The 288,358-nt window shown below is 33.8% G+C and overlaps 5 protein-coding genes, 1 long non-coding RNA gene and 2 other non-coding genes across 13 annotated transcripts; 4 read left to right on the top strand and 4 right to left on the bottom strand.

The window, feature by feature from the left end:
• Positions 1 to 1,774: 1,774 nt before the first annotated feature.
• On the bottom strand, positions 1,775 to 6,230 carry LOC148306861 (uncharacterized). 2 transcript variants are annotated; one of them, XM_088264276.1, is made up of 4 exons: positions 6,122 to 6,230; positions 4,697 to 5,441; positions 2,243 to 2,624; positions 1,775 to 2,144 (listed from the first exon to the last, which is right to left on the bottom strand). In XM_088264276.1, the coding sequence occupies exons 2-3, from the start codon at positions 5,414 to 5,416 to the stop codon at positions 2,274 to 2,276; spliced, it is 1,071 nt and encodes a 356-aa protein (XP_088120402.1). In that variant the 5' UTR covers positions 5,417 to 5,441; positions 6,122 to 6,230; the 3' UTR covers positions 1,775 to 2,144; positions 2,243 to 2,273. The 2 variants fall into 2 exon arrangements, with proteins under 2 accessions (XP_088120402.1, XP_088120401.1); XM_088264275.1 differs by having other exon boundaries at positions 1,775 to 2,624.
• A 3,789-nt stretch (positions 6,231 to 10,019) lies between these two features.
• Positions 10,020 to 14,877, bottom strand: LOC148306860 (uncharacterized). The gene is made up of 3 exons (XM_088264271.1): positions 14,781 to 14,877; positions 11,604 to 12,352; positions 10,020 to 10,517 (listed from the first exon to the last, which is right to left on the bottom strand). Exons 2-3 carry the CDS (start codon positions 12,327 to 12,329, stop codon positions 10,158 to 10,160), a joined length of 1,086 nt encoding a protein of 361 aa, XP_088120397.1. The 5' UTR covers positions 12,330 to 12,352; positions 14,781 to 14,877; the 3' UTR covers positions 10,020 to 10,157.
• A 10,515-nt stretch (positions 14,878 to 25,392) lies between these two features.
• On the top strand, positions 25,393 to 31,773 carry Gadd45 (Growth arrest and DNA damage-inducible 45). Of its 2 annotated transcripts, none has more exons than XM_088264284.1 (3): positions 25,393 to 25,767; positions 27,558 to 27,771; positions 29,729 to 31,773. In XM_088264284.1, exons 1-3 carry the CDS (start codon positions 25,703 to 25,705, stop codon positions 29,945 to 29,947), a joined length of 498 nt encoding a protein of 165 aa, XP_088120410.1. In that variant the 5' UTR covers positions 25,393 to 25,702; the 3' UTR covers positions 29,948 to 31,773. The 2 variants fall into 2 exon arrangements, with proteins under 2 accessions (XP_088120410.1, XP_088120409.1); XM_088264283.1 differs by having other exon boundaries at positions 27,555 to 27,771.
• Positions 26,384 to 26,455, top strand: TRNAD-GUC (transfer RNA aspartic acid (anticodon GUC)). The gene has a single exon. It is a non-coding gene; the product is annotated as a tRNA-Asp (tRNA).
• A 16,219-nt stretch (positions 31,774 to 47,992) lies between the features above and the next one.
• TRNAS-CGA (transfer RNA serine (anticodon CGA)) lies at positions 47,993 to 48,074 on the bottom strand. The gene has a single exon. It is a non-coding gene; the product is annotated as a tRNA-Ser (tRNA).
• A 228-nt stretch (positions 48,075 to 48,302) lies between these two features.
• Positions 48,303 to 49,931, top strand: LOC148306856 (uncharacterized). The gene is made up of 2 exons (XR_015837945.1): positions 48,303 to 48,390; positions 49,338 to 49,931. It is a non-coding gene; the product is annotated as an uncharacterized LOC148306856 (long non-coding RNA).
• Positions 49,932 to 50,488: 557 nt separating this feature from the next.
• LOC148306855 (myb protein-like) lies at positions 50,489 to 227,893 on the bottom strand. Of its 4 annotated transcripts, XM_088264267.1 has the most exons (16): positions 227,605 to 227,818; positions 220,841 to 220,945; positions 90,501 to 90,630; positions 85,916 to 86,065; positions 76,926 to 77,158; positions 75,870 to 76,251; positions 72,203 to 72,444; positions 70,611 to 70,735; positions 69,675 to 69,823; positions 68,727 to 68,885; positions 68,035 to 68,129; positions 67,485 to 67,710; positions 65,852 to 66,085; positions 65,226 to 65,381; positions 55,707 to 55,802; positions 50,489 to 54,543 (listed from the first exon to the last, which is right to left on the bottom strand). In XM_088264267.1, the coding sequence occupies exons 1-16, from the start codon at positions 227,634 to 227,636 to the stop codon at positions 54,424 to 54,426; spliced, it is 2,634 nt and encodes an 877-aa protein (XP_088120393.1). In that variant the 5' UTR covers positions 227,637 to 227,818; the 3' UTR covers positions 50,489 to 54,423. The 4 variants fall into 4 exon arrangements, with proteins under 4 accessions (XP_088120393.1, XP_088120395.1, XP_088120391.1 ...); XM_088264269.1 differs by lacking the exon at positions 55,707 to 55,802 and having other exon boundaries at positions 227,605 to 227,817; XM_088264265.1 differs by lacking the exons at positions 50,489 to 54,543; positions 55,707 to 55,802 and having other exon boundaries at positions 63,147 to 65,381; positions 227,605 to 227,893.
• A 116-nt stretch (positions 227,894 to 228,009) lies between these two features.
• Hus1-like (Hus1-like checkpoint clamp component) lies at positions 228,010 to 231,677 on the top strand. Its single transcript, XM_088264264.1, has 4 exons — positions 228,010 to 228,247; positions 228,858 to 229,064; positions 230,330 to 230,722; positions 231,411 to 231,677. Exons 1-4 carry the CDS (start codon positions 228,196 to 228,198, stop codon positions 231,626 to 231,628), a joined length of 870 nt encoding a protein of 289 aa, XP_088120390.1. The 5' UTR covers positions 228,010 to 228,195; the 3' UTR covers positions 231,629 to 231,677.
• The last annotated feature ends 56,681 nt before the right edge of the window (positions 231,678 to 288,358 follow it).

The raw sequence follows: 288,358 nt of genomic DNA, 5'->3' as shown, positions 1-288,358 counted from the left end.
TATAAAATCAAAAGTAATTAAGAAGTGTCACAAAGTTAATGATGATATCATCAATCAAACTAGATCTTTTCAATTTAAGTTCTACGTGGTGTCACAATACATTTTAAGTAATAGTGGTATTTACCGGTGAAATTTAAATTGAAAAGGGATAGATATTACCATAAAGTGACTGCCGAATCAATTAATCATTCTGGAGAAATTTGAAGCGTAAAATTAAATAATAAATCAACTGTCAAAATACCAAGTGACAAGACGGGATGGATCATGTAGAACGAAGACATTGCATTTTAAAATGGGCTTGAAAAGAGATTCTCTTAACACTTGAAAAACAAAATAATGACCTACCAAAATGATCTCAGGATTTACTTTACGGACCTGACATTTTATAATAATACCTCCGCCTCTGTAGTGTAATGGTCAGCAGGCTCGGCTACTTTACTGGAGGTCCCAGGTTTGATTCCCAGGGAAGGGGGTCAAATAAATATAAGTGTTGAAATGCTGAATTGGTTCATATATACTTATAGAACTTGGTTATAGAACAATAATGGGTAGAATTGGTGAATGTTACACGTGTGTAAAATGATCACTTAAACCAGCCTATGACGGTCGTCAGCCCTGTAAATGCCCAGAATTCCATATTCTTCTTCATCTTTGATAATATGTCAAAAAATAATATAAATATGAGTGTTTTTTTTCACTCTAATATTTATTCAGTATTACCCTGGATAGGTTATATTTAAAGCTCAAAAACTTTGAGTGGACCGACTAATTTATGAATTTATTATTGCGATTTATTTTTTTATTTATTTATTGATTTGGCTTTTAATTTGTAGAACTTGTTGTATTTTATTTTAAATAAGTTGTATTTTATTTTAAATTGATGTTTTACTTTGTAAATGCCACTATTTCCTTGAAGCCGGTACGGTTAAAAAACGGAAAATGTAAAGGAAGTTAATGACCAAGACAAAGAGGTATTTACCAAGTAAAACATTAATTAAAAATGGATAGATTTTACCACAAAGTGACTGCCGAATCAATTAATGAAAGTTGTATTTTATTGTTGAAAAACACATAAAAATTAATATTGTTCGACGTTCGTTTGAAAATGCCATACCTAAGCGAAACAATTGTCACAATATTATTTGTTATGTGTTTTTTAACAATAAAATACAACTTAGTAGACTCAAAAAATCAGTGTTTAATTTAACAATTAATATCGTACATAAATTCGATAGACTTTATCTGCGTGTTGATTGATGTAGGCAGAAAAAAAGCAACAATAAAATTAATATATTATTAGATTAAAACCAATATTTTTAGCTTTTCCACTTTATTTTTATTTGACCAGCGACCGGGTTTCGTCGTTACCGACATCATCAGACTGGGTAAAGACATGTCGGTAACGACAAAACCCGGTCGCTGGTCAAATAAAAATAAAGTGGAAAAGCTAAAAATATTGGTTTTAATCTAATAATATATTAAAAATGCAATTCCATCACGAAGTGTCTAATATAAAACAGTAAAATTAATTTTTGCAATTAATTTAAAATGACATTTAATGAATAACACATTAGTATTCGGTTCATGCGTGGTTAGTGTCAGGGCTCCAAGTCAGAGGCTCTCGGTTCATCTCCCGCTGTGTCACCATTTTATTATTATTTTCCAACACAAGTTGCTTACTGTTGAAAACAGTATTTGATTAAAATATTTGTGTAAACCATAAATACACAAAAGTATTATTTTTCGACCTCTTCTAGTTAGTAGTAATTAAAACATATGAAATTATCAATCATTTTATTTCGACATAGTATCGAAATCGAAGTTGTAAATATATTTGATAATGATTCAAAAGTTACTTAATATTAGCCCAAATAAAACCAACCTGTTTTAAAATTTCATTTCAAATCCATTTATTATCTTCAACCACTCCAAAATTCTTCATTTTTAAATGTTTAGTTGTGAAATCAAAGTTTCGTGTAACTTTTGAAGCATTATTAAAATACATTTTATAATGCTTCAAAAGTTAATTAATATGGACCCAATAAAACTAACCAGTTTTGAAATTTCATTTCAAACGCATTAATTATCTTCAACCAACACATTTTATAATGCTTCAAAAGTTACTTAATATGGACCCAATAAAACTAAGCAGTTTTGAAATTTCATTTCAAACGCATTAATTATCTTCAACCAACACATTTTATTATGCTTCAAAAGTTACTTAATATGGACCCAATAAAACTAACCAGTTTTGAAATTTCATTTCAAACGCATTAATTATCGTCAACCACCCCAAAATTCTTCATTTTTAAAAGTTCAGTTGTGAAATCAAACAGTTTCTTTTGTTCGGATATATTTTTGGAGTAGGCCGATGAGTAATAATCTCGTCCATCGCTGATGTACTGTCCCCCGGTGCCTTCAAGCTGCTCGGACAAGCAGCAGATGAGAACAGTCTCTCCTCCTTCTTGAGGGGATTTCATCATCTTCAATATGAAGGATGATATTTGAAATTTTTTAAACCTGGCCGTCATCTGGGTATCCACTATCCCTGGATGGTTGGCGTAAGATCTCACTGGTACTTGGTTGGATACCAAAAGTTGGTTCAGATATCGTGAAAACATCAGCTGGAAAATTAATTACAAAGTTAAGACGAGCGACGTAATATAATAATGTGAAAAGTTATCATAGTTTCAAACCAGAATACTACAGGATGGCGCAAAATTAATCATCCTATTGGAAGGTTTTATAATTGCAAATGACGTCGTGCAATAATCATATTTGACATTTCGCTCACTCCTTTCAAGAACGTCATAAATCAAAAATCGTCAATTTTGAATTGTGCATGTTTTCGTAATGTACTATATCCCAGCAAAATAGGCATATTTTTAACATAATATTTACCCGCTACAGGGCAGAAAGTGTTATTTTTGCATTTTGAAGAAAAGGTATTGTTTAATTATTTTTTTAAATATACTAAATATTTTTCAAATTGAGAAAAAACCGTCAGGTTTTACCTGAAAAGATCTGTTATATAGTAAAAAGTTCAATAAGTGGCATGATATTTATTTTTAATATATTGTATTATATTTTTAAACTTTAAAAACGTTCTCCTGAAAAATCAAGTTTTTTGATTTATGACGTTCTTGAAAGGAGTGAGCGATTTGTGAACTAGACTGCTATAGCTAGCACTAGCTAGCTGCTAGAACTAGCTGCAGTATACAAACAGATTGATAAAACGGGAACAAATGTGTGTGTGGGAACGGATATTATCTTTTCCACTTAAAAGAATAAATGGTCCAAACAAAGATATCCATCACTTTTTTCCATAAATCTTAGATTTGTTACTGATGAAACTACATAGAATTGTTAGGATTCGACAGATTTCATGTGGTGAAGAAAAAGAACAAAAAATAATAAAAATAAATAAATCATGGAATTAATAAAATATAATAAAATTGATCAAAGTAACGAAGGTACTAGACCACCTTTTGAGTTTACTTATACAAACACGACTAAATTCAAACACTTGAGATGTTCTCATCTTCAGGTGAAAATACAAACTGTATTTTCAATGTTTGTATTTACACCTGTCGAGGTAAACCTCTGTAGTTCTCGAAACTAGTCGTGTTTACATTAAAAAAAAAAACAAAAGTGGTCTTATAAATTGATTTTTATTTATGTTTAAATTATTACCAAATCAATACATGAGAAAACTACACATTCATAAAAAACGAAATTGACTTGTATTATTAAATTATTTTACATAGTTCTGCATTCTGGTAACAACATGATAATTTGCTATTTCAAAACGGAACAACATTGAGTTAACAATGTTTAAACGCGTACAACAAAATGTTAATGATCCAAAACCATGACAGATTTAGATTTGAAAAGTGATCAAATTTGCTATCACTAATAAGAGTCTGGTGAAATGGAAGCATAATTGTCACTTTTAGCTCTTTCCTTAGAAATAGAATGTTATCATACAGTTTAATGATTCTATTCATCTATGACACCTTTCATCTTGCTCGAGGTTATAAAAAAGTTATCATTGAACTCTGGACTTATTATTTATTTTGTCAAACGACTTTATTAAAATTACGTTTATTCACCCATCACACCTATAACCGTGCACAAGGTCATGGAAAAACGCTAATATTGGACTCTGGTTGTACCTGTATTTTTTTTTTAAATTTATTTTAAAAGCCTCTACTCGTTTACGAGTGATTTTGGCTCTACCAAACAAATACATTGTAAGATTTATAAAGAAAGGATACAAAATAACATTTAGATCTTGATAATTAATTCCAAAATACTTTACATACTAAACAACCAACGAAAAAAAATAACTTTGTTTTTTTATCCACACACTTTTATTATTATGAACCAACTATTTTCGGCACCAACCTGTTGCCCTCTTTAGGGTTTTATAACTAAACAGAGATATATAATATATCAAAGAAACAGTGAACAGATTATTGGATTTCGATAGGGATAGGGGTGTAGTATATATGATAAGTTAACTTCCGTAGTTTAATTATAAAACAAATTCTGAAGGCAATAGGTGTTTGCCGAAACTAGTTGGTTCATAATAATAAAAGAGTGTGGATCAAAAAACAAAGTTATTTTATTTCTCTAAATAATATATTACAATGATCCACAATGTAAGTGCTTTAAATATTCATTTAAAATATACCTGCGCAAGTTTGGATTGTGAGTAAGCCGCTATACGATGATAATCTTCTTTTAAATTGATGTCATCAAAGAATATATTTGGAACTGTCGTGTGAGAGCAAGAGGTGACGTTCACAATCCGAGAGAGGATCTTCCCTCTATCACCAGCGAGCTTTAAATTCTTCATAAGCAAGTGCGTTAGGTAGAAGTGTCCGATGTAATTTGTGGCCAAATGTGATTCGAACCCGTCATCGGTTATTTTGAACGGAGCATTTAAAACTCCCGCATTGTTGACTAAGAGATGAACCTCTGGATGATCCGTTGAAACTTTATCAGCAAAACTTTTGACGGAGGATAGAGAAGATGTGTCGAGCTCTAGAAATTCAACAGTTCCTGGGTGATTTTCTGCTTCGATTTCTTTCGCCAGTGGCTCGCACAAATTTGGCTTTCTTACTCCAACGATCACGTGCATCCCAGATTTCGCTAATCCTTTCACAACGTAAACTCCTAAACCCTTTCCTCCGCCGGTCACAACTGCGGTTAGGCCTTTTCTATCGGGGTATACGTCTAGTTTATTGTATCTTTTCATGGCAACTCCCGCTAATAATGATATGGTTCCATCCACGTCTGTAATGAGGTGGTATTTTCCTTCTCGTAAAAACCATCCTAGAGCACTTTTCTGATGTGAGAGTTTAACGATCAACCAAGCCACAATACAGAAGAAAGAAATTTCTAGTAACATCGCGGGTGATATAAAGAGATCGAATCTGAAATTACATAGATAATATTTATTTATTGAACATTTTCAACAGAATTGGTAAATGCACTTTTGGGAGGTTATTTTTTACGATCATCGGAATATCAGAATAATGAAAGTGGTCATGATTTACTTTACAGAACTAAATTATTTAAAAAGTTGCAGTCATGATTAGTTAAATAAGTTATTGTGTGCAGGTGATACTGTAATTTCGTGAAAACAAGGAAGGCACAGGGAGAAAACACACCTGCAAACATTTTTCAAGTGTCCAAACACTTCACAAATCTGGATTATCTCCAATAACGAGAAATTTTTACATCTCCACATAGTTAAGATGTCAAATAAAACTCCTAATTGAAGATAATCCAGATTTGTAAACATGATTTCGACACACTCAAAAATGTAAATTGAATCAATAGTATTTCAAGAGAGTGCCACTTGGTAAAACAATAAAAAATATTATATTTGTGTCGCATTGCGGTTATGTGGTTAGTGTCGCAGACCCTTGAGTCAGAGTTTCTCGGTTCGAGCCCACTCTACCACAATTTGGTACCTATTTCAAATAATGAGGCTCAAAGAAATAGTATGAAATTTAAGTATTTTTGTAAATAATAAAAACCCGAATATTTTATTTGATTTTTTAAAATTGATTTGGTCTAGTAAATATTGATTCCATAAAATTTTACAAACCTTGTATAATATCAACCGTTTTGAATAATTTATTTTTGATATAACAATACTGAAATGCTAACACGACCAAACGAACGCGTTCTAGTCAACACGACAGCTAAGAGTGTATAAGGTAAAACGCTATATTATCATTGTTATTAACTTTGTTCGATATTTTTTAAAGTTTTTTTTTTGTTGATAATCCGTTCTTCCGTTATTCAGATATTTGCAATTGTTATTAGGTTTTTTTTTTCAAAGATAAATCGGTTATCTTCGACCTAAGGTCAACGTTAAAAAAATATCGGTGTAGAATATAAAAATAATCGTATTCCTTACAAAATTAAGAGTGCACTTAAATCTTCGCATACAAATACTGGATTAACTAACTAGCCATTACGCTGCTTCCCCGCAGGAGTAGGCAGAGAGAATAGAAAGCCATATCACCCTGTCTTTGCAAAGATTGTTCGCCTCTTCCACATTCATACGTCTCCTTATACATACCCGCCGATTATTTCGTCTCCTGACCCTGCCGATTTCAAGTATTTGACATACCTGACTGTGCCAAGTTTTCCTCAGTCTTCCTCGGCTCTTTTTTTTCCAACTACATTTGCCTCATAAATCATCTTAACACGCCTTTCTTAATTTTATCGATAAAGCTCATCTCAACCTTGCATTATTTCCTTATTTCAACCATTCGAACATCTATCATACACCGTTTTGCGGCACATTCCGCTGGATTAATATTTACCACAGCCCAGTCTGATGATGTCGGTAACGACAAAACCCGGTTGCTGGCCAAAAAAAAATAATTTGGAGAAAAAATTACAAAGTTATTGTTTTATTTTTTTAAATGCAGTTCCACCAAGAAATGTCAGTACAATCTAATAAAAGTTGCTTCTAAAAAACTAAGAAATTTACGTGACCTTTTACAAATGCGTAACTTTTACGTTATAACGTATGACGCACAAACTATAGAATAGTGTAAAAACAAGTATGTTTTTCATGAATATACGTAAATTATGTTCTGAATTTTATTAAGATATAATACATTTTAAAATTAATGTCAATTTATTAATACCAAGCTCGCATCAATAAACCTCAGTTGGCTTCCGGCAAAGCATACAGCATTTTTTTCAGAATACAAATAGTATTTTTTGTTTTATTTAAATAAAAAAGTATTATTTTTTTATAACTCCTTACCTTTCAATAACTCTTTTTTTTCAAAACCTGTTACATGTATTTATTTCGAACCAAAACTTATTTTTTTCATACAAAAACGATGTAAAAAAAACCACTACGTCAAATGTTTTTTTTTTAAGAGAAATATTTGTGTTTTTATTATTTACACAAATATTTCAATAGTTTGGTACTTGGGTTTAAAAAAAGAAAATTAAGTTGCTATTTAACGAATATTAGGCTTTAAAGGGCAGGAATCCAGCTCCTCACCCTAGTATCCACCCTTCTTTCTGAACCTAATTCTAGAATTGCGGTCACAATTTCTAAAATGATAAAGCTAAACGCATTTAAACTATGAAATTTTGTATTCATTGTTATTATTAATTTCTATGCTTTTTTGTTTGTAAATAATAATAACACTTGACACTGGCAGAAACATCCTTTTACTGGGTGACTGTAACCAAATAAATAATTAAAAATAAACTCATCATACTACATTCAGGCTGGCTTAGATGCTAAATGAATAATTTTCAACATTTTGACTGTGTCCAAATACTTGTTCACAAAATCTGGATTATCTCCAATTACAGGAGTTATTTTCATATAATTTTTTGACATCATCAAAGATGAGGAAGAATATGGAGGTCTGGGCGTTTACGGGGCTGACGACCGTCATAGGCTGGTTTAAGTGATCACTTTACACACGTGTAACATTCACCAATTCTACCCATTATTAATGACCACACTGCTCAAATTCTTGGAAGCTCTATATATATGGACCAATTTTGAAACCTTGTTCTTGAATCACTAGAACTTCACTAGAGACATCTATTGGTGAGATGTAAAGAAGTTTTTTGTTAAGCAGAAAAGGTATGTGAGGTCCGAATCCTGGATTATATAAAATTGGATATCCTGGATTATTTGGACACACTCGAAATGTTGTAAGCGGATTTTTGTTTATTCTAGCTATAAAACATATTTTATTTTAATCTACGTTGGGAAAAGGAGATATAAACTAGTCAGAGACATCAGGAACTTCTCAACATTTGTATTAAGTGGATTTTTGTTTCTTATAGCTAAAAATACGTTTTATTTTAATTTGTGTTAGGAAAAGGAAGGATAAACTTATGTTGGTCAATCAGGAACTTTTCAACATTTGTTCATTGCTGTGAGGAAACCAGGTAGAACTCCTCAGGAGAAGCTGGACTTTTCACTGTCGTCAACAGGCCTCGCGTTCCACTAGATACTAGAAGAAGGTACGGCATTTTCTGTCTTGGCTTGGGTTATGGTACCAATGTCACTCACATTTTTTCATGATGTATGATACCACCTCTCGTGAGATTTCCTTATGAACTTACACACATGAACGTACAATTTTTTTATCTTATTTTATCAAAGCTATCTAGCTTTACTGCTCCATGGATACAAAGCTCAGAAACGTTGAGCAATTTAAAAAACTAACTAACTAACCATCACGCCGCTTCCCCGCAGGGATAGGCAGAGAGAATAGAGCGCCACACCACTCTGTCCTTGCAAACATTCTTCGCCTCTTCCACGTTCATGCATCTCCTCATACATACCCGCCGATTGTTACGACTCCTAACCTGACCACTTTCAAGTATTTGGCATACCTGATCGTGCCATGTTTTTCTCGGTCTTCCTCTGCTTCTTTTCCCACTAACATTCGCCTTATGTATTTATTATTACTAGGCTTGGCACGATCAGATCAATCAGAACCTAAAATCTGACGGTGTCAAAAGTCTGCGTAATCGGAGGATATGTATGACTAGATGTAAGGATGTAAAAGAGGCGAGGAGTGTATGTCAGGACAGAAGTGTGGCTTTCCATCCTTTCTGCCTACCTCTGCGGGGAAACGGCGTGATGCTAGTAGTAGTATTGCGACAAACTTCACTACTTTCTATCTGCATGTTGATTGATGTAGGCAGAAAAAATCGACGGGAATTTTTTTTATTAATTTATTATCAGTAAGAAACAGTATCCAAAATTACATATTTATTAGTTTTAACACATTTAATTAAAATTTAACTTTGTATTAAAATGACCATAAATATTTTATTATAACATAATTATAATTAATATAAAAACTTAAAATAACGTCACTTGAGATATACCCAAGCTCTTAATTTTGTTAAGTAGATAGTATTGATCAGTCTTGATAAAGAAATGGTAAGCTTCGAAACCGGTAGACATTATAATTAAGTTTTAATAAAATATTATAGCGATTTTAAAACAAAGTTACATTTTAATTATAAAATGGAAGATCACAATGTTAGTGCTACAAATATAAATTATGTTTAACATACACGAATAAAGAAAATTAAGTGTATATATATATATATATATATATATATATATATATATATATATATATATATATATATATATATATATATATATATATATATATATATATATATATATATATATATGTATATATATATATATATATATATATATATATATATATATATATATATATAATATATATATATATATATATATATATATATATATATATATACATATATATATATATATATATATATATATATATATATATATATATATATATATATATATATATATATATATATACATAGAGCACAAGTATGTGGTTAATGCGTGGTTAGGCTCTAGGTTCGTCTCCTGCTCTGTGCTGACTGTTGACAACAGTATTTCATTTAAATATTTGTTTAAACCATAAATACACAAATAATATTTTCCCCCTGTTCTAGTAGTAATTTAAATATTTCAAATTGTCAACCATTTTGCATTTCGAAATCGATGTTGCAAATATGTCTGATGTCTCAAAAGTTGCTTAACATCGACCCAAAAAACCAACCTCTTTTGAAATTTCATTTCAAAGGCATTCATTTTCTTCAACCCCCCCAAAATTCTTTATTTTTAAAAGTTCAGTTGTGAAATCAAACAGTTTCTTTTGTTCTGTTTTATTTTTGGAGTAGGCTGATGAGTAATAACCTCGTCCATCGCTGATGTACTGCCCCCCGGTGCCTTCAAGATGCTCGGACAAGCAGCAGATGAGAACAGTCTCTCCTCCTTCTTGAGGGGATTTCATCATCTTCACTATTAAAGATACTATGGGAATCTTTTTCAACTTGGCTGTCATCTGAGTATCCACTATCCCTGGATGGTTGGCGTAAGATCTCACGGGCATTTGATTGGATACCAAAAGTCGGTTTAGATATCGTGAAAACATCAGCTGGAAAATAAATTGAAAAGTATATTCATGAATAATTTGTATAAAACTGTTCGTACCAAAATAAATGTGAGTATGTAATTAATATTAATGTTTGTGTGAGAATATTTTGCGCATCAAACATTTTAAATATTGGATACTTTAAACCACAGGTTCCCAAACTTTTCTGGCGCCCCCCTTTCAAATTTTCTCGCAAAGGGGAAAATAAAATCGCCAGAATGTCCCATCATAGAAAGAGGGAAGTAATAAAAATATATATCTTACTTCTTGGCACTTCTTCCTATCTCATTGGGCTTCTTATGGCCCCCCACAAGGGGACGTTATCGCCCACTTTGAGAAATAATGCTTTAAACAGTTTAATTATTGTATACAAATTTGAACCTAAAAAAATTCTAACCTCTAAGGTAAATACAACATGAAACTAAAATATGATAATGTTTGAACAGTTTTGGTAGACAATTATTCAAAACAATTATCGTCAATTTAATTTTGAGGAATTTTAATAAATGGTAGTCAGAGTAATGTAGAGAAAGGAAGGAAATGCCATTTCAAGACAATATTGGCAGAGACGACCTTAAAAGGACTCTTAGTTTAGTATTGATGAAGCTACATATTGGTAGGATTTCACAGATTTTAGATGGCGAAGAAAAAGAAAAATTAAGAGCAAAAAGAGAAATGCATTTTTAAATTGATCAAATATGATAAAATTTATAAAAATATCAGGAAGAAAAGGAAGTGCTAGATTTTCGACTATTGTAAAAAAAGATGTAAACAATGTTAAAATGCGTACTATGTATAATATATCAAAATGTTAATGATTAAAAAACGATACAGATTTTTATTTGAAAAATTACAAAAATTGATCATTTAAAAAACCCGGAAAAATGGAAAAAAGATTAATACTTTCAGCTCCGTAGCTGAGTAACAAAATGTTTTTATACAGTTTAATCTATCCATCGCAGGCAGCTTTGATGATACATGCATAAATAAACGCTAATTATTGTACTCTGGACTTTGGATGTTATTTCTTCGAACGGTTGCATTAAAATTACGATTATATATTGCTGATTTATTCCAAAATAAACATACCTGAGCAAGTTTGGATTGAGCATAAGCCCCTAGTTGATGATATTCTTCTTTAAAATTGATGTCATCATAAAATATATTTGAAGCTGTCGTGTGAGCGCAGGAGCTGACGTTCACAATCCGAGAGAGTATCTTCCCTTTAACACCAGCGAGCTTTAAATTCTTCATAAGCAAGTGCGTTAGGTAGAAGTGTCCGATGTAATTTGTGGCCAAATGCGTTTCGAACCCGTCATCCGTTATTTTAAACGGAGCATCTATAACTCCCGCATTGTTGACTAAAAGATGAATCTCTGGATGATCTGTTGAAACTTTATCAGCAAAACTTTTGACGGAGGATAGAGAAGATGTGTCGAGCTCTAGAAATTCAACAGTTCCTGGGTGATTTTCTGCTATGATTTCTTTCGCCAGTGGCTCGCACAAATTTGGCTTCCTTACTCCAACTATCACGTGCATTCCAGATTTTGCTAATCCTTTCACAACGTAAACTCCTAGCCCTTTACCTCCGCCGGTCACCACTGCGGTAAGACCTTTTCTATCAGGGTATCGGTCAAGTTTATTAAATCTTTTCATGGCAACTCCCGCTAATAATGATATGAATCCCTCCACATCTGAAACGAGGTGGAGGTGGAGTTTTCTTTCGCGTAAAAACCATCCTAGAGCATTTTTTTGCTGTGAAAGTTTTATGGTCAGCCAAGCCATAACACAGAAACAAGAAATTTCTATTAACATCGCAGGCGACTTACAGATCGAATCTGAAATAAAATAAATAAATAAAATGTGTGATTAGTCCAAAAAGAAATATGGATGATACTATTAATTTGTGAAACTAAGGAAAGCGCAGGGAGTGGATGAGATAAGGCAGAGGTGTGATGGTATGATGGGCAATTAGGGTTCCAAGGAAATGTAGTAATCATTTTTACGTTTCGTGATCATACATAGTCTGGCAGCTTTGATAATGAATAAATTACTGAAGAATGATGAGTTGCATACATCGAGGAATGGATGGTATACCATGATCAAAAAGGTTTTTGAAGTTTTTCCACCGATATAATTGATAATATTTTAGAGAAGTGAGTGATTTTTGGGTCATGACTCACGACGGAGTCATTTTAGTTCAGTGAGCGTTATACATAAAGCGAAAAGCATTTAAACTATGTTTTTTTATTAACTGTTATTATTTTTATTTTGTTTGTAAATTAAAATAAAACTTGACACTGGCAGAAACATCCTCTCACTGGGTGACAGGGGAGAGTATTTAACATTCAAAAGGTGAGTTCTTTTAACCATTTAGAAGTTTTTTTTAATATGGAGATTAATGATATAATGCCAAAATATCTATTTATTCAAGTTAAGCAATTTCTACATAACAAAGCAGTCTGAGTTGTAGTCCCGTGGTTAGTGTCGCGAAATCTCGAGTCAGAGTTTCTGGGTTCGAACCCACTCTACCACAATTTGATACCTATTTTTCATAATGAGCCGCTTAGCCTCACAGAAATAGTATGAAATTTAAGTATTTTTGTAAATAGTAAAAACACAAATATTTCTCTTTTACAATAAAAAAATCAGTAAAAATGGAATTGACTTGAAATACAAATTGTATTCTCTAAGTTTGAATTTTCACTTGTTGATGAGAACCTTAGTAGTTCTCGAAACTAGTCGCGTTTACATTAATAAATTCAAAAAATGGCATTATACAAGTGTTTTATTTACCATATATGTTATATATCGCACATATTTAAAGCATCATGTCATTCCACAAGTTATTACCAAATCAATAAATAAAAACACAACACATTTATATAAATAAAAAAAACGAAATTGACTCTATGCCACTTAGGATATTTCTACATTCTGATGATAAAATGATTATTCGATATTTCAAAACATAGCGATACTGAATTAATAATGTGAGAGAGAATGCCATTTGGTAGGATTGTTAAGGAAAAAATAACAAATATTGCATAATTTTGCCGTGTAAATATATATATATATATATATATATATATATATATATATATATATATATATATATATATATATATATATATATATATATATATATATATATATATATATATATATATATATAGGGTCCGCCATCTAAAGTTTTTTTTTTCAACTAGTGCTTATTTCGTGAATGGTAACACTTAGCTCATGTCTGATTTGACAGATAATTAGTTTTATCCTTCCGCTAAGCGAATATGGTTGTGTATACGCTTGAACAACGCTGGGAAATATTGCGACATTACTTTGAAAATCATGGTAATGTTGCAGAATGTGTGCGAAAATTGCGTACGGTTTTTGGAAGAAGAGAAGCACCGTCAGCTCCGTATGTTCGTTATCTTGTGAAAAAAGTGAAAGAAACTGGCATCCTCATCGATAAACCAAAGCGTGAAAAGCCAAAAACAGTGCGTACACCCGAGAATATCGATGTTGTGGCAGAAAGTGTGCGTGAAGCGCCATCAACATCAATTCACCGTCGTTCTCAACAATTGAACATTTCGGAGACATCATTGAGACGAATTTTGCATAAAGACCTTGGTATGACGCCATACAAAGTCCAATTGGTTCAGGAGTTGAAGCCAACTGACCATCCAATGCGTTTTCGCTTCGCTGAGTGGGCCTGCGATCGACTTACAGAAGATGCCGATTTTGCCAAAAAAATCATCTTTTCGGATGAAGCTCATTTTGATCTTGGCGGGTATGTAAACAAGCAAAATTGTCGTATTTGGGGCACAGAAAACCCGCACGCATACATTGAAAAGCCGGTACACCCAAAACGAGTCACTGTTTGGTGCGGATTTTGGTCCAGAGGCATAATTGGGCCATTTTTCTTTGAAAATGAGCAAGGAGTGGCCGTTACAGTCAATGGCGATCGTTATCGGGCCATGTTGAACGGATTTTTGTTCACAAAAATTGAAGAGGAGGATATTGGCAACATTTGGTTTCAACAGGACGGCGCTACGTGCCACACAGCCGAAGCTACACTCGATGTTTTGCGCCCTGTTTTCAAAAAAAATAAGTTATTTGGCGGACCCTTTATATATATATATATATATATATATATATATATATATATATATATATATATATATATATATATATATATATATATATATATATATATATATTTCTTTTTATTATGAAATAAAAAATCAGATGTCATAAAATTATACGAACCTTATATAATACTTTTGAATAATTTAATTTTGATGTAACATATACCCAAATTAGAAATCACTAGACATGATCACTCGAGCGCGTTCCGGTCTTCACTAGAACAGTTCGTAAGGTAAAAAGCTTTATATATTCTTTTTTAAGTTCGTTGAATGATTTTGAAACGTTTTTATAATGATCAATGCTGTTTTTCAGATGCTTGCAACTGCTGGTTAGTGAAAGACATTTTTTCATAGATAAATCGGTTATCTTCGACCTGAGGTCAGCGTTCAAAAGTAGCTTAAAGATATCATTAAGAGTAGAGTATTGAATAATCTTATTCGTAACAAATTTTGTAACATTTAAATTGTAATCGTAAGGAACTGTCACGAGAGGTGGTATCATACATGATAAAAATGGTGAAGGATATTGGTGCCATAACCCAAGCTAGGACACAAAATGCCGAACCCTCTTCTAGTGGAACGGAAGGTCTATCGACGACATTCAACAGTTTGCCTTCTCCTGAGGAGTTTAACGTGGTTTCCTCCCAGCAATGAGCAAATACTGAGAAGTTCCTGATTGGCCCACACTAAATTATCCCTCCTGTTCCCATCACAGATTAGAATAAGACATATATTTTTTTAGAAGAAATAAAAATCCACTCAATGATCTTTAAACCTTGTACATCATAAGCAAGGAAAATAATAAATGCAATTGCCATCTTAAAAAGAAAATGTTATATTTTTTTAATAAAATAATAAAAAAACTTGATTTTTCAACGTTTTAAAGGTTAAAAATATAATACAATGTTTTAAAAATAAATATCAAATCACTTATTGAACTTTTCACTGTGCAACAAACAGGTTTTTTCTCCATTCGAAAAATATTTAGTGTATTTAAAAACATAATTAAACAAAACATTTTCTTCGAAATGCAAAAACAACACTTTCTGCCCTGTAGCGGGTAAATATAAAGTTAAAAATATGCCTCTTTGGCTGGGATATAGTACATTTTCCGGGCATTCCGAAAATATGCACAACTGAAAATGGTCGATTTTTGACTTATGACGTTCTTGAAAGGAGTGAGCGAAATGTGAAAAGCGTTTTAGAATAGAAGTATGGGCATTTGCAGGCCTGTTATCTGACATTGGCTTATACATTTATGAGACATATTTATACGCAGTGTTACATTCGCTATTATACCTATGTATGTTTATAGTGATTTGTGTATAATCTTCTTCTTCTTTAGCATTCTGTCCTCCACTGCTGGATATAGGCCTCTTCCGTTTCTTCGGTCCTTTGCTGTTTGCAACTATGTAGTTTCTACCCCCCACAGCGGCTATGTCGTTGGACCATCTTTTTGAGGTCTTCCAACGCCGCTTTTATTCTTCCAAGGTCTCCATCTAAAAAAAAAATGGGTCCATCTTGTGCGGTTCTATCTTGCGACATGTCCCGCACAGTTAGGTATAATATATTTTATTTGTTTATTTTCATCGTACACTTTAACTTTCTATTATGCTTATTAAATTCAATTATTTAAACAGAAAACTTCGCCCAGTATGTAAAATAATCCAGTTAAGATTTTGCACACATCTACTTAAAATGGTCTCAACACTTTCTAAAACCAACCGTAGATAGCTTCAGTGCACTCACACTTAAAGCGTTATGAGATTTACGACATACGTAGGAGTTCCATAAATTTGATTAGTATGGTTAGAATGGTGAATGTTGCACTTGTGTCAGCCCTGTAAATACCCAGAATTCCATTTTCTTCCTCATCTATATCGAGTATCAAAAAAAGTAGAAAATGTTGTTTACCCCTTAATTTGGACGAGTTTGGACGCTTTTGTCAACAGAGTATAAATATTAGAATGACAAAAAGCATCATATATAATACCGAACAGTTAACTGTATAGAATACTGTATTGTATTGTACCATCTTTTTTATTTTGTTATGCACAATACTTCTTAAAGATGCTATAGATATCCCCATACCAGTAAGTATAGTACAATAAATACAAATAACGGAGTAATATTACCATCTCTTGAATCTTCACTGGTAATTAAAATCAAAAGATATATTATTATTTATTTTTTTTAATTCGACATCTCAACATAGATTAAGAAGAATATGGAAGTCTGGCAATTTACGGGGCTTACGACCGTCATAGGCTGGTTTGAGTGATCACTTTACATACTTGTAACATTAATATTCTACTTCATCCTTGTTGAGATGTCAAAAAAATATGAAAAATAATTCCTATAATTGGAGATAATCCAAAATTGTGAACAAGTATTTGGACACACTCAAAATGTTGTAGATATTTTATTTTGATAATTTTTTTGACATCTCAACATAGATGAAGAAGAATATGGATGTCTGGGCATTTCTAGGGCTTACGACCGTCATAGGCTGGTTTGAGTGATCACTTTACATACTTGTAACATTAATATTCCTTTCATCCTTGTTGAGATGTCAAAACAATATGAAAAATAACTCCTATAATTGGAGAGAATCCAAAATTGTGAACAAGTATTTGGACACACTCAAAATGTTGTAGATATTTTATTTTGATAATTTTTTTGACATCTCAACATAGATGAAGAAGAATATGGATGTCTGGGCATTTCTAGGGCTCACGACCGTCATATGTTTTGTTGAGTGTAACAGTCACCACTTCTACCCATGATTGACAACCACACTACTCAAATTTTCGAAACTTCTTGATATATTGATCAATCCCGTAACACATTTTGTCTAAGTTCACAAGAGCAATCTTTGTTGGAATGAGGCAAGCTTTTATTAAGCAGAGACTCTTTCCATTCGTATGCGAGGTCCGAATCCTGGGTTATACTTCCATATTCTTCATCATCTATGATGAGATATCAAAATAATATGAAAAATAACTCCTATAATTGGAGATAATCCAAAATTGTGAACAAGTATTTGGACACACTCAAAACGTTGTAAATATATTATAATTTGTAAATTTGACTGAGCAGAAACAAGACCTAGCATATGTACCTACCGTTCGAGAATACAAATGCTACCATCCTCCCAATACAAATCGAGAAGCAATACCTAATCGCGACTTTAAATATCAAGGGTAACTTATCTATAGGGATGAAGGGTGCGCAGCAGATGTACGTATAACGGATAGAAATAGTGTGAAGTGATGAAGTCCCGATCTGTGACGGGAGTCTTTTCTTATCAAAAAGAATGCCAGCCAAGTTAAAGGGAAAAGTCTACCAAACAATTGTCAGATCCGCACTCCTCTGTGGCTCCCAATGCCACCTACTCTAGGCAACAAGAAATTGCTGAAATACCTTTAGAGACAAAATACAAAGTTCACGCATTCATGGAAGCCGGGGTGTCACAGATATCGATAGTAAGGTAGAGGAAAGGCAATTGAGATGGTATGGACATATAGGACGCAGATCATATCGTGAACCAAGCAATTGCCGTGGATCTTCCTTGAATAATTTTTAGAGGAAGACCAAAGAACTCTTAGATGCTGCAGAAAGAAAACATGATTCAAAGGCATGGACCTACAACCTGAGGACAAGAAAAGCTGACTCCATCAATCTACAAAGACGATAAGTTGGGATCGAGGCAGAAAGAAGGTGAATATTTTATAATTTGTAATAAATATAATGACTTAAGTTACCTAATATAATCAAGGGTCCAATAGCCGACAGCCTGTGATGTCATTTTGATTGAAAGCTGTCCCCTCGCATTCCCAGATCTGATACAGAAGCATCTAGGCTTCCTGACAGACCTTTTCTTGCAAAGCATTTTTTTAACTAACTTGAGAAATTTATAGAAAATGTGGAACAAAATTTAAACCGATTTTACTGTGAACATACATTTGAAAGCTTTCAATGTCCCTGTCACTGCCAATCTAAATAAATACAAGTTTGTAAAACCACTACCAAATTTTCTAGAAGTACCCCGGTGTAGGCAGTGAAAGGGATTAGTAGTTAGTTAGTTCAGTTAGTCAGCTAGATCTGGTTCCGATTTCCGTTGGCTGGTACACAGACGCCACCACAACCCCGACTAGCACAGCAGACAGACACGTAACAGTGCAAAGACATTTGCAGAAAATGCTCAGTCATCGCATTTCCCACTCGACCATTATTCATCGACACTGTATTACGAATTTTTTTCACATGTTACGATTTTTTTTCGAAGTATATCTTAATGAAATGTTTCTTGTTAGTAATAAGTAATTCGATTAATAAAAATTGCTTATCTTCAATTAATATTACATTAATACAGATAATTTAGATTTAATCAAATTCAATAACTAATGAGATTAAAAGACTCATATATTTTTTCCTGTTTCTAATCAAATTTTAAACAAAATATTTATTATTCATGTCTATATTAGATACTGATCTTTTTTCTGAGGAATTTAATTATTTTACGATATTATCAAACACATTATTATCATTTTTTCTTCGTTATGTAAATACTGTTAATGGGCCCAATATAATTTAATGTCGGACGATGTTTCACATGTTTCTTAGATAAAAAAAAATACATGTGAAAATTGACTACATATTTTTTGTTGTCAATATTATGATGAATCACAAGGTGGAATCCGAAATCGAATGAATTGTTGCTTTTGTCATAATAGTTTTATCTAAATATATAAACATTTAATCATTGATTAATTATTATTAAAAAAATAATTTTAATCCGCCTTCATGGTGTAACGGTTAGCGTGCTTAGCTACCGTGTTGGAGGTCCCGGATTCGATTCCCAGGGGGGAGGTGAAAATAAATATGTATAAATATATATACAATAAATATGTATAAATATATGTATAAATATATATATGTATGTGAAAATATATATATCAGTGATTTTACACTCCAATATTTATTTAATATTACGCTGGACTGGTACCTGAAGCGTTGGAGTGATCACCTTTCCTTAATGTAAGTAACTATCAAGATAACACTGCGTTAGAAGATATAAACATATATAAAAATAATAAGAAATAATTCATTACCGAAAGTTTTGTCTACTGATTATAGATATCACACAAAAGTACCTTTATAATAAGAACTACCATGCTTAGACGCCATATCACCCTGGTATGCCGATGTGCTAGCGTGGTCGTTCGCCTTCTCAATTTGAAGTCTGCGAGTTCCCTTAATGAAGTTATTACCACTTCATTAATAGGTACTTTAAGGTAGAAGTCATAGTGAAATATATTTACATAAATTTTTAAGACAAGAATGTAGAAAAATAGTAAAAAGTGTTATTAAGCACTTTTTACTATTTTTCTACATTTTCTGATTGAATATAGAAGGAAAACATTATATGATACGGAAAGAGACAGCGACCATCGATTATATAATATTTGGTGGTTGCGTTTGCATAAATCTGTTTTTTCGTTACGTTATATAAAAATATTTTTTCTATATAAATTGTAAAAAAGAAAAAATTAAATCCAATATATTTTCTTTAAAAAAATCGGGCGTGAGCGGACATGTGACCTCTCCGGTGTTCTCAGATGGAATGAATGCCACTTATTTTTCTTCGAATTAATTATTTGTTTTTGAAAATAAAAAAAGTTATGCAAGGTAGGGAGATGTATTAAATAAAAATATTTTTTCCATATAATTCTAAAAAAATATCCATTATGCATTACTTAAAAAAATCCGGCCTGAACAGACGTATAACCTCTCCGGCCATTTAACGAGTTCTGTGATAGCGAGTATGGCCTTATCATTTTCCAAACTTATTTCAAGAATTCGCCCGTAATATAGTGTCGCATTAATGGTATTCTGATTAAAATTTCATAAGCTGTTTACAAAAATATACTAAAATTTTTGTACACCTATTACGAACGCGTATCTTTTTCGTTTTAATAATAACCTCATGACGCACAAACTATAGAATAGTGTAAAAACAAAACCACGTGAAAACATCCCGTGTTTTTTTCACGTTATCTTTTTATGTAAATTATATTCTGTATTTTTAATAACATGTACGTAATACGTTTACAAATAAATAGTTTAATAAACATTTTGTACTGCATTGGCGGGCTTATTGCTAAGATGGAATGTCTTCCAACCAATCGAAAACAGGCTAGTGATACAAGTCAAGGTTTGTATCTTAAACAGCTGTTAGAAATAAGTAGGCATATATATATTGCTTGCAAAGCTGGCACAAAATTAATCACCCTATCGGAAGATGTTATAATTTTTGCAAATGGCAAAGTACGTCAATAATATTTGATGTTTATGAACTAGACAGCTGCAGTATACAAACAAATTGATAAAACGGCCACAAATGTGTATTAACACTGGTGGCAGCCAATTGACGGATATAATTTTTTTACTTAATAGAAAAAATGTCAATGCCCAAATAAAGATTTCTTCAAAATCTTTTTTTTTTATTAGTAAAAAAGTAAATAAAAAAAACCAAATTGGATGATTTATTTTGCGCCACCCGAAATCTGTTTGTATACTGAAGTTGTCAAGTTCACAAATATAAAATATTATTGACATACGACGCCATTTACAAAAAATAAAACAACTTCGGATAAAGTGATTACTTATGTCCACCCTGTATTAATTAAAAACGAGTGAATTAGTTACAGTATGACTGATCAAATAATTACAGGATGTTTATATGACTTCTCTCAATTTTAAAAAAAGGAAGACAAAGTACCAGGTAAGGAGTTGAGGAGAGAAAGAGGATCTAAGTAAGTGGTGGTGTGATGAACAGTTTGGATTCCAAGGATAGATGGTACTCTTTCACACGTTTCTTGAAGGTTGGAGATGGTCCATTTTATGGACAGGGATTACTGAAGTACGATGTAATGTTTGTACAACCACTCACCGAGAGTTTAATCAGCCGGTTTTGAGACGTGCCTGTCTCTTCGTCAGGACAATAACTATACTAGCATCATCAAAATATGTCCAAAAAAATAAGGCAGCGATAGAAAATTGCCGATTCGCAAGTTTTTTGGATGAATTATGTAACCCCCTACAAGATTATACCAATATATTTTTCTTTTAAGACGCTTAAATATAGTTTTTTTTTATTCCGCACTAAAACTATACACAAACTAAGTATGTCATTAACTGCCAGTGACGCAAGTTTATTTTTCAATTATGTAGGTAGGAATTTTTGTGCGGTATCCCGATTGCTTTGCCGACGCAAATTGACAGCGACTACGTCACAACGACGCGCTACGAGACAACCAAACAGTCAATATTGTCGACCGGCCAATTAGGGTGTGGGCTAGAGGAAAAATCTGAGACACTATTAATGGTTTTGTTGTGATATGGGGGGGTCACACTTTGCTCCAAGCTATTTCGTTAATTTGCAATTTGTCACTACGTGCAGCTCTGCATGATTAAAAATACTACTACTACTACCATCGTGCCATTTCACTGCAGGGGTAGGCAGTGAGGATGGAACGGCACATCCGTCTGTTCTGACACACACTCCTAGCTTCCTTCATATCCATACATCTAGTCATAAATGCACGACCAGATTTGAGGCCCTGATTGATCTGGTTGTGCTAAATCTTTTTTGGTAGACTTCTTTCTGTTCTCCCGTTCTTACTAACTAACTAAGCATCACGCCACACGCATCACGGTAGGCACTACATCTCCTCATACACATCCGCCGATTATTCCGACTCCTGACCCAGCCGCTTTCAAGTATTTGACATATCTGACAATTCCAAGTTTTCCTCGGTCTTCCTCTAACTCTTTTTCCAACTACATTCGCCTCATAAATTTGTTTTACCGTTCTTTCCTCACTCATACGTTCCACATGTCGAACCATCTCAACACAATTTTCTCCCGGTCGCATTTGCAAAATATATACTTTCTTAGTCATTTCTCGTTGTCAGTACCACCCAAAATATATTCTTAATATTTTCAAATACCTTCGTTCAGCCTTATATTTCTTTTAAATAACTCGACACTGGCTAGAACGCTCTACAAGGGAGAAAAGCCATAAAAGAAGAGGAATAAGGAGAAAAAGAACTTAGAAACTGGTAGAATGGTTATTTACTAGGAAAGTGGTGTGAACCAAGAAATGAGAGTCATTCTCTCGTTTCCCATTCAACTGAGAATAGACTAGCTAGAGTGCCTAAATATAATCTACTTAGAATGAAATGTGTATTTCTACACTGAGATTATCAGAAAGACTACGGACGAAAGTCTATTAGTGGGAAAATGGTTATGTGCGTGAGCATGTATAATGTATGGTATGTATGTTCATGATAATTTCTTGCTTTTCTTACATCAATGCTGAAAAATGCAATATTTTATATTGTATTTTTCATGATTTATATAAGCTATTACATTAGTACCAGTAAACACTTAATAATACAGTAAGCCCCGTATAACGTTGAGATAGTTCGGCATTATCGGAGGGAACGTTATAGGGGGTTAATATTTTAAGTTGTGGATTTGCTGTACAGCACTAATAAATTGATCTACAGAAAAAATGTATAAACACACACATATCGCTCACTCCTTTCAAGAACGCCATAAATCAAAAATCTTTAATTTTCAGTTGTGCATGTTTTCGGAATGCCTAGAAAATGTTCTATATCCCAGCAAAAGCGCCATATTTTTAACTTAATATTTACCCGCTACAGGGCAGAAAATGTTGTTTTTGCATTTTGAAGAAAAGGTATTGATTGAATATTTTTTTAAATAAACTTAATATTTTTCAAATGGAGAAAAAACCTTCAGGTTTTACCTAAAAAGATCTGTTACACAGTTAAAAGTTCAATAAGTGGCTTGATATTTATTTTTAATACATTGTGTTTTATTTTTAAACTTTAAAAACGTTCTCCTGAAAAATCAAGTTTTTTGATTTATGACGTTCTTGAAAGGAGTGAGCGATATGTGAATTTTAATTTCGCAACATACAATTTGTATTTCGCAACAATATGAAATACTCCCATATTTCGCGTGTCAATGATCTCAAATAGTGAGTAGAGTTTATATGGATACTATGTTTTTAGGAATAACCCGAAAAGCCTCTATATTAGAGGCTTATATGCAGTAAAGATAGTAAGGAATGGAAAGGAAAAAATGAAAAATACACCAAACACTTCAAACCAAATATTATTATTTATTTTATTTTATCTATTTCAAAACATATTACATGCATAAATCATATTTACATATAATATTCCTGATGAGTAATTTCTATTTCACATTTTGGGACATGAGATTAAGGTTAACAAGACTGGAACACAAATAATAAAGTTACATTTTTTTTTTTTAATAACCAATGTCCGCCTCCGTAGTGTAATGGTCAGCACGCTGGGTTACCGTTCTGGAGGTCCCGGGTTCGATTCCCAAGGGGGGTAAAATAAATATAAGTGATTTTTTCACTGTCATATTTATTCAATATTACCCTGGACTGGTACCTGAAGCGGAGGGCTGATCACCTTTCCTTCATGTGTAAACGATCAAGATAACACTGCGTTTATATGACGCAGTGCCCTATGCACCATTGGGGTGCGGATAAGGGCTTTATTGTTATTTTTAATAACCTATACTAACATTAATACATGGAAAAATATAAAAACAATAAACAGGTATAATAAATAGGCATAAGAAGCATATTTAAAAGAAATAAATGAGAAAACACAAGGTAAGAAGCATATTTAAAATAAACAAATGAGAAAATAAAAAAAATGAGAGAATATAACACATGAGAAAATATTTTTAAAAAAAAACATAAGGTAAAAACAAAATAAGAAAATATGACTAATCACTACATTTATATCTTTCCATAAAGTACCTTCACATTTTGTTAGATTCATTTTGCGGGAATTCAACCCGCGATGCCAGTTTTGCAGTCGAGAGTCTACCCAACTACACTATTTGCCCATCTCGGTTTCTACGTCCTATAATGCGATTTCATAAACATCTTTATTGTTATTTTTATATTTTCCTCATATATATACGTGTATATTGAGGTAAACACGCAAGACCAAACACTATAAAAATATCAAAACAGTTTATTCGGGGTTTATCGTTGATAGTCGGTATTTGAGCTTGGCCCATTTTTCTAGCGAAGACGCTTGATGCGCGTTATGTAATGCCGCGACCAAAACAATAACATAATTAAAAGAAATCCCAGTCAAAACATTCCGTGGATTGAATATTTATTATTATTTGTATTGTTGTTGATTTCAAAACATGCAGTAAAAACCCGTCGAAAATCCTAAAGTTAATCTTGCTTCCAGGTAGAGCGGGAATTCCGATAGCTGAAATGAGCGCGTCCGAGAAATGTTGTGAAATGTGTACATAAACGCGGTAATTGTATGGAAGCTTACTTAACCTACACATGTAAAAGTGCCATTAAGTTATGTCAATTAGTTAACTATAACTATCGGATAACCGACTTTAAAATGACCTCTTTTATCCCTGGTCAACGGTTAAACTTTGAATCGAATATTTAGGTTTTGGAAGGTGATTCACGGAACGGCGCTTACAACAAAATCGTTTCCAAGTTCGTTTCGCCAGACTTCTGAGAAAATTTGGTTTTCGCTCCACGTGACGCGTTCTTATCGGATTTACCACTGCGCATGCGCACATCGAGAATCTATATAAGCGCCGGTACAACAATTTTCACTATCATTATTGTTCAGAAAGTCGTTCGCGCCGTTTGTAGTCTTTGCAATTTGCGAGTTTTCATACGGTCTGTCATTTGTTTTTTGAACCAATCAATCGATACTTGTGAATTGGATTATCCGCTGCTCAGTTTGAAGTTTTGTGGCGTTGTTTTGTAGTGCTGCCGATTGTTTTGTTTTGCTGTGAACACATCTATAAAAGCTGGAGCAAATTAGTTCATATCGTGGTGCATATAGGCAGAAATACAGTGCTTACAGAAGTGTTCTGAGTCACAGTTCTAGCAGTGACAGTTCTGAAGAAGAATCACCCAAGATGTGCCTAGAAGACCATACTGCCACCATGGTGAATGCCAGAGAAACATTCAGCACTGCTAAATGGTAAATTACATCAATTTTCTTTCGGAATCTTTACAAAAACTCAAATGTAACGAGGGATAACATTTAACTTTTTTTCTCTTGTCAAAAGTGCATTGTTTTAAAAATATTTTGCCATTGATCTGACGTTTTATTTCCACTTATAAAAGTACCCTTTTCGCTTTTAAATTTGCTTTTGGCGCCTAGAATTTTGGCTTGGAGTTAATGCAACACATTGCCGCGAACGTAATATTTTCTATTATATATATTTTCTTCGTAAAACCATTTTTGTTGTAACCATAATTATTAATTATAATTATATAAATACAATTTATTCACTGATTAAAAATATACGCCTGGATTCACCGAGTTAGCGGTAATATTTCTAATGATGGTGCAATATCAAACAAATACCAAAACATGGAAGAAATAAGTATGGGTACTTAGTTATTTTTTAATTTATTCTAATAATTAACCGACAGTAATGGCATTGAATAATAAAAATATAATTAAAAATAACCTTCGTGTAAAGATTTCAAATTTAATTTCGCAACCATATGTAATACTTCCATTTTTGTTGTGTCAATGATCTCAAGCAGTGAACAGCTTTTGGACGAATATTTTGGAGACTTGTTCGTATTCCTCGGTAGTATAGTGGTCAGTATCCCCGCCTGTCACGCGGGAGACCGGGGTTCGATTCCCCGCCGGGGAGATTTCTTTTTGTCATTTTTTTATTTACTAATTTTATAAATTGTATTTATAACTATGTGACAAATTGCCATTGAAATTTTATTAGGTAGAAAAATTATTTCATTAAAATTCACCAATAATTCAATACTAGTCTAAAAACCTGATACGAAAGGTCTTTTTTATGAATAAAAAGTATTTTAATTCAATCAATGCCATTCTAACATTGCTTATGACATTTAATGGAGTTAACAAGGTTCCTACACTAAGGTGATGAATATTAAATACGTATATTAAAACATAATTATTTTATAAAGAAAATGGGTTCATTTATTGGCTAGCTTTCAAAACCCCTTTCATAGCCTTTTTTAATAATAGAAATGCAAATGTTATACGCATTCATCAAAAGAATTCAGTCATCCCATCTCTAAACTTCCCCATGGTCTGTCACGTTTGATACCTTTTTACTTATTCCTATATGAAAATGTGTATTCACTGCTCTATATCAGCATTATTATTTAAAATAATAAGACATTCTTTGAAAGGGAGATCATTCTTTGACTCCTATATGCACCCAAATGGTGTATAGAGTAGGTGTAGAATATATTTAAAGGGATGTAGATGATGTGTGTGAGGAAGCTTAGGGTGAAGGAAATTACGGGAAAGGTGGAAAATAATAGCACCAACATCCATCTGTCCTCATACCAGCTTGTGTAACTTAGATTTTGCTCATTTGTATGAGTTCCCTACAATGAGGTAGTTTGTCAAAAATTATCGTACTAAATTTGTTAAATTTATATGAGAAATAAAAAGGTAGCTGGTCAAAAAATAATTATACTGTCTTTGTTAAATTTTAGTTGAGGGTGTTGTTTTAGTTTGCCACATATTAGAGATACAACACATTGTAGTATAGAAATATGTTCTATCTTGCATTTTTTAGTTGTCTATGTAGAATCAAGTAATAACTCCCTCTCCAAGCACAAGAGCTCAGAATCATTTTTGGAAAGGCTCAGCGCAACCAAAATTAAACGATTGTATGAAGTACAGTAGAAATGTATAGAAATTGTATTAAATTCTATTTAAAAAAATAACAATGTACTAATTTGATTTCTTTCTTATTTTAGCAGTGTTGGCTCTTCCATCAAGAGCATCCTGAGGTCGGCCCAGGCTAGCCAGCGTATAACCGTCGGATTACTGGGCTGCATCAAGCGACTCTCATCCGGTCATCAGGGAGCTCTCTTCTGCCTCCTGGCTCCTTCCCAGCCGGGAGATTCTGCCCACCACATGCAGGAAGTGCTCCTCGAAGCGTTCTGCTTGGAGAATGACATCTACATAGTCAAGGTAATGACAATATCAAGTCCATTGTAATCAAAGTAAATTCAAATGGTGCGGTATGTGAAAGAGAGAGAACGAGCGTTGTAAACGATGAATAACTGGACTAAGTTTTAATCTAGGAGAAATGTTATCTATTTAAAATATTGAGAAGGAAAAAAGATATTGAATCAACTGTGAATGCAGGAAATAAAATAGCTGATTCAACATTTTGAGTGTGTCCAAATACTTCATCACAAATCTGAATTATCTGCAATTATAGGGGTTATTTTTCACCAATAGATATCGCTAGTGAAAATTCTAGTGATTCAAGTACAATGTTTCGAAATTGGATCATGTAATATATTTAGAACTTCCAAGAATTTGAGTAGTGTGGTTGTCAACCATGGGTAGAATCGGTGAATGTTACACGTGTATGAAGTAATATTTAAACCAGTCTATGACGGTCGTAAGCCCCGTAAACACCCAGACTTCCATATTTTTCTTCATCTGTGTTGAGATGTCAAAAATAACAGGAAATAGATAATGCACTAAATACTGTCTTTGCCAGTTTTTTTTTTATGGAAGATTTTTGTATGGAAGGAAAACGGAATTGGAAGAAAAATAAGAACAGATTGAATGTTGTAGATGAATAAGGTTTTGAATGGAATAATTAGAAAGAAATAAGTCTGAGACAGTTATAATTACAAAGATAAGATGGTCTGACCATATGCAGTGAATAAATAACTACATAATGGTTAAAAAGAGATTGACTGATCGCAATAACTGGATAGATCTAGTATTCATACTCATTTTTAATCCATTGTTTGTATGGTGAATCTTTTATCTTAAAAATGCATAAAATGTTAGTGCCTACTTCCCTGCTGTCACGTATTACAAAGACTTGTCTAAAAATAGCCACCCTACTTAAATATGGGTTTACATTTTAATGATTTATTTTCCGCAGTGAATTTAGACTTCTGTTTTTCCAGTACTTTATTTGTTTTGGAATTAGCATTGCGCATTTGTTTCGCGATACGACCTTTTAGTATTTGTCTTTAGCAAATAATATATTCCACCATTCTTGACGCTAGATAAGATAATTTTCTAATACTTAGTTCAATATGATAGTTGCTTTCATAGAGACTTTAAAAAAATCTAACGGTATTCAGGTATTTAAATGTTTGCGGAAATTTTATTTCTTCTTGGCATCGTCTTCTTTTCTTTGTCTAGATGATGAATGTTTTTTGTAGACACATCTAATTGGGTTTCGCAGCTTTTGAAATATATTTATTTACTAGTATTGAAGTCTTAAAATGTGTAACATTGGTTAGTCATGACTCCGGTAGCATCATCAGCGCATTTTTGTTTGTTTGTTATCTTACCGATCCTTTGAACACATAATTTTTTGTTTAAATAATGACTATGGTTTAACTTTGGTGTTCAATTTTGTCATTATTGTTAAAACTATGACAGCTGGATACAACCAGTGCAAACAACAAAAGAAATTTACAATCTGTCGTTTTTATAAAAATGTCTGTTTGAGTTGTGTTAGTGATTACTACCTTAAGGGACTGGTACACGTAACAGTGTACAAGTTAAATAATGTAGTACGAGTATACAATTCCGAGAGTCCAATGCATTACTGATATTCTCATTTTCCTAACTACTATTCCTCTTCCATATTCTTTTCGGTATATTAGTAATATTCTTTACTTGCGTCATTTGTTTTCTATCAACTCCAAGAATCTCCTTGCCTTTATGTAATGGATTTTCATGTTGACACTACGGTGCCCTATGCGCTATCTTTCTGCAGACAGGAGACTTATCTCACAACGCTCATAATTATCATAATCTAATTCTGTCGTATCTAGTCGCAGCATTGCCGCAACTTCTGCAGTGTTATCAGCGCTCTTGTTATCATAGAGTAAATACTCTCGAATCTATTTTTGCCTCTGTTTAATTGTTGAACTCTTGTTGTTCCCAGGTTGACTCTGCGGAGAAGCTACAGAAGATGATTTCCGGAGGCCGCTCCCGCGACTGCTCCTGCGTGCTGGTCCACGAGCCATTCGCGGACCCCTTCTCCGACGGCAGCCCTCGCTCCAGCCTGGAACACCTCTCTCCTCCCGAGAGGCTGCTGGTCCAGCACTGCGAGATGCTGTGGGGCATCCAACCGGCGCCCATCATTAGACTCCCCGACCAGTGAACCAGACGTGAAAATTGATTTAGAAATCTACACGGTTATTGAAAATATTTTGCCGAGACGCATTTCACCGACTCGTCGGAGACTTGTCGACTTGGCCGAAGAAAAGAATGGAGATTGAAAAATGTTTGATTAAACATTTAATTTGGAATGAAACTTGTGGGAGACTAAGTATTCTTTAAAAAAATATGTCTGGCTATATTGACTACTAACAAAAAAAGTCCACGGGTGGAAAAGCCAGAAAATTTCATATTACGATTTGTTATTACGATCATTTAACGCAATCCAGAATACGATAATTTTGTATTTGTACAAAATCAAATGTTTTTTCCATACTATGGAAATTTCAAATTACCTTAGAAAGGACATTTCCGCACGGTACAAAATCCATGAAGTAGCAATCGTTGTCATTTTCACAATCGCACATACTATGTAGTACACAAACACCCGATTTAGTGAGATGATCTTGCAGTCTCTTTGGGTTAAAAAGTGTTTTAAAAATTATTCAACTCCAAGCTGCTTCATTTATGCTTATTTTAAAACAGAAAATAATGAAAGCATGATGTGCATTTACAGTAAAAATATTAAAGCTATTTCTCCATTTGTGAAAATACTGTAGTCATTATAAGTCCCTTTCGCATTATTTGATATTTACAAAACTTCACTTTATGTGTATTAAACCCAAAAGGCAACTCAAAGTCAGCTATGGAAAAACATTGCTTTTGTTTGTTTCGTTCTAGAAATTTTTGATACGAGTGTGATTTTAGGATTTGAAGTCATTTTGAGACTAAAAAATCATTCCAATTGACTTGTATAATCAGCTATCGAATTCCAAACTGTAGTAAAGAGTTTATAATTGTTGATTTAAATACACATATAGAATTTATAATTCTACTGCAGCTAGAAGATGGCATTTGAAAATGTAAATTACAAAAAAATAACTGATGGATAAATTGTGTTCGCTTGGTTTTGGAATTTGATAGCTGTTACATTTTATCATCGATTGAATTTTGGTGGTGTATTTGAACAGGTTTCTAAATCTAACGTGGTTTGAAGCTCTCTTATAATATTTTTTTGAAAGACTAAAAAAAAATTGAAGCAGTTGATGGTACTGGGAGTTATTATATTGAAGGAAAAAAATGACATAATTATAAGTATCATACGTTGAATATAATATGTACAAACTTAATTACAATCTGATTACTATGTGTGATCAGATATGAATTTTTTGATACAATTTGTAAATTTCTTAGAAATATTTGAGCAGTAATTAAAAAATAGATATCTTTCGATCTAATCAAATAAAATAAAACATTCCAATGAGTTTAAAATTGTGATAATGTTAATAAATAATTATTTTTATTCCTGTCTTATGGGAATTGCAAATGTAGCTATAAAAAACTGTTTTATATTCTTAATTTATAATAATACATTTAGACAAAGTTGTGAAATGAATTCCAACCAAATATTTTAAACTATACTTTTAAATATTATCACAGTAAACGACTTAACTTTTTAAAAACAAATTGGAAATACGCCCTGTAGTTTTTGGGATGTTAAAACTATAGCTAAAATTTTAATCAATTATACAGTAGTAAATTGTATTTAGAATAATTAAAAGCAATATAGACAAATAAAATATTATAAAAAATTGCGCTTTAATAATATTTTATGTGTAATAATTTAGATTTATTAAATTAAATAAATCTGTATTTTTATGCATCCTGAGAATAAATGGTTGTGCTTCTTAGTTATAAGTGTTTTTTTTTATATGAGGATTTGTAGTATGCTTTGTCAAATGTTTTTATACAATAAAAAATTTAAGAAAACGCTAATCTATTATTTTATATTTTGAACCTACCCTACCCAGTAATCCTCTAATTCGTTCGAACCCTTATCCGCACCCCAATGGTGCATAGGGCACTTGCATCATATAAACGCAGTGTTATCTTGATCGTTAACACACGAAGGAAAGGTGATCAGCCCTTCGCTTCGGGTACCATTCCAGGGTAATGTTGAATAAATATTAAAATGAAAAAATCACTTATATTTATTAGAACCCCCTCTGGGAATCGAACCCAGGACCTCCAGAACGGTAGCCGAACGTGCTGACCATTACACTACGGAGGCGGACGAAAAAAAATATGGTAACGAGATTCAAATTAAAAAGAATGATGAGAAAAATAAAGTTTAAAAAAAAATACATTAATGTTTTTTCCATACTTATATGTATATTCTAAAAAACAAAAAATTCAAAATAGATTTTTTTTATTGAACGTGAGCACACGACCAGCCCTGAGCGCGGCTGAACGCATTTTGATTTGAACTCTTTGAGACAAGCTTGAGATCTAAGCCTTAATTTCTCACATATTTGATGCTTTAATTTCCTCTAGGGCCGATATTTTTCAACTCTAAAATATTCATATTAGATATAATATAAACAGGATCAAAGTTCCTCCAAAGGGTATAAAGAAAAAAATACGATGTTCTCTGCATATGTTTGTGTGAATGGACAAAAATGAAATAAGTAAATTGATGTAAGGCCAAGAACAGGGTAAAAATTACAAATTGATCTCGGAAGCTGACATCAACGCACGCGACTACATTTACTGAGCAACTAACCAACAAGATAATGATTGATAACATGTGTAATTCGCCTTGATTAAATTAATTTTAATTGCTCTTTTATGGTTTCATTGACTTTGCACTTGTTTTATTATAACAGCATATAATAATCTGGACCATAATCCAATGTCCGTGAACGTTTATTTCCTTATTAGGTGTATGGCAATACCACCAGTGCATGTGCAAACACAATAAATGCAAACATTTCGTATTTCAACGGCTGGCAATACTAAAATTGGACACAATTAAGATTGTTCAAATACTTGTCTATAAATAAATAAAATAAAATTATATCATACGTATGTCACTCATTTAATTGTAATTCATTACCAGGACCTTGATATATTAGATTTTTTGCTTGACGTCATTTGTTTTTTTTACTAAGAAAATAACTTCAATAAATACGTCAATTAATCGAAAAAAAAGTGTCCGCTTCTGTAGTTTAGTGGTTAACACGTTTGGCTTCAATCTTGAATAGATGCAAGAGATTTTTTACTGTAATATGTATTTGAGGCCCAGTTTTCGTTACGTCGCAACTTAATTTTCTCTGAATCCAGGTAACATTTTACGTAATTAATTTTTTTCTCAAAATGCCATTTTTGCATTGAGAAAATAAGATTATCTTTGAGATAATTGTACGGTTTTGATAAGAAAAGAGTCATTGAAAGGTAGGGGGTTAAAAAAAGATTCAAATATTATACATATATATATATATATATATATATAGGGTCCGCCATCTAAAGTTTTTTTTTTCAACTAGTGCTTATTTCGTGAATGGTAACACTTAGCTCATGTCTGATTTGACAGATAATTAGTTTTATCCTTCCGCTGAGCGAATATGGTTGTGTATACGCTTGAACAACGCTGGAAAATATTGCGACATTACTTTGAAAATCATGGTAATGTTGCAGAATGTGTGCGAAAATTGCGTACGGTTTTTGGAAGAAGAGAAGCACCGTCAGCTCCGTATGTTCGTTATCTTGTGAAAAAAGTGAAAGAAACTGGCATCCTCATCGATAAACCAAAGCGTGAAAAGCCAAAAACAGTGCGTACACCCGAGAATATCGATGTTGTGGCAGAAAGTGTGCGTGAAGCGCCATCAACATCAATTCACCGTCGTTCTCAACAATTGAACATTTCGGAGACATCATTGAGACGAATTTTGCATAAAGACCTTGGTATGACGCCATACAAAGTCCAATTGGTTCAGGAGTTGAAGCCAACTGACCATCCAATGCGTTTTCGCTTCGCTGAGTGGGCCTGCGATCGACTTACAGAAGATGCCGATTTTGCCAAAAAAATCATCTTTTCGGATGAAGCTCATTTTGATCTTGGCGGGTATGTAAACAAGCAAAATTGTCGTATTTGGGGCACAGAAAACCCGCACGCATACATTGAAAAGCCGGTACACCCAAAACGAGTCACTGTTTGGTGCGGATTTTGGTCCAGAGGCATAATTGGGCCATTTTTCTTTGAAAATGAGCAAGGAGTGGCCGTTACAGTCAATGGCGATCGTTATCGGGCCATGTTGAACGGATTTTTGTTCACAAAAATTGAAGAGGAGGATATTGGCAACATTTGGTTTCAACAGGACGGCGCTACGTGCCACACAGCCGAAGCTAGTTAGTTTTTTTTTTATAGCATTTTCAAAAAAAAAAAGTTATTTGGCGGACCCTTTATATATATATATATATATATATATATATATATATATATATATATATATATATATATATATACATATATATATATATATATATATATATATATATATATATATATATATATATATATATATATATATATATATATATATATATATATATATATATATATCCATCCGGTGGAATGAATTCTGTGTTTGTGAATATCCCCTTAACAGGACTTATGACGTATTAGATTTTTTTTTCTGACGTCATTTGTTTTTGTTTTTATTTTAAAGAAAATAACTCCCATAAAATAGTCAATAACTCGAAAAAAAACGCAAATTTTCGCTTCCGTAGTTTAGTGGTTAACACGTTTGGCATACAGAAAGTGCATACATTTAAAATGGCAAACGTGAAGCGTATTCAATTCACAGAACGTAAAATCCAATCCATGATTGAGGCTATATTTAACCTGTAACCTCTTGACCAATCTCAACGTGAGTTAAATATAATTCACACGGCGTTCAACGTGTTAACGTCTGATTAGTTTTTTACTCGACTATCGAATTTTTTGAGTTATGACACCATTTGATCGATGCTGCGGTACTCTGAAACACATTTGCAAGGTCTGTCACCCGCAATATTTCATACTTGTGGAGTAGAAGCTGAAATATATTTACACATAATATATGACATAAGGTAGATAATTAATTAAAGCACTCATAATGTATTTCCCATATCAACATTCCCAGAGACAACTACATACGTCAATGGCTAGATATGTCAAATTACCCACACAATGTGATATATTGTATTTATGTAGGTACCTGTATATCATATACCTGTTTAAATATTGTCATTTACTGTAATTCATATTAATGAATTCCTATAACGCTACTACTACTACTACCATCACGCCGTTTCCCCGCAGGGGTAGGCAGAAAGCATACTACATAAAATATTTTTTTATTAGAATAAAACAACTAAATAGTTTTTTTAACATTTATTTTATTTGATCAGCGACCGGGTTTCGTCGTTACTGACATCGTCAGACAACATATTTTTGTTTAATATCTTATTATATTTAATCGAAAGACTGATCACCTTGCCATAATTTAAACATTGTTCGCATCTGGTACAGTGTTCTATGCACAATTGGTTGCAGAAAATGATAAAAGAAGAAGAAGAAGCGGTAATAGAAACGTGTTGTGTTTTAGTATTAGAATTGTGCAATTGGCGAAAAAATAAGTAAATAAACTATGATGTTATGAACTTTATAAAATTAAACAACTTTGTTTTAACTACTTTTTTATTATTAGTACACTTTCACCTACCGGTTTCAACAAGAACCTTGTCATCATCACGGTTTGTTAAGTTCTAAAACATTAAAACACTCATAATTAATTACATTACCTTAACAAAAACTGAATCCTAAATGTTATTTTATAAAGTTCTAAAAATGTGCCACAAAGTATTTGCGAAAAACATTCAAGATGATGTTATGTTTTAAAAAACGTTGACATCGAATATCAACCTGAGATCCGGATATTGCCTGTTTATTACCGTTTTCCCACGTCATCAGTGCTAAATATAAAATATGTATATACAACTAACATCAGCAAAAGTAATTGGAATTGATCATTACAAAAATGATCAAACGTATCATTGGCCATGGTTGATGGGCGTATGTGACGTTGTCTGATAAGCGCAGGTGAAATTATGTAAACATTTGTCAATAGTGTTCTGGTGAGTGTCCTTCAGGTGTTAGTATTTGGAGACGTATTAAAATTTAGACGCATATCGTGTGTAACATCTATCAAAATATTGACTCATCATCTATGAAGATATCATAAACTGTTGTCAGAGATGACTAAGAGTAATATTAAAGAAATATGTCACTGTTTTGGTACTAAGTATTATTTTTATATCGATGATTGTTCCGGTCGATAAATGTGATTTTGTACTAAATAATTTACACTTCAAAGAATATGGTTTTGATTAATTTGTTTTGATTCAAGATTTTTCAGTATTTTTATAGAAGCTATTTTTCATTCTTTTAGGCTATTTTGATTATTTGAGGGCTTTACTAACATCTTCAACACCACGATTTAGGTGGTATCATACATAATAAAAATAGTGAATGACATTGGTAACATAAACCAAGCTTGGACACAAAATGTTGAACCCTCTTCTAGTGGAACGGAAGATCTGCCGATGACAGTCAACAGTCCGCCTTCTCCCGATGAGTTATACGTGATTTCCTCCCAGCAATGAGCAAATGTAGAGAAGTTCCTGATTGGCCCACACTAGATGATCCTTCCTGTTCCCAACACAGATTTAAATAAAAACATATTAATTTAGTTAGAAGAAACAAAAATCCACTAAATGATCTATAAAACTTGTACATAATAAGCAAGGTAAATGATAAATGCAATGCACATCTAAAAATAAAATACAAACATTACGATTCCTAATCGTGCTGGTTTTCTTCCGAATTCAGTCTCTTGATAAGGAGACATTCTGTCAATTTCTTTTCCTCTTCAACTGGAAATTTTAACAAAGGGAGCTAGACTAAAAAACGTTGGGATCCCGTGGATTAGAGACCATAACTTAGAGACATACTATAGACACGTAGCTAAGCACAGCCAGATCTAACGGTATCTAGCGCCCCATCAATTGCTAAAATGTATGGGAATATACATATATAAATTAATACGATATAAATTACGAATATAAATTAATACGATCATATTAGCTCCTGTACTTTAGCTAAGCAAAGGGACAGTGTACAAAAAGCCACGGAGATCGTGTGGGAGAGGTATGTATAAAAAGCAGGAATGGATGATAGCAAGAGATATAGGATAGAATATGAAAGATAATGTTCAAATTATCTGGTAGTTGAAGAATACGGCATGAATTACAATTGTGGCTGTTTGTTGGTTTTTATTGTTCAATGGAAAAAAATGGCAACACAGACGCTATCTTTGCAAAGGTCTTAAATAACTATCGGAAGTGTAAAATCAAGTAGGTTTACATACTATTATCTACACTACTGTCAAAAGATTCAAATGAATCATCAAATCAAAGCCCATGATCTGTGATAGTGTAGATAGCCGGCACAAGGTCTTTTCAACATCGCGTGACAGAATGGAGATTAATCAATATTTCCTTCTCTTCACTGTCACTGACAAACCGCTGGTAATGTAGAACGATCAATGTTATAAGAATATTTTTAATGGTTAGCGAGTTCCATGAAATCCACAAACTTTTTCATAATTTTAGACTTTCTCAGTAACAATTTAATAAAAATTCTGGTTACTGAGGATTAAAACAGAAATCTAAAAGATCTAAGAATTCATATTCGAAGAAGAATATTGGATCTTGGAACGAAAACAAACAAAAAAAACGCGTAAGGCGAAATACGCGGGTCTGTTTGGATAATTGGTATTTCTGCAAATATTTTTTCTCACTAAACTGCTGGCCTTAAAACCCGAACGGTCTTTGTATGTATGTGTCAGTTTCTCTGAATTTGTTTCAATAGTATCCATGCTGCATATCAGATTTATCGGCAGGTGTATTTTGCATTCAATATTACGATAACATACGTATTTGTGCTTATGTTTTCCTGATACAGTGCCAATATAGTATTGCTAACTGGTTTGTACCGACTTCGATATAATTTAATATTAACCCTAGAATGATAAGGAAATTTTATCGCGTACTTGTCTTTAAGAATCTTAATATTTTCTTTTATTTTATTAGTTCATTTCCACTACCGGAGGTCGACCTTCAACTCTGCATACAGACAGTTGTATCAAGCCAAGTAATGGCAAGCTACTTCGGTCCATTCAGTACATTTCTGAGACACGACTTTCTTCTTCCTTCTGCGCTTTTACAAATCTCACAGTGATTACATTGAGAAGGCGATACAGTTCGTGACGGGGATACATATTAGATATTTAGTATCCCTATTATTTTATTAAAATTAAACACTTGAATATACCACTTTAATGAGTTTTATTTATATATACGACTAGTTTCGGAAACTTACAGATGTGTTCATCTTCTGGTACAAATTTAAACTAACGAACAAAAAATATATTCAGGGGTATATATAGGTTAATAAATATAAGGAAGTGGTATATTCAAGTGTTTAATTTTAATAAAATAATCAACATGTCATTCCACAAAGAGAATGCCGAATCAATCAATAATATTCTCCCTATATTTATCCTCTCGTGCTCATCTGCGAACATTTTAATCATGACTTGGCGAACCTTAAACCTTCTTCTTTCTTAGTGTCATTTGGATCATGACGTTTTTCTGGTATTACTATTAACAGCTTCTGTTAATCTAATTCTTAGATACGTCTTCATACTTCGATCAACGTAGTCTAACTAGTTGCTTTTTATATGACAAAACAACAACTACACAGTTTTTTCGACTTTAATTTCATTTCGTCGTTACCGACTGGTCACCAGTCTAATGATGTCTGTAACGATGAAGGCCGGCCTCTGGTGAAATAAAATAAAAATGGAAAAAACCATGTAAGTAATTGTTGTTTTATTATATAAAATCAACAAAATATCAGACTTCCTTTTTTTATTTTGGATCGTCGTATTAAGAACCCGTCACTCTTCGGATATTATCCACTTTCCAATTTAGTGGTCTTCATACAGGTCTTTTTGCATATCTAGATCTTTGAACTGTTTAGTAGTCATCTTGTAATGATTTTTAATTTAAGTTTTGCTTAGAATAGATTGTTTCCCATTCCTATACACAGGACCAACCTGCCGATGGTTATCCCTGTAGGAAGAGCTACCGCTATGCTGCACAATATCACGCCGGATATTCATATGTTCCGTGTGTCTGAGGGGGTATTCCGAACCGGGATTTTTCTACATCTTTAACAAGAGTGTTCTTGTTTACTTTATAATTTTTGTTTAAATGTATAAGCTTTAAATTTTAGTTTGTAAAATTATTGTTGAATAAATTGAATTAAATTAGTGAATACTACAATTTTATAGTATAATAGTGGTGTTTACCAAGTAAAGCTTAAACTAAAAATGGATCGATTTTAACACAAAGTGACTGCCGAATCAATTTATGAAATCTTGTTATCATTCTTCGGTCGCCAACCATTCCAGGGTTATTACATTTAATATCGGTCCATTACACATTGATATGGCAAGGTTTTCCTTTATATGACAATGGGTGGGTACTGCAACGAGCGTGGACTGGGGTATTTCCCGCCAGTGCGTGAACAGCATACACACTTACATGATATTTTATCAGTCATCATTATGAACAGTAAAATATATCGTAGTCATACAGAAGAAAGTGACCAAGTGCATTGTTTAACAAAAATGTGATCATTGACTATTTGCTACCTTATTAGCTTAATATTGCCCTGAAAAAATCCCAACGGATTAAAAACTTGGAAGTATAATATATTGACTTAGTAAAAATGACTAACTGCATTAATGTTGACTAAAGCAAAAGTGACATAAATGGCCCTTCTGAACACTTTACGTTTTTGTAGTTGGTCACTTTTTTTTTTTTGAATTACCTAACGTCCAAGTGACTCTGAAATCTAGCTACGGCTTATGCAACACCGTTTATCATGTCCCTACTCAGGCTTCAACTTTATAAGTTTCATAGCCTATGCCTACTTGTGAGTGGATTTACTCTTTATGTTTAAAGTTACTATAATTTCATGTAATTCATGAGTGAAAATTCTAGGCAAAAACACTCGCAGTTGGTCACTTTCTCCTGTACGACTACGTATGTAGGTACGCATCCACCTAAATTACCCCAAAAAAATAACGTTGAATCACGATATGAATAATTTTCTTGTCACGTTATGGAGTTACATTCATATACCACGGAAGCTTTCAGAGATTTTCCGAATTATCAGAGGATGTTTTTTTAACTTATACAGTATCGGGTTTCGCCCAGATTGACGTGGTATTCCATTACAGGTTTCAACTATTACAGGATGTCACATGACATTATATTAACATTTAAAATAAGCATAATAACTAACTTATTAACCATCATGCCGCTTTCCCGCAGGAGTAGACAGAAAGAATAGAACGCCACACTAATCTGTCCAAGCAAACAAACATCTCCTCATTTGTATGAGCCGCCGATTATTCTGACTCCTGACCTGGAGCTTTCAAGTATTTAAAGGCCTAGTTTTTCTCAGTCTTCCTCTGTTTCTAATACCAACTACATACATTTTACAATATTGTATAATTTATACGACGACGACCATAAAAAATATGGCACGATAAGATCAATCAGAACTTAAATCTGGTAGGGTCAAAAATCTGCGTAATCTGAGGGCATGTATGACTAGATGTATGGATGTGAAGGAAGCGAGGAGTATATGTTAGGACAGAAGAGTGTGGCGTTCCATTCTCTCTGCCTACCCCTACGGGGAAACGACGTGATGATAGTAGTAGTAGTAATAGTATAATTTATAGATAGGCCGAATATTACTGTGTAGCCCCGTTCTTTGCTATTAAGTGTTCTTTACTAAACTAACCAAAGGCCAGTAGAAGTACATGTTGTAAATTACAATAGGCCTTTGTCACGATGTTGGATTATTGGCTAATAAATTAATATAAAAATCACAAGACTATCGATAACATTCTTATTGAAATATATAGGGAACCGAGGGAGATATTAAAGTTTAAACATTAGATATTTGAATAAAACGAAAAACCTGCGTTCGCATACGTCATCAAATATCCGTCATCGAAAGTTTTATGACGTCATATGGTTTATTGTCAATGGTTTATAGAGCTGTAATAGTAGTAGTATGGATGGTTTGTTTACTACTACACTACCATTTGTGTAATACAATTATGAGGGGAGGGGGACCATTGACATCAACAAATAGAGCCGCCAATATTAAGCAATGACACCAACATTAAAATAACTCCATCGTTTATGTGACGTCATTCATTGCCAACTTACGAAAATAACGTTTTTTCGAAGGCGAATTTTCCAAAAGAAAATTATGAATGAAAATATTAATTAAATCGTCTGTTGTGAACACAAAACGAGTCTAATACAATCCTTTATAGGTTGAGTATGATAAATTAGATATTCCTCCCGTATGTTAAATTAGATATCCTTTCAGTAGAATAACATGTTGGCATTTTTTAGTAGGTACGTACTAAAGTCATTTCCGTTTATATTGATTGTTTTTTATGACGCCTTTTATCACGCGCGGGCAATAATTTTACGCTTTGTGCAAGAAATACGCGACAGAACTGTGAACACGCATCCTACCATTTCACCCTGACGATGACCCCTGCAGTGGAGGTCGAAACGACACCTAGAAGATCGGAGTTGGCACGAAATCAATAAAAAGCGTGGATTTATCATAACAACACTGTCTGAATGTAGAATTAAATATTAATTACATTGATTGATACAACTGTACTCAACATGGTCAACTTCACGAAACAAATGGATAAATATTACGATGTGTGAATATTGGCTAATAAATTAATACGAAAAATCACAAGACTATCGGTAGCATTCTTATTGAAATATGTAGAGAAATAAGGGATATATGAAGGTTTAAAGTATAGATATTTTTATAAAACGAAAAACGTGCGTTCGCATACGTCATCAAATTTCCGTCATCGAGCGTTTTATGACGTCATATGGATTATTGTCTTTGGTTTATAGAGCTGTAATTAAGTAGTATGGATTGTTTGTTTACCACTACACTACCATTTGTGTTATACAAATATGAGGGGAGGGGGGGTGGGAGGGTGGACCATAGACATCAACAAATAGAGCCAAATGTAACCAATATTAAAATAACTCCATCGTTTCTGTGACGTCATTCATTGCCAACTTACGAAAATTACGTTTTTTCAAATGCGATTTTTCCAAAAGAAAATGATGAATGAAAATATTAAATCGGCTTTTACAAATACAAAACGAGTCTCATACAATCCTTTATATGTAGAATATGTTAAATTAGATATTCCTCCCGTCTGACAAAGATCCGTTGGGCGATCCCTTATCCAGCATATTGTCTAGTTAAGTCATCACACTGAAGTGCGAAAAAACTCAAAGTGAACGCAGCTCCATTCGTTGTTTTAAGAAAAATTCAAAGACAATCAACCAAATATTGGGAAATGGTTACAATATAACATTAAGTCTCTCACAATTATTATTGAATAATAATAGATAAATAGGCCGAAGGATTCTTATAGTTATTACCATTTTACGAGCTGTGGGAAGGGTTAAGTGCGTGAGTGCATGTAGTGTTATGGTTTCGGTACTTATCATATTTAATTATGAGTCATTCAAGGGAAAATTCCCCATTGATAGTTGATAACAAAGTAATCAGTGTGTATTCTATTGGAGTTAAGTTTTGTACTGATATTTTTTAATGGAACTTCATTGTATGTAATAAAACGACAACTATATATGTAGTTTATTCCACTTTTATTTTATTTGTCGAATTACTAGGTTTTGTAATTACCGACATCACCAGACAGGTCTAGTTTTTTTTAAATTTGACAGGACTAGTGAAATTTAAAAAAAAATGGAAAAAACTGGATATTTATATTATTATATAAACAATATATAAAAATGTCCGCCTCCGTAGTGTAATGGTTATCGTTCTTAGCTACCGCGCTGGAGGTTCCGGGTTTGATTCCCAGGAGTGGGAGTGAAAATAGATATTAGTGATTCCTCACTCTAATATTAATTTAATATTAACCTGGACTGGTTCAAGCGCAGGAGTGATCACCTTGCCTTCGTGGAAGTAACGATCAAGATAACACTGTGTCAATACGATACAGTGCCCTATGCACCTTTAGGTGCGGGTTAGAGAAGAAGTATATAAAAAAACTGTTTAACTCCATTTTAGAATTGCATCCATAGTCCGTTAAAGTATAATACAAGCAGTAAAGCGAATCCTTACTCCTATATAAATTATAATACCTTCGACTATTTTAAAACAATTTTTTTCTGGTAAATTAGCGCGATGAACAAACCCACGTTATAACGTCAAACAAGTTTAGATATGGTTATTTTTAAACGGCTAGTTTCCGCTTGCCAATCAAATAAAATTTCAAAATAATCTCAGAAGTCATTAAACTCTTTGTTTATTGTAAGTGCGCATTGTCATTGGTCAGTTAGCAAAAACTTTCCTACCATTAAAAATCGGGTGCGATCGGAAACCGCCTACATTTTGTAGCAAAGGGTGGAAGTAAATACTAAATACATTAACTTTTAAGTATTATAGATAAGTTTCTAAATAATTGTCCCATAATATTTGTTTACTTGGGATTTTCCATTAGTTTCACCATTGAAAGGGAACCTTTTATCGTACCAATCACACTTTCTACTACCCTACCCTAGAAACGACGTGATGATAGCATCATGTCGTTTCTCACCTTTTCTCTCTTTTCAGGGGTAGGCAGAGAGGATGGAATGCCACACTCTTCTTGCGCGGTATGATCGATGATCCTGTATTTATGCGGAGCATTGGTCTGTATGTTCCCGATAGTTACCTAAGACAGCGTCGGCATAGATAGTTTCACATTCCTATACACAGGACCAACCTGCCGATGGTTATGCCTGTAGGAAGAGCTACCGCTATGCTGAAAATTATCACGCTGGATATTGATCTGTTCTATGTGTCTGAAGGGGTATTCCGAAGCGGGATTCTTCTACATCTTAACAGGAGTATTCTTGCTTATTTTCGATTTTGTGTTATTATATATGCCTTAATTTTTGGTTTGTACATAATGTATTTGTTAATTATAAATAAAAAAAACTGAAAAGAATTGGATTCTTTCCTGACAAAAACTCTTTCACATCCCTTAATCTAGCCATACTTGCCCTCCGATTGCGCATACTTTTGACACCACCAGATTTTAGGTTCTGATTGATTTTATCGTGCCAAGTTTTTTTCGGCCGTCCTCGTTCTGTTTTGCGGTCACATTCGACACAGATATTTTCTTGGTCATTTTCTCGCTATCCATTCGCTCCACATGTCCATACCACCTTAAAGAACTCTTCCTAATATTTTCAACTATCCCTTGTTCAGCCTTACATTCCTTATGTTACATATATTCGTTACATTTCAATGGGGTTCACTCTGCTTTCATCCTTTTTTTTCCAGTTCCATGTTTTGTTTCCATACATCAGTGTCGGTACCAGCACTCCGTTGTGAACTCCGCCAGTTTGGTTTCCATGCACATATTTTTATTTACAATCAATCTGTTTAAAGCACCATTTATTCTATTCCCTGCAATTCACTCTTGGACACACAACTTGGACACTTTCTAATGTACATTTTTTTGTTTTTATTCTTATCGAACGCACGAGCATAACACTCCATTCATTTATCATTAGTCACGTATTGTGGTTTATTGATAAAATAAGTTATCGAGATTAGAGAATACAGGGATTCCTTTATATTAGTCATGTTAGTATTATTGTATATGTTATTTATTTTATTTTACAGACCTGTATTATGGCGTGAAAATGTCGAAATGCAATCTATCCGAATAATGTGTGGCAAAAAGATGTATGATAGATGTTCGAATGGTGAAATAAGGAATGAATGCAAAGCTGAGATAAGCATTATCGATAAAATTAAGAAAGGTGTGTTGAGATGGTTTGCACATGTGGAACGAATGAGTGAGGAAAGAACGGTAAAACAAATTTATGAGGCGAATGTCATTGGAAAAAGGAGCAGAGGAAGACCGAGAAAAACTTGGAACGATCAGGTGTGTCAAATATTTGAAAGCGGTCAGGTTAGGAGTCGAAATAAAAACCAGACGTGACATTTAGCACGTATGGCAACAATAGCTAGTTTTAATCAGCATATTTTCTGAACTTTCTCTGTAATGTAACGTATAATACCTACCATATAATATAAGATATTATCTTATCTACCTGAAACGCAGGACTGATCACCTTACCTTTCTGTCATAAATGATCCATATAACCATTTTTAATTTAAGTCTTACATACAACATTTTGAGTGTGTCCAAATACTTGCATACAAATCGGGATTATCTCCAATTATAGGAGTTATTTTTCATATTATTTTTTGACATCTCATCAAAGATGAAGAAGAATATGGAAGTCTTTTTTCATCTCACCGATAGATGTCTCTAGTGAAGTTCTAGTAATTCAAGAACAATGTTTCAAAATTGGTTATATATAAGTATATATATATATACATACATACATATATATATATATATATATATATATATATATATATATATATATATATATATATATATATATATATTTATATATATATATATATATACATATATATATATATATATATATATATATATATATATATATATATATATATATATATATATATATATATATATATAATATAATATTATAAAGCATTGTTTATAAGGGTTTATCAAATCTTTTATATGCATATAAGCACGAAAGATATTTGAATATTAGCATGAGTCGAATTGTATCGTAAATATGATAAAAGATGAAAGGAAAGTGGAAGATTTCGATAGAATACAGCAGACAGAACAGATTTTCATTTAAATGATTTTTTGTGCAAATTTGGAAATGTAACGTTTTGGTGAAGACCTCCACAAATGTGAATACATACATACACAAATGTGAGTACATAGTAATGTAGGTGAGGTCTATTCTCTATTCACATTTACGGGACTATTCCACTATCCTATCGTATCATATTTTCATATTTACGATACCATTCGACTCATACAATGCGTACATGTATGTACTATTCCACATTAACTGAAATCCCTTTAATAATTGATTTGATGAATTCACGGCCCATAGCTGCCTGACACAAAAGCGGTAAGGGCCGCACTTATTTGAAAGGAGGATTTCCTAGAAAAACTTTAGTGTTCATCGTTTATGAACACACTGAGAATTAAGTGGGGTAGTGGAAAAGTAAACTGCTCCGCTTTAGTTGGAAAAGGGTGTTCAAATGTCAAAGTTCGTTCTCCTTTCGTGGTAATACATAATTATTCCGATAAACGTATTTTTCAAGAGTGATTTTAGGGAATTTTTATCTGCAAAACGTTTGATGGAATACATATAGCTCACTCGTTTCAAGAACGTCATAAATCGAAAAACTTGATTTTTCAGGAGAACGTTTTGAATGTTTAAAAATATAAAACAATGTATTAAAAATAAATTTCAAGCAACCTAAACTTTATACTGTGCAACAGATCTTTTTAGGTAAAACCTGAAGGTTTTTTCTCCATTTGAAAAATATTTAGTATTTAAAAAAAAAAATAAACAATACCTTTTCTTTTATTATTAGATTAAAACCAATATTTTTAGCTTTTCCACTTTTTTATTTGACCAGCGACCGGGTTTCGTCGTTACCGACATCATCAGACCAGTCTGATGATGTCGGTAACGACGAAACCCGGTCGCTGGTCAAATAAAAAAGTGGAAAAGCTAAAAATATTGGTTTTAATCTAATAATAAATTAAAAATGCAATTCCATCACGAAGTGTCAGTGGATAATATAAATACCTTTTCTTCAAAATGCAAAAACAATACTTTCTTCCCTGTAGCGGGTAAATATTAAGTTAAAAATATCCTCTTTTGCTGGGATATAGTATATTTTCTGGGCATTCCGAATACATGCACTACTGAAAATTGACGATTTTTGATTTATGACGTTCTTGAAAGGAGTGAGTTTTTATATACATATTATACATGTATATAAAAAAATCTGTTTTTTTTTTTGACAAGTGATGTTTTTCAAACTTGATGGATTTTTTCCGGCTCCGTAGTGTAGTGGCCAGACCGTTTAGCTACTTGTAGTACTGGCTATACAGGAGGTTCCGGGATCGATTCCCAGGAGAGTCAAAATAAATATAAATGATTTTTCAGTTTAATGTTTATTTAATTTCACCCTTTACTGATTTCACTACGTCTTCATCCATTATAATTGACGATCAGCATAACACTGCGTCGATGTCACGCAGTGCCCTATGCACCATTTGGTGAGGATAAGGGTCAGCATAAATGAGGATGGAACGCCAGTTTCGTTTGCCCTGACAGACAATAAACTCAGTTCTGGACAGGTATTACATATGAAAGTTACCGATTTAACTACGCAGTGTAGATAACTTTAACATTACTTCTGGCCTTTTATTTCTTATGACTTTGGCATTTTAATGCCGCTCGTGGATCCGTATTGTCAGGAATTTAGTGAGCGAAAACGAATTAAAAAAAAAATAAATAATAAAAGCTACGTTAAAGGTATCCATCCATCCGTTTATACTACTCAGTTAAAACGTAAACTTCCGTCTAGTTAAAGTGAGCCTTTCTTTTTTGTAAGGAGAGTAGGACCGTCCTCGCTCTACTCTCCTAAATTCACACTTGCGAAATATTCAACCATTAATAGTTAACTGTCCTTTTTTGTATCAATAACTTTAGTTTTGATAAATTTAAAATAGTTTTCCTCAAATCAATTTCAATTAAATTTCCTAATTTTTCCATAAAAATAACACTTGAGGTATTTTTTTACGAAAATGGCGCTATATAAGTTATCCAATTTTATTATTATTATTAAATTTAACATTATTTGCAACACGAATCCGCAAACAAAATGGCATCATTATTACTCTCGCAGACTTTATGATGCTAAAATTATTCATTAACTCCTAATAAAAATAAAATTAGTTAAAAAAAATAGTATCTTCTAGTCCATTTTAATTTATCGTTTTAGAGAAAAAAAAACAAAAAGATTCGCAGCCGGTAGGATTCGAACCTACGCTCCCAGAGGGAATCTGATTTCGAGTCAGACGCCTTAACCACTCGGCCACGACTGCTGGCGAAGAGATTGTGTTAAACCTGGTTTATATCAGAATAATTTACTGCCATCTATGAACACATCCAAATAATGTTTTCCGCATTCTTATTTTTTTAACGATATAGCCGAGAATCTAACCATTAAATATTACCCTAGCGATCAGAAAAAGAACTATAAAAACCTTACTACATACAACAAATTAAATTATTATTTTAAAATTAGACAAAACTCCACTTATGAATGTGATGAGACGTCATCACAAGTGTCCCTCATTTAGCGAACGTACAATTTTTGAAAAAGAAAGATTAAATTGGAAACAGAATGTGCAAAAGAAGGTAAGCAGTTTACAAAAATTTATGAGGCAATAGGACATAAAGATCTTTCAGATTTAGTAGTTTCTTATTTAGAAAATATGACAAGATGAATAAGATGAAAAAATGAGTTTTGTGACAAGTTTTGGTTGGTATTATAATCCATTGTATTGTTTTAAGGGAACAACCTTATGAATTTATTATGAACTATACACATCCACTATCATTTTTAAGAGATACTCATATAAACTAAATATGGTATAATTCCATGTGCATTATTATGTACAAGGAGAATTTTGCAAGGCAACTTATAAATATTATTTTTTTAAACCGCACTACAACAGGAAATACGCACCTCCTCTGGTATATCTTCTGGAAAATATCCATCCTCGAAACCCTCACTGTCTATAATTTCAACCCTTCCTTGTATACTCTCCCTCTCCCCCTCAATACCTTACCTAATCCTATTTCCTTCGTCTTTCTTTTTTTTGTCAATTTACAGCTATAATCAGTGTACAATATTATTATTATTTAATCTTGTGCACCTTTATATGTACAAGCACTTTGACCAATATCACGAGTCTATATTTGGTTGTTTGGAAGATATTGCTTCATATAAGTTCGCTTATGTACGTTTATTCTGCAGAAGAAGTTTAATTAACAAAAATTAAACAATGTCTCGTCTTTGTAGCATTTTAAATTCATTGGATAGAGACAAAAAAATGTCTCATCTAATTTACTTCATTGTTTTTGCTTGATTCATTATGAGCCAAAAGTCTTTAGTATAAGACTGATCACCCTTTCTATACATAATCAACGATAGAGTTAATGCAGTTCTTATGCAGTACCCTAATCACCACCTTAGGTAATAAGCAAACTTGATAATCCCTACACCTAATAGATTTTCATTAACTGATTCAGCAGTTACTTTGTGGTAAAATCTATCCATTTTAAATTTATGTTTTACTTAGTAAATACCACTATTCCTTAAAATCGTGTGACACATGTTTCAATACTTTCCGCATCATTTTCAAACACCATGTCAAACAAACAATGATGCGGAATGCATCGAAACACGTGTCACAATAGATTTTAAGAAATAGTAGTGTTACGGACAGATCGCACACTCCGTGTAGCAGCCCGGAAAAGGACCTCTAGGCGCCCAGTGGGCGAGATGGCTGCCCGTTAGGCCGCGGCTTTTGTGTCTTTTGTGGCTCTTGGACCTTTTGTATCTATGTTGACTCTATGTATTCTTATTTTTACGTGGATGTAACTAGTGTTTAGCATGTAGGATTATTAAATGTAACTAGTTTAAGATAAGATACTTAAGTAAGAATTGTATGTGTGTATTTGAGATTATTGTTGAAAATGTAAAGGCACCCGGTACGGTATGAAAATGTAGCCCGTACAGTGCTTTTTAGAGGGAGACAGCGATATGGCTGTCTCTTTCTCCCCGGCCGCTGATTGGTCGTGCGTTCCCACTGTCGGGCGACACGCGATCGCGGTCGGGTATATATAGGGCACACTTTGCCGAAATAAAGTTAGTTCTGGTTTGACTACTGAAACGTGTGTTTCATTTCTCCACTCCGCTTCGAGACCTTGCCGCGCCGCCAGCCTGGACCGCTTCGCCTCTCTGCACCGATTAACGGACCTGTTTCGGAAAGCCCTTTTCAGGGCTTTTGAGGTTGACTTGTCGGCTCAGTGCCTTGTTCTTCCCGGCTCGCCTTTCTAGTCACCACCGTCCGTATCTAGCTTACAACTGGGTACAGCGGGGTCGTCTAGAACGTCACCACTTACAACAGTGGCAAGTTTGGCAGACTCCGGGTGAAGGCCAGCGGTAGTTTTGTTCAGTTTGTCCGCATCGTTTACATACTTGTACTACTGTACTTTAGATTTTACTTAGTAAATACTACTGTATTTACTAAGTAAAATCTAAATAAAAAATGTGACATATTTTCATGGCAAAGCGTCTAGTCCCATACTTACACTTTTCTTCTTTGTAAGATAAGTTAAAATATTTTTATTTTTGGTTTCATCTTTTTTGGATCGATAAAAATATTCCTTTTTTTAGTATACATAATTACATACAAATATAGGTGGATGAAAGAGGAAAACACAGATATATTCTTTATTTCTCTTTATTGTCCAACTATAAGCTATTGCAAACTCCACAAATACACAAAACATTACAAATCCTAATACATTAAAAAATGAAATAAATTTATTAGTCGCAAATTTTATCAAAAGTGTTAGATAATAACATTAATTATATTTATGTGAAATTTAAAACAAACGTATAAATACTTTTAGATTACTCGAGATGTCTAAAATCAAATGCAACTGCCCTCAAAACCAAATTCACTCAAATATAGATTCAAAAATAATTATCAATTTCAATTTGCAAAATATGAAGGACGGACTGCAGTTGGTTTTATACCCCTCGTTTTATAAAATTCTTAACCATTCAAAGACCTCGAATTAGATTGAGAATTACGTTATTTTAAAATGATGAAATTTTTTATTACATTTAGGACTATTACATAAACACATAGTATCAAAACCTAGTAATTTGTACTTTAGATTTGCAATGAATAGTTGCAGTTACGACTCGTAACTAAATACATACAAAATGACAGCATTCATAATACATCCGTTTATTTATTTTAAAAAATATTACCCACCATGCACTGTTACATAATTATTGTACAATATCATATCAAAACAAATCTATTAAGATTATAAGATGTGATGTTCGTTTGACACACTTTGGTCAAATAAGCGTCGACGATATTAAAAGACATTTAAAAAACTATTAAGATGTAATGCCAATGAAGTCTTTGTAAAAATCATGCGTCTTCAAGATATAAATATTTACTTTAGCGCCATTTCCACAGCAGATTCAAATAAAATGGTAAATTAAATCAATTTACTTAAAATGTTAATATCTACGGAAAGAATTGATATTTTTGTTACAATTTGTATATTTTTTTAAAAAACCTTGCCACCGTAAATGGCGAATGTTACACAGTTATAAAGTGATCACTTAGGCCAACCAATGCCAGGTCGTAAGCTCTGTGAATGCCCAGACTCCATATTCCATAAACATCTAATATATCTTGAAATCATTGTGTCGATCTAAATTCACACCCAAAAATTCAGTGAAATACAGTGACAGAAATTTTTTAATTCAAGTATTTATTTAAAACAGTGGTTACGATGTAATTATTTTAAAACAATTACAACAATCCAAGACATACAAAGACAATGTTAGAAAATCCACATAAGTATGAATGAATACATACATAAACATGGCACATTTACCGAACGATTTTGGTTTAAACACATGTTTTTTTAAATTTATTTATCGGTTCAAAAACAATGTAAATTATAAAATACAAAAATTATAAGAAGTGAAAATTTCTAATATATTTTTCATAATTTACAATATCTGTGGGTATTAAGGTAAAAAGAAAAAAGAAAATAAATTATATAATAAAATAACAATCAATATAAAATATTTTTAAATAAAAATCGGAGAACTAAAATAATTCCTTTAGTCTAGAATTTTCTTCGCTTATTCTACGACAAAAGAGAATAGTGGTTTTAAAATGCCGAGAAATAGATGGTTTACTGTATATTACATAAAAATAAATTTACTGTATACATACCACAATAAAGGCATTAAATAAAATTCTCTTAAATAAAATAAGTTATCAAATTCTCAGACTCGAGGAAGAACATCTAAAAGATTGACTAACTAACAAATTGCACATCACAAATAATGGATCTGTTAGTCTCAAAATAATTGCTGAAGATCAGAAATTAATATCACACAAACAATACGTAAAAATCTATATTAATGCCGGGAAACTAACATCCCTACGTCTAAAAAGGTACTCAGTATAAATATTCGGCGGAATATTTCATTTCTAATCGCGATAACCTTAAAAACAATATGAAGTTTGTACATACACCATATATTAAAACATACTTAGGCTGCACGGATGGGAACTCGTATTTACAGTTTTCAAATTAAACTAGGGAATTAAAAATAACACATATTGGGAGATAAATAAAATAAAGTATAAAAATGTAATGGTCAGCGAATTAGCCTATTTTTTCTCGGCTTAAAATTGGGATGCAATTTCTTTATGAATTAGTTGACAATTTAATTTATGAGATTTATACAATCAGAAAACCAATTGAAATATTTACTTACAGTTGGTTTGGATGTTGTAGTATATATTTAAATTTATCCATCCCCTTTGCCTACAGACAAGCTAATATAGAAACCTAACGGGTTTTTCCTTTAAAAAGTAAAAGAAAAGAAAAAATCAGAAGTAGATCATTTATAATAAGAAATTTATTTAAAGATGATTTTTACTAGTTTTAGGCCTCTATGTTTATTGTTCTTTTGAGCCCTATCTGGACCTAAGTGGTGCATAAGGCACTGAATCGGGAATGACATGGTTATCAGTCCTGCGCTACAGATTTTAGATCCGAGAGTGGAATATATTTAATAGAACAAAGATGATGTAAGTTAAGAAGTACAGAGTGAAGTATATTATTGCAAAAAAGGAAAGGTAATGGAGGAGGAATAGTAGAAAAGAATAGTAGCAATGGCTAGGGCACCAGGGGTTGCAAACCTGTACTTGTGCAGGAAGAAGACTATTATTTGTTTTGCCATTAATACTTTAGTTGAAAATAAATTTCGAAACATTTATTCCAATTGAAAAATAATTGAAAGAAACATTTTTTTCAATTGACAGCCCTTAGATATCCAATACATTTCTATATAAACATATTGCTGAGGAATTCACAAAATAATATATTATTTTATTATTCTCAATGAAATAAATGTCATATAAATATATTTTGTAAGCTACCAGTCAAAAATAAATTGAAACAATTTCAAAATAAATAAAAATATCAAATTAAATATTTTCCTTTAACTATTCATAAAAAAAAAATAATGAAATGTTATCGGAGCGACGGACACTCAATTTGAAGAAAATGGGGACACATATTATATAAAAGTATAATTCTTATTATAATTACAAAAATATTTAAAATCTAACTTAAACTATACTTAAATTTACTCTAACACACTCAAACATTAAATAATTATGGCATTCTTAAAAATATATTTGTAATTCTAATCATTATTGTAAGGGCCGTTGATTTGTATAAATAATAAGGTATTAATTATTCAAAACTAATGTATAATTGATATGGAAGGTATTTACTGCGAGCAGTATTTATTGTGCGTCAACATTTTATAAACGAAAAGGTATCTGTACCCCGGGCGGTATGTGACAATTATAGAAATGATAAAATACTTATACAAAAGTTTAAAATGTATTTGATTTTATCTTCTGTTTAATGTTTTTTTTAAAAACTAGCAGCCTATAAATTAATGACAATAAGCGGATTCTATTGTGTATTAAAAAACACTGACTTTGTTTAAAATTTAAAAACAAAGAAAATATGTACGTAGAACGGGATGTGTTACTTGAACTTTGATGTGTTACTTGAGCCCAGTACACAAAAAAATATTTACATCGTGGTATCGATCGAAGTATCGTGACAATAAGTGTCACCTGTCAGGGAAACAATGAATCATGTAAATACATTATTGTAGACCAAATACACATTAAATCTTTTTTTGTACTGGGCTCAAGTAACACATGAAAGTTCAAGTAGCCCCGTTCTAGGGTATATGAAAATCGTTTGCAGGCATGGGTAGATGTAGAAAAAGTGGACAGTATACTGTTGGATGTATAGTTGAAGATCACAAGTCCTTAGCAAGTGCCCAGTATCTCAACTTAGTATAATATTATCAGTTCCAGCCAAGGTTTATAATATTTATGTATGATTATTTAAAAAAATAAATTAACAAATCCACATAGAACTTCATTCGTCTGACATACAGATATTTTGTTTTCTGCACCTGACACACAGTTTGTGCTACCTTATTGCAAGTATTGCTTCTAGTATTTGAATAATCGTTGACTTTCTCAGGCTGGTATTTTAAAATCTTTATTCTGTTTTTGCGCCTTAAAAGTTTAAGGATCGAGGTTTGAGTGCCGTTTTTCTTAGAAATAAGTACGCCTGATGTGTCAGCTCTATTTGGTCCTTTGTTCGCCCACACGCTACTACTTGCCACTTATCATCGAGCTGTAAGAAATACATTGATTAATTAAAAAAATATTCAAAAGAAATTGGCAATTTTTGGAGCTTCAACTTACCAATATATTGAAGCGCGAATTTGGGAGTCAAGAAATAAAACTAGTTTCTAAGGTCTTATTTGTAAAAAAATACTAAAGAAAATTTTAAAATGCGTAACAAATATATATATTTACATTAACTGTTAACACATTTTTTATATTCTTAGTCAAAATGTACAATATATCAACAACTATTTGTGCAAAAGAGATGTGCTTTGCATTAAAGAGAAAAAAAGTGCAATTGTGAAAAAAGCAAAACAACACAACACAGATTTAAAGCGAGGCCAAACGGAATAATCAAACGAAAAAAAAATATATATCAAACACTTTTTTCTCATGAATTGTTTGCCCTGATCAATTTTGTTAAATGACTGATGTGCTAAGATCGGATCATCAGTTCTAAAATGACAAAGAGCAGACTCAGAGACATCAGAGATTCTAGGTTTGAGCCCACCCTATAATAACTTGGTTCCTGTTTTTAATAATTAGTAACTTTTTTAAGAAAAACCATGAAATTGAAATGTTTAACAAAAGCATTAATATTTTTTCAAGAAAAAACTGAATAATTTGCAAAAATGTAATGAAAAGATCACCACTGGTTTATAAAGATATTAGTATGGTTTTTGTTAAGGTATTAATATTATTGTTATATATTAATACCTTATAGATATATTATTACAGACTTTTTAAAATAATTTATTTTAAATAGTAAGAAATAAAAAATAAATAGTAAAAAAAAAAATATTGGTTCTCAATGAAATATAAAAAAATGTAGCCAGTTTTCAAAACTAGTGTTCATTTTTTTGTCATTTTCTCAGAATCTTCGTTGACAGAATTGTCATTTTTACATTTTAAAAATTAATTTTTGAATTGGTTACTATCATTTTAATTAGCAGCAGTATTAAAACGGTCCAAATGTTTTACTTCAGTATTTGATTTTTATTTTCTCGTGCTGATAGACTTACCGTTGCTCGACGGAATAATGTCATTTTTATATTTTAAAAATTAAATGTAGATTTTTTTACTCGGATTTTAATTAAGAGCCGTATGAAAATGGTAAAAATGTTTCTCTTAAGTGTTTGATTTTTATTTTCTCGTTGTTGATGGACTTACCGTTGCTTTTTTCTCTTTGTGGCCGTCAAACTTAATAGATCGGACGGCGGAGGATTTCTGATACGGACTGGAGGTACTTGATGACTTGCGACGCCACTAAGGAATAACACCAACAGGTTGCAATGTTAGGCCGACACAAAACTGACACAAGCAAATGCCACAGGAGGTAAGGATCAAGAAAAAGGAAAGCGTGCGCTAGAAGTCAATACTGGTAATAAGATTATAATATTGGCAGTGAATTGCGGACTGTATTGTAACTAAATAAGTCGTAGTCATACAGGAGAAAGTGACCAAGTGCATTTTTTACAAAAACATAATTATTGACTTTATGATATCTTAGTAGCTTTTAATTGCTCTGAAAAATCCCAAAATGTTTTTAAACACGGAAGTACAATACATTGTTTTGTTAAAAATTACTAACTGCATTCATGTTTATTTTCTTGCCAAGCAAAAGTGACTTAAACGGCCCTCCTGAACATTTTGCATTTTGTTAGTTGGTCACTTTCTCCTGTACGACTACGAAATATTAGTGATTTTACACTCTAATATTTATTTAATATTATCCTGGACTGATCCCCGAAGTGCAGGAGTGATCGCCTTGCCTTTGTGTAAGTAACAATCAAGGTAAAACTGCGTCAATACGATGCAGTGCCCTATGCACCATTGGGTGCGGATAAGGGTTAGAAGAAGATTGTAACTAAATTGGATGGACATTTTTTGTTGACAGTTCTTGATGGAATACCATTGTAATGATATTTTTGTATAAACGAACTAATTCACTGACAAAAATGGTAGGTGTAAAGGATAGATCACCAAACTATTCTATCTTCGCAGACATTCATGTCTCTTCATACAAGCACGCCAATTGGTCGAATTTTCAATATGTCCACATTCGAGTATTTTATATACTTGATCATGCCATGTCATTTTCAGTCTTCAGAGTCTACACCAGACACATTTATTTTACAAATCTTTTTTATTGTTAACACATTTCAGATGGGTATTTTTACACCTGCGGACCGCTGGCGACGGGATTTGATGTTTATATACATATAGTTAAGACCTTAACAAACAGATTGGTATATAATATTCTTTTTTTTTTTAATAGTTTTATAACATAAATGTGGAATTGTTTAATTGGCTTTTTTTTATCGTAACTATTTTTGTTAATGTAATGTAATGTTTATTATTGTTAATGTAACTATTGTTTATTATATAATTTTTTTATATGTAAAGCTGTACAATTCCCGAACAAATAAAATAAAATAAAATAAAAACATTGGATAATTCCTTCTTTTCTGTCTATGAAATAAGGCCAGCGCAGAAGGTAAAAATACCCTTCCCGTCCTTAAGCATCAATCGACCGAACTGGTAGAAATACCTTTCCCATCCGACGTGTGTTAATCAAATATTCTTCACAAATATTACTTGTTCCATTTACTTTATGTCTTTTTTTTTCTCATAAAAAATATATTGGCGTGTGATTGGTTCTGACTCATCACTGACTTCACGTCATCAGGAGTTATCAAGCTTCTTATTGATATCTCAACATAGATAAACGTCTGGATATTTCTAAGGCATTCCAAGTATGTAAAATAATTAGGACAGAATCGCACATGCATCCACGAAGGTCTCTGCTAACTTACTTAAGTTAGTGAAATTTGAGTTATGTAGGTATCAATAATGGGAAGAATGTTGAATGCTGTGAAGTTTATAACCTGATCTTTTCAATGTGACCAACCTCAGATGTGTCCACTTTCAATTTGGCAAACTTAATGATCATTTTCATATCATCTTCAGCCTTGTTCGGATTCTACTTTTTATCACATTGTCTTACCATTCATACCCCTTTTACTCAACAAGTCTGGTCTACTCAAGTCAACAATTTTAAAATAATAACTACCATGTCCTTAGTTATTAAAGAATATTTGTATAAAATTTTGCCTATAATATGTTTGACCAATATTGACTAAAAGCACAATATGAGTGCGTCTTATATATTACAAGAGTTATTATAAACAGATTGTGTATAAACGCTTATATAGTGATATAATTCAAATCATTTTAATCACAACATATAAAATTGTAAAAAAACATTTCTTATACGATGAGTACTAATTATTAATAATTAAAATGTAACTTTGTTTTAAAATCACGATAAATAACTATATTTTATAATAATTTTAAAACAGAGTTACATTTTAATTATAAAATGGAAAATCACAAAGATAGTGCTTCAAATATAAATTATACTTATAATTTTACTCAAATTAGTAAATTAGTGACAGATAATTTATAATGGGTTTAGTTTCAAAGGATTTTTTTCTCAATACAAAGTTTGAGTTTTTTTTAAACTAGGGTGAAATGTATAATTATAGAAACACAGGTTTTCACATATCATAGTTTTAAACTATGGATGTGATGTCAAGTATAAGAAATGTTTGTTCTATATATATCGTGGGTGTACTGACACAAAACATTAACTGGAAAATATGCTATTTTGACTTAATGATACGTATTATAAAGTTTTCAATGTTCTATAAACTGGCAAAATACACAAAATAGTAGTTAGAAATGTTATTTTTATGTGGTTTTAAAAGTAAATTCAACTTTGAGTTTAATAGCGGGTATTTTATTAAGGCTAAAAGTTTTAAATAACAGGGATTATGTATTAAAGCAGGAATGTTTTTTGCCAGTATACCCACGATATAATATGTGTATAAATCAATAAAATCACTTTGTCTGAAAGAAAGTGTCCCTTCTTTAATGTAACAACCCTTTCCCAACAAAATATTGCCAACACCATTTACGTAAGATCGTATTGTTTAAGTGTTTCTATTTAAAATTTAAAAAAAGGATAGGAAAAATACAAAAAGGAATCAAACTAAAAAAGGAATAGAAAAAATATTCAAAGAGTACGATCTAAGGACACTCAAAATATAGAATCGAAGGATACACCAAGGATATTTAGATCCCCGGAGGATTATAAATGATATTTTTCAGGAAAGGGTTGATATTTTGCTTGTTTAAGTAAAGTCACTAACTGTCAATTGTTATGGTAACCTCTCTCTACCCACAACTCACAGGATTGAGGACCTTTTCTTAACCCATTGCAACACAAAGCCGGCGAATCGCCGGCCAAGGTCAATTTGCCACTGACTCACAAAGCCGGCGATTCGCCAGTTTGTCTTTGAAGTGATTTTTTTACATTAAAACAGAATGACAATAACTCTGAACTGAACACACTCTTCCAAAACTACCTGAGGATGAGCCATAATGATCCATAATAGCTTACCAACAACAACAAAAATTATGCTTTTAAATTTTACTACTCTTATTTTGTGTGTAATTTAGTCTTGTAATATAAAAACTAAAAAAACTAAAACTGTTGTAATATAAACATGTGTTAAAATTAAATAGTGTGTTGTATGAAGAAATTATGTCATCTTTATTAGTGGTGCAATAGGTTAAAATATTATTTAATTGCAACAAAATAATATAATAAGTAATGGACTAAGAAAGGTTACTTGGTGTTTGATAGTTGATACTTTAGCTTAAACAGAGATGCAACATATAACTGTTGTATCAGCATCCCATTAAATTGTGAATACCGGAGTCATATTTTAATTCAGTGTAAAAAATAGTGTTTTATTTTCAGGATTGTTTGGTTTACTAACCCGGGATACAAAACCACAAGCGATATACAAAATTAAATAGTGAAATTTAAATTATCATTTATCTAAGAAAATATGTCATTAAATCAAAAAGAGCTTAGTAAATATATTTTAAGATTACTTATTTTACTTTTATTGTTTGGCTGCTCATCATCAGCGCTGATGGTGCTATGCGATCCAAAATGCCAACAAGTGATAATGAGGCAATGCATAACAACTCAGAAAAAAATATAAGCAGTTAAACTTATCTTTGAAACTCTTTTAAAACATTTTGTTTTTTTAAAAAAATGATAAATGAATAGTAAAAACATTTTTTCCTTCTTTGTCCCTAATCTGCACCCGAATTTGGACATGGGATAGTACAGGGACAACTTAATTGCAAACTATCAGAAAAATTGGAGTTAATACATATAAAAATAAACAAACATAGAGCAATTCAGAACAAAAAGCAACAAAAAAAAACAAACATATAAATATCCAGAGTTAATGTAACCAAACGAGGACAGGAATTGTGTTAATCAAAAAAATATTAAAAAACAAAAAAACAACAAAAAATATTGAGAGAAATAAATTTATTTTAAATCATAAAGTGGGAACATTTTGGATACGGGTAATAGTGGAAAACACAATATTGACAGAAGACATTAGAAAAAAAAATCACTTAAAATATAAGTCTTTCCATCGCAAATCAGGGTGAACTATTTGTATACAATTCAAGGTAAAAGAAAATTTAAGGTACTGAACAGATTACGTTTTTAATTTATTTTTAAACAAGATTATATTTAAGATAGAAAATAAATTAAATTATAAAAATCTCAATAAATAATATATATCAACGCACAATGTGGTGTAAAACAGAACAGAAATGAACACACGTTGCCAACACCGGAATCTATCTGTCAATATTGAGGAGTTTTCGAGGGAAAGGGAGTCAAATAATATATTCTCAAAGGTCGCTAGCGCATTCTCAATAAAAGTCGCCGGTCGTTTAAAAAGAGTCGTCCGAAAATTCTCACAAACTTTCCGCTCTATGTCTGCGAAAACAAGTTCATAAATAAAACAATAAATACTAATAAATAAGTGCTAACATACTTTTTGGTTATTTTGTGTCAGAATAGTTACTATTGTCACTTGGATATTCATAATATTAGACGGGAATGTAAAATTAGTTACTTTACTATACAGTGAAACTCGGTTATTGTGATTTTGTGGATCCAGAAGCGCCAGAAAACTATATACTTATGTACGTGGGGGTGGTAAAAACTATCCCGTAATCGAAAGAATATCAAAAATTTCTGAGAAAAGTAATACCTAATATTTTTAAAACTATTTTTATGCGAGTGACCATTTGACACTCATGAAAAATGCACAACACACTGCATAATGGTGTGCATTGCGCAGAGTGGTATTCTTTATGCGTCTTTAGAGTTTAAATATAGCCCAGAAAGGAATAACCTTATGAGAAAAATATTTATTAAAAAAAAAATTCATTATCAAAAAAATTTAGTAATTTGGCCATTATAGCTACAAAATTATTATTGAAATGTCAAATGCCAAAACTTACTCTAATTTAACAACTGAATTTAACTTTGACACTGATCGTAAGTAAAAAAGGGGGAATTAAAGATTACTTTTCTTACAGCATCAAAAAAAGAAGTTGAGATATATTTTTAAAAAAAGACAATGGGCTTTTTATGACTAGTGTGTGTAGTATAAATCTCAGAAATTGAAACTGAGTAATTTTTTATTTTATTAAAAATATATGTTTTTTTTTACTAAGCATTGTAATGAAAACTTTGAATGTTTCATCGGATAATTTTTTTACGCAAGTGTTTTCTTACAAATTTAGTGTTTAATATTGAGATGCACAGGGCCATGATATCATAAGTTCTGCAGGTTTACAGTGACTACATTTTTTTAATATTAGATAATTAAAACTCAATAAAATGTTGATGAGCAATTGATTAGATAAAAAATTATTTCAAATGTGTTTTCTGATTCATATTTTTTTTTAACAACTATTGAAAAATATCAAAATGCATGCAAAAATTGTTAATGCTAGTATTCTGAATACATATTTTGTTGAAATTTTAATATCGGATATTAGTTTTTTCAATGACAGCATAACCGAGTTTCACTATGATATTTAATACTTTCTAATGCTATCAATAAAACAAAAATAATTTTATAATCACGCATATCGTCAAAAGGTTTCTTTTTAAATCAAGGGGCAATTCGAATAGAGGATTAATAAATAAAATAATATTTAAATTTTGTTAGTAATTTTGAAAAAGCAAAATACACAAAATTAGTGAAAAGCGTAAAAAAATTAAGAAAACGATAAATTCTATTCTTTTACAATAATTAGTTTTAATTTTATATGTAAAAAAAATTACCGAAAATTATTATTAAATTAAATTTAAGTACTTTTTTTTACTATTTTAAATAAAAAAATAAACATTGATAACATTGGAAATACTAAAAAAGGTCATCATATACTCTTTGATAAATTAATTAAAATTATATATAAACGGAAATGAAGATTGTTTAAACTAAATGATGAATAAAATCTAAATTATTTGTTAGTTATAGATGATCTTTGGTGTAAAGTTTACCAATTATACTGTTAATTTATAAGCGTGGCTGCAGCTGTTATATTTCATTTCTATTTACAATTTAAATAATAGTTATCTTAAGACGGTGCAATAATCATGTTTGGTGCACTTTATGACTACGTTCAATACAACACTTTTAGGATACTAAAGTGCAACGGGCGTTTTGAAGAATGATAGAACATTTAAAGACAGGTATATTTATAATTAACCAGAAAGATAATACTGTGTCGATGTGATGTAGTGCCCTATGCACCGTAGGGTGCGGAGGTTAAGGCAGTATGGTTGCAAATTATCACGAACGAGCTAATTAATTGGGAAATTACTAAATGAAGACTTAAGACTTGAAATGATTTTTATGATACACATAATCCTTCATCCGAACAAAACTAAGAGTATATTTATAAAAATCATAAAATTTAAATGATGTATGTAATATGTATAACATATGCATCGAAGAAATGCCGAAGGTATTGAACTGTATGTCACCACACGGCGAACAAATAGTAATGAGATTAATGTTAGTTTTATACGGTTGAGAGTACTTGAAAAATCAACTCAAAATTAGCGTTCTCAATGCGCTTGCCGGGGAGAAGCTGTAGTAGTCATACGGCAGAAATCATTGTTGAATGTTAATGCTGATAAGTTTAGTTCTACCATTCTCGAAACAAAATATCTTAACTTAAATATAATCAGGTAAATGTAGAAAACGGATTTTATTATAATTATATTTCATAACCAACGAAACAAGAATTGAAAACAACTTAATAAAATACTTTATATTATCAAAGAACTTAAATTAAAGAAAGGTTCCGTATAAATAAATAAAAACAAAGATAAAATTATCGTGACGCACAATCAATATTTGTTCAAAACATATCTTAGAATTAAAAAGTATCCAAAACTTACGTGAAATAGTACGCGAATAATTGAATTCTGTTTTCACAACGATGAAAATTATATTATTTTAAATAAATTAATAAAGGTAAATATATATATCTTAATTACGAAGAAAATATTTTTCATTCTTCCCCACCCCAATAAATTACACCCTAGAACAACCGTTAACTAGTACAATTTTTTTTTTTTATAATTACAAACATTATACCTTTTTACTAAAATAAAGAGAAGCAAAAGATAAATCTATATTGTATTGATTTTGTTAGTTTAATTCCCAGCTGGGTGATATGTGCACGTTTAGTAATCTTGCCACTGTGTTCTTTGAGATTGAAAAACACTATTTTACTATTGAGTTCAAGTTAAAATTGATCCAAAACAAACCGGGGTAAGAAATAAATAAGTAAACACATTACTTATCATGTGGTATCCACATTTCGATATAACACATGTTGTACGTCTTCAAACATACATCGCTCACTCCTTTCAAGAACGTCATAAATCAAAAAACTTGATTTTTCAATAGAACGTTTTTAAAGTTTAAAAATATAATACAATGTATTAAAAATAAATATCAAGCCACTTATTGAACTTTTTATTGTGTAACAGATCTTTTAAGGTAAAAGCTGAAGGTTTTTTCTCCATTTGAAAAATATTTAGTTTATTTAAAAAAATAATTAAACAATACCTTTTTTTCAAAATGCAAAAACAACATTATTTGCCCTGTAGCGGGTAAATATTAAGTTAAAAATATGTCTCTTTTGCTGGGATATAGTACATTTTCTGGGCATTCCGAAAACATGCACAACTGAAAATTGACAATTTTTGATTTATGACGTTCTTGAAAGGAGTGCGCGACATGTCAAATTAATTAAATAATATTATTTACATAGTCAGTTCAAATTCTTTGGGTTTTCCTTAATCCCCACGGTAAATTTGAACTCGCAAGATGGCATACGTATTTGTACTTTCTCAAAAAAGAAAATTAGTAAATTAAAATATGTACAGTAAAATCGTCAAAGTAGTAATGAGTGTACAAGTGGTCCTTTCGATGTGTAAAGGGCAGATTACGATCTCTTCACCTATACACAATGTTTTGCTTGACTAGTCTCGTGTTTTACATTAAAAATTATAAGCCGTACTATTGACTTTGAACGTTTTATCGAACAATGATACGAGAAAAGCTTGTTAATATCACTTCTTTTTACTATATACAAATTAATTTGACAAACGGGTTTTGTTTATCCACCAGAAGGTAATACATATATGATACATTTTGAAATAAAACATGGTTTTGTTTTAAAAAACATGGAAATTTTTGTTTTTATCCACTTTTATGTCATAATATTTTTCCAAACGTTACTTTGTCTTCGTCAGGGATTAACAGATACAATATATTAGTATCTACCCATCCCTAAAGAAGACGAGGTGGTTGTCAAAAAGGTAGAAGAAATATTCAGAAAAAAGTATAAAAAAGTTCCTGTTTTATTTTTTAAAATCATTAATTTGATATTGAAGTTGGTGCAAAAATGGTAAAAACAATTGTCATTATCAAAGCATGCCACATTTAATAAAATTTACAAAAAAAAATGTTTATAATTAGATTTAAATGCATTTCATGATCAACATGTTTACGTTATGGCTTGGATGTTTATGTTATGGCTTTGGTATAAAAAATTCTGAATTATCAATTCAGTTTTCCATTGTTGCTGCGGAAAATGTCAATATTTCTGATAATAATAATAAGCTTTTCTCGTACGGACAGTCTATATGGAGGTGAAGTCGCCCCAAAAGCCGGGATCATGCTGATTCTCATTGTTCTCCTGGCTTCTCCTGTTTGGCCTGCGCAAACTGCCCTCGGCCCACGGCTCATTCTCGCCATCCTCGCTAGTCTCTATCCTGCTGCGCATCATCTTCTGCGAGAGGATGCTGTCGATGGCCGACGGGCAGGTTTTCTGATTAGTGACTTTGTAGATATGACTCGCGACCGCGCTGGCTAGAGTTTGCCTCGGGGCTAGAGTGGCATTTGAAAACTTAGAAGGCGGAATATTCGTGATGTTGCGCAGCCGATCCGATTCCTTGAAATCGTCAAACGATCCGCCCGATATCGCCTTGTAACGTTCGGCGTTTAAGCGAGAGAAGCTCACCCCCGGAGGTGAGTATTCTTCATAGTAGGAACGCGTGTTCTCAATGCCCGAATCATCCCGATCTCTGTTTCGGTTAGTATGGAATATATTATTCGATCTGGGGGTCTGGTGGTATGCGGGGTCGCCGTGCGGCGGGGGCGGGGGCTGGGAGCGGGACGGGGGCAGACAGGATAGTTCCACGTGTTGTACCTTGGTGCAGTTGGCGCTCTCTAGCGAGGAGTCGGCCCCCGGGGTGTTGTCGAGGCTGAAGATGCTCCGCAGGCTGGTGGACTCGTCCCCGATGAGGGTGTCCTTGATGATGGACGGAGGGGAGAACATTCCGGAGGTGTCAGCCAGTGATTTGCTCTGAATGGGATCAAAATAAGGAAACATTGAGGGGAGTCGAAACAAAGTACAGCTATCTCCTAATTAATAATTTTTGAGCTTCTTGACATTATGAAAATTTAACCACTACATACTACACTTTACTCTACAAAAAGGTTAAGGCGTAACGTAACACGTTACGTTACGACGAAATGTGGAGGTCAGTCCCCACCTTTATACTTTACTCTAAAAAAGGGTGAAAATGAGGTTTTGGTGTATTTTGTATTGTAGTCGGTGTGTGGTCACCAAGGTTAGTGTCGCGGACTCCTAAAGTCAGAGTTTCTCGGTTCGAACCCACTCTACCACAATTTGATACCTATTTCTAGTAATGAGCCGCTTAGACTCACAGAAATAGTATGAAATTGGAATATTTGTGTAAATAATAAAAAAAAAACACAAATATTCCTCTTTTTTAAATAAAAATTTATGATTTAAGAAAGGCATGCACTCACGGGTGTCTCGATGATGAACATGTCGGGCACCTTGTGCGGGTGGGAGGCGTGCGAGTGCTGCGGGGTGCTGGTGCTCCACGCCGGCAGCAGCGCCTTGCGGGCGCGCTTGTGCGGCACCTCGTTCTCCTTGCCGCCCGTCTGCTGCGCCTGCTGCGGCCCCGCGCCCCCTCCCCCGCCCCCGCCACCCGGGGCCGCGCGCTTCAGCGAGCCCGAGATGCCCGAGTCGTACAGCATCTGGAACACACACACATACGGGCGTCAGTAAAATGAAGAAGAATATGGAACTCTGGGCATTTACAGGGCTTACGACGATCATAGACTGGTTACTGCATTTCATTCCGCTGCCTATAAATCAGTAAAGCAAATCGTATTAGTTTTTGATATCTCAACATAGATGAAGAATATGGAAGTCTGGGCATTTACGGGGCTTACGACCGTCATAAGGCTAGTTTAAGTTATGCCAAAAACATAGATGAAGAAGAATATGGAAGTCTCGGCATTTACAGGGCTTACGACAGTCATAGGCTGGTGATCACTTTACACATGTGTAACATTCACCAATTCTACCCATGATTGACAACCACACTACTCAAATTCTTGGAAGTTCTATATATATGATCCAATTTCGAAACATTGTACTTGAATCACTAGAATTTCACTAGAGACATCTACTGGTGAGATAAAAAAAACCTTTTAATTGAGCAGAAACTCTTTCATTTGTATGCGAGGTCTGAATCCTGGATTATAATCACATACATTAGAAACGCCAGAAAATAGCCTTTTAATTTTATTATTTTGGCTTTTAATTTGACCTGATAACTTATTTGGACAGTTAAAATATTGTAAAAGGATTTATTTACATTTATTGAATATCAACCTAGAGGTCCTCGACGGATGAATACCAATAAGGAACTCCAACCAACCATCAAGCAGAGAAAGCTGATGTACTTCGGACACGTCATGAGAAATGAAAAATATCGTCTTCTCTACCTAATCATACAAGGAAAGATTGAGGGGCGAAGAACTCAAGGACGCCCAAGGACATCATGGCTGAAAAAACCTACGACAACGGTTTGGCAGAGCACCAAATCTTTGTTCCGAGCTGCAGCATCAAAAGTGAAGATAGCCATGATGATCGCCGATCTTCGTTAGAAGTGGCACGGAAAGAAGAAGAATGTCAACTTGTTTCCGCCCATTACGATGAAAGGTCCTCTTGTTCCAATTGTGGTGAACGCCCGCGCGTTTACGAACATACAAAGTGACATCACCAAGTCTTTATAGGCCAAAGCAAAGCAGAGTACTTTCTCTCTTCCGCCACCGATGCCGTGACTGTCGATACGTACTACCTCTGTGTCTCGTGTAACCACAGTGTTGTAACATTTTATTGAATATAGTTTAGTAAATATCAGTGTAGAGTAGAAGCACGTAAATTTTACGTATCCTTAAATTTCAAGTCAACTTGTAATCAAAAATGTTTTGTGCTAAAATAAACGCGGATTGAGCATTTATCTTTTTCATGATTTCACCTAATGATCAATTGCAACTTCTGAGGAGATTGGAACGCGTGGGCCCGTGATCAAGTACCAATGGGCTTAGTAAGCGACCACAAAATCAGATCGGTCACGTGTCCTACCTGGCCAGCGGTGCTGTTGAAGGCGGTGCTGTCGAAGGTGGCGCTGGCCTCGGCCCCGGAGCAGTAGTGCGAGTCGGCGAGCTGCGCGCCCCCGGCCCCGCTCTCCTCGCGCCGGAACATCTCGGTGATGTCCTGCACCAGGTTGCCGGGCGACGGCGGCTCGTACTTCACCTGCCCCGACTTCTTCTCCAGCGCCGCCAGCGCGTTCTTGAACGGCGTCGGTGTCCTGCAATTTAATTAATCCTTAAATGCACGATCTCTGATAACAATAACTAAATGTCAAGAAAGTACTCACTGCGCCATCTAGTTATTAAAGGCTGACTTAATTCTAACACCTAGGTGTGTGATGAATATGCAACAGTATGAATTATAACAATTCTACTACTACTACTGCCATCACGCTGCTTCCCGCATGGGTAGGCAGAAAGGATGGAACGCCACACTCTTCTGTCCTGACATACGCTCCTCGCTTCCTTCACAGAAATCTAGTATCTCATAGAAATCTGAAGAGTAAGGGATGAACTTTACAAAACATCAGAAGACTGTTTACCTGGGAGTGTGCTGCAGCAGCAGGGCCCTGATGTTGGAACCGCTCGATCCATATATGTTCGGTGTCGGTGTGTGCAACGGACTTACTCCGCTCTCCTGTTTAGGAAAAAAAGGATATATTTTAAAACAGACACAGAACAGAAACAGACAGATTCTCAGACTGCAGTCTCCAATTTGAAACTCCTTTTTCAAACCCTTATCCGCACCCGATGGTGCATAGGGCACTGCACCATATAAATGCAGTGTTATCTTGATTTATTTATTTGTCATATGGTCATAAGTTGTCACATCACATCAATACAAATTACAACAATAGCACAAATACAGGTCAAAATGTTATAGGTCAAAATTTAAAAGTGTTATTAAACAGTGTTACTAAATCGTTAACACATGAATGAAATGTGATCAGCCCTACGCTTCGGGTACCAGTCCAAGGTTATATCGAATAAATATTAGAGTGAAAACACTCATATTTATCTGACCCTCACTGGGAATCAAACCTGGGACCAACAGTACGATAGCCGAGCGTGTTGACTACTTTTTGTTGTTTTTTAAACAGTTAAGTGATATGGTTCTCAAGGTTACACCTTGCATGTAGTTTTGAAACTGCACAAAGTACGAAAATGTTGGAATATGAACAGTCAAAGACTAATGATTGAAAACCGAACGGTAAGACGAATTGTGTCAACTTACTCTTACAGCGTGAGGGGATGATCTCTTCTCCGGGGTGGAGTGCGTCGGGGACTGGAAGGATTGGAGCGGGCTGTTGAAGAACTGCGACGGGCTGAAGGGAAGCTGCTTGATGGGAGTCGTGCTGAGGATCAGCTTGTTTGGCGTGTCGTCACTCAGCATCTGGGGAAAAATATTATTAAATCTCCTAATTAAATCAAAATGCTAAAAGACCAAATGCGCGAAAAAACACGAAGGAACTGATCATGGGGTACTCGTGGAAATTCACTATAGAACCTTTAGAGGTTAAGAAGAAACAAATAAGGATCCTAACCAGGACCTTAACAGGACACTGCAGACTGAGGAAGCACTTATCAGGTCAGTACTTAAATACAATACGGAGTTGAATCGTGGAACAAGTCAGCATTATGAACCCACTAGAGGCATTCAAAATGTGGCTACATTGTAGAATGCTACCATTCCATGGACCAATATAATCAGCAACGCACATATACTCCAAAGAGCTAGAGCAGGGAGACAGTTGCTGAGTGATATCAAGGTCCGGAAGGTGTCCTATCTGGGGCATGTGCTGAGAGGAGACAAGTACGAGCTATTACACATAATCATAAAAGGCCAAATAGAGGGTCGACAAGGTGTGGGCAGAACACAGATCTCCTGGCTCCGGAATATACGAGATTGGACGGGGATCAGGACTGTCGAGGCACTGTTTGGAGCTGTCCGAGGCAAGGACAATTACTCTCAAGTGATGGTTGACGTCAGGGGGACCTGACACAAATAGAAGAAGTACAACGACCAATCACAATATGGGGTACCGTACAGTGAGACTTTCATATTGCACGCTGAAAGGCAAAAAACGACAAAACGAAAAAAAAACAGATGTCAAGCTTAAATTTAGAATTTGCCTACTGCGTTAAGAGGATCAGCGGTTAGATGGTATTAAAGAGTACTTACCAAAGCATGGCTCGCAGAACTGGCATAGCCAGCTCCGATCTTCTTCATCTTGGCTCTCCTGAGGATGGGGGGCGGAGAGTTGTTCCTCGTGGAGCCGCTCTTGGCTGGTGAGACGGCTATCAGCGGCAACTCGCTAGGTTCGAATTTAACTGAAACAAAACAAATGTTATCATTGTTATCCCATACACTATTTGATGTATGAAGAAGAGGCGTGACATATAATGATAGATGATTTACAGCATTTTGAGTGTGTCCAAATACTTGTTCACAAAATAATATGATAGATGATAGTCAAACAATGGCTCCGACTGCTGTAGTTATAGTGAGCACTTTCTTAACTCACAAACTTCACCAAATCATGGCAGGGTGAAGGTATTGTTAAGCTAAGGAGGTTGTTGGTTTAGTTTCTTTGTGTAATTGTTTGGGAAATGGTGCTGAATAAAAAATGCTGAGAAATTGATTCTGTAATCTAAGTTCTGGGCGATTACAACCTCTCATTTTTAAATCACAATATGTATCTTTAAAAAACACATATTAAAGTGTTAATCAGTCTTGAAAAAGAAACGGTTACAGTAGAGTTTCAGTTATCCGACCTTCCGAGTTGTCCGACCCTCCGGGGCAATGCCCCTTTCCATTACCCGACTGCGCGCATTATATTCGCGCGCCAGGTGACAGTCCTCAGTCCTCAGTGCCTTTGCCGTAAGTGCATTTTAGTGTTATAGCTCGTTACATTCAGTTATGTTACATGTAGATATTTGAAAAGTTTTCAATGTGCAAATAAAATTAACACATTTTCAATGTCCTTTTCATAATTTTCCGTGTTATCCGACCTTGCCGCGGCCGGTTTAGGTCGGATAATCGAGACTCTACTATATAATAAAATATTTAATGTGATTTCAAAACAAAGTCATATTGTAATTATTTAATTATAATTACCTGGAGAAATTGGAACCGGTTTTAGATCCTCTTCCTCGTTGGACGTTTTGATTTTGGGATGTGGTACGAGAGCGTCGGACTTGACAGTCATTTCGTTCTCCAATATTTTCATCAAACTCGAATATCTGTAACAAAAATATATCAATAAGACCTTTTTCATCAGTGCGAGCGCATCGGCGTTTCCAGAGCCGAGCAGTGTGGAAGTTCACGTGTTGCGCTTCTGTCCGCACACTAATCCAAACTCAAGTCAAGATAGCTCCTACTGGTTCACTTTTAATAAATAATAAAACCCTTATCCGCACCCCAATGGTGCATAGGGCACTGTGACATATAAACGCAGTGTTATCTTGATCGTTTACACATGAAGGAAAGGTGATCAGCCCTCCGCTTCAGGTACCAGTCCAGGGTAATATTGAATAAATATGACAGTGAAAAAATCACTAATATTTATTTTACCCCCCTTGGGAATCGAACCCGGGACCTCCAGAACGGTAGCCGAGCGTGCTGACCATTACACTACGGAGGCGGACAAAAACTTCGGTTCAGTTTTAGTCTGTTGAAAAGTATCAGTTTATAGGAATAAACATGACAATGTACACACATTTGTTTAGCGCCATTTTGCCGGCACGGATTACTGTAGTAAAGGTGGTATTAACCTTTCCCGTACCGATCATTCAAAAATTACAAGTGATCCGAAGCGGTGTAACAAAAGACTCCAGTTCATATTTGTATAGAAATAGTAGTACGCGACTCTTAACTCAAGAGTCATAGATTCCACGTCCTTTCCAACGCGCAGCCGAGCGCTGACTAAGCGAGAGCGATACGATAATCGGATCAACCGAAAGTGGAGTAATCTAATAGTAAACCATATTTATTAGAGTGAAAGAAATAACATGTCGCTACCAGACAAAACATCCCGATATATAAGTATGTATAACTTGCCGTACTGGCTTATTGTGTTTTTATCAAAAGCAATATTTTGAAACATTTAACGATTTGATATTATAAATATAATTTTTTAGATTACAAAAAATATGGAGTAAGTAGCTCTTATAATACTTCTTCTCCATTTATTCCTTATTACTGAGGGTTGTGACCCTTGTGGAAGCAATGACTCTTCTCCAGTTATCCCTTGACTGCGCTCCAACCACTGAGTTGCCTGCTGCTGTCTTAACTTGATCGGTCCATCGGCCTTATAATACTAATGTTTTAACCCCTTATCCGCAAACCAATGGTGCATAGGGCACTGCATAATATAAACAGTGTTATTTTGATCGTTAACACACGAAGGAAACGTGATCAGCCCTCCGCTTCAGGTACCGGTCCACAGTAATATTGAATAAATATCAGAGTGAAAAATCACTTATATTTAATTGACCCACCCCCTGGGAATCAAATAAATAATCCGGGACCTAGAACGGTAGCCGAGCGTGCTGAACATTACACTACGGAAGCGGACAAAGGTTAACACATAGTCACTTGGTTAATAGTCACAGGTGAAATTGAGGTTAGAATGTTGGATACTGCTATGTGTGCCAAACACGCAGCAAATATCATCTAAGGTGAAACAGCCTGTGTTGAGTGTGACTCACCCGAATGACGAAGAGTCGCTCTTCTCCAGGACGACGACCCTCTCGCGGGCGCTGTCCCGGTCCACCGAGTGGATCTGCTTCCGCAGCAGCTCCCGGAAGTGCAGCACCTGGCGGCTGGTGGTCTGCTGCTTGTTGAGGAGCGGCAGCTGCAGCTGCGCCTGCTGCGCGGGCGCCGACTCGCTGGAGGCCGTGCTGTGGCAGCTGTTGGACGGGTCGTTGCTGTAGAACTCCACGGGCCAGTCCTGCGGGACAAACAAACATTAGCGCTGGTTTCAAACACTCTGTATAACTAATCGATTTGGATTTGTATTAGTAGAATGTTTTTGAAATATATTTTGTATATTAAAAGCATTGTTAACTTTGTGGTATGGTAATATACCACTCTCTTTACCATTCATCGTTCACTTTTATTTTTGTACAAATGTAAAACCGTAATAATTTTGTTTTAACGTTTCCGGGAGTACAAAAATTGATGTCCGACTTTCTCTGGGGAGTGGGTTCCTTTTACATGTTTTTTTTTCATTAAATTGATGTATTATGAAGATAGAAATTATGTTATATATAAAAAAACACCTATTGGAAATATTTTTCAATTATGACAAAATTACACACAAATATCCACAGATGTCATTGCTTTACAAATTACATCATACTAACTGACAGACGGACTTCGACATTTATTAACGTCGATACTCCTGTAAGGAAAATTCGCACTGACGTTCATTTCCGTCCATACTCCCGGAGAGGTTAATGACCGGATGATGGAATGATTACTCCGAAACCGGCAGTCACGAATAAGTGTTTACAAATATTATTTTTTGACATCTCATCAAAGATGAAGAAGAATATGGAACATGAACAAGTATTTGGACACACTCAAAATGTTGACAAGTGTTTACAAATTACACAAAGCGAAAGATGAATGATAAGGAGAGTGCGTTTTTTTAAATATCTATGATTTTACTTATCATTCATGTCTCAACGCATGACCGATTTGAGACAAGAGGGTTTCCTGCACCTAATAACAGAGAGAATGATCGAGAAAAAAAACGCCAGAGGATATCCATGCCCCACCCTCTCCTGTGATTAAAAAAAAAAAAAATTGCCATACATAAATAATGCCATTAAAATGCTCCAATTAATGCAATATTTTGCTGATTTATTTTGCATGGATTTGGAAATTATTTTTAATGGTTTTCATTTTGATCAAGTATCCTGACCTTTAAAACTGAAGCCCGTGAAAATGCATCAAAAGGTGACCCACCTTACCGTAAACCAAGACATCAAATACAAAGTCGATTATTCTATTACTATATTAAGTAAGGAATAAGCGTGAATGCAGCATCAAATTTTAATTTGTTCAGCAACACAATAAAAAGCACTTACAAATAAAAGCATGCAATACCAACACAATATATGTAGGCGTCTCTAAACAGTCATCTGTATTGTGCAATTAGTTTGTGAATTTTAACAGCGACAATGACAGCAACAAAAAAACACATTTATAACTACAATAATGCCATGAAAATTGATTACACCAAATAATCAGTTTATTTTTTAAAAAATAAAATAAAATGTATAAGTGAGAAATGAGGAATTTGATTATTTTTGTTTAATTCACCAAATCTCTCAACCGCTTAACTAAAGTGTTACAACTCAAAATTGATGATTTTTCACGAGATGCGTTTGTAGCACTCTTTGGGTAGTCATGTATATATCGGGAAGGCTTCATTCTAACTGGTTATTACAAAATAATAATAATGTAATAAAACCCTTATCCGCAACCCCATGGTGCATAGGGCACTGTGTCTTATAAACGCAGTGTTATCATGATCGTTTTACACATGAAGGAAAGGCGATCAGCCCTCCGCTTCAGGTACCAGTCCATGGTAATATTGAATAAATATTACAGTGAAAAAATCACTTATATTTATTTTTATCCCCCTTGGGAATCGAACCCGGGACCTCCAGAATGGTAGCCGAGCGTGCTGACCATTACACTACGGAGGCGGACAAAATTTTCCTGCGGCGGACGGATTTAAAAAAAAAAAAAAAAAAAATTACAAAATAGCACGGTAACATAACTTAATAAATTTACACTCCAAATGTGTCCATTTCAAATCACATATTATATATTGGTCACAAATGAGTGATATATTTTACTTAGATATAAATAAATGCCAATTATTTTTTGAGGCACAGTCTCCAGCTTTACTTGTCTAATTTCCAGATTATTACTAAGAATGACTAAAACTGTGTCCGTAAACCATTTTGGTACCTATTTTTCATTATTTATAATATGATTACATATTACACAATGCATCAAAATAATTATTATTTATTCAGAAAACAATCTATGGAAATGTAATATAATAAGCTGGTGAAATGTAGATGTTAATTTACTACCAAGAATTTTATTATTTCATAAAATAATGATACTAGAAAAAGATTTTTTTTTCATGGCATTATAAACACGGAAAGCAAACATAAATCGTAACAAATTATAACATAAAAATTATCAATGTGGATAAAAAATTTAATAAAGACTTCCATTAAAGTATTATTATTATTTTAATTTAGATCTATCCATTTCTAATTTGAATTTTACTTGGTATATACCACTATTTCTTACTTCGATGCATTCCAGATCATTATAGGAATGGTGTCTGATAATGACGAGAAATGCATTGAAATACATGTAACAATAAATTTTAAGAAAGAGTAGTATTTACCAAGTAAAATTAGAAAGGCTGTTAGAAAAAATTAGTATTGATGAAAAATATGCTAAATTTTTCGTGACATTGAAAAACACATTTAATTTTGTGTAGCACTGTTTAATTTTTTTACTAACAGAGAATATTATTTTTACTAAAACCGCTATCAAAATTTTAATAATTCTTCATACAAAATGTTGAATTATTTCTTTAATCAAATAAAGTTAGCTAGAAATTTGACAAATACAAAATAAAAAAATTTGATTATTTTAACGTTTTTAGATAAACCATTGTTTATCCTACCTAGATGATTAATTAAAATGTCAACTGACTCAAGATCAATCTATTCCATTCGATTGCTTGAGACGATTATCAAAATTATTGACACTCAAAACCACATGGGTTGTGATGGTTTAAAAACCTAATGGTTTAAAGAATAACCACCAAAAATATAGTCTTGTACTAAAATTGAATTTTGTCAATATTTAACTGAAGGAATATTTTTTATCCACATTGATATCAGACTGTGAAAAAGGTGAAACACTCGTGTATAGGAATTATTTACATTTTTCTATTAATGCTGATAACTTTTTGTGGTGGAGTAAAACCTAGATTAATAATGCAATGTTGGTGATTTATTATTTCTATACTATGTTTTTACTTGGCTTATATCGCTCACTCCTTTCATGAATGTCATAAATCAAAAATTGACAATTTTCAGTTGTGCATGTTAGTTGTGGCTTGATATTTATTTTTAATAGATTGTGTTATATTTTTAAACTTTAAAAACGTTCTACTGAAAAATCTAGTTTTTTTTATTTATTACGTTCTTGAAAGGAGTGAGCGATATAACAAAACATTTTAATTTAATTTTTGTGTGAAAGACTATTATGGAGTGTTTCGTCCTTTTCGCAGCCCGATAAAAAAAAAACAAAAACACGAGACAAACTAACATCGCTGAAAGCCAGCTTGACGGATTGGTTAGGACAGGCGGAGGAGGGGGGCGCCGGGTGGTCCGCGTCCAGCAGCTCGAAGCCGCGCAGCTCCACGAGCCGCGAGCAACTGGCCACGTCGCTCGAGCAGTTGCTGTACTGCGGCGAGTCACCCGGGTAGCCCGACCCCGCCAGCTGCCGGGACGCAAGCGCGGCTTCGCTACAACCCGAGCTATTCACATTGTGGGGCGCGGAGGTCCCGGAGATCCCGGAGACGGCGGCCTTGTAGGCGGCCGGCTTCGACCGCGAGTTTTTCCGCCTCCCGACCGAGTGAGAGGGCTCCTCGTTCTCGTACTTCCGCCGCATTGTCGAGTTCCAGTGGTTCTTGATGGCGTTATCCGTTCTAGAAAAAATTAACTAATTAACACACTGTTTGCGGTAAACGCTTAAGAGCATCTTTTACATACTGTCGGGAAAGAGCGTGAGACGCTTATAACCGTTCTATTTGCTTACTTTAGGTAGATTATTGAAACATAGTATTGAATAATTTTTCTATTAACACTAAACTAGTTGTGTGTAATTACATTAAACGCAATAAGTGGTATTATACAAGTGTTTAATTTTTTTTTAATAATCAACATGTCATTCCACAAAGTTTATGCCGAATCAATAAATAATATACTAATTTTTGTAAATTAAAAGCATTATTAACTTTGTGGTATGGTAATATAACACTCTCCTTATTCATCATTCACTTTGTGTAATACTAAATGTTATTACATAAAGCGAACGATGAATGATAAGGAGTGTTAAATAATATACTTTTGGCAGAGCGTGAGATGTAAAAACATTCTACAGATTGGAATTGGTTTTGCAGTTACTTTTGATTAGGTTACTGATTAGTATACTATTTGGGCTGATAACCGATCAAAGGATTATCGATCATATCGCGCAAGAATTGATGAAAATGCGTAATGAAATACACATTCCTTCTAGTCTCTAAACTGTTGTAGCCAAGCATACCCTGGAGAGAGGATAATACCCGCTTGCTTGCTTGAGAGAGAGGGTCGGGCTCACCTGCCGGGCAGCATCTTGGCGATCTTGGCCCACTGGTTGCCGAGCTGGCGGTGCGCCTGGTAGATGAGGCGGTCCTCCTGCTCGGTCCAGGCGGACTTCTTGATGCCCGGGTTGAGGTGGTTGTGCCAGCGCTCGCGGCACTGCTTGCCGATGCGCCCGCGCAGGTGCCGCGCTATCAGCGTCCACTTCTTGGGCCCGTACTTGTTCACCAGCTCCACCACCTTCTCGTCCTCCTGCAACGTACAACTTGGCTTATATTTCTGCATACATCGCTAATCAGATGCTTGTAAGGCCACCAGAAAAAGGTGGACAACTATCTCTGTACATATTTTTCTAAACTAACTTACATATCGCTCATTCCTTTCAAGAAACTTACAAATAAAAAATCGTATATTTTCAGTTGTGCGTGTTTTCGGAATGCCCAGAAAATATACTATAACCCAGGAAAAGAGGCATATTTTTAACTTAATATGTACCCGCTACAGGGCAGAAAGTGTTGTTTTTGCATTTTGAAGAAAAGGTATTGTTTGATTATTTTTTTAAACATACTAAATATTTTTTAAATGAAGAAAAAACCTCCAGATTTTACCTAAAAAGATCTGTTGCACAGTAAAAAGTTCAGTAAGTGGATTGATATTTATTTTTAATACATTGTATTATATTTTTAAACTTTAAAAACATTCTCCTGAATAATTATTTAATAAGTATTTTGATTTATGACGTTCTTGAAAGGAGTGAGCGATATATAAAATATAACCCATTCAAGGATCCAAAATAAACAAACTGAAAAAATACTTTATAGAAAGATATTTGTGATTAGTTATGAATATTTTCTCATTTGTTTTTTTTTAAACATGCTTCTTACCTTTTGTTTTAAAAAAATATATTTTCGTTTGTTATATTTTCTCATTTGTATTTCAATATCTGATTTCCTTTGCTTCTTATTTCCAGCTATATTCGGCTCATAAATTTGTTTTACCATTCTCTCCTCACTCATACGTTCCACATGTCCAAACCATCTAAACACACCTTATTTAATTTTATCAATAATGCTCATCTCAGCCATGCATTCTTTCCTCATTTCACCATTCGAACATCTGAGTGAAGAAGCACTTATATTTATTTTAACCCCCCTGGGAGTCGAACCCGCGACCACCAGAGTGGTAGCCAATTGCGGTAACCGCTAAATTATGCTGCGGGAATGATGTATAAACAAAAAATTATATTAAAAATTCTGAGAATATCATCAATTTTTTACTCTTGATATGAGATATTTCAATTTGTACCCATTAATTAGTATTTCGTTGATATATTGCAGAGACGATAAATTAATAATAATACTGTATCAGCCAATCAATGAAAAGGCATAAAAAACTCTCAATATCCATAAGTGTAATCCGATATTCGTGTTTATTTAAATTTTACATATTATTCCTTGAATGATTATGTAATGGAAGATTTATGCAGTATGCAAATAGTTGTTTCAGCTAAACCATTTCCTCGAGCCGAGGTGCGAAAACATCTAGTCGCCGAAAAAAATATTCAAATATTGTCCATGTTGGATGCCGGCGTGGAAAAAAACGGGGACGAAAAAGGCGGCAAAGTAGTCCGTTACGTTTCAAGGCCGCCAGTGTCAGATGGCGCTCGCGGCTCGCGGCACACGTGAAGTTTTACGATCGCGATTCGCCAATTCGGAATTTTACGATGCCGAATTTGAAATAGGATATTTTCACTCGAGAGGAACATCTGAATTAACACTGCAAATTTTAAATAAAGATTCCTTATGTGTTTTTTTTATAATTAAAAGCGTCAATTATTTGATGTGTCTTTTTTCATTTGCAGAATCGGAATGAAGTTGAACAGAAACGAAAAATGGAGGATGATATTTATAAAAGATATATATTACACAAATAATAATAATAATAATAATAATCGAATAATCGACGTCTGTGTATGAATGTGGAAGAGGCGAATATTGTGTGCAAAGACAGATTTGGTGTGGCGTTCTATTCACCTGCGGTAAAGCGGCGTGATGGTTAGTTAGTTAAAAACAATGAAAAATTCTTCCCATCATTGACAACCCCACAACTAATTTTTTTGTGAACTAGATGTTTTATTTTTTTTGATGAACTCTTATATGTATTGATCAATCTCGTGACACAATACATACGAGTTCACAACAGCCATCTATGTTGGATTGAGAAAAGCTTATGTATTTGATTATTTTAAAATTATATATATTATATTTTGTATATTAAAAGCATTGATAACTTTTATACAAATCGTAATATGTAATTTTATTTAAATGAACTGATGATGGAACGATTTTCCGCAACCGGTAGTCACGAATGAGTGTTTATAAAAGTGGTATCACAGTAAGTGAACAATGGATGATAAGGAGAGTGTTTTATTTATTTTAATTTGATGTTGCCATTCGGTAAAATTAAATGCTCAAATAATAAAAAAATATATAAATCAAATAATAGTATTGTAGCATGTTAGGGCGCCTGTATGCGTGCGGAGTACCTACCCAGCAGTCGGCAAGGCCGCAGTACCTACCTACCAGGATATTTAGTTGATTCGAATTTTTTATCTGCCAACCGAAGAGCAGATTTGAATTTGAATAACGAACAGCTGGACCGGTCCCGCGCAGTGACGTAACTCGGCTATGCATTATATTATTATTATTTTATTTTTTTTCCTTTCGTACGAGTCGCGGCCGCAGGAAAACGAAATGAAGAAGAAATCAATGGGGACGTGTCAATAATAAATTAACGTCGGGCATTCCTGAGTGTGTTTTTTTTCGCTGTTGTAATTTTGGACACACGTTACCGATGTTTCATTGAAATTATTATTCCGTAAGACGAAGGATGAAAAATAAGCTGCTCTCTTAGGACTAGCTTTTTATAATTGCGATGAGATTTTCGTATATTGAATATCAAACAAACTCATAAGCTCGTGAAGCTATAAGAAAGGAATGTAAGGCTGAACTAGGGATAATTGAAAAGATTAAGAAGAGTTCTTTAAGGTGATATGGACACGTGGAGCGAATGGATAACGAGAAAATGACTACGAAAGTGAATGTGGCGAATTCTTTCTTTCAATTTACATGCACCTAATACTGCTACTACTAAAATCACGCCGTTTCTCTGCAGGGGTAGGCAGAGATGATGGAACGCCACAAACTTCTGCGTATCTCGCTAGCTATCTAGCCATACATGCCCACCGAATTTTGACACCACCAGATTTAAGGTTCTGATTGCTCTGGTCGTGTTAAGTCTTTTTCGGCCGTCCTCGTTCTGTTCTCCCGTCCACATTCGCCAAATATACTTTCTTAGTCATTTTCTCGTTATCATATATAAAACATGTTCTTAGCTAGAAGGAACAAAAAATGCTAGTTTTGAGTTTGCTTAGATAAGAAATTTTCCAATAAAAAAAAAACATTTTTAGAGTGGACTACGCGCTTAAGCCAAGGTTAAAAATAAAACAACATTAGCGACTTAAAAAAATAGTTTAAGTAAATTAATAAATTGCGTTGGTGAAATAACAACTATAAATAAATAAAAAGACCTTTGACCAACAATGTGGCCTGCTCGTAAAATAACAAGTCGAGTGTTACAAGTGCAAAAAATCAAGTGGAATAGTATTGAAACAGAGAGTGAATAAAAAACGAGAAGTGAGTCTCGAAAATTCGTATGTAAGAGTATGTAGCATGTGTGCCTGGGTATGTCTCGAGTAGCCAAGGAAACGCTCGTTATAATAGACAAGAAAAAATAATGGAAAATATATGCAAAATTATTCCGAGAAGGTGTATGTATATGCGCAAGAATGCAACGCGAATTGAGGTAAGTAAAGAGTGTGTTTTTTTAGAGGTTTGATTTTTAAACTGGCAACACTGTTTTACAGATTGTCAATTTGACAGTTGACAGTTGATTTGTAGTCAGTAAGTTTTGCCATTTCCCCACGAATGGAATGAATGACTATTATGCGCGTTGTAGGTTCGTTGAATGGGCCGAAAACAATATTCAGCTTGATCCTATTTTTCAATGCAAATTTTTTTTCACCGATGAGGCACATTTTTGGTTAAATGGCTATATCAATTAGCAGAATTTCCGAATTCGGAGTAGAGAAAACCAAGAAGCCTTTGTCGAGACGCCCTTACATCCATTAAAAGTCGCTGTTTGGTGTGGTTTATGGGCAGGTGGAATCATTGGCCCATATATTTTTTGAGACGATGCCGGCCAGAATGTTAGGTCTATGGAGAGCGCTACGAAACCATGATTACTGACTTCTTCGTACGTCAGTTGAACGGCATTGATGCGACAGAACTGTGGATTCAACAAGATGGCGCAACATGCCACAGGGCGGGTGCAACCATCAATTGATTGGGGCAATTTGAATTTGTATACCTCTAAAAGAAACACCCTATATAATGAGTATATATATATGTTATAGTACGCGGACAAGTTGATAATCGGGAATGGAATAAAAGGATTGAAGTCATCATCTATAAATAAGTAAATAAAAGTATCCAATGGGACGTTGCGGAATCAGTCGCGGTCGATTTTGCAAAACAACTACAATTAAATAATTTGTGCCAACTAGCATATAACAGCCGGCTAGTACGGTGATGGCTCGCACAACGAATACCTCGTATAACAAACATTCTGTTCATCCATTACGCGACTCACACAACGAACCTCGATTTACATAACGGACTATATCGTATTTCATCGAAGAACACCAAGAAGAGCTGAAAATTAAATAGCTACAAGCACTTCTAGACCAGCTAGATGCTTCATCCTACAATAAGGAGGATCAATCAAATCAATAAATCTTAACTGCTGGCATCAAGGACATCCTGGTCGAATGGTGACAAGTTCGGGAGTTTACCAACACTCCACTATCCAAATTCAGATTAGGCCAACAGGATCAACGATGTCTACAATGACACCCCTGCCCATTATTTCCGGCAGGTGTTGAAGAAGAGAGAAAAACAGACAACCTTGGAAAGGTTTTTCAAGAAGCCCAATAAGCAAAGGATAAAACAAGAGGATTTGATCCTACAAGCCTAGGTAATATTAAATAAATATTACAGTAAAAAATTGTGAGAGCGAATTTTTATGTTAGGTACAGTATCATATTTTATGCTACAGAACGAAGTATTTTTTCAACATGTATTATTAGGAGAAAACTCGTTTCACATAACGAAATTGCTCTTCGAACGAATTGAGTACTTATGCGAGACATCACTGTATTGCCCTACTCCGTGGAGATGGAATTTGCTCGTTGCCTATTGTCGCATTTGGTGCAATTAGCCCCATGTGAGCTGCTGTAGAACTATAATCGAAAGTGTCGTGGTAAGTTGAAGCACAGATTATTTTTACGATGTGAATAATCCTTACCAAAACAGTATTAAAAATATAAAGTAACAAATTCCTGTACGTCAGCAGTGATAACGAGACGATGTGCTTTTGGTCACTTGAGCCTTGAGACCAAAAATACACGACGCCATTGTTTGTTGTATCTATAAAAATAAAAAGTAAAAATTATTGACTACATATACTACAAGACTCGCATTATCCCGAGTTTTGACGATAGTGAATGTTACACAGTGTATAAAAAGAACACTTAAACTAGTCAATGACACGTCGTAGGTCCTGCAAATATCCAGACCGCTTTATTAATCGCATTTCAATAACTTATTCATCTTTGTTAAGATAGCATTAAAAAACTAGATATAAAATTACTCTCTTTGTAAACAATGAGAAAAATGCTACGGAGGTTTTTCTGTAATTTTCTTTCAACTTATTTTTTTTTAATTGTTTTTTTTATAAGATACTCGTATATTTAAAAATAAAATTAATGGATAAAAAAATAAGAATAATTTTATGCTAAACTTTTCAAGGCTAGATTATGAAAATGAAACATATTATTCAATAAACATCTAAAAATAAGACCACCCAAAAAACAACAGATAAAATTAATGAAAAAAAAACGGACAATAAAAATAATTTCACCAAATATTATCAAGGTTAAAAGTCATTTAATATATTTTTTAAATTACCCGTATACGAGAGAAACTTCATCATCAGGATAGATCAAAATATACTAAGCATTTCAGAATAATCATCACACTACAAAGTATGCCGCCTTATCCTCACAGCTACAGAATATAATTAAACTTTTTACCGCCACTGGATTGGTTCATTAGTTATAAAAGTGGCGAATGTTCATCTGGAATCCGGGGGTTCATTCAAATATGTTTCGAAGGCATTTGGTACCAAGAATACCAATTTTGGTAATCTTACAACCGATTGTAAATAAAAACGTATGTAGCGCAGAGCAAAAACTATATGATTCCATTAGGGATCTTTAGCCGCAATGGAGTGTGATCTGGTGTTATGAAATAATTATAACGAAAAAAGGGTTATAAATATGTTTAAAGTGCCAAAAAACCAGCGAAGATCAAACATAGGAACGAATAAGGTATGATCGTTAATGGCTTTTGGGAAAACGGAACGAATCGAATGATTCATTTTAATATGGATGTAATACAATGTTAAAATAATCACACGAAAAAACGTTTGAAACAAAAAGTAAAATAGTTTTAATTAATAAAGCAAAAACTCGATCCTTGCGGAACGCCAGATGGAAGAGGTAGTATGATATCTGAATGGGAGTACAGGGTATTCAGGAGGAATAGAGATTACTATAAATGCTACATGCCTTTGTGAAATTCCAAACAAACGTTACAGCTCTGAAACTATTTATTATTATTTCATTATTATTATTTAATCATGTTTTCTATTCTTAAGAAGTTATCAGAAGACCTTTGTAGTTTTTACTCAATCCACGGTTAACATTTTTTTAAATTTTAAATATTGCATAGTATGTACGATTTACGACAAATAAGTTTTTGAGCAAAATTTGCAATTTACGAATTGTAAATTTGAATTTTCTAATATTTGATAGTAAAAATGTGAAAATACCCCTTACGCTATAAAAAAACGCGCAGCTTGAAGGATCGTCGAAACATGAATGAGATACCAAAATTGCGCATTGTAAAAAATACGAATTCAATGTCACGAAGGTTCTACGATATTTCGATTGGCCACTGACGGAGAACGGCAAAAATCGAAACTCGTGTCAACGGCCACTCTGAATTCGATGATAAAATATTAATAAATATTCATAATTTCGCGTGTAAATAACGCCTAATAAAGTCAATATAACACGGGTATTTGAGTAGAAGGAGCATCATTTCACCATATCAAAGTTCCATGAACTTGAAAATGTAATTTAACGAGATTTTGGTCGACTAGTAAAACGACCCTGCTGCCAACAGATGAATGATACTGTTTACCGAGTGGGCGATCGTATCAATGAGAAAAAAATGTGTACACTATACATAGTGATTAACGAAGACGTAGGCGTACAAAATCAGCGTTGGATACATAGTCCAACGTAACTTATTCAAAAAACTGCTTGATTTATAGGATTCCTGAATGGATTATTAAGGCAACAAGTCGCAGGCATCCAGGAAACACAAAATGTCGGACATTGTTTAGTTATGAATGGGTGTGGACATGACCGAGACGCAGAAACTGAATCAGTGCCTGCTTTCAACACAGTCCACGTCCGAGGTACGAGAATTCGTCAAAACAAATAGCGGGGAAGGTATAAAGTATCCAGGCGACAGCCACCGGCCACGGAGCGCTCGGTGGAAATTTACCGAATGTTGAATGTCACCACTGCCGTATATTATAATGGAAGACCAAACTGGGGATTTGCATACAAATACAAGATCGTCGCGACGAACAATTTCAAATTCAAGCGAGCCGTTTCAACTGTATACAAGTATGCTTGGTATGTAAGAGCATACCATTCGTACCACCATTCCGTTAATGTTAAAAGTTTCAATATTATATTATTTATTACATCGGACACTGGACTATTTACCCTAGGGATGAGATGTCAAATTTAAAGGTGTCTAAACTTGATAAGAAACATGTATCATTCTTCCCTTTTTTATGAAAGAACATAAAAGTCTGAGCATAGTCCTTTTAACTTGAATTGTCCATATCTCGAGATATACTACTACTACTACTATCTCGCCGTTTCCCCGTAGGGGTATGCAGAGAGGATGGACTTCTGTCCTGACATACGCTCCTCGCTTCATTCACATCCATACACTTAGTCATACATGCTCTCCGATTACGCAGACTTTTGACACCATCAGATTTTAGGTTCTGACTGATCTAAGCATGCCGAGTCTTTTTCGGCCGTCCTCGTTCTGTTCTCCCGCTCACATTCGCCACATAAACATTATTATTAATTGTTTTTTTCATTTTTTTTTGTGTGTATATTAGGATAAGATAGATTAAAAAAACAACAATAAAAAACGAGTGTAAAAAGAACTCCACCGACAAGACATAATATGTTAATAATATAATTTTTTTAAATGTATACAGATTACGTAAGAAAAAACATAAACAAAATCATTCTCTCGTTATCCATTCGCTCTACATATCCATACCATCTGCAAGAACTCTTCTTAATCTTTTCAATTATCCCTAGTTCAGCCTTACATTCCTTTCTTTTATCTTCGTTTTTAATTCTCTCATACAATGATTTTATATATATATATATATATATATCGTAGTCATACAGGAGAAAGTGACCAAGTGCATTTTTTTTACAAAAACGTGATTATTGACTAATTGTTATCTCACTAGCTTAATACTGCCCTGAAAAAATTCCAAAGCGATTTTAAACATGGAAGTATAATATGTTGACTTGTTAAAAATGACCAACTGCATTGATGTTTATTTTGTTGCCAAGCAAAAGTGACTTAAATGGCCCTCCTGAACATTTTACGTTTTGTTAGTTGGTCTTTCTCCTGTACGACTACGATATATTCGTCCGAGTACAGTTCAATAATTAGACTAAAGTATAATTAGACTAAAGAAAGAATACGGTGAACAAACCTCCTTGGTCCATGGTCCCTTGACCAGATCCGGATCTACGACTTTGGTCCATCTCTGCAGGCACTGTATGTCAGACCTGTCCGTGAAGTGCGACGCTATGATGTCCCAGCGCTCCTTGTGCTCCTCCACGAGCACCTTGAGCTGGTTGTCCTGAGGGAGCAAACATACCGAAATCAAAACAGATACCTGCTAGACGAAAAAAAATACGATTCGCTCTACTGATTTATAGGCAGCGGAATGAAATGCAGCAATACCCCTAGGAAGGTCGCGAGACTAATCAGTGGTTATGTGCTACGCAGCCCACGAACAAAAAAAGAGTTGCTGCTCAATAAAAAAATATGTTTCTTCTTGTCACCAATAGATGTCTCTAGTGAAAATTCAAGTGAATCAAGTACAATGTTTCGAAATTGGATAATATATTAGAATTTCTAAGAATTTGAGTAGTGTGGTTAGCGAGTGTTTTTGCCTAGAATTTTCACTCATGAATTACATGAAATTGTAGTAACTTTAAACATAAAGCGTAAATCCACTCACGAGTAGGCATAGGCTATGAAACTTAAAAAGTTGAAGCCTGAGTAGGGTCATGATAAGCGGTGTTGCATAAGCCGTAGCTAGATTTCAGAATCACTTGGACGTTAGGTAATTAAAAAAAAAGAGTAGAGTGGTTGTCAATCATGGGTAGAATTGGTGAATGTTACACGCGTGTAAAGTGATTACCAGCCTATGACTGTCGTAAGCCCTGTAAATGCCCAGACATCCATATTCTTCTTCACCTATGTTTTTGGCATTTGGCAGTGTTAACTTAAACTAGCCTATGACGGTCGTAAGCCCCGTAAATGCCCAGACTTCCATTTTCTTCTTCACCTATGTTTTTGGCATTTGGCAGTGTTAACTTAAACTAGCCTATGACGGTCTTAAGCCCCGTAAAATGCCCAGACTTCCATATTCTTCTTCATCTATGTTGAGATATCAAAAAAATAATATGAAATACGATTCGCTTTGCTGATTTATAGGTAGCGGAATGAAATGCAGTTATACCCTTGGGAAGGTCGCGAGACTAATCAGTATTTATGTGCTGAGCGGTCCACGAACAAAATAACAAAAGATAAACACGATACCGAACGCAGTGCTAATCACGCTAACTTGGCATAGAAAGGTAGAAGTAAAATAAACTTTAGTTAAATTATTAAATATAAAAAATAAAACATATTAAAGCTTTCAGAGACCTTCTTCCCCGTCTTAGTCCCCATTACAGAGGGTTCTGACTCTTGTCCAAGCGATGACTCTTCTCCAGTTATCCCTTGACTGCGCTTCTATATCTAGACATCCATATTCTTCTACGTCTATGTTGAAGTGTTAAAAAATTTAAAAATAACTCCCAGAAACCCAGATTTGTGAACAAGGATTTAGACACGCCCAAAAATATTGTGAACGAACAGTTAAATCCAATGTTTGTACAAACAAATATCATTTCTAAAACGAGATTTTATTTACAAAGTTAATCTTATAAAATAATGTTTATTTTTTGTTATTAAGTTTGATGAAGCTTTTACTATAAATTGTCATATTATTACAACCGGAAATATGTATTATATTTCCACGAACACGACAGTAAAGTCAAAATTTTACTTTTGATCCGACACTATGTGCGGAACGTAAATGGAGGAATTCTTTTTATATCAGGTTTAGAAAATAGCATTTTGTTTGATTTATTCGATAGAGCTTCAGGAAATGTACGCGATGTAAATATTTAGTAGAAGGTATCTCACAGAGGGTCGCGAAGAGTTAGTAATTTCGTCGGAAATAAAACCAAAACAAAGGACTCGGGACGTATTCAAATGCTGAAGCTTCAGGTACCGCGATCCACGATAAGAAGGAAGGGTACAATATAATGATGACGCTTCTAGCATTAAAGAAACAGGTTCGGACCCCCCTTTATAAATTAGATTTAGGGGTGAATGCATTCGATGCATCCAAACAGCCCTTACCTGAGAACTAGTCCTCAGGTAAAGTAATAATTTATTACGTTTGATAATCTTCCCTAGTCTTCGCACGAAAGGGTTCAGAGGTAAAAAATTGGAAGCTGGGATAAATAGTCGTGACTAGACGAAAAGATCTCCTTTGTTAATCATTAGAAGCAATTTATGGATCTAAATCTAAAAGATGAAGGGTTTTTATAGCTAGAATATTAAAAATAAAAATAAAAGCACACGAACTCGGGTTTATCGGTAAGCGACTCATAATTACGGAAGATATACCAGCGGGATGTAAACCCTAAAGCAAATGGAAACCCAATTGTTCTTTGCGTAATGCATCAATAATTCTTAATTTGGCTCGGTTTATGGTATCGCCATTCACACCCTTCCGAGCAAAAATTTTAAATAAAGTAAAGCCGAACATCCATCCGACCGTTCGACGGATCGTTGAATTTTCTTAGAAACCTCTTTGTAAAATTTAAACCCTAAGGACGAAAGAGTTTCCCCAAAGGTAGGTAAAGTGGCCGGGGCATAAATATTATTTGTTCGCTTCTATGTGCTATTATTGTTTAAAAAACCTTTCACGGCTTCTGAGAATAATTTACCGCCGGTGATTCTCGTCCGAAAAGACTTTTAGAATGTTTATACAATTCCCATGTTTGAGAATGCGTAAGAGCAAAGTGTTGTTGACGCAATAACGTCAGCTGTTTATAGTTCAATTGAACGTAAACTCAAATAGATCTGGAGTTGATGACCAAGGAGATTGACAAACCAGTTTGTCACGGTCATGCGGTTAACGTGGTATATCACTTCTGCTTAATACAACAAGCTTATGAACATAGCGCCCGACAAAACGCCAAGATAAGGAACATTATAAATATTTCATTTCAAAGTTAACAAAAAAACTCGAGGGACCAATTGACAACGTGCAGAAACTGTACAAGAAAATAAACAGGCTCGAATTTATTACACCTAGGATTTTAGGTTTTTAAAGCAGCTTTTAAATAATAATAATACTAGCAAACGTTACACGGATAGAATAAATATCATCAAACTTGTTAGTCGAATGTCATCGCAGGCGCTTAAAAAAACAGCTTTTCTTGGAACCGAAGACATTTTTTCTATCTAAAGAAGCATTAGGCTCGCATAATAGAAAAGGACGATGTATCGGACACATGTGGCTTTTGCTAAAGTATCAGATACGTATGGTAACAAAATTAAATTACAAACAAAGCAACCGGTTTTCGATATTCGGCAAATATTGAAACGCCATGAGAAATCACAAGTAATCGGGCACGTTTTGAACGCTGGCCATTCATAAATCACCGGCGAACAATTGTCCGCACAAACCGAAGCTCGTTATACTCGCGTGTAATATATATAACCACGGGCCTTAGAATTTGCGCCGGGACGGTTTACCCGCGATGTAAATTCAATATTAAACTATTTAACAAATGCTGACCGCATAATTAGGACCATGTTGTCGGCGGACTACTCTAAATGAAGTCGAAGCTCAATCATTAGACGTAACGAGTGTTTTGTGATTACACTTCTGCAAAACAACAATCTATCATTAAGCAAATGGACGCGAACGAGATGAATGCGCCGAAAAAAATAATGGAGAATCCTAAACCATTTATTAAAAAACCTCTAAAACCTATGAATCGTTTTAATTAACTCGACGAAGCGCTGGCCCAATACACAATATGGAAATGAATCACTCAAATATAAAGGACGAAAACAAAACGAGCAATCAGAATAGGCTCTTGTATATTAGGATATTGGAAAGATACTGCATGGATTGGGCATTTAAATAAAAAAGGATGACAATAGAATGGTTAAATCTGTAAGGATAAAAATCCTCAGGGCAAAGACGGTTAAGAAAAATTTGGTAAGACCGAAACTTTTAAAATTGGTATTGTAACTCTACGTAACCGGAGAGTACCTAAGACAAGATGTAAATTTTAAAGTAAGGTAATATTGAACGCCAGTAAAAACGCGTACGGTATTCCGAACTCTGCCTATCATCAAGGAGCAATGGCTATGATGATTCAATATGTATTTGATTTAACCCCTCTATGATTCAATTTCGCTATACACGTCCATACCATCGTAAAACACCATTCAAATTTTTATCTGAAATGCTTATCTAAGCCGCAGATTATTTCCGTATTTCTCTGTTTGTACATCTGTCATTTTATTTTGCCTTGTCCACGATTCGTCTCTATAAGGCAAAGGTCGTACGGAGACAGCTCAATTAACTTGCTCTATTACTTAAGCTTCGTCGTTGATTGAAGTTTACAAACACTTGACAAGACTTCTACCCAGGATTGACAAAAACACACTACTCAAATTCTTGGAAATAGCTCTATAACTATATTGTTTAAATTCGAAACATAGTGCTTGAATTCACTAGAATTTCACTAGAGACATCTATTGTGAGATGAACGAATATCTTAATTTGTTAACGAATAGAAGATAAGTTATTTGAATAGAAGTATAGTTAATTGCCCAGTACGTCGTTTGTTACATATTCCGGGATTTGTCATTTTATTCGGTGTGTTATGTTTCTCCTTCCAAACAATGATTGATGTAGAAAGTATCCATACCTCGTCCTTGCTCCATCTGCCCTTGTTAATGAACTTCCTGTTGACTCCGCCCTTCGTGGAGACGGCCTCATCAGTGGCGGCGGAGTCGTCAGATGATTCATCGATGCTCTCGCTGTCATAGCCGGAACGACTGGAACAGGACATTCAAATTACTCAAAAGGGCCAAATATACAGACAAACAGAGTTAGACTCAATAGGATAGTACAATTTTTGTTGTTGATATCTCAACATAGATGTAGATGTCAATGATGGATTGTACACACTAGTTGGCATTAACTTACATGCCCCGCTGACAGTGATATGGACTTTGAAACCATTAGTAATCATTTTTATCAATAATTAAAGAAAACACTTCGTTTTTTACCACTTGAGTTTAATTATAGACTACATGTTTCAGAAGCTAAACTTCCATCATTCAGGTCTGTATAATAACTAAAATATAAAATATAAAATTGTTCTATAAATAAGGATAGGGGGAAAGTAAGGGGAAGGGGTTAGTCAAGGAACGGAGTTTGAAAACAAAGGAAAAATTGAAAGCAATGGCGAAGAATTTTGAAACAATATATTATTTAATAAATTATTATTAGAATTCAGGTTTTTTTGTATTTCTAAATTTTCAAGATAATTCTAATAATAATTTATTAAATAATATATTGTTTCAAAATTCTTCGCCATTGCTTTCAATTTTTCCTTTGTTTTCAAACTCCGTTCCTTGACTAACCCCTTCCCCTTACTTTCCCCCTATCCTTATTTATAGAACAATTTTATATTTTATATTTTAGTTATTATACAGACCTGAATGATGGAAGTTTAGCTTCTGAAACATGTAGTCTATAATTAAACTCAAGTGGTAAAAAACGAAGTGTTTTCTTTAATTATTGTAACATGTCTTACCACAAAGTTAATGCCGAAACAATAAATAAAATATCATTTTTATCATTGATTTATTTATTAAATATTAAAATCTAATACTGATTTTTTGGCTCTACCAAACTGTATTTAATTGTTAAAAAACACATCACATAAAATTTGTGACAGTTGTTTCGCCTTGTTATGGCATTTTTAAACTGATATTAGTTTGATTTAAAAAAAAAATCAACATATTCCACAAAATTAATACCGAGTCAATAAATAATATAAAATGGAGTTCTACAAATTAAACGCTAAAACTAAAAAAAAATCTTCGACTTCGAAAAACTTTGCATGATTTATTAAATACCGATATTAGAAGTTTTGTTTTTTAATGGATAGGGGCGAATAGAAATCAAGAATTTCTTTACGAAACCTGGGAATGTGTCGGCAGCTATCAGATGTAGATGTCAGTCATTGGCTGGTTAAAGTAATCAGATTATACAATCACCATTTTACTCATGATTGACAACCATATTACTAAAACATCGGAAAGTTGTAGATTTATTCATATTTTTATTTATTAAATTTTCCATAACAAAATAAGTGTACATCGGCGGGTTAGTCTACCTTTTTAAAAAATATTATTGAATGTCTGTAAAATTACTAACCGATATAGATCTTGCATATATGATCATAATGGTAGATTCCAGTCTATTAAACCAGGTACACAAAATCAAATTATACATGTTCCCCCTTAGGTCTCTGGGTATGAAATTAGGATTTTTTTCTTCATACAGACGTTCTTTGATATATGGGCTTTATGATCACAGCTTTATGATTTTGTAGTAATGGTTCTTCAGGGGAACATCATAGGGAAATTGTACAGACGTAAGCGTTGAAATATCTTAACAATATTTTGAATATGTAAAAATCTAATTATACTATTAAGATAAATTATTTACAAACGAAGGAACTTTTATGATAAGGGAATATGGAAGCCTGGGCATTTAAAGGACTTGGATTGTGAGGATGTTAAAACAAGAGCAGAATGGTGCTGTACAAATAATTTGAATAACTGTTTAAAAGATTTGTATTCAAAATAGCAATCCAATTTAAATCAATTGTGTCTTATTAACACTATACATAGAAGCTAAACTGGCAGTTCACAACGTGCTATTACCAAAATAATGATGAAGTGACGAACGTGTGAAAAATTAGACAATTGAAGAATTAAAAATAAAGATATCAGAAAGGAATGTTAGACTGAGTTAGGGATAACTAAAAACATTAAGAAAGATTACTTGAGGTGGTTTGGATATAAGGAGCGAAACGATGACTAGAGAATGATTAAGATAGTATATTTGGCAAATATTGATTTTGAAGAGACTTGGGACGACCAATTCAATCAGAATCTGAAATCTGGTCGTGTAAAAGTCTACGTCACCGAAGGACACGTATAGCAGGATGAATGAATTTAGAGAAAGCAAGGAGTATGTCAAGACAGACGAGTGTGGCGTTCCATCTTCCAAAATAGTAGTAAAACTTTGTCAAGCGAAACAACAACACAGATTTTTTTATAGTCATTGTAGAAGATTTTTCTAAGCAAGTATGTAGTTCAAAGGTCGGAAGCAAAAGAGCAATATTGAAGATGTGAGATTCGTATGTCGTATACTTATATGGTTGATGAGACGGTCCACACAAATCGGACCAAAACAATCAAGCATGATGAATATGACACGGCATAAAATGAATTTGGTCGGCAATTCTCCAATTACATACCCCATCGATAGAGTATAATGAACCTCGTATGTTATGGTTATTTAAAATATCTTCCGGTCGTGATTCCATCACTTCGACACCGTCAACCTTGGGGTTACGAAGTTTTTTTCCACTAGTAAAATAGATTCCCTGCGCGGCGACAGTCCAATTATTGTTAGTTTTTGTCAAGGTTGATAATATCAGGATGTAGAGAACCCCCTTCAATAAAAAAAAAACATTTTATCGTGCTTAAAAAAATAGAAAAACCCGTGGTAAAAATACATACTTATAACACTTCTGTGAATAACATTCATTTTTTTTAAACTTTTTTTTGACATCTCAACATAGATAAAGAAGAATATGGAAGTCTAGGCATTTACAGGGCTTACGACCGTCATAGGCTGGTTTCTAAGTGATCCCTTTACACACGTCCAACATTCACCAATTCTACCCACGATTGACAGCCACACTCCTCAAATCCTTGAAATTTCTAGGTACTCGAAACACAGTATGCGAAAGTTCACTAAAGACATCTATGGTGGTATGAGGAGAGCTTTTACTAAGGAGAAATTAAATGTAAAAAATAACTCCTCTAAGTATTTGGACACACGCAAAATGTTGTAATATTGAATTAAACTGAATCGATACACTGTAAGAGGTAATGATTAAAAAATAAATTTTAGAATTTTCGGTCATTTAAATAAATTAAAAAACGAAAATTAAAAACAAAAAAAATTGAATAATAAAATGAGTAGCGAATTTCACAATTGGCAAAGGTTGCTGACAACTGCTAGAGAACGTTAAAAAATTATTGTAGAAAAAATGCAGTTTCCCGACGATGTTGATCCGATCTAACGCCGTGCTCTGGACGATTAAATTATTAAACAAATTTCGCGGTGATCCCAAACACGTGTTCTAAATTACACGTTCATACTCCATGAAAACATTTACTACTTTTTAGATCGCTCTTCTAGGCGGTTTAGTGTCCGAGTATAATGCTTCATTAATCGGCAATGAAAAACGAGATTTATTACAGCGATAGGAAAAGGTTCGAACACTCAACTTGCGAAGAAACACAGTAAGAAACGCTTTTAAAACCCATGTAAAAAAAACACAGGTCAGATTTGAAAACATCCTACGTCAAAAGTTAAATGTCTGTGAACACCTCAGAATAATATAATACATAACCTTTGTGTCAAGTACTAGTTCTTTTAACCCCTTATCCGCACTCAATGGTGCATAGGGCACTGCATCGTAGCAACGCAGTGTTATCTTGATCGTTAATTGCACGAAGGCAAGGTGCAAGTGAAATCAGCCTTACGCTTCTTGTACCAGTCCAATTAAATAAACATGCACAACATTTTGAGTGTGTCCAAATACTTGTTCACAAAATCTGGATTATCTCTAATTACAGGAGTTATTTTCATATTATTTTTGACATCTCATCAATCCATATTCTTCTTCATCTTTGATGAGATGTCAAAAATAATAAATAAACATGAGAGTGAAAATCACCCATATTCATTTTGTCCCCCCTGGGAATCGAACCCGGGACCTCCAGCATGGTAGCGCTTACGCTACGGAGGTGAACAAGTACAAGTTACAAATATTAAATGATGTCGCTTCTAACTCGTCCTTGTATGGTCGCTTAGATATTTTATTAAAAATTTATTTTATTTGGAAATTTTACAGAACAGTTACATAAATATCATTTACATTCATGAGTAAAAAAACAGATATTTGTAACATACCACTTACAATATTTCCAAAAACTGTAATTTAAAATAAATACCTGGAAGAGGGACGGGAAGGAGGAAAAGGGGAAAAGGGAAAGATCAAAGCTCAAGTCCAAGACAAATTATGTGAAAATTGGGACACACCACGATATGAATATCGACTTACTATGAATGATAAGGAGAGTGTTACATTACCATACCACAAAGTTAACGATGCTTTCAATTTACAAAATACCTGTAATACATCTCGATTATATTACCTATGGGAGAGGGCGGTGGTTGAATCCTGTATTTGTGGCCTAATAAAGATTTAAACATATCGCTCACTCCTTTCAAGAACGTCATAAATCAAAAAACTTGATTTTTCAGGAGAACGTTTTTAAAGTTAAAAAATATAATACAATGTTTTTTTAATAGATTTATATTATCCACTGACACTTCGTGATGGAATTGCATTTTTAATTTATTATTAGATTAAAACCAATATTTTTAGCTTTTCCACTTTTTTATTTGACCAGCGACCGGGTTTCGTCGTTACCGACATCATCAGACCAGTCTGATGATGTCGGTAACGACGAAACCCGGTCGCTGGTCAAATAAAAAAGCGGAAAAGCTAAAAATATTAGTTTTAATCTAATAATAAATTATAATACAATGTATTAAAAATAAATATCAAGCCACTTATTGAACTATTTACTGTGCAACAGATCCTTTTAGGTAAAACCTAAAGGTTTTTTCTCCATTTGAAAAATATTTGATATATTTAAAAAAAAACAATTGAACAATACATTTTCTTTAAAATGCAAAAATAACATTTTCTGGCCTGTAGCTGGTAAATATTAAGTTAAAAATATGCCTCTTTTCCTGGGATATAGTATATTTTATGGACATTCTGTAAACACGCACAACTGAAAATTGACGATTTTTGATTTATGACGTTCTTGAAAGGAGTGAGCGATATCCAAAGCATTGTTATTGATAGATTTCGTTAGGTCATCTTAAATTCTTTGAATTTCTGCATGCTATTGATCAGAACTTCAATAATCCCGACTGAGCATAAATTTTTACGATTGCAACATCAAAGATCCTTTCAGATAGTGATTTGCATAACTAGAATGTTGTCTGTGGGAATCCTGTGACCCAGGATGTCTAATCAATAGTTTCAGGCGAAAAGGATACTTGTTTAAAATTTAAACAATACAAATAAATTATATTTGGACATCTCAATATAGATGAAGAAGAATATGGAAGTCTGGGCATTAACAGGGCTTACGACCGTCAAAGGCTCGATTATTTTACTCTCGAGGTAGTATTTTACGAAAATGGCGCAACGTAAATTATCCAAATTTATTAATATTATTATTTAAGTGATCACTTTACACACGCGTAACATTCACCAATTATACCCATGATTGACAACCACACTACTCAAATTCTTGAAACTTTTAGCAAACTCTTTTTTCTTCTTCGTCTATATTGAGATGTCCTAAAATAATGTAAAAAATAACTCCTGATAGGAAATAATCCAGATTTGTGAACACGTATTCGGGCACACTCAAAATGTTTTATATGTAATTAAAATTTACGACTAATAAGCCAATACTGGCTAAAAGTTCAAAGTGTAAAATGTTTTTATGGATCCTTGAAGACAAAAAAGATCACAAAAAATGCGTTAAAAACTGGAAACAAATATTTATACCTACAAGAAATCATCCGGCATATCCACTTATGTTATGCAATATTTAAAGAAAAACATGACGTGGTATTTTTCAAGTTAAACCTTAACTTAGTAAATAACGCTAATTATTTTACTGTAATATAAAGAACATATGTTTCGATGCACTCATTATTTTAAAACACTGCACGTGAAATTTAGGATAAATAGCTTAATTTGAGTGTTCTCATTGCTAATTGATTGGAAGACATTGCTTATTACAAATGAACATTTATTATCTACAACAAATTTGATAAATCCAACAAAGAAATTCGAAGCAATTCTTACCCCTTTTCACCCTTTAACGTACCAAAAGCAAAACTTAAATTCAGGCTAAATTTCGCATATCGCTCACTCCTTTCAACAACGTCATATATCAAAAATTGTCAATTTTCAGTTGTGCTTGTTTTCGGAATGCCCAGAAAATGTACTATATCCCAGCAAAAGCGGCATATATTTAACTTTATATGTACCCGCTACAGGGCGGAAAGTGTTGTTTTTGCATTTTGAAAAAAAGGTATTGTTTAATCATTTTTTTTAAATATACTAAATATTTTTCAAATGGAGAAAAAACCTTCAGGTTTAAGTTAAAAAGATCTATTGCACAGTAAAAAGTTTAATAAGTGGCTTGATATTTATTTTTAATACATTGTATTATATTTTTAAACTTCAAAAACGTTCTCCTGAAATATCAAGTTTTTTTATTTATGACGTTCTTGAAAGGAGTGAGCGATATGGTATTGAGTGCGTCGAAACACGTGGTATAATATATTTAGCGATATTTACCAAGTTAACGTATTTGTTTTTTTTTAATGGATAAGTTTCTACCAAATAAGAAAATGAAAAGAACGAATACTTTTATGACGGAAGCCGAAATTCAGAATGTGGCAATCTAAAGTACACCAGCGTTTTAAAATATTATTCGCACCTGGAACAAAAATAAAAGTCTTAAACACAGGTTCTCAAAGTGGGGGCTGGAGAGATATTCTGCGGGTTAGTAGAGGCCTTAGCAGACAGAATGGAGTACTAGGAAGTGGGCAGTATATTTGTATTCCTCTCCCCTCTATTTAGAGGACATTTGGCAATTTCGTTTCCTGAATCGACGAAATATTTTGGCAGGGGGTGCTAGACTAAAAAGTTTGAGAACCCGTGGTCTAAAAAAACATAAATCCTATGCGTGTGAAAAACAAGGCACGGTGATTAATATTATAATCGAAAAAGCTAAATAGTTTATGATCTATATTGCCATATAATTCTGCTCAATTAAATGATTCTTATTTTAAGCTGCGTTTGCAATCAATAGGAAATGTATTGAATCCATAATTAAAGTTTACACAGCGTTTCGATGTTCCATAAGTATAGTTATTTCGAGCTCCTTCAGGTTTGATGGTATTCAGTAAACTCCATGGGTCCAGATAAATAAAAAGATGATTACGGTCTACCGGGATGGGTGGTTCAAGTATAAGAGGCGATGGTCACGAATGCGGTGTCAGAATGTTTAATAAATTATGATATGTTTTTAGTAAGCAGTTCATCGTCGGGGGATTTTTTGCCCGCAGGGCGTTTCGCATATCTTGGGGTAGGTACTAATTAATAAGATAAATGGGTATTCAAAATAACATAACAAATGTATACCTACCTCATAAACGTGTGATGGAATTTATAAACAATAAATAGAGTTCTTGGTAAATACATATTTAAGTTTTGTATTGACATTTCTCGGTGGAACTGCATTTTATATAATAAAATAATAACTATACATATTTTTTTCAACATATATTGAAATACAATACAAAAATAGTATTTTTGTTTTAAATTAGAAATTAATTTGTTTATTTTGTGGGAAAGTAAACAGTATTTTAAAAAAAATATTTTGATCAGAAAATAAGTCATAAAATAAAACTACTTTGTTTTAACCACTTTATTGGTACAATTTTTCCAACCGGTTTCGACAAGAACCTTGTCATCCTCAGGGTTTATGTACTAATTCTAAAACATTGAAATACTCATAGTTAGGTTATAATTTATTACCCTTCCCTCACGATACCAAAATATGTTTTATTTTATAATGTTTATAAATGTGCCACAAAATATCTGAGAAAAACATTCAAGAAAAGAAAATAAGTCAGTTAATAATGTTAGAATTGCTTGAGAATTCATGTATTTCGTGGACATTATATGTAAATGAATAAATTTATATAGATTTACGCCGCATATGCAGATTTATTAATGAAAAATCTTAAAATAGATGAATTGAAATCAGATTCGTTTAAAAACGAACCTGCCTACAAAAGATACGTGACAATGCCAACGAAATATACGTAGAATCCTGTCGCTGGGTAGGTCGCCTGATCCTTTCGGCGAAACATAATGGAGCTCGGGCGCCTGACTTATCTACAGGCGAGACGCGGGAGGTGACAAAAAGTGACGGTCACAAAGAAAAAGGATAGCGGAACGAGATAATACAGCTGATGTGAAAAGGGCGTTACATAACGCATAACTAACTGCACAGCGTACAGTAAAGAGGTGACAATTCCCATTTAATATTTTATCAAGTGAACGTAAAGGATGTTAATAAGTGAAAAAGGTAGTGTCGATGTACACGTCACACGCTATAAATGGACAGGTGAAGTACAGCGCGTTTTAAAAGTAATATTTGTTTTTGTGAATGTTTTCCGGAGATACTTTGTGGCACATTTTATAAACATTAGAAAATTAATTAACTTTGTTTTCACCACTTTTTTATTTATACAATTGAACCAGCCGGTTTCGACAAGAACCTTGTCATCATCATGGTTTATTTTAATTCAAAAACATTAAAAACATTAAAATACTCTCACCAAAAACTTCCACACACTCCGTAAAAATCCTATATGTTGTTTTTATTATTTATTGCATAGCAACCCCAAATAACAACTTTTGAGAGTATTTTAATGTTTTTGAATTAAAATAAGCCCTGATGATAACAAGGTTCTTGTCAAAGTTGTATTAAGTCAAATTGTATTAATAAAAAAAGTGGTGAAAACAAAGTTAATTAATTTTATAAAGTAATATTTGTCATTGTGTTTTCTGATTATTTAAGAAGTTTCAATTCTGTTACTTGTATTATTTCTACATTCAACTCCCATCTTAGAAATGCATTATCACGCACTGACTTGGTTTACAGTAATATATACAATAACCAATAATAATAAGTATTAAATTCTCTATTCGTAAACCAATGTTTAGTCATCGTATGTCTGGAAGAAAAAATTCTAAATTTTCCAAATTCCTATTCACTTAAAAAATGGACATATAATTCGATTTCCTTATTTCAATTATCAGGTAGAGTCTAGTTATTTAAACAAAATTCATAAAATGCGTAAAAAGGTTTCTGAATTCAGGTATATTTTCGTCAAAATTTGTTGGAAATATACGATACAAGTAATAAATCACAAATATCATATAACCTACAAAGAAGTATGAATGAAGAGAATATATAATTGTTGAATTTATACCCAGAACTTTTTTTAAAATATTAAATGTCCGTCAACAGCAATTGAAGGTATCAAATTGACCAATTAAAATGACTTATAGAGACGGCCATTAATCGAAAAGTATTATTGGCATTTAGTTTTTCGTCTGTGACAAGTCCTATTGAAGAGAAGAGACATATTCATTTTAAATTTAATTTTGGCTTGGTAATATCTATTGCGACACGTGTTTCGAAGCATTCCACATCGTTATCAAACGCCTGTTTGTCTTCTTCAAACCCTTATCCGCACCCCAATGGTGCATATGGCACTGCATAATATAAACGTGTTATCTTGATCGTTAACACGCGAAGGAAAGGTGATCAGCCCTCCGCTTCAGGTGCCAGTCCAGGGTAATATTGAATAAATATTAGTGAAAAAAATCTATTTTATTCCTGCTTATACTATCGATAATTTTCACTCTTTTTTTCGTCGTATGGCGTGATTTAGACGTTTTCATAGACTTAAATTATATCTTTCATATAATATTGGTCAAGAATTGTAGAAAGTTAAATAAATAATTTGCGCTAATAACAAAAACCAGCTGCCAATGTGACGTTTCTTAAATGAACGAAACCATACAGATAATTATAGCATTCGAAATTGGGTTATCCCATATTTCTACTTATTCCCGTTGAACGTTTCATTAAACGTAGCGAAACGAGCTGCGTTTACATGCATTTAAAACACCTACTGGACAATTATGATTTTAACTTGATGACAGTAAGATACGATGGGTCAAAATCGACCTAATCTCGTTTTTTTATGAACTATTCAACTATTAACAAAATTTGTAAATACGCCTTCAAGTGACTCGAAATTCTAAGCCACGTGCTATTAAAAACATGCAACAATTTTCGTTGAGGTAGGCCCAGCCTTATAGAAATCTCGTCAATATTTCGTATATTATCGTTCTGTATTTATTGACTACGCTATACTGCTGTCGGCAAAGCGATGTATGATAGATGTTCGAATGGTAAAATAAGGAAAGAATGCAAGCCTGAGATAAGCATCATCGATAAAATTAAGAAAGGCGCGTTGAGGTGGTTTGGACATGTGGAACGTATGAGTGTGGAAAGAACGGTAAAACAAGTTTATGAGGCGAACGTAGTTGGAAAAAAGAATCAAAAGAAGACCGAGGAAAACTTGTCACGATCAAGTATGTCAAATACTTGAAAGTGGTCAAGTCAGGTGTAGAAATAATCGGCGGGTGTGATGAGGAAATCCATGAATACGAAAGAGGCAAATAATATTTACAACGAAAGAGTGGTCTGGTGTTCTATTCTCTCTCCCTACCCCTGTGGGAAAGCGGGGTGATGGTTAGTTAGTTAGTGGACTGATTAGTTAGTAAGTGAATAACATTTTGAGTGTGTCTAAAAATACTTGTTGACAAATCTGGATTATCTCCAATTATAGTAGTAATTTCTCATAGTTAGTTAATTAGTGGAGTGGCGTTCTATTCTCTCTGCCTACCCCTGTGGGAAGCGGGGTGATGGTTAGTTAGTAAGTTAGCAACATTTTGAGTGTGTCTAAAAATACTTGTTCACAAACCTGGATTATCTCTTATTTATTATCTGGATTATTTTTCATAATTAATGGGGTGGCGTTCTATTCTTTCTGCCTATCCCTGCGGGGAAGCGACGTAATGGTTAGTTAGTAAGTTTTGATAGTGTTGTTGTTTCATAGTGTCGGTTCTGTGACGTTTCCCGCCAAAATGCGAGGCGCCGCCATTTGCGAACAGCTGACGAGTTGCGCGCCCATGCGACCGCCATCTATGTACCTGTTTCGGCTGCGGGCCCTTGCTTCCGAGAAAGGACGAGGAATGTACATAATGATACCGGCCCAGAACTCGGTCTGACCGGCTCTCAGCTGTTGGGATTCGGTAAACTCTAACCTGTGTCTGCCCGAGACGGGACTCCTAGGGCCGCGACGCCGGTTTGCGGTTAAACTGGGCAGGCAATAATCTGGGTAAATTTCTTTTCAATGGAGAGACCGACAGTGCTTGCTGGTATCCTGGTATGGTGGTAGGAATTCAAAAGATTCTATTTGAACGTATGTGTTATACTTACACATATGCGAACATACTAAATACGTTTTGACCGAAGTTGCGAAGAAAGACTATATTATTTTTCACTTTTCAATTTTAATTTAAATATTTAATATTAAATCAAGCATTGATTTTTAGTCTAATAAAATGGAGATCTACAAATTAAACGCCAAATCTATAAATAACCGTATAGTTTATTATTAAATGTTAAAATCAAACACTGTTTTTTTAGTCTACCTAATTGTATTTTAGTATCAAAAACACATAAAAATAAAATTTGTTACGATTGTTTCGCCTTGTTATGGCAATTTTCAAACTACAGTCCTTTTGAAAAGAAAATGCTTTCAAATGAATTTTTTTTCAATAATAAAATACAATTTAGTAGACTCAAAAAATTTGTATTTTGTTAAATTAAAAGCATTGTTAACATTGTGTTATGGTAAAATAACACTTTCCTTATCATTCATCGCTTACTTCGTGTAATACCACTTTAAGGAGTGTTCTAAAAATCTGTGTTAGATTTTAATATTTAATATATAAATTAAAATGAAGTTTTGCAAATTAAACGCCTAATCTATAAAATAAAACCATTTGACACCGTTTAGAGTTAGTTCAAGACGAATAAATACATTTTTTCAATACATACTCGTACATACGAATAAACAAGGATAGCGCTGTTTGAAATTCGGTGATCTCGCGTGCGATGTTGAAACTTTCAGTTTCAAAATCACTCGTTCCGTACTCCGATACCATATAATATATGTATATTAAACGAATTTAACATATTGTGATAAACACGAGGACATTTTAGTTCAAGGATCGGAATGATAATGAACAAACGCTTCAATTTCAATAAAAATACTCATATATTTCATTCATTGACTTGGAAATGACGTGTAATAAGGTCAATTGAAAAACAACGATAAAAAAAGTGAAACGTATTACGAGATTTAAGGAAAAATTACAAAGACAGTAGAATACTTTAAGAAATGGTCATGGATAGCTGCGATGTAAAAACGAGGGCAAAGTCAAACAAGGACTAAGGCAATGCTAATCACTGTCACCCCTAAGATGTACTTATACATAAGGCGGCACACTATTCGATAAACAGCAGAAATATATTGCACAAAGACGGGACGAAATTGAATGGATTAGAACCTTGTTTATTAGATTTGTCGACGACATCTTGAATCAGAACCTAAAATCTGGTGGTGTCAAAAGTCTGCGTAATCGGAGGGCATGTATGCCTAGATGTATGGAGTTGAAGGAAGCTAGGAGTGTATGTCAGGACAGAAGAGTGTGGCGTTCCACCCTCTCTGCCTATCCCTGCGGGGATAAACGACGTAATAGTAGTAGTATCTTGAATAGTGAGTCAATCTAATGAACACTGTATTGACGTGAACAAAATTCCCATCGATATTTGCAACAATAAAAAAACAGACCGAGATTCCGTAGACCAAATAAAGAGTTTGAAATATGCGGTAAGCAAAATCGTAGAGGACTCTGGACCAGAAAAGGTACGACTAGCCAGGCATTTAATAAGAAAATATCATTTTTCACTGCCCGAATGACAAAAAAGTCAATATATGAAAACTTATACCCGGAGTGCACCATCCTATTGTGGCGATTGTACCTGGACGATGGCGCAGATAGATAGAGGTAGATTAGAAGCGTTCGAGCTGCGGTGGTGCAGAGGTATGGAAAGAATAGCTGGATAGATGAAAAATACAAAGAAAGACAAAAGAAGTTTCTGAGGTATCTATACATTAGAGAGTACGGCTATTATCCTTGGCTTAGTTTCTCCAGGGTATGCTTGGCTACAGCAGTTTAGAGACTAGAAGGAATGTGTATTTGATTACGCGTTTTTATCGATTGTTGCGCGGTATGATCGATAATCCTGATCATTGGTCTGTATGTTCCCGATAGTTACCTAAGACAGCGCCGGCATAGATTGTTTCACATTCCTATACACAGGACCAACCTGCCGATGGTTATGCCTGTAGGAAGAGCTACCGCTATGCTGAACAATATCACGCTGAATATTGATATTTTCCATGTGTTTGAAGGGATATTTCGAAGCGGGATTCTTCTACACCTTTAACAATAATATTCTTGCTTATTTTAGATTTTTGTTAATGTATGTGCTTTAAATTTTAGTTTGTAATGTGTATGTTTATTATTAATAAATAAATTGAATTTAATTAGAATGAAAAAGATTTAAGTAACCTTTCAAGGAACCTTATTAATACATTACTATTAAAATAGCAGGCAAGAGATAAAGAGGAATACCAAGAAGGAGCTATGCGAAGAAGTCAAAAGAGTCAGGTGTCGTGTAGTACGTATAAATATACTAAAAAACCCTGACAGAACGATGGAAGATGCTGTACATACAAGGACCTAGCTCTAAGGTTTATCTATATGTCCATACAGGTACATTACATCATGCGAAACATTAAATTCAACGATTTCGATTACGATTACGATTTACAAACATTTGCTTGAGAAATCTAATAATTGCCTTATTCGTTCGTCTTAGTTCCATATTCGGAACAAATTGAGAAGGTACGGAATAAGCTACTGCACATGTAAGAACTGAATATATATTTTTTTAATTACTTATTTATTTCTTAAATATAAATGTTCATATAATTTATCTGCATTTAGGCGCTTTAGGCATAGCTTGTGTTGAGTCGAACTACATGAAAAAGTAACAACGCTCTGCAAAATGTAAAAAAAAAAAACACAAAGGAAAATACACCTAATAACTCCAGAGAACTTAACCTAGTTTCAATATAATCATTTTAAAAATCTAAGAAAGGTGTGTAGAGATGGTTTGGTCACGTGGAACGAATTAATTACGAAAGAAAGCCCAAATAAATTTACGATGCGAATGTAGTTGTAAATGGGAGCAGAGGTAGACCGAGGAAAACTTGGCACGATCAAGTATGTCACAAATACTTGAAAGCGGTCAGGTCGGAAGTCGGAATAATTGGCGGGCATGCATAAATGTGGAAGAGGCGAAGAATGTTTGCAACGTCAGAGCGGTGTGGCGCTCTATTTTCTCTGCCTACCCCTGCGGAGATCGGTGTGACGGCTAATCAGTTAGTCAAAAAAAAAATGTGACGAAAATGCAATTAGATGTTTTTTTGCACATTGCAATCAATCAAGGTTTTAAAAAAAACATAAGATAACCAGCCACAAAGCACAGGCAAAGAAAGGCCTGGGAAATTAGGTTTCGGGGAACTACCTACTGACCATTAACGGGGCCATTATGGGTTTTAGAAATGTCGGGTTTTTTGGGAAGGTGGGTTTCAATATAACACAGCGATGGTCAGAAAGTTTGGGAAAAAAATAGAGTCTCGTATAGAATGTAAGGGATGAAATTGAGCGGGAAAAATATGACTACATACATATGTACTATAAACATGTAATACAAACTGATTATTCAATGCGAGGTTTAGTCGATTTAAATTATGAATGATTGTTATTTATAGTATAATTACGAATGTGTAATGAAATTGTTACAAATTCATACATAAGTAATCGCTGTCGAATCGAGATAACCTTACGAGTCATTTTTTTTACACAAATATTAAAATAATATCCGGCAACACGAACGTCTCACTGTAAAGAGTCCGTTGGTAGAAATTAATTTGAAAATTGACGTGCTGGAAATTCACATTAAAAATACATCTTTTACAAAACATGACTCCTTATGCCAAAGAAATTTGCTCAGCATGCATGAAATACGATTTCAACGATATATTCATATAAAGCTGTGCCCTATGCACCTTTGCATTGGAGTCTATAAGGATTGTATTTTTTAAATTGTCTTTTAACTGATGATGCATAGGGTACTACGTCGTATCGTTGTTTTCTTGATCGTCAATTACACGAAGAAAATGTGATCAGTCCTGCTATTTTTACCCCCGGGTATCGAAGCCGAGACCTCTAGCAAAATAATAATAACAACACATATATTAACCTGATGTTTATCTCCTGTCGTAGCATTTGTAACAAACTATTCCGCTTTACCCTCTCTGCCTACCCCATCGGAGAACCAGCATGCTGTGACGCGCAATGTGTTCACACAGATGTCTCTCGTCGCACACAATACAATCCGGTGGTACAAAACAAAATATGTAATAATAATAAATAAATATATTTATATTCGTGTAATCACTCTTTGATTCTGCACTTAATACGGTCACAAACACAAGCGAACTAAGGGTAGTTTTTTTTTCTCTCTTGTTTGTTTGAGGGTTCAGAGCTAGAACCCTCTGTATTTCACTTGGCGGTGCGCGGCACTCGACGACTCGGCGCTGCGTGTATGCGGACGACCACACCACGCGAAGGACGAAATCGGACTGGAGCCGGGCGAGCCGCGAGCCCAGAGCTCGGAGCTCGGAGCTCGGGTCCTTGTCGGACAAGTTCGGCGGGCGAGAGCTTTCGAAGGCGACACTTTCCTCCACCTAGCCCGTTTCAGAATTATACAGCGCGCGGGGTGCGCTAACGTGCAACGTGCGCTTCGGCTAACATTGCCTTCTTGTAACTTATGTTCACTTACGGTGCCCTAAGCACTACACAGCCTGGTATGAATTTGCTACTGCTAGACTAGTCTGTCGACGATACATCATCATTTTTTTATTGAAACAAATAATGTTTTTGTAGCCTGTAACATTAATCAGTATATACATATTGAGTAATTCGGAGAAAGCTTGGATTTCCTATTTACTGCTGCGCCTGCGCTCTGAAATAAACTTTGCCCAATTGCGGTTCTGCTTTATAAAATATATTTAAAAACAGATTCATTTCCAGCAAATTGCAGCACAATTTTGGCTAATGCACTTACGATAGCAAGAAAAACAGATGCAGTAATCATTAATTAGGAGTTTTTAAATAACGATATTTTTTACCCAGAACCGTGCGAAGGAGTAATATTTGTAAACATTATAAAATGTGCCACAAAGTATCTGCGAAAAACATTCAAGAAAAATAAATATTTGTATTTATTTTTTTATTGTTTTATTTCTTCAGTTAGCTTATATTACATTTAATACAAACTTATATTTAAACATAATTAGACATCAGTTACTCGTATATTTACATCTCACAATAAACTAAAATTTATTTTTAAATTCTTTCAGACTCTCTTCATTCTTCATACATTCAGGCATCTCATATATTTTTTCACTTTTATACCTTATACATACAAAATACTATTTTGCGATTCTGTTTATTTTTTAAATTGCAGTCTTATTGTACCCTTATTTCTACAAACATATTAATGAGAATTTTTATTTAAAATTACCTTATTCTTAAATTATTTGGCCACTATATTGTTAAAAAAATTATACAAAAATAAGGATATTCCTAATAATAAATATATCTGTTTTTATCGGTATCCGGTTGAAATCGTCTGGCATTTTTTCAATACTTTTGTGTAAATGGTGCTTTATAATATTTTTATGCAAATGGCGCTTTACAAATTATCCCAAATTATAATCATCTCAAAGATTTTCATACTTTTTTTACATGAACTAATTTGTGATCTTAAAAGACATCAACATCAAAATAAAAATAAAACATCAACAATTATTTAAGTCCTAAGCAAGGAAAACAAATGCTACTTATTTTCGATTATCAACTTCAAATTCTTTTAAGTAAAATAAATACAAATAACTAGAATATTTCACTTTTTGAGTTTCGACAACCATCCAACTTGCTGAGATAGACAATAATCCTCTCTGCCTACCCCTGGAGAGAAACAGCGTTTCAACCCTACTAAAATCGCACCCAATTGCTTTTCACCAAGTATTTTAAGGTGAAAATATTTTTATTTATACGAGAATTGTAATAACAAAAAAACATTTATTACATATTTCATAGAGCTACAACAATTATGGTATCGTCATTACTTATAATAATTTTGGAAAATTATAGTGCGGATACCGCGAAATATTAGTTTCAAGGTACTGCTTTTAAAACTGTGAATAAAATACTTATTTTAATTCCTCAAGAGCAAAAAAGTTTTTAATTGCCGGTAGCTCTGCTGTCTACACTTTTCCATCGAATCCACAACGGCAAATAATAACAATTTTGATAATTTATATAGCGCTATTTTCATACAAATACTACCTTAAGGGCACTTATAAAGTCTTAGATAATAATAATATGATGATGGTAATGATAGATCAAACAAAAACAAACAAAAAACGGCGGTGTCTGGGATGGGAAAAAAGATAAGCCGACATATCATTATGTCTTCTTCACGATCTTATTGAGCTGGAGGATGGCCAAGATGTTGGGCAGGACGCCTCCCTGAGCGATGTTCACGACGGAGAGGAGCTTGTTGAGCTCCTCATCAATGCCGATGGCCAAATTCCAATTCCCAGACTAGCACAGTTTAAAAAGGACTTCGGAACTTCTATTTGCCGCCCTTCCGTGACCCGACATGATGGTTTTGTCTCTGAAGCAAACATGTCATCCTCGTTCCTATCCGCAAAGAAATGCCTCGAAAAATAATAGTAAGTGGCTGAACCTGACTATACAGGGACATGGATATAATGCGCTATGCCCCATGATACCAGGATCAAGGTACAAGGCATCAGGTTCGCGCCGCCCAGGACGACCACTGCTGACAATTCGTCGGCAGTTCTCGTCAGAACTTCGGGACGCGGATCTGACTTGGGAGGATGCAAGGGAGCTGGCAGCCGACAGAAAAGCCTGGAGACAGTTTGTGGACTCCGTATGCTCCACCTAGGGAGCGGATATGGATATGGTTATGCCCCATGACACATAACAACTTTTGTGAAAATAAAAATAACATATGTCCCGAACTAGACGACATGATGGAAATACGCGTCAAAAGCTCTTGAAGGGATACGCATCGCGATGAGAATAAAGGTAGTATTGAAGGGCTTCATCAAAGGGGCGGATCAAACATATGGAGAGAGCTTTTTACTATCGATTACGATCAAATAAAGGGCCTTCTTACTAACACGCGGGCAATACAGGAACAAGAAGAAGAATGACACTTTAAAAAAAGACAAATTAAAATTTATAATTTCGGGAATTGAGCTTATGAAATTAACATGGTTTTAAAAGAGTTTGTCTTAAATTTCAGGGTAATATTCATGTGAATATCTCAAATTTAACTTGCCTATTTAAAGTTTTAATTCTTATTTTATTTAGTTAATATATTTAGAACAGTTTTTTTAAATAATTAAAAAATATATATATTTGTCAGGAATTGTACAGCCTTTACATTTAAAATATATATATTAAAAAATAGTTTCATTAATAAAAAAAAGCCAATTACACAATTCCACAAACTTCCTATACATTTCTACTTTACAATCTTAAAATTAATTACGCTGTTCTCTCCAATAAAGAGACTATGCTCTTGTGCTTGGAGAGGGTATTATTATTTATTTTGTATATTAAATTTACATTTTGTTTTGTATATTTTTTCTCTATCAAAATTTTACTTTTGTATATATGTCGAACCGTAACTATTTCATATAAGTCTACATTTGTAATTTATTATTAGATTAAAACCAATATTTTTAGCTTTTCCACTTTTTTTATTTGACCAGCGACCGGGTTTCGTCGTTACCGACATCATCAGACCAGTCTGATGATGTCGGTAACGACGAAACCCGGTCGCTGGTCAAATAAAAAAGTGGAAAAGCTAAAAATATTGGTTTTAATCTAATAATAAATTAAAAATGCAATTCCATCACGAAGTGTCAGTGGATAATATAAATCTAGTCTACATTTGACCTGATGATGGAATGATTATTCCGAAACCGTGATCAGTAGGTAGGTTATTGAAGTACTTGGTTCCCAAATATTTAAAGTTCTATTGGAATTGTTTGGTATTGCATTTGATAATGAATGATGAACAACGAAATCTTGAAACTGCCCTATCCTTTATGTAGGTAGGTACTAGGAACTAGACACATACGCACACTAACGTGGCACGGGGACATCGGCATGTCGTCACGAGGACGAGACGTGGATATTGAAGCAGGGACATAAATTCAATCGGAATATTGACAAAATAATACCATCAAAATATATTCTCATATCGCTCACTCCTTTCAAGAACGTCATAAATCAAAAATCGTCAATTTTCAGTTGTGCGTGTTTTCAGAATGCCCAGAAAATGTACTATATCCCAGCAAAAGAGGCATATTTTTAATTTAATATTTACTGTTTTTGCATTTTGAAGAAAAGGTATCGTTTAATTATTTTTTGAAATATGCTTAATATATTTCAAATGGAGAAAAAACCTTCAGGTTTTACCTAAAAAGATCTGTTGCACAATAAAAATTTCAAAAAGTGGCTTGATATTTATTTTTAATACATTGTACTATATTTTTAAACTTTAAAAACGTTCTCCTGAAAAATCAAGTTTTTTGATTTATGACGTTCTTGAAAGGAGTGAGCGATATGATGACAATAACTGTCAACATGATATTCTATTCTCTCTGCCTACCCCTGCGGGGAAGCGGCGTGATGGTTAGTTAGTTAGTTAGTAGTGTAAATAATAGTTTATATTAGTGTAATATAAGCTAATGAAAGAAATAAATAAAAAATACATGCAATACTACATACTACCCTAGGTATAAAACCTTCATTGATCACAACAATGAGCTTACAGGTGTGTGTGCGTTTTCGTATGCCAATTTATGTCTCCATACGAAAGGAACCATACCTACTTACAATTAAAGGTGAATAATAGTATCCTGGAGACAGAAAGTAGAGGTACGTAACTAAATATGTCAAAAAGGGTAAAAAATAAAACAATTGTGGGCCGAATGAGTTCTGGAGAAGCGACGTTCCTGATCTCGACGACCGATAAAAAGCTAGTACTGTATCAAGCTACCACCCTTTCCGTCCATTCAGGATGTAAAGCGGAAGTAAGCGAACGAAAAAAGGCGACTAATTTATAAAACAGGTCCCGTTGGCGAACAAGGATTCACGCGTAAATTTAAAGTAACAATCACTTAATAGCTTTTACATTTCTATTTAAATTGAACATATTTTTTTAGTAAAATATATTTTAATGATACGATACAATACATGTTAATTGCCATAGTATCAAAACAGGTGTCACAGTTCTCCGCACCTAATGATGCATAGGGCACTGCATCATATAAACGAAGTGTTATCTTGATCGTTACTTACACGAAGGCAAGGTGATCACTCCTGCGCTTCAAGGACCAGAGTCGTGGAATTATATAAAATAAATTTTATTATTATTTATTTTAAAACCCTTATCCGCACCCCAATGATGCATAGGGCACTGTGTCATTTACCATAAACGCAGTGTTATCTCGATCGTTTAACCATGAAGGAAAGGTGATCAGCCCTCCGCTTCAGGTACCAGTCCATGGTAATATTGAATAAATATTACAGTGAAATTTTTTTTTTATTTATTTTACCCCCCTTGGGAATCGAACCCGGGACCTCCAGAACGGTAGCCGAGCGTGCTGACCATTACACTACGGAGGCGGACATTTTTATTTTTATTTTTACTTGATTTTAATAATTAAATGCAATTTGGTAGACTAGTAAAAAAAGTATAAAAAGGAGGTCAACAAATTAATAATAATAATAATAATAATAATAAATTTGGATAACTTATATAGCGCCATTTTCGTAAAATAATACCTCAAGGGCGCTTAACGTATTATTTTAAATTAAACGCCAAATCTATAAATAACTTTTTATTTTATTTATTGTTTCGGCATTAACTTTGTGGTAAGACATGTTACAACGATTAAAGAAAACACTTCGTTTTTTACCACTTGAGTTTAATTATAGACTAAATAAAACTCAAGTGGTAAAAAACGAAGTGTTTTCTTTAATCATAATAACTTTTTAGTTTATTTATTACCATAAATGTTAAAATCAAACAATGTTTTTTTTTAGTCTACTAAATTGAATTTTATTGTTAAAAAGCATAAAAATAATATTAATAGCCAAGGATACCCTGGAGAAACTAAACCAAGGATAATAGCCGTACTCTCTCGCGTAGAGATACCTCAGAAACTTCTTTTGTCTTTATTTTATTTTTTGACATCTCATCAAAGATGAAGAAAAATATGGAAGTCTGGGTATTTACGGGGCTGACGACCGTCATAGGCTGGTTTAAGTGAACACATTCACCAATTCTACCCATTATTGACAACCACACTACTCAAATTCTTGGAAGTTCTATGTATATATATGAACCCATTTTGAATCATTGTTCTTGAATCACTAGAACTTCACTAGAGACATCAAAAAATAATATGAAAAATACTCCTATGGAGATAATCCAGATTTGTGATAATTATTTGGACACACTCAAAATGTTGTAATAAAAATAAATTTGTGACAATTGTTTGGCCTTGTTATGGCATTTTCAAACGAATGTTACTGTATGTAATACATAGTTGTTATTGTATAAATAACATAATATAACTATACAGTTGATATTATATTAATTTTAAAAAATCTTTTAACTATGGGAATATTATAGAATCGAGTTAGTCATCTCATGCTTGATGGCGCAGCGAGGTAAGTAGGTACTCATTACGCTAAGAAGGTGGATTTCGTTAAAATTAACAATATAAATGACAAATGACGAATCTTCGTCACACGCGCTGATTTCCCTATTGTCGCTTCCTTTCCAGTATCTGCAATCACATCTACGCTCTAGGAGCGACAAATTATTGTTCGGAAGAAAGTTCAGAGGCTCCAACAATGGCAGGATGGGCCAACCCGGGGTAGGGAAACTGTCTCTTGGGGTGTTCTGTCAAGCGGAATTCCTACCGCAACCCCTGGTAGACTATACTCGACGACAAGGGAGGTCTTTCAAACTCGAAGCGTCTCCAATTTCGACAGGCAAGACGCCCAAAGGGTGCCATCAGTCAAACAGACCGTCAACAACACAGCAAAGTAAAAAAACAACCTTTTTATGACGCACACTTTATTCGGGCTATTTGAATTTGTTCGTGTTGCGTCATCCCAATCCAAAATTTTATACGTCTTGCATTTTTAAGAAAAGGGTTCAAACGTTTGATCCTCGCGCTATCAACTCGAGGTGAATGATTAAACCATTTTGAACTTTTCCACGTTGAGCTTTTGGCTGTGTAGTCGGTAGAAAGTCGGGCATTGTTCGGCGGCAATGTAAATGATCCAACTGGGGGTATATTATGTAAAAACAGGATGACGACCATTTGTGTTGAACCATAAAATTGAGCGGGTTGAAATAATGACAGCGCAGCATAATTTAACAGCGAGTTCGAGTTGTTCTTTAAAATAAACACTGACGAATTTCGAACTACATACTTCAACTTGGGCATTATTTTTTTTTGTGTTCAAACAGTTTGACGGTATGATGGCATTGCATATGAATGACTTTTACCTCCAAAAATATCAAATTGAAGAGAAAAAAAACGGAATGACAAATGATTCTCAAACGATTTTTCTACTCCAAAATGCAACACTAAGCAATTTCAGCAAAACTTCAAATATTTGGCAATCAAACATTTCAATAAACTCCCTAAAGAAATAAAAAAAATAGATATATAAAAATACTTAAGAAAAAAATCTAAGCTCAATACGTTTAAATCTTGAAAAAATATACAAAAAAAAACTATTATATCTTTTATTATATAACATTAAACCACGAGTGTAAGTCCCTCTCCAAGCACAAGAGCACAGTCTCTTTTATGGTGAGGCACAGCGAATCGAAATATAAAAGTTCTCCATATGTATAAATGATTCAAATGTATTATGTTATAAATAAAATGTAAATATATTAAATGAATAAAAAAAAACAAAAATCACAGTGTAATATTTGCCTTACTCGTACGAGAAGTACCTAATGTGTACAAGTTGCCCTATTCAAACCAGGTATATATTTTTACCGTATTTGAAACACAAGACTGATATATATCTTTTGACACTCGAAACGATCCCACAACGTAATAGTGCGATTCTATTTAATAAGAAAATTAATTATTTTAATGAAATATAATGAACTGAAAGTTTCTCCGAGTTCGACGATTTTAAATTGACTACAATATCCACGATATTTTACAGATTCCATAACATGTGCATAATAAGCAAAGTAAATAATAAATGCAACTCCCATATAAAAAACAACTTTTCAAGAATAGACCTTATAATCAAAAACTTACGATTTATGAGGTATAAGTAGATCTGATGCCAGATAGTTAGCCAGCCTTTTTGCTGCGAAACTTTCAAACGAATAATATTTAAATTAATGGGTAATATTATAATAACATTAAAAAACAGGTTACTCTATTTTCTATTGAAATAAAATCAAGGAATATGAGAGGCTAAAAAATCTCACGGGATGTCGTTTTAGCACGCTGCGTTTAGTATTATACGAAAAAGGAGGGGATAGATAAATGGATTTATCTATCGCTATTGTGATGTATGACCTAAATGTTTTGTAAAGGCACCAGGAGAGAATGAAATAGAGAGGGTTAAAAAGAGTCTGGTACAGACTGGAAACGGAGGTAGGTCGATGGGGGCTGGAAGGAAGAAGGAATCTTATCACGATTTAAAATAAAAATAAATTGGTTTAAACAACACACCACCTACATAATTATCAAGCGTTTGTTCGAGAACGAGATTCTACCAAATTTGAGTTCCGGTCACTTAAAAGACCGATCCGTTATGGACCGTTATGCGCTTCTTGTACCAGTCCAGGGTGACGAAGATCCGGTATTTTACCATGTTTATTTTATTTATTTTTTATCTAACTAACTAACTAACTAACTAACCATCACGCCGCTTCCCCGCAGGGGTAGGCAGAGAGAATCGAACGCCACACCACTCTGTCTTTGCAAACATTCTTCGCTTCTTCTACATTCATGCATCTCCTCATACATACCCGACGATTATTACGACTCCTGACCCGGCCGCTTTCAAGTATTTGACATACCTGATTGAGCCAAGTTTTCCTCGGCCTTCCTCTGCTTCTTTTTCCAACTACATTCGCCTCATAAATTTGTTTAACCGTTCTTTCTTCACTCATACGTTCCACATGACCAAACCATCTCAACACACCTTTCTTAATTTTATCGATAATGTTTATCTCAGCCTTACATTCTTTCCTTATTTCATCAGTCGAACATCTATCATACATCGTTTTGCCACACATTCGTCTGAGGGATCGCATTTCGACTGCATTCAGTCTTGTTTTTATTTTTATTTTTTGTCTTGCTGTTGTAATTTCGGACACACGTTACCGATGTATGTCCGAAAGAGGAAGGATGAAAAATAAGCTGCTCTCTTAGGAAGCGCTTTATTGTGATAATTGAGATGAAATTTCCGGATATTGGATATCAAATAAACTCATAAACTCGTAAAGATGTAAGAAAGGAATGAAAGGATGAACTAGAGATAATTGAAAGATAAAGAAGAATTATTTCATGTATAATGGATATGTGGAGCGAATGGATAACGAGAAATTGACTAAGAAAGCGTATGTGGCGAATGTGAGCCGGAGAACAGAACGAAGACGGCCGAAAAAGACTTGGCACGCTCAGATCAATCAGAACCTAAAATCTCGTGGTGCTAAAAGTCTGCGTTATTGGAGGGCGTGTATGACTAGATGTATGGATGTGAAGGAGGCGAGGAGTGTATGTCAGGACAGGAGAGTGTGGCGTTCCATCATCTCTGCCTACCCCTGCGGTGAAACGGCGTGATGGTAGTAGTAGTAGTATAAATATGTGTATAAGTATGTTCCCTATAGTTACCTAAGACAGCGTCGACATAGATTGTTTCACATTCCTATACACAGGACCAACCTGCCGATGGTTATGCCTGTAGGAAGAGCTACCGCTATGTTGAACAATATCACATTGGATATTGATCTGTTCCATGTGTCTGAAGGAGTTTTCCGAAGCGGGATTCTTCTACACTTTTAAGTCTTCTTGCTTACTTTTAATATATACGCCTGGAATATTGTTTGTTACGTATGTATTAATTTTTTGTTGTTGAATAAATTGAATTAATTGTTGAATTGAAAATTGTTGAATAAGTAGTGGTAGTAGTATAAATATCTGTGTATAAGTATTATAAGTGCGTGTGTATGGTTTTCGATCGTGGTATGGCGTGTCGGATTACGTGAATCCGATACGCAAGGAAAGTGTTCCAGATCTCCACAGTTCCTGCACAGTAAGGTTTCGCTTCTTGCACCGTCATGCGCTTCCCGCACGCGGCGTCCTGGGTCCTAAGTCCTGGGTCCCGGGACCGAAACCCGCGCCAAGGATTCACCCGGCGCGGAGCGGCGTCTCCAACCTGCGCGTGTCGGAACAAATTTACCAAAAGAGCGTGACAACAAAAAAACTAAGTTTCTTGAATATTTTCCGCAGATACATTGTGGCACATTTTATAAACTTAATAAAACCCTTATCCGCACCCCAATGGTGCATAGGCCACTGCTTCATATAAACGCGGTGGTAAAAAAAACTCTTATCTGTAGGTACCCAATTGCGAAGAGGTCGCTGTAGGCTTCAAATTGTATCACTTGTACGCATTATAAAAAAAAATGTAAAAACAGTATATTTTTATATTAACCTCGCTGGTAGTCGAACCCGTTACCTAAAACAAACTAACATAAACGGTTCAAACATCTTCATAGGTAATATATATTTTTACGTAATAAAATATACATAATAACGATATAATGTCATTTAAACATACTAAGTTATTTGTTTCAATGAAGATAGCGCACGAGTTATGCCAAATTTATGCCTCGTGATAGTCTTTATAATTATTTAAAAATTAATTGAAATGTAAATTATCAGTTTAGTCCAATGACCCGCTTAACACACATTATCATACGTAAAAATAATTTTATATAATTAAATTATTCTGCTTTGAAAAACAGTTTATAATAAATATTACACAAACGTCTATATGGTGCATATCGCTCACTCCTTTCAAGAACGTCATAAATAAAAAAAAACTGATTTTTTAAGAGAACGTTTTAAAGTTTAAAAATATAACACAATTTATTAAAAATAAATATCAAGCGACTTATTGAACTTTTTACTGTGCAACAGATCTTTTTAGGTAAAACCTGAAGGTTTGTTCTCCATTTGAAAAATATGAAGTATATTTAAAAAAAAATAATTAAACAATACCTTTTATTTAAAATGCAAAAACAACATTTTCTGCCCTGTAGCGGGTAAATATTGAGTTAAAAATATGCCTCTTTTTCTGGGATATAGTACATTTTCAGGACATCCCGAAAACATGCACAATTGAAAATTGACGATTTTTGATTTATGACGTTCTTGAAAGGAGTGAGCGATATCTACAAACAGCAGCTTGTAGTATTTTCCATTCATTATTTTTTTAGATTGTGATTTGTTTCTCTAAACTTTAGATAACCCCGCAATATTGCAAAAAAGTAATTACATACAATAAGTGTCAACCCTAAATAATACCTATATTCTTATGGATACCTACCTAAATATATTTATTTAGGTAGGTATCCATCCATAAGGATTACGGAACGTTATGGAAGTCGGGGAAGATTTCACAAGTATTTCTCCGGAAATCTACCTAAAAGTCACGTGTGTAATACAGTAGTGCCGGATGTGAAACTAGCGCATTGATAGACTTTTAAAGCACGTGTTCGTCTCTAAAACGTCTTCAATATTCTCAAGTTTGCATAGGTTAAGTGCTCTCTGCATACATGTGGCCGTAATTGGTACAAAAAAAAATATTGTACAATAATAATAATAAATCCCTTGCCGCACCCCAATGGTGCATAGGGCACTGCTTCATATAAACGCAGTGTTATCTCGATCGATTACACATGAAGGAAAGGTGATCAGCCCTCCACTTCAGGTATCAGTCCAGTGTAATATTGAATAAATATTAGAGTGAAAAAATCACTTATATTTATTAAACCCCCCTGGGAATTGAACCCGGGACCTCCAGAACGGTAGGCGAGCATACTGACCAATTGTACAATAATGAAAAAAAATATACGGAAAGGAGATGCATATTAAAGATTGCATGGACAATTATTGTTATGAAGAAAGAAGAGGAAAAATGGGGGGGGGCACTTGATGCAACATAACTACTTGATAAAGAACATAAATGTGGGAGAGATTGAAGGAAGGCAACTAACAAAATGGGACAAGATTTTTTTTAAAAAGAAATAACCCGCGAAGCCTCCATTTAAGAGGCTTTTTTGCAGGTAGGGGAGAAAAAATGAAAGATAAATACGTGAATAATTTTGCAATTGGTGGGATTCGAACTCGCGACGCCGTTTCGGAGCCGAACGTTTAACCAACTATGCCATGGCGCCGGCGCTCGCAGTTGCGATTAAAATAAATAAATGAGGATGAAAACGTAACGCATAAAGAGGTTCAGCGTTTTGCGATTTTATATTTTGTATATAAAAAACATTGTTAACTTTATGGTATGGTAATTTAACACTCTAAAAATACCACTTTAAAAAAACACTACTTTGTGACTACCGGCTTCGGAATAATCATTCCATTATCAGGTCAAATGTAGACTAAAGTGAAATTGTTTCGGTCTGACATATATATATATATATATATATATATATATATATATATATATATATATATATATATATATATATATACATATATATATATATATATATATATATATATATATATATATATATATATATACATATATATATATATATATATATATATATATATATTTATATATATATATATATATATATATATATATATATATATATATATATATATATATATATATATATATATATATATATATATATATATATATATATATATATATATATATATATATATATATATATATATATATATATATATATATATATACAACTAATATTTGAAAGAGAGAGAGAAGACAAATAAATCAGAAAGGGAATATGATTTTTTTTTTAGATTTTCACATTTTAAACCGAGGGCACATTACCGTTATCTGATATTTGTAATAATGTACCATGTATGATGGAATAAATAAATTAAAATAAAATAAAATAAATTGCATTCCATGCAACTGCATATGGAGTGACTCAGAGAACCGACGAAATGCGCCGAAATATTTTCCACACACGCATAACGGGTAGCGTGGGGCCAGTGCGCGACGAGGGGTTACTTTGATACGATTAGAATAGGTAGTACATAGTACAGTGTAAAACTCTACGCGGGCACACTACGCGGCCGAACATCTGCATCGCAAACAGCTGCACATAGCTCGCCCCATTACCGTGCCCTTACCTACGGAACGAAAAAAAAACACAAAAAACACCTGGCAGGCGATAATCTATCTTCGGCACGAGATCGTAAAGGGCAAATTTCAAAAGCGCGGTGACACGGCGCGAAATGACCCCTATGTACGAATTCTGTAGAGACCAAGTTGGTTTGGCGCCGTGCGTCACATTAAATAGAGTCGACAACTTGCCGAGGGAATTGCTACTCTATGGACGAGGGTATAGAGGCTATTTTGGATCGAGTTATAAGGGGTGTGTTATGGCACTTGTTTCGCAAAGGGAAATGTTAAATTAAGTGCTATTCAAGGGATGGTTTTATGTATTTGTGTAGGTACTTGATAATTTATCTGATAGTAGTTGGCTCATCAAAAATATTATTTATACACCATAGAGAAGAAATTTACGAACAATAAATATATTTTTTATTTTATTTACAAGGCCTACGACCTCTCTTCGGCTGGTTTAAGTAATCACTTTATATATCTACTTGTGTAACGTTCACCATTATGTTCGTCATTTTAAACATCTTTTCCCCGCTCCAGACTCAGCCCACTCGACGTCCCGAGACCGATTGACGACGTTTTATCATATTTATTTTTTGTGTATCATTTATTATTATTATCCATGTCTTTATAAGCGCCCCTTAGGTAGTATTTTACGAAAATGGCGCTATGCAAATTATCCAAATTTTTATTATTATCCTTATAAGATAATTTTTGGAACTTGTAAATGTGTATCCAGTATCTTAACATTTATTTATTGACTTGGCGTTTAATTTGTAGAACTCCATTTTAATTTATGTATTAATTTAAAATCAAACACAGATTTTTTGAGTCTACTAAGTTGTATTTAATTAACAAAAAACACATAAAAAATTATATTGTGACAATTGTTTCGCCTTGTTAGGGCATTATCAAACGAATGTAAAGATCTTTACATTCGTTTGATAATGCCCTAACAAGGCGAAACAATTGTCACAGTATAATTTTTTATGTGTTTTTTGTTAATAAAATACAACTTAGTAGACTCAAAAAATCTGTGTTTGATTTAAAATTAATACATAAATCTTAACATTTATTCACGTGTGAGCTAGAGGTGACATCTAGCGAGATTATTGTGAGAGAAAAAGCAAAGATCTCTGACGATGACGATTTCTTTACACAAACTAAAAGACTTAAAACGGGGCTTACGATCTACTCAAGAATTACACATTCTCTTCCTTTAAAATGAATTGTCTAATTCCAAATTCAGGTAAGTCCTAAGAGGGATTTATTTTGGTAAATTGATAACAGTCGATCTAAATAGCTTCGAAAATAAAAATGATGGGTGTTAATATCTGATGTTTGAAGAAAAAAAAAATAACTCTAATGAAATACCCGTCAAATGATGGACGTGCCAAATGGGTTAAATAATTACTAAGATATTATCAAGATGTAAACATAGAAGAAGTTTGAGATGGAAAAATAATCTTACGTTCATATTATTTTTTTGACATCTCATCAAAGATGAAGAAGAATATGGAAGTCTGGGCATTTACGGGGCTGACGACCGTCATGGGCTGGTTTAAGTGATCACTTTACACACGTGTAACATTCACCAATTCTACCCATTATTGACAACCACACTACTCAAATTCTTGAAAGTTTTATATATGTGAACCAATTCCGAAACGTTGTTCTTGAATCATTAGAACTTCACAAGAGACTCTATTGGTGAGATGAAGAAGCTTTTTTATTGAGTAGAAACTATATAAATTAACTGGTCAAATTATAAGCTAAAATAATAAAAATGAAAATGATTTTCTGGCTTTTCTCATGTATGTGATTATAATCCAGGATTCGGATCTCACACACTAATAAAAGAGTTTCTGCTCAATAAAAAAAACAGCTTCATTATTAACAAAGATTAATTATGCAGTGCCCTATGCACTATTGACTGCGGATAAACGACAAAGGCGCAAAAAAAGTTTCAGCAATAAAATGCGAAAAACACTTTGAAAACTGTTAGTGAACTCGTAAAAGAGAGTCAATAAAATTTAATATACTCCGTTCAATGGGATGTGTGTGTATCCACGCAGATGAATCCATTGTGTTCCCTTTGGCGCGTGCGCGAGGCGGGTGTTCCCGCGGAACCGCGTTAAAGGTGCGCAGTATGCAGTGGGTAGGTACCTAGCTACATATTGATGTGTGTGCACGCAGTATGCAGTATACAGTATGCAGTGCACTAAGCTGCGAACTGCCGCTAGGGATGGGGGATGATAAGCGTAGCGAGCACCCCCAATGTAAACATGTTTTCATAGGTTTGCCGAATTCTGAAATAAATTAATATACCTTCCAGGTACCTATAGGTATTGAAGGTTAGTGATAGCATTTGTGTGATCAATTCTTATTCAGTAATATGAAACAAAAATTAAAATCCTAAAATATGAAAAATTGAAAAAGTGGCACTCAAAAAACTGATCTAAGGCGTAGATGTTCGGAAAATTCATAAAAGTGGAAATATCTGGAAAACTAAGGCACTTTTACTGAGGCCATATTTTCATTTTTTGGAGATTCATAAGCTGGCCTAACACCCCTTAAAAGGAATACGTCGGATTATGGGACGCCCTGTATATAAGTCCATTATTTCGAAACGAGGTGTTGGAGGCGCATACTCCATGAACAGCTAGACGCACCAACGAGTCCATTCGCCAGGAACTACATTTGGATGGCTTGACTCTGGCCAATGTCACGATGGATTCTTCAGTTCTTTAGTATACGTAGCGCGTTGCAGTGAGGATAGCCTGGAACGACTGGTTGTGATCGGCAGCCTGGAGGGGAAGAGAGGGAGAGGAATATCCCACACGATGGACCTAACAAATTGAGTCAGCAGCAGGAACCTCGGTGGTTGGAGCGCTACGTGCAGCGCAGTCAAGGGATAACTGGAGAAGAGTCATAGCTTCCACAAGGGTCACAACCCTGAGTAATGAGAAATAAGACGGAGAAAAACAATTCTTTTGTAAAATATTCTTATCCGTCTTAGTCCTCATTACTGAGGATTGTGATCCTTGTGGAAGCAATAACTCTTCTCAAGTTATCCCTTGACTGCGCTGCACGTAGCGCTCCATCCACCGAGGTGCCAACTGCTGCCTTAACCACTTGGTCGGTCCATCGTGAAAGGCATCATCCTCTCCCTCTCTTCCTCTCCAGGCTACCAACCACATACATAATATATAATATATAGAAAGGTGAATATAATTTTAAAAAAAGTTACGGGTTTTCAATAATTCGCCAATTGAAGTTACATATGTATGACATCATTTGATACGCAGTGAACGTATTAAACGAAGTAGTCTTGGGGTTTATAAAAGCATCATAATATTGTAACATACTACATATTCAAGCCAATATCTACTATTTTGACTTACTACATTGTTTTAAATTTGTTTTTGAATGCGTCATAAAAGTAACGCAATCAATCAATTAGGAAATAGCTACTTCACTTTTTTGTAAATCACCGACATAAGACACGGAAATATTAATTTTGATAAAATAAAAACATACATTCCAGAAGCTAACACCATAAATAATAGTGTACCATATCGATATTTTAAATTTTAATAGCTGAAAAAATATACACTAGTAGCTAAAATCGTTAAATCTTACCTTACACGCATGTAAAACTATATTTTACGACGAGAATACATGCCGTAAAACGCCGAAATCACATGATTAATTAAAAAATAAAACGGCGTGAAGTTAATACAAAATTTCACACGAAAGAATCCAATTTATTAAAAAAAAAACATATTCCAAATTACATAGCTGGATAAACACTATTAAAATGTACTGTTTTTTTTTACGATCAATGGTTAGCCATGACTAGTGGATTAAAATAATGGGAATGCGTAGCTATAAAAAATATCGGGTTAAAAACCGCGTATGGATATTACTTTTTATACGATATGTAACCAATTTTTTTGCTAGTTTATTTTTTCCGGCCAATTATTACAATGGGTTTTTTACGCATTCTCCGACCCTCCGAGTTCAACGCTTCTCGTCTAATGTTACTCGATGTTTCCAATCTACCACATGTTGTATTGTTTTCCGTTTCATTCAAATGTTTATAACTATTTTTAAAGACTTCATAACACTTACACGGCACATCGCAATTTGATTTAGTTACATATTTAGACACAACATATTTGTGATCGTACTATTAATTGAAATATTAGATTTTTTAATGAAAAAAATAGTGAACAGGCTATACCTGCGACAGTTCAACTATATACATAATATTATATTTATTTGTATTTAACAAATTTCATATAAGTGTGTGTGTGTGTTTTGGTTTCTGTGTGGCATAGCCTGAGTTTTTTTACTAAGTTAGTTTTATATTATCCACTGACACTTCGTGATGGAATTGCATTTTTAATATGTTATTAGATTAAAACCATTATTTTTAGATTGCAAATCTATTATAACTTTATGTAAAACCGTGCTCTCAATACAAAAAAAAACCTTTATAAAAATATTTTTAATTTCATACAATACTTAAATTCACTTAAATTAAATTAATTTCGCAATAAAATTATATCAAATCATGGTTATCAACTCCTGCCTTGTTTTATATATCACATAACAATTTTTATAGCCTCCCACCAGTCTGATGATGTCGGTAACGACGAAACCCGGTCGCTGGTCAAATAAAAATAAAGTGGAAAAGCTAAAAATAATGGTTTTAATCTAATAACATATTACTAAGTTAGTGCTTGAAAAAATACTACCAAATAGAACAACTAACTCACTAACCATCACGTTCCTTCTCCGCAGAGGTAGGCAGTGTGATTTGTCTTTGCGAACAATATCCGCCTTTTCCACGTTTTGCATCTCCTCATACTTACCCCCCGATTAATCCGACTCCCGACCTGACCCACTTCAAGTATTTGAAATACTTGAGAGTGCAAAGTTATCCTCGGTCTTACTTTGCTTCTGTGTATTTCCAACCACATTCGCCTCATAAATTTGTTTAAATATTTTTTATTTATTCATTCAAACCATCTCAATACATCTATCTTAATTGTATCGATAATGCTTTTATCAGCCTTGCATTCTTTCCTTATACTGTATCACCATTCGAACGTCAATCATACAACGCTCTGCCGCACATTCGTCTGGGAGAATGCATTTAAAAAACACTTAAAATTATAACTCATTCTGGAAACAGAAACAAAGAAAATTTTGCGTTTAATTTTTTTATTACGTAGTAAATAAAATAGAAGTTAGTGCCGCAGATAATGGACCCACTATGGATGTGGTAAATGCATTTTATGCGTTTGAAATAATTCTGCAGGAGCCTGCATTGCGGTCGCCTGAACTATGGAGATTTAAGAGAAAATAGTGCAGGACAATGATTTTACGCAACGTTTACATTTATGGCGTCTTTACTTACACCACAATCTGAGACGGACATGTTACACAATCTGTACTAAAACTATAAACTTGGACATAATAGGTATTTTCACATACACACGTTCATATACTCGTGTACACAGGTTGGCAGTGACAGACATTGAAAGTGTATATCGCTCACTCCTTTCAACAACGTCATTTATCAAAAACTAGATTTTTCAGGAGATCGTTTTTAAAGTTTAAAATACAATACAATTATCAAACCACTTATTGAACTTTTTACTGTGCAACAGATCTTTTTAGGTAAAACCTGAATGCTTTTTCTACATTTGAAAAATATTTAGTACCTATAATTAAAAAAAAAAATTAAACAATACCTTTTCTTCAAAATAAAAAAAAAACAACACATTCTGCCCTGTAGCGGGTAAATATTAAGTTAAAAATTTGCCGCTTCTGCTGGGATATAGAACATTTTCTGAGCATTCCGAAAACATACACAACTGAAAATTGACGATTTATATGACGTTGAATTATTTTTATAAAAATACTAAATATTTTTTAAATGGAGAAAAAACATTCAGGTTTTACCTAAAAAGATCTGTTGCACAGTAAAAACTTCAATAAGTGGCTTGATATTTATTTTCAATTCATTTAATTATATTAAAAACGATCTCCTGAAAAATCAAGTTTTTTTTATATATGACGTTGTTGAAAAGAGTGAGCGATATAATACATATATACACTGAGTATCTATAGGTAAACAGTTTCTGATTCTGCTGACAAGCGAATGATTTAGATATAATAAATACACATAAAAATATAAAGTCCACCGTAATTTGAATATCCTATTCAGGCGCGTCAATAAAAGTGGTGGAGTCGAAACAATACGTCGCTACAGAGCGCACCATTTGCGGTGTGGCGAGACAATCTGCCCGCACCGAGACTCGAACCCACACACTAGCGTACTGCGAGTAGACTATGGTTCGCGCGAGCCTATTGTTCGCGGGCAGAGGGGCCGCCGCGCTACGCCACTGGTGGCCTATTGGACGCGGGCGATAAAATCAACAGGAGATGCGTCCGGAGCGGTACTAGGAAATCGACAGTGGCGCAGCGAGAGAACTCACTTTGGTTAAAAAAAAGAGTTATATTATATCGGCGCTAAAGAAGTACACGCTGAGAAATCGATTCCAAAAACCGAAATTACTTTTTATTTTTATCTGTTTCAATACTTTTCGAAAATAAATTATACATAATACAATTTTACGATTCCGTTTTTTTTTAAACGGCAGTCTTAGAGCGTTTTTCCACTAAACGGAATTACGCGGAATTTTACCGTCCGGCACGTTAGTTAGCGTTTTAAAACGATGATTGGCTTGTGCTTTTGTCCATCTTTCTTCGGATCGGAGCTCTTGATCGGTGCGTGAACACGTTGCGCGTAAATTCAATCACGCTAAACTGTCGTAGTCGCTTTCACTCAAAGTCAAAACCGGACTGCCAGACGGTAAATTCCGGGTAGTGGACAGCCGCCCTAAGGGCGCTTGTTACGCGAAACTGCCGTAGTCGCTTTTATTTAAAAAAAAAACCAGACTGCCGGACGGCAAAATTCCGTGTAGTGCACAAGCGCTCTTATTCTATCCGTATTACTAGTTTCTAGTTACATCTTTATGATTTTCATTTATTTAAAACTACCTTCTTCCAAAAATATTCGGGCATTTTAATGATTAAAAAATTAAATATAAGTATATAATAAATCAAGCCTCTTTTGTCAAGGTATCCAATAAATATAATAATATTGGAAACGATGTCCCAGGTGTGTACTGATTACATGTAGTTTTCTGCTTGGATTCTCGATTTGCATACGAGTGCATGCACTTTGTGGGACAATGACGTGCGACGCATTAAATTAACCGAAATTTGCATCACAACGCATCTCCGACGTGCACTGAGTTCGCAGAGAGCTCCTCCGTTATCAGCCTACGAGTGAGTGCATTGTGCATTTAATCCTCTGCCTTTATCTTGTGACTCCTATATGTCTCGACTTCGTAATGTTAGTCAAATATCAGTTTAAATACCTCCATGGAGACCTGTTACGTTTCATGATCACCACAGTTTAATTATCAACGATTTAAGGTTGGATGACAATAGGGATTAGTAATGATTTAAGTGATTCGGTAGCCCGCAACATAATTTTCTGTGAACCCAGGTAACATTTAACGTAATTGAGTTAAACTCCTTACCTTTCAAAAATTATTTTCTCCTCAAAACCATATAATTATTTAAACGATTTTTTTTTCAAAAGCGATGTTTTAAAAAGATAAAATCAAAATGTTACCTGGATTTAGAGAAAATAAAGTAGCGACTTAACGAATGCTGGGCCTCAAGGCCAAAGGTAACGGCTTTGAAAAGAAAAGAGTTATTGAAAGGCAAGAAGTTTAAAATATATATAAAAATATTTTTTCTTTATGTACATATCGGCTGTCCAAACTTAAAACACAGTAATGGACATTTTTTTGTAATATGTTTATTTTGCATTTTTGGACTAAGTAGAATCTACTTAGTCCAAAAATGCAAAAAAAAACGTACTACAAAAAAAAGTCCCTTACTGTGTTTTGAGTTTGAGCCGATATTCTAAAAAAACAAAAAAATATCCAATGAACATTCTTTCAACAAATCGGGGGTGAACCAAACACGTGACCTATCCGGTGGAATGAGTTCTGTGTTTGCAAATGCTGCCTTAAAGAAAATTATGTATGGCGATTGGAACTGTCGCAATAGCGAACCATCCGCTGTATAGGCCGGCTCCTCATCCGGCTAAACTAGCTGGATGCCGATCCCGGGAAGACACTGCCTACTAGATTAGCATCGGGCGAAGGTCCCCGACGTCGTCACTGTCACCGGCGGTGTCATCGCTCCCGAACCTGTCGACTGCTCGCCCGTCCAGCGTCCTGCGCTCCCAGACCCATTCCCAGTTGCCTTGGCCGGGTCTGGGATACCTGTTCCTCGAGCACTCTGTAAATAGCCACCACTCGCCATGCCTATATTGGGCATTGCATTCCTAAGGCCATCCAATGTTATTGTTTGTTATGTGTATGGCTCTTGTCCGCCTCCGTAGTTTAATGGTTAGCACGCTCGGCTACCGTACTGAAGGTCCCGGATACGATGATTCGGATGAATGGCCGTAGTTTTGCAATTTAAAATCGCTAATTTTTTATTGTGTCGTGACTACCCAACACCGGGAGGCGCGTTTTATTTTAGCACCGGAAGGGAAAGGTTAAGATCGATGTCTTTCCGACGTAGTGCGACCAAATGAGGGTAAAGCAGACCTGGAGCGCTGGAGGGTTTGTGAAGCAACATTACCGGGTGAACGCCCTTAATTATTACATAAGTATTCCAGCGGATACTGATCCAGTTGATCAATCGTCATGAAAAAGTGGTTAAGTAAGCGACACATTAGTCTCTTAATAAAAAAATCATCTTCCCTGGATCGTATGTGGGTTTATACAATGTTGTCTGAGCTCGAATCAACAAGATACAAGTATTTTATCAATACGTAATTATAAACGTCTGATTATAAACCTGGATAGGTCCTCCGGGTAAACACCGGTCGGCCCTTTGTGCCTCTGATACCTAGCCCAAACGAGGTTCATTCGTTTTGATTTGATACTCTGAGACAACCTTTGACGTATACATATATCATATATCGCTCACTCCTTTCAACAACGTCATTAATCAAAAATCGTCAATTTTTCAGTTGTGCATGTTTTCGGAATGCCCAGAAAATGTACTATATCCCAGCAAAAGCGGCATATTTTTAACTTAATATTTACCCGCTTCAGGGCAGAAAGTGTTGTTTTCCATTTTTAAGAAAAGGTATTGTAATTTTTTTTAAAAATATGATAAATATTTTTCGAATGGAGAAAAAACTTCAGGTTTTGCCTAAAAAGATCTGTTGCACAGTAAAAAGTTCAACAAGTGGCTTGATATTAATTTTTAATACATTTTATTATATTTTTAAACATTAAAAACGATCTCCTGAAAAATCAAGTTTTTTGATATTTGACGGTGTTAAACGGAGTGAGTGATAATCTTATTTTTAATTTTCTAAAAAAGATCCATAAAAATACTCACAAAGACTACACGAGTATAGTACTATATGTATATTATAACATGACATTTATTAAATAAGTTCATATTTTATTTTTAAAATATTTCATCAATAAAATAAAATAAAGAGATTCTTGAAACATCGATTTGCGAAGATATGAACTTGAAATGCCAATATTCTATGGAACGAGTTATGTTCAATTATGAATTAATCATAAACTCTAGAGATTACTTGGTAATACGTTTACCTCTAATTAATCAAATATTTTGTGACACGTGTTACAAACTACTTTGCGTCATTATAAAACTTATCGAGTGCATCGAAACACTTGTCGCAAAATAGTTTTAGTGGTATTTATAATACCAGTTTAGTGGTATAAATCACAGAAAAGCGCTCTTGAGGTGGTATGTATTTACGAAAATGGCGCTTCATAAATCACCCAAATTTATTATAATATATATTTCGGTATTATATTTGATATTATATTATATGATCAAGATAACACTGCGGTTATATGATGAAGCCCTATGCACTATCGGGTGATAAGGGTTTTAAGAAAATATAAGAAACGTTTATGGGTAGGTATACAATATTTTAGCAAGTGTCAAGAAACACGCTATCCGCCATGATAAATGTTTAGCGTTGTGTGTGTTGCTGTTACGTTCAACAGATGGCGCTGCCATTGAGTTAAAAAACTGTAAAAAAAATTACCTCTCATAGAAACGCGCGTATTCCACACGTAACATTCTGAACAAACAAAATAAATATTTACATTTTTATTTGTAATATACAGATAAACATGTCTCCATCGAGGGTTATCGTGAAGACAGCGATAAGTAGCTACGAAGAAGACTAATAAATAATTACAATGATGTGACGCACACAAGAAACATGCAAGGCATTAGAACAAGTTATTCACGACCTGCGACTCGCCTAAGCGACTTTTCCTTTCGTTAGCTGTGACAGCAATACAGCTAACGAAAGCGACAGGAAGACGAGACCAAATTATAAAAACGTTAAACGTATTTAACAATTTTCTGATCGTAATTGGATTTTAATCACCTAATTTACGAGAAATTGCAAAAGTAAGGTAATAAGTTAGAGAAAGAAAGTACCTAATTGGTTAGACGAATCATTGTTTAAAAAAGTCAGTGTTAAAAAGTTTCATAAATTTATATGGAACAAAAAAAATACTGTTTAGAGTTTTTTTTTGTTATTTCTATATGGAATTTCAAAAACTGAATTCTAAGAATTTTTTATTTAACTAACTAACTAACTAACTAACCATCACACCGCTTCCCTGCAGGGGTAGGCAGAGAGAATAGAGCGCCACACCACTCTGTCCTTGCAAACATTCTTCGCCTCTTCCACGTTCATGCATCTCCTCATACATACCCGCCGATTGTTATTTTTATTTTATTTTTATAATTGAGTTTTACTTTTCACCTGTAGATGAAAACGTCTGTTAGTTTTCGAAACTAGTCGTGTGTAATGAAATAAAACTCATTTAGTGGTTACACAAGCGTTTAATTATAAAAAAAAAAATCATCATGTCAATGACGAATAAAAAAATAATAGAATTTTAAGAACGTAATTAACAAATAAATCAGGTAGAAATATAGCTTTTAAATAAATAAAAATCAATACATAAAGATTAAGCTTGATAATGTGCATACAAAATATGCGTAAATTATATAACATAGAGTTAATATTGTACTGCTATATATATATATTTTTTTTAAATAATAATAATTTATAAAGCGCCTTTTTCGTAAAATAATACCTCGAGGACGCTATTTTGTATAAATGTAATGTCTGTACATTGTGGTAGAGTGGGTTCGAACCCAGAAACTCTGACTCAAGTCCGCGACACTAACCACGGGACCACAACCCGACATTGGACATTGGTGAGGTATCGCAATTTTACTGCATTAGTCTACTTTCATCCTTCTTTTGCCAACTAAATGCTTCACTTATGCAATGTATTGACATTAGGGTTGGTTCAAAAAACCTAAAAAGTCTATTAAAGTACAATATATACCCGTTTACAACATTTTGAGTGTGTCCAAACACTTGTTCACAAAATCTGGATTATCTCCAATTACAGAAGTTATTTTCATATTATTTTTTGACATCTCATCAAAGATGAAGAAGGATATGGAAGTCTGGGCATTTACGGGGCTGACGACCGTCATAGGCTTTTCCTCTCACCAATAGATGTATGTCTCTAGTAAAGTTCTAGTGATTCAAGAATAATGTTTCGAAATTGGTTCATATATATATATATATATATATATATATATATATATATATATATATATATATATATATATATATATATATATATATATATATATATATATATATATATATATATATATATATAAATATATAGATAGAACATCCAAAAAATTGAGTAGTGTGGTTGTCAATAATGGTTAGAATTGGTGAATGATACACGTGTGTAAAGTGATCACTTAAACCAGCCTAAGACGGTCGTCAGCCCCGTAAAATGCCCAGACTTCCATATTCTTCTTCATCCTTGATGAGATGTCAAAAAATAATATATACCCGTTAATAATTTCATTTTATTTGATGAAAAAAAGACAACAATGATTCGAGAAACCTCGTCAAATTGGCCCGTTTTTAATGAGCCGGCAAATAATGACGTCTTCATGGAAGAATCGTCCGTGAAAATTGAAGCGAGCGCAAAACCGGCGCTGAAATTGATTTATGCACGCCGCTCATCAATCTCGGATAGTAATTTGGTACGAGAGAGGAAGTTTAGTTATACGTTGCGGAGTACCCGCTATCAGGGCTGCAGGAATGCAGTCGGGCCATCGCATCGCACGTCCAGGCACCGCGAAGGCAACTCCGGGGGAAGGTAATGTACCTTGAATACTAGGATATGTGATATGGGATTTGCAAATTGAAAATACTACTAAAAACATCTTTAGAACCATACGTAACATCAAGGACGATATAAGTTCTTACTATAGACTGCAGAGAATAATGGAATTAATTTAATTATTGCGCTCTGAATTATTTGCATAGTCATATTATTTTCTGACATCTCATCAAAGATGAAGAAGAATATGGATGTCTAGGCATTTACGGAGCCCCGTAAATGCCCAGACATCCATATTCTTCTTCATCTTTGATGAGATGTCAAAAAATAATATGATAAATAACTCCTTTAATCGGAGATAATCCAGATTTGTGAACACGTATTTAGACACACTCAAAATGTTGTATTTGTATAGTGTTTAATTATTGTTTGTTCCCCTCATCCAACAGTTACTGAAAGAATACCCAGTCATGAGTTTACGACTGGAGAGTAAAAAAGTAAAAGTGAAATAATACGATATATCATTACAATTTATCAATTCTACTTTTTATTGACAAATCGAGTCCCGAATCTTCCGTTTTCTTCATTTATTTATCAAGTATTAGTCCTAGTCTTTATTAGACTGCTATTGGGAGATGAAATACGTTAGAGTTTAATAAAATACGATTAGGTATACAGGGATCTTCTTACCGAGATTTCTGACCGCATCACAGCGACGTTGGGCAAAGTCTCGATAGTGCTATTTTACGTAAATATTAATAGCACCGTTAAAAAGCAATTACACTTTCATGACAGTAAAAATATTTTGCTTTGAAATATTTAGCCAATTTTTACTAAATAGTGTGTAGGCAAGTGATTATTACGTCACTTTCAAAACTATTACATACTAATCTTTGTTTGCCAGTCATCAACTTTAGCCCGCAACCAAAACAGTCATCAAGGTACAGCATCCTCCCCTAATACTAAAAAAATGCACAGCGGCTTCTCGTAGGATCGTTTATCCTAGAATCCTTAAAGCGTAGACGCGTGCATTGCCATCTTTTGAAGGATTTCAATCGCACAAAGGACTTCTAAAGGAAACGCGCGGTGAAAAGACCAGGCCGCAATAAAAGGCGAGAAGACGTTCCGACATTACTGCCAAGTCCGACTGAAGATGAATGAAATGATGAATCATTAAGAAGAATCGATAATCCTGCGCGAAAAGGGAGATAATAAAATCCCCAGCTTAGCGTTCCTATCAACAGGTTGTAAATTTTCACCAGCGGTGTTGGAGCCACGACCGCCATCAACGTTTGGTGTTAATGTGATTTGTGATCGGCCAGAAAAAATCCATTTGTTTCAATATTCCTCAGAAATAGGTATTTTATTACTTAAGGCCCAGTATTTGAGTCGTAATAATTTTTTCTTTAAATCCAGGTAACATTTTACGTAATTGATTTTTTGTTTTTGTATTAAAAAATATAAGTTTTTCTTCGAAATAATTATAAGAAAAGAGTCATTTAAAGGGAAAGAGTTTTAAAAAAATAATTCAATACATATTCTAAAATACAAAAAATATCCAATAAACATTTTTTTGTTAATGAACGTGAGCACAAGACCAGCCCTGAGCGCGGCTGAACGCATTCTGATTTGAACGCTTGAGTCAAGTTTGAGATTTATGCCTTAATATACATTATGTTCGTATAAATGTAGTGTTTTTATTAACCCCCAATATTTCGTTGGATCGATCACGCGCTTGGTTTTTCTACAAATAGTGGTATTTTTAAGTAGAACTTAAAATAGAAAATTGATAGATTTTAACACAAATTGACTGTCGAATCAATTAATGAAAATATTACATACTTATATGTTTATACACTAGCTGGTATGAAGAAGGGTATAAACATTTTCAACCAAATTTCGCCAGGAAAAATGCGATCTTATTATTGCCCAAACAATGAAGGAAGATGATTAATAAGAGTGCCAAACTAATGAATGAATAAAAAACTGAGGTACAACATTTTGAGTGTGTCCAAATACTTGTTCACAAAATCTGGATTATCTCCAATTACAGGAGTTACTTTCATATTATTTTTTGACATCTCATCAAAGATGAAGAAGAATATGGAAGTCTGGGCATTTACGGGGCTTACGACCGTCATAGGCTGGTTTAAGTGATCACTTGAGTACTGTGGTTGTCAATAATGGGTAGAATCGGTGAATGTTACACGTGTGTAAAGTGATCACTTAAACCAGCCTATGACGGTCGTAAGCCCCGTAAATGCCCAGACTTCCATATTCTTCTTCATCTTTGATGAGATGTCATAAAATAATAAAAAACTGAGGTATTCATAAAAAAATAATGAACTCTGAACTGTAATATGTATGAGTATGTAACAAGTCGGCTTTTGTACAATCGACTTTGCCGAAAGACATTGTCTACACTGATGTAATTAATGATGGACCAAGATTCTTCTGGTAGATCCTGAAACCTGTCCATGTGACAAGATATTAATGGCTACGTCTTTGTTTTAGCTCGATGGCATACTAACATAATGGCTGCGATAACAAACGATTTGAAACGGGTAAGAATGCTGGGTGTGTGGACGATATTGAATGTAGAATCGTATGAAACCAAAGTAGACTGATTCAACTTTAAAAAAAACTTAGGTACATATATGCAAGGTAAGAATGAAAATTTTCATTAACTCATTTAGTGCATGTAAGGAATGTGGGTGTGTTGGTAACAACAACATTCTGCAATCGTGTATATACCCACATAGTCTGGCAAGCATTGTAGAATTTTTTCTCCTATAAAGCAGTAACTTATTTAGAGCTACCTAGTAACTTATATACTTATATAGAATAAACTAAAGTCAAAGAACTAGCAAACTTTTATTGATAATCTTTCACAACCTTACCGTATAGAGTGCAAAATAGAGTTTTGGTTTCAACCCTAATGTATGGAAGTGAAGCATGGAGTTGGCAAAAGAAAGATGAAAGTAGACTGAATATAGTCGAAATGCGATCTCTACTAAGGATTTATTTTTACATTTTGACAAATCGCTCACTCCTTTTAACAACGTCATATGTCAAAAAACTTGATTTTTCAGGAGATCGTTTTTTAAGTTTAAAAATATAATAAAACGTATTAAAAATAAATATCAAGCCACTTATTGAACTTTTTACTGTGCAACAGATCTTTTTGAGTAAACTAAATGTTTTTTCTCCATTTGAAAAATATTAAGTATATTTAAAAAATAATTTAACAATACCTTTTCTTCAAAGTGCAAAAACAACACCTGCCCTGTAGCGGGTAAATATGAAGTTAAAAATATGTCGCTTTTGCTGGGATATAGTACATTTTCTGGGCATTTCGAAAACATGCAAAACTGAAAATTTACGATTTTCGATATATTGTTATTTTATGTACAACATTTTGGTGAATGTTACACGTGTGTAAAGTGATCACCTAACCAAGCCTATGACTGTCGTAAGCCTTGTAAATACCCAGACTTCCATATTATTGAAGAAAAATATGGAATACACCAAAAATGGTGTATATATTAATTCGTGATTTATCACGACTCGAGTTACTCCGCATATACCGATAATATAGGCGTATGAATTGATAAACATGTCAATCGAATATTGAGAGGCAACATTCGATTATCCTCGTATCTCCCATTGATTCACGAGATCAGACTTAAATCGGAACAGGACACAATTGGCACAGCGAAAAAAAAAGAGCTTTAGGAAAAAATTCCCATGCATTTTTGGGTAAAATCGTGAGATTCGTCGATGCGGTAGCCAATAATGTATTCTGAATCTTTTGTGCCTCCCGGAGCATTCACCTTTCATTAGTAAGCAGCGACCTTTATCCAAATTGCGAATGCACAATAGGACAAACCTTACTTGTGCATTGTCGGGCTCGATGCGCACATCCGGTGGAGAAAGGGACAAATACTGTGTGTGCGCAGATCGCCAGGGGATGGGTTCGCGCCGCCCTTTCGGCGAGGTCGCGGCTAGTTGATGCGAGATTGGGCAAGAGTAGGTACTGGCATGTATCCCCGGCGGAGTGGGTTTTCACACATTAAGACAGGTAGAGGGTAGTCGTGCATTTTGCCACCCCAATGCTGCATTCTAGCCACCCCATGAGAAAAGGAGCACCGCGAGGGTGACTGTGAATTCAAATCTGCGCGGCACCGCCAAAACAAGAGGTTAGTGACATAAATATGCAAGCTAACTAACTAACTAACCATTACGCCGCTTCCCCGTAGAGGTAGGCAGAGAGAATACAAACATTATTCGCCTCTTCCACATCCATGCATCTCCTCATGCATACATACCCGAGGACCCGGAGATGTGAGCTTTTTCTAAATACATACATTGTAATGACAATAAATAAAGGATATAAGAGGAGATAGGGATAGAAGGAAAAAAAACAATAATAATAAAAATAAAAATTTACAGAAATTAAGAAAAATATAAAATAAACTATTCGATCTAGATTAATTAAATCATTATTTATTGATTTAGCGTTTAATTTGTAGATTTGTAGATTTGTAATTGTATAGCTACATAAGGACCGTAGTCCATTTGATCTTCCCATTCGTTTGATAATGCCCTAACAAGGCGAAACAATTGTCACAATATAATTTTTTATGTGTTTTTGTTAATAAAATACAACTCAAGTGGACTCAAAAAATCTGTGTTTGATTTAAAATTAATACATGAATTAAAACATATTAAAATGTGGGCATAAAAATTTATTGTTACCTTAAAGATGCGAGCTTCGTGGTGAGAATGTATAAGTATTGTGACGCTGTCGAGTGTTTCACGAGTTTTCATGTTATTTTTACGAGCACATAGAATTATTATGTTATAATAAAAGCTAGGTACTCATTCATTCAAGTCAAAATATTTATGACAAACACACAAAAAACCTACGAAAAAAATGCATTACTCACAAAAAAAATCAAGAGCGTAGAAATATCTTTTAGCGAAGGAGGAATGAAGTGGTTGAAAAAAGGAAAATTTAAACAGTGTTTTTTTTGCATTACAAAGCAACTATTGCAGCGTATTAATGTATTACTGCTAACATTTAAAATATACTGATAAAGTAAAACAATCATAAATGAATTTTACGATCCTCGTGGTATAGTTCCTAATAAATGATGAAATATTGTCACCCTTCGCGAATAGGGGTTGGTGGGGTATAAGGCCACGCATTCCCACGGTGGGGTGGGAACACGGCAGCAGCAGTTCGGGGGGAGCCGGACTGACCCTGTCAGGCAGAGGGGGGAGAGGAAATGGAGAAGGGAGTGATGCGCTAATATGCAACCAGATTAAATGCATACATTAACAAAATAGATGAGAAAAAAATCAGAGTTTTTTTTGTTTTGGAAAAGGCAGTCATATTATTGATAATAAAATAAAGCAAAACATTTTACCATAAATAATTTCCCTTTAGGGGTAGGCAGAGAGAGTAGAACGCCACACCACTCTATTTTTGCAAACTTTATTCGCCTCTTCCACACTCATGCATCTCTTCATACATACCCGTCGATTATTTCGACTGACCTGACCACATTAAAGTATTTGACATACCTGATCGTGCCAAGTTTTTCTGGATCTTCCTCTGTTGCTTCTACAAACTACATTCGCTTCATAAATTCGTTTTTCCGTTCCTCCGTCACTCATTCATTCATTCCACCTGTCAAAACTAATTCAAGACAATTTTATTAATTTAATTGATAGTGGTTATCTCAATTTTGCATTCTTTCCTTATTTGACCATTCGAACATTTATAGTACATCGTTTTGCCGAACATTCGTTTGAGGGATTGTATTTTGTCTGTATACCTACTAATAAAGATAAAATAATAGGTTAATTAACGAAACACGATATTAATAATTTGAATCCAGAAGAACGGAAACAGATTAGCAGCTTGAAGCAGTTAGCCATTCTGCATTTTCAATACAAAAATATGCCAGTCATAAATGTTCACTTCAACGTGATCACTTCAAGCCAGCCAAAGACGGATCATAAATACTGTAAATATCCAGGCATTCACATTCCCAGTAGACATCATATATCGCTCACTCCTTTCAACGTCATACGTCATACATCAAAAATCGTTGATTTTCAGTTGTGCATGTTTTCGGATTGTCCAGAAAATTTACTTTATACCAGCAAAAGCGGCATATTTTAAACTTAATATTTACCCGCCACAGGGTAGAAAGTGTTGTTTTTGCATTTTGAAGAAGAGGTATTGTTTAATTATTTTTTTATATTTTACTAAATATTTTTTATATGGAGAAAAAACCTTCAGGTTTTACCTAAAAAGATCTGTTGCACAGTGAAAAGTTCAATAAGTGGCTTAATAATTATTTTTAATATATTTCGTTATCTTCTTAAAACTTTAAAAACGATTTCCTGAAAAATCAAGTTTTTTGATATACTTGTGATATTTTTGAAAGGAGTGAGCGATATGTTCAAATATTGTGAGTACATTACAGTTTTTGCTTCTAGATATAAAGTAGATTTTTTGCACAAAAGAAAGATGCATAGTAATTACAAACACAAAAAAAACTACAATTTAAGCTTCGTGAATCAGTTGCAGAGTCTCTGACATTAAATTCGTACAGTTTTTGTAAATTTGTATATTAGCATCACCCAACAAAATTATTTCCAAACACATACATTGCTTAGTTTTTTAAAGCAGTTTCCAAGGGTGTGTACCCACGATTCAAAAACACGTCTTAAGCAGAGGGGGGTTGCTAGGTCACGGATAATACAGATTAATGTAACGTCATGAATGTATCAGCCCGGTAGGTGGCTGGCTCACTGCACCCTGTTGGGTCGGGAGTCGGGAGGAGTATGTTCCTTCACCATTTATCACATTTCTTGGTCTCGAGTAGCGAGAGTCAAATAATTGATTGCGCGTGTCAGATGTCGCTCACTCCTTTCAACAACGTCATATATCAAAAATCGACCATTTTCAGTTGTGCATGTTTTCGGAATGCCCAGAATATGTACTATATCCCAGCAAAAGTGGCATATTATTAACTTAATATTAACCCGCTACAGGGCAAAAAGTGCTGTTTTTGCATTTAGAAGAAAAGGAATTGTTATATTATTTTTTTTAAATATACTAATCAGATGGAGAAAAAACCTTCAGGTTTTACCTAAAAAGATCTGTTGCACAGTAAAAAGTTCAATAAGTGGCTTGATATTTATTTTTAATACTTTATTACATTTTTAAACATTAATAACGATCTCCTGAAAAATCAAGTTTTTTGATATATGACGTTGTTGAAAGGAGTGAGCGATGTGTGTAATAAAATAACAAGCTATACATCGTGATGACTCTTGTCTGTTGATATGCTAAATGGAGTAAAATAGTACGGCGAAATTAAGATGCAGCCATGAAACAGAACATAGTAAGTTCATCTGAAAAAAAAACTCCTGATGATCACATCACTTTTCACAAACGCTCTCTCGACCCATGTTTATCATTTGAAATCCAAAAGATGACCTGGTAACTTGCTTCCAGCTTGTCTTGAAATTTTTACATCAACAATTTTTTTTAATTCAAGGGATGATCGGAAATCCGAACTAATTGGGGATGTGGCCTGTTTGGATTTGGAAAAGTTCAGGTTAACTGACTTTTTACGTTTCAATATAATATTACGGTATTTGAGATACAATACAGGTACAGTACTGTCAGAGCTGTGCATTCTATATAGGCAGAAAAGCAGTGCCTACCCTGGATTACTCGCGTCCCATATAAAAACACGACCAGTGGCTATGCATTATCCTTACTCAACCCTACTGCCTTCCCTGATTAAAAACTCGGTACTTTACTAACTTTTCAACAATTTTTAAATAAAATTAGGTTACATATAATAATTGTATGCAATAATAAATGTGATATAAATTTTTAATTTCCATTAAAAGAAACTTCTAAATTCAGCGTCATCTTTGAATAAGATTTTTCTTCAATTCCTCATTCATTCATACATCCGACTCCTTGCATGTCCACTTTAGAATATTCAGTAAGACGAACTTCCTGGGCGTCTTTTAAATAAATATCCATTCAAACTCTTCGAAAATTCATACCTCTCGTCATACATGCGTGCACACAGGATCCTTCCACTACCAAGTCGCATTATGTCACATTGCTTATTCGATTAATGTGGCCCATATGGTATAAAATATACCCATTAAATATTAGACATGACACGTACAGCCTAAGTCATGGGAAATGCGAGTGGAGAAGTGAGTAACCCCTATGGCAGCCACCTGACACCGCCATGGCCGAGCCATAGTTAAACCCCAAAGTATAAAACGAAATGAATTAAAACAAAAGAAGAACACCCCTTTACAAATTATAACGACACTTAAAGTGCAGCGAAAACAGGAAATAATTTTATTTCTGAATATCAAAGTATGGGAAAGGACAACACAATAATTGGTTCGAATGGTAGATGTATTAGGTATTTTGATACGTAATTTATTTTTATTATTTAAGTTTATAATTTGACCAGATAATTTATTTACAACATTTTGAAAGTGTACAAATACTTATTCGCAAAATCTGGATTATCTCCAATTATAGTTGTTTTTTTTCTTTTTGACATCTCATCAAAGATGAAGAAGAACATTTTTAAAGTTTTAAAATATAATACAATGTATTAAAAATAAATATCAAGCCACTAATTGAACTTTTTACTGTGCAACAGATCTTTTTAGGTTTCGACCCGAAGGTTTTTTCTCCATTTGAAAAATATTTAGTATATTTAAAAAAAAAAAAATTAAACAATACCTTTCCTTCAAAATGCAAAAACAACACTTTCTGCCCTGTAGCGGGTAAATATTAAGTTTAAAATATGCCTCTTTTGCTGGGATATAGTACATTTTCTGGGCATTCCGAAAACAAGCACAACTGGATATTGACGATTTTTGATTTATGACGTTCTTGAACTGAGAGCGATGTGTGGAAGCGAAACATGGAACTGGCAAAGGAAGGATGAAATCAGAGTGAACGCTGTTGAAATGCGCTCACTCAGATGAATGTGTGGAAAAACAGAACTGTTGTAGAACAGAATTAAAAACGAAAACATAAGAAAGGAATGTCAGGCTGAACAAGGGATAATTAAAAAGATTAGAGTTATTTAAGATGGTATGGACATGTGGAGCGAGTGGATAGCGAGATAATAACTTAGAAATTATATGTGGCGAATGTGAGCGGCAGAACAAAACGAGGACGGCTGAAAAAAACTAAGCGCGATCAGATCAATCAGAACCTAAAGTCTGCGTAATCGGAGGGCATGTATGACTAGATGTATGGATGTGAAGAAGGCGAGGAGTGTATGTCAGGACAGAAGAGTGTGGCGTTCCATCTTCTCTGCCTACCCCTGCGGGGAAACGGCGTGATGGTAGTAGTAGTTATTATCGTATCTTATTATCTTATCGTCTTATCTTATCATCTTAGCAAATTTACGGTGCGAAACGGAAGAAAAAGGCTATTAATTGACAAATTTGATGTTTAGAAATATTTTTAAATGATATACAAAGAACAGCAGTAACTAAGGGAAGTTGAAAGGATATTTGAGGTGACGGTTGGCGTTTGCAATTACTGAAATCGAAAGCGAGCTTCGTGAAAGGTTAAAAATTTGACAATACCAAAAGAGTTCCACAAGAAAGCACAATGTACACAAAAAAATGATAACAAATCTACCGAAAATTCTAAACGCTGCAGAAATATGGTAAATGAAAACAAGTTAGCCGAGCATAATATGATCAATTCGCGAAAAGGGTGACAATTTCAAAAGTCTCAAAGGAGAAGAATCCAAGGACTGGATGACGATAAAGGATCCGGGGGTAGCCAACAAGAGGGGAGGCAAAAACCCGACATTTTCGGACGGATCTAAAGTCTGCCGCGAACGAGAAACCCCCGTTGGAGAACCAGGAAGAATTCTGCAAGGATTCGAGACAACCGGTTCCGGAATTTGGAGAGATTCCCAGACGGTGTCGTTCACCCTGGGTGTGCCTGGAAAGCTAATGGGTCCTCCTCGCTTATATGACTTGTCGATAGCTCGAAGGGCGTGAAGTGAGATATACGTAACATATCGCTCACTCCTTTCAACAACCTCATATATAAAAAAATCGTCAATTTTCAGTTGTGTTTTTCGGAATGCCCATAAAATATACTATATCCCAGCGAAAGCGGCATATTTTTAACTTAATATTTACCCGCTACAGGGCAGAAAGTGTTTGTTTGCATTATGATGAAAAGGTATTGTAATTTTTTTTAAATATAAGTACTAAATATTTTTCAAATCAGTAATAAGTTCAATAAGTGGCTTGATATTTATTTTTAAAACATTTTATTATATTTTTACACTTTAAAAACGATTTCCTGAAAAATCAAGCTTTTTGATATATGACGTTGTTGCAAGGAGTGAGCGATATACGATGCAGACATCCGAAGTCAGAAAGGAGCTGTAACTGATATTTAAAAAAAAATGATACAAAAATATAGTATAATTTTTTTGCCATCTCAACATAGATGAAGTAGAATATGGAAGTCTGGGCGTTTACGGGACTTACGACCGTCATACGCTGGTATAAGTGATCACTTTACACGCGTGTAACGTTCACCAATTTTATCAATACGAGAGAATCATTTCACCAAGAAGTTAGTTGAAAAGGAAAATAAATACAACAGGTTGAGCAAAACAGATAGGTAAAGAATGCGAATATCTTTTTTCTTTCATAATAAATAAATAAAAATAAGAAACAGCTACTACCCCCTCTTCAACCTTCAACGTCCCAAGGACCCAACTCTAAAATTTAGAATGAGCTTCACATACGGTGTTTGAAAATGGTGCGGAATGCATTGAAACACGTTTCACAGTAGATTTTAAGAAATAGTGGTATTTACTAAGTAAAACATTAGTTAAAAATAGATACCACAAAGTGACTGCCGAATTAATTAATGAAAATCTAATGATAGCATTATTTTGTACATTCAGAAAATATTTTACTCTTTTGATCATTATCTTGACTTTTAATGATACTGGACCAAACCATTCTAGAGACCCTTTCGTTATATTTTTAATCATGCAAATGAATTAAAATACTCATTACAAAGATGCCGAATCAAGTAATGAAAACATATTTCCTCTTCTTAATATCCACAGATCTTACGGCGTTATTTATATCTACAGAACCACCTTTAACTTACTTTGAACTTACATAAAGACAAAGTTTGTTGGAAAGGATTATTACTAGTTAGATCATTCTCGAGTGGTAGCGAACGGATTCGTGACAAGAATGCCAATATATTCTTTAAAGTGAAGATTGTTGTAGAACGGAAAAATTCATTGATTGATAAATTACGAATAAATATTATTGACTTCCTACTTCTCCGGATTCGTATTCGATTCAAAAGAAACTTATCAACAGCTGATGACACCGCGGGAGACGGAGGACTAGGAAAAATGAGATAATTCTTATCGAATTCAACAGAAGTATCCGACTGAACAAGGAAGCACTGTGAACCAAAATACATAATGAAGACGTACAGTGATATGGGGAAATCGGCTGTCCAAACTCAAAACACAGTAAGGGACATTTTTTTGTAGTACGTTTTTTTTGTTGCATTTTTGGACTAAGTATATTCTACTTAGTCCAAAAATGCAAGAAAAACGTACTACAAAAAAATTGTCCCTTACTGTGTTTTAAGTTTGGACAGCCGAAATGATAAAAGAAAACTATGTGAAATCCGTGTGGCTTGTACATCGTATACTTGTATACATATTTATTTGACATCTCAACAAAGGTGAAGAAGAATATGGAGATCTGGACATTTTCGGGGCTTACGATTATCATAGGCTGGTTTAAGCGATCACTTTGCACACATGCAACTTTCACCAATTCTGCCCATGATTTCATGGACTTCTCTAGTGAAATTTTAGTAATTCAAGCACTACGTTCCGAAATTGAACCATATATATTGTATATAGTAATTCCAAGAATTTGAGTAGTGTGGTTGTCAATCATGGGTAGAATTGGTGGGGAGAATGTTACACGTGTGTAAAGTGATCACTTAATGACGGTCGTAAGCCCCGTAAAGGCCCAGACTGTCATTTTATTCTTCATCTACATCGATATGTCTAAAAATAATCTAAAAAAACTCCTAATTGGAGATAATCCAGATTTGCCCAGACTTCATATTCTTCATCATCTGTGTTGAGATGTCAAAAAAGGTATATAACTTAGTTTAGTTTCACGTTTAGTACCTCATCCAAGCTGACTGGCTGAAGGTTGAAACAATGCTTTTGGACATCCGAAGCCACCTCGCCTGGGCTAGAGTCAAGGCACTTGGCGACAGTGGGACCAGAAGTGGTTCGGCGGTAAGGCAGTGGATACGGCGCGTACTGCAGTCACTACGCGCGGTACCTTCTACCCACCAAGGCAGCCGACAGTAGTGGAACAGCTGTTGCAGTATAGCGCGAGGGGGACTTCCTTATCTGCGGGAGAGCACACTGTCTAGCGTGGCGGTGGAGGAAGCGAAACACAATCAGACAGGGATGGACAAACTTTTACATTCAAAATACCGAAGAAAAAAAAGTATTTATTATATCGTAGTCATACAGGAGAAAGTGACCAAGTGCATTGTTTTACAAAAACGTGACTATTTGACATCTTACTAGGTTGATATTGCCCTGGAAAAATCCCAAAGGATTTTAAACTTGGAAATATAATATATTGACTAGTTAAAAATAACTAACTGCATTGGTGTTTATATTTCTGCCAAGCAATAGTGACTTAAATAACCCTCCTGAACATTTTACGTTTTGTTAGTTGGTCACTTTCTCCTGTTTGACAACGATTTATAACTAACTAAACTGACCCATCGGTACCCAGTTTCTCTGCGGTATTTTGTAGAGAGGAAAGAATGAAATTTAAGCAACCAAACACCACCTTTATCTTGAGAAGTGACATCAGTAATTTCCAGAACCACTATTGAAAAACCGCTAAAGATCCAGGAAAAGGGTCTAGTAAAGGCCATATTGTACTATTATTTTACCTTCTCATATTATCGTCAATAGCTCAGCCTAGTCAACCTATTAATAAAAAAAATAGAACATTAAAATATACTAAATATTGGTGACATGACTATTCAGTTATCTTTAAAAAATTGGAATCAAAGAGTCAAGCCCCGATGAAGCGAAATAAAAAAGATCCTCGAACACTAGAAAAAAAAATAAAAAAATAAAAAAAAGCTAAAATTAATTATTGGATTCAAAATTTGTAACGATTGCTAGTCGACGACGCATGGATATAAAGAAGTCTCATTACTATCTCTTCTTAGATCGCTCCCTTAATCGGGCAGTCGCTCACCTTTAGGGCCAGGTGCAGGCAACGCGTGCCCCGCGTACCCCGTTATTACGCTCAAATACTAATTACAAATGCAACAAACTTTATAATTATTGCAATAGCAAAAGGTGGGAGAACAAAAAGTGGCCAAGCTAAGCGCGGCTAGCGCAATTATTGCGATAAAAATATCGATTCCTAAGCAATTTAACTGTGAGCGGTGTGGAATTTACTCGAAAGGTCAGGGAACGCATTTTACAGTACTCGGCTTGGTAAAAAAGCGGGAAATAAAGCAATCGAAATAAAAACCATCCAATAAGAATTTGTAGTCTATCTAAACTAAACTAACAAAAGCTCAATTCAAAGCATTTTGTACTCGTATAAGGAAGAGTGTTAATCGAAGTATAAATGTTGACAATGGTACTTCGTCAAGGGTTAAGAGTAGTGACTGTAAAATAACGTATACATTGATAAAACGAAATATTTGTTAACAATCTCTTGTATATTTGACCATATTATTCAAACCAGTTTCGATAAATACATTGTTTTCTTCAGGTATGGATACATACTAGTATTTGTCCACCCTGAAGAAGACACGGTACTTGTAGAAACCAGTTGGATTCATAGCACCAAAAGTATAAATGGTTAAAAAAAGCATTGCTTTTTAAAGGTTTATCACGTATCAGCAATAAAAATGCGTTTCATTCCTAAAGATAGGGTATTAGCAATAACATGAAAAAATATTGCAACCTCCGAAAAATTAAGTCTTCGGGACCTTAAATATATTTTATTAACGGTTTAACTGATCCATCGTTCACCACTTTAATTCAATTAATCTTAAGATAGAAATAATTAAATAATGAACACATTTTTGATAATTGATATTTATTTTACCAACGCCCTGGAAGCATTAAGACGTCCGCAAAGACCATTGCAAAGGATTTGCATATCACAACCACAAAAGTCCATCATCTCTTTAGGGAACAATACTGAATATACATATTAATTTTTAGGTCATCAATAATTTCGATATCTTGTTCATGGTAACATTTTTGCACTAGCTAAATCCAGTAGGTAAGCCTAATAATATCGTCTGGTAGTAACGCTGTCCCTTGCAACAACGCTGTCCATTCAAAAAGCGTACCACGTGAATAGATTGAATAATGGGTCAAAGATCTGTCCAGCTTTTGTGTTCAGGCTGTCCGAAAATGATTGCCTCCGATTCGCCGCGGTTTCTTAGGATAGGGCAGGAAAAAAATATTTTTATTGACGGTGTCCCACAGGGCTCTACTCCTTGCCTTGAACGCGACGTATCTACAAAATTATCACATTATAAGTATATGTATATATTTTTTAAACGCATAATAAATAAATTGAAATCTGCTTACTAGATGCTTGGAAAATCGGGGATTGACCAGTATTAGATAAATTGTAAGTATGTTTTATTTTGGGGTTTCGGCTGTTGGTATTGGAATCTCATTTTTGTGGGATATTCTTAAAAATTCATTAGATTTTTGCTCCTTCAGTTTTGGTGTTTTAAACCCAGAATAAGATACCGTTAAAGCAAAAAGGAAAATATTTAAAGCCAATTTTTACGATTCTAATGTTACAACTATAGATGCATAACTTTTTAAATAATTTTCTGTGAAAAATAATGAAATACGAAACGGCTTGCCTCTCGCCCTGTGTTGATACTGCATATATATACTATATTTAGTATACAGTAACTGAAAGACAGTTAGCTCTACTCACAAAAGCAAATGCACTAGTATATACGATTGGATGGATATTGTAAAAAAAAAACGCAACGACAGAAACGTCATTGATTTCGTAGCGCGCGAAAATGACTTATATAAACAAATTTTAGATTTTTAAACGCGTTTAATACGATCAACGTGGCTTATTTGAATAAAATATATAAACATAACTTAGTAGTTTTTAAGAAAACGTTTAAAAATATGTACATGATATATTTGAAATATTAACAATTTCAAAAGTAGGAGCATTTATGTCATTCTTGCGTTCATTGTAGATATGACAATATTCGTAGCCTGTGTCGACGTATGAACGTCGTGAAATGTAGCTCGCAGATGTGTACATATGCGTGTACCTACTACCTACTATAAACTACATTGTTTTTTGTTTCTTCACCTTTACCAGCACCACCTTTACAAGTCGAAACGTGTAATGTTCGATAGAGGGGAGCTGTTTTTATTATTATTCATTTCTTGCAGCGAGGCCTATTTCAGACCATTTTCAAAATGATTATAAGACACAATGTATTCGGAAGGTCAAGACCCTTTTGGGGTGTTGTTCGATTATGCAACAACAGCTTGTTCGATATCAAAAATAGGAAAAGTACATCTGCGAGCATAATAGGTTCTTGAAATAGAAGATATTCAGAGCATTTTACTGAAAAGGGATTTTATTATAGACATACTTAAAAATTGTGACATTTTTACTTTAAAAATGACGTTTTCTAATTTTTATCTAATATTGCCTTATGATCATCAAATGTTTGACATGTAATGCAGCAAATGGATCGTTGATGCAGAAAAAAAAAACTATATCATTCTTCTTCTTCTTCTTACTTATTTTATGCTGAGGGTTGGCAATAATTTTGCCAATTTCAAATTTGTCTGCAGCTGCTATAAATAGCGACTTAGTGTACTTCTTCCTTCGCTGAGTTTATCTTTGACTTACCCTTGTTACATAATACGTATTTTTTCATATTTTTATCTCCTCATAAAATGGACGAAACAATCAAGCTCTCTATTCTTAGAGTCTAAAATTTCTCTTTCTTTTCTTATGTTTCTCTAAACATCTTCATTTCGAATTCTCGCAGCCAATGATATTGTGATAATTTATTTATAGATTTGGCTTTTAATTTGTAGAACTCCATTTAATTTATTTGTTAACTATTTAAATCATTCGCTCGAAAATGCCATAACAATGCGAAATAATTGTCACAAAATTTATTTTTTATTTGTTTTTTAACAGTAAAATACAATTTGTAAAAGAAAATACTTTTTTACCACACGAGTTTATTTTATTATGACGACTAGTTTCGGAATCTATGCTTCCATCTTCAGTCATAAATATACAGAACTAGTCATCGTAGATAAAATAAACTCAAATAGTAAAAAAATAAGTGTTTTTCTTTTACAATTTTGTCATGTCTCACCACAATGAGAATGCTGAAACAATAAATAAAAGAAATAAAATCTAGTAGACTTAAAAAACCAGTGTTTGATTTTAATATTCAATATATAAATATTTTGATCATGTTAAAACGATGGTAAAAAAATGTAATTAATCAGATTTTGAGATTTGTTTTTGTTAAGCCGAACATCGCCCGTCCAGTGAAACGGTAAAATTACCCTTCCCGCAGATAGCGTGAATAAGGTGAATGAATACTCGTACACATCATCGAGTACACTATATTACAGTATGCAGTTTCAATGCGAAGCTAGATTCACTTTCGTCGAGACCGCATGAGCGTGCCTAATTAATAATTGCGGTTGTATTTTTTGTAACAATTATCACGCTGCAAGCAAAAAATTACGCCTCAAACAAACGTTTAGACTGGCTGTAATTGAATGAATCACCCAAAGGAATATTATGCATACTTTTACATTAACGGAAAGAAAAGGATACCACATAAGAAAAATACTTCTGAAAGCGGAACTTTTATATTCTCATGTATGTAATTATAATCCAGGAATCGGACCTCATACAATTGAAAGAGTTTCTGCTCAATAAAAATGTTCTTTCATCTCACCATAGATATCTCTAGTGAAATCATAGTGATTCAAGCACTATGTTTCTAATTTGGACAATATAGTTCCAAGAATTTGAGTAATGTGGTTGTTAATCATCAGAAGAATTGGTGAATTTTACAGGTGTGTAAAGTGGTCACTTAAACCACCCTATGACGGTCGTAAGCCCCGTAAATACCCAGACTTACATATTATTATTCATCTATGTTGAGATGTAAAGAAAAATTAATATACATCTCTTTGAAATCCGTAAAACTCTGCTCTTTCTAAATTAAATTTTGCACAGATATTTCAGATATTATTATTTAAAGAACATTAGGGAAGACTTTTTTTGGTTGTCCACAATTCCGACACTGTTGTCTGAAGAGCCTTGTTTCATTTGAGTACCAATTATGCCAAAGAGGCAAAAATTGCTTTCATTGTCTGGTATAGGTTCTTCTGATACACTATTAATTTACTTCATAAACTAACGATTTTCTTTTGGAAAAATATTATTAAAAAAAAGAAGAAGGTTGCATTTATACGTAAGGAAGTATTCCCGTTAGACTATTATCGAATCTCGACACTCGAGAGGACATTGACCATACCGCAAAAAAGGGAAATCGGCAGATGCGCGCAGTTACGCGAGGCAAGGACGTCATCTTGGAAGAAATAATCCGAGACTTCGCGAACTCGGAAGTGGGGCTTTCCGCTACCTGGGACCGGGGGCAGATGTTGGGGTCGCGTGCTCGGGGCGACCACCCCACTGGATGCACACAATACATGTGTGCACTGTCAGTGTGGAGGTAAGATCCAGAAAGGGGGTGCCCAGAGCCGATGCAAGAATTAAGGGCACAAATGCAATGCCCTGAGACACGCCGAAGTGAATAACGAAATGGAATATCCGCGAGGCTACGGGAATCCAAGCGTGCAGATGTGTGAAAGATGTAGCGGAATCGATTGTTTGCCCGGGGGAATATCGAGGATTTACTGCTTTGGAAATCGAAACAAGCAAACAAAAAATATAGTCGTACAGATGGAATCAATAGCGTTTGATTAATTCCCATAAAACAGATAGGGGAAGAGTAAGTTTGAGCCGAATCTTTGTATTTTTAATTTAAGTTTTACTTGGTAAATACCAATTTTCTTCAAATCTACTATGACACGTCTTTCGATGCATTTCGCACCATTTTCAAACGCCGTATGAAAATGTTTGAAAATGATGCTGAATGCATCGAGATGAATGTTTCACAATACATTTTAAGAAATAGTGGTATTTACCATTAAAAATGGATAGATTTTACTACAAAGTGACTGCTGGATCAGTTCATCAAAGCTTTCTAACTACAAATACGGGATTTAATCCTTGGGACGTCGTTATCAAGATATACTTAACATGTCTCAAAGATGACGAAGTAAATTATGGATGATTCTTCCATATTCCATTACCACAAATTAATTTGTCTCAATTAACACGTCTGTCTTCTTCCTTGCTCCATCCCGACTTATCATATTTTTAGACTGTCAGGGTCAGCTATCCTGGTCCTCAGGTTGGAGGTCATTCTATCATATACAACGTCACCTAGGTTATGCCTTCGAATCATGTTACCTTTCTGTAGCATCCATGTATTTTTTGGTCTACCTCTAGACGTCTTTGGCAATCGTCCATGGTAATCGCTTGGTTTACAATATGTTCAGGTTCTTTACGTCTTATGTGCCCATATCAATTCAATAGCCTTTCCTTTACAGTACTATTGACACGTCTATAATATTGTATATATATATATATATATATATATATATATATATATATATATATATATATATATATATATATATATATATATATACATATATGTATATATATATATATATATATATATATATATATATATATATATATATATATATATATATATATATATATATATATATATATATATATATATATATGTGTATGTATATATATATATGTATATATTAAAAATCAAATTTTGCTCAAATATTAAGCGTCACCATCACTAGAAAATCATTAATCTATTTAAATTTCATTCATTTCATGTGATCCCAAAATATAAGTGATTTTTTCACTCTAATATTTATTCAATATTACCCTGGACTGGTACCTGAAGCGGAGGGCTGATCACCTTTCCTTCGTGTGTTAACGATCAAGATATCACTGTGTTTATATAATGCAGTGCCCTATGCACCATTGGGGTGCGGATAAGGGTTTGAATTGAATTGAATTGAATAACATCTCAATGTTTTCTTAAAGGATATTCAGTATCTAATTCACAAATTGGCACATGGCTGTGATCGCGAGTCGTGGAGACAGTTTGCGTTATAGAGGCGGATTAAAGAACAACGCTGAGAAGCAATGAGCAGACCGACTAAGAGAGATAGAGAGAAATATTTCCAATTACGTCTAATTTCATAAGTACATTGTAGAACACATCAAATGAGTAGGGACAACATAAGATTCCTGTTCAATATTGTGATAGAATTTTTTAGATATTTTTAATTTCTACAAACGCAACTGCTGTTCTTGTTGAGCTTGCGTGCAAAAAATGGAAAATAAGCGTTAATTGATACAAATAGTGGCAACGATGTGGACGAAGACTGAATTAAAATGAATATTAAATGATAAAAAGAAGAAAAAAGTAAAAACACACTTCGCTCACTCCTTTCAAGAAGGTCATAAATCAAAAATCGTCAATTTTCAGTTGTGCATGTTTTCGGAATGCCCAGAAAATGTACTATATCTCAGGAAAAGCGGCATATTTTAAACTTAATATTTACCCGCTACAGGGCAGAAAGTGTTGTTTTTGCATTTTGAACAAAAGGTTTTGTTTTTTTTTTAAATATATTAAATATTTTTCACATGGAGAAAAAACTTTCAGGTTTTACCTAAAAAGATCTGTTGCACAGTAAAAATTTCAATAAGTGGCTTGATATTTATTTTTAATACATTGTTATATTTTTAAACTTTAAAAACGTTCTCCTGAAAAATCAATTTTTTTTATTTATGACGTTCTTAAAAGGAGTGAGCGATATGTGTAAGCCACCTTGAGGTAGTATTTTACGAATATGGCGCTATATAAATTATCCAAAATTATTATTATTATTTAGTACGCCGGATTATTTAATTCGATATCATCAGCCCTTGCATTCAACACTGCCCCGTTTTGTCGCTAGTCGCTAGTCGCTAGTACCTCGCGATGGCTGGTGTCTTTGAACCCTCGCGCGCCATCTGCCCTTGCGAGGGGATGGTCGGTTAGTGGCAGCCCGATGGAAGGGAAGTTCCGCCGTGTTTATTTATTTATTGTTGTGCTGCAGCGATGCCGCCATTATCTGAACCGATCGACAATTTACATTTTTAAATTAATTTAGGATATCAAGAAAAATAATTGATAATTAATCGATAGCTGGATTCTGTTCAAAATGAGTCGAGTTCGTCTATAACTTTTTTTATTTCTTCGACGCTGTCGTTATCTGAACTGATCGTGAATAAATTTTCACAAATTTCATTACAATTATAAAAATAAAAAAAAACGATCAGGTATGCCAAATACTTGAAAGTGGTCAGGTTAGGAGTCATAATCGGCGGGTATGTATGAGGAGATGCATGAACGTGGAAGAGGCGGAGAATGTTTGTAAAGACAGAATGGTGTGGCGTTATATTCTCTCTGCCTACCCCTGCGGGTAAGCGGCGTGATGGTTAGTTATTTAGTTAGTTTTATATATTTTAACCTATATATTTTTATCGATAATACCTACTTTGAAATTTATAATAATAATATAATAAATAATAATAATAATAAAACCCTTATCCGCACCCCAATGGTGCATAGGGCACTGCGTCATATAAACGCAGTATTATCTTGAACGTTTTACACATGAAGGAAAGGTGATCAGCCCTCCGCTTCAGGTACCAGTCCAGGGTAATATTGAATAAATATTACAGTGAAAAAATCACTAATATTCATTTGACCCCCCTGGGAATCGAACCCGGGACCTCCTGAACGGTAGCCGAGCGTGCTGACCATTAAAAATAATAATATAAACGCCTTAAATGTAAGTTTGTCATGTATTTATTGATTATTAAATGAATTGAATTGAAAATTGAACTATTCGTCGTTTAAGGATAGACTTTGCATCTCACATACACAATTTTAATATGGCTATTATACTATTATTATGCATACACAATAGAAAAATCCTGCTCCTTATAAAAACACGATAGCTAGTACCGTCTCGTAGCAGGTTTCATAAATGTTCATGTCTAACTTGGTATTATATATTGTTAAAAACGGAATAAAAAAATAACATCAACCGGTTTCCAAATACTCATAGATTCGCTTCTCCAGGATTTTTCTGGAACTAATTTAATTTGTCTATGCAAATATGAAACCACTAAACAAATTAATAAAACGAATTATAGATTAAGAATAGTGTGACTATTCTTACCTGAAACAGGTTGTATCAACACAATAAATCTCAATATATTTATCCAAAACATCACATAATAGAGATGATGAATGCACACATTATGTAGATAAGATGATACGCGATTTTGAATATTCAAATTAATTTTCCTTATGTGCATATTTCACATCGAATTCCATTGTGATAAACATATATTTATTTTATTATTTTTTGGTAAAATAGATATAATAAAAATTAAATCAATAAGATAAAACAAAGCTATCACAGAACCGAAACATAAATTAATGAAATTTTTGTAAAAATAACATTTAGGAGTATTAAAATCATATTTTTTAAATCATATTTTTATATGGTGTACGGAGTGTATGGAAGTCTTTGGTAAGGTAATGTAATAAACTATGAGTATTTTAATGTTTTTTAGTATTTTAATGTTTCAGTATTTCATAAACCCTGATGATGACAAGGTTCTTGTCGAAACCGGTTGGTTAAAGTATACTAATAATAAATAGCAAAAGTGGTTAAAATAAAGTTCAAGAAATAATTTTATTTTACTAATTTAAAGCTTGTCCGCCTCTGTAGTGTAATGGTCAGCACGCTCGGCTACCGTTCTGGAGGTCCCGGGTTCGATTCCCAGGGGGATTAAATAAATATAAGTGATTTTTTCACTGTAATATTTATTCAATATTACCCTGGACTGGTACCTGAAGCGGAGGGCTGATCACCTTTCCTTCGTGTGTAAACGATCAAGATAACACTGTGTTCATATGAAGCAGTGCCCTATGCACCATTGGGGTGCGGATAAGGGTTTTATTATTATTATTATAATTTAAAGCTAAATAGGTACACACAAATAAAATATAAAAACAGCTAAAATATTTCATTTATATAATTAAAACGTTTACAAAAACTAACTAACCACAAAATAGAACGTCACACCAATCTACCTTTGCAAATTCTGAAAAAAATGTATATATTTTTTAAATATTCGATTGTAGTCAATTTGAGAAGTTTTATTTTCAGAATTGATAGTTAAAAGGTTTTGTGATGTCACCGAACATATTTGAATATATTTGGTCATATTTGAACCACATATGCTAGGTAAAGGTTTATTTTTAATGTATTTATTTACGATTAAACCTAGCTATCCCTTCGCCTCCCGAAGGGGTAGGCAGAGCAATCAATCAAATACGCAGCAGGTAAACTCGCTTCTTCCACATTCATGCATTTTCTCATACATACCCGCAGATTATTCCGACTATTGACCTGATCACTTTCAAATATTTGAAACACTTGATCATGCCAAGTTTTTCTCGGTCTAAAATAAAATTCAAAATGTCTAAAGCTACATTAAAGAGTAATAAAGGATATTAAAATATATTATTATAGTTATGAGTATATATTATGTCTAATTTATAAAATCAATTCCATTATAACTTTTGGCTAAACCTGATACATGAGCTCTTTTGACTCCATCTTATCATTGGCTCGTCTTGGCATCATCTTGTTTTTGGCTCGTCTAACGAATAACTCACACTACGAATCATGAAATATTCAATAGCCAAGGTCAGTGGCGTGCACATAGAATTAATTCGGTTAGGCAGTAGAGGTAGGTAGTAGGGTAAGCTAGGTACTCAGTAAGGTAGGGTAGGTACTGGTTGCGACTTTATATGCCACACGGGTAAGTTAGGATAGGCACTGTTTTTTGCCTTTATGGAATGCACGCCCCTGGCACCATGGCCAGGGGCGTGCATTACTTAACATCTGTATAGAAAAGCAAAATAACATCCGTAAGCACTGTTCTATGTAATGAATATAAAGTTTTGCGTAATATGCGAGTATACGAATATTATAATATTTTTAGCATAAAAAAGGAAAAGTGAATTATCAATAGATCGAATTACGCACAAAAATTTTAACGACCGTTGAAAATTAAAGATATGTAAATTATAGTAAATTCACATTAAGAAAAACGTAGGCATGTTTATATGGCGATGTTTCTCTACTCTGTATCTCGTTTCAGCTAGGATTATTAAGGATTATTATAAGTTTTTTTCTTCTATGATTCTATGTGGGAAAAATTATAGATAGTTAGAATTTTCAGTCATTGAACTGAAACCAAAAACGAGGGTTGTCAAAAAAAGGGATTTAAACAGTAGTTGAACGAACAATACACGATAAGATAAATTCTCTACTTATTGGTATGGAAAATCAAATGTATAAAGTACAGACATTTTTTTTCAAAATCTTATTTATTTAATATAGTTACAAAAAAAATATAATAATTTAACCAATATGCTAAACATTAATACATTGAAACATATCTTAATACTAGTTACGCTGTGCATTTCTCCAATAAAGATACTAAGCTCTTGTGCTTGGAGAAGGACTGACTTTCTTTGTTTACTGTTTACTCAAAAATAATATATATATTTTTTGCTTTGTATTATTTATTTTGTGTGTTATAGTTTTCTTCTTCGTTTAACTTATATATAATAATAAATAATATAAAAAAACCCTTATCCGCACCCCAATGGTGCATAGGGCACTGCGTCATATCAACGCAGTGTTATCTTGATCGTTTACATATGAAGCAAAGGTGATCAGCCCTCCGCTTCAGGTACCAGTCCAGGGTAATATTGAATATATGAAACAGTAAAAAAATCATTTATATTTATTTTACCCCCTTGGGAATCGAGCCCGGGACCTCCAGAACGGTAGCCGAGAGTGCTGACCATTACACTACGGAGGCGGACTGTTTATACTCATAAATAAAATGTATATTTTTTTTGCTTTGTATTATTTATTTTGTGTGTTTTTGTTTTCTTCTTCGTTTAACATATATATACCTACCATATACTGTATTATGAATGTGACCAGGCACGCACGTGTTCGCGAATCGCTATTTCTTTGCAACGAGCCTCTACTATACGCATTAAAACAGCCCCAATAAACAAACCAAGTTGACGGTTGTTTTAAAAACAAAAACAAAAAAAACAACTGGTTTTTTACAATCAATTGGCTATATTTTTTGTGCTGTATTTTCACACCCGATGTAATAATTCATTTTTTAATCACAAATTTAAAAAAAAGTAAATTACTCCATCAAACACTCTGCTGGTCCTCGGTCGGACTAATAGCGCATGTGATAAATATTTTATATGGGTGGTGGATAATTTTCTTTCCATACCAGTACAGTGATTGTCCTGACGAAGAGACGGATACATTTCGGTGAGTGGTTATGTGGTATACATAACAAAAAATCAGAAGAATGTATCTCTAAACTTTTGTAATTATGTAGTATTGATTTGTGTATTTTGGAATTATTGGACCACTCCGGTTAAACCGCTTCCCGGTTAAAGCGATCTCGGTAAATCGAGAGTCTACTATATTATGTACATAGGTATACATCTACATATCGTAGTCATACAGGAGAAAGTGACCAAGTGCATTTTTTCAGAAACACGTGATCATTGACTATTTGTTATCTTACTAGCTTGATATTGCGCTGAAAAAATCCTAAAGGATTTTAAACTCGGAAGTATAATATATAGACTTGTTAAAAAATTATTATTAGATTAAAACCAATATTTTTAGCTTTTCCACTTTTTTATTTGACCAGCGACCGGGTTTCGTTGTTACCGACATCATCAGACTGGTGATGTCGGTAACGACGAAACCCGGTCGCTGGTCAAATAAAAAAGTGGAAAAGCTAAAAATATTGGTTTTAATCTAATAATAAATTAAAAATGCAATTCCATCACGAAGTGTCAGTGGATAATATAAATTTGTTAAAAATTACTAACTGCATTTATGTTTATTTTCTTGCCAAGCACAAGTGACTTAAATGGCCCTCCAGAACATTTTACGTTTTGTTAGTTGGTCAATAACAATGAGTCGTAACAATCGGCGGGTATGTATGAGGAGATGCATGAACGTGGAAGAGGCGAAGAATGTTTGCAAGGACAGAGTGGTGTGGCGCTCTATTCTCTCTGCCTACCCCTGCGGGGAAGCGGCGTGATGGTTAGTTAGTTAGTTAGTTAGTTTTTTAGTTGGTCACTTCTCATGTACGACTACGATATGTATAATACATATTTGTCAAGACAACGCGTATACTTAGGTGTGTCAAAGTCCCGCAGTATGCACAGCAAAGTATATTTTTTTAAACAAAAAAAAAACTATTTGTTTCTCGGTTATCCCTACCCAGGTGTGTATGTAGATACTCGTACGTGCATATAGCAATACACATATGATGCCGATATGTATGTTTTATTCCGCACACTTCCGTGGCTCCTCAACGCCAGAGGCAATACCACATTTTTTCCTCGTCTTTATTACTATCAGGCCGATTTTAGTGTATTATCATTTATTTAAATCCTTAAAATGTAGATATAGATAATAATAAATGATTGCATAAATAAAAATAATAAAAAAAACTTTGTAGGTTTTTTCCACACGAATTTTATTTGACTAGCGACCGGGTTTCGTTGTAACCGACATCATCCGGCTGGTCAGACATCAGACACCTAGTCGATGGTCATATAAAATTCATGTGGAAAAAACTACATTGTTAGTTATTTTATTCTATAAAATGCAGTTTTGAATTACCTAACGTCCAAGTGACTCTGAAATCTAGCTACGGCTTATGCAACACCGCTTATTATGACCCTACTCAGGCTTCAACTTTTTAAGTTTTATAGCCTATGCCTACTCGCGAGTGGATTTATTCTTTATGTTGAAAGTTACTATAATTTCATGTAATTCATGAGTGAAAATTCGAGGCAAAAACACTCGCTAAAAAGCGGTTGGTTTTTTTTAGAATACATGTTGGAAAAAATAAATTCAAAATCATAATTTTTTTCAAAGAAAAACTTATTTTATCAATACAAAAACGGTGTTTTAAGAAAAAATTAATTACGTAAAATGTGACCTGGGTTTAGAAAAAGTTGCGATTTAACGAATGGTGGGCTTTAATATGAACTTTATGAAGCTGTATTTTACACATTCTACGTTGGCACTAAACAAGTTATACATATTTTTTAAAGCAACCATTGTTTTCGAATATTTCGGCTGGTCGTACGCAGGGAGATGTATGGTTATCGTTTTTCTGCCACTCCTAAAAAAACCTCGTAAAAAATGCAAAGCCATAAACATAATCCCGTGTTATGATTAGATTTTTTCCGCTTCTAGAAATTCGCATCCGATTTTAGACATTGCGTCAGTCCGGACCGTGAACCATGAGAACTGGGGACAGCCGTTCCCCCGGCGTGCCGAGACAATTTATCAATAAACAACTTCACTTGACATAGTTCATAAAACATGTAATATTTGTCTCCGACCAATTAGGAGACGACAGAGACGCATCGAGAGATTACAGAAGCGAAACATGACTAAACTGCCGAATGACGTTACCAAGTACCAAGTGCCGAGTGCATACTAAGCTGATGTTTAAATTGCTAAAATGGTATTTATTCAATAGAGCAGTTTTTCTCTTGTACAATAATAATTGTGGGAAAGGAGAGGAAATACAATTTTTTATACTCTTACACATTATTATTTATATAAAAGTACATACAATATATATTAGGTGTTTCAAAGGACCGTATCTTTAAAAAAAAATATTATATTTGAATGTGACATAGAATTCTGGATACTCATAGGGCTTCTGATCTGAAAATGTAACGTTCAACATTTAACCCATTATTGAGCATCCAAATAGACACAATATCCGTAAGTATGTATGTATATCGTGTTCAGGGATTAAATCAAGTGTTCAAATCAAATAAAAAATGTTATTTAATACTTTCGTTATTTGATTGATTTGAAAAATACAATAAAAATTAAATCGTCATGTAAATCTACGCACCGTAGAACGGGACTACTTGAACTTTGATGTCTTACTTGAGCCCAATGCCAAATTAAATCTGTATTTGGTCTACCTAAATGAACGTATCGTGACAATAAGTGTCATCTGTCAGGGAAACAATGAATCGTGTCGATACGTTCATCATTAGAGGCAAAATACAGATCTAAATAAAAAAAATTGTACTGGGCTCAAGTAACACACCTAAGTTCAAGTAGTCCCGTTCTACGGTACTAAGCTCAAAAATTGCATTATAATTATTACAATCATGTTTTTGCACTGTCCATATGTGCTCATCTGTTTACAATAAGAAAATATTTTCGTTGTTTAATTGATTTAATATACGAGAGGAATCCGACCCTAGACTGTTCCTTCTAGACGTGCACGACGCGGTGCATTCGGCGTCTCCGTGGTCCAGCGACTTGATTGGACGAAGCGGGTTCCTGTGAGCGAGTCCTGAGGGCACGCTGCCCGCTACTCGCATTGTTATTGTGGATGATTAATCCGATTAAGGCGCCGAGGAAGTCGGCAATCATCACCCCTTTCACTGGCGCACTGCACTACACTAAGCAGGCACCTAATAGAGATGTGGCCACTTGAAACAAAGTTGTTATTTATAAACCGATTGGGCCGACCGAGACGTTCGGACAGTCGAGCCAAGGACACCGGTGACGGCCATTGTCAATTAAAGCCGTAGGTTATACATATCGCCAACTCCTTTCAACAACGTCATATATAAAAACTCGTCCATTTTCAGTTGTGCATGTTTTCGGAATGCCCTGAAAATGTACTATATCCCAGCAAAAGCGGCATATTTTTAACTTAATATTTATTCGCTATAGGGCAGAAAGTGTTCTTTTTGCATTTTGAAGAAAATATATTGTTTAATTGTTTTTTCAAATATACTAAATATTTTTGAGACGGAGAAAAAAACATTCAGGTTTTACCTAAAAAAGATCTGATGCACAGTAAAAGTTCAATAAGTTATATTTTTAAACTTTAAAACTGATCTCCTGAAAAATAATATAAGGAGTAAGCGAATTATGCGAGATTATGCATTTTAACGTCGAGGATTTGTCGACATATTTTGACAGTCAGTCAGTTGATATGCATAAATATGAGATAAGTCGCAGTTTATAGTTAAACGGCAAAAGAGACATCGCGTTAGTCGAAAATGTGTACATTGTATTGTATAATAAATACACTATCGTCCTTGGGACAGCGAGAGCAAAATGACGTAACGAAAAAATAACTAAATAAATAAATTTAAGTCCGAAGTATGACAGGCCGCAATATTATTGGTGGATTGAAGTGCGTCAATGTGTTGGTATATGTATGTGGATGGAATTTGTATATAACGAGATGCGTGCATGCGTCTGTGTTAGTAGATACTACAGGAAGTCCGTAAAATCAAAATAGAATTATCTAAAAAAAGTTTACTAAGAAAAAAAATATATAATTCAGATGAATCTCACATATCGCTCGCTCCTTTCAAGAACGTCATAAATCAAAAATCGTAAATTTTCAGTTTTGCATGTTTTCGGAAGGTCCAGAAAATGTACTATATCCCAGCAAAAGAGGCATATTTTTAACTTAATATCAACCCGCTGCAGGGCAGAAAGTGTTGTTTTGCGTTTTGAAGAAAAGGAAATGTTTAATTTTTTTTTAAATATTAAATATTTTTCAAACGGAGAAAAAACCTTCAGGTTTTACCTAAAAAGATCTGTTGCACAGTAAAAAGAACAATAAGTGGCTTGATATTTATTTTTAATACATTGTATTATATTTTTAAACTTTAAAAGGGTTCTCCTGAAAAATCAAGTTTTTTTTATTTATGACGTTGTTAAAAGGAATGAGCGATATGTTCAAATCGAATAAGCTTAATAAATCTTCTTCTTCTTCTAACCCTCTTCCGCACCCAATGGTGCATAGGGCACTGCATCGTACTGACGCAGTGTTATCTTGAAGGTTACTAACGTTAAGGCAAGGTGATCACTCCTGCGCCTCAGGTACCTACCGTCCAGGGTAATATTAAATAAATATTAGAGTGTAAAATCACAACTATTCATTTTCACCCCCTCCCCGGGAAACGACCGCGGGACCTCAAGCGCGTTAGCTAAACACGCTTAACATTACACCACGGAAGCGGACACTTAATAAACACTTTACCAATTTCTCAACTGACGTTGTAACAATCAGTCATACTTCACTAATGTATCGAAAACCATACCAATATGCGGAAAGATCTGAGACCATTGCAAATAAACGGGTTTCAATAATGAATGCAATATGGATGTCGTACACTGCATCATATAAACGCAGTGTTATCTTGATCGTTGACACGTGAAGAAAAGGAGATTAGCCCTCCGCTTCAGGTACCAGCCCAGGGTAATATTGAATAAATATTAGAGTAAAAAAATCACTTTTATTTATTTGACTCCCCTGGGAATCGAATCCGACACCTTCAGTACGGCAGCCGAGCGTGCTGACCATTACACCATGGAGGCGGAAAACAATTTTAGTCGTGACATTATTAGCTATGATTGTTTTTTTTACTTCTTTGTTACATACTCAATTACTTGCAATAATATTTATAGACCACGAAGACTTCTAGAAAATTTGGTGGTGGATTTACAAACTTGTATTTATTTAGATTGGCAGTGACAGGGATATTGAAAGCTTTTAAATGTAAATTCACAGTATAATCGCGATACAAATTTGTTTCACTTTTTCAATAAATTTCGCAACTTACTTTTAAAAAAAAATCTTTGCAAGAGAAGGTCTGTCAGGATGCCTATATCGTAGTCGTACAGGAGTAAGTGACCAACTACCAAAACGTAAAATGTTCAGGAGGGCCATTTAAGTCACTTTTGCTTGGCAAGAAAATAAACATCAATGCAGTTAGTCATTTTTAACAAATCAATATATTAACTCTCAAGTTTAAAATCCTTTGGAATTTTTTTCAGGGCAATATTAAGCTAGTAAGCTTAAGATATCAAATAGTCCATGATCACGTTTTTGTAAGAAATGCACTTAGTCACTTTCTCTTGTATGACTACGATATGCTTCTGTATCAGATCTGGGAATGCGGTGGGACAGATTTCAATATAAACCATAGAATATTACGTTCACCCTGTAGTTGGAAGGAAGCCTTGAAATAAGGCAAAGTGTCGATAATGATAGGACGAAAACACGCCGCTTACACAGCTCGTTTCGGCAATCATCTTGCCGGCAATGAAAAAGCAAAAGGCTCTGACCCGAACTGGTCTGCGGGTCCACCGGTCCACCGGTCCATGGGTGGCTGTGTTCTCTATACAGATCACATAGATACATAGGAATTCCACGAGCGTACCATTAGACTCTTCGTTCCGCGATTATAGCGACGTATTATTCTAATAAAGTGTTCCGCAAACTTTTTCTATTCGAGGTACACCTACCAAATTAAGAAATTTCAGAGATGCATATTTACCATATCGACGGCCCCTACGTAAAGTACTATATCTGCAAATTTGTTACTTTACAGGAGAGAGCTTAGAAGATTTTTTCAACGTATTTTTTTTGTATTAATTAACGTAATTGTTCGCCTCCGTAGTGTAATGGTCAGCATGCTCGGCTACCGTTCTGGAGGTCCCGGGTTCGATTCCCAGGGGGGGGGGGGTAAAATAGATAAAAGTGATTTTTTCACTGTACTATTTATTCAATATTACCCTGGACTGGTACATGAAGCGGAGGGCTGATCACCTTTCCTTCATGTGTAAACGATCAAGATAACACTGCGTTTGTATTACGCAGTGCCCTATGCACCTTGGGGTGTGGATAAGGGTTTTATATTATTATATTAATTAACGGTTTTATCTGAAATTCTAAACTAGTATTAGACATTAAAAAACACGATAACATATTTTATTAAATCGTTTTAAAACTTCATGCATTGTGAAAATTAAGTACCTAGCGTTTTAGGAGTTCATATTGTTTATATTTGTAGATAACGGTCAGTCGATAACGTGCACCAAATATTTCAAAATTGACAAAAATGTAGTTAGAACACTTTACGTAGGGCACGTCGATATTATTATGCGAAATGTGAGCCTTCTTAACTGAGCACAGGCAATCAAAATTTGGAGCAGTTGTGTTATTTTCACAAAGCTAGACTTTTTTCCTGACTAATATCCACGGTACAGCAGTGTGCCGAGGCACATTTTGAGGAACAATGTTCTAATACAATCTCGATGTATGATAATGAGTTCCTATACAAAACCTAATACATATTAATTCTGGAAATTTATGTACGCAGTAAAAAAAACAATTTGTAAGAACTGAAGATTGGAATCCGAACATCATCTAAGTGCTAATTTAAATTAATAAAAAAAATACTAAACATATATTTTTTTAAAATTAAGCTTTACATAGTAAATATCACTATTTTTTCAAATTTATTGTGACATGTGTTTCGATGCATTCCACATCTATTTCAAACACCGTTCATTTCAAATAAGGTGTTTGAAAATGACGCGGAATGCATCGAAACACGTATCACAATAGATTTTGAGAAATAGTGGTATTTACTAAGAAAAATTCAATTGAAAATGGATAGATTTTACCACAAACTGACTGCCGAATCAATTAATGAAATTATATTTATTTTATCGACATTTAATTATTGATGATAGTAATTATATTAATTTGTTTTATTACGGAAATGTTAATAAAAAATCAAAATAAATGGTACACTTGCATCTCTTGTCTTACAAATAAGTATCAGCTTCGTTAGCCAGAATAGTATGTTCATAGAAATAATGCATTCAAGGGTCGAGCGAGGTAATTTGGAAGAAACGATAATTTGGTAGTTCTAAATTATCAAGCATTCCCCTATATCTTAATGTGATTTTATCTTTAAACAGTCAAAAATATTTAATTAGATCATGTACCCAGAAATAAATAATGAGAAATTTAAATGAAAAAAAATATCTCGTAAGTAAATAAAATTTCCAAAGTAGAAATGATTAAAGTTAAAATTATCATCAATTTACAGTAGGTAACTTTCCATGTCCGCCTCCGTAGTGTAATAGTCAGCACGTTCGGCTACCGTTCTGGAGGTCCCGGGTTCGATTCCCAGGGGGGGGGGTAAAATAGATATAAGTGATTTTTTCACTGTACTATTTATTCAATATTACCCTGGACTGGTACCTGAAGCGGAGGGCTAATCACCTTTACTTCATGTATTAAAGATCAAGATAACACTGCGTTTATATGACGCAGTGCCCTATGCACCTTGGGGTGTGGATAAGGGTTTGGATTGAATTGAAACATTTGATGTGTGACATTTTTAAAAAAATCTATAAGTTGTATGTAAATTTTTGTAAAGCGTTATAGATAAAGTCGATGAAGTCAGTATGTTTTAATATCCTGTGTATTAAAGATGCTGAAATTTATTGAGATAATAATTTATACCGGTGATAATTTATTTTCCCATCGGTTCTTTGATTCTGTTGATGAAATAAATCATTTGACGAGGAAAAAATGTTGCCACCTGCCTTCTTAACGATGTTGTACATTTTTGTACTTTATAGCTCTCAGCGTAATAAAGACTGCGCACAACCAATATGAAAATATAAAAGTTAAAATAAATAAATAAGCACTTCTCCTAATTATAATTTCAAATGTTACAAATTTACTGAACGATTATCTCACTTGAAAAGTGTTTAGTTCAATATATATTAACATTATCTGCCTCCATAAGTCAGTGATCACCGCGTTAGGCCGCCATGCTGAGGGTCCCGAGCTCAATTCCCAGAGGAGTAAAAATAAAAGTTTTACAAAATATAACTCACAATTTTTGGTTTTTCACGACTATTATTTTTGGTGTTTTTTTTACGGTTGATTCGTACATATCCATCCCTAAAGATGACAAGATGCTTGTTGATACCGGCTGGGAAAAATTGCCAAAAATAATAGTGGTTAGAAACAGGATTAAAGTTTTTTTTAAATTGAACATAAATTATATGCTTAATGAAATATTAATATATGTTTTTTTTATTCAATTGATTCATTATTACATTGCACTGGTACTAGACGCGTAACACTGATTACCTTGCCTTCATAGAACTAATGATCAACTTAACATCGATTTGTTGCAGTGCCCTATGCACCATTGTGTGCATAGTGTGTCGGGTCGTGGTCCCGTGGTTAGTGTCGCGGACTCTTAAGTCAGAGTTTCTCGGTTCGAACACACTGTACCACAATTTGATACCTATTTCTAATAATGAGCCGCTTAGGCTCATAGAAATAGTATGAAATTGAATTATTTGTGTAAATAATAAAAACACAAATATTTTTCTTAAATATAAAAAAAGATCAAACGAAGAAGAAGATTTTAAGCTTTTTAAGAATACAACTTGAAAACTAACTTTCGTAGGTTATAAAATGGAAAATAACAAGTTAAGTGCATCAAATATGAATCATACTTGAATTTTAAAATTCTGTGTTTGCATAATGTGCGTATAGCTCGAAAAATAATTGGTTTGATATTTTATAAATATTATCCATTATAAAAAACGACATCAAAGCTTTTTTCCTTCATATTCACACCTTCAATGGCACGTTTGAAATATTTTTATTGGATCAATTAGTAGGAACATATTTTTTTAAGCACTCATAAACTTGTACGTAAAAACTGGCCCCACTACTGCAGATAATAGGATACCACCGAGTTATTGCTAATTTACGACAGGCAGTTTAATTATGAACAATAATATTTTATTCCGGGTGAATTCACCTTTTATATAGAAATGTAGGTACTCTCAAATAAGCGTGGTAAATTGACCACGATTAACCAATTTACGACTATAAAATCCTGCCGCGTTTCGTTTTCTTTTCTTCAGTTAAATATGAAAAAATAAACGCAAAAGCAGATAAATTGATGATGCATTTATTCACAACTTTTGAGTGTGTCCAAATAAGTATTTGGACACTCAAAATGTTGTAAATAAAATTACTGATTAAATTTTATTAAGATTAAACACTTGAATATACCACTTTAATGAGTTTTATTTATATATACGACTAGTTTCGAAAACGACAGATGTTTTCATCGTCTGGTACAAATTAAAACTAACGAACAAAAATATATTTAGGTGTGTATATAGGTTAATAAATATAGGGAAGGGAGGGGGGTTACGGAACAAGATTTTTTGTAAAAGGAAACATTGATAATAATGGTGACGTATTTTGAAACAGTATATTATTAATTAATGTTTTATCTGAATTAAAATTTTTACGTTTTTCTAAATTTTTCATGACTTGACCTTTATTTGTAACAGAGTGTAATAATTTAAGTGTATAAGAGTCAAATGAGTGGTTAGTTTCCATGATATGATTTGCAAATTCCAGGAATTCCAGCTGATTCTATGCATCCTTTTTCACAAAAAAAATGCTAGTTTCCATTCGTTGTTAAACAGATTGATTAACATCCCCCTTAATACTTTAAATTTTAATCGTGAATTGAATGTAATTAAACAGAGGGTTTAGACCAGCGGTCGTCACACTTTTCTGGTCAAGGGCCACATGGGACAATGTGAGGTATCACTGCGGGCCGCACACTTATGAATTGGGTATTATGTACGATAGCCGATTGTTACATGCTAGGTTCCAGCTCGAAGCTCCTATACATACTCCTAGCCAACCCCTACCCCTATCTAGGCATTTACAGGGCTTATGACCTCTCATTGGCTGGTTTAAGTGGCCACTTGATGCTTTTCCCTGAAATAAATTAAAAATATTCTTTGTCTCTATCGAGATTTTAATTACTCAAAATATTGTAAATATAAAGTTAGTCGCAGTGCTAAAACAGTCAAAGATAATCTCTGTCTTAACTCGAAACAAATATTAATATCGCGTCATGTCAATTGAAAATGTAATAGCTACCCGCACACTTGCTCTTCTTATTCCCGAATTCCCGTCCCGCGTAAGTACTTTTATTTAGTTTACTTTGCACGCAAAATTGGTTTTGGTAGTCATTATTCATTATTGTCTACTAAAATTGTTTGCTATATCGCGGGCCGCACAAATATCTGCCGCTAAATAATAGTCTAAACTTTAGACACACCCAAAAATGATGTGGACATTTACGTTTCATCTGACGAAAAACATTCGCAAAACTTTCGAAGATCGTCATGCTCGGATCTCGGCAGTAAATAATGATTTTGCAGTACCTAGTACTTACCTCGGGAATCGTGACTCGGTTTCGCGGCCATCCACGCTTCAAATCAAATCACAACAAATAATAACGATTACTTTAATAAAACCACAATGAAAGCGACGTTACGCACAGAAATTGAATGACCCATTATATTTTATGAACAGTCCACACAAAATAGGGTATTATTACCGTAAGTTGGCGCTTCTTTGCACACAAGGAGTTTACATTGTACTGGGTGCATTTTATTATTTAATCTTTTCAAGAATTTTTACAGACATTCTGAGACGTTACTTTGTATCATTAGAATCCTAACAGTCCATCAAACCCCATCCGTTAGCATTTATTTCTACCTCCTTCCCTAAACTCCCTTTTTCTTTTGCCTTCCTTATTATCATCAATTTGTTATTTTCATAAATATTTAATTGTATATAAATTAATACAACAGTAATTTGTAATTCATGTTTTATTTGAATGTTCAAGCACTATCTACCTTCTGATTGCAAACAGCTATCTATATAAGGTATCAAACGTTTTGACCAATATCACTAGTCTGTTTTTGTTTGATTGGAAAATATTGTTTTTTTAGCAATAAGCCCGTCAATGTTCTTTTCTATACAAGAAATTGAAATAAATAAATAAATAAAAGATATCCCAACAGAGATTGATATTTCTACAGGGCTTACTTACGTTTTCATTTTGCATTCAAAGAAATTTTCATTCGGACTTACCTGAAACAGGAAGAAAAAATAACACATTAAAATACAAATCAAATATTTCTAACGACATTTCTGATTATAATAATTTGTATATCGTTTCGCACATATAAATGTAATTTATATGTTTGAAATTTTGTATCATTTTTTTTTGATAATTCATGGGTTCATCGATTTCTGTATTCATTCAAGAATTTGTACAGTCAAAGGGATTCTTTTTATCATTTTACATCGTCCAATTCTTAAAGCAGGCTAACGGTAGATTTTTAATACGAATACAATCTTTTAAACGCATCCACGCCCTATTACTAGATAATTAGCTTATTTATTGATTCGGCATTGACTTTGTGGAATGACACGTTGATTATTAAAAAAATATATATTTAACACTCGTATAGTACCATTCATTCATTGAGTTTTATTTAATTACACACAATTAGTTTAGTAAACTACAGTTATTTTCATAGACGCGATTATATTTTTATAAATTAAACACTTGAATATACCACTTAATGAGTTATATTCAAGTATATATTATCCCTTCCCTATATTTATTAACCTATATATACCTAAATATATTTTTGTTCGTTAGTTTTAATTTTTACAAGAAGATGAAAACATCTGTAAGTTTTCGAAACTAGTCGTAAGTATATATAAATAAAACTCATTAAAGTGGTATATTCAAGTGTTGAATTAAAAAAAAAGATAATTAGCTGTTAAGCTGTCATTTTTCACGTGTCGCGCGATGGCTTCGACGTTCGACATATTGAGAGAATAAAATTAGGTTCTTCGTCAAATATGAAACGTATAATCATAACATAAAAAAACAATAATTAGGGTAAAATGTATTTTTTAAATGTATGCATGCAATAACAATTTATTTAGAAAGATAACAATAGATCCAATAAAATCAAGTTCTATTTAAGCGTAAAGACATAATCTTAAAGCAACCAATGGAAAAGCACCATAGACAAAAAGAAAATGAACAAATTAATCAAAGATTTATCTTACAGGTACCATAAGTGCAAACGAATCGCCATTGACTTCAACGCCTTTGTCGTGAACCATCGATCCAGGATTCATATATCAGAGATATTTTTTATAAGCATCGTCGTGGTCGAGTTTAGTGCATATGGTTTCAATTATACAAAAAACAAAAAAGGTGACTAGTAAAAATAAAACAATAAAGTTCCTACCTAACCACAGTACTCGATTGCTTTCCTCAGCAACCATCTTGAAAAAGATATGCTGGCTTTGATTTTGAAGAACACGCGATACAAAGAGACGGATTTTGTTTAGAAAAATGTGATTTCAACTAGATGTGGTAAGGAAATAGGTGGTAAAAAGTATTTATTTTTTTTGCGAACTTTTAATTCGCTTTTAGCCTTGTCGTTTGCAGATATGGATATGGTTCGACTTACGTATGTTTCAAAACAATAGAATAGAGGACAACGAAGTGAATACACATATGTAATGAATCAACGTCCCCATTCATGGGTGACTCCTTTCATCATTCGTGCGGTCGGCTTATCTCAGTTATAATATGATATATTTTGGTCGAAACAGGAAACTTGCGCTGATTAAAGCGTTGTTATTATGTTACTTGCAGCCACCAAGGCATAATACAGGGTGAGGCGTGGTCACTTCACAATTTAAAAAAATCATAACACAATATATTATCAGTATGGATTTAATTATTTTTTCTGTGAAAAAAGGGCACATTTCAAGTTTTATTTCATTGGGGTTTAAAAACGACATCTCGAAGGTTGGCACCGTACTCGTCAATTTGCTCGAGATGGTAGATTTTTGACATTTCTGTCAGGTTTTTCCAGCATATCTGTGCTTTTGTCGGCAATAGCACCATTCCACTGACCAAGGGTGTAATTTTGACGATTCGTGCAAACTAATGTTTTAAGGTAACCCCACAGGAAATAGTCACAGGAGGCTAAATCGGGCGGACGCGCTGGCCAGTGGAGATCGCCCCTAAGAGATATGAGGCGTTCGGGAAAGTATCCCGCAAAAAAAAAATGGAAGTTCGTGCCGTGTGAGCCGTGGTGCCATCATGTTGGTACCATACACCCCCCACATCCATTTCTTCTAGTCTGGGTATAAAAAACTCAGAGAAATAGATGTGGTGTCGACGTTTTTGACTGTCGACGTTTTCAGGAGTTCTGGAAGGTCCATTATGTTTTTTCTTCACACTGAGTATCCCTGAATGTGTCCACCCATAAACAAATTTACGATCAGCCACGCGACCTGCAGTCGCGATATTGAATTGTTTTTCGAGCGCACGCTGAGTTGCGATGACGGAACGGCCCAAGGAAAAGTAGGCCTCCGCTGCAAACGCTCGCTCCTCGTTCGTCCATGGCATGATTTACTCTAAACTAATCTAAAAAAAACTTTAGATCCCGTGCTTTCGAATGAGTAACAGGAACGCGCTCTAGGTGTAAGTGTCATTTTGTGGCGCGAGATTCAAATAAGGAAGCGACCACGCCCCACCCTGTATATCAGTATAAATAAAGGAATGCGAGCAATTGCAATTACCATGCGCCATTTGGATTCTGTGTGGTCCGGCTCGAAGGACCACGTAATGCGATTTTACATATTAATTGGCGCGGCGATATTCAATCTCGTTCATTCATTCATATGATTACGTGGCCTTTAATTAAACTGCCTGAGATCGGAGATCGCGGAGAACATATGCTATGAAATTTAAATTTCGGGACGAGTATTTTTTTATCGGAAACATATTGGTCACGTTGTGAGTGATGCGACAGACAGTTGAGAGAGGTTTGTGATAAAACTAAAAATGAGAATACAAAAATTCACCAAAGGGTTCCAAAAATGGTCATTCAGAGACAGTTAGGAGAGATTTGTGATAAGACTGCGAATGAGAAAACAAAAAAATCATCTAAGGGTCACAAAAATGGTCATTAGGAGTATCACAGTATCACAAGTCCTAAGGATGGCACAACATCGCTCCAAGTGGAGAGACACCAAGTTTGGAAATAAATCGAAATGCGAATCCTAAGTAAAGAAGAACAATCATTAAAATTAATGACAATTCTATGCAGAAGTTCAATGCGATTTAAATAAGATTAATTGAAAAACAGAGTGATACTGGTAAAGAATTTAGAGATACAATTTTTTAAAAATTGTTACATATAAAGAAGTAACCACAGCAATTAAATTTATTCTAAAATTTAACTGATGTAAAATAGAGTTTTTGAATGGTATTACATAAAATGAAAGATGAATGATAAAGTGTGTTATATTACCATATCACCAAGAAAATCATGCTTTAAAAATAGAAAATATGATATCAATCATTTGAAATTAAATTATTATTAAAGGAATTCATGACCCATTTAAAGAATTCATAGCAATCTAATCAGTGGATTTTTAAGATGATAATGAAGTCCTTTTTCATAAACCTATAATGTAATACCTGTAATGGTCGCACAAAACAATGAATTATTTTATGGAACTTTTATAAATTCCTCGAGTAAAAATTATAAAGGCAACTAAAAACGTCATAAGCACATACAATCCTTTCCATTTAAATTTAAGCATCGCATTATATATTCCTGTGTATAAATATTTAGACAATTTTTAAAACCCCAGCAGTCTGACGGGTTCTCGGAAGCGATGCATAACTGGTCCACAGAGATGGGTGGACTTAAAATTAAAATTATACATATTGTATCGACACGCCCTAGAGATAAGTTGGATCTATAAAAAACGCTTAAGCTAGTTATTGATACAAAAAGATTAAGGCAGGATTATTCGCATATAGAGTTGAAAATGAACTCTGATAGGGTGCGGTTCGTGAGAAGATAGGGGGCGTTTTCCAGCAATTTGATCTACGGTGAGATAACAATATTTTTATTAGTATCTCACCGTAGATGAAGGGGTCTATTTAGATGGGACTATTAAGTCTGGGTATTTTGAGGGTTTACGACCTGTCGTTGACTGGTTTAAGTAATCGGTGTTACATATCGCTCACTCCTTTCAAGAACGTCATAAATAAAATAAAAACTTTATTTTTCAGGAGAACGTTTTTAAAGTTTAAAAATATAATACAATGTATTAAAAAGAAACATCAAGCCACTTATTGAACTCTTTACTGCGCAACAGATCTTTTTAGGTAAAATCTGAAGGTTTTTTTCTCTATCTGAAAAATATTTAGCATATTAAAAAAAAAACAAAAAACAAAACCTTTTTTTCAAAATGCAAAAACAGCACTTTCTGCCCTGTAGCGGGTTAATATTAAGTTTAAAATATGCCACTTTTGCTGGGATATAGTACATTTTCTGGGCATTACGAAAACATGCACAACTGAAAATTGTCGATTTTTGATTTATGACGTTCTTGAAAAGAGTGAGCGATATATGTTATGCAGTATGTAACATTCACTCATGATTGACAATAATATTAGTTTAATGTGACTGAAATTTAGCTACGGCTTATGCAACACTTATCTTGTTCTTACTAAGGCTGCAACTTAATAAAGCTTAATTAGCTAAATGTGACAATTCCACGTAATTCTTGAGTGAAAAATCGTGGGCAAATACACTCGCTTACATTATTCAAATTTCGGAGTGTTGTATTTAAACATCAATTGAAATGATCATCCGTATTTTAGAGTAAAACTTCGTCTTTGAAATTTATAACTGAAATTAGTAAGTAGACAGAAATCAATAATACCAACAAGAATTTGTAATTAAAAAGACACAATTAAAATATTGTTCTTAAATCTAAAAAAAATAAACACAGTTAAAAACGAATCTCTAATTGGATAATAAAATTAAAAACATATTCTAAATCGAACGATGAGCTCAAAAATATGGAAAATTAATACTATTATGCAAAACGAGTTATCATTTTACTATCGGGGGTCTTTGAATGAAACGAGCGCCGGGTCATATCCAAGTCGCAAAACAGCACATGTGGATATATTTATGGACATATCTGAATATGAACAAACATAATTATTTGAACACAGTGTGTCATAGACATTTCCGGTAGATTTCGTGCTCCGGCACTAATGAACCGAGTGATCAGTGTAATAAACAAGATGTGAGGCCTTTAGCGAGACGTCTTCTAGCACCGGACATTTGGGTTTTTTAACGATTATAATTTACAACGTTCTTAGTTAAAATACATAATCGTCTAAATCAGTGATTACGAACGTGGGCGATCAAGGGTTTGGGGCGAAATTATACATATATATTTGGAGCTAAAAGAAAAAAATAGTGGGCAGTGAATTTTATAAGAAAAAATGAAACGACTTAGCCTCCATAGATAAAACTTTGGGCAACTGAGAAATCTAGGAAGTACTGGGCCCTTAAATCTATAATCTTCATTCTATGTTAATATATGTGAAGTAAAAACAGTAAAAGCACCTATATCACCTCGATTTTATTCGTACGATCTTTTTAACTGTGGCATGAATGCACGCTGAATCTAAAAAAAAGAATATAATTTTTATACGAAATTAAAAATCTTCGATTGAATAAAAATATTTCCTGGATGCTTAAATTTTTTTTTCCAAATACACATTTCCAATTAAATTCAACGTAGATGATAATAAGAAAGATATGGTTTTGTACAAGGCCAATGAGGTGATATATTTTATTATATTTTTATACTCCAGTCATTGTTTCAAATAATAAATATTCTAAGCATACTATAAAATTATTTTAAATCAAAGATGAAGAAGAATATGGGCAGAATAAGTCTGGGCATTTACGGGGCTGACGACCGTCAAATGTCCAGACTTCCATATTCTTCTTCATCTTTAATGAGATGTCAAAAATAATATGAAAATAACTCCTGTAATTGGAGATAATACAGATTTTGTGAACAAGTATTTGGACACACTTGAAATGTTGAATAAATCAATATACATTATTTTAAAACTTTTATCCCGTTTGAGTATATTAAGCATCTACCAATATTAAGCATCAACGACACATAAAGCCCTGCGGGTCGTTATCCTTTCGATGATTTGCACGTGCGATGTGCGCTCTTAATTTCTTGGACATGTGCAGTGTCCGGTGCTATGAGGCGTTCGCCCACAGGAGACATCCCCTATATCCGAACATACACAGGTATTTAAGTGCATACTGTTGTGGGAATTAAGAACTGCGTTTGTCCTAGGACACGGGCAGGTGTTTCTTCGTCATTTGACCAGAGGGCATGTCATTAAAGAAACAGGGGTCAAATAATGCCGACTTGGATGATAGACATCGTAAAAGATTTAAAAACGTGAATAGAAAAAAAACATACTTTTTATTCATAAAAAAATCCCAAAAAGGTTCGTTCAAGTTCAAATATAATACACATTTCAATACATTCACTACGAGTATGTATAAATTTTGCACACAAATAATAGATTTAACCCCCGAAAGATGACTATCAAGATTTTCTTATGGATATCTTGACCAAGAACTTATTTGGTTACGGAATACGGAATTCACAGATCTTACGATAAGTCCTCGGCCGATGTGTGTGATTACTTTATAAACTGTACATTCACCAATCTGTCCATCATACGAATTTTTCGGCAGTTATAAAATAGTGGTTGCGAGAAACATTTCACAAGCGAGTTCAATTACAGCAATATGGTTGGAAGATATTGCAATAAGTCGCCAATGCGAATAAAATATTTAAACACGATGATTGCTCTTACACATTGTCCAGATTACCCAAGCATGTACGAGGACGAATATGCAACCTCGGGTGCCGTAACCTTTGCTGTTGTTTTATCCGCGACACCCCCTTTATATAGTCCGCTGCTTTATAGAGTGCATAGGTGATCCAACTTCCCTTAAGGTACTAATGGTCTATTCAATACTGCGTCTACATATATTATATATATATATATATATATATATATATATATATATATATATATATATATATATATATATATATATATATATACATATATATATATATATATTTATATATATATATATATATATATATATATATATATATATATATATATATATATATATATATTTATATGTATATATATATATATATATATATATATATATATATATATATATATATATATATATATATATATATATATATATATATATATATATATATATATATATATATATATATATATATATATATATATATATATATATATATATATATATATTTATATATATATATATATAAATATATATATATATATATATATATATATATATATATATATATATATATATATATATATATATATATATAACATACACACACACACACACACACATATCGTAGTCATACAGGAGAAAGTGACCAAGTGCATATTTTTACAAAAACGTGATCATTGAGTATTTGATATCTTACTAGCTTAATATTGGCCTGAAAAAACCCCAAAGGATTTTAAACTCGTAAGTATAATATATTGACTTGTTCAAAATGACTAACTGCATTGATGTTTATTTTCTTGCCAAGCAAAATGGACTTAAATGGCTCTCCTGAACATTTTTCGTTTTGTCAGTTGGTCACTTTCTCCTGTACGACTACGATATACACACGAAAGGCATTTGAGAGACTTGGATTGAGGATGCGATAAGAAAATGTAATAAAGACGTCGTGGAAATGTAATTTAAGTTATAATTATATACAAACTGATGCATTCAGTATGACATCATCACCTTTCCAAGAACTCTGTGCTTAGATAATGTGTATTAATTTTGATGATAAAAAACTGATGTCGGCCAAGATTTAAGATTCAAGGAACTGAAACTCGTTTATTATCTCTAAACCTTCGAGTGAGTTTCCGAGATCACCAAGCTTCTTAGATCGATCTATGATCATGATCTTGGTCTTGCTCTGGTTAATCTTCAGTCCAGTCCCAGTGCCTTGCTCTCAATCTTTACTCGTTAAAGGAGGTCTACCATCTCTTTTGGGTCTTTGGCCAAAAGTGTTGTGTCGTCCGTATATCATATATTGGACAGCTTTACGACAAGAAATGTGGAATGCATAGAAACGCGTGTCATAATAGAAATACGTGTATTTACCAAGTAAATAAGTCATGTACTCCATTCCTCACACACACACTCCCATTATTCATTTTATAAATTTTTTTATCTCTTAATGTTTTAATAGTAATTGTTATATAAATGTGGAATTATTTAATTGGTTTTATTATTATAAATGTAACTATTTTTGTTTATGTAATGTAATGTTTATTATTGTCAATGTAACTTTTTTTAAACCAAATTTTTCATGTAATAATAATAATAATAAAACCCTTATCCGCACCCCAATGGTGCATAGGGCACTGTGTCATATTAACGCAGTGTTATCTTGATCGTTTACACATGAAGGAAAGGTGATCAGCCCTCCGCTTCAGGAACCAGTCCATGGTAATATTAAATAAATATTTTCATGTAAAGCTGTATATTATTTATTGATTCGGCATTAACTTGTTGATTATTGTTGGAATGACATGTTGATTATTTTATTGAAATATATTTTATAAAAATTATCAAACACATGAATATCCCACTTTAATGAGTTTTATTTATATATACGACTAGTTTCGAAAACTTACAGATGTTTTCTTCTTCTGGTACAAATTAAATTGGTTTTAATTTGTACCAGAAGATGAAAACATGTGTAAGTTTTCGAAACTAGTCGTATATATAAATAAAACTCATTAAAGTGGTATATTCAAATGTCTAATTTTAATAAAATAAAGCTGTACATTTCTGAACGTATAAAATAAAAAAAAGCTTCTTTACATCTCACCAATAGATGTCTCTAGTGAAGTTCTAGTGATTCAAGAACAAGGTTTCTAAATTGGTTCATATATAAAGAACTTCCAAGAATTTGAGTAGTGTGGTTGTCAATAATGGGTAAAATTGGTGAATGTTACACGTGTGTAAAGTGATCACTTAAACCAGCCGATGACGGTCGTCAGCCCCGTAAATGCCCAGACTTCCATATTCTTCTTCATCTTTGATGAGATGTCAAAAAATAATATAAAATAAACATTTACAACAATTTATGTAAAATGTATTGTGCTTTTGATAAAACGTTTGCAAGGTGCAAGGACCGACCATGAAAAAATGTTTTTCAATATAAATCAAGTTTCGGTCAAAATCGATGTGGAATCGTTACAGATCTAATGTATCAATTTATCAATTTGATAAATAGCCGGGACTATCTATGATCATACTCAAAACTACTCACATTATAATAGATCCAAGGATTCGTGTTTAATATTCTATTAGTTAATATTCTACATCCAAAATCGAATGGTCGAACCTTGAAAGCATTTGGTTGACGAATACATAATATCGACACATCACCATATAGTGAGGAAGAAAAAATAATAATGTGTATGTGAGCTTATGTAAGGTGTTTATGTAAACATGCCAGGTTTTAGACATTTAAATACGTGACCATAATTCTTAAAGAGTAGTTTTTTAAGCATCTTTCTATATACTTTTCGTACACAATATCTATTTGTAAATACATACGATTACATATGTTTAAAACGATATACAGCAACACCAAACCAATTTATAATAGGGAAATTATTCATTATAATACACGAGAACATAATCAAATACATGTGGGGCCGATAAACTCAAGTAAGCTTGGAGTAAGGTCCTTACGATATATTGTCTATTCCCAAATCAACCAGCTGCCTGACGTACATATATAAAATAGAACCCAGGCAGGGATCCAAAATGAATGAACTGATAAAATACTTTATGGAAACATATTTGTGTTGGTGATTAGTCATATTTTTACTTTTTTTCCTTTAAACATGCGTCTTACCTTACGTTTTAAAATGCCTATTTACTATACCTTTCATCGCTTTTTATTTTATTAAATATGGTTTAATTTAATATTGATTGTAAACATTATGATTATTTTTTGTTATTGTTGAATTAACTAACATCCATGTGACTCTGAAATCTAGCTACGGCTTATGCAACACCGCTTATCATGACCCTACTTAGGCTTCTTAAACTTTATAAGTTTTATAGCCATTACCCTTGTGACTGGATTTACTCTTTATGTTTAGTTAAGTGAAAATTCTAGGCAAAAACACATTTGCTACACTATGGATTCATTGGTGTAAAATACATTTAAATTTATTATAATATTGCACTTAATTTCAATAAACTGATAACACAACTTGGCCTAGGCAACGAATAGACATTGTCTTTAAGAATATTGAAAACATTATGTAATTTTATATGTGCCATAAAAATTTTGTATTTTTTGAGGATATATTTTGATAATATAATATTCATGTATAGAAATTAAGATTATGTAAGGCATACTTAAATGTATTCGAGAAGAACATAGAGACGCAGTACATTAAGTTTTAAATGTTTACAATATTCTCCCCACCACATGCAACTCCTTTAAAATCGTATATAAGGGGTGGAGGACCAATATTTGTGTGCCGCGAGTGTTTTTGCCTAGAATTTTCACTCATGAATTACATGAAATTATAGTAACTTTAAACATAAAGAGTAAATCCACTCACAAGTAGGCATAGGCTATGAAACTTTTAAAGTTGAAGCCTGAGTAGGGACATGATAAACGGTGTTGCATAAGCCGTAGCTAGATTTCAGAGTCACTTGGACGTTAGGTAATTCAAAAAATATTTGTGTGCTCAGATAAGATTAAAATTCAAACGTTTATACGTCGCGCTCGATCTTTTTCTATTGGCGTCGCTTTGTTCTTCTCGCCCTTATAAGACTTTTATAATTTTCAATAAATAAATAATTGTTTCCATTTGCCCGTTTCCGTCTTCCTCATCATAAGTGTTTCAGTTCCATTAGACCTAACATACTCGTAGGTCGGATCCTGAGTCGAGTAGAGGAAATGGTTGGATACTTAGTTAGGTGTTCGTTTTAAAAAAGTAAAGTACTCCTTCTTTCAAAACTCCAAATTCCAAATGCTTTTTATCTATCATTTGCTCGAAGAACCGGTTCTCGGACGATATGGCAATATTTCAAATGTGAATTATCAGGAGCGCAGGACGAGCAGAACGTAAATACCGACTGCGAGACGTGGGTGTAGCTAGTACGAATACCAGAGCCTAGTACGTAGTGTGGTATCTCACGCAGAAATCAGTTCACGAGGCACTTCTTGCCCTCGGTTCACAGGTCTGTAAAGATCCGAAACCACATGTCAAAACTGCGAAATGGGCGCGACCTCTACCGTACAGCGTGCGACAGGGGTCGGAAACAAAGACGCACGTACCGTTCAGTGCCTTAAAAGCTTCTCGAAAATTCATAGTTGAGGATAAATCTCATTACAATGCTACAATGGGATCAAAAATATTGGCAAAAGGCGTGAATGACACACGGCATAGAAAACGTCAACTCCAGACTGATAGACGGGCTACGGCAGCAGATCGCCTTCGCATCTCTACACTCTGAAAGCTCCCGCCATATATGTTGATATTGATATAAATAAATCTTAAGTGGACAATCCCAGATTTGTGAACAAAGATTTGCACACACTCTAAATATCGCTGCCACGTGTTGGTACGTAGTAAGAATTCCGCTTTATATTGATATAAAAAAAAATATCAAAGATTTGGACACTCAAAATACCGTGGTCACATGTTGGTACGTGGTTTAAAATTCAATACATATTGATATCAATATAAATAATTTTTAAGTGGACGATCCCAGATTTGCGAACAAGGATTTGGACATATTAAAAATATCTTTTTCTTTTTCTTGGTGTAGGCCTTGTGGCCTCTTTTTAAGAGGGATTAGCCTCCTGCGAGGTCGATTCCCAGCTGTCGATCCATCTCTCTGGTGGTCTGTCCGGGAGTCGTCTACCTTGTGGGCGTCTGGATGGTTCCGTTCTCCTCACATGCGCATACCATTGTCTCCTTCGTTGCCTTCCCCACCTAACGACATCTTCGATCTCGCATATTACCCTGAAAATGTTGTTTATTATTCTGTCTCGTAGACTCTTGCCAGATACGCTTCTTAAAGTCTTCATTTCTGTCACTCTAAGCGCGTTTTTGTGCCAACGGTGTCCGCTCTACCTAGATTTGGGCATACTCAAAATATCGCGGCCACTTGTTGGTACGTGGCAAGAACTCCCCTAATGTTTGCGACTCCTGACGCACACCGCACAGTGTTCTCTCCACAACAAACGGGCCGCACCGCGAGCCAACTTTGACAGAGAGTATCTTGATGCTGTGTATTGTTTTCATCCCGCACCACGAATTCGCAGTCGGGCCGGCGATCAGGGAGACGAAGATCGGACACGCCGCTCGCCCGCGAGATAAATGCTGGGAAGATAACGAGGTAAGATTTACACAGAGCGATGAATGAAATGATTTGGATATATGTATAATATTGTTTTCGCAGCCAAATATCAGCGGAACAAAAACAACACCACAACGTAATACGTAGGTACTTTAAAGATAAATATTTTGTGTCCAAATCTGTGTTCACAATTTCTGGGTTAACGATGAATATGGGAATATTGATATGTTCTACCCGACATAGTCAGCACTGAGATCGCGTATCTAGCAAGTCGATATTCATATCGTGGTGGGTCTTAATTTTCACAAAAATTGTCTTGGACTTGAGCCTTGATCATTCCCTTTGACAGCCATACGACCCGTCGTTGGCTGGTTTACGTGAACTACAGGCGTGTTTAAAACGAGATAATTGATTCATTTCGAAAAATAATGGTCGCATGCGTTAATGGAGGTTTCTGCTAATTTACTTATTTCAATATATGTCTGAAGTTAGTTAAAAAATGTGTTTTCTTAATCGGAGTAATGTAATTGGCAATCATGGGTAGAAAAGTGAATATTACAAAGTAATCGCTTAGACCAGCCATGTTATACATAATTATAAAATATGGTATTTCTTTATGGCTGAGATAAGCATTATCGATAAAATTAAGAAAGGTATGTTGAGATGGTTTGGAGATGTGGAACGTATGAGTGAGGAAAGAACGGTTAAACAAATTTATGAGGCTAATGTAGTTGGAAAAAGAAGCAGCGGAAGACCGAGGAAAACTTGGCACGATCAGGTATGTCAAAAACTTGAAAGCAGCCGGGTCAGGAGTCGTAATAATCGTTGGGTATGCATGAGGAGATGCATGAATGTAGAAGAGGCGAAGAATGTTTGCAAAGACAGAGTGGTGTGGCGTTCGATTCTCCCTGCCTACCCCTGCGGGGAAGCGGCGTGATAGTTAGTTAGATAGTTAGTATATCTTTGATCTCAGTGGGTTAGTTTCATAAAAATAGGTATGACAACATATAAAAAAAACAGCTGGATTCATACATTATTTGTATATTTTGACCAGATAAACTTACGCAAACACCGAAAATACTACGAATATTTTTTTTTCTATTTGAAGCACGTGTTCGATAAAAATATAAGGAATCAATAAAGCAAAGATGAATTCCTTAAAGATAAGGAAATCCTTAGGGTCTTATCGGTTCATTCAAGAAATGCGCAACAAAAAATAAGAAAGGGAATAGTAATTTTATTATGTATCAAAAATGTAATTTTTCACGAATCACCGAGTAGGCTGACAATAATGAAATGTTTGATTGAATTTACGAGTGCTATAAAGATAAATTTTAAGTGTCCCAGATGAAATGTGTGCCTTTTCGTTATCAAAGGGTTTTAAAAATGAAAGAAATACAATTTTTCAATTGTAGCATGCACACATACGTAAAATAAACCAAGCATAGGTGTGGCTAGAAGAACCGTGGGATTAGAAGTTTTCAATTAGCCAGTAGCTAGTTAGTGCTGACAACTCTGCACAGGCGCTAAATACTAAAACTGTGTTTATTTAAGCTTATTTTTTAAAAGTGCTTATTATTAACATATTATTTTTAGACATCTCATCAAAGATGAAGAAGAATATTTGAAGTCTGGGCATTTACGGGGCTGACGACCGTCATAGGCTGGTTCAAGTGATCACTTTACACACATGTAACATTCAACAATTCTACCCATTATTCACAATCACACTATTCAAATTCTTGGAAGTTCTATATATATGAACCAATTTTTAAAACATTGTTCTTGAATCAGTAGAACTTCACTAGAGACATCTATAGGTGAGATGAAAAGAAGCTTTTTATTGAGCAGAAACTCTTTTAATTAGTATGTGAGGTCCGAATCCTGGATTATAATCACACACATGAGAAACACCAGAAAAATGAAAATGAAAAAAAAAACTTATTTTTAACATTCAAAAGCATTAACACCTTTGATATGAGCTAAAAATTGAATGAACCAATATAAAAAATCAGGTATCGAGAAAATATTAACATATTAAAATGTGAACGGCGAAATCAAATTGATTTTGCGGTTAGCAAATAAGGAAATGAATGATACATGAGTTAGTCAAGGTTCGATGCCAAGTTCTTGGCCTCTGATCTTCAAATTGATTACTAATCTAACAGACAAAGTAGTCCATTTTTTATAATGTTCTAAATATATTAAGGTTGGCTTTTTTGCATTCTTTGGTCTGATGGCCGAAGTATGTAGCGATCAACAAACAAATTGTTGTAGGTAGATGCAGAGGATAGGACGCAACGCACTCAGCTCTGGCCACGTGCATTTAAATAGTCAAAAATACATATTGGAAGGGAGACTTGATTTTGAAGTACATATTTAAGAATTGATTTGGTCATGCCAATTTTTTTCCGTCATAATTCTTCTTCTTTTCTTCTTTTAACCCTTCTCCGCACACAATAGTGCATAGGGCACTTGAATCGTAGCAGCACAGTGTTATCTTGAATTGTATGAAGGCAAAGTTATCAGCCCTGCGCTTCTTGTACCAGTCCAGGGTGATATCAAATAAATATGTATGAGAGTAAAGATCATCCATATTTATTTTGACCCCCCTGGGAATCGAACTCGGGACCTCCAGCAGGGTAGCCAAGAGCGCTGACTATTACGGAGGTGGACTCATTTCACTCTCGTATTAATCATTGCCATATAAACTCTTTGGTCATCCATCAATGAAGATGGCAAGAGTATAAGAGACAATTCATCAAATTCATCTTTCCGTAGTGGATTTTTTCCATTGGTAACCCACAGCCATGTATACATTTTCATCGTTCTCCTGTTAACTTCATGGTTTAAATGCAAAAAATGTAATTTTAAATTTAGCGTGCAGGTTATCCTTTCTGGACCACTTAAAAACCCTTCTCCAGTCGTAATGCCATGTCTGGACTAGCGGCTAGATGTAAATCCGGCACCAAATGTCTGCACAAAGGTCAAAAACAAAAACAACAAAAAAAATACAGAAAAATACGAGTTCCAGACTTGTCGGTACACTTATTTAAACTAAAATGCTGTGCCAAACTGTCAGGGAATTTAAAACATGATGAATTTAAATTGCACGCGCCACATGCTTGGGTCACGTAAGGACCAAACGGCACGCAAACGATCTACGTGAAGTTATGATAGAAGCGATGGGAGCGATAGAAGAGGCGACAATATTTAGAGGCGAACAGGGTTTACACGTGTCATGATTTATCTAGCCATTTCCTTTACGACCATAGAAGCGCTCGTCATCCGCGGTTTTGCCAATCGCGCGTTTGCGCGATATCAAAAATACATTTGTTTCTCCTAGGATTCGGCATAATACGACCCTTTTGCAAATCAAATGTATTTTGACCAATTTCATTTTTAATTTAATTATCAAATTAAAAAAAAAATTGTTTGTACCTGCATGTACATCTCCACGATAATCTCATTTTTTTCATCCATGCCATCATCTCACTAGAAAATTGAAACACGACCAATGCCTACTATGCCTTATCCTTAACCAATCTTAATGCTTACCCTGATTAAAAACCCTGTGCACGCCATTGAACATAGGTAGGGGAGAGTGCCCATGGATGGGACGTTTTTGATTTTGCCTCTCTAGTTCTTCTCTGTAAAATAAATCACAAAAAGTAAAAGTGGTTTCTCTTTATTCAATCTTTTAGCTACAAATATGCCATACGTTGTTTTCTAAAAAAATTAACCTAACTGCCTGAAAAATCGATTTCAAATAATGTCCTAAAATGTCCCATTCATAAACACCCTCCCATGAGAGGGACACTAGTATACTATGAATGGGACATTAATTAAAATGCTAGATTGATGCAATAATTATATTTTTAAATAAAAATCATCTGTAAACACTTTCGTATAATACGTAGACACATGTAAAAGAAATTTCATTAAACATTTTTGCAACAATTTTGGCAAAAAAGTTCAGATATCTTAATATTCCACAATTTTTATGGGCCACGAAATTTACATTTAAGCCAATGCATAAAACTATATTGATATTCTCCTTAACATATGTGACACTTATTATCCTCTATTCCTTTTGTTTTTTTCAGTGATACACCTTCTATTTCAACTGATTTATCTGAACTGATCTCTGTCATCACTCATTGAAATATTTTGTTGAAAACTGAGTTTTTTAAAACTCTTTTAGCGTTAGGCTTATTTTTTGGTCTATCTATAGGTTTTCATTTTCCATTCTTCAATAATTGTATTTTCAAAAACTTGTCCTTTTCTGAAGTGTCAGATATAATACTTGATTTCCCTTTACTGATTTATTTCTGTACTGTAGAACATATTCTTCCAGCTGAATTTAAATACGTGGAAAGTATTTCTTGTCGCTTCAGACTAAACTAACTAGCTAAAAAAACTAACTAACCATCACGCCGCTTCCCCGCAGGGGTAAGTAGAGAGAATAGAACGCCACACCACTCTGTATTTGCAGACATTCTTTTCGCCTCTTCCACGTTCATGCATCTCCTCATACATACTCGCCGATTATTACGACTCCTAACCTGACCACTTTCAACCATTTGGCTTACCTGATTGTGCCATGTTTTTCTCGGTCTTCCTCTGCTCCTTTTTCCAATAACACTCGCCTAATAAATTTGTTTAACCGTTCTATCCTCACTCATTCATTCTACTTGTCCAAACCATCTCAACACATCTTTCTTAATTTTATCGATAATGCTTATCTCAGCTTTGCATTCCTTCCTTATTTCACTATTCGAACATCTATCATACATCGTTTTGTCGCACATTCTTCTGAGAGATCGCATTTTGACTGCATTCAGTCAACTTTCATCCTTATTTTGCCAACTCCCTGTTTCACTTCCAAACATTAGAGTTAGAACCAGGACTCCGTTATGCACTGCTAGTTTAGCTTCCGCTGATAGGCTCTTTTATTTCCTATCAGCTTTTACTTGTTTGACATGTCTATAAAGATAAGATTTTCCTATTGCATATGTCTTTGCAACCGACCTAATATTTTCCTTTTATTTAAAACCTCTTCTACAGCAGCTTCAATTAGAACGTTGGTGATTGATGGTTGGTGAACAATGGCGTTTTTTGGCATTATAAGCTAAAAATAATATAATGTTTACAATGCGTGTAATACAAACGAGTACAAACGATTTTTAATGTAAATTAAAAGTATTCGTTATGAATGGGAAAATTTTCCCTTGAGTGGGACCGTCCCATTCATGATCACTGCGCGCGTCCCATTCAAGGAAATGCGTGATTTTTAGAAAAATAGATAAATCGATACGTTTATACTAAAGTAAATTTGATGAAACATACTTTATAACATCCTGAGAGAACCAACTTAAATAATTGTTTATATCAATTGCAGCACTTATCATAACCTATATGTACAAACAAAATCGAATTGCAGTATATAATTTACTTTTAGACGCAAAAAAAATGTAACACGTCTTACTCGCTTCACTGTCAGTCGAGAACTGAGGTTTGAAGATTAATCTGTCTAATATCGTAGCGTTCATGTTGGGTAATTTTTAATTTTTTTTTGTTACAATAGTTTGGGCTGGAGGACGATTGTCCCATTCATCCTCTGTCCCACTCATGGGCACTCTCCCCTATAATGTGACCTACACAGTTTACGTCGACAATTGATGTATTTTTGTAATGTAGGGTCGCAAATGTACGTTGTCCAACTCCGTAGCGTAGTGGTCAATGCGTTTGGGTACCGTGCTTGAGGTCCCAGATTCAATTTCCAGGGGAGTCAAAATAAACATGAGTGATTTTTCACTTTAATGATCTTGAACTGGAACCAAATGCGTAGATCTGATCACCTTCATTGTTGTATTTATTGAGCAAGATAAAATTTACGGTGCAGTGCCCTATGCACCATTGCGTGTGGATAAAGGTTAGAAGAAGAGATTACAGAGAAATGTAAGGTATAGGTAGAAAGCAAAGAAAGAACATAAGAAAGTTCGAAGAGAGAAGGAAATAAATGAACAAATAGTTGATGTTTTTTTTCATATTATTTTTTGACATGTCATCAAAGATGAAGAAGAATATGGAAGTCTGGGGATTTACGGGGCTGACGACCGTCATAGGCTAGTTAAAGTGATCACTTTACACACATACAACATTCACCAATTCTACCCATTATTGACCACTACTCAAATTCTTGGAAGTTCTATATATATGAACCAATTTTGAGACATTATTCTTGAATCACTAGAACTTCACTAGAGACATCTATTGGTGAGATGAAAGAAGCTTTTTATTGAGCAGAAACTCTTTTATTAGTATGTGAATATTAATATGAAAATAACTCCTGTAATTGGAGATAATCCAGATTTTGTGAACAAGTATTTGGACACACTCAAAATGTTGAAGATATTTTTTTCGTTTACGTTAAAAAGAACGCAAAGGATTCTTATTCCTGCAAGCATGTAAGCATGCATTGTGGGTGTCGCTTAAAGAAGGTTTGTTTGCCATCCAATATTGGTTTAGATGTGTGTACACGCCGCAATGCACGGGGTGAGATAACAGAGCTCAGTTAATTTGTTTAGGAGCAGGTTGAGAGATATAAGGAAACGAAGCTGATCCTATTTGGTTTTGGTTGAAAGGTCGACGCTCCGAGCGCGAGGATATTATCGAAACGAGAGTGAACACTTATGTACACCATGATATTGAAGAAAAAAAAGATAGCAACACGTGTAAAAGATTTGAAACTGTATTGACACAGAAGTGATTGGCTCAGAGAGCTGGTGTAAAGAAGGAACTTGAGGAGTAATGAAATTTGTCATAGCCTTAATTAAACACCTTTTACCGTAAAATTTGGAATTTCTAAATTCAATCTTAATACTTTTCTACTAAACGAACTGATTAGTAAACCTTAAAAATGGTAGAATATAATCATACAAAAAGTAAAAATTATATGCAATTATCTGAGATACCGTGAATTTGTTAGAAGTGTGAGGTGATTTTATATATTATACATACATTTAGTTTTCTTTGTGTTGAGACCAAAATCATGTGGCCATTTTAAAAGCTGATTAAAATCATGTAAAAATTTAACCTCGGTTATAATACGTTTAACCTCGGCTCGTAACGCATGTATGTGCTGAAACCTTTAGTGCATGTTGGTTTTCGGGTCGACCAAAAATCGCATGTGTTAAACATTTTGTGTAGTTTTAAGTGTGTAAATGGTGCTATGGTGGTGAAGGGTGGTATTGTTTGCATGCTGTGGTAGTGATTGTCCTGACGAAGAGACGGGTACGTCTCGAAACCGGTAGACATAAACATCTCGGTGAGTGGTTCTATACTAATATTATTAACATTTTTGTAAAAAAATAAATAGGTAAAAATGACTAACCACAAAGTGAATGCTTTAAATATTAAGAATATGTTTAAAATCATATTGCAATTTTTCTTCCGTTTCTAATACATTTTCATTTTCTATAACAAAAGCTGTGTCATCGGCAAATAGAAATCTATTTACATATTTAAATAACTTTTTCATCAATGAGAAATATACAATATTCAGTTTCGGTCCTAAAATCGAACCTTGCGGAACTCCTGCTAAATATTTTTTGTCTTTACTGAGAACATTTTTGATCTTGATTTTCATTTTTCTCCCCGTTGCGAGCGTAGTGGCTTGGAATACTCTTCCACCAGCAGTTACAAACTGTGAGAGCGAGATGATGACGATTCACAGGAAAGAATTAAAAACTCATATAAATACAGATATTTTTGTGGTTTTATGGTAAAATATCGACGACAAAATCTCAACACCTTACAAGCTGAAAATCCAAATATCTCTACAGCTCAAAAGCTAAAAATAAAGTTATTACTATTATGCTGGGATTTTGATAAGTTTGGATATTGAGTAGTCACGATTTTGGTATACAGGGATATTGACTGTGGAGATGTTGATGGGCTCCTAATACACACCAATCGTCAAAATAAAAATAAAAACATGCTGAGAATTAAAAATCGTACATCTGTTACTTAAAAGTTGATGTGACATGATTTAAGGAGTCAATTTACTGATATTAAATGTGAAATTTCCATCATAGTAAAAGAAAATCACGTTAAAAAATGATTGTTATTTCTCACGGTAATAATAATAACTGCGCAGATTGAGTGGTTTAAGAAGCAAATGTTTGCAAACACTTTCGTTTTCTTTCGCAGTTTGTGGTCGATAATTTACAATAATCAAAAGATCCAATATTTCACAGAAGCCTTGGGTTACCCATTTAGCGAGTTAAAAGTGTTAAAGCAGACAGACGACATGGGAAAATGACCTTAATAATGAAACAGAAGTCATATTATTTTTTGACATCTCATCAAAGATGAAGAAGAATATGGAAGTCTGGGCATTTACGGGGCTGACGACCGTCATAGGCTGGTTTAAGTGAAATGTCAAAAAATAATATGAAAATAACTCCTGTAATCGGAGATAATCCAGATTTTGTGAACAAGTATTTGGACACACTCAAAATGTTGTAAAACAGAAGTAATTCAGATTGATTTAAAGATTGTTTTGAAAAAAAATTGTTTTTGCAAGACTGTTAAAAAAATGAATAAGGAAAATTGAACCTTATAGACAAACAACGTACGGCCCAGGAGGCATTTCAATGTGGCTGGATGAGCTATGAAAAGAGAAAAAAAAAGAAGAGCTGGTGAAACTTCTTTAAGCGCGGTAGGGCAAATTTGCCTGGATCAGACGAAAAAGAGAAACTCTTTCCCTTCTCCGAATTCAACCGGCAGTTTAAACGAAAGAGCGCGAGCATCTTTTCTACTAAATATTGCTCAAATGTAATATGGAAGTCTGAGGATTGCATTCGAACATTGCATTTAACCCCTGAGCGACATATAAATATATCAAGATATATTACATAAGAAAGCGGTTGTTGAAATACACCATAAATATATACAATTTTCAAGAATTCAGGTCACCATCGTCGTATAAAAATAGACTTCGTCTCCGTTTAGACATCAGACACGTCTTGATAAATAAATAGTAAGCAAAGAAATAACAATAAACGATAAAAAACATACATTATAAGGAGTGGCAGTTTGATGAAAACGAGTTGCGATAAATTGATGATAACAAGGATGAAGTTTGGAGAAGAATCGGAGTCGCGGAAAGAGAGGAAGAAGATCCAATAAAGAGATGATATGATGGATATATAGAGTTGTGGAACTCTTTATATCCATCATATCATCTCTTTATTGGATTTTCTTCCTCTCCTTCCTCGACTCCGATTCTTCTCTCTCCTTCATCCTTGTTATCATCAATTTATGGCAACTCGTTTTCATCAAACTGCAACTCCTTATAATGTATGTTTTTTTCGTTTATCGTTATTATATCCATGGGGATATCTAATAATATTTCAGACGTAAGAAGTATATCGGCTGTCCAAACTCAAAACCAGCAAGGGACATTTTTTGTAGTACGTTTTTTGCATTTTTGGACTAAGTAGATGCTACTTAGTCCAAAAATGCAAAAAAGCGTACTACAAAAAAATGTCCCTTACTGTGTTTTAAGTTTGGACAGCCGATATGTATCTAAGAGGTTCATGTACATATTTTTCTGTGATAATGTTTCCTATTTTGCTGAAATTATACCGCCAATTCTCTCAAAGTAAAAGAAGTCCGCATACTCGGATCCCATAGACGGAAGGAGGTACGCGGTACCCTGTCCCCGCGCCTGTGGGCACAGTCCGCGCCGGACAATGAGCACTTCCAGCGGGCCGACAAAGGTGGCGAATGGCGCTCGGAACTGGTTTGCGCGCCGAGACGGGGCGGAACAATGCGCGACGCTGGGGCCTCCGATTCGGCTCTCGCGTGCGGCCTGCCGGCCTAAATTTAGCACCTAGCTAGACAGAAAGGCTATTGTCAAAATCATACTCCAAATTCATGCCATTAACGCCAATCTTTATATTGACGGTGGTGCAATACAACAAGTCGGCCGTTTTAATAATTGGGTAGCTGACTAAATGATGAGTTCTTCTTCTTCCCAGACATTTTTTTCTTCTTTGGCTAGGACTGTGTCCTATATTTTCGGAGTCCACTCCTGGGAGGTGGAAGACTATCTGTCTTTCCATCGTTTAGGTGGTCTTCCTGGGGGTCTGCTGCCTCTTGTTATCCAGAATTGAGATGGCGAGGTCAACCATCCACAAAATGCAAAAACTCTTGTGCAACCGAGACCTCGAGTTCAGCACGAGATGGAAAGGTATAAAAGCATATGTTTTACCCTGCTGTTTTATGGTGTGGAAGGGTGGACTATCAAAATCTCCACGATTAGTAAAATAGAGGCATTTGAAATGTGGCTATATAGGAAAATACTGCTTATCTTATAGACTGATTGATCGCGTGGCCAACGAAAGGGTCCTTAAAATAATATGTAAAGATAAAGAACTGCAAACCACTGTTAAAAGACAAAAAGCCATATATTCCGTAGAGGAAAATATGCCCTTCTACAGCTTTTAGTAGAGGGAAAGGTAGAGAGCAGACGGGGCTTGGGGCGTAAAAGAACATCATGGCTCAAAAATCTTCGACAGTGGTTTGGAATACCGGATGCAGCAACTCTTATCAGACTGGCCCAGCGTATGTAGTTTAAGGAGATGGTCGTCAACCTCCGATAGGAGTGGCATGAGAAAAAGAATAATAATAATCATTTCAGATTACACGCGGTCGTGTGGGCAGCAGGCGCACTGCTAGCCCAATGTGGGGCTATAAATTCATCTCGTACACGTTCCCGCCAATTCCGGCCCACCCCTCGGGTCACGAACTGAACGTCTCAATTCATTGGTAATTCATCGTGACATTATTATTTATTATCATAAAGGAATGTCAAGAGAAGGCGATGACCTGGATCGATGAGCTTCATCCCTCATGTGGGGTCAGTCAAACTTACTCGGCGATATTATCTTACGACACCTAAAGTGGTGACCCCGACGTGATCTCCATCAAGCTAACCTAAAGAGATCCAAATAGGAGACAATGGTGGTAGTTGTCACAGAGGGCGCATGTTCACTCGAAGTGGTTTTCCCCAAACACAATAAAGAAGCGCTTCTAGGAGAATTTTTTTTCCGGCATAAGTCAATATTTAATCTTATAATTAATTTAAACTCAAAGGACTCATACACATAAGCAATATGCAAGTTACACAAACTAGTACAAGTATGGGTATGCAATTCTAAATATGCTAACCATTACGGCTATTTCCGTTCTTTCTACCTACGATTTCTTCTGCATTTCTTTTCCCAAAAGCAGTAACATCCTTCTCTTGTGAATTCTCCCGAGTGATCTTTACAAAATGACACAGCATATTGAGTGAAACGTTAAAAAGAAAAAAGGAAAAATAGACACTATCCCTATCATTCATCGTTCACTTTGTGTAATACCACAACAAAAATCACTACTTCGTGACTACCGGTTTCGGAATAATCATTCCATCGTGTCGGGTTGTGGTCCCGTGGTTAGTGTCGCGGATTCTTAAGTCAGCGTTTCTTGGTTCGAATCCACTCTTCCACAATATGATACCTATTTCTAATAATGAGCCGCCTAAATAGTATGAAATTGAAATATTTGTGTAAATAATAAACACACAAATATTTCTTAAAGAAATAGTATGAAATTGAAATATTTGTGTAAATAATAAACACACAAATATTTCTCTTCAAAAAAAATCATCAGGTCAAATATAAACTTAAGTGAATTGGTTACGGTCTGACATTTATACAAAACTAAAATTTTATACAAAATTTGACATTTTTGACATTTGTACAAAATATTTTATAAAATTTACTAAAAACATGAGATATTGGAAAATAATAAAAAACGGTAAAGATAAATTTCGTTTACAAAAAGTCGAATGGGGGTAGAAATTTGGTACGGAAATCAGGATTTCTCATAAAAATTAAAAAAAAATAAAAATAACATAATCGGAAAAAATATATTCGGAGACCGGATGTCTCGACGATTCCGGATCGGAATTAATAAACGTGTTGGCACAAACGTAGATCTGTTAAATAAATTAAATAACTCGAGTTAATTGCATTACAAACATTGAGCACAATCACTCTCGGAATAATGTAAAAAGAGCATGTTTTATATGGATAAGGCAATCCAAGTTACCATAAAAGGACACCTGAAGGAGTTACAGTAAAAGCAACCATCCTCGTATATTTTTAAGTCACTCATGGGGCTATTCCCCTGCCTTCCTTTTTAATGATAAAGAAATATAAAAAAAAACTCGTAAATATTAGCATCAGTCACAAGTTACACGTGGAAGTCCGAGTACGGTTATGCACCCGGAGGGCCCTAACCATTACATTACTGCTATTCACTTTTTTTAGATACTTTTTTACTATTCCCCTTTGCATAGTGATCCTTCATCCTGAATACCTTCACTTTCTTTAAAATAGATTCCGATCCTGAACCCAAGAACTTAAAGCGCAGGACGGCTGTCCAAACTCAAAATACAGTAAGGGACATTTTTTTGTAGTACGTTTTTTTGAATTTTTTGACTAAGTAGATTCTACTTAATCCAAAACTGCAAAAAAACGTACTGCAAAAAAAATATCCCTTACTGTGTTTTAAGTTTGGACAGCCAAGGACTGATGGATCATCTTGCTTTCATATAATTAATAATTAAGTTAATCCGATGCGGTGCTCTATGCACCGTCTGGGTTACGAAATATCAACGAAGAAGATTTAAAAAAAAAAAACAACAAAAAAAGTATCCAAACACACTGTTGTTATTTGGGTCCTAAACATTTTGTCAAAGAGAAGGTTTGTTAAAGAGTTGGTGCTAGAAATTTGATTTATTGTGGAAAATTCGGAAATACCGTAACGCTGATGCTTTTGCCTGACAAAAGGAATTTTTCATCTAAATATTATCTTCTTCTTCTTCCTGGCCTACAACATATCATATACAACGTCACCTAGATATGCCTTCGAATCATGTTATCTTTCATGAATTTAATGGATGTCTTTAGAGGAAGATGTATGGTGATCGCTTGGTTTACAATATTTATTTATTTATTTACGGCATTACTGCTTTTTACAAAAAATAACATAGAAATTAGACAATAAGACATATTAAATAGAAAACAATAATAAATGATATAAAATAAAAATAACAATAACAATAATGGAAAACGAAAAAATAAGTATTAGTAATAAAACAAATGTAAAAATTGGTACAAATTAGGGAGGTTAGTAATCGAAATAAAATTCATACCAAGAGATAAAAAAAACAAAGCATTGCAAAGAAATCAAGAGATCCAAAAAGTGGTCTGTAAATTTTGACTTAAAGATGTTTATTGATGTACTAAAAATGTGTTCAAGTTCTCTGAATATTATCATTGCATCTAAAAATCTATCTAGATCAGAGACGCGAAAGATATCACAGAAGTAAAGAGCTGTGTATAGAGCTAGTTCGGAGACCATAGGGTCTGACTATAGATGTCAGACTATAGAGTCTGAGCTGGTATAGTGGAGAATAGCTCCATCAAAACAGCTCTTTACCGATTCGAAGCATTTATATAACACTGATTGACTTTTTTCGCATCCGCCGCACGGAACTTTCGCCTTACACAGGTGGAAAGAGAAGAAATACTTTCCAAAAGCGAGCAACGAGAGTATAAATAGCTGGACGAGTAAAACCGCATACCGCGAATTGGAATCCCTGCAAACTCAGATTGCGGTCATACTTTTGTTCGGTAAAAGGGTCAAATTGCAGGTTGGGAAGTGGGATGACTCTCGGTGTCCAGCCGGAGAGGGAATAATGGGTACGAATTACGACTACTTATTACTTACGAGTACTTTCTGCCGGTGGATCGGGCATGGAAACTTGGTGCCGAAATGATTAAATCGGACAATCGCGTGTCCAATTCTGGTTTATTCAAAAGAAATGTAATGACAGGGAATTACGCAATTAAAACGTTAGACTTTATTGACGACCGACACTTATGTTAACAGTTATATTGACAATTTGAATCCAAGGGAGAGAAAAAACGAGCTTAAAGCACACGTGGCGGATGTAGTAGTTTTAATTGCGTTCTTGGCTTCTAAAAGGTAAACCTTAGGTAGACATAAGTTTTGTACTGATATTTTTTGGTGGAACTGCATAACTAAGTAACTAACATTCACACCCCACAGGTAGAACGCCATAACACCCTGTCTTTGCAAACATTTTTCGGCTCTTCCACATTCATGCATCTACTCATAAATACCCGCCGATTATTTCTACTCCTGACCTGACCACTTTCAAATATTTAAAATGCTTGAGCATTCCAAGTAATCCTCGGTCTTCCTCTGCTTCTATTACTATCACATTCACCTTATAAATTTGCTTCACTATCCTTTCTTCACTCATTTGATTCCTTGGGACGAATAAAGCCTCCCCCCATATTGTCTGTGTTTCCACTGACAAGAAGAAAAAAAAAAGAAACAAATACATAAAAATAAGAAACAGCTCCTACCCCCTCTTCAACATTTAACGTCCCAAGGACCCAATACAAAAAAATAGAATTAGCTTCACATACGGTGTTTGAAAATGATGCGGAATCCATCAAAACTCGTGTCACAATAGATTTTAAGATATAGTGGTATTAACTATGGAAAACGAAAGTTAAAAATGGATAGGCTTTACCACAAAGTGACTGCCGAATCAATTAACGAAAGAATCAATTTCATTGGTATTAAGCCGTTTGTAAAATAAACAGAGTATTGTTACAATGAGATATGGGAATTTCGCTCACTCTTTTCAACAACGTCATAAAAAAACAGATATTTCAGGAGAACGTTTTCAAAGTTTAAAAATATAATACAATGCATTAAAAATAAATATCAAGCCACTTATTGAACTTTTTACTGTGCAACAGATCTTTTGAGGTAAAACCTGAAGGTTTTTTCTCCATTTGAAAAATATTTAGTATATTTAAAAAAATAATTAAACAATGCCTTTTCTTCAAAATGCAAAAACAACACTTTCTGCCCTGTAGCGAGTAAATTTAAGTTAAAAATATGCGTCTTTTGCTGGGATATAGTACATTTTCCAGGCATTCCGAAAACATGCACAACTGAAAATTGGAGATTTTTTATTTATGACGTACTTGAAAGGAGTGAGCAAGATGGGCATTTATGAAATTCTAATTGAGTTGACGTTGTGCAGCAAAAAAGGCGTATTTTGTTCGTACGCAAATATAATTTGAATTCTCGCGTCGAGATTGGGCATTCGAGGATCGTGATGGTAGTGGGTAGTGGGAGCGTCGTGAGATGGGGCCATCAGCGCAGAGCAAGCCCTTCGGCGATGGTTATCAACAGGAATAATCTGGAATGCATTTTGTAGACCAACGTGTAGGGTGCGTAGACTATTCATGAACATATTATTTTTTGACATCTCATCAAAGATGAAGAAGAATATGGAAGTCTGGGCATTTCTGGAATTGACGACCGTCATAGGCTGGTTTAAGTCATCACTTTACACACGTGTAACATTCACCATTTCTACCCATTATTGACAACCACACTACTCAAATTCTTGAATATTCTAAATATGTGAATCAAATAAGAAATATTGTTCTTGAATCACTAGAACTTCACTAGAGACATCTCATCTATTGGTGAGATGAAAAGAAGCATTTTATTGAGCAGAAACTCTTATATTAGTATGTGAGGTCCGAATCCTGAATTATTATCACATACATGATTATAATCACACACATAATTATCAGACTTCCATATTCTTCTTCATCTTTGATGAGATGTCAAAAAATATTATGAAAATAACTCCTGTAATTGGAGATAATCCAGATTTTGTGAACAAGTATTTGGATACACTCAAAATGTTGTTATTCATGAACAGTTCAGCCCTATATCCAAACCAATTAATTCATTCAAAAAAATATTTGTGGAGGTGGTATTAGCACATCGTAGAATTCCTGATCAAATAATTAGCTTGCAGATACGTCACTTCCACTCTATCATTGTAATAATTCTTTGCGATTTTCAAATCAATTTAAAATCAGTTTCGACTTCTTACCAGTCAGTCCTCTATGAAGATATAGTCTTCTTCATCTTCAAACCCTTATCCGCACCCGATGGTGCATAGCGCACTGCATCATTCAAACGTAGTGTTATCATGATCGATAACATATGAAGGAACGGTGATCAGCCCTCCGTTTCATTAAGAGAGAAAGATCATTTATATTTATTTGATCCCCCCCTGGGAATTGAACACGGGACCTACACTTCGGTAGCCTAGCGTGCTGTTTATTACACAACGGAGGCACACGTTTTTTTGGAGTATTGATAAACATTTGGAGTACCTACCTAATAAAGTCTTATACTAAAAATGCTTCAATACATTTTAAATGAAAACGACAATTTTAAACCGAGTTGTCAACGAATCATTTGTTCGAAATTCACAACCATAATTCGGCATATTCATTCACATCCCTTCATTATCCATCACGTGCTTATTTGACAAATTAAAACTTTCCTCCCCCAAGGATAAGAAAAGCAAGCAAGATATGGGTCAAATGAGAAGATAAAAGAAAAATTAGCATGCATTTTATTCGTAAAGTACAAGGCACCTATTTATGCCGTAATTTTAAGTGTCGATAATTGGGTCAGTGTCCGTCGATGGTGCGTTTACCCTACTTGTCATGCACGCAGACCCGCGCTCGTCATATTAACCACATCAGTCCGTAGACAAGTCGCTCCACGTTTCTACCGCAACTTTCACTCTCAGCAGAACAATGCGCACAGCGGATAATGGAGTCTGCATAAATAATATTCGACAAATTATCAATGTCAATTTCCTCGCTTGTCCCGGTATGTTGTACAATTATGAATGAACGTTTTTAATTCATGGTTGGGCGGGGAAATTATGTATGCAAAACCTGTTGGGATCACAATAAACCATTATTCATTATATGAACACAACATATTATCGTTTATATTCATGTTTAATTGTTTGAAAATGAAGATGCAATGAAAAATAATTATAACGCCCAATTGTATCGATGTTATAATATTAAAAAGACAAATTTTGTCCTATAAAGCAAGCATTTTTTTTGAGAATGGTCGTGCGAATTTTGGTAATCAGTAGTGGTTTCGCCACAGTGCGAAATGAAACTCAAAAAAAATAATTATTCGAAGGACCAGTCTTATATTATTAACAATAAGACGACGATTCTACAAGATAGAAATATTTAGATCGATTTGGAGTCGTGATACTCTCCCGAGTTAGTTCGATGATTTATGCTCGAACTTTCAAGTACCAAGGGAAGGCGAGTTCGATAAATATCAAATAGCACGTATGAATAAAGAACTAACCTTTTATTCTTATAGATGGTCTTGATCCAGCGCTGGGATCAGGGCGATTCTCTCTTGATGGTGGTGATGGGGTCACAAAATACAGCGAGGTATTCACAACAATTCAATAAAATACAGCGAGGTATTCACAACAATTCAATATATAGAGCGCCCGCGTGAAGAGTCAAATTGCAACTATTTGTACTTTTGTTTTTGTCTTTTATTTTGGCAGTCGGGCGTCGTTCGAAATTCAAAACGTACTACCGATAAGTACCGGCCAAACCAAGTAGTTTTCGAATACCTACGTAAATGACAAAAGAGAGTAGGAATGCTGCGATCCCATAGACGACTGTGTCGAAGAATCGATGTATAAAAAATATGTTAGACATCAAAATGTAAAGCTGAATTAGTGATAGTTGAAAAGATTAAGCTGTTTGGACACGTAGAACGAATGGATGACGAGAGAATAACCAATAATAAAAGAGTATACATACGTGTGGCAAATGTGAAGGTTAGAACAGAACGGGGCAGCAAAGAAAGACGTTACGACTAAATCATTCAGAATCAGGGTAGACGCTTGTGGTATTCCATCCTCTCTGTCTACCTCTACCAGAGAAGTGGTCTGATAAAAGTAGTAGTCGTGAAAGGATGACAAAAATAAACTAGTTCTTGTGGAGTATTCGCTACGTCCAGGGAAACGTGATATTTTCCAGGGATATGAATATTTAAAAACTCGGGTAATTTAAGAACATGTATGTATAGAATATAATACGTATCGCGTGATTGACTCAGGTTCGCAGGATGCGGTTACGATAAGTCCACTCGCCGACCGCTGCACGGCCGACAGTAATCTACCAGTCCAGAGGGTAATCACGCGAAAAGAAAGAAAAAAGGCTCGACCAAGAGGCGCTGGAAATTCATAATGCACGAACGTAGATCGATATCCGATTTTGAAAAGCGCGAGATAACTCGACATGGGAATTATGAGAAATATTGATATTTGTATCAGAGATCTTAGATACAAATATCTAGTGCTGTTGGTGCAGGAACACACAGCTTAAAGCTACCCCCGTCGCACAGTGATTCGCCCAGAACAAGCCAACAAGACAAAAGTCAATTCAATCAATCGACTTATTGATGATAACATGATAATAACAACTCCCCATTAGTCACAATTCCAGGTAATTATTATGGCAAATATTCCAGAACGATGAGTCATAAGCGGTTGAAATGAAGTGATAAGGTTATTCCTTTTTTGTAAACAATTTAGTTGCTATTTTGCAGTGCTTTCAATAACATCTTACAAGTCTTGAAGTGAAGAATATTACTATTGCTGTAATGGATTTTACTTAAGAGGGTATGATTTTTTTTATTTTATTTTAAATTTGGTTCAAATACACGACAGTATGAGTTATGATAGAGTTTGAAAAACTACGTAAAAATTGTAATTTTTTTTTTCGTTTTAAATTTTTGAACGTATGCATCTTTTTGTCCCCAGATGTATCCAGGCTAATTTTTTAATATTGTGTAGCTACATTCCTTAGCTATACAACGATATATAATTTTTATAAGACATATAGTAGCACTTTTCATTTATTCATTTTTTTCAGATCGTGAGTTCTCTCTCTCGAAATTAGAACTATTTGAAGAATGGCGGAAACATGCGAAAGAAGAACGAAATTTTTATCTAATGGATTTTATTATTTAAAAAATTAGTGTTACGGATATGATTTTTGATTCAAAGAAGCATTTACTGATCAAGTGTTTCGTCAAAATTCTCTGAAAAGTGGGCTGCAGCTAATATGAAGACGGACCATTTTTTAAACAAAAATAAAAATTGGTTAGAGGGCGTAGATGTAAAATTTAATATAAAAATGCATCATCCCTGTGCTTCTTCATCATCTGGAGGAAGTCGGCCTCAAGTCTAGTACACAGTACGGTGGTTATTAAAACATTCATTCTTCCAATCGGGCAGCTCTCGGAAGAATCTCAAGAGGCCCGAAATAAATACTGTCGTAGATTCCGCGAGCACCATACTAGGAAACCGTCACGTACTTCCATGAATACAGATTTATTGAATATGCTTTTGATAACGTCCGATCCTGTAATTAACTCACTCAGAGAAGTACCTAGAAAGAGAACCGATAAATTACCGTTGGAAGTTCTGAACTGAATTGTCCCGCCTTCAATAGCAGAACATCAGGTGGCAAGTAATATTCATCCACGTAACGATGGTGATTATTTAGTATCTGATTCGTCTGATTGTGAGATTGATGATGAGTCGTGATAATGATTATTTACAACATTTTGAGTGTGTCCAAATACTTGTTCACAAAATCTGGATTATCTCCAATTACAGGAGTTATTTTCATATTATTTTTTTAATTTAATTTTTTAAGTGATCACTTTACGAACGTGTAACAATCACCAATTTTAACCCATTATTGACAACCACACTACTCAAATTCTTGGAAGTTCTGTATATATGAACCAATTTAGAAACCTTGTTCTTGAATCACTAGAACTTCACTAGAGACATCTTCACCAGTCTATGACGGTCGTCAGCCCCGTAAATGCCCAGACTTCCATATTCTTCTTCATCTTTGATGAGATGTCAAAAAATAATATATTGATTATTAGTCTTGTGTATTATTTATTAATGTAATTCTATGTTTATTTCTGTAATCTAAATTATTTATGTAAAGTATATAGGTACAATAACAATAACTAAAGGCGGCTTCTGACAGCGACAGTTTAATCGCATTTTATGATAAAAATTGCTATAATTCTACAATAATATAGGGAAATAATTGTTTGCCTACCACAGGTTTAATTTTTTATTTAATCATTTTTTTAAGAATTAACGCGATTTTTGTCATAAAATGCCATTGATGTGTGACCATCGGAGGCCATTACAAGTTGATTCTATAGTATTAAGAGTAAATTTATTTGTATAATTAATGCTGTGTTTAATTGTGTATATTATGTTTTTCTTGTAATAACAATACTGATTTTTTTTTAATACTTTTTTTATTTCATACTCAAGATTTTTAAATTAAAATATTCCTAAAGCTTCAGAATTATCAAACAATGCATAATTATTCGAAAAATCAACGAAATAATATTCATCAATACCAGAACAATCAAATCGTAGAATAAAATGTTTTTGTCCACCTAGCTTGTTCTGGGTGAATCACTGTGCGTCGGTGACAATATTCTTCATTTAATACATCCATAGAGTGCGCTGAATGGTATTTATGTATTGAAAGCGAGAATGACACCGACTGCGCCTTCAAACTTTGAAATGTGGTGGTAATTAGTAATGTCTTAATTTGCGCGAATTCGCTTTGACACGGTTCATATTATACAGATGTGAATAATAATAATAATAATAAATTTGGATAACCATTTTTGTAAAATAATACCTCAAGGGCGCTTGAAACATGAAATTAGCATAAGATGGATGAAAACAGAGAGAGTGATGTTGAAATGAGATTACTGAGAGATATATGAGTATGTAAAGAATAGTAAAATTATTTTAAAAAATGTTTGAGGCAGGTATAAGACCGACTAGAAGGAATATATATTAGATTATGCATTTTTGCTGTTATCGCGCAGTATGATAAGTTTATACGTTCTTAAAGACTATAGTGAGAAAGATTGCTTCACATTTTAATTTACAGGACCCACCTGCCGATAGATACGCATGTAGGAAGGAAGAGCTACCAATATGTTGAGCAGGATCTCTTCTATGCCACCAAAAGGGTTTTTCAAAGTTGGATTCTTTTGCTACACGACTTTTACTGTCGATTTTTTTTACAAATGTGTCTTATATTCCCTTTGAGCACTAAATCTTGAAAAACGAATGTTTGGATACGAGAAAAGACCAAGGTAATAGGTGTGGCCCAAAGAATCGCCGAACAAAAGTGGAACTGGGCAGGTCATGTGGCACGTATGTCTGAGGATAGATGGACGAAAGAGATGCTCGATTGGAGTAGTAGAACAAGGCAAGATGGTCCGATGACATTAAGTGGCGGGCCTGCACTGGAAGAGAGTCGCGTCCAAGAGGCGACTGTCGCGTCTAAGAGGGAGGCTTTGTTCAATACTGGACACAAGAAGAAGGCTCAAGTAAGTAGTAGGCAAGTATCAAATCTTTGTAATGGGCATATGAATTAATTTGCTTGAATAAAAATAAAACGAAAGGGTCTATATAATGGTTGTGTCCAGTATCACAAAAAGTCAAGAAAATAATGCTATAATTAGATTAAGTTTAACCAAGTTGTCCTCGGTTCCTTTTGCGAGCTTTTTTCTGAAACCATATATTCGCGTAAATGGAGGGATGTTCCAACGTAGTCATTTATAAATGAAAGCATTATTTATATCTGAAGTAAGTACATGTGGCATTGAAAGGATGCACACTAGTTCCACGCCTTCAATGTGCACTTTGGATCGCAATTTGCGCACATCATAAAAAGGAGAAGAAAAGTTAGCAAGCAGGTAATCTGCGAGGAATTCCATCAGTCGCACTATACAAATAAATCGACTCGAAATTAATCACGTTTACTTTTACAAATTCATCAGAGAAAAAAAAAAATGCATTTTTCTGGAAACGCGACATTATGAATAGTATTTTGAGGATGGATGCATTTTTCAGATCAAATCTAAAATAGATTATCATGGTTAATCTAAGATCAAATTAAAATGAGTCGAATAACCATTGAGTAAAGATTATTTTAATAACATTTTGAGTGTGTCCAAACACTTGTTCGTAAATCTGGTTTATTTCTAATAATAGGAGTTATTTTTCATATTATTGGTCTGCAGCAACAAATGACACCTCCTTCGCCATTCCAGTCTATTTTGAGAAACATTATTTAGCTTCTCATACGTCGAACAGCCTATGTCCTCGTAAAAGTTGCAAAGATATTGTAGTAACTATATTATTTTTTGACATGGATGAAGAAGAATACGTAAGTCTGGACATTTACGGGGCTTAGGACCGTCATAGGCTGGTTTAGATTATCACTTATAACACACGTGTAACATTTACCAATTCTGCCCATGATTGACAACCTCACTACTCAAATTCTTGGAAGTTCTATATATACGATCCAATTTCGAAACATTGTGTTTGAGTTACTAGATTTTTACTAGAGACATCTATTGATGTTAAGATGACAAAAAATAATATGAAAAGTAACTCCTTTAATTGGAGATAATCCAGATTTGTGAACAAGTATTTGGACACCCAAGAATTTGGACAAAGTAGCAAGTTAGTATGTACAACAAAGACGTCGTAAGTTGTGGTGAAGCAGCCTCCTCATTCAGTAACTGAACAACTAATTAAGCACGGTTGATGACGAGTACAACCTTGCGGCTCGGATTGTACCACGCACGTCATAACAAGACGAGAGGCCATCATTTCTCGATCCCTCCTTCAAGATGAACAGTAAAGGAAAAGAAAAGAAAAGCGCTAAACGATTGCAGTACAAGACGGGCCGGTCTGCACGATGCACCCCGCGCAAGCGCAGAATGCAGCGGAGCCGTGAGAAAAGCGCGCTCGGACCAGAAACCTGTTTCCCCAAAGGGAGCGAGACGAGGACGGTCTACCGCAGATATACGCGCCTGATGGACATGTCTACGCCTTGATTAGCGGAGTGGCGTGCATCTCGGCGGACCACTTTGCCCTGTGGATGCGCGCGGTCCGATTCTCCTACCCACTGTGGTGCTAAAACTAGAAGTGCACAACGAAAACACGGGCGCATTATACAATATGTGCGGGGCCGATACGTCCAAACTATACGGATGCATACATTTCATCCAAACCCTTATCCGCACCCAGGTTAGCAGTCGGGATTTAGCAAAAAACGAAATTCGACAACCATTATGTCAATTGAAGGTGGAAAGGAGAATGTTACACAACCTTTTAAATGATCACGTAAACCAGCCAATGACCAAAAGGCCAGGTCTTAGACCCTGTAAATGTCCATTTTTTTCCATATCTTCTTCTTCAACCCTCATCCGCATGATGGTGCATAGGGCACTGCATCATAGGTAGTTATTTTTTGTTGTTGATATTGTGTAAGCACAGATAGGTAGGAGAATAGCCCTGATGATGCTATTATATTATCCCCGCGGATATTGGATTGTGCGTGCAGAGCGGAAAGCTGAGAGCAAAGAACGAGCCATAATAATGCGTTGAGTGATTGGATCAAAAAATTTGATTTCGAGAATGCTTTTCTCTGAAAATAAATTACTTCCAAGTAGACACGGTATCAACCCTGATGCATGAAAGGCCTGGGTAGGGAACGGAAGGGAAGGGAATGAAATGTGATATTTTGGAGGAATGTTCGGCAAAAAAATGCACGGTTATACCCTATCCCGTTAGCATTTAAAAAAAATAATATTCAATAAACACGTCCGCTTGAAAAATTATGAAAAAAAAGTACTTATACATTATAATGTCAATATAATATTTTTAACGTGTTCAGCTAACGTGCTAGAGACCTAGGGTTCGATTCCCACAGGGGGGTCAATATAAATATCAGTGACATTTCAGTCTTATAACTAACTAACTAACCACCACGCTGCTTCCCCGCAGGGGTAGGCAGAGAGAATAGAACGCCATATTACATTGTCTTTGCAAACATTATTCGCCTCTTCCACATTCATGCATCTCCTCATACATAGTCGCCGATTATTTCGACTTCTGACCCGGCTGGCTTCAAGTATTTGAAATATCCGATCGTGTCAAGTTTTCCTCGGTCGTCCTCTGCTCCTTTTTCCAACGCAGTCGCCTCATAAATTTGTTTTACCGTTCTTTCATCACTGAGACGTTCCACACGTCCACAACATGTCAACACACCTTCCTTAATTTTAGAAAAAAATGCTTATCTCAACCTTGCATTCTTTCCTTATTTCACCATTCGAACATCTCGGTAGTGTAAAGGCAAAGGGGTAAATCTGTCTCAGACCAAATTTTAAAGGAGAGCAAAAACAAACTTGTGGAATTAAATAACTTATTTGTTTTATGTATTTTTATATGTACATATCTCAATAAAACTAAATAAGTATTGCAGCTACAGCTATATCCTTTTGCCAGATTATGGAATATACTATTTTAGACATTTGGTGGAACAAACTTAGAAAATGAACAATTTGACAGATATACCCCTTTGCCATTACACTACCGATCTATCATACATTTTGCCGCACATTCGTCTGAGGGATCGCCATTGAATCGCTTCGATCAAAGTAAAGCGGCGTGATGGTTAGTTAGTTAGTTAATCAGATCTCACCCTTAAATCATTAAAAGTTCCGTTTACTTCAAACGAAGCGATTCAATTTACAATCGGCGATCCGACATTGGCAAAGATTGTACAATTCCTGTAGCAACATGTCATGTAGATTTATGGTACTCTTCCTAATGGATTCACCGTTTTGAATCCAGTGCTGGCGGGTTCGGTATACTTAGATATAAAATGTGGAGGTGCTCACCAAAACGTTACATTTCCATTATAAGTGATTTTAAGAAATCAGGAATTCTTGCTTGTAAAATTGTTACGTTTTGCGATTCTGCGATTAAATGATTTCCTATATTCAATATTTAGTCCGCCTCCGTAGTGTAATGGTCAGCACGCTCGGCTACCGTTCTGGAGGTCCCGGGTTCGATTCCCAAGGGGGGTAAAATAAATATAAGTGATTTTTTCACTGTAATATTTATTCAAAATTACCATGGACTGGTACCTGAAGCGGAGGGCTGATCACCTTTCCTTCATGTATCAACGATCAAGATAACACTGCGTTTATATGACACAGTGCCCTATGCACCATTGGGGTGCGGATAAGGGTTTTATTATTATTATATTCAATATTATCAATATTTAAAGCATTAACTTTGTGGTTAGTCTAGTGCATGTTTAACCTCGGCTCGTAACGCATGTATGTGTGCTGAAACCTTTAGTGCATGTTGGTCTTCGGGTCGACCAAAAATCGCGTGTGTTAAACATTTTATGTAGTGTAAATGGTGCTATGGTGGTGAAGGGTGGTATTGTTTGCATGCTGTGGTAGTGATTGTCCTGACGAAGAGACGGGTACGTCTCGAAACTAGTATTATTAACATTAAAAAAAAGTAATAATTTCCTATTGGTTAAGCACAAAATTGGTCACGTTTTGTCGTAACTTTAAATAAGATTTCGATAGAATGCATTTAAAGGATTTTTTGTGAAATATTGGAAATGTTACTTTTGGTGAGGACCTCCACATATATTGTACGTAATATCGCTTAGTGTTTTTTTGTTGTCGTTCAGTCCTCTGGCCGATATTCGATTTCGTCGCTGTGAAGCCATCTGGTCGTCACGACCCGACTGTGTCATGTGTGCGACCGCAGAACGGCACACCGAATCACTAAACGCATAAGGGGCAACTGACGTTCGTGTGAGTTTTACAGTTTTGATGAATATAACTAACTAACGCCATACCACCCTTTCTTTGCAAACATTCTTCGCCTCTTCCACATTCACTTTTTTTTAAAATTACCTAACGTCCAAGTGACTGTGAAATCGAGCTACGACTTATGCAACACCGCTTATCATGTCCCTACTCAGGCTTCAACTTTATAAGTTTCATAGCCCATGCCTACTCGTGAGTGGATTTACTCTTTATGTTTAAAGTTACTATATTTTCATGTAATTCATGAGTGAAAATTCTAGGCAAAAACACTCGCTATCTCGCTAGACGCATGAGTTTATACATTTCATTAATTCTAAGTTAGTAGATGTCGCTCACTCCTTTCGAGAACGTCATAAATCAAAAATCGTCAATTTTCATTTGTGCATGTTTCCGGAATCCCCAGAAAATGTACTATAACCCAGAAAAAGAGGCATATTTTTAACTTAATATTTACCCGCTACAGGGCAGAAAATGTTGTTTTTTTCATTTTGAAGAAAAGGTATTGTTTAATTATTTTTTTAAATAAACTAAATATTTTTCAAATGGAGAAAAAACCTTCAGGTTTTACCTAAAAATATCTATTGCTCAGAAAAAAGTTCAATAAGTGGCTTGATATTTATTTTTAATACATTGTGTTTTATTTTTAAACTTTAAAAACGTTCTCCTGAAAAATCAAGTTTTTTGATTTATGACGTTCTTGAAAGGAGTGAGCGATATATTGTACGTAATATCGCTTGGTGTTTTTTTGTTGTCGTTCAGTCCTCTGGCCGATATTCGATTTCGTCGCTGTGAAGCCATCTGGTCGTCACGACCCGACTGTGTCATGTGTGCGACCGCAGAACGGCACACCGAATCACTAAACGCATAAGGGGCAACTGACGTTCGTGTGAGTTTTACAGTTTTCATGAATATAACTACCTAACTAACCATCACGCCACTTCCCCGCAGGGGTAGGCAGAGAGAATGGAACGCCATACCACGCTGTCTAACTAACTAACTAACCATCACGCCGCTTCCCCGCAGGGGTAGGCAGAGAGAATCGAACGCCACACCACTCTGTCTTTGCAAACATTCTTCGCCTCTTCTACATTCATGCATCTCCTCATACATACCCGACGATTATAACGACTCCTGACCCGGCCGAAGTATTTGACATACCTGATTGTGCCAGGTTTTTCTCGGTCTTCCTCTGCTTCTTTTTCCAACTACATTTGCCTCATAAATTTGATTAACCGTTCTTTTCTCACTCATACGTTCCACATGTCGAAACCATCTCAACACACCTTTCTTAAGTTTATCGATAATACTTATCTCAGCCTTGCATTCTTTCCTTATTTCATCATTTGAACATCTATCAAACATCGTTTTGCCACACATTCGTCTGAGAGATCGCATTTCGGCTGCATTCAGTCTGCTTTCATTGCGTACCACCCTGTGTTTGCAAACATTCTTCGCCTCTTCCACATACACTTTTTTTTTTTAATTACCTAACGTCTAAGTGACTGTGAAATCTAGCTACGGCTTATGCAACACCGCTTATCATGTCCCTACTCAGGCTTCAACTTTATAAGTTTCATAGCCCATGCCTACTCGTGAGTGGATTTACTCTTTATGTTTAAAGTTACTATAATTTCATGTAATTCATGAGTGAAAATTCTAGGCAAAAACACTCGCTATCTCGCTAGAGGCATGAGTTTATACATTTCATTAATTCTAAGTTAGCAGATGTATGATTTTAATTCTTGATTCACATTCACGCATCTCCTCATACATACCGGCCACTTTCAAGTATTTGACGTACCTTTATGTATGGACGTGGAGTGTATGTCAGGACAGAATAGTGTGGCGTTCCATGCTCTCTGCCTATCCCTTGGGGGTAAATGTCCACGATGAAACGCCCTTAAGAAAATGGCGCTATATAAATTATTTTTAAAAAAGTCAGTCGCGTCAGTCCGATGCTGTACCCTAAGCACCACTTGAACACTAAAGGAAAAATAATTCAAGGATTATTTTTTCCAGTCCCTTACTAATTAGATACCCCCAATGTGCTTAGCACGACCGCTACGATTTAGAGTAGAGACGGAAGCATACTTCACATGTGTGGACACAAGTGGAACTTCTCGGAATAGGGTTCGATTTCTGCCGATGTCGTGTTTTATGAATTTATGTGATAAAATAAAATTTGGTGGGAAAATTTAATAATTTGGATAATTTATATAGTACCATTATCGTAAAATACTACCCCAAGATCGCTTCAATGTGATCGAATTGGGGAAAAGGATAAAGAGGAAACGATTTAACAAACAAATGCGTTTTTAGTTTTTTTATAAAGATCATTTCACTCTCAATATTTAGAGTAGTGCAGCGTTCTATTCTCTCTGCTTACCCCTGCGAGAAAGCGGCGTGGTAGTTAGTATGTTAGTTTAGTTTTTTAATATAAGAATCCTTCGTTACTATCATCAATTTGTAATTTACGTTTTTTTTAATGTTCATGGACTACTACGCTCTACCCTCTACCCTCTGATTGCTAACAGCTATATATGGTATCAAAAGTTTTGACCAATATGACAAGTCTGTTTTTGGTTGATTGGATGATATTGCTTTTTGGCAATAAGCCCGCCAATGTACTTATTTCTTTTCTGTACATGAAGTTTAAATAAATAAATAAAATATATGGTAGATATGTAAATATGTATATATTGGTGTCACACAATCATAATTGGCTGATTTGTTAAACGCCATTTTTGTGAATTATCACATCGAGGGCTTTGTACAAAGAACTCAAATCGAATTCTAATCCTAAATGATTAAATATGTTGGTAATACACTAGTATATTAAATTTTATTTAGAAGCAGAACTGCTTTGAGTTGCGTGGGTGAATGTGTCGCCCTAAAGCCGCTTCTGCACTACACTGAATTTTACCGTCCGGCAGTCCGGTTTTGAAAAATAATAGCGACTACAACAGTTTAGCGTGATCGAATTTACGCGCAACGTGTTCACGCACCGATCAAGAGCACCGATCCGAAGAAAAATGGACAAAAGCACAAGCCAATCCAAGCCAATCATCGCTTTATCACGCTAACTGAAGTGCCGGACGGTAAAATTCCGTGTAGTGCACAAACGCCCTAACTCTTCTCTCTGGATACTGCAAATTTTATGGTAAACTATTTTCATTTGGCAGTAAATTTTTGGTAAAATCTATCCATTTTAATTTAAGTTTTACTTAGTAACTACCACTATTTCGTAAAATCAATTGTGACACGTGTTTCAATGCATTCCGCATCATTTTCAAACATCATATTTGAAGCTCAGTTTAAAATTTAGAGTTGTGTACTTGAGACGTTGGATGTAGAAGAAGGGGTAGAAGCTGTTTCTTATTTATATTTATTTATTATTACTTAAATTTAGATTCACATACGGTGTTTGAAAGTGATGCGGAATGCATCGAAACACGTGTCAATATAGATATTTAAGAAATAGTGGTATTTACTGAAAAAACTTAAATTAGAAATCTTTTATCGTCGTTAATCTTATGCTAGATATTGTTAACTAACTAACTGACGCAACACTACTATGTCTTTGCAAACATTCTTCGCCTCTTCCACGTTCATGCATCTCCTCATACATACCCACCGATTGCTTCGACTCCTAACCTGACCGCTTTCAAGTATTTTTATATTAGATATTGTTGATTTTGTCTAAAGAGGCTTACCCGTTCGAAGGAGAAACAATTTATTAATGAATATACACACATATACATATGCATACATGGATACAAACACATAGGCACATGGACCGGAAGAATTAACAAGGCAGCTGGAAGAAGAAGAGGAATGAATTCGCAGTCGTAAAGCGACGAAACTAGTTTCACCGGTCGGCGTTGGCAAATAAGCTAGTTTTTTTTCTTCTATAACAATGCTCTCTTTGAGATAAAACATGATGCCGATCATCACCAGCTTCATCGGCAGCCAATCCATCATTCATTTGGTGGAAAAATTAAATCAAAGATAATTAATTATATTTTTTTTACAAAAATGATAGTAATATTATATTATTTTTTAACATCTCATCAAAGATGAAGAAGAATATGGAAGTCTGGCCATTTACGGGGCTGACGACCGTCATAGGCTAGTTTAAGTGATCACTTTACACACGTGTAACATTCACCAATGCTACCCATTATTGACAACCACACTACTCAAATGTCTTGGAAGTTCTATATATATATGAACCAATTCAGAAACCTTGTTCTTGAATCACTAGAACTTCACTAGAGACATCTATTGGTGAGATGTAAAAAAGCTTTATTATGCAGATATTATTAATACGAAAATAACTCCTGTAATTGGAGATAATCCAGATTTTTTGAACAAGTATTTGGACACACTCAAAATGTTGTTAGTAATATTAGTATATAACCACTCACCGAGATATTTATGTTCACCGTTTTCGATACGTACCCGTCTCATCGTCAGGACAATCACTACAACATCATGCAAACAATGGTAAGCGCGTTTAGCTACCGTACTGGAGGTCCCGAGTTAGATTCCCAGGGGGAGGGGGTGACAATAAATATAAGTGATTTTACACTCTAATATACATATATTTAATAATATAGCGCTGGAGGGATGTCCTTGCCTTCATGTAAGTGACGATCAAGATCGCACTGCGTCAATACGATGCAGTGCCGTATGCACCATTGGGTGCGGAAAGGGTTCGAAGAAGAAGAAGACTCTCCGATGATATTACATCAAAATAAAAAAATTTATACTGTCAACGGAAATACATAAATTTGTTTCAAACATTACAGCCTACAAGGTTTTTCATCAGATTCCATAGTGTAATGGTCAGCACGATCTGCTACCGTACTGGACGTCCCGGGTTCGATTCACAGGGGGATGGGTCAAATAAATATAAGTTATTTTTCAAATAAATATAAGTTATGTCCGCCTCCGTAGTGTAATGGTCAGCACGCTCGGCTACCGTTCTGGAGGTCCCGGGTTCGATTCCCAAGGGGGGTAAAATAAATATAAGTGATTTTTTCTTATTCAATATTACCCTGGACTGGTACCTGAAGCGGAGGGCTGATCACCTTTCCTTCATGTGTAAACGATCAAGATAACACTGCGTTTATATGACGCAGCGCCCTATGCACCATTGGGGTGCGGATAAGGGTTTTATTATGTATTATTATTATTTTTCACTCTTAATATTTATTTAATATTATCCTGGACTGGTACCTAAGAATTATGTGTTAACGATCAAGATAACAGTGCGTTTAAAAGATGAAGTGCCCTTTGCACCATCGGGTACGGATAAAGGTTTGAAGAAGAAGTATACTCATTTACCTAAAACTTATATATGTACCTTAATTATTACTACAGTAGTTCTTATAACTACGAAGGATTCAGGAGCGGGAGGGGGGGGGGCTGTGTGGTAGGTCCAGCTGTGTGATTCATGAAATGAAGATGCATGATTGTGGAAGAGGCGCAGAATGTTCGTAAAGACAGGTCGGTATGGCGTTCTATTCTCTCTGATGGTTAGTTAGTTAAGTCGTCGTAAGTGTCGGGTTGTAGTCCCGTGGTTAGTGTCGCGGACTCTTAAGTCAGAGTTTCTCGGTTCGAGCCCACTCTACCACAATTTGATACTATTTCTAATAATGAGCCGCTTAGGCTCACAGAAATAGTATGAAATTGAAATATTTGTGTAAATAATAAAAACAAAAATATTTATCTTTTTTAATTTAAAAAAAGTCTGTGTTTACATCTAAAGGTATCTAAAGGAGACGATCGCTCGCAGCGAGCATCAGCGAGCATCCGAAACTATGGATGGAGCGCTCGGCTCGCTGTACTGACTGCCTGAATGCTCGCATCGTAACGTGTTACGTTACGACCAAAGGCTCCGGTCAGTCTCCACCTTGAAGGGCATCAGGGCGACATCCATGCCTTATGATCCGATGTCGCGGATGAGTGGATTTGTCGTTGTATTGCCAGTTTCGAGCGTAATATGACACGTCTCGCCAGTCCGACGTCCATACGGCGACTGAATTCACAATCACAATTCACCGAATCCGCCTAAAAGCCTCGCTAGTCGCGAAACGAGCTTTCGGGATCATCTGAATAATAAACGACTCTCAATAATAAATAATTCTCGGATTCTTCAATATTACTCAATGCTAGATTCGTCATCAATATAACTGATCGTCAAGCCGCTTTCCGGGTAAGCGGAGAGGATAGAATAGTCTAAGCAAATATTTTATTCTTAGCAAATGTTTTAGAATTTAGTACATATACCCTGATGATGACAACAAGGTTCTTGTCGAAACCGGTTGGATAAAGTGTACCAATAAAAAGTGGTTAAAACAAAGTTGTTTTATTTTATAAAGTTTATAAGTATCTGCGAAAAACATTTAAGAAATATTTTATTTTTCTTTATTTTAAATTCTTTTGTATTTCACAACATAATAAGTACAAAAAATATATAAATACAAAAAAATATACCACAAAGGCATGGCCTGTGTGTGGATATACATTATATTTTAGGTCATAGTAAAAGGCACTGGCAAGAATACAATAGATATTATAAGAAGTAAAATTAGATTAAACTACAAATATGTACTTGTCTTTAACAGAAAACAAAAATTAGAAAATAAAATAAAAAATAATAATAAACCCTTATCCGCACCCCAGTGGTGCATAGGGCACTGCGTCATATAAACGCAGTGTTATCTTGATCGTTTGTACATGAAGGAAAGATGATCAGCCCTCCGCTTCAGGTACCAGTCCAGGGTAATATTGAATAAATATGACAGTGAAAAAATCACTTATATAAAAAATATGAAAAAGAAAACAGTAAGCATACATGTACCTACTACATGAGTGATACGTCTAAAAGAAAAAAGGAACATAAATTTAATAAATAATTTAAGCAAAATTTCAAATCGAAACAAACCTACTGTACTATATTCTTTACCTCTTTCACATTCATGCGTCTCCTACACACAATATCCACAATGGAGCTCAACAAGCTGCTGACCATCGCTCTTTTTGAGACTCCTTGAGATCATGACATTCCCCTTCTGCACGCACGGTCCGTCCAGTGACGTTGCGTGGGACGGGTGAATGAAGCGCAAGTGTGTAGAATGCTCTACACACTAATCGGCCGAGCACACACACCACACACTCGGTATTTGCCCAATAAATTTCCTACGCAAGGATACACGTTACGCGTGGGGTAGGAACTAAGTAGTGCTAACAATAGAAATATACTGTACGTAGGGTAGACTGGGTACGGTTGAAACAATTTTGCTTATATTGTCCATAGAATTGTTCTTAACAAGTCAAGCGATGATGAAGATGCATTAAATACAAGAGTGTGTTTCTGTTTACTAATGGGAAGTATTATTTCAGTACCCGGTGTGTTATTTTTAGTGGCAGATCAAATTTAAAAAATATATCCGATTTGTTTCAACCGTCCCCATACCAGGGGCAGTTGAAACAGTGATTGGGGTCAGTTGAAACACACGCAAATAAATCAATATTTAATATTGTAAGACATTTTATTCATTATTTATGTTTGTTTTATAAATAATTATGGCACCGCATGACAATATTAATCAGTTTACAGATATGTAATGAACAAAAACAACTAAAAACAATGGCATTTAAAAAAAAACAAATCGAACGAAAATAATCTGTGAATAAACTAAAAGGAAACACTTCTTTCATTTTGATTAGTCATAAATCAAGCGAAAATCTAGCTTTGGGATCATTCCGAGTCGCAATTGTGGCAAACATAGCTAAGACCACCTTTTGTGCAGTCTTCTTGAGTCCACAGTTTACAAGTGGTGCACTGTATCCACTTTTCACCGGATTTGCTCTCTGAATACAGTGACAGACAAACAAGACAATAGCACTCGTCCTCTTATGATGATGATTCCTGTTGCGTATTATGATTATTTTTCCTTTAACGATCCTTCTACTTTTTCCTCCATCCAATCTTTTCTTGAGTTACTTAGTTTTCATCCATTTCAACCTTATTTCATGTTCCTTTCTTATCACTTTTTTCTGTTTTTTTTTAGTAGCAAGTATTTTGCAATCTCCTGCTCCTGTTCTTTATTAAAAACTTCGTTGTGGGGTTCATATTCCATTTTCTTCTTCACCAGATGCATCTCGCTTTCGTATATATATATAATGAGCGAACAGTGGTTTAATCCATGCTTCTCCGCCGCTTTTCGCAGTGAATCTCCTGCTTTAACCTCCTCATAAGCGTATGTATACCTCGACAAGTCGACCTCCCCTCTCGAAGTCTTTCTTGCGCGTACTCTCGGCATCTACAAAACAGGAAAACTGAAAAAATATGTTGTTTCAACCGTACCCACAAAAAATGTTTCAACCGTCCCCAACCCCTCCTTTAGGTGAAAAACAGAAAATAGTAATGTTAACAATAATGGCACATTAAAACTAATCACTATATCGTGTTCTACAAGCTTAATTTTAAACACGAAATCATACTCAATAATATCGTTTCAATAGAAACCGTAATAAAAGGAAAATTCTCAGAACAAAAATACTTACTTTTGGTTACCAAAATACAATAAGACCTCCTACAAGCAACTGCACCGTGCGGCGAGCGATGCAACACTGATATTCGTGTTTGAACTTGTTGTCCGCTTTGTTCGTCCCTTGGACCCTTCACCCTACCGCATACGGTTTGCAAGATATTTGCTCTGTTTCAACCGTCCTTTGTTTCAACCGTACCCAGTCTACCCTATATCGTCGACTTAGAGGTTAAATTACATACTAAAAATAAGCATTATCTTATTGGTTTGGGCACGTTAATCGAACGACTAATGAAATAATGAATGTGGTTGGTAATAGAAGCAGAGGAAGACCGAGGCACGATCGAGTATTTTTAAAATACTTGGGCGTCGTCGGGTCAGGAGTCGGAATAATAGGCGGGTATGTATATGTACACTAAGTAGGTAGAAATGTCATATTAATGTGGTTTTAAAAGTAAATTCAACTCTGAGTTTAATTATTATTTATTAAAACCCTTATCCGCACCCGATGGTGCATAGGGCACTGCATCATATGAACGCGGTGTTATCTTGATCGTTAACACATGAAGGAAAGGTGATCAGCCCTCCGCTTCAGGTACCAGTCCAGGGTAATATTAAATAAATATTAGAGTGAAAACATCACTTATATTTATTTGACCCCCCTGAATATCGAACCGGGGACCTCTAGTACGGTAGCCCAGCGTGCTGACCATTAAGTTTGATAACGGGTATTTTATGAAGGCTAAAAGTTTTTAATAACAGGGATTATTAAAACGGGAATTTTAGAGTTAACGTTTTTTGCCAGTATACCCACGATATCAAAAATAATAATACCCCCCACCAAATGACTAAGGAGACCATTCATACACACATGTTCCCAACAACACATGGTTATCAAGCAGATGTAAATCAGGATATACCATGGTGATGTATCAATAATAAACACAGCAACAAAACAAGGTTACTTTATGAAAAGGATAAGATAACATTTCGCTCACTCCTTTCAAGAACGTCATAAATCAAAAATTGATAATTTTCAGTTATGCATGTTTTCGGAATGCTCAGAAAATGTACTATATCCCAGCAAAAGAAGCATATTTTTAACATGATATTTACCCGCTACAGGGCAGAAAGTGTTGTTTTTGCATTTTGAAGAAAAGGTATTGTTTAACTATTTTTTTAAATATACTAAATATTTTTCAAATGGAGAAAAAAACTTCAGGTTTTACCTAAAAAGATCTGTTGCACAGTAAAAAGTTCAGTAAGTGGCATGGTATTTATTTTTAATACATTGTATTATATTTTTAAACTTTAAAAACGTTCTCCTGAAAAATCAAGTATTTTGATTTATGACGTTCTTGAAAGGAGTGAGCGATTTATGTTATCTTTTCCTTTTTATTTTTTAATCGTATGTTATGTAATCTTACATTCTTGTATATGCCATGTGAACCTCAGAGGCTTACCTATACACTTCAACTCAATGTTTCGAATGAAGACAAATAAATTACGTTTTAGGCGCTTGAGCACTATACGGAATTTCACCGTCCGGCAGTCCAGTTTAAATAAAAGCGACTACGACAGTTAAGCGTGATCAAGCGAGTGTTTTTGCCTAGAATTTTCACTCATGAATTACATGAAATTATAGTAACTTTAAACATAAAGAGTAAATCCACTCACAAGTAGGCATAGGCTATGAAACTTTTAAAGTTGAAGCCTGAGTAGGGACATGATAAACGGTGTAGCATAAGCCGTAGCTAGATTTCAGAGTCACTTGGACGTTAGGTAATTCAAAAAAAAAAAAAGCGTGATCAAATTTACGCGCACCGATCCGAAGAAAGACGGTCAAAAGCACAAGCCAATCATCCGTTTTATCATGCTAACCGGACTGCCGGACAGTAAAATTCCGAGTAGTGCATAATCGCCCTTTGAGTGTGTCCAAATATGTACTTATCAAATATACCAAATTTCATTTATTCGCATCGAAAAACGTGTCACAATAGATTATAAGAAATAGTAGTATTTACTGGGTAAAATCTAAATTAAAAATTGATAGATTTTACCACACAGTGACTGCCGAATCAATTACTGAAATTAGTAATTACTGACATGATTTTTCATTAGCCCTGTATATACTCAGACTTCCACATTCTTCTTCATCTATGTTAAGATATAAAAAAAAAACTTTTTTTCGTCATAGTTTGGTAGTGTAATTTTTCTGTCAAAATTTTCATTTTCTAAGTTTGTTCCATAAAATGTCTGAAATAGTGTATGTATTCCATAATCTGGCAAAAGGATATAGCTGTAGTTGCAATACTTATTTCGTTTTATTAAGATGTCACTCACTCCTTTCATGAACGTCATAAATCAAAAATCGTCAATTTTCAGTTGTGCGTGTTTTCGGAATGCCTAGAAAATGTACTATATCCCAGCAAAAGAGGCATATTTTTAACTTAATATTTACCTGCTTCAGGGCAGAAAGTGTTGTTTTTACATTTTGAAGAAAAGGTATTGTTTATTTTTTTTTTTAAATATACTAAATATTTTTCAAATAGAGAAAAAACCTTCAGGTTTTACCTAAAAACATCTGTTGCGCAGTAAAAAGTTTAATAAGTGGCTTGATAGTTATTTTTAATACATTGTAGTATATTATTTAACTTTAAAAACGTTCTCCTAAAAAATCAAGTTTTTTGATTTATGACGTTCTTGAAAGGAGTGGGCGATATGTACATATATAAATACACAAAACAAATTATTTAACGAGTTATTTAATTTCACAAGTTTGTTTTTGCTGCAAAATTTGGTCTGAGACAGATACCCCTTTGCCTTTACACTACCGAGTTATGGTTTGGCGTGTGTACAGTATTGATGTCATGTATACACAGTTTTACATGTAATACAGTCGAGAACAAAATAAATAAGACAAAAAGCTGTTTGAAGACGTGCTAAATTCTTCAATCAACTCCCGACATTTTCCCAGGTGCCTTGCAATAGGTATTACTCAGAGGAACTTTAAATATTTTCATTCTTAAAGCCTAGTATTTTTTATTTCTGGTCAAAAGTATGGGAAAGGACAACACAATTAAAGGTTCGAATGGTAGATACATATTTTTTTTTATTGTGTTGCAATCTTTTTTTAAAATAAAATAAAAAATTTCCTTTACATCTAAATGTATTTTAGTAGAAGTAGCAAGCTTTAAGGCCCAGTATTAGTTAAGTCTCAACTTAATTTGCTCTAAATCAAGGTAACATTTTAGGTAATTGATTTTTTTAAATTATTTTTTGACATCTCATCAAAGACGAAGAAGATTATGGAAGTCTGGGCATTTACGGGGCTGACGACCGTCATAGGCTGGTTTAAGTGATCACTTTACACACGTGTAACATTCACCAATTCTACCCATTATTGACAACCACATTACTCAAATTCTTGGATGTTCAATAAATATGAACCAATTTAGAAACCTCGTTCTTGAATCACTAGAACTTCACTAGAGACATCTATTGGCGAGATACATCTTTACATATTTTTCCTGTAATATTTGTTTCTATCTCGGCATAATAATAATAAACCTATTTGTCTTTAATAAAATAAACTTTTAATATAGATAGCATTCGAAAACTGACGAACCAATAAGGCGAGTGTCATAAGCACCATAACGATCGGAAATGGTAGAGAAAAGGCAGGAAAGGAAGGATTAAATAAATGAAATATGTAGAAATATAAACAAAATACAACAAAGGGTTTCCCATCCGTACGAAATATGACTTCTCGTTCGAGGATAATAAAACGGAAAGAATTTTATAGAACGGTCCGATTCGAGGAATCTTTTCAATAAAATATAAAAGAAAAGGAGTAACAATGAAAAATACGAGCGGTAAGTGGACAATGGACGAGGATTAGCATAAAAATGCACTTAGACTGAGGGTTGAACGCAAAACTGAAATTGAGAAAATAAAACTCAGGCACGTTTGTTGATACACCGCTGGCGCTGGTTCGAGATCATCTTTACATTCTTATACTATCGCCAGATTTTTTAAGTGAAACTGTTTTAGTTTTTTTTTGCATATAACAGGGCACATTATCTGTGTTGATATTTCTTCTTCTTCTTCTTTATGTAGATCCTCGGGATCTGTTTGTGCCTCCGCATGTCACTCTTGGGACGTCGACTCCCAGCTGTCTTTCCATCTTTTCGGAGGTCTGCCTGGGGGTCTGCGTTCTTCAGGGTTGCCTTGGAGGGCGATACGTGGAAGTCTGTCTTCTGACATTCTGTTTATATGTTCCTTCCAGTATCGCCTTCGTTGTCGTCCCCACCTCACGATATCCTCCGTCTTACACATGCTTCGAATGAATACATTGTTTCAGTAAAACCTCGATATAATGAACTTGTTAGGGGTAGGGGGTGTCCCTTAAAGCCTAAAGTCCGTTATGTAAAAATAAGTTAATATTTAAAATAGTTTTTCAAATAAATTTAAAAAAACTTTTTTTTGAAAATATGATATAAATAAACAACAGCGTATTTAGATATGAATAAAGTCTCAAAACGTAAACAAAATTCTATTTCAGTGTAGCTATTTGATATCGAATTAAGTGTGTACGAGTATAATATTAACAGGACGTTTTAATTTTGTTAATTAACAGTTTCTAGAATTTAAAAAGTTACAATTTTAACGTGCGAGAGTCTGAAGCATATTTTTGCGTAGAAGTAGGCAGACATGTATGAGGAGATGCATGAACGTGGAAGAGGCGAAGAATGTTTGCAAGGACAGAGTGGTGTGGCGCTCTATTCTCTCTGCCTACCCCTGCGGAGAAGCGGCGTGATGGTTAGTTAGTTTAGTTAGTTAGTAGGCAGACATACTACTACTATTACTACCATCACACTGTTTCTCCGCAGGGGTAGGCAGAGAGGATGGAACGCCATACATACACTCCTTGCTTTCTACACATCCATACATCTAGTCATACATGCCCTCCGATTACGCAGACTTTTGATACCACCATATTTTAGGTCCATTTTACGTTCTGATTGATCTGATCGTGCCGAGTCTTTTCCGGCCGTCCTCGTTCTGTTCCCCCGATCACATTCGCCATATATACTGTGTTGTCATTCTCTACTTTGTTATTTAAATATTTATATATATATATATATATATATATATATATATATATATATATATATATATATATATATATATGTGTATATTATATTAAAATACATAATAAAAAATGTATATATATATATATATATATATATATATATATATATATATATATATATATATATATATATATATATATATATGTATATATATATATATATATATATATATATATATATATATATATATATATATATATATATATATACATATATATATATATATATATATATATATATATATATATATATATATATATACATTTTTTATTATGTATTTTAATATAATATACACATATATATATATATATATATATATATATATATATATATATATATATATATATATATATATATATGTAAATATATATATATATATATATATATATATATATATATATATATATATATATATATATATATGTATATATATATATATATATATATATATATATATATATATATATATATATATATATATGTATATATATATATATATATATATATATATATATATATATATATATATATATATATATATATATATATATATATATATATACATATATATATATATATATATATATATATATATATATATATATATATATATACATTTTTTATTATGTATTTTAATATAATATACACACATAGTGAGAAAGAAAAAAATGTTATCCATTTGTTCCACATGTCCACTCTTCCACATGTGAACTCTTCTTAATCTTTTAAATTATCCTTAGTTCATTCTTACATTCCTTTCTTATATCTTCGTTTTTAATTCTATCATACATTGAATTTCCACACATTCGTCTGAGGGAGTACAGTTCAACAGCGTTCACTCTGCTTTCATCCTTTCTTTGCCAGTTCCATAATTCGCTTCCTATAAGAATAATTTTGATTTCTCAGATTGGCACTTACATTTTCTGCGTTTCGATGAACTTCCGAAAGTTGGCCCTTCTCTGCTCCTTCCCCGCGTTCAGTTTGTCCATCTTCAGCTGGATATATGACTTGGGTCCCTCCTCCCTGTAACCAAATCGTCACCATCAATTCGCACGATCATAGATCGTAGGCAGGCACATACCTACATAATTTAATTAGTTTATTAAAATTAAACACTTGAATATACCACTTTAATGAGTTTTATTTTTATTTACGACTAGTTTCGAAAACGACAGATGTTTTCATCTTCTGGTACAAATTAAAACTAACGAACAAAAATATATTAAGGTGTATATATAGGTTAGGTCCGCCTCCGTGGTGTAATGGTCAGCGTGTTTAGCTACCGTACTGGAGGTCCCGGGTTCGATTCCCAGGGGGGGTGAAAATAAATATTAGTGATTTTACACTGTAATATTTATTTAATATTACCCTGCACCGGTTCCTGAAGCGCAAGAGTGATCACCTTGCCTTCATGTAAGTAATGATCGAGATAACACTGCGTCAATTCGATGCAGTGCCTTATGCACCATTGGGTGCAGATAAGGGTTATAATAATATAGGTTAAAAATATATCTTGTTCCTTAACCCCCCTCCCTATATTTTTAACCTATATATGCACCTAATTATATTTTTGTTCGTTAGTTTTAATTTGTACCAGAAGATGAAAACATCTGTCGTTTTCTAAACTAGTCGTAAATAAAAATAAAACTCATTAAAGTGGTATATTCAAGTATTTAATTTTAATAAAATAATCATGTCATTCCACAAAGTTAATGCCGAATCAATAAATAATATATTTTAATTAGCTCATCGGATACAATATTTTGAGTGTGTCCAAATACTTGTTTACAAGTCTGGATTACCTCCAATTATAGGAATTATTTCTCATATTATTTTTTCACCAAAAATAGTATAATCAATAATTCCTATAATTGGAGTTAATACAGATTTGTGAACAAGTATTTGGACACATTCAAAATGTTGTAATTAAATTAAGTGGTTAAATTATAAGCTAAAATAATATAATTAAATTGATATTTTCTGCCGTTTCTCATGTGTGTGATTATAATCCAGAATCCGGACCTTACATACAAATGAAAAAGTTTCAGCTCGAGAACTGTGTATCAAGATTGATCAATATATCTAGAGGTTCCAAGAAGTTAAGTAGTGTGGTTGTCAATCATGGATAGAAATGTTACACGTGTGTACAGTGATCACTTAAACCAGCCTACGACGGTCAAAACATAATAGCTCATCATATAGTGAGACATGCGATTTCCCCACCACTCCGAGAGTAGACTTTTGACACCATCACATTTTATCATTTTACGTTCTGATTTATCTGATCGCGCCTTTTTTGGCCGTCCTCGCTCAGCTTGACATTTGCCAACTTGACACTAGCAGAAACATCCTCTCACCGTGTGACATTTGCCAAATACACTATCTTAGTCATTCTTAATTTTGTCGATAATTCATATCTTATTTATGAGCCTAAGTATGGTATGTTAAATTTAATAGTCCATCATACAAGGTACGCGCACTGTCTTGGCGGGATACGAGTACGCAGAGGCAGGTGCGCATAATGACAATGTAGAAATTTCAATGTTTTTGCGATTCGCTAATGAAGGCAGGATGGCAGAGGGTGCCCAGCGCATCGCCCGGTCCGCGAGTGTTCCCACACTCGGACGGGGTTGGAAATGCCAACGCCCCAGCTAAACGGGGGAAGGAATTAAAAAATAAATTATTCATTACTTCTTTTAAATGTGTAACATGCTCCAGTAATTAGCGAACTGGACGCTCCGTAATTTGCGCCCTATTGATGTGCCACTACCCCGTCTTACGTTTTGGAAGAGGTGGACGCAAGTCGAAGTTTCGTATGTCGAGTTAAATGTATTATACTTTGCCATAGGGTGGATAGGGCCTTAAGAATTTTTTTCGTTTGAACCTGATAAAATCAAATTATTTCAATTTTCATATTATTTTTTGACATCTCATCAAGGAACAAGAAGGATATGGAAGTCTGGGCATTACGGGGCTGACGACCGTCATAGGCTGGTTTGAGTGATCACTTTACACACACATGTAACATTCACCAATTCTACCCATTATTGATAACCACACTACTCAAATTCTTGGAAGTTCTATATATATATATATATATATATATATGAACCAATTTTGAAACATTGTTCTTGAATCACTAGAACTTCCAGACTTCCATATTCTTCTTCATCTTTGAGATGTCAAAAAATAATATAAAAAATACTCCTATAATCGGAGATAATCCAGATATGTGAACAAGTATTTGGACACACTCAAAATGGTGTAAATGTATTGTATGTAAAAATACATGTAATTCAGTGGAATTCGTTTTGTTTTAAATTACGTAACATACTCGTATGTGGAGGTCCTCGCCAAAACGTTACATTCCCATTATAAATGATTTTAAGTAATCAGGAATTCTAGCTTGTAAAATTGTTACGTTTTGGTGCGATTTAATGATTTCATACTGGTTTAACAAAGAATTGATCTCGTTTTGTCGCAACTTTAATTAAGATTTCGAAAGAATACAGAAAACAGAACAGATTTGCATTTAAATGATATTTTGTGCAATATTGGGAATACTTTTTGGCGAGGACCTCCACATATCGCGCACTCCTTTCAAGAACGTCATAATTCAAAAATCGACAATTTTCAGTTGTGCCCAGAAAATGAACTGTATCCCAGCAAAAGCGGCATATTTTTAACTTAATATTTACCAGCTACAGGGCAGAAAATGTTGTTTTTGCATTTTGAAGAAAAGGTATTGTTTACTTATTTTTAAAAATATACTAAATATTATTTAAATGGAGAAAAAACCTTCCTTTTAGGTTTTACCTAAAAAGATTTTTTGCACAGTAAAAAGTTCAATAAGTGGCTTGATATTTATTTTTAATACATGGTGTTATATTTTTAAACTTGAAAAACGTTATCCTGAAAAATCAAGTTTTTTGATTTATGACGTTCTTGAAAGGAGTGAGCGATATGTAAAAATACATTTAATACAGTGGAAGTCGGTTTTCTAATTTCCTTAAATATATAACGATTTTGTCCGCCTCCGTAGTGTAACGGTTATCTCGTTCGGCTACCGTACTAGGTCCCGGGTTCAATTCCCATAGGAGGTCAAAAAATAAAAGTGATTATTTTACTTTAATATTTATTCAATATTACCCTGGACTGGTACCTGAAGCGGAGGGCTGATCACCTTTCCTTCATGTATTATCGATCAAGATAACACTGTGTTTATATGATGCAGTGCCCTATGCACCGTCGGGTGCGAACGAGGGTTTGAAAAGATATTACGATATCGTGCATTTTAAGATGAATAAATAAAATTTAGGTGAAAAATAACTGATAAACCTTACACTAGCGCCATCTAGGAAATAATTGAAAAACTATCGAGGTAAAGTAGAGATCACTGGACGTATCAATAATGACTGCAGAACAGTGTTCGTCTACATAAATATGAAATCAAATCTATATGTATCTCTCAGACAAATGTGCGGCAAAACGACGTATTAGAGATTTTCGAATGGTGAAATAAGGAAAGAATGCTAGGCATTATCAGGCGTTATTCATTGAATTGAATGGTGTGTTGAGATGATTTGGTTGGTAAAAGAAGCAAAGGAAGACCAAGGAAAACTTGTCATGAGCAGCAAGTATTTCAAATACTTGAAAATGGTCAGAATTTAGCGAAAATCGAAAATCGAAATTCGACAACATCTTTTTTCTCAATTGAAGGTGGAACGGCGAATGTTACATGACCTATAAATTGATTTCGAAAACCAGCCAATGACAAGTCGTAGACCCTGTTAAGGCCCATTCTTCTATGTCTTCTTCTTCTTCAACCCTTACACGATGGTGCATAGGGCACTGCATCATATAAATGCAGTGTTATCTTGATCGTTAACACGTGAAGGAAAGGTGACCAGCCCTCCGCTTCAGGTACCATAGTACAGGGTTATATTGAATAAATATTACAGTGAAAAAACACTAAAAATATTCATTTGACCCCACCCGGGACCTCCAGTACGGTAGTCAATCGTGCTGACCATTGCACTACGGACAACGGGCATTTTTTCATATTCAACTAACAAATCGCGTAATTTATTCATTCACTAATTGGCCACTTCTAAGAAATTGGACCTAAAACAATTTTTACATGGCCGACCGTGTTAGCCCTTTTGCAAGGTGTACCATATATGTATACCTAAACACTTTATATGCATATTCGTACACATTATTATGTTTGTCCGCAGAAAGTAGGTATGTTATTATCCCGAGGAAGCGTGTAAAAAATAAAGATAATTCACCATCAACTGTTTCCGACAACTTTTGATCACCGGGAGTGCGAAATAATTAGTGCCTACATCCGATTACCTGCTATGCTCCTGGCAACTAATTCCTAAATTACTGTTTTTATGACCGATTGTCCGAATGCACTTTCGAATTTCTAAAATAACCGGAATAATAACGGAGAAACCGGTTTGATTTTGATACATAATAATGTATTGTGCTAATTTAGGTGCAAACGGTATTGTAGGATACTTCGTAGAACCCGGTCAACCGGACTGTTTGAAGACTAACCCTCCACGAATTTTTTAAGCAGCAAAAACTTACATATTCAAATTTTACATCAGTTACAATTTTATTAAAATGTTAGCGTACAACAACTCGCCGGGTTTTAGTCTAAATGTTTCGAGGCGTACTCATCTCTTCGTCAGGACAATTTCTACACTAGTCTGCAAACAGCATAATACATTACTATCATAGCACTACTCACACATTACAGTAGGTTGGTATTCGGACAGACGCATGTGATTAATATATTGTATAATGTTGTTTGCATGCTAGTGATTGTCCTGACGAAGAGACGGGCACGCCCCGAAACAGGTATACTTAAATTTCGATGAGTTTGTATATATGTGTACTAGCATAACTAACATTTTGTTAAAATGCCTGACCACAAAGTTAATGCCTGAATTAATACTAATTAGTAAAAAAATAGAGATGACAGATCTATATCAGGTTTTTTTGGCAGGCTAAAATGATCGCCTCATGCATTAACAGCTAAAACCGTAAACAAATGAATTAAATAAAAAATAGGTAACATTTCGCAAGAAAACTACATTTTATTACAAATTTTTGACAGTGTGAATTATTCCATATAAATATCAATTATTCGGTTACTGATAGTGGATACAAATAATGGTATTATGCAGCTTTAATATAACGTCTCAATCACATCGTTCGATGCGGTCTCCTATGCACCATGTGTGCGCGGAGAGGGGCCAAAGAAGAAAGAAAACAATGTTCTTATACATGCAACGATGTCGTTTCAAAAAGGACCCCCACATATTGAAGAGTTCGTAAACGTTCGTCGAGAGATCTCAATTCTTGGGAGATATTCTAAAAATAAAATCTATATTCAGCTGAACTTCTGCAGAAATAAACATGGGATAAAATGTTTTCCTGAAAACACAAATCATTATTGATTTATTCCGCATGCCCTCTTAAAACTAATCGATCGAACGCAGCCGCGTGAATATGTAGCTACTTATACTATATTGTCATGTGACACATACATGATCAATCTAATCTGCGCAGTAATTATTATTATTATTTTTGAGTAGTAAAAAAATTTGTAAGTTTTACAAAAACGTGGGGTCAAGCGTACAAATAGTAGATGCACAAAACATGTCGACATATTGTACACTTGTATTTATTTACTATATACTTAATAAAACCGTATCAATATTTGAGTGCCCTTTTTTTTTTTGAATTACCTAACGTCCATGTGACTCTGAAATCAAGCTACGGCTTATGCAACACCGTTTATCATGTCCCTACTCAGGCTTCAACTTTAAAGTTTCATAGCCTATGCCTACTTGTGAGTGGATTTACTCTTTATGTTTAAAGTTACTATAATTTCATGTAATTCATGAGTGAAAATTCTAGGCAAAAACACTCGCTATTTGAGTGCCCTATGTACTACTAGGTGGATAACGGGAAAAACGAGAGAAGAGAGTCAATCAATCGATTAGTAAAATTAAGTATCATTCGGTTATTAAAATCAAATTAGTGTCAAAAGTGATAATTCGCATCACTAAGAATATTACGACAGGTAGTTACATAATAATATTATCGAATAATAACGATTTGGATTTTGAAATCATAACCTCAAAACGTAAATAAGAATCGAAAAGAATAAAAGAACCTTTGCAATAGTAGCACCTAACCAATATTGATAAACTAAACACGTGATAGGCAATAGATAACGCGTAACGGCCTTAGAATAAATTATTTTACGTTATTATTTTTACAAATGAGCACACGAGCCAGTAAATACTTAATAAATAATCTTATAAATATATAAATAACCACATGAAATTTCGCATAGATTAGAAATAAAGAAAATATTTATTTTATGCACGTAAATAGAATCCATGGAAGTGCAATGTCTGTTAGAAATTAGTTCCGGGGAGAGGCCATGTCAAAATTTAAGCTAGAGACGTCTAGTACAAAATAGGTTCATATATTTCTGTCAAAAATACACAGAAAGATTGAAACGTCGGCAGTTGAAATATGAACTACGTGTTACGATAACAAATTTCGATATGAATAAATAACGGACAAAATTCGTATCCGAATCTAACGTTTCGACATTCAAAACGAATCGACCGTTTAGGATATTGATTACTTACTCTGCAATTGTAGCCATATCATGACGCACCATTTTTTAGCCACGATTAACACTGCATTTAGCGATTCCCATGCAATTTACTTATCACTATTAGACATTATAATTCTGTTTATAATCGTCAATAAAATGACATTTTTCGTTCATTTTCACAGAAGTGGGTTCACCGAAAGAAAATTCTGCCGTTTCATTCATTCATGACGGAATTCGCTCCAGAAAGAGCGAGATAGATAATACGACACGATTATAGAACAGAAAACGTTTATTTTGGTTCTATTCTCATCGAAAGTAGCGCAGTCTAGCGATAGAATTAGTAAAACGATAGCGCGATGCCCGACATCTCTTGATGGAAATGAGAAGTACGATATAACCAAATGACACGCATGCGTACACTTCAAAAAGCATTAAATTTTGGTTGTGCGCTTGCGCATATTCCAAGCGGGAAAATATTCTATTCTACGATTCTGACATTAGAGTTGTCAAAAATGTCGCGCATTACTTCGGCGATGTTATTGCAAATATTTGTGTTGATTATTTGATTTTATGGCATGCAATTGCAAGTTTTATAGCCTGTTATTGAATATTCTTTGTTATTATGAAGTTCAGAGCTGTTATGGTTGATTCTGTTCCTATGCGAGAATTTACAAGTATGTATTCCATTATTTCTAATGTAGTATTTACAAATATTACTTCGTAAATCATGGAGATTTCTAACAGTGCGTGTATCGTGAGGTGCCGAATCATACTGTTTTTTAGATTTTGCCCTGGTCAGTGATGATATTACAGTAAATTACAAATTTTTATATCCTGTTCTGATTAGTTGGTACAATTTAGGACATTATTTATTGTAACTGCAGACAGTTGGTAGAATTCCATATTGAATTGTTGGGTAACATATGCAAAGTTAAACAAGGTTTATTTGGTTGAATTTTACATTTATTTATGTATTTGTTAATACGTGACGCATTTCGTCTTCTTAGGACATTATCAAACGCTCGAGTGTTTGATAATGTCCTAAGAAGACGAAACGCGTCACGTATTAACATATACATAAATAAATGTAGAATTCAACCAACTAAACCTTGTTTAATTTTGGATATATTACCCAACAATACAATTTAGGACTACAAAATAACAATAAAAATCGGCTACAGTCAGTTTGGGACTGTAAGTTATCCGTGTGGACACATGTCTCGTGCTCAGTTACCTGGTTACTTCTCTATTTTCATGATTTTAATGTGATATTTGTGTTTACAGACATAGTGACAACATTATCGAAGATAGCCAAAGAGTGCATACTGCGATTATCGCACGATAAAGTTTATTTCATCGTCTCCGATGAAAATTCCAGCCCGACGCCGCCTAAGGTTTGGTGCTACCTCGACCAGACATCATTCTTCTCAGAATATCACATGGAAGGGGTCGATGATACACATAAAGAGATTTACTTAGGGTTTGGTACAGGTAATTTATTTATACATTTTATATTTGTTGCTATTTATTATTTATTATATATTATCTTTTGATAAAAATAACAAACTATTATTTTTACAATTATTCTTTTGTTGGTTTGTTTAGTTCTTAAATTTTATATATTAACGCATTTCGGATGGGTGTTTATTACGCCTGCGGACCGCTGGCAACGGAATTGATAATGGTGTACATGTAGCTCAAACCTCAACAAAGAGATTGGTACATATTATTCATATAAAAACATTAAATAATTTATTTTTTTCTGACATTGAAATAAGGCCGGCGCAGAAGGTAAAAATATACCCTTCCCCTCCTTAAGCATCAATCCACCCAACGGGTAGAAATACCTTTCTCGTCCTCAATGTGTTAAAATGCCACTTTAGTAACTCATTGGGTTTATTGTATAAAAGTAGTTAAAAATCAATTTTTAACATCTCAAAAAACAATTAAAAAAAAAACACATCTTTCGTCACATTTTTCGTCTTCAACTTGTCTTGTGCCATAACAGCTGTCACAAAAATAAACAAATTCAGTTTAATCATAAATGATGATTTTCTTTTATATTAAAAGATGTATCAAAGTGAAGTATGGAGATGGCAAAAGAAGGATTAAAGTACACTGAATGCCGTAGAAATGCGTTCTCTCAGATGAGTGTGGGACAAAATTATATATGATAGATGTTCGAATGATGATTTATGGAAAGAATGGAAGGCTGAAATAAGCATTATTGATAATATTAAGAAAGGTGTGTTGAGATTGTTTGGGTATGTGAATCGAATGAGTGAAGAAAGGATAGTTTAGTAACAAATTTATGATACGAATGTGGTTGATAATAGAAGTAGAGGAAAACTGAAGAAAACTTGGCATGATAAAGTATTTCAAATACTTAGGCGTGATCAGGTCAGGAGTTGGAATAATCAGCGTGTACATATGAGAAGATGTATGAATGTCGAAGAGGTGAAGATTGTGTGCAAAGACAGATTGGTGTGGCATTCTTTTCTCTCTGCCTACCCCTATGCAGAAGCAGCGAGCGTGATAGATAACCGACATCAGACTGGTGGGAGGTTAGGTAAAATTCTAGGCTATAAACACAACAAGACAGGCGTGGAAAACTATGATTTTTATAAAAATTTATATTTTAAGCGCTGTGATTGTTAGTTAGTTTTTTTAGAGGTGAAGATATAGAGGGTGAAAACTGAATATCACCATCCATGATGCGGCTCCATTATTGTATTGTATTATAACTATATTTTTAGGCAATTTGGCACGGTCGTTATTATCACTGAAGCAAACTGCAAAGAGTGTAAAGATTAAACTGACAAATAAGCAGTTCCCGTGTCTGACGCTAGAAATCGAGTTGCCTTCCTTGAACTTGATGCACACACGGCAGGTGACGCACGACGTTCCCGTCACCGTCATCCCCAGAAAGTGCTGGAGGAGCTACAACGAACCACACATACCAAACTATCACATTTCCATTGTGATGCCCGCCCTCAAGCAGTTGAGGTCCACCGTGGATAGGATGAAGAGCATGTCTCCGGAGCTGATCATCAAAGCAAACAACTCGGGACAATTTATACTTCAGATTAAAACCGATATGGCCACTGTTTCGTCCAGGTTTCAAAATATGACTGTGAAGCATTTTAATGGTATGTATATGCCGCCGCTAAAATGGTCCGCTTCCGTGGTGGAATAATAATGTACTGGAGGTCCCGGGTTCGATTCCCAGGTGGGGGGGGGGGTGAAAATAAATATGAGTGATTTCACACTCTAATATTTATTTAGTATTACCCTGGACTGGTCCCTGAAGCGCAGGAGTGATCGCCTTGCCTTCAAGTAAGTGACGATCAAGATAACACTGTATTTATATGGTGTAGTGCCCTATGCACCATAAGGGGTTTGAAGAAGAAGATGAATATATGCGAAATGTGTACTTTTATGTGTATAGGGAACAACGAGGGTTTAAGCACGGCTGGAGTCTAGATGCTTATTAAAAAAAGTAATGCTACAGCAAGCCAAATAGTTAGGCCATAATAAAAGACACCCAGATATTTAAAAAAAATATTTAACTGTTATCCGCACTTGATGGTGCATAGGGTACTGCATCACTGCGTTATCTTGATCGTTAACACATGAAGGAAAGGTGATCAGCCCTCCGCTTCAGGTATCTATCTGTCCAGGGTAATATTGAATACATATTAGAGTGAAAAATCACTTATATTTATTTACTCCCCCACCTGGGAATCGATCCCGGGACCTCCAGCTCAGTAGCCGAGTGTAGTGACCATTATACTATGGAGGATCAAAATTAATTTAATTACATATTATCATTTTCAGATGACAATAAAGTGGTGGAAGATGATGACGATCAGAGAGATGAATCGTACATAGTCTGTCGGGTGGATATTAAGAAGTTTGCAATGTTCCTGAGTGCGGACCAAATAACCCACTCCAATGTGATATGTTCAATGGACCACAAGAAAATTGTTAATCTTTTTATAGAAAATGAGGGAATGATGGCGTTTCAATGTTTCATACCTGCCTTGTATTATTAAATGAAATAAGATATATTTATATTTTTATGTTAAATAAATTTTGTACTATGATCATTATATTTTAATTAGTGACCCTCAAATTTGTTAAGAGAAAAGTTAACAGTACCAATAAGCTCTTCACATTTATAAAATATATTTTGTTTCTTTGGTTTGTAATATTTTAAAATTTTTATTTTTACAAAAGGAATAACCTGCAAAGCGTCTATTTTAGATGCTTGTCTGCAGGTAGGATAGTAAGGATAGGGAAGGTAAATGTGAAAAATACACCACAAACACCCAGACCAATTGGAATAAATCTTTCTTGAATTCATTTTGCAATTGGCGGGAATCAAACCCACGACGCCAGTCTCGCAATCGAGCATCTACCCAACTACGCCACGGCGCCTGTCAAATGAATCATATTCATTAACCTAGCTGGCTCGAACAGGGGTATCGAAATCCCCCGTATATGAATTTTAATTCCATAACTTTAGTATTGTAAGAGCAACTAACTTCATATTTTTTGTGATCTCAAAAATAAATTCAAATATTTTTTTTATTTTTATAATTTCAAATCGTTAAATGTTTCGAAATATTGTTTTTAATAAAAAATCAGTCAATACTGCGAGTTCTACGTCTTTATATATCAGCATATTAATTTTGTTGCCTGCTAGAGACGGTTATTTCCAACATTTTGAGTGTGTCATACTCAAAATGTTAAAAAATTGTCTGGTCAAATTATAAGCCAAAATAATAAAAATAAAAGGCATATTTTCGGGAGTTTCTAATGTATGTGATTATACTCAAGGATTCCGACCTCACATACAAATATGAGAGTTTCTGTTCAATAAAAAAAAGCTTCTTTATCTCACCAATAGATGATATAAAGAATTTCCAAGAATTTGAGTAGTTTGGTTCTCAATCATGGATATAATTGGTGAATGTTACATGTGTTGTAAGTGATCACTTAAACAAGCCTATTACGGTCGTAACTAACTAACTAACTAACTAACCATCACGCCGCTTCTCCGCAGGGGTAGGCAGAGAGAATAGAGCGCCACACCACCCTGTCCTTGCAAACATTCTTCGCCTCTTCCACGTTCATGCATCTCCTCATACATACCCGCCGATTGTTACGACTCCTAACCTGACCACTTTCAAGTATTTGGCATACCTGATCGTGCCATGTTTTTCTAGGTCTTCCTCTGCTTCTTTTTTCGCTAATATTCGCCTCATAAATTTGTTTTACCGTTCTTTCCTCACTCATTCGTTCTACATGTCCAAACCATCTCAACACATCTTTCTTAATTTTATCCCTGTAAATGCCCAGAATTCCATATTCTTCTTCATCTATGTTGAGATGTCAAAAATAATAGGTTAAAGGTGTATCATAAATAACACATTTTCATTAATGTGCATCACAGATTTCCAATGGGGGCTGTATCGCCTCCAATGGACTGTGGAGAAGTCTACGGGGTACAGAGGCTCTAGGAGATGGTGAAAGGAAGGCTTGAAAATAGGCAAAATATTTTAATATTCTCAATATCATTAATATTTAAAGCATTTACTTTGTGGTTAGTCATTTTTACTTATTTTTTACAATAATGTTCATAATGTTAGTATAGTATATAACCACTCACCGAGATTTTTATGTCTACCGGTTTCGAGACGTACCCGTCTCTTTGTCAGGACAATCACTACCACAGCATGCAAACAATACCACCCTTCACCACCATAGCACCATTTACACACTTAAAACTACACAAAATGTCTAACACATGCGATTTTTGGTCGACCCGAAGACCAACATGCACTAAAGGTTTCAGCACAGACATGCGTTACGAGCCGAGGTTGAAATTAAATTTTACCTTTATCATGAGTCGACATTCTATAATAGCCATTTCTTCCCCCTGTCAATGAAAAATTCTGGCAGAGGGGTGCTTGACCAAAAAGTTTAAGAACATGTGATGTATACATTATATAAAATAGTAATTATTTTATAGGCATTTGATTAATGATCTTCATTGTGTAAATGAATTATATATCTATATTGATTTTTAACATTCCCTAAACAAGTGTATTTTTTGTACTTATTAATGTGTTATGTACTAAGGTGGTGAAAGATCAGTAAAAACTCAATAGTACTTTGACTTTGGTTTATTGTAAATAAGTATCACTAAGTAGCTCTAAGTAAGTGACTGGTTTCTAGAAGAAACAAATCTAGAATCTGCTTGCCAGACTATGCGGGTATGCACACGATTGCGGTTATGTTATTGTCACTAAATATCACCAATATACCCACATTCTTACAAAGAGTCTTAAGAAAGACAAAGCACCTATTTATATCATGCGAATATGGAAGTCTGGACATTTTTAGGTTTTGCTATCTAGTATGGGGACGGAATATTGATCGCACGAATTATTATGGGCTCAAGTCCACCATTTATTTATCCTCAGAAGCTGCGTTTACATAAAGATGGAAATTAAATGAATCCACTTACTTGATTTCACATTTTTATTCTGCAATATTAACAAATGTCATGGAATGCTTATCACTACGTTTACATTTTATTAAAAAAAGAAATTGATCACTGATCACTTGGTACTTTTAAATGTTACATAGTTTTTTATTACGACTATGCGGTAAATTGCAACTGAAGGTAGGTATGGTCGCTCCGGTGGCTAGGGACGAGAGAGGATGTACCTTCAGTTGTCAGTCCCTTTTAAAGATCCCATGTCGTTCTTCGCGTGGTGACGTCACGCTGGTCCGCGATACCGTGGTGATGTCAAGCTCATCCGCGGTTTACTTATCCATGCTCTCTTGTTCTCTGGACGCCGCTCGCATCACATTCGTCGGGTCGGGGCCGGATGAGGCACCACACTTACATTGCCAAGCTAACACAGTGAAATGTTCATCATTATGCCCATTATTGAACATCCTTAATACCTCAACTCTTGGATGTTGTATACATAAAGCATCTTTGTAACCACTTTTGTATCATATCTATTCTTTTTCGTATCTCAGTTGCTTGTCGGTTGAAGTCCTCTTTGTATACAAATTCCAAGAATGAATGCAATATGCATGTTCGATAATGGGGGGGTATGTATGAGGAGATGCTTGATGTGGAAGAGGCAAAGAAAGCAAAGACAGAGAGATGTGGCGTTTATCCTCTCTGCCTACTCCTGTGGAGAAGCAGTGTGATAGTTACTAAGTTTAGTAAATAATGGACAGAATGGTGAATGTTACAGTCTATAAAGTGATCACATAAGCTAGCCAATGCAAGGTCATAAAGCCGTATCTGCATAATACCCCGACTTTGTTAATTATTTCGTTCATATAAAATATGCTTTGTCTCTGTTTAGGCATGCAAGATACCTGAATGTATGACATTTAGGTGTTAAATCTTGTGTTTGAGTGCAGTCAAATAATTTAAAATTATTGTTTGTAGAATAATACTTACACATTTGTCATAAATTTAGTCTTGCAAATGCTCTTAGAAAACGCTCATCAAAGGTGGAATGAACATAAACCAGAAAATTAAATAACATACTAGTCATACTACATACCAATTACCTATCAAAAAGTGTATAATAATTTCAGTTTGTTTTAGAAGTAAACCACAGGAGAGAGTAAACCACAGAGTTTTCCACAGGAGGTATAAAAATGTTGTTTAAAAATAAAAAAACAGTTCCTTTCAAAACCAATAAAACAGTTCCTTTCAATTCCAAAAAGCTAAATGTTGAAGAGGAAATAACAGAAGATAGCTATTTTATGATAGTCATGTGGCGTATGTGTCGTGGACATGGATTGCTGCCATTGAAAACCAGAATGGAACGGAAAAATGGTAAAAAAATATGGAGTGCGTCCTATTCACCGTATTGGGCGGTTTATAGCTGGGTCTTGATGCTGTTAAATGGTAAATGAGTTTTTTAAATTCAACTTTTTCTTTGTTAATACATTGTTGACAGGCGGTTTTTTCATCAACCCCGACCCCAATTAGTAATTAGGGTCGTTTACTAATCGCAAGTAACCGCAAACCCAACTCTAACCCAAAAACGTTAATCTGTACGTCAATGTTTTTTGGCATCTTGCGCTGTACCAAAAGTAAGCAAATAAAACGCTTATACACTGTATACAATCAACTGAGACTCTACATATTTCATATTAATCAAGTTAAATTGCTTTATTTTTCAGTACTTGTGAGCGTTTATGGGTTTTATCATACAGTATCCAATGTCACAGGAGTTGAATCATCAGCCTTATTTATAAACATATTCCTCAATATTGTTAATATGATTATATATAAAATAGTATTCCTCGGACGCGCTACAATATATGCCAAAAGTTTTATTAAGACAATGAGGCTCCTGGAAAAGGTAACATCCATAATTTTAATGCTGTATTGCTGTATGTCTAGAATGAATGAGTGGGTAAAGGTTCCCATCTTATCTTTTTTATAGTCAGTGTCATCCTGTGCACAATTAAGTAATCTTCCCCACATAACATCATAAACAGCTGTCACCATAAAAAATAGACACAGAAATTTAACAATATGAAATATTAGGAATTTATAAAAAGCAATTATTAATAATTTATATAAAAGTCCATTATTAAAAATTAATCCACTTAATGATAACTCCTGCTTCCTTCATGTGTAGTTCTCTATCAATACACCCATACCTTGCTTTACGGCCTAGATACATTCCACGAAACTTGGCCTCAAAGCAAAAAGCCGTATAAAGAATCAGTTAATCTAATACAAATTCAATGGGATTGGTTCCAAATTTGTTAAATATGTAACATGGTTTATCATTTAAAACTGTTTTATTTAATTTAATTAAAAAATACATACATAACAAGGACATACATTTGCACATAAAATAATAACAGACTCCAAAAAACCAAACAATAATCTATGAATAAAAATGAAACAACTTCATGTAACATAAAATATGTGTATGTATACATACATAATTTTTTAAATGGCTTTAATCTGAAGACGATGGAGAAATGGTAACGTGCAGATCACTGTCGTCATCTTTTTCGCTGGTAAGGATCAGCCTGGCTTAAAAATAACGTCCAACGTTATTGTCTATTTCGTTTCTCAGTGATTAAGAGGGTAAGAGGGCCGTTATAGCGAAATGCCGTAGAAAGAGCGGCCGTATAGCGAGGTATGGGTGCATTAGAGATTCCTACCCAAACCCTGCTAAGTGCAAATTCTTCATATATTTTTTAAAGTACATGGTTTTAAATGTTAATTAGTTTTGAGATAGAACCAGTTTACTTCCAAGTTTGTCAATATTATAACTATCATTTAATAAGAGAAATACCAATTTCATAACAAAGTTATTTTGTAAGTTGTAAAATAGAACATCACAAAGTCAGTGCTTTAAATATTGACTATGTGAAAAATATCATGTAATTCAGTATTATTTTATGTGATTGAACATGGGAACCTATACTAAATGTTGATTTATATAAAAATGTGTGGATAGACAAAATGACTTTAAATTTTATAAGTCACGTAATATTTTTTGATTTTAATGTATTGTTCCAGGCCCAATCCATGATTACTTCGAAGACAAGCAAAACAGATGACAAAGCATACAAAATAGTCACATTTTTTTTCCTCAGCTTCTGTGGGACCAATTTAATTTTTGGAGTGGTTATACAATATTACAGTTCAAGTATAAAAAAATCTGATATAATAATTAAAAATTAAAATGTGGTTTTAAAAATGCTTTTATCTATAATAATAAAAAATAACCATAGATAAAATCATTTTAACAATATGAATTCATTATATAGGCACTAGAAAATAGTAAATTCACATTTTCAGGATCCTTCCTGTTTCCTTACGTCTGGTCAGATGGAATTAGAAACTCTGATCCCATTAACAATTTTTATGCAATACTTTCGATAGTTAATAATTAAAAAAAGATTGTTTATTCGAAATTTGAATAAATATTTTACAACAAATTAGAAGAAAGTACATATTTTTTTGATTTTACATTTTAAATTAAAAAAAAAAAAATAAATAAAGGATTGATGACATGTAGTCTAATCAAGTACAGAGAAAACCAAAACAAAAAAATAAAATTTTTAAATAGGTACAAATATTTAAAAATTAAGACATTTTATTTAACCTTTCCGGACATGGAGTATGGACCGGGAGTATGGACATAAATGAACGTCGGTGCGAATTTTCCTCAAAGGAGTATCGACGTTAATGAACGTCAAAGTCTTTCTGTCAATTGGTATGATGTAATTTGTATAGTAATGACATTTGTGGTTGTGTATTTAACTTTGTCATAAAATAAAACCTAGAGATGGTGAGCTTTATTTTTTATTTAAATAATTTTTACATAATTTTTTCTCTTCAAAATACAAAGATTTTATTGGAAAAAAAATACATATTTAATGTAAAAAGAACCCACTCCCCAGAGAAAGTCGGACACCCCGGAAAGGTTGATAAGCTGTCTTCAAATCTACCAAATCTTTTGTGTTATTAAATTTTTATCCCTTAGCTATCAGCAGGGAAGAGACACTTAAAGGTGGAGACTGACTGGAGCATTTCATCGCAATGTAACTTCGTAACATCGCTCGCGGCGAGCATCACCGAGCATCCGAAACTATGGATGGAGCGCTTGGCTCGGTGTACTGACTGCCTGAATGCTCGCATCGTAACGTGTTACGTTACGACGAAAATCTCCGGTCAGTCTCCACCTTAATGTGCTACGTTTTATAAACCTTTAGAACAAACATCTTTTATGTTCGTGGAATCAAGAAGATAACTAATTTTGGAACTTATATCTGCTTTGACTGAATTTGCAAGAATAATGTAAGAATATTTTTCTTTCTGGTTCTTTAAGGCAGGGTTCTGATGTTCGAATGGTTTCACACAGAGTCACATTTAATTGCTTACTTGATGGTCGTCCAAGTTACCAACGGATTATTTTTTCTCAGACGTGCCCTTTCTCAAGTAAATTACAGTTTAAAGCTGGTATCAGCAGATGTGAGGCGAATGAATTTAACTTCTAACAAAACAGGTAAAAAACAAAATGTAAGCTTTATTAATTATCTTTCATTAATTATTCGATGGCGGCTTTTCTGGCCAAAATTTTTATGGTTATTTTTCTGCAAAATACAAGTATCTACCTATTATGTACAGTGGTATTTTCATTCAAAGTGGGATTAAACATATCTTATATCTACGTATAAAATTATTTTTATAAATTAAACTTAAATAATTTCATTTACGATTTTCATTTCCCTTATCAAAATAAAGCATTTTAGTAAGTGTCAGGTCGTGGTCCCGTGGTTAGTGTCGTGGACTCCCGAGTCAAAGTTTCTGGGTTTGAACCCACTCTACCACAATTTGATAACTATTTTTAATAATGATAAAAGTATGAAAGTTAAGTATTTTTGTAAATAATAAAAACACAAATATTTCTCTTACTTTAAAAAAAGGTTGGCAAAGTATTACATCATTACTCATAAGCATGGCTTTAGAATGGTAGTAGCAATGCTGTTTAAACCAGTGTGTAAAGGTTCCCACAGTTACTTGCTTTCAATACGAAATACCTAGACTTCCATCATTACTCATTTGACTTCTTCATTTAAGTTGTGATATAATCGAAAATCTTTAATTATTTTTTTATTGTGAAATAGAAATCATCGGAGATATTAGGACAAAGTTATCCTGTGTTGTTGAAGCCCATCGCCTGATTGGAAAAGCCGGGGATGTCCTCAAGAGAAGTCAAAGTCCCTTTCTTCTAATAATGATAATTTCCATCATTATGAGATCCGTGGTCTTCTTAAACAATTTTATACACGAGACAGGTACGTATTGTGAAGTTTAACCTAATATAGCGCCTCTTTGATTAAAACTGATGTGATATGGTGCAGTCAAAAGCCTAAAAACTCTAAATCTCTAGAGCTTTCAATAAAAAAGCGCTTGATTTAATCTATTGTGTTTATTAACAGTGGAAAAAATTCCAATGTTATCAGTATGATTTACATAGTTTATGCGTGTTGTATAAAATGTTATCTATCTATGTGTTTTAATCATCAACTGTATCAGAAAACCAATAATTTACACTAAAAATTCATCCTTACGATCATTCAAAATGAACGACGAAGACATAAAGTAAAAAAAATGGCACAAAAAATATTCCTCCTTATTTTAAAGTGCAAGGGCTAAATGACAAACTACCAATAATATTTCAACTTTATATTTCCGTGTGAGTGAGCATCTTTAGATTATGTAGCATATATTATTATGTGAATTATAATATTATTTTTTGACATCTCATCAAAGATGAAGAAGAATATGGAAGTCTGGGCATTTACGGGGCTTACGACCGTCATAGGCTGGTTTAAGTGATCACTTTACACACGTGTAACATTCACCAATTCTACCCATTATTGACAACCACGCTTCTCAAATTCTTGGAAGTTCTATATATATGAACCAATTTAGAAACCTTGTTCATGAATCACTAGAACTTCACTAGAGACATCTATTGGTGAGATGTAAAGAAGCTTTTTATTAAGCAGAAACTCATATATTAGTATGTGAGATCCGAATCCTGGATTATAATCACACACATGAGAAACGCCAGAAAATACCATTTTCATTTTTATTATTAAGCTTATAATTTGACCAGATAATTTATTTACAACATTTTGAGTGTGTCCAAATACTTGTTCACAAAATCTGGATTATCTCCAATTACAGGAGTTATTTTCACTCTGAAAATAACTCCTGTAATTGGAGATAATCCAGATTTTGTGAACAAGTATTTGGACACACTCAAAATGTTGTAAATGAATTATAATATATGCTACATAATCCAAAGATATAAAAATAACTTAAAATTAATATAACTTATTTAGTTTATTTTTGTTTATTTTTCTATTGTATGTTGCTCTGTCCTTAGCTCCTATTAAAATAACATTACTTAAAGTAGTTTCATTTAGCGCTGGATATTATTGGAACATATCCACTGCATTAAACCGGATTTTACTGTACAAACTTTTAAAATTTATTTGGAATAAAAATACCTGTAACACAGGTTCTTGATCATTAGGGTGTTGACTCGGGATAATGAAAATTTTGTCTGCTAGTATCGAGTATCACTCACTTGACACCACCTACTTTACATGTTAGGCTTATATGCTGACCTTCAATTTGATTTGATCCCTAGTGATCATATTTGCAACATTAATACTTTATATTTTTAAACAGAAATACTTCAATCTACAGTTCTGATGGTTTTCCAGCTAATGTCCATCTTTACTGAACTATTTAAACTAGCCTTTATCGTGGAAAACTGTCACTCCGTCGCTAAAATGGTAAGTGTATTTGTATTAATTTACCAATAAGTGTATACTAAAGTACAAATTTTAATTGATTGATGTGACTGTTCATATATTATGTACTTTTTTTAAGTCTAAGGATGCAAAATATGAGTTCACAGAAATGATCTCCGCAATATGGGAATTTGGACTACGGAATGATATGAAATATTGCCTCAGAGAAACACACGATGAGCCAATTGAATTTACAGCTCTGGATGTTTGGACAGTAAACAGAGAAATTATTGTAACAGTGAGTATAATATACAATTGACATACAATATGGAAAAATCTGAGGAGGAACAATAAATATAATGTTTATTTATTTTTACATTAACACGTTGTCGGCGGGACACGGCATTTGCCGTTTTTCGCGGACTGTCGGTCAACTGCGGGACACGGCAAACGCCGTTTTTGTCGACTGTCGGTTATCGGCGGGAAACGGCAATATACGGGTTTGTTATCAGCGTGAAATAAAACGCGTTGAAGGGTAATCTGCTACCTGGGTGCTAGAAGATAGTCTGTTGACGTTATTTGAGATGTCTTGTCCAGATTGGCTAGTGTGTCGCTTGTAAAGGTATCCCCAGAAATCTAGAGTTTTTATGCGATCTCAATCTCAAGTTTAGTTTGAGCCATTTCACGTATTGGACTATTTTTCATACCCCTCGCACTGTTTTGTTTAGTGTTTGGTGTGTTATTATTTGAATATATTAGCATTGTATAGGGAATGATACCTCGGAGGGGAAGACTATTTTTTATAGTTTACAATGCTTCTAAAATTGTGAAATATGGAATACTTAATTAAAAATTATGATTTTAATTTAATTTTGATGATCAAATGTCAAATATGATTTCTTTGAAAATTTCAATCGAAAATATTATTTGGTTTAGAAATTGTGTCAATTTTAAGAAAGCGATATATTTTTGCGCTAATCGCGAAAAACACCCGCTATAGGCTAGAGTCTATTGTTCGAAGCGCCCGACTACAATGTGTTAATAGGAGGACATACAATCATTTTTTTCTTTTGTGTTTATTGTCTGCCTCAGTAGTGTAATGGTCAGCATGCTCGACTACCGAACTGGAGGTCCCGGGTTCGATTCCCAGGGAGGGGATCAAATAAATATAAGTGATTTTTCACTCTAATGTTTATTAAATATTACCCTGGACTGGTTGGTACCTGTAGCGGAGGACTGATCATCTTTCCTTCATGTGTTAACAATCAAGTTAATACTGCATATGATGCAGTGCCCTATGCACCATTGGGTGCGGATAAGGGTTTAAATTTTTTTTCTGTTTATTGTTAATAATTTTGTAAGTAACATTTAAATTAACATTTAATGGTTTTTCTTTCAGACTTTTGGAATTATTTTGAATAATCTAATCGTTTTACTGCAGTTTTCGTAACTCATCTTTATAAACTATACTTTGGTACTTATAAGATTAATAAGAGTTTAATGAAAATTCTGTTATCCTCAAGTAACAAATACCTATAAAGTGTGCAACTTACAAAACCAAGTATGAATAATACTGAATGCTCTAGTCAAAACTACCACTCTCCTTTTTCTCTTCTATCAAACCTACTATTCCTCCTCCACTTCCTTTACAATGTAGTAATCTCTTTTACCTTGAAGTTCTTCACTTACATCATCTGTATTCCATCAAACATACTTCAATATCCAAGGACCTGGAATGCAGGACTGTGATAACATTGCGTTAAATATAATCACGATTGAATTAACACTGATGCAGTGCCCAATGCGCCACCTAGGTGTGGATAGGGGCCAGAAGAATATTTTTTCTTTAAACCTGATAAAATCAAATTATTTCAATTTTCATATTATTTTTTGACATCTCATCAAAGATGAAAAAGAATATGGAAGTCTGGGCATTACGGGGCTGACAACCGTCATAGGCTGGTTTAAGTGATCACTTTACACACGTGTAACATTCATCAATTCTACCCATTATTGACAAGCACACTACTCAAATTGTTGGAGGTTCCGGACTTCCATATTCTTCTTCATCCTTGATGAGATGTCAAAAAATAATATGAAAAATACTCCTATAATTGGAGATAGTCCAGATTTGTTGCAAAAAAGTATTTAAATTTTATTTAAATTAATAATTGTAATCTATTTGGAAATGTATAATATTGGAATTTTTTCAATAAAAAGATGTGCGAAGAAGTTTGTTTGATTTAAAATGATATAAAATGAAACAGGTTTATTATGTGAATGTTGAATTGAAAAACACTGAGTATATAGCTAAACTTATATTTAAGGAAAACATTCTGCAAAACATTATTCCTTCTCAATTGTCATGAGCGACCTTCTTCGATCTGCTCCAACAGACCTTGAAAAAAATTCTCTATCTAATGCACGGGTGGCAAACTCGCGGCCCGCGGGCCGCATGCGGCCTGCGGCCATGTATGAAGAATATATTTTCAAACCAGTGATATATTTGTGATACATGGTTTGATGCATTGACAAAATTTATGCCCTCTATGAGCCAAGTCATGCATGTTGTTATGAAAACAGTGAACAATATCCCTTTGCACGCTCTTCAGCATTGCCAATTTAACGCAATCTCAAAAATCTTGAAAACTAGTTAAAATATATTATTAGATTAAAACCAATATTTTTAGCTTTTCCACTTTATTTTTATTTGACCAGCGACCGGGTTTCGTCGTTACCGACATCATCAAACTGGTGAAAGGCTATACAAATTGTTATGTTATATATAAAACAAGGCAGGAGTTGATAACCATGATTTGATATAATTTTGTTCAGAAATTAATTTAATTTGAGTGAATTTAAGTATTGTATGATATTAAAAATATTTTTTATAAAGGTTTTTTTGTATTGAGAGCACGATTTTATATAAAGTTATAAAAGATTTGCATTTTTTGTAAATGAATTTAAATTATGTAACGAAGTATCAGGAACTGCTGGTTGACGGCTCCCTCCACTATGCTGCGGTTGTCCGGGGGAAGTCCGAAGTTCTCTGAAATGTAAATTTCCCGGCAGTCATTTCTCATCGACAAGATATTAAGGCATCTATTGTTTCTTTTCTAACGGGTAAAGTAAGGTACGTTACTTGATCATTTAATATGTCTTTATTGGGACAATTTTTTAACCTATTTATTTCCAAAATTTCGAGCCTATCTAATTTTTTACCTTTACTACATTTGTGTAAGATTTTTACATTAATATTTTTATCAAAATCATGATTTGAAACTCCACTTTTGCAAACCACTTAATAAGTGTCTTAAGAAGTGTCAGTGGATAATATAAATCTATTAAAAACCAGTTAAAATGTGCAACTTCAACTATTAAAATAGATTTAGAAAAATTAAGTAAGCGAAGAGAAACTCAAATCTTAAACTGAGTGGTTAAAAATTGTTTTTTGTTAAAATAAAAATGTTAACATCGTTTGATTTATGTGTCCTAATTAATAATTTTGATTGTTAAAATTTTTCCAAATGTTTATAACTACAGTATACCAATACATATTTTGTTGGTTCATTGTATGTTTTCTGCTCACTTCTGGTCGTAGTAATGTTTTCTTTCTTCACAATTACCAGTCGAAATGCGATCTCTCAGAAGATTGTGCGACAAAACGATGTATGATAGATGTGCGAATAGTGAAATAAGGAAGGAATTCAAAGCTGAGATAAGCATTATCGATAAAATTAAGAAAGGTGTGTTGAGATGGTTTGGACATGTAGAACGAATGAGTGAGGAAAGAACGGTAAAACAAATTTATGAGGCGAATGTTAGCGGGAAAAGAAACAGAGGAAGACCGAGAAAAACATGGCACGATCAGGTATGCCAAATACTTGAAAGTGGTCAGATTAGGAGTCGTAACAATCGGCGGCTATGTATGAGGAGATGCATAAACGTGGAAGAGGCGAAGAATGTTTGCAAGGACAGAGTGGTGTGGCGCTCTATTCTCTCTGCCTACCCCTGCGGGGAAGCGGCGTGATGGTTAGTTAGTTAGTTACTTTCTGATTACCTCCGCATTCAAATTATTTATAATATGTACTTACAAAAAATCAATAAGTATGAAATTCGTTGTTATAAAAAAAATCAAATATCTGTATGCGGCCCTTGGGAAAATTTTAAGTTATTGATGTGGCCTGGGATGCTATTTGGGTTGGCCAGGCAGATCTAATGGTTACACTCTGTTCACAGATATTTAAACTCTATATTTTTATAAATTATAAAAAAATATTTGTACCGTAAAGTGGGTATACATTGCACCAAAATACTGCATTTTTTCAAAAAATTGTCTATTCAGATCAGGTTTTTTACTTTTTCTGAGGTTTCAACTATTGCAATGTAATAACACATATACCTGTAACATGTCTGATACATTTTTAAATTTTTATCTATTTTGCCTGTATTTTTTTTTATATTTATATTTTGGTGCAAAGTATCCCCGGGTAAAGTACAACTTTGCACCATGATATTTTCTCTACACTTTTCGTACTAGAATCCCAATTGATGCAAAGTTAAGGCTATCCTACAAGTTTCGTTGCAACTTATGAAGGGTTTTGGCTCACAGTTCGCTAAAAGCAGATTATAATATTGTATAATTATGGAAAAATAAGACACTTGATAGAAATTTAAAAAAAATATATTGAAAAATCTAACAAAAATGATATTTTTTTCCAATACTGAAGGTTCAAAATTATATAAAATAAAAGGTGGATATTTAAACATATCGTACTACATAGGTAATAGGAATTAAAATTAAATTAGGTCTAAATATAGTCAAGTTCCGGGACGGTAAAGAAACCTCTTTTGGATTGCATTTTCGGTTCTTTTATGGAACCCACTACATCCTTCCAAGAATATTGAAGAAAGTCATCCTTCATCGGCCACATCCACGATTTGAGACTCTCCTGCATGGATTTAAAAGCTCTGTCTTTCTTTATTTTCAAAATCTGTCCCGGAAATTGTTCTCCTTCATAATGAAATACAACATATTCTCACACCTTCTTTTTTACTGGTCCTAATGAAACGGAAGAACAAATACGATAACTGGTTTCAGTCATCGTTTTTGTTCTTCTCCCTCTTCCTCAAAGCTTCCATGTGAACTATTATCAGTTAATGCTAAATATGCTGGAAGTTTCGATGCGGAAGATGGGATCATTGATGTAGTTGGTTCAGGTAGCATTTGTGTCTCGTCAACGTTCATTTCGACATTTGGATCGTGAGTAATGCTCTTACCTGGTTCTATCGGTATCGTTTTCCTGCGTTTTAAGACTGAATTCTTTGGGTTGAATCTGTTTTCTTCCAAAAACTGTTGAAAACTCTGGCGCACGTCATCGTCATACGCTTTTAATGGCAACCGATTAAGCAACTGACTAGTTTTAGCAACAGTCAAGGTTTTATGTCTTTGCAAAAATGATCTTATCCATTCAGAGCCTGGTACGTTGTTCTTTAATATTCGTATTCTTCTGCCAAATCTATCCAAATAGGCTATAAGAATGTAGCGAATGTTAAAAACACTCACTGGGAAACCGTACTCACTCATGTCTACTATGCAGTTTACGAAGGATTGCTCTTCGCCCTTGTCACATATCGGAGGTCCTTTGAGCTTATAGTTAATCGTCCTTCTGGGGATTTTGAAAATTTCTTCAGCCTTTCTTTGACTGATTGTACCATTTCGAATGGCCTCCAAACACTGCTCCACTCTCTTCGGTGTAAAATCGCAGTATCGTCTGGCATAAGGCCGCTGTTTGTGTGTTCTTGAGATTTTTGAAAAAAATATACCATCAGGAATTAAGTAAGTACACAAAACCTATAGATATTTAGCAAAAATGTCAAGTTGTATTAGCCGTTTTAAGACTTTTCATCAAATTAATTAACTATGGCCTTTTGTGGATACTTTGCACCTGGTGCAATGTTACCCCAAATGTGGTCAATACAAGTCAGTTCTTAAAAAAATATTATTTTTACATAAACTTGACAACGTAACTAAAAAATACAGCATTTGAGAAAAGCAGGGCTTACCTACCTACGATTTAGAGACCACTCACTTGTTGTAACTTGTTTCAGTATACTGATTACATTGGATTTTTTCGGACACAATTTTCAGACAGAAAACTTTCTTTACATTCGGACAGGAAAAACGCATTGAAGCAATAGCGACCGACTGTTACTTCTGTAAACCAAAAAGTAGATTGAAGTGCCATCTATCAGAAACAAAAGAAAGTAGAATGAAAAATGACATGTATCAGGGATGACCAGCTCCACAATTTCTTTACAGAAGGTGGTGCAAAGTATCACCCATGGTGCAAAGTATACCCACTTTACGGTACTTTAAAACTATCATTAGATTAGGCTGACCACCTTGTGTTTGCAAATAGGAATCGAGTTGTGGCAGAGTGGGTATTTGATGGTGGGTTCATTACCACAGAACCACAAAAGACTAATATATTTAAAAGGTATTTTACGAAAATGGCGCTATATAAATTATCCAAATCAATTATTATTATAAGGTAATAAATATAGGTCTGCCTTCGTAGTGTAATGTACGCTCGGCTACCGTACTGGAGGTCCCGGGTTCGATTCCCAGGGGGGGTCAAATAAATATTAGTGATTTTTTCACTCTTATGTTTATTCAATATTATCTTGGACTGTTACCGGAAGCAGAAGGCTGATCACCTTTCCTTCATGTATTAACGAACAAGATAACACTGCGTTTATATGATGCAGTGCCCTATGCACCACAGGGGTGCGGATAAGAGTTTGAATGAATGATTGAAAATTTTGCGAAAATGGCGCTATATAAATTATCCAAATTAATTATTATTATTATAAGGTAATAAATATAAATGAGACCAAAGGATTTATCTACCAAATCGGTATGATATGTGTATCTCAGAATCTTGTTTGTTGTATAAATAATCAATAAATGTGATGTTCATTTTTGAAATGTTTTTTATTGCCCTTACTGTCCATCTTCCCCACCCAGACTTGTATTTGGAATAAATCCCCCATTAGCATCAATCATAAATGATTTGTATCAGTAATTAGCATGAAAAAATACAATATTAAACCTATTTATATTTCATAAATCACAAGAATCTAGCTAAGTGTTTTCTAATGAGCTCTGATAATCTGATAAGATTTTTTCAGAATTAATTTTTCAACTAAAAAGCATTAATGAATAATTAAAAATAAAAGCGATAGACATATAATAATCATTTGATAAAATATGTGTTTTTTGAGGACAAGAACTTTTGTAGTATAATAGGCTGATTCAGATAATAACACCATTAAATGGAACCTGGCATTATACAGTGCATGCCAGATTTTTTTTATTTAAAAAAAAACAAATTAAAATTCCATAAAAGCATAGTACTCACTATGGTAATTTTAAACAGGAAAAATATATGGTATAACAAGATAAAGTATACAAAGTAAAAGAAAGATGTAACATTAAAAGCAGTAACATAAAAATAAATTTTTAAACAAAACAGAAATTTAATCAAGTGTACGAAACCACTAATTTATATTAATCAATATAATTCTTCTCCGTCTTACTCCTCATTACTGAGGGTTGTGACCCTTGTCGAATCGATGACTCTTCTCCAGTTATCCCCTGACTGCCGCATGTAGCGCTTCAACCACCGTGGTGTCTGCTGCTACCTTAACTTGATTGGTCCATCTTGTGGGATCTTCCTCTCCCTCTCTTACCCTCCAGGCTACCAATCACAACCAGGCTATTCTTTTTGCCACGCACAACGTGTCCAAAGAATTGAAGAATCCATTGTGTACAGAGTCAGAGTATTTAAAATTGAATACGGAAGTGCGATGATGTTTGAAAAAAGGGGGAAGTCGAAAGTAACTCCATTTAAAGCGGAAAATGTTGAAGAAATCACCGAGTCCAGCAGATTTGTCGTAATACTTTGGATAATCTGTCGTTTTGGTGGAGTACTTCCGTTAACAATAGAGAAACGCAAAGTGGATGGGAGGCCGGTATGGAAAGCTCGTTACTCTTCTCTATGGTTAATATATGGCTGGGCAGTTTTTTGCCTCGGAGGTAAAATTACCAATTTTTTTCAGTAATACAATCTTAATGATATTTCAAGCTTTTAATTTAAGATTTACTAAGTAAATACAACTATTTCTTAAAATCTATTGTGACACGTGTTTCGATGCATTCAACTAAGCCTCGCCTCTATTGTCTATGTTCCCACTGATAAGAAATATTAAAAAAAATGGATAAATAAATAAAAATAAGAAACAGCCCCCTCTTCAACCTTCAATGTCCCAATGACTGAACTCTAAAATTTAGAATTAGCTTCACATACGGTGTTTGAAAATGATGCGGAATGCATCGAAACATGTGTTACAATAGATTTTAAGAAATAGTGGTATTTAAGTAAAACTTAAATAAAAAATGGATAGATTTTACCACAAAGTGATTGCCAAATCAATTATGAAAAGATATTTCAAGTATTTTTGTATTTGTGGTCAGACATTTTCAAGTATTTTACACATTATATTTGTGGTCAGACATTTTGATAACATGTTATGTTAGCATATAACCAACAAGATTTTAATTTGCTAGTTTTGAGACGTCCCCATCAGGAGAATTGCTACACCAGTATACAAACAATACTATGCACTACTACTTTACTACTATTTTTGTTGAATTTTTATTAGTTGCCTTAGAAAATTCTCCTTGCTTACTATACACATACAAGGATTGATAGCATATTAGTTTATATATCTTAAAAATGTTAGCGGATGTGCATAGTTAATAAAAAATTAATAAGGTGATCACTAAAAAGCATATAATAGAAACAACAATAAAATAGACACAATGGATTCCATATCTTATATCAAGATTTGTAACAATTATTTGTCCTCTTCGTCTTGTCATATTTTCTAAATAAGACACCACTAAATCTGAAAGATCTTTATGTCCTATTGCCCTACTAATTTTTGTCTGTTTACCTTCTTTTGCACATTCTGTATCCAAATTAAATCAATATCTATTTCCAAATTAATACTAATGCACTATTGGGTGTAGCATTCTATTCTCTCTGCCCATCCCTGCGGAGAAGCAGCATGATGGTTAGGTTAGTATAAAATATTTTTTTAAGACTATGATGATGGTCAAATTTATAGAATTTTTTTTGTTGAGGTACATATCTCAAATGCTCTAAAATTCTATTATCAAAATTACTTGCATTCTGGTATAGTGATTATCCGGACGGAGTACGGTTATGTCTCAAAACTGGTTGACTAAAATTTAGGTTAGTTGTTATACAATAATATATTTTGATAATATTACTAACATTTTGTCATATCGCTCACTCCTTTCAACAACATCATAAATAAAAAACCTTGATTTTTCAGGAGATCGTTTTTAAAGTTTAAAAATATAATGGAATGTATTGAAAATCAAGCCAATTATTAAACTTTTTGCTGTGCAACATATCTTTTTAGGTAAAACCTAAAGGTTTTTTCTCCATTTTAAAAATATTTAGTATATTTAAAAAAATTATTAAACAAAACCTTTTCTTCAAAATGCAAAAACAACACTTTCTGCCCTGTAGTGGGTATATATTATGTTAAAAATATGCCGCTTTTGCTGGGACATTCTGAAAACATGCACAACTGAAAATTGTCGATTTTTGATATATGACGTTGTTGAAAGGAGTGAGCGATATCTCAAATGCTCTAAAATTCTATTATCAAAATTACTTGCATTCTGGTATAGTGATTGTCCGGACAGGGTACGGTTATGTAAAACTTGTTGGCTAAAATATTGGTCAACAAGTTTTACACAGTGTATTAATAATATTACTAACATTTTGTCAAATATGTTTTTATTTTTATTTATTTCATAATCTGTTGTATAGAATATGTAGAATCTGTTGCATACCATTGTCACCTCTTGGTGGTCCAAATTCTGCATATAGATTGCATTGAAGTTCCTATGTCCTTTTTATTGCTATTCTTCATCTTCTTTCCATGTTCGCTCCCTAGGTGGAGCATATGGCCAACACGAGACGTCTCCAAGTCACTCCGTCACGCGCCATCTCCTTGGCTTCCTCCCAGGTCAGTCCGGCGTCTCGAAGTTCCGCTGAGTATAGTCGGTGAATGGTCGTCAGCGGCCTTCCGGGGCGCCGGAATCCTCGGGGTTGGAAGAAGAGACATGAGGGGTTGATGCACTCAGGTGGCATTCTAAGGACATGTCCCAACCATGTCCACCTTCTTCTCTTTAGGACTTCCAGTATGAGGGGCTGTTGAGTTCTTCTCCTCACATCGTCATTCCTGACGAAGTCGTACTACTTTATACCCAGTATTCACCTCAGGCACCTACATATTTTCAAAATTTTATTGCTATAGTTTTTAGTAATTTAAGTTTATATTTCAGGGCTGGGTAGTTTATACACCGGATTTGCCATTATCGTTATATTTGAGATGGTAAGTGTGCGACCCGCTTTGCCCGTTTTGGTCATTTCGTTTGGTCTCATCATTTTTTGTGTTTCCGTTGGTCTTGGAAAAAGCGCTTCACATGCGAGAACACTTATATTCGCCAGAAAATTAATTGAAAAGGTAAGATTATTATGTAAATTTATAATATGTAAAAAAAGAAATATTCTTACATATATTATATGCAATAATCTTCTTTGTAATGACATCTCAACAAAGATGAAGAAGAATATAAAAGTATAGGACAAGTACCATGGCGTAGTTAGGTAAACGCTCGACTCCAAAACTGGCGTCGCGGGTTTGATTCCAAGTGCAAAATAAATTGAAGAAAGATTTATTTTCAATTGGTCTGGGTGTTTGTGATATATTTTTCACACTAACCTTCCCTATCCTTACTATCCCATCCGCAGATAAGCCTCTGAATGCAAACGCTTTGCGGGTTATTTCTTAAAAAAAAGGACAGGGCTTACGAGTTGACAAAGGCTTGTTTAAGTGATCCCATGACTGTGATTATTATTATTATTTTGTTTGAATTACCTAACGTCCAAGTGACTCTGAAATCTATCTACGGCTTATGCAACACCGTTTATCATGTCCCTTCTCAGGCTTCAACTTTATAAGTTTCATAGCCTACTTGTGAGTGGATTTACTCTTTATGTATAAAGTTATTATAATTTCACATAATTCATGAGTGAAAATTCTAGGCAAAAAAACACTGACTGAGAACCACACTATTCAAATTTCGTAACTTGTATAAATCCTTAAATTGATGTTATTTCACATGTGAGTTCTCGGCACCATCTATGGTTGAGTTGAGTATGCTTTATAATAAGCAGAGACTCTTATAAAATGTATGTAAGATTATTCCCCAATTATTTTACATCCTAGGAGACATTTGAAAACATGATTTTTTTAAATTATAATTTGACTTATAATTTGACCTTTTGAATAATTTGTAATGAGTTTTTCATTGCAGAAAATTTTGTTTTGGAATGACCCATATTGTTATTATGTTATAGGCTAAATCAACAATAGCTTTCAGTGAGGAGGTCAAGCAAGATGACAAGCTGTTTAAAGGAATGATTATTTTCATGCTGTGTTATTTCAATATTCTCTTTTGTGCTGGATACACTATGAGCTTAAACCCCGCTAAATCAAGTAAGAAACATTCTTAATACAGGAATGCTTTGTTCAATCTGTCTTATGAATGATTACTTTCATATTATTTTTTGATATCTCATCAAAGATGAAGAAGAATATGGAAGTCTGGGCATTTACGGGGCTGACGACCGTCATAGGCTGGTTTAACATCACTTTACACACGTGTAACATTCACCAATTCTACCCATTATTGACAACCACACTACTCAAATTCTTACAATGTTAATTCTTAAATTCACTATTCAAATTCTTAATGTTACACGTGTGTAAAGTGATCACTTAAACCAGCCTATGACGGTCGTCAGCCCCGTAAATGCCCAGACTTCCATATTCTTCTTCATCTTTGATGAGATATCAAAAAATAATATGAAAATAACTCCTGTAATTGGAGATAATCCAGATTTTGTGAACAAGTATTTGGACACACTCAAAATGTTGTAATGATTACTTTAATACCAAAAAAATTGATTTTTATTAATTAAATTATGCTAACAAATTCATCATTATTTATTTATTTTTTTACATAAACGTTGATAATTTGAGTATATAATTACTCACCGAGATTTTTATGTGTACCGGTTTCGAGACGTACCCGTCTCTTCGTCAGGACAATCACTACCACAGCATGCAAACAATACCACCCTTCACCACCATAGCACTATTTACACACTTAAAATTACACAAAATGTTTAACACATGCGATTTTTGGTCGCAACCAACATGCACTAAAGGTTTCAGCACAGACATGCGTTACGAGCCTCATTTTTATTTCACAATATCTTCACGCTGTCTGTAAACATCAATAATATTAAAAATAAAAATGATTGGTTTTTAATCATATTAGATAGAATGATCAATATTTTTGTGTGTCTTCATTGTGTTTATTTTATAAATATAACGTCAGGTTGTGGTCCCGTGGTTAGTGTCGCATACCCTTAAGTCAGAGTTTCTCGGTTCGAACCTACTGTATCACAATTTGATACCTATTTCTAATAATGAGCCGCTTAGGCTCGCAGAAATAGTATGAAATTGAAATATTTGTGTAAATAATAAAAACACAAAAATTTTTCTTTTAAAAAAAATAAAAAAATAATATGACTTAGTGATAGAGCGAAGGAAACTTAGCATGATGAAGTTTTTCAAATAGGTACTTGAATGTGGTCCATTTTATGGTATTTCCATTTTATACTATTTCTGTGAGTCTAAGCGGCTCATTATTATAAACAGGTATCAAATTGTGATTGAGTGAGTTCGAACCGAGAAACTGTAACTTAGTCCGCGACACTAACCACGAGACTACAACTCGACAAATTGAAAACTGGTCAGTTTAAGGGAGGTTCATCTGTTTTTATTCATATGAAAATGTTATTTAATATTACATAAATTAAAATACACCTTCCTTTTTATTTCTTTTCAGATTTAATGAGATATTTTGGACTATCTTTTGTTTGGGGTTATTATGTTATAGTGCTTATGGTTGTCGACTATGTAAACACAATTTACTCTCTGAAAAGTTTACTAACAGAAATAAACACGCTTCTGAAACAAATTCAACAAGACCTCAGAAGAATTTCCAAGAAATCTGGTATGTAACAAATTCAATCAGAAATCATAGTTGAAAGACATCACAGCAGAAATCATAATCAGTAATCTGTCAAGAAAGAATAAACATGGAAAAAAATCAGAGTTAAACATATTTTTTACAATGACAACAACAATCTTTGTTATTTTTCTGTCATAAGCTATGCAATTGTAAAGTGATTTGAGCATATCATGGTAATTTTGTGCATTTTGTTGGTTTTATGGTTGGTGTTTCAATTTGAGAAATGCAAGTGATATTATAAGAATTTTATGTTCATTTGACCCTCATCTGCACTCAATGGTGTATAGGACACTGCATTGTATTGGCACAATTTTAATCTAATTGATAATTACACAAAGGCAAGGAAATTAGTCCTGCGCTTCAAGTATAAATTCAGTCCAGTATGATAAATTTATAAAAGAGTGAAACATCAGTGATATTTATTCAGACCTCCCTGGGAATCGAACTCTAGACCTCTACTATGGTAGTGAAATGCTTTAACTGCTGACTGTATGTTTTTGTAGAGAACCATGGACAAACTTCAGTTCAATTAATATTTGTTTTTTAAAATTCTCCTCAGTGATAACTTACTCTTAATCCATACTCTCATAAAAATTAAAATTTTAAACCTGACCGCATGTACTCTTGATCATTCATATAATTTGTTCACCATCTTTATCGGTGAGTTTAGTGTATGCTGTTTATTTTGATGCGGTATTGTCTTGTGTGTTGTAGACGGATATAATGAGCTGAGAGCAAAGTTGTCTTCAGCGGTGGAAGCTCGGTGTCTCGTCGGAGAAGCTGGGGAAATTTTGAGCAAAGATCAAGCGCCTGTTCTGCTAATACTGGCCATTTGTATTACCGCACGCTTAATTATCCTTTTACGTAACACAATCACGCAGTTTGGTAAATTGAACATCTTTGTCAATGTCAGTATTATAGGTGTCTCAACTTGAGATGAAATATCTATCGGGTCAGGTTGTGGTGACTTGGTGTCTTGGACTCTTGAGTCAGAGTTTCTGGGTTTGAACCCACTCTACCACAATTTGACACCTATTCCTAATAATAAGCTGTTATATGGAGGAATGGAAATTTTTCTTTCATTAAAAGTAGATAGATTATGATCAGAAAGATTCATAATGTTCCTAGCAAGATGTGCATTGAGGTTGTGAAGAATATTAAAGTGTTGTGATAGGGATTGTAGGTTTATGCGGTGATTAAAAATAAGCCATTTTAGTTCGATGTAAGAAGATGTTGAATGGTCATATTTGATATAATAAGATAATGATAATGAATGAAGCGAATGCTATGATTTTGTATTTAAATTGTGTGTGAATGAAGCGAATGCTATGATATTGTATTTAAATGGTGTGCGAATAAAGTGAATGCCATGATTTTGTTTTTAAATTGTGTGCAAATGAAGCGAATGCTATGGTATTGTATTAAAATTGTGATTTTAATTTTGAATGTAATGTAGGGCAGCACTTTGCATTAAGTTTTCATCCTTTGTCTTTATTCAAAGTATATTTTTGTGAATTTGTGCACCCTTTAAAAGGTTTACTTTTTTAGGTAAGAAAGGAACATTTGGATTTGTAGTTTTTCAAGCACTTATGGCTGTTGGTGAAACATTAAAATTGCTTGCCATAATTGAGTCTTCTCATTGGATATGCCAAATCGTAAGATTAATTATATTATTGCACTGCTTATGCACAGTTTAACGTTTTGCCTTCCTATCTCAAAAATCTATTATATATTTATTTAACCGTATCCGCTCCCTAGGTGGAGCATATAGAGCCTACAAACTGTCTCCAGGCTAATGTATCGGCTGCCAGCTCCCTTGCATCCTTCCAAGTCAGATCGCGTCCCAAAGTTCTGACGAGAACTGCCAACAAATTGTCAGCAGTTGTTGTACTGGGCGGCGCGAACCTGATGCGTTGTAAAAGAGGCAAGCTTGATGGCGGCTCTCAGGAGGCATGCGGAGTACATGGCCGGCCAACTGAATCGCCTTATCTTGACGACAGTTGTGACCAAGATTTGCTGCATCCTACGCCTTATTTCTTCATCCCTCACTAAGTCAAACCACCGCACGCCTAAAATTCTCAAAAACATAATCCCAGATAAATGTCATTCATTTAAACTAAACAAATCAACAACATTTTGGGCGTGTATAAATCCCTGTCACGAATCTGGATTTCTCTACTTAGGAGTTGTCTTTATTTTTATATTTTGATATCTTAATGTAAATGAAGTGTTTATTGTAAATGCAGTAGGTAGAATTCCATTTTTAATTTTTGGTAACGTATCCAAAATACAACAAAATAATTGGATCGAATTCTACTTTTATTTTAATAAATCAGTGATGTATAATGTGTCGCGTTTCATCTTATCAAGACATTATCTAGTACTACACTATTGTACCATAGAAGGGGCTACTTGAACTTTGATGTGTTACTTGAGCCCAGTACAAAAAAAAATATTTAGATTGTGGTATCGATCGAAGTATCGTGACAATAAGTGTCACCTGTCAGGGAAACAATGAATCATGTCGATACGTTCATTATTGTAGACCAAATACAGATTAATTTTTTTTTGTACTGGGCTCAAGTAACACATCAAAGTTCAAGTAGCCCCGTTCTACGGTATATATTAAATTATAAAATATTGAAAATAAGAATTACTCTAAATAAATTTTTGTAGGTACATAATTGTTATGAACATTGTATTAATTTTAAAGTCATACCCTAACAAACTGTATTCATAATACCCTAATTGATTTTTAAATACATTACTTATTTTAGCTTTCGTAGAAGTCCTTATTACCCACAGAAATACCCACCATTATACACCTAGATCTCATAATATTTAATAATAGCAATTATTGTTAGTATGTTAGGACATTTTACACACATTTAAGTCAATTTTATAATATTTTGATTAGACGAAACGCGTCACATTATATATCATTGTATATATTAAATTGTATATATTCTGTCCGCCTCCGTAGCGTAATGGTCAGCACGCTAGGCTACCATGCTGGAGGTCCCGGGTTCGATTCCCAAGAGGGTCGAAATAAATATTTGTGATTTTTCAGTCTAATATTTATTTAATATGACCCAGGACTGGTACCTTAAGTGGAGGGCTGATCAATTTTCCTTCGTGTATTTAACGATCAAGATAACACTGCTTCTATATGATGCAGTGCCCTATGCACCATTGGGAGCGGATAAGGGTTAGAATATATTCAAATAAAAGTAGAATTTGATCCAATAATTTTGTTTAATTTTGGATATATTACCAAAAATTATAAATGAAGTGTTTCATCCTCTCTACTTATCTTTGTAGGCTATGGGAAATGTTGTGTGGTAGTAGTGGTAAGTGTAACAGTCGACTTAATATTATTTACTAATTTCAGTCAAATGAAACTAAAAATTACTGTAATAATATACTGGAAACTTTTACGGACGTGGATCTGAGATACGAACTGAAGTATTGTGTGAGGCAGATGGAGGAACAGCCGTTGGAATTCACAGCTCTTGATGTGTGGAAAATAAATCGCTCTCTCATAGGAACGGTAAGAACTTCATCTTTATGTTGGTCGTTCGGGAACAAACAGATCTTAATGATCCGTTCAGTTACGCTGATTGAGTGAGTTACTTATTCTCAAATGCTGATGATCCAGTTTGATGGCCGAAAGGTTTATTGATTTGGTTACTAGCTCAGTTGATTCACTGATTCACTGACTCACTGATTCACTGGATTGATGAAAAAGATCCATCTGGTCTTAGTGTTCGGATTAATTTAAGGATGGATATTTTATTACTTAGGTGATACAGATCTTCTGAATGATCTTACCCACCTCTAGCTACATCCAACATGAATTTACCTGAAATTATAATATTACATCAATTAAGGACTTGTCTCAGTTTTACACACTAGCAGTGTAAAAGTGAGACAAGCTTGTGCGAGTACGGGTATGCGACCTGAGTGCCCTAGTCATTCCATTATTCCAATATTCTATTCCTTTCCTATATTACCTAATATTTCTCCTCCATTTCCTTTCCCTTGTCTTGCACTCTGAGCTCCTTCAGTTACCTCATCTACATCCCATAAAACGCATTCACTCCTCCACCACATACATGATTTTTTATTCACAGAGGGATTTCTACATATCCAAAACAAAATTTGATGTTAACCAACTAACTACCACGCTCCTAGTAGGGGTAGGCACAGAGAATAGAATGCCATACCAATCTGTCTCTGCAAACAAACTTACATTATAGCAATTAGTCTCTTCCACATTTATGCATCTCCACATACAAACCTGCCAATTATTCTGACTCCTGATCTGACCACTTTCAAGTATAATGTTTGAAATACTTGAAAATGGCCAAATTTTCCTCGGTCTGATAATTTTATGCTACTATTAATATGTTTATTTTTCTTATAGGTTGTTGGAATAATAATAACTAACCTGATTGTGATTCTACAATTTGGATAAGAGAACCATTGATAATTATACAACATCTGGTCAAATTATAAGCTTAAATAATAAAAATTGAAAATGATATTTTTGGGCGTTTCTCATGTGTGTGATTACAATCCAGGATTCGGACTTCACATACTAATAAAAGAGTTTCTGCTCAATAAAAAACTTTTTTTCATCTCACCAATAGATGTCTCTAGTGAGGTTCTAGTGATTCAAGAATAATGTTTCAAAATTGGTTCATATATATAGTACTTCCAAGAATTTGAGTAGTATGGTTGTTAATAATTGGTAGAATTGGCGAATGTTACACGTATGTGAAGTGATCTGCCTACGACAGTCGTCAGCCCCGTAAATGCCCAGACTTCCATATTCTTCTTCATCTTTGATGAGATGTCAAAAAATAATATAAAAAGAAATAATCTCACATATATTGAATGCAATAATCTTCTTTGTAAGGACATCTCAACAAAGATAAAGAAGAATATGAAAGTATAAGACAAGCGCCATGGCGTAGTATGGCGGGTAAACGCTCTACTGCAAAACTGGCGTTTCAAAATTTAAACAAAACTTAGATAGAGCTGTTAATATATTTCTCTCGAAACTGTCTTCATATAGCTGTACGCAGTGTTCCTGTCAAAAGTTTCTTCTTATAACGAAAAGTCCATACAAAAAACAGACATTAATCAGTTCCTCACACCCTGTATTCCCTGTATATCCCCTCACCCATTTATAATTATAACTTTTCTAGTTATTTAGCTTCAATTGGTATAAACACAGCCTGACACGTTATGTTGAACGAAATTTTCAATGCACAAAATTCAATTTGAACTTTCTGTGTTTTTTAAATTTTTTATTTTTAAATACACAATATACTTAGTATAATTTTTAAAAATAAAGTTGTATAAAGCAAATTATTATGTTTTTTATTTGTATTTTTAATGAATGAGAAAAAATATGTAAAAGTTCATTGGATATGAAATTCATTTATTTATTTATTTTTCAAAACATATTACATACATAAGTCATATATATAATATTACCTATGAGTAATTTCTATTTCTCATTTTGGGACATGGAATTAAGGTTAATAAGACTGGAACACAAATAATAAAGTTTTAATAAAACAACCAAAACTAATACATAGCAAAATATAAAAAGTATAAACAGGTAAAATAAATAGGCATAAGAAGCATATTTAAAAGAAATAAATGAGAAAAACATAAAGTAAGAAGCATATTTAAAATAAACAAATGAGAAAATATAAAATATGAGAAAATGTAACAAACGAGAAAATATAAAAAAACACAATGTAAAAACAAAATAAGAAAATATGACTAAACACTTTATGTTTGTATTTCCATAAAGTATTTTTTCAGATCATTTATTTTGTTATTTAATTGTTATTATTTAATCTTTATCCGCCTCCGTAGTGTGTGGTTAGGTTGGGTTAGGTTAGGTTAGGTCATGTTTTAAATCAGATTAGGTTGGGTTAGAGAAATAAAATTACATATATATATATATATAATTATATATATATAAATATATATATATATATATATATATATATATATATATATATATATATATATATATATATATATATATATATATATATATATATATATATATATATATATATATATATATATATATATATATATATATATATATATATATATATATATATATATATATATATATATATATATATATATATATATATATATATATATATATATATATATATATATATTTATATATATATATATATATATATATATATATATATATATATATATATATATATATATATATATATATATATATATATATATATATATATATATATATATATATATATATATATATATATATATATATATATGTATATATATATATATATATATATATATATATATATATATATATATATATATATATATATATATATATATATATATATATATATATATATATATATATATCCGCCTCCGTAGTGTAATGGTCAGCACGTTCGGCTACCGTTCTGGAGGTCCTGGGTTTGATTCCCAAGGGGGGTAAAATAAATATAAGTGATGTTTTCACTGCCATATTTATTCAATATTACCCTGGACTGGTACCTGAAGCGGAGGGCTGATCACCTTTCCTTCGTGTGTAAACGATCAAGATAACACTGCGTTTATATGACGCAGTACCCTATGCACCATTGGGGTGCGGATAAGGGGTTTTATTATATATATATATACCATATATACATAAACTCAGTACTCAACTATTGTACCATCAAGCATTATTTGTATTATGACTTCTGTTGTGAATGAATATGTATTATAAATAAACGTTTTTTTTTATAAATGTGGGATAATTTAAACACGGACGTTTCTCGGACTTTGGGAATTTGCAAAGAAAGCGTCGCGATATGTCGCTAGTTCTCGTCTTCGAGTACGAGCATGCTCCATAATGAACTATTTGTATTCCCGTCTTGCGTCTAGCTAGCTGTTTTTTGGTTTTCTTTTTTACCAAACTACTTTTATGTGTCCGATGCCGCTAAAGCTCGCCTAGGGTGACCGGGCTTTCGCCCAAACCGGGACTCAGTTCAATATTATTTAATTTAAAATAGTATTTTTACAATGCTTACCTCAGCCTTGCATTCTTCCCTTATATCACCATTTGAACATCTATCTTACAACATCTCTCTCTCTCTCTCTCTCTCTCTAAGTATGATTTATGTTTGTAATTGGTACAATTCTGTTAATGTCGAATAAATTAATAAAAAATTGATTCGGCACTTTGTGGTAATATCTGTCCATTTTTAATTTAAGGTTTACTTGATAGACTCCACTATTTGGTGTTAGAAAATGACGCGGAATGCATCGAAACTCGTGTCACATCGGATTTTAAGAAACGCAGTATTTATCAAGTACTTATATGTATTGAGTGTTAAATAAAACACAGATGTTAATGAGTCTACTTAGTTGTATTTCATTGTTAAAAAAACATAAAAATCATCGTGACAATTATTTCACCTGGTTATGGCATTTTCAAACGAATGTTGAAAATTCTGTGAAAAACTCAAAAAATATGTGTTTGATTTAACATTTAATACATAAATTAAAATGGAGTTCGACAAATTAAACGACAAATAAGTAAATATCAAGTACAATTTAAATAAAAAAAATACAACATTTTGAGTGTGTCCAAATACTTGTTCACAAAATCTGGATTATCTCCAAATAAATTATCTGGTCAAATTTTAAGCTTAAATAATAAAAATTAAAATGATATTTCTGGCGTTTCTCATGTGTGTGATTAAAATCCAGGATTCGAACCTCACATACTAATAAAAGAGTTTCTGCTCAATAAAAAGCTTCTTTACATCTCACCAATAGATGTCTCTAGTGAAGTTCTAGTGATTCAAGAATAATGTTTCAAAATTGGTTCATATATATATTGTAGAACTTGCAAGAATTTGAGTAGTGTGGTAGCGAATGTTTTTGCCTAGAATTCACTCATGAATTACATGAAATTATAGTAACTTTAAACATAAAGAGTAAATCCACTCACAAGTAGGCATAGGCTATGAAACTTATAAAGTTGAAGCCTGAGTAGGGACATAATAAACGGTGTTGCATGAGCCGTAGCTAGATTTCAGAGTCACTTGGACGTTAGGTAATTCAAAAAAAGAGTAGTGTGGTTGTCAATAATGGGTAGAATTGGTGAATGTTACACGTGTGTAAAGTGATCACTTAAACCAGCCTATGACGGCCATCAGCCCCGTAAATGCCCAGCCTTCCATATTCTTCTTCATCTTTGATGAGATGTCAAAAAATAATATACAAATAAAAAATGGTTGATGAAACATGTCTAAGGTGGGGTCACCCTAGTTTTCTAGTGTGTGGAACTCGCACATTATGTAGGACCAAAGCGTTTCCACACAACTGTGTCCACAAACGTGATTTTTTTCCTCTCACACTTTTCCACTTGGCACCCCTTCCACACTTCCACAGTTCCACAATTCGGCAAGTTGCGAGCGTCATAAACCGCGAAGGGCGTATTATTTTTCACGAGCGCTAAACGTCCAACTATCCGAGTGCTCCGCCTAAACTTTACCTTAAATACAAAACAGCCGAGGAAATTGGCTCTTAAGAAACCAACACTCGAAAACACACGCACAAACGTATGTATTTTTTATACTTAATATTTCACTTGTATTACAATATGACGTTTGAAAAAGAAAGGAATTTCGGTGGAAAATTTTGAAATAGAAAAATATGAAGTGTTTAAATCAGAATGCGCAGAGCCGCGCTCAGGGCTGGACGTGTCCTTACGCTCGATTTTTTAAAAAGAATATTGGATTTTTTTTGTTTATAAAATATTTTTATAAATATATTTATTTAATTCCTTACCTTTAAATAACGATTTTCTTTTCAAAACCATTTAATTATTTCGAAGAAAAACTTATTTTTTAAAATTATTGGTCGGTGTTTAATAAAAAAATCATTTGCGTAAAATGTTACCTGGATTCAGAGATATAATTCTACATAATTCTCACTAAACCCAGGAAAAATTTTACGTGATTTATTTTATTTCTGATAAAATAAGATTTTCTTTGAAATAATTATGTGGTGTTGGAAAGAAGAGAGTTTTGAAAGAAAGACTTAGAAAAAAATATCCAATATATATTGGATATTTTTTCATTGAAGATTTTCATAAAAAATCGGGCGTGGAAAGACGTGTTATCTCTCCGGCGGTCAGTCGTTAGTTGAAAATAATTTTTAAGGCAATTTGATATTAAATTATGAGTAGACATAACGTATAAGGATGAAAAGAAATAACAATCAAATTCACGAGTCAAACTTATGTTTCTGGAACGTACGAAAGCAGAAATAAAATGTATGTTTATATATATATATATATATATATATATATATATATATATATATATATATATATATATATATATATATATATATATATATATATATATATATATATATATATATATATATATATATATATATATATATATATATATATATATATATATATATATATATATATAATATATATATATACATGTTAATGAATATATTATACGCTAAATGTCTCCCTAAAAGCCATCCGCCATGTAATGAATCAAGTACTTAGTACATAATTGCAAGTTATACTCGGAAGCAAGCGTCATAATTTGCATGCTCAAACTGACGTTAAATGCGGAACATGACGACGAGTGACGCCGAATGACGCTAAATGACGTTTACCGCTTCGAGTTAGCGAGTCAAGGGTTAGATTTGATTAGAATTCCAGCTAGATTTTACGTGGCAAATAGTGATCATGTTTTGCGCTAAGCGTGATACAATATCGCCAATAGAAGATAAAATATGCAAGTGTAATACTATGTTTGTTTTATATAATAAAACAACTACGGTGGAACCTCTCACAACGAGTATAACTCGTTCCATTATTTTACTCGTTATTCGAAACACTCGTTTAGCGAAACTTTTATTGTTTTGACAAGTGAATGTCGTGAAAAAGGGACTTGCCCTTTTTCTGTAATACGTTATGCGAAATGTCGCTCGTTAAGGGAGCAACTTTTTCACAATTTCTTTGCTCGTTATGCGAATAACTCGTTACAAGAGTTGCTCGTTCCAGTCTTCATAAATTCATTCAGCAGTCACTTTGTGGTAATACCTATCCATTTTTAATTTGAAATTTACTTGGTTAATACAACTATTTATTAAAATTTATCGTGGCACATATTTCACAATTTTCACACACAAATGATGCGGAATGCATCGAAACACGCACCACAAAAGATTTTTTGATATGATTGTATCTGACATTTAAATAAAAAAAACACAAAAAGATAATGTAAAATAGATAAATTAATTCGTTTAACTAAAATAAAAATAAAATAAATTTAAATATTTTTTATTAAAGCTTTACTTGTTAAATTTCACCAAAAATGGTGGTATTTAGCGAGCAAAACTTGAATTAAAAATTTATATGTATATCCCGCAAAGTGATTGCCGAATCAATTAATGAAATTTAATTCTCTTATTAAAAAGACCAGGCTATGGAATTAATTATCTCTCTACGCAAAAATACACAATTTTCAAGAAACGTCTAAACATTAGTAACTTTCCTCGGACCCTAAATATCTGTCAACCAAGAAACATTGTTTTGTTTTACAGAATATTTCCTCATATTTCTATTTGCGACAAAATTGAAAAATTGTTTTGAAAGGGGACCCGGGAAGAGAATTTAAAACATTTTAATTTCGTATAAATTTTTATATACCTGTCTATCACAGAACCCAGTCAAAGGAAACAGAAAAGTTCTTTATTCTTTTCAAGAACGCTTTATAACCCATTGTTGAAATTTGCAGCAATTTGATTCAGAAGGAGAATGAAACTCGAGGCATGCAGTGCATGAAATATGTTTTGTTGACTTGGGAAATATGAAGCGGCATGTTGTAAAGACGCAATTTCCCGTTAACTTCGTGGAAAATTAATTTTTCTCAAGGGCACCGGTGCTTTTCGCTTCAATATTCTGTTCATACGCGTAGAGTAGTGGTGAACGTGACTCGTAGTTATGGACAAAACTGGGATAAAAGAAATTCTCCATTCTTTGGCAAAACACAGCATTCTTCAGTAATTCCTGAGAAAGAGAGGCGATTTTTCTGTCATCTAGAAAAAGGGATTCAGTTGGCTAGGCCATGTACAATACTTTGCATACCTCCCGAGAGCCTTGATCCTCCCTCCCATCAAGCTTGACTCTTCTACAAGGCATCATGTTTCAGCCGTCCAATGCTGATAATGTGTCAGACAGGAGACTTATAGATAGAGTAATGTGTTGGATTTTAAATGATGTTTTCAGGCGTCTCCTGTATGTGTAAAATAATCCCGAAAAAATATCACATACATTTCATAAAGGTAGAATATCACATACGTTTCACAAACGTTTTGACCAATATCACTAGTCTGATTTTGGTTGGTTAGAAGATATTAATAGCAAAAAGTCCGCCAATGAACATTTTTTTAATGTTTAAATAAATAAATAAAAATGAAGAATATTTGCTCTACTTGCGGAGACGGATAAAATACAAATTTAGGTGATTTATAGGCATCATGTTTCGTTAAATCTCGCAACCTTGGTTGATTGACACTATGTCTTAAAATCTCGGGAATTGACGGAGACCCAGCACAAAATAGTTTTCACAGAGGCCGTCTATGTAGATCCCTTTCTTTATTAATTGGAAAATTATACAGCCTTAGTATCTGAAGCCTCCCTTCACAACAGAGCCTTTGTTGAAGCGGCCTCTAAGAGCCGTCTATTATTATTGGACACAGACCGTCATATTACCAAAATTCGAATCGAAACGTAGTTACGTACGTAATACAATAATAGGGTAGTTTTTTTTCTGAACGTCTCAGTGCTAATAAAGTATAGTAGTAGATGTAGACCGGCGATTCTCAACATTTTTAAGTCTGATAAAATAACTGGTCAATGTATGAGGTGCGTAAAAAATTAAAATATAGTTTTCAGGCCTTTCTCTTCTTCTAACCCTTATCCGCACCCAATGGTGCATAGGGCACTGCATCGTATTGACCCAGTGTTATCTTGATCGATACTTACATGAAGGCAAGGTGATCACTCCTGCGCTTCAGGGACTAGTCAAGGGTTATATCAAATAAATATTATAAGTAAATAAGTAAAATAATCCGGATTTGGATCTTGCATACAAATAAAAGGTTCACTGATAAATAAATGACTGTGTGAACTCAATCATGGAACATCATTAGATTGATCATATATGTATGATATGTCAACATAGATGAAGAAGAATATGGAAGTTTACAGGGCTTATTACCTATTATAGGCTGGTTAAGTTAAATCACTTTACACAATCTACTCTGATCACAATACTCAAATTTTTCGAACTCCTACATGTATAATTAATCTCATGGCGCCCTACAAGTGAGTTCGCTAGAAATGTCTATGGTAGGATTGAGAAAGCTTTTATTTAGCAGAAACTCTTTTGTTTGGGTGTATGCAAGATTCTAACCGGATTTTTACATGCATACACTGTTTTTCTGCCTATATGGAATGCACAATGCTGCATACAGGTAAAATATGTATTTATATATACAACTATGCATATTCAATTCAATTTTCAATTTATTCAATTCAATTTATTCAATAAAAAAATAATATATACATAACAAACAATATTCAAGGCGTATATATTAAAAGTAAGCAATAAGACTTGAAGGTGTAGAAGAATCCCGCTTCGGAAAACTCCTTCGGACACATGGAACAGATCAATATCCAATGTGATATTGTTCCACATAGCTATTGTCATTCCCACCATGATAGGAAGTATTAAAAGTACCTAATTTTAAGGACATTTTGTTAGAAGCAATAGAAGATAAAAACCAAAAGCATAAAGAAAAGTGTAAAGAGAAATACATCTTTGTGGCAAACATATCGCATGGATAAATTTTATTATCAGGTACGTTTAAAAGCAGTTTTTACGCGATGAGTAAAACACATAAAGGAAGCGCTCGCTTAGGTGCCAGAAAAATACAAATTCAATTGCAATAAGTTAAAGTTGCAAAACGGAGCGGTAAAACTTATCATGAATTATGGATGTCCCTCACCCGCATCCGTTTGTGGAAACTCACAACATTATTCTTTTATTATTTTTTGACTACCAAAAAACAGGGTTGCCAAAATTATATTTACCGGAGGTGTTCTGCGAAATTGATGTTCTGTGGATTATTTTATTATTTTTTATTTCTGATATTCTAACTTTAAGCTAAGTGGTCTAAAGTATATATCAGTAAATGTTAGTATGCAACAAATCATCTTTATTTTTTTAATAATCTTCAAGGGTTGTAACTACATACAATGATATGCGAACGATTTAACCTTATTTATGTATTTGTTTTGTCAATTTCGATACAAAAATTGTGTATCTTGATTTGTTTAAAATAGTATTTAAAAAAACACTAAAAGTAAATCCTTGTACTGGAAAGTAAGTCAATTTTAAATATTAAAGGTAAGTGATCGTAAGATAAGTAAATTGAGATTAAAAAATGGGTACATATTTTTACATTTTATTAATTATATGTATAACGGCTCTTTAGGCATAGCCTTTAGGTTGAGCCGAAATATTTACATGTTAATCAATATTTTTTTTATTACTACATTTTATACATAACAAGATACGTAGTACTAGAAATAAGGATAAAATAAGACTGCCATTAAAAAAAATCGAGTCACAAAATTGTTTAATTGATAAGGGTTTGAAAATGTATGATGAGATGCCTGAATGTATGTAGAATGAAAATGTCTGAAAGAATTTAAAAATAAATGTTTTGTTTACTGTAAAAATATGAAAATATATATATGATGCTAATTAAGTGTAAATAATAGTTTGTATTAAATGTAATACAAGCTAACTAAAGAAATAAAAAAATAAAAACAATTTATAGCAGAAAGGTTTTACAATAAAATAAAATATTGCCACAAAAGGACTGCTAAATCATTTAATGATATATTTGATATATATTAATACATAATATCTTTTATGCAAAATTGTATAAGATTTCGTAAAATTTATTCGGAATTTGAGGCTAATTATCAATCAATCATTTCCTAATTATTTTTCAAACAATATGATTTGCTAAACCCTGGCGAGCATGTGACGCAAAAGTTTCCCACGTGTGTTATACATATGTATTGACACGTGTCCTCAGAATATCCAAGGGTAGTAATGTCTTATTCAATATTCTCAGCGCTCGCCTGTGATTTTCCTGGCACTTTATTGTTTTTCGCTTTATATACGGAACTTTTCACAAGTGGAAACTACGTCTACGTTCGATCGACCATCGTTTCCGAAAACACATTTCTACACTGAATCATAATTGATTCAGACAAAAATGGACATTATTAATACTATGCACAAATAAGTCGATTGGGCCATTCAACTAAATATCCGCCCAAAACATATTTAATATACATACTTATATCGATAAATATCCAGAAAAAAATAAAAAAACGTTTTTTAAGAGAAAATTTTAACACGATAAGAACTTAAACAGTTATTGCGTTTCTTTTTTTATTCCTTACTTAATTACTTTTGTTTATTCATATAAATAAAAACATGAATGTTTGTTCTAAATCTTAATTCTCTTGAAGTTATTCACGGGTTACGTTGAAATTTTGATACAACGTTGTACTTGGATACGCGCGTGTTTTTAAATGATCTTTTTTCCCCTCTCATCAGAATGAGTCACACAAACACGTGGCCAATACAGCTTATTTTTAATAATATCATTGTGAGTGGAGTGTGTCCAAACTCTTGTTTAAAAATGTGGATTATCTCCAATAAGGACTTATTATTTTTTAATAGATTTATATTATCCACTGACACTTCGTGATGGAATTGCATTTTTAATTTATTATTAGATTAAAACCAATATTTTTAGCTTTTCCAGTTTTTTATTTGACCAGCGACCGGGTTTCGTCGTTACCGACATCATCAGACTGGTGAGAGGCTATACAAATTGTTATGTTATATATAAAAGAAGGCAGGAGTTGATAACCATGATTTGATATAAAATATATATACTCATAAAATTATATCAAATCATGGTTATCAACTCCTGCCTTCTTTTATATATAACATAACAATTTGTATAGCCTCTCACCAGTCTGATGATGTCGGTAACGACGAAACCCGGTCGCTGGTCAAATAAAAAAGTGGAAAAGCTAAAAATATTGGTTTTAATCTAATAATAAATTATTATTTTTTGACATCTCAATATATATATATATATATATATATATATATATATATATATATATATATATATATATATATATATATATATATATATGTATATATATATATACATATATATATATATATATATATATATATATATATATATATATATATATATATATATATATATATGTATATATATATATATATATATATATATATATATATATATATATATATATATATATATATATATACATATATATATATATATATATATATATATATATATATATATATTATATATATATATAATGTATATATTAACCAGTCCATGACGGTCGTAAGCCCCGTGAATGCCCAGACTTCCATATTCTTCTTCGTCTATGTAGAGATGTGAATTTTTTTAACAAGTTTATTTTGAATGAATTCCCATTCAAAAAAAATACGACGGTTGATCAGAGGTTTTATTTAAAAACAAATTACTTTTTCAAGAATGATAATATTTTGATGTTTTGGTTAATTTTTCATATCGTAGTATTAAGAAGAAGTTAACGAAACTTTTTGGTGAATAAAACATAGCCTTACTAATACATATTTCAGTATACAGATGTGAAATGGCGTACTCGATTAACGGCGCTGCATTTGTGACGAACGCCGGAGTCTGCTTTGAATTTTAAATTATGCCTCTGGGAATGGAGGCAAATGGAGATGATTTGGGTTTGGGAGGAAGACGTGTTCAGACCTTTTCTTGTTAGTTCAAGAAACTCGATAATTTCTAAAACGAAGAAAAGCGCACATTGTCTCATTTAAAATAAAATGATTAAAACCAAATTAGGTAGTTTCGTTAAAAAAAATGAACACACAAAGAATCCTACTTAATACATATGGAGGTTATTTAATTCAAATTGAACACCTTACTAACTAAATTGGACGTTTAACAAATCGAATTGGACATTTTACAAAATAAATTCGACCTTGTATTTTATTTTATAAAAAAAAAACACATTTATTCAAAGTAGTACTTATGATTCAAAGTAGTATTGAAAATATTGTCTGAAAACTAGAGTACACATCGCGCGCACCGACTATGACACCGCGCCGCTCAGGCTTGCCAACTTAAGAATAAAAAATGGGGGCAGATATTCACACTGACGGTATATGTAGTACTAATATGAATATATTTTCTAACTTTATTACAAAACATAATAAAACGTTCAATTTGTTTTATAAAACGACCAATTTGATTTTTTAAACGTCCAAATTGAATTGCAAAACCTGTATATATAATATTTGTATCTATCAAATATTTTGTTCGCCTCTGTAGAATAGTGATCAGCACTTTTGGCTTCAATGCCATATGTGTCTGGTTCTACTCCTAGGAGAATCAAAATAAAAAAGGTTTTTTCAATGAAATATTTATTTAATAATTATTGGAGGGAAAAATCCTCGACAAGGTAAACTGCCAACGAAGTAACATGTACTATTTTTTTTAAACTGAAGCATAAATACAACATCCGAAAATTTGAGTTATATGGTTGTCAATCATGGATAGAATGGTGAATGAATACACAGTGCATAAAATGATCACTTAGAGGAGCCAATGATAGGTTGTAAGACTTATAATTGCTCAGACTTCCAGATCCTTTCTTATTTCTTCTGTTGAGATATCAATATTACTTGCCATGATCACTTTCCTTCATATAATTATCGTTCAATTTGATATCGAATCAATTTGGTACAGTGCTCTATGCACCATCGGTTGAAGATAAGGATCATTAGTTATAGTATACATTCCCTCTGTATTTATATTTTGATACACTGATTTTATTATTGAGTCATATCTTTTTAAATTCGACAGACTTTCCTAACAAAATTTACAGAAAAATTAATTTTTCACGTAACTATGTAAAAATCTAAACGTTAAATATGGAGTTTGTCTTTATCATTTAAAAAATATTATTTTGACAATTAGACAGATAGTGACACATTGAAAACATAAAAATTATTCTTAATTAGATTATACCATTCATAAAAATGCAGTATTCCCTTATAAAAACAGTTCATTTTACGTTCTTATGAAATTCTCTCTTATTTTTCTCGCTTGATACCTCCAGTCTATTGTAAAACAAATAAATCAACAGTTCTTTGAATGCAACTTTTCATTATAATACGAAGAAATCCTACGGCGAAGTTGCAACATCATAAAAATATATTGATAAATAAAAACTGCCTTATTAAAATGTGAATTTGCTTAATGTGGGATTTATTTATTTTATTTTGTTATATAATATCACTTTACAGCAGATATTCATAGATGCATACATATTTATACCTGGCTTATAGCTGTTATTATTTCATAAAAGTAATCTAATAATTTTCGTATCAAAAATATTGATATGATTTTTTTTATTGAACTATAATTTTTAACGTATAATCTTTCATTGCAATAAATATGGGAGCTACTTGTTTATTCTACTATAGCAATATTAGTGTCATGTAAAAGCCTAACAGCGAAAGCGAAACTGGCAGTACCCAATGGAGTACCAGTACCAACCGTCATGTTTGGAAGTGAAGCATAGAGTTGGCAAAAAAGGGATGAAAGTAGACCGGATGCAGTCTTATGCGATCTCTTAGACGAATGTGCGGCAAAATGATTTATGATAGACATAATGCAAGCTAAGTTAAGTATTATTGATAAAATTAAGAAAGATGTGTCCCAGTACCAACCATCTTGTTTGGAAGTGAAGCATAGAGTTGGCAAAAAAGGGATGAAAGTAGACCGGATGCAGTCTTATGCGATCTCTTAGATGAATGTGCAGCTAAATAATTTATGATAGACATAATGCAAGCTGAGTTAAGTATTATCGACAAAATTTAGAAAGATGTGTTGAGATGGTTAGGACATGTGAATCGAATGAGAATTGGAACATAAAATTTTGTTAAATACGAAAGTATTTATACCTAGCCAATCTAAATGGGTAAAGATCGTCTAAGTAACTTTTAAAATTAGAACATGAAAATTTGTTAAATACGAAAAAAGTTATACCTAGCCAAGCTAAACAGGCAAAGATCGTCTAAGTAACTTTTAAAATTGGAACATGGAAACTTGTTAAATGCGAAAAAAGTTATACCTAGCCGAGCTAAATAGGCAAAGATCGTCTTAGAGATTTATAAAATTGGAATCTAAATTTTGTTAAATACGAAAGTAGTTATACATAGCCAAGCTAAATAGGCAAAGGTCGACTAAGTAACTTTTAAATTTGTAATGTAAATTTTTTAAAGTGGCAAAGCGATCTAATCGTTTTGAAATGACATCTAGTTTCAAGTGAACAAATCACTCCATTATCTCCTAAACCACGTTGCCTTCAAATTTACTTGATAAAAATGATCTAAAAAACGCAGTAAGATTTATTATCCCAGCGAATTCGAATTTAAATATTTTGTAATCTCGGCTTTTAAAAACTTTGGAGGCAGTCGTTGCATCTCGAGGCAGGACTAAAAATTACCGAACAAGGTGAGATAGTAGTAACTTTCCTTTAGTTTTGAAATGAATGTAGATATATCCCCAGGATGATAAATCTCCATTTTATCCTTAAAATATTTCAGTCCTTTTTTAACTACGGGAGAGAAATTCAGCTGGGACTCTGAAAATTATTCAACATTTCTGAAAATGTTACGATTTGTCTGCCAGAGATATTAAGCAAATGATTTACATAAAGCAAAATGTTTATGTACACCTCCGTAGCGTAGCGGTTAGCACGTCTGGCTACCGTGCTGGAGGTCCCAGATTCGATTATCAGGAGGGTTAAAATAATTACAATCAATTTATCATCATAATTTAATTTTTACTCAAATATTTTAATAATTTTACCTTGGACTGAGAATACCCAAGCCCAGGGCTTGCCTTCATGTTTTAACGATCAAGATAAAACTGTTTATATACGATGCAGTGCCCTATGGACCATTGTGTGCAGAGAAGAATAGACAAAAAATGTGCGTAACTTTGTAAAAGATATATATATATATATATATATATATATATATATATATATATATATATATATATATATATATATATATATATATATATATATATATATATATATATATATATATATATATACTTAAATATATATACATAAATTTGTGATGTCTCAAAGTACGAATTATTCGTTAGCTGAACCACTTTTTTTTTTTGTATTTTTCTATTGTTTCTACTTAAGAGGAAGAGAATATCATCCAATTAAAATCATATGACATTGACAAAATACTGCATATTATACACAGTAGCGTATGTTTACTCAATCTCCATTATTTTGAAAAAATTATACGAAAATAAAACAAAAAACCGACACCTTTTATTTCAGTTAAAAATACAACAAACGAATGGAAATTGGGAATTGAAAAAAACGGTAGTAATAAAATAATAGTGATATATTTGTCACAACATAATTCATCTGCCAATAAAAGTGTGATAAAGCCACATTCGGCCGGAGGTGGCCGAACGAGGCGTATCCCGGCGTATCCCGGAATTTCCCGATATTTCCCGGCATTCCCACCGCAGCGTCCAGAAAAGGTGTAAATTGTATTTTATCCCCGATTTTACTGCTATCTGTTCCCGCGGGAAGGTATGTTAGCTCAACGCTTCGCTCGCTGCTATTTATGAGAATATGCATGGAACTTTAGGCTGTATGTAAAGGGTAATAAAGAAGGGATTTGCATAATTCACGTGTCGCTGAAGCGACGTACTAATATGGGTCAGATAAAAGAATATACATACATGTACATATGTGTTATATTATTTACATATGTGTGTGTGAGTGCATCAACGTATTGCATATAAGATATTTATGTATTAAACATACTGCAAAGTTTTTGAAACATTTGTTTGATTTTAGACTGGATAAAGTACTACTAGTACTAATATCATCAAGCCGTATCTGTAAGAGTAGGCAGAGAGGATGGAACGCCATCCTTTTTTGTCCTAACATACACTCTTAGCTTCCTTCACGTCCATTTATCTAGTCATACATGCCTTCCAATTAGGTAGACTTTTGACATCACTAGATTTTAGGTTCTGATTGATCTGGTCGTACTAAGTATTTTTACGCCTTCTTCGTTCTGTTTTCCCTTTAATATTTGTCAAATATACTTTTTAGACATTCTTTCGTTATCCATTCGCTCCAAATATTCATACAACCTTAATTTTATTAAAAATCTTTTCATTTAACCTAAGATTAACTTTCAACTTGGGTTCAGGATTCGTTAAATTCAATTTTCATATGTATTTACTTTCATTATACTTCTACAACTTCTACTACTAATACTACCATCACGTCGTTTCTCTAAAAGGGTAAGCAGAGAGGAAGGAACGCCACAATCTTCCATCCTGACATATCGCTCACTCCTTTCAAGAACGTCATAAATAAAAAAAAACTTGATTTTTCAGGAGTTCGTTTTTAATGTTTAATAATATAATACAATGTTTTTAAAATAAATATCAAGCCACTTATTGAACTTTTTACTGTGCAACAGATCTTTTTAGGTAAAACCTGAAGGTTTTTTCTCCATTTGAAAAATATTTAGTATATTTAAAAAATAATAAAACAATACATTTTCTTCAAAATGCAAAAACAACACTTTCTGCCCTGTAGCGGGTGAATATTAAGTTAAAAATATGCCGCTTTTACTGGGATATAGAACATTTTCTGGGCATTCCGAAAACATGAAAATATGAACAACTGAAAATAGACGATTTTTGATTTATGACGTTCTTGAAAGGAGTGAGCAATATGTTACACTTCTAGCTTCTTTCATGCATCAATTCATACATGCCCTCCGATTACGCAGACTCTTGACAACACCAGATTTTAGGTTAAGAGATTCTGTGCTAAAAATTCATTATTTTAACGTTTAAAATTAAAGGAAGGTTTTGAGAATAGCTACAAAAATATTAGTGGCTGGTAGAAAAATTGTACTGTGGATTTATCCTAGTTTGAGATAATGTTAGCCAGCTTAATACTTCGACGACTCGAAGTTTCGACTGTGTTTCAATACGAAACACTACAGTTTAGTTGAATGTTTTGATAAATTGGACTTATCGAACTTTCCCGCTGTGCAACACAACCTACCTTACCATTTTAGTACCTCACTTCAGGGATGTGCCAATTGGCATTACCGAAAAATCGGAAAAAAAATTAATACCGGTTTACCGGTTTAAAAAACTGATACCGACAGAATCCCGGCTAAGACAATTATTTAAAATAATAACAATGCAGGGATAATAAAACGAACTACTTACCATGCCACTCCTCCGTAAGGGTAAGCAGAGAGAACAGAACGCAACACCAATCTGTCTATGCAAAAAACATTCGACTCTTCCACGTTCATGTATCTCCTTATACATACTCGACGATTATTCCGACCTGACCACGTCCAAGTATTTGAAATATCAAGTTTTCCTCAGTATCCCTCTACTTCTATTGCCAACCACATTTGCCTTATAAATTTGTTTTACTATTCTTTCTTCGCTCATTCAATTCAAATGTCCAAACCATCTCAACATACCTTTCTTAATTAAATTGATAATATATTATTTCGAGAAATAAAAATACTTTGTGTTCTGATCCACTCACATTTTTATTAACCAACTAGTTTCGGCAACAAACTGTTGCCCTCTTCAGGGTTTCATTTATTACTAATAAATTATATTAATATTAGTAATAAATGGAACCCTGAAGAGGGCAACAGGTTGTTGCCAAAACTAGTTGGTTAATAAAAATGTGAGTGGATCAGAACACAAAGTATTTTTATTTCTCGAAATAATATATCAATATGATCCACAAAGTTAATGCTTTCAATATTCAAAACGTAAATTGATAATGCTTATCTCAGCCTTGTATTCTTTCCTTATACCACCATTCGAACATCTATCACATATCTATCGCACATTTGCCTAAGATAATGTATTTCGACTGTATCCGGTCTACTTTTATCAACTCTATGTTTCACATTTATAAATTACACATACTTGTACAAATTTGTGTAAGTTGTAAACTGTAAATAATAATTATGACTTCCTTAAAAATAAATAAAGTTATAAGAATATGGTTAATTTATCTCAATAAAGTAGTGCATGCTTTAAGTTAAATTACCGACAAAAATTTAAATTAATTTATTTATAACTGAAGTTTTACTTGGTAAATACCAATATTTCTTAAAATCTATTGTGACACATGTTTCAATGCATTTTGAATTATTTTCAAACACCTTACGGTGTTTCAAAATGATGCGGAACGTATCTAGCAAGTGTCAAAATATTTTATAAGAAACAGAGGTATTTAATAATAATAAATAATAAAACCCTTATCCGCACCCCAGTGGTGCATAGGGCACTGCTTCATATAAACGCAGTGTTATCTTGATTGCTTACACATAAAGGAAAGGTGATCAGCCCTCCGCTTCAGATACCAGTCCAGGGTAATATTGAATAAATATTACAGTGAAAAAATCACTCATATTTATTTGACCCCCCCTGGGAATCGAACCCGGATTGGGTTCCAGAATGGGAATTATTCCAGAGGTATTTACCAAGTAAAATTTAAATTAAAATGAAATAAATATTACCACAATGTGACTACCGAATCAATCAATGAAAAAATCATTTACTGGTAATTCGGTAATGGAATCAGTTTTATATACCTTTGAACCGGTTTACCGAAAACCTGTAATGCACACCCTTCTCACAGCCCTCCCCAGTGGCCATTGGCTAGACTTCTATATACTTCGCATTCTCCCGAGAGCCCTAAACAGGCTTGCCTCTTTTACAAGGCATCGGGTTTCTGCCGCTCAGGACGTCCACTGCTGACAATTCAGGACCTTGCATGAAGGCAGGAGGCAAATCCGCTTAGAACAGGTTTAGGGGAGCTAAAAATACATTGAAAATTACTACCGTGCTTTAAACATCTATATATTATATGTATATATATGTATATATATATATATATATATATATATATATATATATATATATATATATATATATATATATATATAAATAAATACATATATATGTATATATATATATATATATATATATATATATATATATATATATATATATATATATATATATATATATATATATATATATATATATATATATATATATATATATATATATATATATATATATATATATATATATATATATATATATATATATATATATATATATATATATATATATATATATATATATATATATATATATATATATGTATATATATATATAAATATAGATTTCTTGCATCCATTTTTATATTCTTTTAAAATCTTAAAAAAATTGTTTTATATTGTTAAAAAGTAAATTAAAAATTGATAATTTTCTGGACATTTCTACGTTTAAAATGCCCCTTACTAGTAACGATATGCTTCTGTAAAAAGGAGACTAAGACTAATCCTCCTTCTTCTTTTTCTTTCCATGTTCGCTCCCTAGGTGGAGCAAATGGCCACCACGAGACGTCTCCACGTCACTCTGTCACGCGCCATCTCCTTGGCTTCCCCCCAGGTCAGTCCGGCGTCAAAGTCGTCAGCGGCCTTCCGGGGCGCCGGAATCCTCGGGGTTGGAAGAAGAGACACGAGGGGTTGATGCACTCAGGTGGCATTCTAAGTACGTGTCCCAACCATGTCCACCTTCTCCTTATGACTTCCAGTAGACTGATCCACTTGTTGTATAAACCTAGTAGCAAGGTAAATAAGTAATGTAACTCCCATCTAAAAAAAACATCATTGGGTATGGGAGAAGTATGACGAAGATAATTATTTTGCTGCCGTTATCGGCCGTTATCGTTCAATTTTCTCTTCAACATGATGTTATTACAGTGAAACATACCGATATGTGACACCATTACAAGTTTTGCTTGGTTTATCATCTTGCACATCGGAAAACTTCCCCACATCGTATGTTATTACTTGTTCTATCATGCTTTACATACAAATACGCAGAGGCGTACAAATTATTCAACCAGCCAATAAATTACGTATTTGGACACACTCAAAGTGTTTTAATTTTTTTTTTTTAATTTATTTAGTTAGCTTATATAAAAACTAACTAACTAACCATCACGCCACTTCTCCGCAGGGGTAGGCAGAGAGAATAGAGCGCCACACCACTATGTCCTTGCAAACATTCTTCGCCTCTTCCACGTTCCATCTCCTCATACATATCCGCCGATTGTTACGACTCCTAACCTGACCACTTTCAAGTATATAACACTAATATAAACTATTATTTACACTTAATTTACATCAAATAAATATTTACATTTTCTTACAGTAAACAAAACATTTATTTTTAAATTCTTTCGGACTGTTTTCATTATTCATGCATTCATCATACATTTTCAAACCCTTGTACATTAAACAATTTTGTGACCAGTTTTTTTCAAAAACGGAAGTCTTATTTTATCCTTATTTCTTGTAATATGAAAAAAATTTTATCCTTAAAATATTTTATAATTTATCGTTAAAAAAAATATGTAAAGATCAGCATATTCAATTTTAGTCTCTTTTTTTTTAATAAAATAAATGGTCACATCATAAGCTACATACAAAAATAAAAATCATGTTTTCAGGCGGTTCATTTTATAAATTTCATCCAGGATTCGGACCTTCCATACAAATAAAAAGAGTTTGTGCTTTGAAAAAAACCTTCCCTATTTCAACATAGATGGCTGTTGTGAAGTCACATGTACTGTGTCACGAGTTTGATCAATATATCTAAGAGTTGCGTGGTCGTCAATCATGGGTAGAATGGTGAATGATACACGTGTGTAAAGTGATCACTTAACCCCAAACCTATGACGGTTGTTAGCTCTGTAAATGCCCAGATTTCCATATTCTTCTTCATCTATGTTGAGATGTCAAAAATGTACCATTTTATTTATTTGTTGATATCCCAACATAGATATTGTAGCCTATTGACATGGGAATTTGGTGGTCTGAGCACAAACAGAGCTGGCTGTAGAGGTAACCATTTCATTCATGATTGAAAACGACTGTTCTCATATTTCAGAAGGTTGAATACCATACAAGTTCAAATTGAAAGCATAATCTACAACATATATGGTTCAAATTAGTATGCCACATCAGGAATAGTTATCTACTAAAATTAAAACCTAAAACATTGTATTAAAAATTCCACGCCTCCATCCCTTCGCACTTCAAACCTAACTTCATTTCCCACTCCTTTATCCTGCCTACTCACCTAACTATGAATATTTCATAGTTTTGTGTTTAGTACACAAAACTGTGAAAAACCGTCCTCGAATATGACAAGGTGGTTGTTGAAACCGGTTGAAGAAAAGTACTAAAAATTAAACTGGTCAAAAATAATGTTTAGTTTTATGTTATAAAATATTTATTTTTCATGTAAATGTGTTCAAAACCTAATTTTTAACCACCTTAAGTGTTTAATTTGATATTTTTTTGCATAAAACTTTTTAATTTTTATTATTTGTGTTTATATTTTGAAGTGTACAAAACTGACTTTATTAAAAAAAAAAGTATTGTTTGTGACATATTTGTAAGGTCTACGCCACTGTATTTTTAACAAGGTAACAACAAGTTTTCCATCAAATAATATCAGAATACACTCCCTTCCTGAACAAGTATTAAGAAACAAGGGCTTCCTGCATAACACACTCAAATCCTTTGCTTTCTACCTACATATTACCCTCATAATCTTATACCTTTCCCTCTCTCTGCGAAAAAACTACCGATCCCCTTAATCATTGAAAAAATACAACAGCACTATACAATTTACGTTATTAAAGTAAAGAGATGTCATTTTTAAAACTTTGAAATAGTATTTTCTAGTTAAATTAAGAATTGTTCAAAACTTACCAGTAAAATAAAATTTCTGCATTTGCACGAATGAACAGTAAATGTACATATAATATTAAGTACAAGTGTTTTATTATTATATTTAAATCTTCGTGTTATTCTCAATTCACATACAACATTATTCATCGATGTTAAGATATCATATATCGTAGTTGTACAGGAGATAGTGACCAACTTACAAAAAGTAAAATGTTCATGATGGCCAATTAAGTCACTTTTGCTAGGCAAGAAAATAAACATCAATACAGTTACTCATTTTAACAAGTCAATATATAATATTATCCTTGCAAATTTTAATGCTTTGGGATTTTTTCAGGGCAATATTTATCTAGTAAGATATCAAATAGTCAATGATCACGTTTTTGTAAAAAATGCACTTGGTCACTTTCTCCTGTATGACTACGATATGATTTTTATTAATTGTAGTTTAAATTATTATTAGATACTTACGTATTTAGTATCGCTTTACCACGAGCGATGTGAAACATTAAAAATGTAAAGCCGAATCCAATGTTGGTACATAATGGTTAAAAGAACTTTATAAACAGTTAAAAGTGGATCTGATATTGCAACATTCCCGAGAGCTGCCTAATAATAATTGTTGTCGTCGGTGGAGATTTTTCCTTGTTAAAGTTTTCATATAAAACTCCGGAAAATACTTTTCCGCTGAAAGAAAACTTTACGTGGCCCAGAGAATGATATGAAAAGTATGCTTAAATATTAAATTTCTCCTTAAGGAAGCTGCATTCTTTGGGGAAGTAAACCCATTTCTTTCAGATTTTCTCTCATGACTGAACAACACACTCGCACATCTGGAAATTGGATTATCTCACACATTTTAAATTGAATCATCCTTTCTTAACCTTTTCATTTTTTATTCTAAATACGTTTTTGATAGTTTACAATACTAAATTATATTATGCATTGAAATAATAGTAAATTAATATTATTTTATCTTCTCTGGACTTCAATATATGTTTTTTTAAATTTGAAATTTTAATTTTAATTTTGATTATTTTTGTTTAATATACATACATTTTTTATATAATTGAAAACATTTTCTGTACATTTCTGCTAAGTACAATCTTATTATTTTAGCTGTGCCAAGCTTCTTCAAAAAAGAGCTTGGACTCTTGTGCTTGGAGAGGGACTTTTTTCTACTTTTTATTGTTGTTGATAGTATCATGTTATACATTAAAATGAAGCATATATAGGTTAACACCAATTTGAGTAATGTGGTGTCAATCATTTAAACCGGACAATGGCAGGTCATTAGCGCTGTAAATACGCTGACTTCCACATTCCCATCTCATTACACTTCTTCATCTGAGTTGAGATTAAAAAAAAAAAATTATTTGTTTATTAATCTTCCTGTGAATAATACATTTCTGTATGTATGTACATCAGCCGGTGATATTCGTTTTAATCCTGATAGAGATTTTCAGGATTTAACGTTATTTTTACGTCATTCCATTGAGAGTCCTTGTAACACAGTGAACCGCCTATTCGAGGCACTAATTCGACAGAAGTATTTTGTCCTTTTTATATCCTTACTGCTGTTTTAGGGCGATGAATAAAGTGAAAATCTGTGTGCTTAATTGAAATTCCTATTGAATTGAAAAGGCGAAATCGGTTTTACACGTATATAATTTGGAACCAAACCGATTCTCGGATATATGGAAAAACCAATTGAATTATACACAAAAAACCATCCCTGCTTCGATGTAGTTAAATATTTTTTTTAAAGTTTATTATTGATTAGATATATATGTACCTAGTGATTAGTCATATATTCTTATTTTGTTTTTACCTTATGTTTTTTATATTTTCTCATGTGTTATATTTTCTCATTCTTTATATTTTCTCATTTGTTTATTTTAAATATGCTTCTTACCTTATGTTTTATCATTTATTTATTTAAAATATGCTTCTTTTGCCTATTTATTATACCACTTTATTGTTTTCATATTTTGCCATGTATTAATATTAGTTATGGTTATTTAAAAAAAAAAAACTTTTTGTTACTTTATTATTTGTGTTCCAGTCTTGTGAACCTTAATCCCATGTCCCAAAATGAGAAATAGAAATAACTCGTCGAGAATATTATATGTATACATGATTTATGTATGTAATATGTATTGAAAATAAATAAATAAATAAAGATTCGGTATTGGAATTTGTTTTTATTAGTATGAGCGTATAATTTAAAATTTAAAAGTAAGTAACCATTCCACCCTTTTCCCGTTTCCTTTTAGGGGTAGGCAGAGAGAATAGAAAGCCAAATCAATATGTCTGCAAATATTCTTCGCCTCTTTCTCTTCACAATCATACATCTTCTCATACATACCCGCCGATTATTTCATCCTTATCTGACCGCTTTCAAGTATTTGACATACCTGATAGTGCTTTGCTCCCTTGTCCAGCCACATTCGCCCCACAAATTTGTTTTACCGTTCTTTCCTCACTCATTCGTTCCACATGTCTTAACCACCTCAACACACCCTTCTAATTAATTTTACTTATCTATAATGCTTATCTCTGTTCCTTATTTTACCATTCGATCATCTATAATACATCAATTAGCCGCAGATTCATCTGAGACATCGCATTTTGGTTCCACTCATTCTACTTTCATCCTGTTTTTGCCAACTTTACGCTTCAATCCATATATTTGGGTTGGAAACAAGATTTCACAGAAATTGATGATAAAGCAAAAATGCGTTGATTTTGAAAGTGTTTGATAATGGAAGGGTACATATGCATATACATATGTACATAAACGAGTATATATATATATATTATTTTTTGACATCTCATTAAAGATAAAGAAGAATGTGGAAGTCTGGGCATTTACGGGGCATAGGTTGGTTTAAGTAATCACTTTACACACGTGTAATATTCACCAATGCTATCCATTATTGACAACCACACTACTCAAATTCTTGGAAGTTCTTCATATATGAACCAATTTTGAAACATTGTTCTTGAATCACTTGAACTTCACTAGAGACTTCTATTGGATAGATGAAAAGAAGCTTTTACCATAGTTTAAAGTGGCTGCCGAATCAATGAATGAAACTTAAGAATATAATTTATATTTGAAGTTATGACATATTATGAAACTTGAGAGGTTTTCATATATTACTGAGCATGATTATTCATACTCGTAAATATGGCGATACAGTTTAGGCCCGCCAGAATTTAGTCCATTCTTTTGCAGAACCGCCAATTTTGAAACACTGTTCTTGAATCACTAGAACTTCACTAGATACATCTATTCTCTTTTGTAAGTATGTGAGTATATTCTCATTCATCTTTGATGAGATGTCAAAAAATAATATGAAAAAACTCATGTAATTGGAGATAATCCAGATTTGTGAACAAGTGTTTGGACGCTCTCAAAATATTGTAAAGAGTATATCGCTAGTGTAAAGGCAAAGGGGTATATCTGTCTCAGACCAAATTTTACAGGAGAGCAAATACAAACTTGTGAAATTAAATATTTTGTTCGGATGGCATATCGCTCACTCCTTTCAAGAACGTCATAAATCAAAAATCGTGAATTTTCAGTTATACATGTTTTCCAAATGCCCAAAAAATGCACTATATCCCAGCAAAAGAGGCATATTTTTAACTTAACATTTACCCGCTACAGGGCAGAAAGTGTTGTTTTTGTATTTTGAAGAAAATGTATTGTTTAATTTTTTTTAAAAATAAACTAGTTATTTTTCAAATGGAGAAAAAACTTTCAGGTTTAACCTAAAAAGATCTGTTGCACAGTAAAAAGTTCAATAAGTGGCTTGATATTTATTTTTAATAAATTGTATTATATTTTCAAACTTTAAAAACGTTGTCCTGAAAAATCACGTTTTTTGACGTTTATGACGTTCTTGAAAGGAGTGAGCGATATGTCCATATCTTAATAAAACTAAATAAGTATTGCAACTACAGCTATATCCTTTGCTAGATTATGGTAAACACTATTTTAGACATTTTGTGGAACAAACTAAGAAAATGAAAAATTTGACAGAAATACCCGTTTGCCATTACACTACCGATATATATCCTCAGTTTGTGTAAAAAGTAGTTTGTAGTTTGCCAGAGCTCTTGCCCGGAGAACATAATATCTTATTAGGGAAGTAGCAGGAGCCTGAGAGAATATAATAATGCTCCAACATAAGGGTTGGTGTTAGATATCCTCTGATTAAGTTCATTATCAACCCCCGTCATTAGTGTACGTAGTGCGAGTCTGTAAATCAAATTATATTATAATGAAGCCTCATTATTATCTCCGTATAATCTGGAATGACGTGTGCAAGAATTAAGACATTGTGAAAGAAGAGGAAAATAAGGGTGAGGGGTGAGTTCTCCGCGTTAGACAGAGGCGTGAATACAAGTGATAATGGCGAATTTGATGATTTAGCGTTTATCGACGACCCTTATATATAAGAGGTCTAATAGTTTATTTTAGAATTATCTTATTTTAAAACTTTTGTGTCTCGACTAGAGATGAAACATCTATCGTTTACAACATTTTACAAGCTTTTCATCTCATCAATAGATGTCTCTAGTGAAGTTCTAATGATTCAAGAACAACCCTTGACTAACCTTGACTTACCCCTTCCCCTTACTTTCCCCTCTCCTTATTTATAGAACAATTTTATATTTTATATTTTAGTTATTATACAGACCTGAATGATGGAAGTTTAACTTCTGAAACATGTAGTCTATAATAAAATTCAAGTGGTAAAAAACAAAGTGTTTTCTTTAATCATTATTCAAGAACAACGTTTCGAAATTGGTTCATATATATATAGAACTTCCAAGAATTTGAGGAGTGTGGTTGTCAATAATGTGTAGAATTGGTGAATGTTACACATGTGTAAAGTGATCATTTAAACCAGACTATGACGGTCGTCAGCCCCGTTAATGCCCAGACTTCCATATTCTTCTTCATCTTTGATGAGATGTCAAAATATAATCTATCGTTTATTAGCTTTAAGTTTTGTACTAACATTTCTTGGTGGCCCTGCATTTTACATATACAGTGAAACCTCTCATAACGAGTTTAATTCGTTCCAGCATCTTTCTCATTAAGCGAAACATTTTTTCCCATGCAAAACAATGTAAAATACGATAATGCGTTCCAGGCCGAAAGATTATTTTTTTTACATTTTTTTTAATGTTTAAAGGTTTCATATAGAAATAGGTTTCAAATTTAAAATCATACACCTAAGTAACTTAGAATCAATGAAATGTATAAACTCATGCCTCTAGCGAGATAGCGAGTGTTTTTGCCTAGAATTTTCACTCATGAATTACATGAAATTATAGTAACTTTAAACATAAAGAGTAAATCCACTCACAAGTAGGCATAGGCTATGAAACTTATAAAGTTGAAGCCTGAGTAGGGACATGATAAACGGTGTTGTATAAGCCGTAGCTAGATTTCATAGTCACTTGGACGTTAAGTAATTCAATAAAAAAAAGGTTTCAAATTTAGTAGTGTGAATCTTTGACTCGAGCGTCCGCGACACTAACCACGGGACCACAACCCAACACATCACTTGTATTTATTTTGACCCTCCTGAAAATCTAACCCGGGACCTCCTGCATGGTAGCCAAAGTGCCTACCACTACAGTGCGGGGTCGGGCACAATTACTGTCTCAAATCTTAATATAAATCTGCAGATATATACTTATGTTTCCTCGACGGCATTCCATCAACTACTCGTATACTGCAAGGTCCCTGTACTCTCGCAGGCAGCTGCATCTCCCTTCCTAACTAGCATCAGGAGAGAAGTAGCAATATCTGCACAGTAATGCATCGCTTCACTCAATTATCTGCTCACTGCACTTTCTTCTTGCGGATTCTATATGAATACGACTGCATCTATTTATATTTCGAGTGGTGCGACTTCAACAATAAGTATACGGTAAAACCTCGAGTTACGAATTTGATTCGTTTTGCGAAACTGTTCGTGACCACACGAAACACATTTTCCCATAAAAACAAAAAAGTTGGTTTATCCGTTATGCACTCCCAGAAAATGAAACTTAATATTTTTTCTTCTTCTGTTCGTGTCATGTCTTGTTCTCCTGACGTCGACTATTACTTGATAGTAATCATCCTTGCCTTGGGCAGCTAGTAATGCCCATCCAATCTCGTATATTCTGGAGCCAAGAGATTTGTCTTCTTTTTTTCACACCTCATCGACATCTACAATATTTTGCCTTTTATGATTAAGTGCAATAGCTTGTACTCCTTTTCTTTAAGCTTATTCCCCAGATAGGAAACCTTCCGGACTTTGATATCAGTCAGCAACTTCCTACTCCAACTCTTTGGAGCACATTCACGTTGTTGACCATATCGGTCCATGGAATGCGTAGCATTCTACGATGTAACTATGCTATGACGAGACTAAATACGTAAGAGCATTTAATAACGAACATCTTTTATAAAATATTTAATTAAAATATTAATAAAAAAGTTATTGTAAGCAATAAATCAAGCAAAAATATTAGCTTTATTTAAACTCATATTTTTTTAACTGTTTGAATATTGGTAGTTTGAATGCTTGTTGATTTTTCGCAATAATCTAATGTCAAAGTGATTCTGAAGTCTATCTACGGCTTTTGCAACATCGCTGATCATGTTCCTACTTAGGCTCTAGCATTATAAGTTATACCCGTATAGCATATTCCTACTTGTGAGTGAGTTTACTCTTAAGGATCAAAATGACTATATTTTAATGAAGTTTTTCAGAAAAAAAGCGATCATATCAAGAGTTAAACCTAGAACCTCACTCATATTATCTAAGGAATACAAAATAAATTTTCCTTGTCACACATACGTATCTAACTAGACATGGTGCAAATGTTTTTGCCAGAATTTTCACTCATGAATTACATGAAATTATAGTAACTTTAAACGTAAAGAGTAAATCCACTCACCAGTAGGCATAGGCTACGAAACTCATAAAGTTGAAGCCTGAGTAGGGACATGATAAGCGGTGTTGCGTAAGCCGTAGCTAGATTTCACAGTCACTTGAACGTTAGGTAATTCCAAAAAAAAAACAACAACAAAACTTTTTTTTCACTCTGATATTTATTTAATACCATTCTGGGCTGGTACCCGAAGCGCAGGACTGATCATCTTGCCATTGAGTAATTAATGATCAATGTAACACTATCTCTATGGTATGTAGTGCCCTATGCACCATTTTATCCTCGTAAGGGTAAGAAGAAGCAGAAATAAAAGCAGAATAAAAATCCACATTACATTACTAGACACGGCTGTATGTCACGATTTACTTTTGTGTGTGACGTTCTATCCTTTCGGATAACATTTTCAGACTTGAGGCGCTGTTTCGCCAGCCAGTTTTTGAAGCACATAATTTCCATGGATATTTGAAGTTGAAACTAGTATCAGAAACAAAAGTTCATGCATAATATTATGATTCATGCTTCTGCATAATACGTTAAGAGAGGAGTCTACACTAGTCCCCTGACAAACCACCCTTATCTTACATACATAAATTAATGTGATTAATCCGTGATTAATCTTTATTAATTTTATTTACAAAAAGTGTAATAAATCAATCAAACAATATGAAATACAAACAGAGTATGGGATAAGTGTGTTTTGATAAAAAATAAATAAAAACAAAATCTTGGTGAATGTGGAATTCACCCCAGACTTCTTAGGTTATGTTTAATAATAAAGGAAAAATATGTGTTATTTTTTTAAATCTCATCAAAGATGAAGAAGAATATGGAAGTCTGGGCATTTACGGGGCTGACGACCGTCATAGGCTGGTTTAATTGATCACTTTACACACGACCAATTCTACCCATTATTGACAACTACACTACTCAAATTCTTGGAAGTTCTATATATATGAACCAATTTTGAAACATTACTCTTGAATTACAAGAACTTCACTAGAGACATCTATTGGTGATAAGAAAAGAAGCTTTTTACTAAGCGGAAA

Source organism: Brachycentrus maculatus, unplaced genomic scaffold, assembly GCF_059751285.1.
Source record: "Brachycentrus maculatus isolate JH-2025_06_01 unplaced genomic scaffold, ASM5975128v1 h1tg000222l, whole genome shotgun sequence".
NCBI classification, from domain to species: Eukaryota; Metazoa; Arthropoda; class Insecta; order Trichoptera; family Brachycentridae; genus Brachycentrus; species Brachycentrus maculatus.
Note: the sequence above shows the minus strand (reverse complement) of the source record. Positions and strands in the feature narration are given on the sequence as shown.

Coding starts and splice junctions, on each gene's coding strand:
- LOC148306861 (XM_088264275.1), bottom strand. CDS start 5,416: ATGTTACTAGAAATTTCTTTCTTCTGTATTGTGGCTTGGTTGATCGTT. Junction 2,625..4,696: donor CACAATCCAAACTTGCGCAG/GTATATTTTAAA, acceptor TTAATTTTCCAG/CTGATGTTTTCACGATATCT.
- LOC148306860 (XM_088264271.1), bottom strand. CDS start 12,329: ATGTTAATAGAAATTTCTTGTTTCTGTGTTATGGCTTGGCTGACCATA. Junction 10,518..11,603: donor CTCAATCCAAACTTGCTCAG/GTATGTTTATTT, acceptor TTTATTTTCCAG/CTGATGTTTTCACGATATCT.
- Gadd45 (XM_088264283.1), top strand. CDS start 25,703: ATGTGCCTAGAAGACCATACTGCCACCATGGTGAATGCCAGAGAAACA. Junction 25,768..27,554: donor ACATTCAGCACTGCTAAATG/GTAAATTACATC, acceptor TTCTTATTTTAG/CAGTGTTGGCTCTTCCATCA. Junction 27,772..29,728: donor ATGACATCTACATAGTCAAG/GTAATGACAATA, acceptor TGTTGTTCCCAG/GTTGACTCTGCGGAGAAGCT.
- LOC148306855 (XM_088264265.1), bottom strand. CDS start 227,636: ATGGTGCGTCATGATATGGCTACAATTGCAGA. Junction 68,886..69,674: donor GTTCTGCGAGCCATGCTTTG/GTAAGTACTCTT, acceptor ATTTTTCCCCAG/ATGCTGAGTGACGACACGCC. Junction 65,382..65,851: donor TGTTCATCATCGAGACACCC/GTGAGTGCATGC, acceptor GATCCCATTCAG/AGCAAATCACTGGCTGACAC.
- Hus1-like (XM_088264264.1), top strand. CDS start 228,196: ATGAAGTTCAGAGCTGTTATGGTTGATTCTGTTCCTATGCGAGAATTT. Junction 228,248..228,857: donor TCCTATGCGAGAATTTACAA/GTATGTATTCCA, acceptor TTGTGTTTACAG/ACATAGTGACAACATTATCG. Junction 230,723..231,410: donor GACTGTGAAGCATTTTAATG/GTATGTATATGC, acceptor TATCATTTTCAG/ATGACAATAAAGTGGTGGAA.